Below are 224,702 nucleotides of genomic sequence, written 5' to 3'. Positions count from 1 at the left end.
TCACGGATTCAAATTTAGCGAGCCACAGAACACACTGAACTTTCCTCTGTACCGTCCACATCTCAACTGGCACGGCCATGGACTGCTCCGTTGTATACACGGTGTTACGTCATCATCTGCGCATGCGCACATGCTGCTACATCATCCTACAGAAACTGGGAGGGTTTTCCTTTTATTTGGTACAGATTTCACACTTCTATTGTCTTTTGTTGCTCTCCTGTGACCGGTCAAAAGTGCACCATGATTTTACGAACACACTGTGGTGATAGGGATGGCTTCACAGTCATGCAATTTATAAGTTACACAGATCCCCGCACCCAGAATTTTAGTGCTCTGGAGTTACCATCATAAAGTTCTTAGTCATTTTATCTTTAAATTTCTGTTTTATAAGTGAAATCGATGGCATGATGAAGCATGCTGGAGCTTGGAGTCTCTTCTCAGCTATGGTTCTCACTCCTCCCGCTGCCCACTCCTCACCCGATGCCCTGGGCCTCGCCCAGCCTCGCATTCACTGCCTGGCTCTAGGGCACTGACAAGGTCACCTTGGCTCAGGGAAGCCCACATTCCACCATCACCTTCTGCTAGGCAGGAGCCTGGGTGTGAGTGCAGGAGGAATGAGGGTTGGGCATATGCCCCGTAGAACGATGAGGTGGGCAAGAAGTCAGTGCCATGACACATTCCCTGTGCCGCTCATCAGGAGCCTCCTTTTGCCACAACCCAGGAATCAAGAACGCCCACATGGAGGCTTCAGTCCCTGGAGGCTGCTCATTTGCTGTGTGGGAGCAGTGCACCTGTGGGGAGACTGACTTCCTCATTCCCACCAGGGGCCCTGCCTTTCAATTTTGCACTGGGCCCACAAATCATGCGGTCAGACCTGTTCATAGTAATAGATTGTAACTTGTGGAATAAAATAGGAATCTGTAAATCATACTGATGCCGGGGTCTAGCCCCGGGGGGAATCCAGGGGTCCCACAGGAAGAGACAGCGTCGGCACGAATTGAGTGAGAGAGCCAAATTCTTTTCTTTCTCTTTATTCTCTCGTTAGCATTTACTGCCAGGCATCTCTGCCAAATGCTGGTCTAGCTTTCTTTTTATGCACACACATTAAGTTACAATCACATGGTATTTTGTTTCACTATGGTTACATATTTCCAGATAACAGTTAATTCATATCTATAAGCTACAAATCAGGTGGTAAGTCATTCAAAGTACAGATATACAATAACTTGAATAGCAATAACAATATCAGTACAAACTTCTAAAAGATTAGTACTAATTAATAACTCTACTGTTGTTGTGAGTCAAGGGTGCAGAGAGAGAGATTAACAGACGAAATCATCAAGGACTAGCAAAGGACCACCGCTTGCTCAGGCAAATGACCTTGAGTTCATGCAGTGTCCTAATTTTTTTCACAAAACTTCAAAAGGCTTGCTTATTAAGAAATTGGCATAACATCAAGAGTAACTTTTGCTTAAAGATATATAGAGTGCACCTGCAAGATAGCTTAGTAGCAACATAATATTAGAAGGCATTAATTGCTATTGCTTCTATGGATTCCCCCACATTCCTCTCATTATCTGAAGGAAAAACCTTGGAAAGTATATAAATTTCATGAGAATGTCTCACTGAGAAAGCCCAGCAACTGCCTTCAGTCATAAAACAAGTCTCTTAGCAAAACATTCTTTTCTTGCCTACTGTACTCCCATTCCAGGCCACGCAACGGGCCATTCCATTACACCTTACCTAAGATTCTATTGTCTAGTCAAATTTTATTTATTAACTATATTCATACACTAGTTAAGTTCTAACTTTATTCTTTCTAACATGATTAATAAGAAGAAATTCTCCTACAAACTTCACCCTTTACGAGGGATATCATAGCCAGCCTCTTATGTTTATGAGCCCAGTTCAAGGAGCTTATAGGCTTTTCTGTGGAACTCACACTCTCTGTCTCATTTCCAAAGAAATTACTACGAATCTACAGGGAAAGCACAGTACTATTATCCCTGTGCCGTAAATAATAGCACACACCCAGAAAAGGGGGGCTATAAGGCCAGATTAATTCAAAAAGTCAAAGGGGGAAGTATCGTTGTGCCTTTCCTTTGCGGTGACTTTGTCAACCCGCAGCCATTGGTCTTCACTGCGGTGACTTTGTCACCCCACAGCCATTGGTCTTCTCTGCTGTGACTTTGTCAATCAGCAGTTTTGGGTCTTCTCCTGCTGTGACCTTGTCAGCCAGCAGTTGTGGGTCTTCTCTGCTGTGACCTTGTCAGCCAGCAGTCGTTGATCGGCTCCCGACATACTGACACATCATTTCTGCAGTATTCCTACCAAAAACCTATAACCTGAATCTATCTAATCATAAGGAGGCATTGAACAAACCCAAATTAAGAAATATTTTACAGCCTGACCAGGCAATGACACAGAGAATAGAGCATTGGACTGGGACTCAGAGGACCCAGGTTTGAAACCCTGGGGTCACCAGCTTGAGCGCAGACTCATCTGGCTTGAGTGCGGACTCCCCAGCTTGAGCGCAGGGTTGCTGGCTTGAGCATGGGATCATAGACATGACCACATGGTCAGTGGTTTGAGTCGAAGGTCACTGGCTTGAGCAAGGGGTCATTCGCTCTACCCTCTCAACCCACCCGGCCCCCCGGGTCAAGGCACATATGAGAGAGCAATCAATGAACAACTAAGGTGCCGCAACGAAGAATTGATGCTTCTCATCTCTCTCCCTTCCTGTCTGTCTGTCCCTTTCTGTCCCTCTCTCTGTCTCTGTCACAAAAAAGGATCATTTTACAAAACAATGGAACAAAACAATATTTGTTAAAAATGTCAGTGTCATGAAAGGCAAAGACCAAGGAACTGCTCCAGAATAAAGGGAACCAGAGACATGACAACTTAATTCAACTGTGATCCTGGATTAGATCTGAGCAGAAAAAAAAATGGTCTTTTGCTCTAAGAACATTAATGGGACTTGGTAGAATTTGGATAAACATAAATATATCTATTAGATAATATATTAATCTTAATTTCCTGATCTTGATCGTTATGCTGTAATTAAGAAAGAGAATATTCTTGTTTTTAAGACTTGCATACTGAAATATTTAGGGTAAAGGTCATGTGGGCAACTTATTCTCACAGGTTTAGGAAAACAGTACATGTGTTTGGGTATATACACATTCATACATATATATGGAGAGAGGAAAGATTAAATCAAATGTGGTAAAATGTTAATATTTACACAATCTGGATAGCAGGTATAGAAAAATCCTTTTTATTATTTTTGCACTTTTCCTCTAAGTCCAAAATTATTTCAAAATAATAGTTTAAAAAATATTTTAAAATCTCTTCAGAAAATCCTCCAGGATCAAATCTAGTGGCCCATTTAAAAATCTATTATTGTCTTGGCTTTCCCCTCTCTTTTTCTTCCCCTGTCCTGCCCGCCTGATCTTGGGGTTAGAATAGATTTATAATGTGACTGGAGAAACCACCACCTCATTGTTATCTGGAAGGCCCTGATGATGCTTTCACTGATGCACCAGTGAGGATAAATGCACTGCTGAGAAGGCTACCGACATCTTTTTTTTTTTAAGATTTTATTTATTCATTTTAGAGAGGGGAGTGAGAGAGAGAGAGAGAGAAGGGGGGAGGAGCTGGAAGCATCAACTCCCCATGTGCCTTGACCAGGCAAGCCCAGGGTTTTGAACCGGCAACCTCAGCATTCCAGGTTGAGGCTTTATGCACGGCACCACCGCAGGTCACCACTGACATCTTTGAAAAGCTCAGTGGTGTTTGTCCTTTATGAATTGAAATTGGCAGAAGCTGCTGCAACTGAGCTCCCTAGAATCTATTAGAAGTAAAAGAATTGCTGAATGGCAGGACATTACTGTACTGGGAGGCAAAGATGGAGTGTGACTAGGGTGCCTTGACCAATAGGGATCTGTGGTGACAGCTAATAGACTCATGGTACCTGTAAGGACCAAGAGAAGATCAGAAAATAGGCAGGGCACTAATGGAACAGGGAACTTAAGGGTTACAGGCAGATCCTGCTCTTGTTCTGTTAGGAATAACATGCCCAAGGTCGTTCAAGAAGCAGAGACAGATAGGGACCCTGTGAGGCTGAGAAAAAAAAGAAAAAGAAAAGACAAACGTTTGCATTCTATTGGTTAAAAGACCCTTATCAGAAGTTTATGTTTGGAATTCGCCAATGAGCTAGACCCCAGCCCCTGTTGCTATGCTATGTGCAGCCCCTTAGCAAATAGGTTACCGCCACATCTGCTTCTGTTATTATGCTTGCTTGCTTAGCTTATAAAAAGATTTAGCTGTAAGCGCTAGGTGTGATTCCCATCTGCAGCTCTTTGTGAGCACAGTGTCTCCGGACACCTCAGGAGTTTGGCCCTGAGCAGGTAAAACTGGTCAATAAAGTTACATCTATACGCCTGAAAGTCTCTGGCGTTTGTTCTTGTACCCGGTGGATGTTACATCTCTGGGGGCTTGTCCGGGATTTCCCTTGGTGGAGTTTTTGGTTGGAGACCGGAGGGACAGCTCGAGCTGAGTAAGTACTCTTCGAGGATCCTCATTTGGTTTTGTTTTTGAGCTCCAGAGCATATAAACCTGAGGTAGTAGGTGGGACGCCGCTGGTAATCTACCCAGGGCTTTCAGAACGGGATGCCATTTTCTGAAAGGAATTGTTAATTCTAGGAGTTAACATTAGAAGTGACCGGTCACATTAGGAATTTCTGCGCTGCGCTGCACTGCGTTTTGTCTGTGTGCGAATGCCTGAATTGAGTGTGAGACAATCTTTTACTCTAGCCTTGTTGCTTATTGGTTGGGGTATTTTGATAATTGTTTTGTTAATTCTTGAAGGTTTAGAAGCAGACAAAGCAAGATACAGAAGAATGGGACAACAAGAGTCTGTACCCAGTTCTCCACTTGAGTGCCTGCTAAACAACTTTTCTGATTTTCAGAAAAGAGCCCAGGGGTACGGAGGGCCACCTCCAGACCGAGAGACCTTGAGTCAGTTAGAATGGCCCACCTTCAACGTAGGGTGCCCCACTGAGGGAACTTTTGATCTTCCTATTGTGTTTGCTGTCCGAGCTATTATCTACCAGGTGCCCCATCCAGACCAATATTTGTATATAGATGTGTGGGTTGATATTGCCACAGAGAAGCCAGGGTATATCAGAAAGTACATAAAGAATGGCAAGAGAGAGAGAAGGGCAGTATGTGTTACTGCAAGTAATCAGAGGGCAGGGAAAGGCAGTAGGAAGGAAAAGGAGAAGACCAATTCCCCGGTACGGTCCACTGTACCGTCATCTAGAATTTACCCTGTCTTGCCTGAACCGCTGGAGGATCCCTTAGACCCAGTAAATTTCCCTCCTCCCTATAGGCGGCAAGGAGAACCCGATTCCATGCAGCAGGATGTGAGTGGATTTTTGAGTCCACCACACACCCGAGGAGGGGCGATATATTCGCCTTCTCCTTCGGTAGGAGGCGCCGCCATCTTGCCTTTGTCTCCTCCGGTGGGAGGCGCCAAGGGAAGCGCGACCATTTTACCACTCCGGGAAGCGCCGCTGGCACCAGATGCTGGTCCACAAGCGCCCCCTCACTTCATCTATGTGCCTTTTTCCACCAGTGATTTGTACAATTGGAAGCGGGAAAATCCTCCTTTTTCTGAGAAACTGCAGGGACTAATATCCTTGCTTGAGACAGTTTTTAGGACCCACCAGCCAACATGGGATGACTGCCAACAGGTCTTACAAACTCTTTACTACAGAAGAAAGAAATAGAATAATGAGAGAAGCAGCAAAGGCAGTTTTAGAGGACGGGGAAACGGATGGGGAAGTTGAGAATGTCCTTCCCAAACAGCCCCCGACCTGGGACCCGAATACCTCAGGGGGAAGGGAAGCACTCTTCCAGTATCGCCGGGCTCTGTTGCGGGGTTTAAAAGCAGCAGCCAGGAGACCCACTAATTTCAGTAAGGTAAGTGAGGTTATCCAGGGAAGGGAAGAATCTCCCGCCGCGTTTTTAGAGCGGCTAATAGAGGCCTACCAGGTTTATACCCCTATAGATCCAGAAGCTGAGGAGAATCGCAGGTTAGTAAATATAGCTTTTGTGACGCAAGCTGCCTCAGACATTAGGAAGAAGCTTCAGAAATTAGAAGGATTTGAAGGGAAAAATAGAAGTGAGCTAATTGAAATAGCTCAGAAAGTATATATAAATAGGGATGACTCAGAAATAGGGAGAGCAGCTGTCAAGATCCTCATTGCAGCTCATAAGTCAGAGAAGAAGGGAAAAGGAGAGCAGCAAAAAGGCAAAGAGAAAGGTCAACCACGGAAGCAAATAGGCAAGGACCAGTGTGCCTATTGTAAGGAGAAAGGACACTAGAGGAGAGATTGCCCAAAGTTACGGGTTAACAGTCAGAAGCTAAAGCAAGATCCAGATGTCTTGCTCCAAACCTTAGACTGACGGGGCCAGGGCTCCATTTCTGTCAGCTCCCAGGAGCCCATGGTCACCCTAACAGTCGAAGGAAAGCCAATAGACTTCCTGGTTGACACAGGAGCCACCTATTCAGTTTTAAAGAAGACACAAGGACACATACAAAAAGAAACTACAAAAATAATAGGGGTAAGGGGAAAAGCAGTAGCTTATCACGGACCACCGCAAGAATCACAAATTTAGGCCGAGGCACTATTACTCACTCATTTCTAGTCATTCCAGATTGTCCTTATCCTCTCATGGGCTGAGATCTCTTGCAGAAACTTCAAGCTACGATAACCTTTAAGCAAGAGGACAGCAGTTCCCAAGAGGAAAAGGAAAAAGTCAGTCTCGAGGTAACGGCGCCCATATCTGAAGAATACTTGATGGCAGTCTTACAGGAAGGTAAGGACGAAGTCATCGAGGTCCCAGAGGAAATACGGGAAAAGGTGCCAGGGGTGTGGGCAGAAACAAACCCACCAGGCTTAGCCGCTCATCAGCCACCTGTCATAGTGCAGTTGCTGAGCACTGCTAGCCCCGTGTGGGTAAGGCAATATGCCATACCAGCATGAGCTAAGCAGGGCATAGCACAGCATCTGAAGTGCTTACTAGCGGCGGGTATCCTCCGGGAATGCCAGTCAGCCTGGAACACACCTTTGCTCCCAGTCCAGAAGCCTAGGACCCAGGACTATCGCCCGGTGCAAGATCTACAAGAAGTAAACGCCCGGGTAGAGACTATTCACCCAACGGTGCCAAATCCCTACACTTTGCTAAGTTCATTACCCCCTACTTGTACATATTATTCAGTACTAGATTTGAAGGATGCTTTCTTTTGCATTCCATTGGCCCCCAAGATCCAGGAGATATTTGCTTTTGAATGGAATGATCCGGAAAATGGACTAGTGGGACAGTATACATGGACCAGGCTTCCTCAAGGGTTTAAGAATTCTCCCACTATCTTTAATGAAGCTTTGTGTAAGGACTTGCAAGGGTTTCGAGCTGCCCACCCTTTAACTGTGTTGCTCCAATATGTGGATGACCTCCTCATCGCTGCAGCAGAAGAAGAGCAATGTAAGACGGCCACCTCAGACCTACTCCAGGATCTCCAGCAGATGGGGTATCGAGTCTCTGCCAAGAAGGCCCAGATTGTCACCCAAACTGTAAGTTACTTGGGATATAACTTACAAGGGGGACAAAGGACATTATCCAGTCAAAGGATTCAAACTGTGTTGCAGATCCCAGAACCCACTAACAAAAGGCAAGTGCGGGAATTTCTGGGAGCAGTAGGATATTGCAGACTCTGGATTAATATTTAATTAATATTTATTAATTTTTTTTTTATATTTACTCAAAATAATATATTGATTTTATTAACTATTAATAACATTTCAATGAGAATATTATAAATTATAGATATTTGTCCTATCCTCTTCTTTATAAAACTATTTAGTGTGATTTTAATCTTTTTTTCTTTTGGAATGCTTCACAAGTTTGCATGTCATCCTTGCACAGTGGCCATGCTAATCTCTGTATCACTCCAATTTTAGTAGCTGTGCAGCTGAAGTAGGCAGTGATCTTATTAATTTAAAAATAAAATCTCCAGCCCTGGCCGGTTGGCTCAGCGGTAGAGCGTAGGATTTGCAGAGCTGGCCAAGCCCCTCCATGAATTGATGCGGGGCAAAGAAGAACAGTTTATTTGGACAGGCAAGGAAAGGAAGGCTTTCCTGGCACTGAAGGAGGCCCTAGTAGCTGCCCCAGCATTGGCCCTACCAGATATGGCCAAACCTTTCCAGTTGTACATTGCTGAGAAGGGAGGGGTAGCCTTGGGAATCCTCAGCCAAGAGCTTGGGCCATGGAAGAGGCCTGTAGCATACCTATCCAGGAAGCTAGACTCCGTAGTGTCTGGCTGGCCAACCTGTTTGAGGGCACTTGCTGCTACCTCAATCCTAGTTAAGGAGGCCAACAAGCTGACATTGGGTCAGGACATCCAGGTTATTGGAGAACACTATCTAGAACAAGTGCTGCATGCCCACCAGATAGGTGGCTCTCCAATGCCCAACTGACACAGTACCAAGCACAGTTATTGATCCCCCAGCAGTGCAGTTCTTGAAGACGGCAGTCTTAAATCCTGCCACCTTGCTACCGTTGCCAGACCCATCAGTGGTCCATGACTGCAGACAGATATTGGACACTGTCACAGGGGCCAGACTGGACCTTAGGGACCAGGCCTATGAGAAGGCAGACCTCACACTGTTCACTGATGGAAGCAGTTATGTCCGAGATGGACAAAGATATGCAGGAGCAGCCGTAACTACCCAGGACAGTGTCTTATGGCAGAAGGCATTACCAAAAGGTACATCTGCACAGCGAGCAGAGCTAATTGGACTTACACAGGCCCTCCAGATAGCTGAGGGCAAAGTGGCCAACATTTACACGGACAGCAGATATGCCTTTGCCACTGCTCACATTCACGGTGCCATTTACAAAGAAAGAGGCTTGCTAACGGCAGGGGGAAAAGAAATTAAGAATAAGACTGAGATCTTAGCCCTGCTTGATGCCATTTGGCTTCCCGCTAAAGTAGCCATAATTCATTGCAAAGGACATCAAAAGGGGGACTCTCCAATTGTTCAAGGAAATCGTTTTGCTGACATCGCTGCCAGAGAAGCTGCAAAAGAAGGAACTGCAGACATTCTACCGCTCTTGCCTCAACCCTTGCTGCCTCCAAACCCTAAGTATACTACTGAGGAAAAGCAGGAGGGAAAGCAATTAGGGGGTAAAAGAAATAAGCAGGGGTGGATAGAACTTCCTGACACCAGACTCTACCTACCCCAAGGAATAATAGGAGAAATTGCAAAGGAAATCCACACAAGTTCCCACTTAGGGCAAAATAAGATGGAACAACTAATTAAGAAGTACTATGGGGGACTTCAGATTAGAAATATAGTACAATTTATAGTTTCTAGATATAAGGCTTGTGCTAAGGTCAATGCTATAAACAAGAAGCTTCCCCCTTTAGTTAGATATAGGGGAAAGTGCCTAGGAGAGTTATAAGAAATAGATTTCACATAAATGACTCCAGGAAAGGCAGGATTTAAGTATCTACTTGTGCTAATAGATACTTTTACAGGATGGACAGAAGCCTTTCCCACCAAAGATGAAACTGCTTCCACAGTTTTCAAGATCCTGCTAAGAGAAATCATCCCTAGATATAGAATTCCCATAGCCATAGGATCTGACAACGGACCAGCTTTCATCTCTAAGATTTCCCAGGATTTAGCTACGAGGCTAGGAATTGATTGGAAATTGCATTGTATTTACAGGCCTCAGAGTTCAGGACAAGTAGAAAGAATAAATAGGACATTAAAGGAAACTCTAATTAAGTTAAGAGAGGAGACTGGCGAACTGGGTAGAGTTACTCCCTTTTGCCCTGTTCTGGGTTAGATGTACACTTAACACTAATAAATGGACCCTGTTGGGCGGATAAAATGTATTATGCTCACTTTGTTAAAGATGCCGTCGCCCAGGTGATATTAATGTGTGTTGGGGGCAGGCAGAATCCTTGTAGCCTGGGGCTTGGTTTTGGGATTAAGCCTTTCCCACCCTTTTTGATGTGGGGTGGTACAATCCAATCATGCCTCAGAGAAGTGACTTTGTATTAGAGACATCCCTATTTTGTATATTGGATTAAGGGTTTGGATTTCTACACTATAAAATAGGGATGGAGCGGGACCTTGCGCTCTTGGTTCCTGAGGTTAGCACGAGAGAGCAGAGAGAGTAGAGCCAGCAGCGGAAGGAGGCCACGTGGAGGAGGCCAGGAGAAGCAGCCAAGATGGTGGAGTGCTGAGTGAGATGCCAGTTTGTGTAGAGTTTGTATCTGGGATAAGGAAGGAGATGGGGAACTGAGGAGAATAAAGCTGGTGAGCTAGAAACCTTTGATTCTAGGAAACTCGGATAAGTCAGTGGCTTTGTGAGCACTGAATGTGAGTGGGTTTTGGAGCCCAGTGTGTATTTTTTACTTGCCCACCGGGTGCAAGCTAGAATTAAAGACTATGGCCCATCAGCTTTTGGCTCCGTTGTTTCTTTACCGACTGTCCGAATCCAATGTGAACCTGCATGGGCCAGGCTGCTTTGATGGTGTCCGTGGCTTCTGGCTCTACATTGACCCCCTATGAGCTCATGTTTGGACAACCCATTCCACTGGTTCCCCAGCTCACCAGAGAGGAAATAGAGATGTCTAATCATAATTTCCTCAAGTCCCTACAGGCATTGCAGCAGATTCGGAGAGAAGTAAGGGAGCTGCGAGAACAGAGGACTGCAGCATCGGGAGACAACACCCAGAGGCTGGACCACCGGGTGTCGCCACCGGACCCTGGACAGTGGGTTTGGGTCCTTAACCACCGTCGAGGGAACCTAGAGTCGCGGTGGCAAGGACCATTCCAGGTATTGCTCAGCACCCTTTCTGCAGTCCGGGTAGTAGAAAAGCCCTATTGGATCCATCTCTCCTACGTGAAACCAGCCCAACCACCGACGAAGGATCCCGGAGATGGCAAGTCAAGCAGACCCCTGGAGAGCCTTTAAAGCTCACCTTCTCCTCCACTTAGGACTAATGACTTTCTGTATTTTACCCAGTAGGGAACTAGAATTAAATGAACGGGTATTGATTAGAAGAGCAGATAGCATTACAATAGCACAAAACAATACATAGGGCAACCAAGTAACTTTTAGTGTAGATTTTTCAAAGTTTTTTGGTGATGAATTCTGTGACTCTCCCGCAGCACACAGATCTGTAAAGTGGACGCCTCGGGCACCTTTAGGCTTACCAGAATGGGAGAATATTGAAGTGTGTTCGCCCTTACGCCACAATAGGGCATTGTGGTATACTCCACATTATGCGTGTCCTGAGCCTCTTCCAGGGCAATGCTACACTTGTGGTTCTACCATTGAATTTTATTGTAAAGCATGGGGTTGTGAAACCCTTACTAGTCAATGGAAATGGAAGCCGCACGACCAGACCCCGACATAGATCTCCTCCGCCTAGGAACTAAGTATGGAGGAAAAAGGCCTAATGAAGGTATAGATTACCAATGTTTTATAAACAATTGTAACCCTACCATTGTCACTATCAAGAGGCCTCAAGACCCAAATTGGAGTAAGGGAAAAACATGGGGACTAAGACTTTATACTGCAGGTGCAGATCCAGGAACTTTCTTTACTATTAGAAAGCTACCCACAAAGAATAAGCTTTTCTTTGAAGGAGGAAAGAATAAGCTAGCCCCGAGAGCACCCAGGCTACCAACCACATCTTTGACTAGTCCTTCCATAAGCAAGATAAACTTAGTTAGTCCAACTTCATATAGTGTACCAGAAAGGGCAAATCAGAAGGTACCTTATCATACCCTCCATCCGTCACTGGACGAACAACTGGAAGAACTAGGTTTATTAGACAAGGTGTTTACTTACTTTAACAACACTCGGCCTGACATCACTGAGTCTTGTTGGCTGTGCCTTAGTCCTAAACCACCTTTCTACATTGGAATAGGGGTTAATACATCAAAAGAAGGGGACTTGGGCCTGACCTGTGGTGGTGCAGTGGATAAAGCGTCGACCTGGAAATACTGAGGTCGCCGGTTCAAAACCCTGGGCTTGCCTGGTCAAGGCACTTCCAGCTCCGCCCCACCTTCTCTCTCTGTCTCTCTCTCCTCTCTTTCTCCCTCTCTGTCTGTCTCTCTTCCTTTCTCTCTCCTCTCTAAAATGAATAAATAAAATAAAATAAAAATTTAAAAAAAAAAAAAAGAAGGGGACTTGGTTCCTAGCACTGTAATCCCTCCCATCACGGGGAAACAAGACCAAATAGAAGACTGTTTTTCTGGAGGATCTCTCACCATTACTGAGTTCCACGGAAAAGGAACTTGTTATTCCCTAGCAAATTTCACTTTAACTCATTCCAATTACAGTGACTATTGTCTTAATCAAGAAACTCTGTCCTGGCCCTGGCCGGTTGGCTCAGCGGTAGAGCGTCGGCCTGGCATGCGGGGGACCTGGGTTCGATTCCCGGCCAGGGCACATAGAAGCGCCCATTTGCTTCTCTACCCCCACCCCCCTCCTTCCTCTCTCTCTCTTCCCCTCCCGCAGCCAAGGCTCCATTGGAGCAAGGATGGCCCGGGCGCTGGGGATGGCTCCTTGGCCTCTGCCCCAGGCGCTAGAGTGGCTCTGGTCGCTGCAGAGCAACGCCCCGGAGGGGCAGAGCATCGCCCCCTGGTGGGCAGAGCGTCGCCCCTGGTGGGCGTGCCGGGTGGATCCCGGTCGGACGCATGCGGGAGTCTGTCTGACTGTCTCTCCCCGTTTCCAGCTTCAGAAAAATACAAAAATGAAAAAAAAAAAAGAAACTCTGTCCAGTAATCCAGAAAGGCCTAAGGTAATGAAAGCACCGGAAGGGTTATGGTTTGTGTGTACCCAAGGTATATTCAAGTATATTGTTCCTACAAACCCTGAACTCTGTGTCAGTGCATACATCATCCCACAAGTGTATCTGTATGGAGGCAACCTTAAGTTCCTTCTTGTCCCACCTGTAAGGGAAAAGAGAGCTCCCGTTCTAATACCTATTATAGCTACTATAGGTGTTATCGGATCGGCATCAGTAGGAGCTGCTGCTCTAATACAGGGAGACTTGAATTTGAAGCAATTGTCTCATACTTTCTCAAAGGACATTGCCATACTCCAGAACCAGGTAATTTTCTTAGAAAAGCAAATAGATTCCCTAGCAGAAGTAGCCCTACAGAATAGAAGAGGACTAAACCTCCTTTTCCTCAAGCAAGGAGGACTATGTGCAGCCTTAGGAGAAGAATACTGTTTCTATGCTAATCATTCTGGAGTAATTAGAGAAAATATTAAAGTGTTAGCAAATAGATTCAAGGATAGGAAGTTAGATGAAGAAGATAACCCAGGTTGGTATGCCTCTATGTTCAGAACTTCCCCTTGGCTAACTACTCTTATATCTACAATTGCTAGGCCATTACTGATACTTTTGTTAGCTCTCACTGTTGTGCCTATAGTTCTTAATAAACTCCTTGCATTTATAAAAGAAAGAATTGAAACTGTAAAGGTAATGGTCCTATCTCAACCTACTTATACCATTCTTCCCACTGATGAAGAATCAAGGGTTTGATTTATGCCCTAACAGGAGTAGGGAATGTAAGGACCAAGAGAAGATCAGAAAATAGGCAGGGCACTAATGGAACAGGGAACTTAAGGGTTACAGGCAGATCCTGCTCCTGTTCTGTTAGGGATAACATGCCCAAGGTCGTTCAAGAAGCAGAGACAGATAGGGACCCTGTGAGGCTGAGAAAAAAAAGAAAAAGAAAAGACAAACGTTTGCATTCTATTGGTTAAAAGACCCTTATCAGAAGTTTATGTTTGGAATTCGCCAATGAGCTAGACCCCAGCCCCTGTTGCTATGCTATGTGCAGCCCCTTAGCAAATAGGTTACCGCCACATCTGCTTCTGTTATTATGCTTGCTTGCTTAGCTTATAAAAAGATTTAGCTGTAAGCACTAGGTGTGATTCCCATCTGCAGCTCCTTGTGAGCACAGTGTCTCCGGACACCTCAGGAATTTGCCCCTGCGCAGGTAAAACTGGTCAATAAAGTTACATCTATATGCCTGAAAGTCTCTGACGTTTGTTCTTGTACCCAGTGGATGTTACAGTACCCTTTTAAAGTGTACATTCAGTGTTGTTGTCTTTTCCTTTTTTAATTTTATTTATCGACTTTAGAGAGGAAGGGAGAGAGACAGACAGAAAGAGCAACTCATTCCTGTATGTGCCCTGACTGGGGATCAAACCCACCTTTGTCTCTGGATGATGCTCTGACCCAGTGGGCCCCAACCTTTTTTGGGCCACAGACCAGTTTAATGTCAGAAAGTATTTTCACGGACCAGCCTTTAGGGTGGGACAGATAAATGTATCACGTGACTGAGACAAGCGTCAAGAGTGAGTCTTAGACGGATGTAACAGAGGGAATCTGGTCATTTTAAAAAAATAAAACATCGTTCAGACTTAAATATAAATAAAACGAAAATAATGTAAGTTATTTATTCTTTCTCTGCGGACCGCTACTGGTCCGCAGCCCGGGAGTTGGGGACCACTGCTCTAACCAACTGAGCTAACCAGCTAGGGCTCAGTGGTTTTTTACATATTCAAAAAGTTGCATGCTCGCAGCTACCTAGCTCTAGGACATTTTCATCACCCTATTAAGAAACGCCATTCCATTATCAGTCACCCTCTATCCCTTCTTTCCTAGTCCTTGGAAGCTACTTATCTGCTTTATCTCTACACATATGCCTACTCTGGACATGACCTACAAATAGAATCACTCTTATACCCAGCTTCTTTCATGTTTTATTATTTTTTAAAGATTTTATTTATTCATTTTAGAGAGACTGAGAGAGAGAGAAGGAGGGGAGGAGCAGGAAGCATCAACTCCTATATGTACCTTGACCAGGCAAGCCCAGGGTTTTGAACCAGCAACTGTAGTGTTCCAGGTTGACACTTTATCCACTGCGCCACCACAGGTCAGGCTTCTTTCATGTGTTAAAAATTTATCCATGATGTAGTATGTATCAGTATTTCACTCCTTGTTAGAGCTGAATAATATTCCATTGAGTGGCTATACCACAATTTGTTTATCCATTCATCAGTTGACAGATATTTGGTTATTTCCACTTTTTGGCTGTTATAATAAAGATGCTATGACCACTGGTGTACAGACTGTTGCATAGACATGTTTTTATTTCTCTTAGGTATATACCTAGTAGAATTGCTAGGTCATATGGTAGCACTTATATTTAACTTTCTGAGAAAATGCTAAAAACTGTTCCACAGCAGCTAAAATGTTCTACATTCCCACCAGCAGTGTAGGAGGGTTTTAATTTCTGCACATCCTTGCCAATACATTTTCTGTCTTTTTGATTGTAGTCATCCTCAAGTATATGAAGTGTTATCTCATTGTGGCTTTGATTTGAAGGTGCAGTATCCTTACTAGAAAAGAAATCAATTCATCCTCTGGCACTTGGTAAGTGACTATTAAACTGACTCATGAATCATTCTCCAAAACAGGATCAAAAGCAATTCAATCTAACTTGGTGTGGGAGGATTATATTCCTTGAATATATCTTTATGTATTCCTACTCATTGTCATGTGATTTTACTGTGCATCCTGTGGAATGTTTCTGCCCTTGACTTTGGGCTTGACCACAACATGCTCTAAGCCAAAAAAGTGAGACCACGTGTTATTTGCCACAAATGAGCAGAAGTTTACAATTCCATGTTTCCTCTGTTTCTCTCTATCCTATACTCTGTCATATCCCAGATAGGGGCTGCTCCTTGAGCTTGGGTCCCACAATGAGAAGACACATGTAACAGAACCTCTGTAGCCAAGCAAAACCAAGCCTATCAGATAGTTGTAATAATACATTAGTTAAAATTTTTATATTTTTATGTGCTTGAAAGAAAAAGTATCAAAAGTTCACTAAACTGTTAAATATATTGATTTAAATCAATGTATGGATGAATAATTTTCATTTTGTTCATTTTTGTATTTGGATTTTTTAATAAATGTACTACTTCTGTAATTTTCTTCACCTTTTTAAAAAAATTGTCCATATTGTCTATTCAACAGATAGCTTAGATTAAGTTCTAATGAATTTACTTTTCAAGATAAAGAAATCAATAAAAATGAGTTTATTTTTAAAAAATGAGTTGTTTTAAAAAAAACGTACTTTGTATGTATGTGATTACCTTTGTAGCTCTCACTGAAAATACAAGTTTAAGATTATTAAGTTAAATAGTATAGGCCCTGGCTGGTTTGCTCAGTGGTAGAGTGTCGGCCTGGCGTGCAGGAGTCCTGGGTTCGATTCCTGGTCAGGGTACACAGAAGCGCCGTTCTGCTTCTCCACTCCTCCCCCTCTCCTTCCTCTCTGTCTCTCTCTTCCCCTCCCACAGCCAAGGCTCCACTGGAGCAAAAGATGGCCCGGGCGCTGAGGATGGCTCTATGGCCTCTGCCTCAGGCACTAGAATGGCTCTGGTTGCAACAGAGCACCGCCCCCTAGTGGGTATGCCGGGTGGATCCTGGTCAGGCACATGTGGGAGTCTGTCTGACTGCCTCCCCGTTTCCAACTTCAGAAAAATACAAAAAAAAAGTTATAGTATAAAAAAATACAAAAAAAGAAAAAAACATAAAAAAATAGTATCAGTTCTTAGCAATCTCAAGACACCCTCTAACTGTATGAATAATCACTTCAAGACAAATTAACTCATCCCTAAGCACCATTACTAATACAAATTTGCTTAGCAGGTTAAATAGATCTGTGTCATATTTGCCACCCTATTTAACACCATATACTCCCTCTAAAATCTCATTTGATCTCAGCCAGTCCAATTCTCAATTTACTCCTCCATTCTGCCTGGGACAAGGAAGGGCTGGTGTTGAAAAATGATGAAAGCTAAGTGTAGTAGGCTGAGGGGCATTCTGCCTGAGGTGATTTAACTTGATTCCTTCAGTTACAAACACTACTGTAAACACCAATCCCAGCTATTTTATAAATAGTCTAGACCCCATGATACTGTACATGCTGCATTCCCAAAAAATAAACCTCTACTAGGAAACAAAATATCCCTGCCTAGTGAAAAGACATAAAATGGCAAGTAAAAGTACAGTAAACATTAAGATCGACAGTATTGGTTTTAAAAATCATCATCTATGATTTATTTATGTTTCAAATATATCAGAAGTTTTTACAAGACCATTTATAGTCCATGGGTAATTTCAATGGAACTTTAAGCAATTGAGAGTTTTTAACTCCATATAGTATTAACTTTTCTTCTCTTCTAATTCTTCTGCCAATTTCAACTTTTCTTTTAATTCCTTCTGATCTCTGGAATACTGTTCAAATATTGGTTGAAAAATATATATTCCTCCAGCAATTCCAAGGACGCTAGCAAAAAGCAGTTGTGGAAAGGTCAATCTCCCAAACATTTTTGCATACACTGTGCAGATGGTTTTGAAAATTGACACTCCACTCGGGCTATCCCTTCAGATCTGTGTACAAAGAAAATGGAAAACAAAGCAGTAAGTTAGTCCAAGATCATTTTTAAAGATTTTATGTCATGACTTTGCTCCAGAGTGAACAGTGTTTTTGTCATAGTATGTAAATATCACTAACTGATTTAACTAACATAGCAACATATAGATCGGGGGAGTATGGAAAATGAGGGTTACGAAAGGGCATAAAACAAAGCTAAATCCTACTACAGAACGCTCTCAGGGTTTTATATGGATAATTTAAAAGGGCAGAAGTGGGGAAAGGGTGCGCCATATTCTTCATGCCTTTAAAGGCTAGGAATCCAATCTGGAAGTAGGAGATGGCGAAGTGTTACTTTTTAGCAATATATATGATTAAAAACATTTTTTTAAGTTTATGTTGTTGTTTTATTAATTACAAGTACACACCAAATATAAATCATCTGCCATCCGTTTTTGACAAAAATATAACAGATTTAGCTGGTTTTACTTCCTCTATTGTTACTTACTGTACTTTCTGGAAAGTTACACTCCTTGCCAACTTCCTAGTTGCTGGAAAGGCTAGATAGGTGTTTATGAACGAAGAAAGCAGAGGAAAGGATTTACATATTTCTGTTATTATAACAATATTTTATGACCTCCTAGACCAACCCTGAAGGTCACAAAAATCATTAGTGGTAGAACTGATACTGGAAACCAACTTGCTTATAATATCACAAAAACATAATTTAAACTAATCTGTAAAAGAAAAACCTGTTTTCTCCTGGACTCTACCATTAACTAGATAAATGACATCACCAAACATGCTTTGGATCAATAGCTGCTAAAAAAAATAATAAAATAATAATAATGCCATTTGCTCTTCAGAAAATTGATAATTAAACCACATCAAAAATGGGAAAGTTACCCTTCTGCCGACCAGACTGGCTAACTGACCTGGACAAAGTTATTTTACCTTTTTGAACCTCATTCTCCATATCTGTAATACAGGCTAAATCAGGGGTCCCCAAGCTACGGCCGGCCCGCGGGCCGCCGGCCATTTATCCGGCCCCGCCGCACACTCGGAAGGGGCACCTCTTTCATTGGTGGTCAGTGAGAGGAGCATAGTTCCCATTGAAATACTGGTCAGTTTGTTGATTTAAATTTACTTGTTCTCTATTTTAAATATTGTATTCGTTCCCATTTTGTTTTTTTACTTTAAAATAAGATATTTGTAGTGTGCATAGGGATTTGTTCATAGTTTTTTTATAGTCCGGCCCTCCAACAGTCTGAGGGACAGTGAACTGGCCCCCTGTGTAAAAAGTTTGGGGACCCCTGGGCTAAATCATCCCTACTCTGCCTACCCTGTTCAATAAATACTGTGATCACCCAAACAATAAAATGTTGTACAAACACGTTTATAATGATCATTTCAGGCATACCTCGGAGATATTGCACATTTGGTTCCAGACCACCACAATATCACAATAAAGCAAATCAAATAAATTTTTTGGTGTCCCAGTGCACAAAAAAGTTATGTTTACACTACACTGACATCCGTTAAGTGTGCAACGGCATTATGTTTAAAAAAACAAGGTACATACCTTAATTAAACAATACTTAATTGCTAAAAAAAATGCTAACCATCATCTGAGCCTTCAGCAAGTCGTAATCTTTTTGCTGGTGGAGGATCTTGCTTCGAAGTCGATGGTTGCTGACTGATAAGGGTGGTGGCTGCTAAAGTTTTGGGTGGCTGCAGCAATTTCTTAAAATGAGTGAATAAGGAGGTTTGCCGCTTGGATTGACTCTTCCTTTCACGAACGATTTCTCTGTAGCATGCGATGCTGTTTGATAGCATTTTACCCACAGTAGAACTTCTTTCAAAATTGGAGTCAATCCTCTCAAACCCTGCTGCTGCTTTGTCAACTAAATTTATGTAATATTCTAAATCCTTTGTTGTCATTTCCACAATCTTCACAGCATCCTCACCAGGAGTGGATTCCATCTCAAGAAACCACTTTCTGGGCTCATCCATGAGCAGCAACTCCTCATCTGTTAGAATACTTGCTGCTTCACCTTGTGCTTTTATGTCACAGAGTCGGCTTCTTTCCTTAAACCTCTTGAACCAGCCTCTGCTAGCTTCAAACTTTTCTTCCGCAGCTTCCTCCCCTCGCTCAGCCTTCATAGAATTAAAAAGAGTTAGGGCCTTGCTCTGAATCAGACTTTGGCTTAAGGGGATGTTGTGGCTGGTCTGATCTTCTATCCAGACCACTAAAACTTTCTCCATATCAGCAATGAGGCTGTTTCGCTTCCTTATCATCCGTGTATTCAGTGGAGTAGCACTTTCCATTTCCTTCAAGAACTTTTCCTTTGCATTCACAACTTGGCTCACTGTTTGGCGCAGGAGGCCCAGCTTCCGGCCTATCTCAGCTTTTGATAAGCCCTCCTCACTAAGCTTAATCATTTCTAGTTTTTGATTTAAAGTGAGAGACGTGCGACTCTTCCTTTCACTGGAACACTTGGAGGCCATTTGTAGGGTTCTCAATTGGCCTAATTTCAATATTGCTGTCTGTCAGGTAAGAGGGAGGCCTGAGGAGAGGGAACGAACAGGAGGGGCCCGGGGATGGAGCGATCAAGACACAAAGATTTATGATTAAGTTGCAGTCTTATGTGGGTGTAGTTCCTGACGCCTCCAAAACAATTACAATAGTAACACTGAAGAGCACTGACCACAGATCACCATGACAAATATAACAACAATGAAAAAGTTTAAAATATTTCACGTTACCCAAACACGAGGGAAATACAAAGTGAGCTAACACAGCTGGAAAAATGGCGCCCACAGACTCGCTCCGCTCAGCGTCGCCAGAAACCTTCAAGTTGTAAGATCGCAATATCTGCGGAGCGCAACAGAACCAAGCGCAAGGAACCGAGGTATGCCTGTACCCTCACCATCGCGGCTCAGCCCTCCCCGCGCTCCGCGCTCACGGCCAGTCACTGACCCCGCCTCCCGCCCGGGCCTGCAGAGCGGGGTCCGCCGCGCCCACAGCTTCCAGTCGCCGGCGCTCAGACCGCAACACCAAAGGCAGCAGCAGTGCTGACCGAAAGAAATGCATAAGGGAAAGTGCGGGCAAGCCCTTGGCCAAGTTTAGTAGCGCGCACCAAACCTCCAGTGCTCAGAGATGAAAACACAACCTCGGGAGCTGCAAAAGTTGTCCTTTTCCCAGCTCCCTCCGCGCCTGTCGGAACGGCTGCTCGCAGGGGCCAAACTTAGTGAACCCAGAAGCCGTGCGCGCTGCTGCAGCCCAAGGGGAAAGTGGGGTGTCTGGGTCCGCGGTGCAACGCAGAGCACTAGCAGGATGGAAGGAGAGCCCAGCGACAGCAGCCTCTTTTTCCGCGGTATCCAGAACCGCTCCCAGGAGAAGGTGAAACTGCGAAAGAGAAAGTCGGCTTTGTACCTCAGCCCCCAGAACAGCCGCGGGCGCCGCGGAGGTGAGCGAGGCGGTGGGGACGCGCCGGGAAGTCGTGGACTCGGAGCGAGGGCTCCACCTGCTGGGTGGGGGTACCAGGAATCGAACTGCGGTGGCGGCGGGATGCGCGGTCCCTGCGGCTTTAGGGGCGCTGTGTTGTTTGTTTCGCGCCGCCCTCTCTGCAGCCCTGTGGAGTGAGTAGGCGCGGTGTGGCCCTCCAGTTTTAGAGGAGGGGCACCCAGGCCAGGAGCTTCCCAAGCTAGTGGCTACGGGGGACTGATTCCTGGAATGGGACCAGGTCGGACTCCGCCCTATTTCATTCGCCTCTGCCTTCTCTTGGTCAGTATGTGATGTTGGCAGGAGAAAAATCACCCCGCAAGTTGGAGTGTGGATTTAATATAGAGACGGACTGACTCCTCCTTCATTCATTAAATATTGACTGTACGTCGTTTATGTGACAAGGACGGTATGGGCGGTGTAAAAAGTGCTTAGTTACTCCTCGGAAAGCCTGAGACCACGAGAGGGGAAACCTATAAATTCAATAAAAATAATTTTTAAAATGTTTAAAGAAAAATGAAACTTTTTTGCTAAGTGAAAAGTGAGGATGGAAGGTTTGAGGGGTGCAGTAGTGGGATTCAACCGGTCTGCACCAGTTGGGCAGAACCAATACCTGATTTTCTGTTGAGTTCAGTGAACCGGTTGTTAAAATGACGCTTGTAATCAGGGTTCTCTCTAAGGTGGGTGCCTGGGCAGCCGCCCAATATGGAAATCACAAGTTTACATTCCTTACTCTTTTTTAACGTTCATCTGTTCAACAGCGTATTCTTAGTAATGTTCATGCCATCATAAGTGAAAAAAATTGCAAGTGAGGATACCAATCAAGAAACAATATGGAGCCTGACCAGGCGGTGGCGCAGTGAATAGAGTGTCGGACTAGGATGCAGAGGACCCAGGTTCAAGACCCTGAGGTCACCAGCTTGAGCGTGGGCTCATCTGGTTTGAGCAAAAGCCCACCAGCTTAAACCCAAGGTCGCTGGCTCCAGCAAGGGGTTACGGTCTGCTGAAGGCCCGTGGTCAAGGCACATATGAGAAAGCAATCAATGAACAACTAAGGTGTTGCAACGTGCAATGAAAAACTAATTATTGCTTTTCATCTCTCTCCGTTCCTGTCTGTCTGTCCCTGTCTACCCCTCTCTCTGACTCACTCTCAGTCTCCGTTAAAAAAAAAAAAAAATAAAAGAAAACAATATGGAAATATCTTAACAGTTTTATTGTTTTTGTCAGGCTTTTTTTTTTTCTGAAGTTGGAAACGGGGGGGGGAGGGGGGGGGGGAGGCAGTCAGACAGACTCCCGCATGCGCCTGACCAGGATCCACCCGGCATGCCCACCAGGGGGCAATGCTCTGCCCATCTTGGGGCGTTGCTCTGCCGCAATCAGAGCCATTCTAGCGCCTGAGGCAGAGGCCACAGAGCCATCCCAGCGCCTGGGCCATCTTTGCTCCAATGGAGCCTTGGCTGCAGGAGGGGAAGAGAGAGACAGAGAGGAAGGAGAGGGGGAGGGGTGGAGAAGCAGATGGGTGCGTCTCTTGTGTGCCCTGGCCGGAAATCGAACCCAGGACTCCTGCATGCCAGGACGAGGCTCTACCACTGAGCCAACCGGCCAGGGCCTGTTTTTGTCAGGTATTAATATTTTTTCATTAATATTTTAAAACTTACAACAATCTAGTTTTGTGTACCTCTTTTATTCTTATTTTAGTATTAAATGCATGAAATAATAAACTACTTCCCAGTATATCTTTTTTATACTTAAAAAGTTCATTAGGGCAGAGAACTGGTTGTTAAATTATTTGAATCCCACTACTGGGTGGGGGGGGGGTGAGGAGGAGAGCCATCTGGGCCCCAACTCCCTTGCTTCCTTACACTAACCCACACCTTACAGTTGAACTTTTAGCCATTCAAGCTCAGTTGTTCAGGGCCAGTTCTGAGTATTGTTTCTTCTGCCTGTGTCCACAGAGAAATAAGGGTGGAGTGGGGAGGGAGAGAACAGGCGAGATTTAAGTCGCCTGTCCAGTGAGATTTAAGTGTTTCTGGAAATGAAGGTTCAGATAGGGCATGTATGTTATATTGACTGTACCAATTATCTGAGAAGCATTTAAAAGTGTTTCATGAGAATAAGGGAGGAGACTGGCAGGAACCCGGAATGCTAGCAAAGAATCACAGTGGATCTGAGGGAGGTTGCAAACTCAGATACTCAGGCCAACACAGGCAAGGCTAAGTCAATGCACCCTAGCTGTATTTCAGTACCCGTCAGTTGTTGCCAGATCTTAAGTTTTAAAATTCTGCAATACAGACTTTAATGTAAATTGTGGTTTTTAAAAATTTGGTAACTAAATTCAAATTTAAAAAACACTTTGTATTAAGCCTCCTGGCTGTCCATCTGTGATTAAGAGTACGGTGTTGGAGTCAGCAAACAGACCTGGTTTTGAATCCTGTTTAGTCATTTACAATATTTTTGGCTTTGGACAAAGCAATTTACTTCTAAACCTCAGTTTCCTCGTTTTTAAAATGGGCTAATATCCCATAGCATTATTTTGAGGATTAAATGACATAATTCATGAAAAGGGATAAACTCAGTGCCTGGCATATATCATATTTCTCCATATATAAGACGCACCCTTTTTTGAAAAATTTGGGGTCTAAAAACTGGATGCGTCTTATACAGTGGTTGTGGCATTTCAAATGCCATAGATGGAACTGAGAACGAGGCAATATATGAAGACAGTGATTTGTCATGAGACACAGATGAGGACAAGCTAATGGATGGGAGTTTTGACAATGATGAGGAGTTGTATGAATTTTATGATGAATAAAACTTGAGTTCAATAACTATGTAATACATTTTTTTCAAATTTCGGGCCCCAGAATTAAGGTGTGTCTTATACATGAGAGCGTCACATACATGGGGAAATACGGTAGTAAACTCCAATAGGACTACTTAAAAATGTACAGAGATCATTTTATAAGCCACTGTTTGGCACATATACAAAGAGCTGCTTCCTTAGTAATTTGTTAGCTGGTTTCTTTCATTACATACACATATAGGATTAATCTAATCCACCTAAGGCTTTAGTTAACCCAATCTCTTTTTCAATATTTATCTCCTCTTTATACAATGTCTTAAAGATTGGTTACATGAAAGGAATAGTAAATTGGCCTGGGGTGAGGCTCTGGCCCTCACAGAACTCTCTGCCCAGGTCTGCTTTGAAAGCAGAGTAGAGGGGCCAAAGTTCACCACTGTGCCTTTGCAGAGCCTGAACAGGAGGCCAAGCAGAGAAGCAGATTTATCTCTGTAAGCAGAACTTACCTTACTTTTGTGCCACAATTAACTGTTTTGTTTTGTTTTTCAGATCTTCTTGGTGAAAACATTTATCTGGTCTTATTTACTATAGCTTTACGAATATGTAACTGCTTTTTAGTCCAGACAAGTTTTGTTCCAGATGAGTACTGGCAGTCTCTTGAAGTTGCACATCATATGGTTTTCGAATATCCTTTGTCGTTTCTTTCCCAGATTAGGAATGTGCATTTATTTTAGGAATTGTCAGTTTCTGTTAGGCATTTTCAATCAATCCGTATTTTCTCCAAATAATTTTAATTTATCAAAGTATGGCATTATTTTATGCTAATATTTCTTATATTTCTTTGATGTTAATGTACTTGACTGAACCTATAGCATATATTCCCATAGTGCTCAGTACTGTAGAGGACATATATGAAGTAAAAAATACATTTGTGCCTTGAAGTTAAGAGTTTAGTTGGCCAATTGCATTTTTTAATTTAAATATCTACTATAAAATGCTGTTTTTAAGCTGCTGTATCAAAAAATAAAGTAATTATATATATATTGAAATGAAAGTAGGTTTTGTTTCAATACTATTTATGATTAGTCCTTAATATTACTAATTATGGTTATTTGACCTGGGAATGGACAGAGAGATTGAGGGGCTACACTTACCCCTTAATCTTTGCAAGCATGTACAAGATACTGCATCTTTTGGGGAAAGATAGTGTTCAGTTGCTGGTGAGTTTAAATAAAAGTAATTGTAGTTCTTAAAAGTATTTTTATTTCTTCCTTTTTTAAAGATATATTAACTAAATGGTATTATTGGTATCATGAAGTTTGTTTTGCTGTTGCTCAACTCTGACCATATCTAGGAAGTACAGGGTTCCAAAGACATTGTGATGTAACTCTTCAATGTGTGCTAAACACAAGACTGAGCATGAAAGTGTCCTGATGGGAGAAATCCTGTTAAGATTTTCAGAATGACTACATTGTATATTACTTATTTAGACTTTCGAAGTATATTTCCTTCATGAAGAATCACTTGAGGGCAGGATGTATTATGTTTTTCTTAATTTGTGAGCAAAATTCCATGTTATATGAGCTTATAAAGAATAAATATATATACCCAGAATCTAGTGTTGAAATTAAAATTTAGAAATAACTACCTTGAAAAAATGTAATGATATGCACAATCATTGTGCTATGTTGTATTTAGACATCAATAATACATAGGGTTGTGATTCCTGGGTCATGAGTTTCTGGGATTATCTGCCAGGAAAGGATACAAAGGAAGAACTAGTGATGCAGAAGTTTCTCTAACCTCACTGACAAGATCTGGTAAGCCAGTGTTTCTCTACCAGTGCCAGAACACAAATTATAGGCTCTATAATCTTCATGCATCAGGGTCATTAACTCTTTTATGACTGGCACTGGTCCACAGACTGGCAGTTGAAAACCACTGCATTTAAGCTGTCATCAAGCTGGACTCAGAACTTTGGGTCTTCCCGATTTTCTGTTAGGGAAGTACCCCAGAATTTCAAAGGCAGCCCCAATCCTGAGGGGTTTTTGAAGTCTGAAAGACATTGGGGTTCTGGGATTTTTTTAAACACAGGAGTATACCCTCCTCTTTCCGATGATGTTTGATTCCCCATTACTGAGGAACAAGGATTAGACCTGTGAAACTGATGCTTCTCATAGAACTATCCTAAACAGTAACAGTTTTCTCTCGTTGGCATAGGTAGAACTTAGGAGCTGTGAATTCTCTTTGCTCTTCTCAGAGCTACCCACTGGCTTATAGATCATGCAGGGTATCCATAAAGTCTGGAACCACAGGCAGATACATATAATGTCATCAAGGATGCTTTATATCCCGGAAGTAGGCTATATTATACATAAAGGGGTCATCAAGATAGAAAAACTTCCTCTTCCTCCAAGACCTGTCCACTGCCTTCCACCTGTCACTGACCCACCTGGCCATTTTGCAGTTTAAAGGAAACCTCTGGTCTCCATCCCCACCCTGTGCCACCACTCCTCCCAGAAAAGCACCTGGTCACTTTCCAAGTGGAGAAACATCAGCATGCTATCAGTCATTCATACCCTCAGATAGATTATTTTAAATAAAGGTGATATAACTTTGAACTAGAAGTGGTCAGAGAAGTACATAGACCAAAGTCACAGCATATTAAAAGCAGAGCTAAAACTATATCCAAGGTCTACTTATTCACAGCCTAATGCTCTTTCCAGATCTCTTCTCTCTAAACAGCGTAAGGTGTGTGCACAAAATGAAGGATGCTTTAGAGCTGCACAGTACAGTACCCACTAGCCATGTGTGGTTATTAAATACTTGTGACTAGTCCAAATTGAGAAGTACTGTAAGTGTAAAGTGCATATTAGATGCCAAAGACCTAGTATAACATAAGAATGTAAAATATTTCTATAATTTTTATATTGGTTAAAATAATATTTTAGATATATTGGGTTAAACAAAATAACTAAAATTTATTTTACCCGATGGCGATTTTTTTACTCTTTAATTTGGCTACAAGAAATTTTAAATTGCGTATGGCATGCACATTCTATTTCGACTGGATGCTGGCTTAGAAAATGTGAGAAGAAAGAGGGATAAGAAGGGAGATCTGCTGGGGTGCCACAATGGCTTTGAATAATCAGAACATGGTGCAAGGGCATTGGCTCCTGGAGCTTAAAGGATGAATCAGGAGCTTAAAGAATAGGAATATAGCCCTGGCTGGTTGGCTCAGCGGTAGAGCGTCGGCCTGGCGTGCGGGGGACCGGGGTTCGATTCCCGGCCAGGGCACATAGGAGAAGCGCCCATTTGCTTCTCCACCCCCTCCTCTCTCTGTCTCTTTCTTCCCCTCTGGCAGCCGAGGCCCGGGCACTGGGGATGGCTCCTTGGCCTCTGCCCCAGGCGCTAGAGTGGCTCTGGTCGCTGCAGAGCGAGGCCCCGGAGGGGCAGAGCATCACCCCCTGGTGGGCAGAGTATCGCCCCTGGTGGGCGTGCGGGAGGCTGTCTGACTGTCTCTCCCCGTTTCCAGCTTCAGAAAAAATACACACAAAAAAAATAATAATAAATAAAAGAACAGGAATATAGAATGGTCAGCTGCCATCTCACAGGCTTGGTCCTCAAGATTTACCCCTGAAATGTTCCTTGTCCTCTCTACCCCACACCACTACTTTGTACTTTCCCGAAACCATATGATACCATTATTTAATTCTTATTAGGTCCTTAGCATAACTTGGAAAACGATGGTATCTTAACTGTCTGGAGAAGAGCACTAATAACAGAATTTATAGCTTCACTAATTTTTGTGTTGAGCTAAAAATCTACCTTCTTTTAAAATTAAGACTGCTATATGACAGCTCTTCAAAAAGTTTTATTTATACAGGATCAATATCTCTAGTTCTAAACCTCATAATCAGGTAATGTCCTCTTGTGCTAAGAATGGCTTTCAATTGGTAGTTGGATTAGCTTGTTGATTTATGATAATTCGGTATGAATCAACAGATGTTAACTTTTTTTTTTCCCAACTAATGAAGATTTGGATTCCTAGACTTGCCCAAGCACTTCTGTCTGCTATAGCTGACTTGAGGCTTTACTCATTAATGAAGCAACTAGAAAATCAGCAAGTAGCAAGATGGGTGGTAAGTCCAAAATCACTTTAAAAACTATATGCGTTATTTCATTCCTAAGAGCATGAGACACATGAATAAAATCGATTCCCAAACCAGTTTCAGAAAATAATTCATACACCTTTCTAGAGGCACTTCCATAATTAAGAACAGTGAATGCAAGTGGCACACACAGTCTCTCCTGAGTGGGTCCTAGGCAATAGAAGGCACTGATGCCCTCAAACCCTGTGAGAGGCTGAACCCTAGGAGACAGCCTTTGGAAGCACCTTCACTCCAAACTCTCAGAATCCTTGCCTCACTTTACATAAAATTCAGTAGGAACAGTTCTAACTCCTTGCTTGCCTTGCAAATTACCTCAGCCATTTACAACCTATTTCACTATTCCTCTGGCTACCGAGACTCAGCCTGAGAAATACCTTTTCACTGAAGCACTTTGCGCACCTCTGGCTTGAGTATTTGAAACAGTAAAGCAGAGAATGTGGTGTAGAAGGCTGTCTTTTGTCATTTCGCTTATTTCACAGTGAAGAGATAGATTCCTGATCTCCCATTCAGATCCTGAATGGGTTTTCCCATTTAGGTAAGTTTATTTGAGCCAGCTGTGAAATCTTACTACCCTTTTTTACTGTTTTTATTGGACAATATGTTCCAAATTCCAAGTAACCACTTTACCAACACATTTCTGGAATATAATTTATAATTATTCATAAATATTAACAATGTACTAAAGATTAACAGGACATATTTCTGCAGGTAGTGTTGATTTGCATTAAAATGAGCCCTTGCTAATTAATTCCTGGATAAAGAGAGTCTATTTTGTGCTTATATACACTGCTGAAGGCTCAACGTAAAATTGCAAAGGCATAATGCTTTTGAAATCCCTCCTCCAAAGTAGCAGCACTAGGTTATTCTAGTTTAGGAAAGCTTTTAACACCACAAAAATTGGAAACAAGTTTTAAAGGCTATATTTAAAGAGAGAGGAAGCTAGCATACCTGTCCAGCACCCTTGCATGTACTAACAAGCTTCTTTTAAGATAGTTGTTTTGTGGACTTAAATGTAATCATGCTTTTGTTTGCATATTCTTCCAAAAATTGACTTATTAATTAAGTCAATTTCCAAATTAAAATTTAATTATGTCTCCTGATAGGTTTCTTTCCTCATGTTGTCTTAATTTTTCATCAAGAATTAGAACATTCCAAACCAAGATCAATAAAAATTTACTTGTCAGTAAATAGGACAATTTGAGGAATACTGACTGGGAATTGAGGAATATAGTTATGAATTTCAATCTTCTGTAAACTATATGACCAAATTATCTGTGTTCTGTTTTATTCGCAGGAAGTAAGATTTAAATAAAATACAATGCCATAAAAATGTTTCTGAATGTATAAACTTAATTTTAACAAATATAAATATGATATCACAGTCCTGTATTTGACATAAATTCTTAAAAACAATGTTTGGTCATGCCTACTTTTAACATTACTTATCTTTTGATGTGATTTTTGCAGTATTTAAGACTTGCTTGCTATTTTCCAGAGAAGATAACACTAGCTAAACTTTGCCATTTCCCATTCCATATATGTTTGCTTATAATTGTTCTTAAGTTCTTTTGCCAGTTATGCTCTTGGTTCACATGGTATTGCTGTACCAGAACTCTTACAAACACCATGGAAACTGTTCTCACTATAATTGCTCTTTTCTACTACCCTTTGGAAGGTTCAAAATCAACGAACAGGTAAGATGTATTACTGCTAATATACAAAAATCTAAAGCATGCTTTTGAAAAAATCTTAAATATCAACATATTGTAATTTCCAGTGGAAACTGTATTCCCTATTGTTTATGAAGGTTATGAGAACCACGAAGTTTCACTTGATAACTTTATTACAGCAGGAAACAGATATACTCAAACTGGGTAACTAAGGAGAGGTTAATAAAAAGACCATTTACCAAAGCATAGACAATGTTTAGAAAAGCCAGTAAGGGGAGACCATAGTCTCCCAAGACTGTCTCAGCAGGAAGTTTATATTACCCTTTGGCCCCAGGGAGCAAGGAGAGGAAATGGTTGCTAGAATCCATGCAGAACTGTAACTTTGAGAGGGTCCCAACAGGAGACACAGACAGCCTTTAGTCATAGGAAGGAGAGCACTGGGAGAAGAAAATACCCTGATGTGACTCCTTGTTCTCCAATTAGCCAAAGCCAATCAGAAAGCAAGATAGCCCATTGCTAGAGTACATACAGATCAGCCTCCCTGCACGGGGAGTAGGTGAAGAGTAGAGAATAGAATTTATTACAGGAGGAAAATACATGGACCTGATTTGGGCATATACATATAAACTGGGGAAGCACATAGCAAGCCAAGGGAATAATGTGAGCAAAGGCACGAAGCTGTCGAGGCACTTCAGTGTGCTCTGGGCAGGTTAGCCAGTACTCTGCTGTGTGGCAGGATGCATGGGAAAAGAGTAAGGGGGGAGGCTGAAAAGGAACTTTGCCCTTCTCTAGATTTTGAACTTCATAGATTGTAGAGAACTATTGGAGGCTTTTGAGAAGCATGGCTGTCATATCTGATTTAGAAAGAATTCTCTTGTAGTGGCTGTATTTAGGATATACTGAAAGGGAGAGCACAAAATGTGAGTCTAATTAAGAAGCTAGTATCCATTCTTCCTATATAAAAAGGTGGTTGCAAGGATGAAATTAAGATCATTTCTGCATTAGACTCGACTGTAAGGACAGGCATTCAGTTATCTATATGGTGAGGACTTTATTACAAGGCAAAAAGTGAATATAAGGAAAATAGGTATCTTAGCCCTGTAGCCAGGCCTGGAATAAAATTACAGAGTATCTCAGCCACACAAATGAATTAGGTTATGCAGAATGCCCAGCCTATGAATTACTGTTTTAGTCATCCAACGTTTTGAGGCTTAGCCAGTTTCTCTGTCCACTCCTGTTCTCATTACCAGTTGCCCAACTTTCTGTGTGTCTGGCATTCACTTTGAGAGAATCTGATTAGGCTTGTTAAAGGTCCCAATAGGACATGACTTTCCTACTGACCAGTCTTAGATTGGTTGCCTGGGCTCAGATGCCCTTCCCTGATTCAGTCAGGAAAGGAAGGTCATGTGGAACAAATGACCACTGTATAAGCATTTTTTCCATGACAGGTACTATTTTATTCCTGGACTAACAATAAATGACATTTTGTAAACTCTTTAAAATGCAAGTATTATAAATTATATATATAGCACAGCACCTATTGTAAGTGCTTAGTAAGTATTGCTGATAACAGTGATGTTGACATTAAGTAAATGAACATTTCTGGGCAATACAAAAAAAACGACTACAATGACTGTGAAAGATTCTAGACTAATGACAGGACTTGATGTAAAATGATGGCAGTGGGAATGGGAGAGAAACAAAATGGATGTATGGATAAGAAGTTGCTATTTGATTCCAAATTTTAAGACTTAGAAATTGAGTGATACTATTAACTTATAGTACATACTAGACATTGAAGAGGTTTGAGGGAAAGTTGTGAGGCTTATTTTAGCCGCTTTGATTCTGAATGCCACTAAGCGATCTATGTAGAAATATTCAGAAAAGAGTAAGAAGTCCAAATCTGAAAATTGGAGTGAGGTTAGGACTAGAAATATACATTTGGTTATCCTCTAAGGAGTTTCACTAACATAGAAGTTAGAATTAGGCTGTCTGCAAGTCAGACCAAGCCACATTTATGTTCTATTTCATTTGACACAGTTGCAAAATTGGATGATCTTACCTAATATCTGAGTATCTGGTTTCTCTTGAAAAAAAGTGGAAGGTCTAACAACATTTGGGGCCAGGATTCCTTCAAAACAATATCAGAGTCCCAACACCAGGGGTCAGGAACCTATGGCTCGCAAGCCAGATGTGGCTCTTTTGATGGCTACATCTGGCTCGCAGACAAATCTTTAATAAAAAAAATAACGTTAAAAATATAAAACATTCTCATGCATTACAATCCATTCATTTCCTACCGCTCATGTTCATGGTTGGGGTGGCTGGAGCCAATCACAGCTGTCCTCCGGGAGTACACCAAATTTTTATTGGATAATGCATAACATACACGGGTCGTTGTATGGCTCTCACGGAATTACATTTTAAAATATGTGGCGTTCATGGCTCTCAGCCAAAAAGGTTCCTGACCCCTGCCCTACACAGTCTCTACATCATTTATTTTTATTACTTATCTATGTAAGCATTTGAATTTGAAATCTCTGCTGTTACATCCTCACCAACATTAGAAATTCTTTATAATTATTTATTAGTTAATAGGTACATAATAGTATAATAAAGTTGTTTTCCTTTTGCTAGCTTTCAGTTTTTAGTAGGGCTAGGTATATTTCTAGCCTGTAGTCCATGATTAAATTATCACATAATCTTTTTCAGCCATTTATTGAAAGAAGTCTTAAAAGTAAAAATCCACATTTCTATCCATGATCATACAGGTTTTATAGAAGGCTTTTAATCAGTTGTACATACACATCTTTTAGCTGGATAAAATTAGCAGCTGACTTTCAAAACAAAATCATAAGGACTAGAGAGCCCATCTTAGCCTAAATAATCCTAATATTTCTTTAAATGCACTTATTTTCTTTCTTAGAGAATGGTTTTGTGTGACTTTTGTATCCTTATGAGAGACTTAATCATTTTTCTATCAGGAAAGCAACTAGCAGAGTCGTAGTGTTAAACTCAACTTTCAGCAAGCAAGACCAGTAGGACATTTGCTTATTTCAAAATACTAAAATTGGGATATTAGAGCTGGAAAAGACGTTAGATATTATCTCTTTTTATAGATGAGAAAAATTAACAGCCAGAAAATATAAGAAATTTCCCAAGTTCACATAGCTATTTATACCAAAAGGAAAATATTCTTATTTTTTTTAAAATCAGTGTAAATAGTAGATAACTTCTAAACTTATTTCCTAGTTGTCTCAACAATACATTTTCCTTGTTTTTAGTGTCAAGTATTCATCCCTAGTGGCACTTGCCTTCATTATTCGTCCCACAGCTGTCATTCTGTGGATACCCTTGCTCTTCAGACATTTCTGGCAAGAACAGAGAAAGTCTGATCTTATTCTACATCAGTTTTTACCTGTTGGGTGAGTATTTCTACAAGCTATATGTTAATTTTAGTAACCTCTAAATTATATATTGTAAACAAGATTTTATACCTTTTTGTCAATTATTATATCTTCTAATAGCAATTATCATTGTGAGACCAAGGAAACTGTATTTCTAAATTTGCATTTTAATATTTATGATTCTGATTAATTATAAGTATTTTAATTTGCTTAAATGAGAGGATTTTTGCAGTGTTTCTTAGAACTTTCCTATGCTTTATTTTCGAAATATTTCTGTTATATTTTAGAGATACTTGATTCTTTTACATTTGTACAAAGCTTTGTAACTTATAATGGGTGTTCACATTACCTCCTGATTTTTCAAAATTCTTGGATCTAGTCAATGTACATGTTTTCATTTTGTGGAAGGTCTTCTAACTATATTTTGAGCTCCTAGGATCAGACTTAACGCAAGTACATAGTAGAGTATCCAAAACAGTTATTAATACATAAGGGATGAATGTATTCTGTCTCTTAGAATAGTGATAGTTTTAAGTCTTCATATAGGAACAAATAAGATAATGCATGTAAAAATTACACTTTGTAATTGTGTGTAACAAATGTGATTCGCAGATCTTATTAGTTTTATACTCAAATCCTTGATGCACAGAGTTGGCCTCAGATTTGAACCATCTAACAGCCTTTTATATAGAGAGCACGTTTTTAAAATAACCAGTTGCATATCCGAACAAAAATAGTGTCTAAATATAGAAAAAATCTTTAATTATGCTTAAGAAAATTTCTAATATATGCAGACCTATTTCTGTTTATTTTTTACATACCCTTGAGAATTTGGGACATCACTGAACTGTGAGATAATGCTATAAATGTTCGTAGTTTTAAGTTGCAAAGTTTTGGGGTGATGTTACGCAGCAATAGGTAATGCAGTGTTATTTTTTAAGTTTGCTTCAATGCAGCTTATGTAATGAACGATCTTTGAAAATGTGTAAATCCATATTTAGTATATGAAACTAAAGCATTTTTAAAGTGGCTTTTAATTAGCTTTGACGAAAGGCACTTGGAAAACCATATGCTGACATTGGATTTTCAGTAAGTTCAGAAAGTTAATCATCCATATTATTTTACAGATTTGTCACTTTGAGTTGGTCTCTGATAATTGATCGTATGTTTTTTGGTCAAGTAAGTAAACTACTAAGTTATTTTCAGTCTAACCATTTATTTACACTAAAAGCTCAACCTGATTTTTTAATTCATGAATATTTGGGACCATGGTCTCAGTGATTGTTTTAAATGATAAGGCATACATTTTAAAAACTGCTAGCATATGCCTTTGGTTCAATTTGGTGTGCTTTCTATGTAACGGAATTGTGTATTTCTAGTTGAAATTCAAGAGTCCATTTTTTAAGTATTTTTATCAGGTTTATAGCAATAAAAGCTAAATTTTTTAAAAATGATTTAGTCGGCCTCAGAATTCAAATTAACCTAAATACTCTATTCTTCAAACATTTGCTTTAACATTTTAATCTTCTGACTCCTGTTTTTAAGTTTACTGTTGTTAAGTCACTTAATGGGTTCTGGAATCAGATTGCCACAGTTTGAAGCCTTGTGCCCTCATTATTAGTTGTGTGACCTTGGACAAGTTATGTACCTTTCTTGACAGTTAATCGGAAGATAATTGTACCTGTCTCATCAGGTTGGAGGATTAAATGAGATTATGCATGGACAATGCTTACAATGGTGCCTGGCACAAGTGAGCACTTAATGTTAGCTGCTGCTGTTGCTATTACCTGCTTTGTACCATAATTCAAATTATAATGTTTCCAAAGCTTTATCTTACTAGTTAATGTGTGATATAAAGCACTAGAATGAAATTTTTAATGTGGGTATTCCACATACATACTCTCAAAATTTACTTTTGTGTTCTCTTTAGCTCTAACTGCATGTAAAACTTACATTGTCAGAATTTGAATGTTTATTCATAATTACTTGAATCTCAAAAATCTAGTGTTTTACAAATTAACAACAAACACATTAATACTAGAACATAAAAATGATTTCATAGGTCATTAATCAGATTAGTGTAAACTGTGGTTTGGTTTTAGACTTTATTACTGATTTAATGTCAAGATTCTGCCAAATTCCCTAATGTCAAAGATTTATACTAGGCACTAACACATTTCTGTTTCTCTTTCCTTCAACTATGTCAGTGGACTCTGGTTCAATATAATTTCTTGAAATTTAACGTGCTACAGAATTTGGGAACATTTTACGGTTCTCATCCATGGCACTGGTACTTCAGTCAAGGATTTCCAGTTGTGTTGGGTACTCACCTACCCTTCTTTATTCATGGCTGCTTTCTAGCCCCAAAGAGGTACCGGATACTTTTGGTTACTGTGCTGTGGACACTTTTAGTTTACAGGTACGAGTTTATTTATTGATAATGAAATTAAGATGAAATTCTTCAAAAAAGTAAACTGTTACCTTTTGGAGATACATTAACTATTATTAGTTCATTGGGATTATTTAGCAGACAAAAAAGGTAGTAATTACACTGATGCTCAGAATACTTTGGATATGTACAGTTTACTTAACAAGGATTACATTGTTTTTAAGAAGTTAAACAAATTTTACTAGCTCTTAAAAAACAAACTATCAAAAGTTTAAGTATTGAAGGATCAGAGAAATAATATTTTAAAATGAAAATGTATACATCTTTATTCCAAATTTGAGTAATATGACTTATGTGGATTGGTACTAGAAATCCCTTTTACAGAATGTAATCTATTTTAGACATTGACATCAAATGTTAGGATCACTTTTAACACATCATCACCCTGTAACTAAATAAAATGACACTGATTCCTGAAGCATACAATTCAGTCTCAGTACGTAGAAGACAGGTCACCTTAATTATAGTTCATTTTAAAGACATGAATTTCTCAAAGTATAATGTAATATGAGAAAATATTTTTTTCTATTATAGCATGTTGAGCCACAAAGAATTCAGGTTCATCTATCCAGTTTTACCATTTTGTATGGTGTTCTGTGGTAAGTATTTTTGTTCAGTATAGAAAAAATTACTTATATAGAAGTAGGTAAAAGACAGTAAGCTCTCATGAAAGTTCATTAAACTCTAAAGTATATATTTTCAACTGGGCTAAAAGCAAATTGCTTAATTATAGAATTATATTACTTCAGTATTCTCTTTTTGCAGCCTAACTATCTGTTTTCCTGTGTCCTGTAAAGTGAGATAAAATCATAAGGATCCAATATCCAAAGCACCTTCTGGTGGCAGTACTTCCAGCTATTAGAAATCTCTCAGTAAAAAGTGATAGAATAATGCATAAAAGAAAATATATTTAGAGTTGAAACTAGTTTTTGTTTTGTTCTGTTTGTATTTTTCCGAAGTTAGAAGCGGCGAGGTAGACAGACTCCCACAAGCGCCCGACCAGGAGCCACTGGGCATGCCCACCAGGGGGTGATGCTCTGCCCATCTGGGGCATTCCTCCATTGTGTTTGGAGCCATGGTGCCTGAGGTGGAGACCATAGAGCCATCCTTAGCGCCCGGGCCAACTTTGCTCCAATGGAGCCTTGGCTACAGGTGGCGAAGAGGCAGAGAGGAAGGAAAGGGGGAAGGTGGAGAAGCAGATGGGCACTTCTCCTGTGTGCCTTGGCTGGGAATCGAACCTGGGACTTCCACACGCCAGGCTAATGCTCTACCACTGTGAAACTAGTTTTTAATGCTTTCAATGTTTTAAGATTTTATTTATCCATTTTAGAGGGAGGGAAAGGGGGAGAGGGAGGGAAAGGGGGAAGGGGCAGGAAGCATCAACTCCCATATGTGCCTTGACTGGGTAAGCCCAGGGTTTCAAACTGGCAACTTCAGCATTCTAGGTCAACACTTGATCCACTATGCCCCCGCAGTTTTAATTGCACTCTAATGCATATGCACTTTTTAAAGTGATTTATGCTGGTTTTTATTTTTGGCCCTTTCTCCATTTTTTTCCAGTAGGTCCTTGCAATAATTTTTTTACATGTGACTTCTAAAGTTTTGGTCATTCTGCTCTGGAAAATACGAATTTTTAAGTTGGTTGTTTTGGAAAACTTATGAATTGAAACTTTATTAACTTCACGTTTACTTCAGAATGGTTGGTTTTCTTCAAATATTAATCACTAAAAAAATCACTGGTCTAGGGAAGGAAGAAATGAGTCATCAACTGGGATGAGAAACAGGGCAAAGCTAGGGAGTTAATGGAACTCCAAAGAACTACTACATTCTACTATATATATTTATACATCTGAAGTACTAAAACCAAAGTTAATTTGTCAGTACTTTATCATCTTTATATAGAATACAGGCACATATAAAAATATAGGTATCTGACAACTATTTGACAAATCTCAAGAATGAGCCATTTACCAGAGCAAATTTGTTCATGAATCACTATTCATATTTTCTTTTCTCTTTTACAAGTTACTTATAATTAAACCAAGTTTGGTTTTCTGCTCAGGTGAGCATTGCCAGATTATTGGAAGACAAATGTGTGTTGTTTGGTTTGGTTAATTTAGGAAGTTGTTTTGATTTCATTTTTATAGTGGGGTTTTTCCAGCATTTCACTTGTGTATATTTACAAAATGTTTTATTTAGGGAAAGACTGAGTTTTCTGAGCCTCATTCCCAACCCAAAGATTACATCTTTAAGTGTTAGTATACCAACCTCTTGTTCCCAGTCCCAAAGACTTAAGATAAAATGCCGGTGAAGGTTGGAGATCATCTTGCAATGAACAAGAATTGGCCTTTCTTCCATCCTAAAACCCGACCTCATAGGAAGTATCTTCTCCTCGGCACATGTACCCTAGAAGATTCTCTTAGGAGGTGCATACTTCCATTAGGAGTCAGAATCTTTCATGTCAACAGGTTCCAACAATAGCACCAATTAACTAGTGAGCTCACCTAGACAGATGTCTTTGTTAGGGAACAATGTCAGACCCTGTCCCTCTGGAGTCCTTGATGTTCTAAATAGCTCAGTGTGTCTTTTCTAACTATCTGAAATCTTGAATTTTATTGAACTTCAGATCTCAGTTTTATTTTTGTATGACCTATTTTAATCTGACTTTATATAAACATGGCCTCTATTGGCAATTACTGTGCAACAAGCCACGCCAAAATTTAGTGGCTTAAAGTGCCATTTATTTTTAATTACAAGTCTGTACAATGGGGCAGTTCTTCTTGTCTCCATTGAGTTCATTTATACAGATGTAATCAGTTGCAGACGAGGTACACACAACTCTACTGACCTAGGCTGGGCTCTCAGGTTTGGGGTTCAGCTGTCAGCTAAGGTACCTCAGCTGCTGTGTGCTCTCATTCTCCAGCCGACTAGCTGGAGCTTGTTCACTTGGTGTAGGCAGGGTTCCAAGAGAAAGAAACGTACAAGGCCCTCTGAGGCCCAAGATGGAACTGGAACACTTGCTTCCACCATGGTCCCCAAACCAGGACAGATTCCAGAGAAGAGAAATAAACTTAAGGTCGTGTAGGGTCTGGACACAAGAAGAGGAATAATTGTGGCCATTTTTTCGATCTGCAATAATTTCTCTAGTTTTGCTTCCCTCAGTCCTATCTAAAAATAGGACTTAACTCTAGGAAACATACCTTCTGTGATGGACTTTGATCCTTAGTGAACTGTATAGCATTGTGGCTGTTTCCTTATCTGTAAAATAAAGGTGCCATTGGTCTAATAACACCGAAATTCTTAGGTTGGACCTGTCACTTGTGCTGGTATGTTTCCAGCACCTGCTTTCCACTCTGGGTTGGGTGTGTTTGTTTTTACCAGAGTAGCCAGTGCAGATTTGCTCTGATGATGCCACTGGTTTTCCATATACTAAACTTTTTGTCAAAATGACATAGATACATTGTTTCAAAAGCCCTGACATAAGGTTTAAGAAAAAATGCTTCCATTGCTAGTTCTCCCATTTTCCCTCCCAGGGGCAATCATGCTTTAGGTGGTTTATATTTATCTACAAATAAAATGGCTAATGATACCCTTAAAGATCTTTGGTTTTGGCATTATCTATTGACTTCTCATATGGATGAAAATATAGCTTCTTCCCTTAGCAAAGCAGACGCAAAATTTTTGATATTTTCCTCTATCTGTGCCTAGTATGGTTCTTAGTATGTAGTTGAAAGACTCTCTTCCCCAGGCCCATTCTCCTGTATATCCCTTACAAGCATTAAACCACCCTTTGTTTTTCTCATGTAAACACTGAAATCAACTTCACTTATAGCTTCCCCAAGTATTTAAAAATGAAAACATTAACTCAGAAATGTCTCTTTGGTAGGACTTGGTAGAGATTTTTTCCTTAATACCGAGTTTTCTGAGAATTCTTGCCACCCTGTGGTTCATCAGCAATGTGCAACCCCAAACTTACCCATCCTCTTCATTACAATGACCCTACCTGGATAAGGCTGAAGAATACAGACTAACACACTCAACATCCAAAACTTAAAATGTGACTGTATATCAAGATAAATTATGTGGTGATTAAAAGCTAAGGCTGAGTAAAGGAACCAACTCATGAGGCACCTTCTTATATACTTGTTTTTAGATTTTCATCCCAGAAGGCAGTCAACTGGGACATAAAGGATTTAGAACACTTTTTTAAGAGTAGTATGATGAGCCTGACCAGGCGGTGGCGCAGTGGATAGAGCGTCGGACTGGGATGCAGAGGACCCAGGTTTGAGACCCCGAGGTCACCAGCTTGAGCGTGGACTCATCTGGTTTGAGCAAAGTTCACCAGCTTGGACCCAAGGTTGCTGGCTTGAGCAAGGGGTTACTCGGTCCGCTGCAGCCCCATGGTAAAGACACATGAGAAAGCAATCAATGAACTAAGGTGTCACAACAAAAAACTGATGATTGATGCTTCTCATCTCTCTGTCCCTGTCTGTCCCTATCTATCCCCTCTGACTCTCACTCTCTCTGTTAAAAAATAATAATATATTATTATTACATATATATATATATATATATATTAGTCTGATGAAAGTGAATTGATAACCCAGTGTATTTTACTATAAAAATACATGGGGGCCCTGGCCGGTTGGCTCAGCGGTAGAGCGTTGGCCTGGCGTGCGGGGGACCCGGGTTCGATTCCGGCCAGGGCACATAGGAGAAGCACCCATTTGCTTCTCCACCCCCCCCACCCCTGCCTTCCTCTCTGTCTCTCTCTTCCCCTCCTGCAGCCAAGGCTCCATTGGAGCAAAGATGGCCCGGGCACTGGGGATGGCTCCTTGGCCTCTGCCCCAGGCGCTAGAGTGGCTCTGGTCGCGGCACAGCGACGCCCCGGAGGGGCCGAGCATCGCCCCTGGTGGGCGTGCCGGGTGGATCCCCGTCGGGCGCATGCGGGAGTCTGTCTCTCCCCGTTTCCAGCTTCAGAAAAATACAAAAAAAAAAAAAAATACATGGGGGACAAAGAAATAAACCATTGGTATCACCCTCTAATCGAGATATCTAGCCCTATTCCCCAGAGATAATCATCACTTTATTGAGTCTCAGAAATCTTCTATACACCCACTTTGAAGTATCTTTTCTTGTTTTGTTTTTTGTTTGTTTGTTTTTTTGTATTTTTCCGAAGCTGAAAACGGGGAGACAGTCAGACTCCCGCATGCGCCCGATGGGGATCCACCTGGCACGCCCACCAGGGGGTGACACTCTGCCCACCAGGGGGCGATGCTCTGCCCCTCCGGGGCGTCGCTCTGTTGTGACCAGAGCCACTCCAGCGCCTGGGGCAGAGGCCAAGGAGCCATCCCCAGCGCCCGGGCCATCCTTGCTCCAATGGAGCCTTGCTGCAGGAGGGGAAGAGAGAGACAGAGAGGAAGGAGAGGGGGAGGGGTGGAGAAGCAGATGGGCGCTTCTCCTGTGTGCCCTGGCCGGGAATCAAACCCAGGACTTCTGCACGCCAGGCCGACGCTCTACCACTGATCCAACCGGCCAGGGCCTGAAGTATCTTTTAGTAGGCCTAGAGACAAGAGAAAATTAAATATTCTGGGATGTTATTTAAGTTAGCCACTGGGTGAAATGAAGGGGCCTGTATTCTGACAGGTATTCACCAGGGTTCATACTTTGTGCTTGTTCTCATGGAAATTACATGAGACTAAAAGATTTCTCTAAGTGGTTTTATAGGATAGAAAGAAATGTGTGTTCTCAGAAACTTCAGTAATTTGGAGGGCGTTGGTGGTTGGAGGGTGTCTTGTATTTCAAGTTAGGTGATGCTTACTTACATTACATAGTGGTGACTATAACTTTGTGAAGCTAGCTCATTTTAAGGTGGATCCTTCTAGTGACAACCACATTCCCTTATTTGTATGTACAGCTAAGTGACTTACTGGATGGTGGATATTAGGATCTTTGTAATGACCTCTTAAATATATATTTAAGAAACCACAGTTTCCCTACAAGAAAAACAAGGATTCTGGGCTTCTCTGTGACTCAGTCTAGCATTCAAGCTGTTCTCTTTCCAGCACTCCTTTTAGCAACTCCACTTTCTGAAATCCCCTGGGGAAACTTTTCAATGTTAGATGGTTTGAAAATCTTAGTCCTCAAATTCAAGATTAATCAATTGTTCCTTCTCTTCCCAACATTTCCTTTATATTAATTTCTCTAAATATGGAGACCCATTTCTCACTGAAGGGATTCATCATTCTAAAGACAGCTAGCTTCAGAAAGTGAAAATCAAAGTAATATAAGCATTACCTAACTTAAAAGACCCCATTCAATTCTGGTGGGCAAGTACATTATCTTGTTGCATTCGATACAGATTGCCAATTTACATTCACCACCATGTATTCCATTTTGTAAGGGTCACATACTACTGTATCCCTAATGCCATAATTTCTGGCAACACTTTAAAGGAACATTTAGTAAATGTACAAATTGTTAATAGTGAGTCATGGTATACTTATTTGAATATTCCTGAGAGCTAGTTGTCTTCTTGTACCTTTTTGTAATTTTGCCCAGTAGGTAGATTTAGGGGTTTTTTGCCTGTCAACCCGAGAAAGCACTTTACTTTCAAATTGTATTTGCTGGTCTGTTACTATCTGTGGTTGGAATTATTACAGATCGCAGAATCTTTGGAATCCTATTTCAGGTCTAATAAGCTAACTCTAGTTTCCATCCTGTTTGTTTGGTTCCTCATTTTACCATTTCAAACAACTTACAAATTTAGGTTTAACCTTTAGTATAGGTTTGGCCTTGATCTGGCTATGTTTTTTAATCACACCACTTTCTGGAATGTTCTTTGGTTAATCAGAGCTATTTCAATCAGTATTAGGTGAAGTGGATGTGTGATATTCCAGCTACAGAATGGAATGGACTGTGAGTAGTTATCTAAAATATTCAGAGGAACAAAATGGAGCATTTAAGAATTCTTGTCCACATTGATTTCAGCAATTCTTCCTAGGCCAACTTTGTGTTAGTGTAGTTCAATGGGAACAGTTCTAAATTCATTTTATTCACATTCAATTATTTTTAGTGATTGAGCCAAGCTAAAAGAACTGATAGCAGTCAAGTAGGTAACAGTCATGGAAATCAGTGTTGTCCCCAGTGGGAATACCAAAATTTCAGGCATAGACTGGATCATGGATACTTAAATTCAAAAAGAACTATGATCTAGTTCTGTGAAGATAGTGCATACAGAATATGAAATCTAATGTCAAGGAAGTTTACTAATATGCTTATTCTTTTTTAATGGAAAGGCCAGTTCTTTGATGGTATTTTCAACAGATAATGTGCTCGTTGTCAGTGGTTAGAGAGGACATTTACCATTGTTTGTTCTACTAGGATTTTTGGTTTTATTTCTTTTTTCCCCCTACATTTAAAAAGGGAAATTATTCAGCATCTCCTAATTGCCCAACACTATAGTAGAAAAACAAAAACTTTAGCTCCTCTTCTTCCAGAAAAAGAGATCATGCCACCACTCATATAAGGAACATTGAACATCTCCCAGAAGCCCAGAGATATATTTTTCTAAGAGGACATTCTGCTATACTTCCTCCAGAATTACTGAGACTTGTATGTACACAATCCACTGCTAGTGCTTAGAATATTAAAGAGAGATAAATGGAGTAAATCCTATTTATTTAGCAAATACTACATACCAGGAGAGGCACTGGACATACCGTTTTTACTTATACTTGAAAAAGGTATTGTTACCCATATGCAGATGGGGAAACGAATGCTCAGCAAAGTAAAGCAATTTGTGTCAGAGTAAGAATTCAAATCTGGAACTCCCTGGCCATAATCTTTACATGATACTTCAATTCCTTTTTCCATAAAAAGGTCAAGCCCTGGCCAGATAGCTTGGTTGGTTAGAGCATCGTCTCAAATTGCAGAGGTGGCCAGTTTGATCCCCGGTCAGAGCACATACAGGACCAGATAGATGTTCCTGTCTCTCTCTTGCTCTCTGCTCTCTTCTCTCTAAAATCAGTAAAATAACAATTTAAACCTCAAAAGTAAATTTTAAAAAGTGTTATTTAAAAAAAAAAAAAGCCTGACCTGTGGTGGCGTAGTGGATAGAGCGCCAACCTGGAATGCTGAGGTCACTTAGGTTCGAAACCCTGGGCTTGCCTGGGCAAGGCACATACGGGAGTTGATGCTTCCCTCCCCCCACCTTCTCTCTTCTATTTAAAATGAATAAACGCTTTAAAAAATTAAGAAAGAATAAAATAAAAAGGTCAAGACCTAGGTGACAATGAATAATCATAGCGAATGGTCAGAAAAATTATAAAGATGACCTACTGATTATATCTTGTCTTTGACATTATAGCTGTGCAAGTAATACTTCCATGAAAGATTGTAACTATCCAGTGAACATTTGCTTAGCTGTAAGAAAAGAAGATTGCCAGTGTTATGATTAAACATGTCATGTCTATCTTTATCCAGGGTATTCACTAAACCACTTGAAAACATGGAAGAAATCAGCTCTCAGTTTCCTGTTTTTATCAAATATGCTCTTTGCCCTCTATACTGGTTTAGTACATCAACGAGGTACTCTTGATGTCATGACTCATATTCAAGAACTCTGTTACAACAATCCCAATAAATCTGCAACTTCAGTATTTGTAATGATGCCTTGCCATTCTACTCCTTTTTATAGGTAATAAAAGTTGTTCCACTATATGCTATTATTAAAAAAATGAAATTACCTGTACTTCAAAATTTCTTTCAGATTCCTGGATGTATTGTAAATTAATTGATCACTGATTAAATGACTATAAAAAAACTTTAAACTCCAAGCCCTGGCCAGTTGGCTCAGTGGTAGAGCATCAGACCAGTGTGTGGAAGTCCCAGGTTTGATTTCCGGCCAGGGCACACAGGAGAAGCACCCATCTGCTTCTCCACCCCTCCCCCTCTCCTTCCTCTCTGTCTCTCTCTCCCCCTCCCGCAGCCAAGGCTCCATTCGAGCAAAGTTGGCCCGGGTGCTGGGGATGGCTCTATGGCCTCTGCCTCAGGCGCTAGAATAGCTCTGGTTGCAGCAGAGCAACACCCCAGATGGGCAGAGCATCGCCCCCTGGTGGGCATGCCGGGTGGATCCCGGTCGAGCGCATGCGGGAGTCTGTTTGACTGCCTCCCCATTTCCAACTTCAGAAAAATACAAAAAAAAAAAAATCATTTGAACAATGTCAATAAAAATCATATACCACTTTTAACTTTTAATATCCTTTTTAGAATATTTAAACAATGTAGATTCAAGTAATCAGATTTAAATGTAGCATAAATTTCAGGTTATTTGATGTTATTCTTAGTAAAGAAATTATCACTGACCTTACTATAATATCTATACATACATCTTATATGTATTCAATTAATTTTTTAAGTGAGAGGAGGGGAGGCAGAGACAGATTCCCACATGTGCCCCGACCAGGATCCACCCAGCAAGCCCACTAGGGGTGATGCTCTGCCCATCTGGGGCCTTTCCATTGCTCTGCAATGGAGCAATTACTTTAGCACCAGAGGTGGACGCCACTGAGCCACCCTCAGCGCCCGAGGCCAACTATCAAACAAATCAAGCCATCACTCAGGAGGGGAGAGAAAGAGTGGAGAGAAGAAGAGAGAGGGGGAGGGGTGGAAAAGCACATGGTGCTGCTTCTGCATGCTCTGACCAGGAATCCAATCTGGGACATTCACATGCTGGGCTGAGCCAACCAGCCAGTGGTAGAGATTAATTTTCAATTAATTTCAAAACACTGGTTTCTAGTCTAGACTTACTGCTGGACTATTGCCCTGGTCTTAAACCAGTCTTTTAAAAATCTTTGGATATCAGCTGTCCCACTGAAAAATTAGGGAATTCAATTAGATGATGTCCTAATACGTGAATTAAGTGTTTCTGGAAATGTAACAATAAAACTATCTTAACTATGCAGGGCATTTAAAGACCTCCACTCAGCTCTATGCTTGCTATTCGGTAAGGTATATTAGTTACCAACTGCCTAATAACAGTAAAAGGGCAAACAGCTTTTCTGTAGAAAATTCTATACCTATTTAACTTAATCTGGCTTTAAACAATCTGAAGTTAATTTTCCATGCACACTCAGTGGACTTAGTTATCAAACTAAGTACTTTTTTAAGGTACTTTAACAAATTTTTGAATACTTATGTCAGTTATTAATGCCAGTCATTAATACACAATTTGGAAAATTAGCAAAAGCCACAAGTTAGATGTAAAATCCCAAGTGCTCCTTCACCTTCAGCTTCCCCTACTATATAAAAAGGACTAGAGCTGAAAAAGGCACACTGACCTCCCTCCATGCTCACATTGGTGCTACCACCACCGAGTACGGGATTCTAGAGGTACCAGTTCTTTCCACACATGGTGGCAATGCTCGATGTCTCAAGCTTTGTATAATCACCAAGTTCTCGTCTTAGGGTTTTTTCAAAGCACACAGTGCAGCAAAGACTGTGATGTCTACTTTGGATAAGGCTGCTAGCTGTTTCCGCTTTCCTCCTTCATCTCCAAAATTATAAAAGTTATAAATTATTAAGTCTTGTGTAAATTTACTTTGTATGCATTTCATAGATAAGATAAACCTCTATCGTGTATTTATTTTTATTCATTTTTTCATGAGGCAAAGTTATAAACATGGCTTTTTGCATGTTCCAAGTAACGAGTGTTAGTTAGCTTGTTATAATTCATCAATCTGTCCTTTCTATATATACTCTACTCTTTCTATGCCACAATTAAACCATTATTTATGCGCATGTTAATCAGTGAACATACTGCTCTGTATTACTCTCACTTAAATAAAGTTTAGGCTGTTCCGCAGGTTCAAGGTATGAAAATCAGATTCTCCATCTTTGAGAAAACTGCATTAAAGGCTTGCTTCTTCACCTAAACTGGAACCCAGCTTAGATTCAGATTTCATATTTTGTTATGTAAATATGATATACCTTACAAGTAACCTGAAAACTTTCTTTTTTTAAACTTCTTTTAACTCTCATGGTAACTTTCTTTTCATAGCCATGTCCACTACCCAGTTCCAATGAGATTTCTCCAGTGTCCCCCAGATCTGACTGGAAAAAGTCAGTATCTTGATGAAGCAGATATATTTTATCAAAATCCCTTAAGCTGGTTGTATGAAGAGTTTCACAACAATTCAACATTGCCTACTTACTTGATCATATTCAGCATTTTGGAAGAGGTAAGAAAACATGAAAAAGGAAAAGCAGTTCTTTTATTTTACCTTAGGTTTAGTAAATGCTCAGAGAAACAGACAACCTAACTTTTTATTATCCTTTTTAACCCCTATATTTTGTAACTGGTCTTTTCCCTAGGCAAAATCAGCCCCAGTTCTATATGTATCAAGTTATATATATTATAATTACTTACCATGAGTTAATTTAAGAAACTGCATTGTTTTATTAAGAAAAAGTTGTAGAGGCACAAATCAGAATAAGTCATTTTAAAACTCTTGAAACAGTACTCAGCAAAATATAGCCTTTATTAACTTAAACATTTATTTCTAGGAAATAAGCACTTTCTTAATTTCAAGAAATTATGAGAGAACTGCTGTTTTCTTCCACACTCACTTGCCAGAAGGTCGAACTGGAAGTCACATATATGTCTATGAACAGAAGTTAAAAGGGAAACTACAGAAGATGAAGTTCTGACCTATGTTTAGCTCTTTCCCAGAGAAATAGACACACTAGGTAGAAATACTCAGATGCTGCTTAAATATGCTAGTAAACACTGGGTAAGATTCATGGAACTAGCAAAAAAACCTATGAACTGCTTTACCAAATATAGTATTACTACTGAGGAAATGTGTGAAAAATACCACAAATTATAAAATTGTATATTAATACAGTGCCAGATTTTAAATAAAGACCTTTAGTTTTCCTCATGATGTAGTTTTATTGTTTCTTCCACAATATTCAAATGTGCAAGAAATTTCACAAGAGAACAAGTCAGCAAGCTCATAAGAAGGCAGCAAATTCTTCACAAGTCAACGGGCTCTTGAACCCACAAAAAGACAAGAAGCAAGAGTAAGAATATAAAATGTTAAAGAAAAAATTCCATCACAATGTACCTTTTTCAAGCTCTAATGCAAACTTAACACAAATACCAGTGTTAATTATACTTTGTCATGTATGATTTGAGCTTGCTTTAAGCTCATACACTGAAAGGAAGACTCATTTCATGCACAAAATCTGTTGCATGCCCGGCTTCCTTAACAGAACTATAGTTGAACATTTCCAGTGCCAGAAAATACTCAGCAAACTAAACAACAGAAAAATGCAGATTAGTAAGCTTTTGCTTGGTGCTTCTAAGTAATAATATAAAGTCATCAAACTGATACTTAGCAATGATAAAAAGACATTTGTCATCTTGATGTAATCTTAGTTTCAACACCAAACATTGTTGAAAGCATCCACATCTGTTAGTTTTCTAATTTAACTTAAACTTGATGGTCAATATTTAGGGTCAAAAGGTAATTGCCCCAATTCTATTTCGACATTTGCCATGTGTCTTCCATTAGTGCGATCGTATTTATGCCATTTACCTTCCCTCTTATAAGGTTGTGGCTGAAGGTGCTTCTGTTCTTGTTTTCGATGCCTGGAGTTTTCAATATTTACCGTACGTTGCTTTTTATCTGGTCGACTGAAAGCAGTAAACACATTTTTCATCTATGTTAGAGTTAAATTTATTTAAACAAGAAATAATTTAAATGTTTTCTCCATTAATCTATTATCTGAACACTCTGAAAAAGGGTGTTAAATTTGAAGTGTAATCATAGTATATGTCAAAAAGATTCAGTATCACACTTTTATACCATAAAAATCAGAAATGTGGCAATAAAATAATGAGATGTCTTTCCATTATTTTTCTTCCTTTCCTCTAAAAATCAACCCCTCCCCATTGGCTTCATCCCTCAGCAGGAATATATATATACATCTCTTACAAACAAAACAATCTTTTTTTTCTTACAGTTACATTTCATAAATAATGTCTACCTTTTCTGCTTTCCTCTATTTCTTGTGGAAATTTCAGGCTTCTGTCACAAGGTCACTCAAACAGTCCACCATGCCATCAGGTTTCTGTCACTGCTTCTCTTAAAACAGTCCATAAAGCCATCCATGCCACCCAATTCCCCAGCCAAGAAATCCATTTTCTTTAAGCATTTGACACATTTTTTTTTTTACTTGAGATTATCTCTGGATGTTCATGATGCCACTCTCTAGTTCTGTCATTCTCAGCCTTCTTTTCCTACAACCCCTTATATTCCTTCTATGTCAGGTGTTCCCCAGGAGTCTGATAAATACCTCTAGCCTAGTCCCTACTCACCACAGTAAAGACTAGAGATAGTCATGTAACAACTAATGGCCAACTAATCCCCCTATCTGGATGTCAGTAGGTATCTCCAAGCTCAATTCTTATTTCCAGTTCCCCTTACCCACAACATTCTGGTATTCTTTATCTTGGTGATCTCACTATCCCAACTAGTGACCCAACCAAGAAATCTAGAAATCATTGTTGCTTTCTACTTCTCGTTCAGAATAAATAACACTAATTTTTCTTACTCTATATCATACAAATCTGTCTCCCCTTTTCCACTCACACTCATTGTTTTAAAGATCAATCTAGCTTCACCTATTCCAGCCAATCCTCCATACTGCTACCAGTGATACAAAATGCAATAAAGCAAGTCCTTGAGCATAAAATGAGGATCCTTGTGAACTAAAAATTTTCTTCTATTCATACCCCAACACTGCCTTGCATCCTTCAAGTGGCATCTATCTCTTCCTATCTCCAAATCAGTTCCCTTTGTGTGGAATGTCCTACCCTATTTGCTTGTAGGAAAAAAAGCATTTCTCCTACAAAAGCCAGTTTTTTAAAAAAGTTCAGGTTAAAGGCCACCTCACTCATGAAGACTTCCCAAACATCTCCAGACTGAGGCCACTATATACAATATGCTTCTATACCTCCATTTCATTAGTTTATCTAATTCTCCAAAAGCTTGTGAGCTCCTTCACAGCAAGAATTTTTCATTTGTTTCCTCAGGGCAGCCTCATAGTGCTTTGCTCATTTAAGTACTAGATGTTCAATTAATGACTAAAGGCAACAGTCTCATTATTTTATAGACACATTACTTTTATTCAAAAAGATACCTATCTCAAAAAATAAGGCTAACATCTAAAGATCAGTCAAGTTTCTTGTTACAGAATATAAAGATAAGCAAAAAAATAGTTATTTTCAGAAGTTATGTACAAAAGCACATACATTAGAACTTGTGGCTTACCAAGTTTACCTCTTTAATCCTGTCTACCTTTATCAACAATTATTTTGTAATAAGTGTATTAAGTATCATAATTTAGTTGGCCAACCAGATAAACAAAAATAAGTGGGACATTCAAATTCTGTGAGCCCTTCTGATTCAGAGTTTAATTTGTATAGTTCACTCCCAGTTTCTGAAAAGTGAATAAAAGATTAAATAATATAATTATACTTAATATACTTATAATTATACTTATATAAAATAAAAATAATTTTACTTAAAGAGATTACCTTTTCATATAGCCTAAAATGAAAAGAAACAAAATAGGCTAAGATTGGATTTATCTATCCTTAACTGATTTAAGGTAGAAATTAAACTATTTGCTCAAGACAAACTGATTATATGAAACTTCCAGTTTGTAAAGCTATTTACTTAAAATTATATCTTTCAATTTAACTTACTCTAAATTCTCTGGTAATAAAGTACTTTTACAAATAGTACCTTTTTTTTTTAACAAAAAGTACTTTACAAATGGTAGCATTCCAAGTAACTTATCAAATGATAAAATGCAACCTCATCTATAAATGTTAAAAACTACTACACTAATATGTTGCTATGTAAACCGACCTGGGTCCAAATGGAGGGGAAAAAGTGTGACCAAAGAAGTGTCTATATATATATCCATCCAACTTCTCAAACACTCCATCATTATCTACTTGATAATCCTTCATGTCTTGAAGATAATCTTTAACATCATTAACAAAGTCAGTGAAGAGCTTCTGATCATGTATAAAGATACCATGTATGAAAAACTTATTGATGAATTGATCAAGTTCTTTCCAATGATGAAAACTATCCAGTTTTTCTAATAAGTATCTTTCAATTAACTGTCTGAATTCATCTATCCTTACAGGATTCAACACTTTCATATTAAAAAGGTTAATGGATTCCTGTTGAGCACATTCAAATACACCAGAACAAGCCTTTCTGAAAGAATTATAATCTTCACCACAGCCATATTCAGCACTGCATTTCTGTGAATTTGTATTTTTTCCAAATTCTTCAAAGTGAATTGGCTTTTCTTTCCTTCCCTCTCTCTGCATGGTAGGACCTCTGTTGTTCTGGTTTTGTGTACGGGCCTTATACTGGGGATGTGAATATTCACTACGAACTGTTGGTTTCTTAGCTGCTCCTTCTTTTGTAGCACCAAATCTTTTATTACCTTTTTCATCAAAGATATTCTTGGTGGTATCTTTGAAATGTCTGAAAGTGGATTTAACTGAATCTGAGAATTTTTTCAGATTTTCTTTCACAGCTTCTTTAGCCTTCTTAATTTTTTCTTTATGATGCCTCACAAACTCCTTGGTAGAATTCTTCATGGCATCAAATGTTTCCTTAACTGAACCCAAAAATGTTTCCTTTGACTTATTTTTAGCTCTGTGGTTTCCTCTGCTCCCTTTCCTTTTTCCATCAGTTTCTTGTTTTCCATTTTGATCTTTTGCCTCAATATACAGTCTTTCCCACAAATCAGAACGCTGTTGTTCAAAGTTTAGCTTCCGCTCCAGCTCAGTGAGTCTTTCCCGTAAGATTTCTACTTCCTTTTTGTCAGTCAGCACATTGGGAGAGTCTGGGTTGCCATATGACTGCCTAGAGCTGATCTGCTGGAGTTCTACCCTTAAAGCCATGGTTTTCAGTCGTTCTCTCTCCAGTTCCCTCCTTAGCATCTTTGCTTCTGCCAAAAGAGTCTCCCTTTGATTAAGGAAGCTGTGTGTTTTCTGCTTTTCTTCTTTTAAATGCTGCTTAAGATTCTGATTTTCTGTAACTAATTCAGTACTTCTCCCTTTATCTTCCAATATCCTAATCTGTTCTCTTAGTTTCCTTAACTCTTCCTGTAATGAAGACAAGGCTTTTTCTTCCTTCTCCAGAGATATTCTTAAATACTGATTTTCTGTATCAAGGTTCTTTTTCTGAGTTTCAAAGGACATCTTCTCTGCTTCAGTGAGGGTCCAACACTTGGCAAGGTTTTCCTTCATTGACTAAATATTTGTGAAAAAGAAGAAAAAGGTCAAATGTTTTAAAAGCTGAATTTAGATCTTTAGATATAACAAATACTCCATAAATTTTTAGTGTCATATTCTGCAGAGACTGTCCTTAATGTAAGTTTTATCATTACATAAGTATGGGGGCCTAGCTGGTTAGCTCAGTGGGTTAGAGCATCATCCAGAAACGCCAAGGCTGCAGGTTTGATCCCTGGTCAAGGCACATACAGAAATCAACTGATGAATGCACAACTAAGTGGAACAACAAATGAATACTTCTCTCTCCCCCCCCCTCTGTCTCTCTGAAATCAATCAATAATTATATATAACTAAATACTGGAAAAGACAAGGTTCATATGCAAGAAAATACACAGCAGAGAGTTACATTAAAATAAGAACGAAATATAAAGTTCGAAGGCAAAAAAAAAATTAACAAGAGTTTGGTTTGTTTCCAAGATTATAAAACTAGAGATGGGTATTTCTGATTAGTATTTCCCATAGTCATTTAAAATCCTTAGTGACTTCTAGGCCCACTTACATGTTAGGAGAAAAGGAAATAAGCCTCCTATTTGCTGACTATAGGATTCCAATCTTTCCTGAAAGTCATCTGGATAGAATGTAGGTAAGACTAAAGGATTCTCTGATCCTTGTATGTAGGTGATTATTTTTTATAAAAAGTAAACTTATACCTGACCAGGCGGTGGTGCAGTGGATAGAGCGTGGGACTCGATCCCACGCTGGGATTTGGAGGACCCAGGTTCAAGACCCCGAGGTTGCCAGCTCATCTGGTTTGAGCAGGCTCACCAGCTTGAACCCAAGGTCGCTGGCTCGAGCAAGGGGTCACTCATTCTACTGTAGCCAGTCAAGGCACATATGAGAAATCAATCAATGAACAACTAAGGAGCCGCAATGAAGAATTGATGTTTCTCATCTCTCTCCCTTCCTGTCTGTCTGTTCCTATCTTTCCCTCTGACTCTGTCTCACAAAATAAAAAAAGTTAATTATAGCTAGAGATGACTACACACTTCAAAAAAAATTCTTTTTATATTCACTGTATTCTAAGAAGGAAAATATTTCAATAATCTTCATCCTGTTTAAAACATCTTAGTCTTATGCAAATTAATGTCTCTAGGTTCTGATAAATCATATACTTTATAAAGAACAAAATGGCCTGACCAGGCAAGTGGTGCAGTGGATAGAGTGTCGGACTGGGATGCAGAGGACCCAGGTTCGAGACCCCAAGGTTGCCAGCTTGAGCACGGGCTCATCTGGTTTGAGCAAAGCTCACCAGCTTGGACCCAAGGTCTCTGGCCTGAGCAAGGGGTTACCCAGTCTGCTGAAGGTACACAGTCAAGGCACATATGAGAAAGCAATCAATGAATAACTAAGGTGTTGCAACAAAAAACTAATGATTGATGCTTCTCATCTCTCTCCGTTCCTGTCTGTCTGACCCTATCTTTCTCTCTCTCTGACTCTCTTTGTAAAAAAAAAAAAAAAAAGAACAAAATGAATCTTGATAACATTTATAATTCATTCTGCCAAATTCAAGTGATCTGAAGAAACTGTAATCAGATTAGCATTCCATGGTCAGCACCCTTGATAGAAAAAAACTATGTTCAATGAGGTTTACAGAATGGTGCTGCAATTCAAGTTTTCCTTAAGAGGTCTGATTTTTCTTTCAACATATGCATTTGTACAAACAAAGCAAAACAGCAAGAAACTAAATAATATATTTAAATATTATCCAATCAGTTAAAATACCTTATGTGTAAATCAGCAAAATGATACTTAAATTTTGCTTGATTTACCACAGATAGGGCTATTCCATACAAATCAGACCAGAAAAATTATCTGATTTGCAGAAACACACCCCACAAAAAAATAGTCCTTTAAAAGAATGACAGTGTTTTCCACTTGAAAATACTATCTGAAATGATGTTTCACTGTCTGGCTCACTAATCTTCAATAAACAAATTAAAATGTAAAGTTTCATTATAGCATTTCAGCTGCTGTGTAAGAGAAAACAAGTTTCAGCTACCCAGCACAAGTGGGCTGTGGAGTAGAATAAAGCTATAGCATTATCTTTAAATACACAGACACAGGCAGCCACAGAATGACTGGAGGGCACAACATTCCTTATCCAGTTAACTCCATATTCTTGAATTAAGTGACTGGGGTAAGCAGGTCCTGGGCATGTCTTCCACAAAAATCTTCAAAATCCAAATAACATTTAACAGCTGGAGACAAGAGCTCTGCAAGAACTCAGTAAAGAACTATGCAGGGCAAGTCTCCTAAAAGCCAGTGGCCTATAAAACCAGAAACCGTGGTGGTGAAGAAAATGACTACTCTTCTGAAAACATCCTCTGACCAAGGTAGGGAAAACTACACTATTTACAATTAGCTTCAGCAGCCCTTCCCTAAAAGATATAATTCACATGTCAAGGGGAATTCTGTCTTCAGTTTCTTTTCTTACCCTGAGTTTACCTCTACCCAATGCCCAGGGAAGAACTAGATAGGAGATCAGCTATTTTGCTGGTCCTCATAAACCCAAAAATATGTTTGGTAACAATAAATGAACAGCACAGTCCTGCTGGAGTTAGGTGAGTTTTAGGTACGGACGTATGTATAACATGCTGTCTTTTCCATCAGAACTAACAAGAAACCAGAGGGAAAACTGCCTGATTTTTTTTTTCTTGATCAAAGGAAAAGTTTAGGCTACAAACACTCCTCTTTCTCTTTCGATGAATGAAAATGTTTTGCTCAGCTCTCTAAAATTAAAGTTAACAGAAATAATGTTTTATAAATATCAATTTAAAAAAATGTTAACTATAACATAAGTGATTAGGACTAACATCTAAATTCAGCTCTGCCATATTTTGGTAAAGTAACTTAACTTTTTTGAACCTCTTTCTAATCTTTAAAATGAAGAGGGGGGGGAGGACAAGATGGCAGAGTAGGGAGTCGTTCCAAATCCCACCTCCCAGAACCAAAGTGGATTACAACTTAATTTTGAGAACAGTCATCTTGAAAGACTTTGGACTAAACTAAGAGGATTCTATAGCCAAGGACCACCAAAGAAGCCACACTGAGACTGGTAGGAAAGGTGGAGACACGGAAGGGGCTGACCCGTTCCCAGGAGTGAGCAGCGGCCTGGAGGGGCTCTCGTGGTGGGAAGGGTTGCCGGGCAAGTTGTGGGTCCTCAGCCCCAGAACTAGAGTCCCAGCTTAGAGCCCTGGAGCCTGGAAGGGGTGAAGAGACTGTATTTGGATGAAAAAGGAGCCTAGATACTATTTGAGAGGAGACAGAACTCTCAGACCCAGGCTCCATATTAAAGGGACTGCATCGAGAGCCTCGCTCAAAGCCACTTGCCCGGGGCTCTGGGAGCAGGGAGCGCTGGGAGGACTGGAGTTGCCAGGGAAGTGTGTGGTCTCGGAGGCACAGGGGGAGACACTTTGAGGGATGGACACCCTAACCCCTAGGCTGAAACACTCCCCAAATCTCAAGTGAACATTTTTCCTTGGAGCAGCAACTCCAGCAAAGGGAAGAAATTACCCCACCCACCGGAGGCTCTCCTGCTCCAGTCAGAACCAAGAGGCGCTTAGAGGCAGGCAAGATGTTAGGGACACAGGTAGTGAGTGCTGAGGTCTGAGCTACACCACTCCCCTACGCTGCTGAGTGCTTGCGTGCGAGGGGCGGGGGCTGCAGTAGCCAGGGCAGTCCAGAGGCGGAGGCTGCAGCACCCGCTGTGGAGTGAGCGTGCAAGCCCGGGCAATTGTGGAGGCAGTCTAAGTGGATGTGCATGAGCCTGCCCGCGGAGGCGGGGGCCACAGCAGTTGCTGCGCAGGTCTGAGCTCACATGCAATCCCACCCGCAGTATAAGCCCGCCCTTGCAGGCGCAGGGGGCCCAGACGACAGTGAAGACAGTCCCAGTGGCTGCCACTGTACCTTCCCGCAAAGGCAGATGCCACGGCTGCTACAGTGGAGGTCCAAGCTCCTACACAATCCCGCCCATGGCGTAAACCCACCCTTGGCAGCGGCTGGGGCTCAGGCGACATTGGAAGCAGTTACAGCGGGTGCACGTGGGCCCCAGCAGCACCCAAGCCCAAATGCCAGAGGCGGCAACAGTGGCGGCAGGGGGCCAGCGGACAGACCACACATCAGGTGCACAGAGGCCACACCCACTGGACCCCTGTGACCATACCTTTCTGAGTGCTGAAAAAGAAGAAAAAAATAATAAAATAAATAAAAGGTCTGGATTGAATGATATCTGAGATTAAGGGGCAAGCCACATCCAATACCGTACCTAATCTCTGAATTACAGCACTGAGCCCAACAAGTAGCTAGCAATAAGAGGCAGCAGAAAGTGGATCTCAGGGGAACTTGAACTTTTAAAGGAACTTCCCCCAGGCCAACAGTAGATAAAAGCTAGCCTAAGAGTGTAGCTGATATTTACAACAGCACCTGAGCCCAGCAAAGGCAACCACAAGATCTGGGACCACTTGTAGCTCCAAAAAGGTTGATAAGAGCCAGTCATAGGCAGTGACACCCCTGATCTGTGCCAGGCTCTGGCGAGGGAAGTCCAGGGCAGGCACATCCAGCCGCCAGATACAAAGAGCATCAGTTCAGGACCTAACAACCCTTGTTAGAGTGGTAGCTTAAGGAAGGGCTCCTCACACCTGACCCAGCTAAGACATAGAAAATGCCAACACAAATAGCAAAAAGAATAGTGATAGCAGATAAGTAGCCCACAGCAGATTACAAACAACAGCTGATGCCAACCCAAGAAGACCTAGAAACAGCACAACTGAAAATTGGAGGCAGACCATACCAACCCTAGACTTAGCTAGCTACACAAACAACACACCCAAAGGAAAAGTGTATATACAGACAAAATGCGAAGACAAAGAAATGCAATCCAAATGAATCAACAAGAGAAATTCCCAGAAGAAGAACAAAGTAAGATGGAAAATAACCAACTTACCAGATGCAGAGTTTAAAAAAATGATTGTTAGGATGTTCAAAGATCCTAGAGCAACAATGGATGGACATAATGAACAACTAAATAAAGAGATAACAAGCATCAAAAAGGACATTGAAATAATAAAAAAATAACCACTCAGAAATGACAAATACAATTATCAGAAATGAAGAATACACTAGAAGGAATTAAAAGCAGGCTGGATGAAGCAGAGGATAGAATCAGCAATTTAGAAGACAAGATAAACGAAAACACGGAAGCAGAGCTGCAAAAAGAAAAGATGCTTAAAAAGTCTGAGGAAACTCTAAGAGCTCTGTGGCAACATGAAGAGAAATAACATCCGCATCATAGGGGTTCCTGAAGGAGAAGATAAAGAACAAGGGATAAAGAACCTGACTGAAGAAATCATAGCTGAAAAGTTCCCTAAACAGATGCAGGGAAAAGTCACACAAGTTCAAGAAGCACAGAGAACCCCACTAAAGAGGAACCCAAAGAGACCTACACCAAGACACATCATAATTAAAATATCAAAGCTAAAGGGATAAAGAAAGAATACTAAAAGCTGCAAGAGCAAAGCAGTCAATCACCTAAAAAGGAGCCCCCATCAGGATAACATCTGACTTCTCAGCAGAAACACTTGAGGCCAGAAGGGAACAGCAAGAAATATTCAAAGTAATGCAGAACAATAGCATACAACCAAGACTTATTTATCCAGCAAGAATATCATTTAAAATTGAAGGAGAAATAAAAAGCTTCCCAGACAAAAAAAAAACAAAAAACCTCAAGGAATTCATTACAACCAAACCGATGCTGCAAGAATTGTTAAGGGCCTGTTGTAAACAGAACAAAGGAGGAAAAAATCTAGTGAAAGAGGAATGTAGATTTAAAGAATAAAATGGCAATAAACAACTACAAATCAATAATATCCTTAAATGAAAATGGATTAAATGCTCCAATCAAAAGACATAGGGTAGCTGCATGGAAAACAGAACCTGTACATACGCTGTCTACAAGAGACCCACCTCAAAACAAAAGATACACATAGACTGAAACTAAAAGCTTGGAAACAAATATTTCATAAAAATGGAAATGAAAAAACAGCTGGGGTAGCAATACTTATATCTGACAAAATAGACTTTAAAACAAAGGCTATAGTAAGGAATAAAGAAGGTCATTACATAATTCTTAAGGGAGCAATCCAACAGGAAGATATAACCATAATAAGTATCTATGCACCTAATACAGTGTGTCCGTAAAGTCATGGTGCACTTTTGACCAATCAGAAGAAAGCAACAGAAGAAGATAGAAATGTGAAATCTGCACCAAATAAAAGGAAAACTCTCCCAGTTTCATACCTATTCAGTGCAGTTCGATGTGGGCTCATGCACAGATTTTTTAGGCTCCTTAGGTAGCTATCCTGTATAGCCTCTACAGACTCGTCACTGACTGATGGCCTACCAGAACGGGGTTTCTCCACCAAACTGCCGGTTTCCTTCAACTGCTTATCCCACCGAGTAATGTTATTCCTATGTGGTGGCGCTTCGTTATAAACGCGCCGATATTCACGTTGCACTTTGGTCACGGATTCAAATTTAGCAAGCCACAGAACACACTGAACTTTCCTCTGTACCGTCTACATCTCCACTGGCATGGCCATGGGCTGCTCCGCTGTATACACGGTGTTACGTCATCATCTGTGCATGCGCACATGCTGCCACATCATCCTACAGAAACTGGGAAGGTTTTCCTTTTACTTGGTGCAGATTTCACATTTCTATCATCTTTTGTTGCTTTCCTGTGACCGGTCAAAAGTGCACCATAACTATACAGACAACTGTATAGGAGCACCTAAATATTGATATATAAAGCAGACTTTGATGAACATAAAGGGTGAGATCAACAGCAATATTATAATTGTAGGGGATTTCAATACCCCACTAACATCACTGAATAGATCTTCCAAACAGAAAATTAACAAAGAAACAGCAGACTTAAAGGACACACTAGATCAACTAGATTTAATAAATATCTTCAAAACGTTTCACCCTAAAGAAGCAGAATATACATTCTTTTCAAGTGCTCATGGTACATTCTCTAGGATAGACCACATGCTAGGACACAAAACGAGTCTCAACAAATTTAAGAAGATTGAAATCATATCAAGCAGCATCTTCTCTGATCACAATGGCATGAAACTAGAAATCAACTACAATAAAAAAAACGGAAAAACACTCAAACACTTGGAAATTAAATAGCATATTATTAAATGGGTTAACAATGAGATCAAGGAAGAAATAAAAAATTTCCTTGTAACAAATTAAAATGAGCATACAACAACTCAGAATATATGGGACACAGCAAAAGCAATCCTGAGAGGGAAGGTCATAGCATTACAGGCATACCTTAAGAAGCTAGAGAAAGGTCAAATAAACAACCCTGCATCTAAAAGAACTAAAAAAAGAACAGCAAGTAAAGCCCAGATGAAGTATAAGGAAGGAAATAATAAAGATCAGAGTGGAAATAAATGACATAGAGGCTAAAAAACAATACAGAAAATCCATAAAACCAAGAGCTGGTTCTCTGAAAAGGTAAATAAGATTGAAGAACCTTTAACCAGACTTATCAAGAAAAAAGAGAAAGGACTCAAATAAATAAAATTAGAAATGAGAGTGGAGAAATAACAACTGATACAGCAGAAATACAAAGGACGAAATAACAACTGATACAGCAGAAATACAAAGGACTATAAGAAAATACTATGAAGACCTATATGCCAAAAAATAGGACAACCTAGGTGAAATGGACAAATTCCTTGAAACATACAATCTTTCAAAAATCAATCTGGAAGAATCAGAAAACCTAAACAGACCGATTAAAACAAATGAGATCGAAACAGCTATCAAAAAACTCCCAACAAACAAAAGCCCTAGGTCAGATGGTTTCACAGGTGAATTCCACCAAATATTGAAAGAAGAACTAACTCCTATCCTTCTCAAGCTATTTCAAAAACTACAAGAGGAGGGAAGACTTTCAAGCTCCTTTTATGAGGTGAGCATAATTTTGATTCCAAAACCAAAGACAACACAAAGAAAGAAAACTATAGGCCAATATCCCTGATGAATTTAGATGTTCAAATTCTCAACAAAATATTAGAAAACTGGATCCAGCAATACATGAAAAAAATCATACATCATGATCAAATGGTATTTATTCTGGGGAGGCAAGGCTGGTACAGTATTCGCAAAACTATCAATGTGATTCATCACATAAACAAAAGGAAGGAGAAAAGCTACATGATAATATCAACAGATGCAGAAAAAGCATTTGATAAAATCCAGCACCAGTTTATGATCAAAATTCTCAGCAAAGTGGGAATACAGGGAACATACCTCAATATGATAAAGGCCATCTATGACAAACCCACAGCCAACATCATATTCAATGGGCAAAAATTAAAAGCAATCTCCTTAAGATCAGGAACAAAGCAGGGGTGCCCCCTTTCACCACCCTTATTCAACATAGTTCTGGAAGTCCTAGCCACAGCAATCAGACAAGAAAAAGAAATAAAAGGCATCTAAATTAGAAAAGAAGAAGTAAAACTATCATTATTGGCTGATGATATGATACTGTACGTAGAAAATCCTAAAGTCTCAGTCAAAAAACTAATGAACCTGATAAATGAATTCAGCAAGGTGCAGGATATAAAATCAACATTCAGAAATCAGTGGCATTTTTATACATCAACAATGAACATTCTGAAAGAGAACTTAAAAATACAATTCCCTTCACTATTGCAACAAATAAAATAAAGTACCTAAGAGTAAATTTAACCAAAGAGGTTAAAGATTTGTACTCGGAAAATTATAAAATACTGATAAAAGAAATCAAGGAAGATACAAATAAGTGGAAGCATATACTGTGTTCATGGATAGAAAGAATAAACATCATTAAAATGTCCTTATTCCCCAAAGAAATTTATAAATTCAATGCAATTCCTATTAAAATATCAATGACATACTTCAAAGATATAGAACAAATATTCCAAAAATTTATACGGAACCAAAAAAGAACACAAATAGCCTTAGCAATCTTGAAAAAGAAGAATAAAGTGGGTGGTATCACACATTCTGATATCAAGTTATACTATAAGGCCGCTGTACACAAAACAGCTTGGTACTGGCATAGGAACAGACATATAGATCAATGGGACAGAACCGAGAACCCAGAGATAAACCCACATCTTTATGGACAACTGATATCTGACAAAAGAGATAAGAGCACACAATGGAGTAAAGACAGCTTCTTTAACAAATGGTGTTGGGAAAACTGGACAGCTACCTGCAAAAAAATGAAACTAGACCACCAACCTTACACCATTCACAAAAATAAACTCAAAATGAATAAAAGACTTAAATATAAGTCGTGAAACCATAAGTATCTTATAAGAAAACATAGGCAGTAAGCTCTCCAACATCTCTCGCAGCAATATATTTGCTGATTTATCTCCACAGGCAAGTGAACTAAAGGACAGGATGAACAAATGGGACTATATCAAACTGAAAAGCTTTTGCACAGTTAAAGACAATATGAACAAAATAAAAAGACAAACCACACAATGGGAGAACATATTTGACAATATGTCTGATAAGGTGTTAATAACCAGAATTTATAAAGAACTTATAAAACTCAACACCATGAAGATAAACAATCCAATCAAAAAAATGGGCTAAACTGGCCGGTTGGCTCAGCGGTAGAGCGTCGGCCTAGCGTGCGGAGGACCCGGGTTCGATTCCCGGCCAGGGCACACAGGAGAAGCGCCCATTTGCTTCTCCACCCCTCCGCCGCGCTTTCCTCTCTGTCTCTCTCTTCCCCTCCCGCAGCCAAGGCTCCATTGGAGCAAAGATGGCCCGGGCGCTGGGGATGGCTCTGTGGCCTCTGCCCCAGGCGCTAGAGTGGCTCTGGTCGCAACATGGCGACGCCCAGGATGGGCAGAGCATCGCCCCCTGGTGGGCAGAGCGTCGCCCCTGGTGGGCGTGCCGGGTGGATCCCGGTCGGGCGCATGCGGGAGTCTGTCTGACTGTCTCTCCCTGTTTCCAGCTTCAGAAAAATGAAAAAAAAAAAAAAAAAAATGGGCTAAAGAAATGAATAGACACTTCTCCAAAGAGGACACACAAATGGCCAATAGGCAGATGAAAAAATGTTCAACATCACTAATCATTACAGAAATTCAAATTAAAGCCACAATGAGATATCACCTCACACCAGTCAGAATGGCGCTGATTAACAATACAACACATAGTTAGTCTGGTGAGGATGTAGAGAAAAGGGAACCCTCCTGCACTGCTGATAGGAATGCAGACTGGTGCAGCCACTGTGGAAAACAGGAAAATTTTTTTCCTCAAAAAATTAAAAATTGAACTGACTTTTGACCCAGTCATTCCACTTTTAGGAATATATCCCAAGAACACATCATTGATTCAAAAGAAGAAATGCACCCCCATGTTTATGGGAGCATTGTTTACAATAGCCAAGATCTGGAAACAGCCCAAATGTCTGTCAGTAGACAAGTGGATTAAAAAGGTATTGTACATATACACAATGGAATACTATGGGGCCATGAAAAAGAAGGAAATATTACTCTTTGTGACAACATGGATGGACCTGGAAACTATTATGTTAAGTGAAATAAGCCAGGCAGAAAAAGAAAAATATCATATGACCTCACTCATTTGAGGAATCCAATGAACAATGTGAACTGAGGAACGGAATAGAGACAGAGGAGGGATCAAAGGAACCAGAAGGAAAGCTGACAGAGGGAAAGGGGATGATAGGATGGGATAATCCTAGAGAGAAAGGGGGAGGGCGTTATGGCGAGAGGGGCAGGGGGGGGAGGGATGCATTTGGGGGGACACTAGAATCTATGTAAACACAATCAATTAAAATCAATAAAAAGAGGCCCTGGCCGGTTGGCTCAGTGGTAGAGCGTCGGCCTGGCGTGCGGGGGACCCGGGTTCGATTCCCGGCCAGGGCACATAGGAGAAGCGCCCATTTGCTTCTCCACCCCCACCCCCCTCCTTCCTCTCTGTCTCTCTCTTCCCCTCCCGCAGCCAAGGCTCCATTGGAGCAAAGATGGCCCAGGCGCTGGGGATGGCTCCTTGGCCTCGGCCCCAGGCGCTAGAGTGGCTCTGGTCACGGCAGAGCGACGCCCCGGAGGGGCAGAGCATCGCCCCCTGGTGGGCAGAGTGTCACCCCCTGGTGGGCGTGCTGGGTGGATCCCGGTCGGGCATATGCGGGAGTCTGTCTGACTGTCTCTCCCCGTTTCCAGCTTCAGAAAAATACAAAAAAAAAAAAAAAAAAATCAATAAAAAGAAATAGTAAGGAAGAGAATATATGTTTACTACATGCATTGAAAAAAAACCCTGCAGTTCAAACCCAGATTGTTCAAGGATCAACTGTATATACAAATATTGAATCATTATACTGTACACTTGAAACTAGTATAGTATTGTATATGTCAATTATACCACAATAAAAATAAATTAATTTTAAAAAATGAAGTTAATACTCGCTTAGTTCACAGGGCTGTTGTGAGAAGAGAAATACTTTATGTGAAGTTCTCACAAAAGTGACTAGAACACAGTAAGTAGTCAACAATTACCAGTACTATTACTGATTTACTAATCTGCACTGTCCTTGTAGCTGAATAGCATATTAATTACTGACTAATAATTATTTCTTATAAAATGTATTAGTAGTACACACCTTATAATCTGTAACAGAGTCATGTTTCTGTTGACATTGGGAAAGATAATCCTTCACATCATTCAATTTATCTTCATGTATCTTTCTGACTAACTGTTGACGCTTCTGAATCTGAATTGTGCCTAGAAATGAAAATTATTAGATATAGAACATATGTTATGATTCCCAATATTTTAAAAATATAATAAAACATTTAACCTGCATATATTTAATCAAGATAGGATTGTTTTCTTCAAAATATCAGCATTTCAAAGTTCTATAAAAATTCTGAATATATTAACAAAGAACAAATAAATAAAATCTCATGGTGTCATTCATAGAATGGTGGTGGATGGATGTTAATGTTAATATAAATCAGGCCAAGTAGGTTAATATATAGATATAGATACATATATATACTTTTTTTTTTCTCCACCTACCCAGAGACATTTCAGCAATTCACTATCCTTTCGATTAAAACAAGCCAGCCAAGGCCCTGGCCAGTTTGCTCTGTGGATATAGCAACAGCACAGTGTATAGACAGCCTGAGTTCAATCCCTGTTCAGGGCACACAAGAGAAGCAATCATCTGCTTCTTTTCTCTTCCCTCTCCCCTTTTTCTCTCTCTTTCCCCTCCCTCAGCTAGTGGCTCCATTGGTTCGAGTATAAGCCCCAGACAGGGGTTGCCAGGTGGATCCCGGTCCAGTGAATGTGCAGGAGTCTGTCTCACTGTCTGCCCTCCTCTCACTTAAAAAACAAAACAAGGCCCTGGCCGGTTGGCCCAGTGGTAGAGCGTCGGCCTGGCGTGCAGAAGTCCCAGGTTCGATTCCCGGCCAGGGCACACAGGAGAAGCACCCATCCGCTTCTCCACCCCTCCCCCTCTGCTTCCTCTCTGTCTCTCTCTTCCCCTCCCGCAGCCGAGGCTCCATTGGAGCAAGGATGGCCCAGGCGCTGGGGATGGCTCCTTGGCCTCTGCCCCAGGCGCTAGAGTGGCTCTGGTCGCGACAGAGCGACACCCCGGAGGGGCAGAGCATCGCCCCCTGGTGGGCAGAGCGTTACCCCCTGGTGGACATGCCGGGTGGGTCCCGGTCGGGCACATGCGGGAGTATGACTATCTATCCCCGTTTCCAGCTTCAGAAAAATACAAAAAAACAAAACAAAACAAAAAGCAAGCCAGGCAACACTACAAAGAAAACAATTTATGTTTTTCTCTTACTATACTGAAGGCACACAGGTCTGTTGTTTTTGAGGAAATCTCTGAAGTAAATGAAGTGTTACATTCCCCCAGACAGAGCAAGGAACGAAGCATAAAGTCTATTCACAGGTTACAATAAGGAAAAACAAAAATAATTATTTTCTTTTACTATATTTTGCCTATATAATGTAACACAAACCCAAAAGGAATAGCAAGGAAAATAATTGGCTAACTGTGATTACCCACCACTATCAAAACCAAACCTTTTAAGACTTCTGCACTGGTACGGTCTGTACTCAAGTACCACTGTCCCTATCCCAGCTGTGATAAAGGAATCTTAAATCAACTAGGATGTTACATAAAATTAAATTTTTATTTTATTTATTCATTTTTAGAGAGGAGAGAGAGACAGTGAGGGAGAGAGAGGAGAGAGAGAGACAGAGAAAGAGAAGGGGGGAGGAGCCAGAAGCATCAACTCCCATATGTGCCTTGACCAGCAAGCCCAGGGTTTCAAACTGGCGACCTCAGCATTTTCAGGTCGACATTTATTCACTGTGCCACCACAGGTCAGGCCTAAAATTAAAATGTTAATTTGCCAAGACATGCCTGTTCACATGCTGCTACATGCTTCATGCATGAGAGAAACACCAATAATACTACCTGAAACCTATAATTTTATTAACCAATATCACCCAATAAATTCAATAAAATAAAACACTAAATCAAAAATAAAGCAAAAATGCATTTGACAATCTCAATATTACATCTACTGAGTGACATAGCATTATGTAAACATATCACAGAATTTTGTAATGAAAGGTTATACTGATGGTTTATTTCTTCTCTTAATGTTATAAAAACCAATTTTTAATTTCTTCAATGCACCTTAAAACAACACCAAAGAGAAAACTTTTGCCAAATTACAGACAACTGTTACCAATTAACAGTTGATATTCTATTAGGATTCACATCCTCTCTTTAAATTTCCAATTTATAAAAGAATGAGAAATTTGTTTCAGTATTACTCAAAAGACTCTAATGTTGAAATAAATACACCTGTAGTTCCCAAAGTGACAATCTTTCTTTCCAAACTTCTAATAGGATGAATTCTTTTGCTCACTGGCAAATAACCTAAAACTATGTGTTGAGTTCTGGACTGGCAATACTATTACATAGCATGTGTTTGATGACTGTCTTTATGTGGCCTTTATCAATCTCACTACTGTGTTCTTGTTTTTTCCCCAAGAGCAAGGTGGCAGCCACTCCCGCAAGTTTTTTGTTTTTTCCACTACATCTTCAGATGCCTAACTATAAAGTATTATTACCCAAAGTATAATATTTGGCCTTCTGGTCATGTGTACAAGACTATCTATCTTAATGACATTAACCACTGTCAGTTTTTGCTATCTCTGCTGTTAAGAATTCTCTACAGATTTCACCAGAGTTTCTAGCCAATATATCCAGCTGCCTGTTGGGCAATTTGGGGGGCAACTTCATGGGTAAAAAATATATCAAACATCAACGACCGCCCTAAACCATTCCAGAATAAAGTGGGGTAAAAACAAACCAAACTGGTTCACCATCTATTTGTCATCTAATGAAACTCTTCCCCAGTAACAGCCCATGTCCAAAAATAAAGCATCTAGCACACTTCATGACATTTAAAGAACCAACCACCAATAGACCCAGTAGCTCAGCTCAAAGTTCTGTTTTCCATTATTGCTTCAAAGTCCCTTATTTCACCAACCTTCTCTCCATACCCACCACCATTATAATTAATGCCCTAATCACTGAATATCTAAATTACAAAAGTTCCCAGATAACTGTTCTAATTTCTTCCATATTCTTTTCCTTTCTGCACTTTCCCTCTAAAATAATTACCGTCAGGTCGCTCTATAAATCACTCTCCACCCAGATTCTAGGATGTTTTACAATATAACAGCATCCACAAATTCCAACCTTATGTTTTACTTCTTTTTTTTTTTAGCAAGCGAGAGAGAGACAGAGACAGAGACAGAATGAGGGACGGACAGGAAGGGAGAGAGATGAGAAGCATCAACTCATAGTACCAGCACCTTAGTTCAGTGGTTCTCAACCTGTGGGTCGCGACCCTGGCGGGGTCGCCTAAAGCCATCGGAAAATACATAATGCATATCAGGTATTTACATTCCGAATCATAACTGTAGCAAAATTACAGTTATGAAGTAGCCACCAAAATTATTTTTTGGTTTGGGGTAACCACAACATGAAGAACTGTATTGCGGGGTCATGGCATTAGAAAGGTTGAGAACCACTGCCTTAGTTGTTGTTCACTGATTGCTTTCTCATATGTGCTTGACCAGGGGGTTCCAGCCACGCCAATGACCCCTTGCTCAAGCCAGCAACCTTGGGCTTCAAGCCAGCAACCTCTGGGCTCAAGCTAGCAACCATGGGGTCATGTCTAGAGTCCCACGCTCAAGTGGCAACCCTGTGCTCAAGCCGGCGACCTCAGGGTTTCGAACCTGGGTCCTCAGCGTCCCAGACCGACACTCTATCTACTGTGCCACTGCCTGGTCAGGTTACACTCCATTTCTAAAAATCAATTCTGCTATAGTCCAGGCAGTCTTCTCTCTGCTCCCAAGCCTAGCCAAGTTTAATTCCAGATTATAAAGTTCTCCATTGTTGGAATGTTCTACTTCTTCCTGGCTAAGTACCAAACACAACCAAATCCTAACACCTCCAAGACAACTCAGTAAGTGTATCCTCTGAGCTATAATCTACGTCTATGCTACATAACACAGCACCTACTTATATCCTATTATATTATCTGCTGAAGAGCAGGGCAGACTATCAATACTTAAAGCAACTTGAGAAAACCGGATCAACAACTCCATTAATGATTTAGAATATGGATAGCCTATGATCAAAGAAAGAGTAAGGAAAATAGGTAGGTGCTTCATACATGAAGATTTTTCTTTAAACTTTTATAAGCTGTTCAGAATCTGAAACAGCACAAATACCTGTAAGTATATGCATTCTTTTACTATCCTCAGTCACACCAATTTTCCTTCCAGGAACTCCAAAATTATATGAAGCCAAAGTTGGTGAATGTTCTGAGTGATTCACTTCATAGTATGTTTTTGTTAAATGATCATAAAGCAAATGATGGAGTATGGTGTGCAATGACTGACTTCATGGTGCATGAGAAATTCAAACTGTCTCTGAAGTCAACTCAAAAGAGCTCTTATAAACTCAATACATTTGCTCCAACTAGATAATAAAAAAGTTAAATATATATATATTTCAAGTCAAATCTCATTACAACAAATTTCAAGGAAGGATACAAACTGAGATTAGATAAAGTGGGGCAAAAAAAAAAAAAAGTGTTAAGATTAGTGCCAGGACTAAGAAAAAGAGTGATGTCCTTTAAATAGTGATCTTGAAAAGGTAACAGTCATGTAAGTTTTTTATATGTTGACTGAGCCAGTCTTATTACTATATTAAACCTTCTTAATAAAACAGGAAAATGTTTTATTAAATACAATTATTATTAAGTAAATTTTACAAGCAACTGAAATTCTAAATAATGGTAATAATTTCTCAATTTTGAAAGCATGCCTTTCTAAATTGATCTTTTTACAAAATACTTAAAAGTTCATGCAACTTGTGAGGTTTTAATGGAATCTGGATTAACATTAAATAACTGTCCAACTTTCATTTTAGTAGAAAAAAAATTAAGGTAAGACCTTCTCCTTTGTTACCTCCATGTTTACCTGTGGGGAAAAAGATTATGCTCAAAAAAACGGACAATACATTTGCTCCAACTAGATAATAAAAAAGTTAAATATATATAGATTTCAAGTCAAATCTCATTATAACAAATTTCAAGGAAGGATACAAATTATAGTATTTCAAAATTAAATTCAAATAGGCATCTACCAAGAATCTAAATACTTATTTTTATTAATATAAAGTTAAGTATAAGAAACATGTTTTACTGAATCTGATTTAAAACAACTATTGACTGTCTTTATCGTAAGATTGAATGTCAGGCTCCCAAATGAAAAATAACCATATGGAATTACTTCCTCTTTTCACCCGAGAGACTTTTAAAGGCTTTTTAAGATACTCAATGTAGGCCCTGGCCGGTTGGCTCTGGTAGAGCATCGGCCTGGCGTGCGGGAGTCCCGGGTTCGATTCTCGGCCAGGGCACACAGGAGAAGCACCCATCTGCTTCTCCACCCCTCCCCCTCTCCTTCTTCTCTGTCTCTCTCTTCCCCTCCTGCAACCAGGGCTCCATTGGAGCAGAGTTTGCCCGGATGCTGAGGATGGCTCTGTGGCCTCTGCCTCAGGCACTAGAATGGCTCTGATTGTGGCAGAGTGATGCCCCGGATGGGCAGAGCATCGCCCCCTGGTGGGCATGCCGGGTGGATCCCAGTCGGGCACATGCAGGAGTCTGTCTGATTGCCTCCCCGTTTCCAACTTCGGAAAAATACAAAAAAAAAAAAAAAAAAAGATAATCAATGTACATAAACACTAACAAGATTAATAATGAGCAAAGTATAATGCTAAACTATAAAACAATGAATGTCACAAAATATAAAGCTCGCATGAAACATGAGGACAGAAATAATGAGCACCAATTATTATGACATTTCAATTGAAACTATTTGAACTGGAATTTAAATAATCCTCCTAATAAAGTCTTAGTTCAAACTAGTTTAATTGTGATTCTAAAATAAATTATTTGCCTCATGGTAAGCATTTTTAATCTTCTAATCTTTTCCTTAAAAAAAAAATGCATGCTGCCCTGGCTGAATAGCTCAGTTGGTTAGAGCATTATCCCAAAGCACAAAGGTTGCCCTGATCTCTGGTCAGGACACTTACAGAAACAGACCTCTCTTTCCCTTTTTCTCTCTCAAAAATCAATAAAAATAAACATTCAAAAACAATACTTGCTGGCCCTGGCTGGCTGACTCAGTGGTAGAGCATCAGTCTGGCATGTGGATGGACTGGGTTTGATTCCTGGTCAGGTCATACAGGAAAAGTGCCCATCTGCTTTTCCACCCTCCCCCTCTGGTTTCGCTTCTCTCTCTTTCTTTCTTTCTCTCTCTCTCTCTCTCTCCCCCTCCCCCCCTCCCTGTAGCCATGGCTCAATTGGAGCGAGTTGGCCCCAGGTGCTGAGGATGGCTCCATGGCCTCTGCCTGAGGCACTAAGAATAGCTGGGTTACTGAGCAACGGTGTAATGCCCCAGATGGGCAGAGCATCAACCACTGGTGGGTTTTCCAGGTGGATCCTGGTCAGGGAGCATTCAGGAGTCTATTTTCCCTCCTCTCACTGAATAAAATAAAATTTAAAAATATACATGCTAATAATCCTTACATTTCTTAAATAAACACTGCTTAATTTAAGTGAAAACAGCTTTGTGAAACAGGCAACACTATCCCCCCTTTCCAAATGAGAAAACTGAGGCTCAAACAGGATGCAAGGTTTCCAAGGTCATATATTTAATAACACTAAACCAGATCCCATAATTCCTCACTCTTAGTGCCTCTACCCTATGCCATCAGTTTATGGATAACAAATTTTCAATTCCTTACCATAGAAATGCCCAAATCCCATGCTGATTGCAATCACGAGAGCCAGTATAACACACTTATTGAGGCCACTACTGAACTGGCGTTTACACAACTCCTTAAAGGGTTCAGTTTCTTGTTCACTGAGCAGTCGTTCTTCAGATTCTGAACTAGAAACAGTCTTCTTCCTAGCACGGCGTCGTCTAAAGGCAGGACTGGGCTGATGACTGGTTTCATCACTACTGGATATGTCGTCGCTAGGCTGAGATGAAAATACTATTTAAAGAAAAATGTAGATAAATATTAAAAATTTTAGAAAAGCTTTCCCAGTAAATATGATTTAGGATAATCAATGCCATCCTTACATGCCTTTTTACATAAGACAGCCAAAAAAAAAAACACCACAACAAAAACTCAAGTTTTCAAGCTTATCAACATAACGCCAAAACATAAAAGATTTCAACTGATACATAAGAATCTGTTAATCATATTCGTGCCTTTGAAGGTCTATCTCTTTTTGTAAAACCTCTCTTGTAGTTTACACCACTAGAACAACCATTCTCGCAGTCTATTAAATTTCTTTGATATAAGAGCTATAAACAAACACTATTTCTAGAAGGAAAAAAAAATCCTGTATCTCTTCAAGGAACACAGGGGCATTTACAAGCAGTTCCTTGGGTGTATGTGGACCCTGGTTTCACTTCCACCCTATGCATCCACAATCAAGGTTCAAAGCACTCTAGCTTAACACCGGTTTCCAGAAGTCAGATGAGCCCTTCCCTTCAACTGCCACTCTTACTAGAAGGCTATTAATTTTACCCTCTAGTAAATATGTCAGCATGAGGAAGTGACACAACAGCTATCTCCGATATTAAGGACTAGTCTGGTGCTGCTCCTTTATGAAAAAATAGTAGACAAATTTTTTTAAAAATTCATGAGAAATCTCAAGTCCCGGAACCATATCTACTAGAAAAATTATCTTCAGGGTTTTTTTTTCAAACGTATAATTTGTTAACACCGTTTCATATATCAATAAACTATATATTGATATAGACTACATGACTCGGTTATAATTTCCCCAGGCTAGTCAGAAAGAAAAAAGCACTGAAAGTAAGGATAAAATGTGAACTTGAACTTGACATACACAGTCCAAAACAACAAACATTCATGCTTCAAAAATTATCCATGCTACAGCAACGTAGGTTAGGCAATACTTTTTAAAGAAGGATCATGAAGGATTTAGTTAACTTTCACATTTACAAAGACAGACACAAAGACAGAAGGCACTACTGAATGAATAAATGAATATTCCTAATATTTAGTGATACAAGATGCCACTGAGAGATCTTTTGTTCATGACCCTTATGTTCATCATGTTTATCTGGTTATTCTTGATCACTAGTTTTTCCAAGATGTCGTCGCCTCAGCTGTGAGGTTACATTTCTTGGATAAAGAAAAAGAAAGGAAGACTTAAACAAAGCATTACATAATACAAAGGCATTTATGATCACGGTTGGAGTATTTAAGCCAGAGTTTCTGACTGTATTAAGATGGGTAAATGTAGAAACAAACCTTTTGTCACAATTCCTTAAACAAACTTTCAATTCTATATTAACATATTGCCTTCATTATATATTCCAAGTAAATAAACCAGCCTAATCCATATTAATAAATTCACACCCTTATCTAATGCTTCCATCTTTTTAACCAATACATATGATGATATCTGAAATACACTGATTTTTAAGTCTTTTAAAGCTTAATTTGGCCCAGTCCAAGATGCAAGCAATGCAAAAGCATGCAATAAGCTTAGTCAGCTTTATTACAAAATCAATTTGAACACCTGTTTAGAGTATCACAGCTGACAAAAGGTACCCTTAAAGCACTAAGTAAATAGTAAATGTGACTAGGCACACTCAGCTCTAGAAAAGCTGATAGATTTAGTCACACCACCTTGGAAAGCGAGTTGGCTAGGAACATGATGTTTCAGCTGATCATCCCATCCCCTTATGCATTCAGGAATCTTCCACAGCTTCTCCCACCACCTTTCTTTTGTGAATAAACAGGAAAAAAGATGTATAAAGCTTTATTATAAAGAATTAAAAGGAAAAAGAATTGAAAACACTTAGAAAACAATTATAACAACATTGTTATTTGTGCTCCATCAAAATTTATCAAGCCTTTTTAAAAAAAAAACATATACAATACAAACGTCTACAACTACCAACTTTGCTCTCTTAGGGGAGGAGAGCATCATATGAAGAGGGTGGGGAGTGCTCTTACATCAACAAAAGACTACTGTCACAGGAAACTAATTTAGAAGAAGAAAAAATTGAAGTTGAAATCCTATAGTGATGAAGAAAGGGAAAGGAAATAACAAAATAACTAAGCAACAGATAGCAGGAAATTAAGACAAGAAAAATATGAAATAGAACAAAAACTCTGGCAACTAATATATATTTTCAACATTGTCTAATGTCATTTTTATTATTTTTAATATTTTCCTTACAGAAATAATTCCTTTGGGAGGTATAGCAATGGGAAAAATATACACCTAATAAAATATACCTCTTAATTGAATCTACAATTCCCAAGAAATCCTAATTTACAAAGTAGATAAAAACTACATAATAAGCTCTGAAGAAAACAGATAACTGAAAAAAAATTAACATTATGTGAAGCACCAATTTCTTAAATGTCTGCTTGGACCCTTTTGCAATACTCCTGCCAATTCAACTAACTACTTTTTTCTGGCCTACTCATATTTTCAAATTAAACTGGCATAGTCTTTTTAAAAAAGAAGAAAAAGAAAGAAAAAATAATACTGGAATACAGTACAAATCCTATATTTAAATAAATTAAATTAGAGCCTGACAAGTGGTAGTAGAGTAGATAGAGCGTCAACCTGGAACGCTGATGTCCCTGGTTCAAAACCCCAAGGTCACCAGCTTGAGAATGGGGTCACTGGCTTCAGTGAGGGATCATCAACATGTTCCCAAGGTCACAGGCTTGAGCAAAGGATCACTGGCTCAGCTTGAGACCCTCCCCCCCACTTGGTCAAGGCACGTATAAGAAGCAATCAATGAACAACTAAAACTGAAGCAACTACAAGTCGATACTTCTCATCTCTCTCCTCCCTCCCTCAAATTAATTTTTTAAAAGAAGAAGAAAAACAATAAAACAAAATTCAATGACCAAAAAACATTCTAAAATCAATTACACTAGCCCTATCCAGGCCAAGACTAGGAGGAGGGGAGATAGTGAGACAGACTCCTGCATGCACCTGGACCAGGATCCACCCAGCAACCCCCACCTGGGACTGATGCTTGGACCAACCAAGCTATCCTCAGCATCCAGGGCCAATGCTTGAACCAGTAGAACCACTGGCTATAGGAGGAGAAGAGAGAGAAGAGGAGGAGAGGGAGAGAAAGAGAAACAGATGATCTCTCTTGTGTGCCCTGACCAGGAATCAAACCTGGGATGTCCATATGCTGGGCCAACACTCTAGCCACTGAGCCAACCAGCCCGAGTCTCAATAACACATTTTAACCTTCAAATGATTCTATCTGAACAATAGGCATTAACTGCATTAAGAATGTGACTTACAGGCCCTGGCTGGTTGGCTCAGTGGTACAGCGTCGGCCTGGCATGTGGAAGTCCCGGGTTTGATTCCCGGCCAGGGCACATGGGAGAAGTGCCCATCTGCTTCTCCACCCTTCCCCCTCTCGTTTCTCTCTGTCTCTCTCTTTCCCTCCCACAGCCAAGGCTCCATTGAAGCAAAGTTGGCCCAGGTGCTGGGGATGGCTCCATGGCCTCCGCCTCAGGCGCTACAATGGCTCTGGTTGCAACGGAACAACAGCCCAGATGGGCAGAGCATCGTCCCCTGGTGAGCATGCTGGGTGTATCCCAGTTGGGTGCATGCGAAGTCTGACTCTCTGCCTCCCCACTTCTCACCTCAGAAAAGATACAAAAAAAAAAAAAAAAAAAAAAGAATGTGACTTACAAGAGGCACATTTTCATAACTCAATCTAAAATGAATGATCTTTGGATTCTAATGCATTTTGTTTGGAGTGTTTGAGACATCAACAGACCACCTTGAAACAGCTTTTTTTTGTCTTTTGATAATGGTAAGAGATGGTTATTTATTGTGATAGCAAAAGACTGTGCTCTTGGCTCTAGAGTCTAGGAAAACATTAAATGTAACAGTGAATTTTATAAAAATATTTGAGTTTATTGTAATATATTCAAAACTTGAGATTTAGAATTATAAAACAAGCCATTATATAAAATATGGTCATAGGAGTCCTTAAGTCTGTTATCAATGTATTTTCTGTATAGTTCTTACCAGTTTCTGGCTGACAGAATGTATACTGGCTGCTGGAGGAAGAGCCCATGTTAAAGTCCTCTGGACTCTGTGCTTCTTTAACTACTATGGCTTCTTCTTGATTTCCAATTTCTTCTAACTTAGGTGGCTCAAGGGTAACAATATCAGAATCGTCGCTGACAGTTCCAAAATAAACATTGTCTTCAGGTGACTTTTCTTCCTCTCCCTGAGGAATCATAATTTTAGAGACAGTAAATTCAACAATTATTTAAGGGCCTTATATTTTCTACACATTTCAAAGTGTATAATGATATTTAAGCAGTATGGTAATTTGGGCTTAAAATAAAAGATATGAATCCTGTCCAACAGGAAAGGATCCCAATAGTATTTTCATCTTTTAGCATGAAACACCTTCCAACCTGCTAAGGACTCTCTCTAACTGCTGCCTACTCAAAGTGGGCTGCAAAGCTAAGAAGTCTACCTTTATGACCCAATGATCACAGGAAAAGATTTCTCACCAGTTCCCTGGGTTTATCTGAGCTTAACTCTGTAGTCAAGGAGCCTGTTACAAGACTGATTAAACTTTCCTTGTGTGTAATAAATTTTAGTAATGCATATGTTATATATGTAATAAACTTTAATAGCTATGTCATGTAAAGATCATCTAGCTATCTAGTTTTTCTAAAAGTCAAATAAACTCCAAAGTATTAAGATTGTCTGCTCTCAAATTTAAAAATTGACCTTCATTTTAGCTTAATTCCTCAATATAATTCAAGAATGAAACCTCTGTGGTGGTGGAGCAGGAACAAGCGTCGACCTGGAACACTGAGGTCGCCTTTGAAACCCTGGCTTCCCTGATCAAGGCACATATGGGAGTTGATGCTTCCTGCTCCCCCCCCCCTCTCTTTTTCTCTCTCTGCCCTCTCTAAAATGAATAAAATCTTAAAAAAAAAAAAAAAAAAGCAACCTAATTAGACAAACCATATCCCAAGACATTGACAAGGCTCGTATACCTATGGACTGATACTAAACTCTGAATACATTTTGATTATCTTTTCCTCTCTGCAATGATACTTGTCATAATAACAGTCATACTTGTTTTTTGGGTTTTTCTATATAGTCCAACTGTTTATTATGGCTAAGCACATATAACTGTTAATATTCTTTTCATGGTTTATGTAAGTATTATCTAGATGCCAAATACAAAAAAAAAAAAAGAGAGAGAGACAGAAGGCAGGACACAAATCATTATAGTTCACAGGATAGAAATGGTCCAGAGTGTTTTTTCACAACGAAGGTCTTAAGACCTTGGTCACTGCCCTTCCCGTTTTAGGAAAATTCAACCGCAACTCAGATCCCATGATTACAGTACTGCCCCACTGCCAATGGTCAACAAGACGACATCAATGCTGAGACTTCTAGGAATGAGCTTTCCTAGCACAGTGAGACTACACCACTTGACCAAAACTTTGGTCATCAATGTATCCCCCAAGTTGATTTATGACGAAGAGGGGGGACTGTGGAAGGAAAAAGAGGTTCTATGTTAAGTAACCTTACAGAAAAAATAATCATATTTTTTCTTTAAGTGAGAAGGGTGTAGATAGAAAGACAGACTCCTGAATTCACCTCAATCGGATTCACCCAGCAACCCCCATCTGGAGCCAATGCTCAAGTCTACCAAGCTATCCTCGGCACCGGAGGCTGATGCTCAGACCAACCAAGCTATCCTCAGTCCTTCAGCTGAATCTCAAACTAATCAAGCTACTGGTTGCAAGAGGGGAAGTGAAAGAAAAGGGGAAGAAGGAAGGGAAAAGAAGCAGATGGTCACTTCTCATGTGTGCCCTGATCAGGGATCAAACCTGGGATATCCGCACACAAGACCAATGTTCTATCCACTGGGAAAACCTGCCAGGGCCCAATCATAAATTTCTAACTGGGCAAGTCATGGTAGGTAGTCATGCCCTAGGCATATAAGCAAGCCCTGTCCATTATTTCTGTGCATCTTGGTTAACATTAACACACCTTTGAAATAAACCACAACTACCCCCAAACATCAATCTTGTTAACTATTCTATAATCCAATCCCCACCTTGCTTTTTTCCCAGCCCATACAGTCTTCCTTAATTTCAAATGCATAAAAGAAACTGCAAAACATATTCTCGGGAGCATTTGAGATCTTGCTCCTAGCATCATGTTGTGGGTTTGCTCAAACAACTCTTATAAAAATTCTCAGCCAGCCCTCGTTCTAGGTCAGTTGGTTACATCATCCCAATATGCCAAGGATGCACAATCCCCAGTCAGGGCATATACAAGAATTAACCAGTGAATGCATAAATAAATGGAACAGCAAACTGTTATTTCTCTCTCTTTCTCTCTCTCTCTCAAATCAATAAATAATTTTTTTTTTCTGTACTTTTCTGAAGCCGGAAACGAGGAGAGACAGTCAGACAGACTCCCGCATGCGCCCAACCGGGATCCACCCGGCACGCCCACCAGGGGGCCACGCTCTGCCCACCAGGGGGCGATGCTCTGCCCTTCCAGGGGGTCACTCTGTTGTGACCAGAGCCATTCTAGCGCCTGGGGCAGAGGCCGAGGAGCCATCCCCAGTGCCCGGGCCATCTTTGCTCCAGTGGAGCCTCAGCTGCGGGAGGGGAAGAGAGAGACAGAGAGGAAGGAGAGGGGGAGGGGTGGAGAAGCAGATGGGCGCTTCTCCTGTGTGCCCTGGCCAGGAATCGAACCCGGGACTTCTGCACACCAGGCCGACGCTCTACCACTGAGCCAACTGGCCAGGGCCAATAAATAAAAATTTTTTAAAAAGAAATTATATTAGAGGTTAAATAAGTCTTTAACATATTACCAAGAAATTACATTTCTAAATTAAAAGACTTCTCGATCAGGAGTTAAAATAAAAGCTAATAATTTTAATGTTAAAAGTGATCAATCTGGGGAACCTCAAAAATTTTAATGAAATTTTTTTATAATTCAAATAGGAACAGAACTCACAACTAGAAGTGGAGGCTTTAATTAGTATTCTCTATGTTTATCATATTTCCACAGAGTAAAATATAAGCTTACTTCAAATGCTGACTTCGTTTCCTCCAAAGTTGGATAAGCAGTTTCTCCCACTAACATTGGAACATTTTGGCTGCTCTCTGATACAAAGCAAAAATCAATTCAGTTACACTTTATCACTTTGGTAGTCTACTACATATATAATAATCTGAGTACATAAAATTTTTAAAAGTATTCCTAATTTTTAAAAGTGGATTTAATAAAATGACATAATTATAAGTAATTCTTCTGTTGCTAAAAAGATCTCTTTCAAATATAATTATTTCAATATATGGAATTGTCAGGGGATAATTTTAGATACTTAACTTATTTAAGAACAACTAAAACAATACAATCTCTAAATAAATATAGGCTTCACTTTACAATACCAAGCTACTTACTTAATCCAAAGTGACCATAAAAATCCGTTAATATGCAAAATCAATTCTCAGTTATCTGATAGCACATATCCTGCAGTCTTAAAGTTTATTCAAGCTAAAGGTACCACTACTGCAATGACTGTCAATGTCTGGAAACACAAGAATCAAAACTAGAGCTTCAAATTATCAATTCTTTACAATATATAATAGACTGTAAATAACAAGAACTTGAGCATAGAAAAACAAGACAATATAACTACAGCAGATGTATTTTATAAAAAACTCTTCAAAGAAAAAATGTTCAAGAATTCATAACACTGGATTTTTAATAAGACTACATAATATTTAAAAAGTTTAAAATATATAATAAACAAATTTATGCTTAGCAAAGAACATATAGGGTGGGAAAAAGCAGATTTATAGTTGTTTATATGGAAAATAATACAAAAAATAATAATACAAGAATTTGTATTACACATACAAGTGTAAGCTACTTTGCCCTACCCTATATACCAAATGTTTACAGCAATTACCTCCAGACAAAAAACACATTATGGATGGCTTAACTTTTATTTTGCTCATCATTTGTTTCTATCACAAACATGCATTTCTCATATAATTTAACCCCTACCAACAAAAAAAGAAAAAACACTCACTGCTTTTGTGTTATCTAGTCCCTAACAGAATATTAATTTAGAGGTTAATAGTCTTCAACATGAGTATGTGCATTTTTTGGGAGGGACTATCCTTAGCTTTCAGATACTCAAAGAGATCTGTCACCCAGGAACAATGAGATTAGTAATCAACAGGTAGGCTAAAAACAAGATTAACAGGCATCATCTACTATATTTCTAGCCTGGACATCTCCACTTGAGTCTACAAAGAAGAAAATGTTCTGTTTACATTTTTAGTAATTTTTTTTAAAAAGCTTAAAAATAATTTAAGTATGACAGTAAGAGTATGCATTAATTATTTCTCTATATAATTAATGTAAACATCAAATCCTACAGGAAGTGGGATTATACATAACACAGATGTAATACAGTAGTTAAATACCATTTACCACCTCTAACCAAAGTACTCTAAAGTATAACAATACCTGAAAAAGAGTTTAGTAAATCACTTTTGATAATTTAATAATTTTGCACATCACTAGTCTTACTCAAGATTAGTAATACTGAGTAACTGGTTACACATGTAGTATCAAAGAATTATCTGGGGGCCCAAACATATCCTACAACTGCAAATAAACATCCTACAACTGCAAATAAACAAACTCCTGGGCAGGCTGGTAGCACTGGACTCTACAGGCCTGCCCATCATTTAATACATATAAAAATTCTAGTCCTTATGAAAAAAAAAAAAAAAAAGAATTCTAGTCCTTCAGTGACATAATCATTTAGATTAGCCAGATAGCTGTTTACCTAGAAAGAAGGCAAGATTCATAATGTCCCTTGCTATCCTATTTTTAAAAATAAATACATGTATTGGAATTTTTAAACATCTTACCTCCCTGTTCTAACTGCAATACTTGTAGCTCCTCTTGCTCTAAAGATGAATACTCTGGGGTGAGCTCACAGCTGTCACTGGCTATCCCTTGTTCGGAATTCACCATCTCTATATCAGACCCCTATGGGAAAGTGAAAATCAGTTATTTGTCTACCAGCTGCTCAAAGCTGGATTTGAGTACAAGTAGATGCTTCCATTATTAAAGTCCCAGTGCTGCCATACTCCAAAGAGATTAGTATGTGATCAAACTTGTTCAATTTAGTCCATAAAGGCCTATGGCAGGGAAACAGCAGAATGGAGAACAGGTTTAGATTCTAAAAGAAAAGTTGGTCCAACGTCAAATGCTCTAACTCATTGGTTGCAACCACCAGCAATAGGAAACCACTGTTCTAACTATTCTATTTTATAACGCCAAGGAAAAATTTGAATCTCAGAGGATAAAGTTTCTGTTCTTAGCTATTTCTATTAATTTGCTTCTGCATCACCAAACTACTGCAGGCAAGGCAGTTAGGGTATAAAAAATTTGAATCCAAATCTATAGCCTATTCAGAGAAAACAGCCACATGCAAATGACTACTTTTACAGCAATGTGCAAAAAGAAAAGTTTAAGGGTGAGGCTTAAAATGGATCCATTAGATTAATGGAGTAAACTTTTCCTTATAAAATTTTAGATTGTTATTCTTCCAAGCTTGTCCTTACTACTTCGACGTCACAGTGTCTTTTCTTTAATAAAAATAGAAGATTTTGAGAGTTTTTTCTTGTGTCTTAATTAGCGAAATAAAGTTAACCACTAAATTGATTCTGCCACTCCCTCAATTTTCCTGTAATTTACTAATCCATGAAATCAAAAGTTCTCCTAATAAACACATTTCTAAAACTAATCTGAGTTCTCCTAATAAACACAATTTAATACAACGTAAGCTAAAAAATTTTATTAAAGGAGTGGGTTTTAGGCTGAGTACTAAAGAATCCTGAATATAAGTCTTTGGGGTTGCTTAAGTGGTAGGACAATGGTAGAAGCATAGGTAAGGTATTATAGATTGGAGGTTCCAGGGGAAATCAGTTCTGGCCTAAATCAGAATGGGGATTATCAGAAAGGAAAAGGAAACACATGTAAGAGATACTAGCAAATAAGCAGAACTTGATAACTGGATGTGGAGAGAAGAGGATTAAAGTACAGATATGACATGCTCTGTGACATGATACTGCTAATACAGAATACTCAATGACACATGGGCTAAGTGCCAAAGAAGTCTGCCTGCTGTCATGCTTCACACGGCACTCACAAGCAAGACTCCCACAGCTGCCTTGCTCCTAGTTAATTATCCTTGAAGGAGAAGTTACTGCTATGGGAATTGATCTAAGAGCTTTGAAAAAATGTTAAAAATAGAAAAGTCACAAAAACAATAAAACTAAAAAAAATTGAAAAGCCACTTACTAAAAAATGAAACAAAGGAAGCAGGGGAGGGAGGGAAGGGGAAGGGGAAGGGGAAGGGGAAGGGGAAGGGGAAGGGGAAGGGGAAGGGGAAGGGGAAGGGGAAGGGGAAGGGGAAGGGGAAGGGGAAGGGGAAGGGGAAGGGGAAGGGGAAGGGGAAGGGGAAGGGGAAGGGGAAGGGGAAGGGGAAGGGGAAGGGGAAGGGGAAGGGGAAGGGGAAGGGGAAGGGGAAGGGGAAGGGGAAGGGGAAGGGGAAGGGGAAGGGGAAGGGGAAGGAAAGAGGGAGGCCCTCAAACTCAACACATATAGCTGCTATTAAATTTTGAAATTTTCTTGCAGGAAAAGCAATCTTTTTGTTAATGTTGTAGAAGATATGACTAACCTGTCTACATATTAACTTATCAAAGTAATTGTAAAAAATACCACTTAAAATCTGTATTAATGACTACTACACAGCCCTCTAGAAGAACTACTCTGTTGGCTTAATCCCCCTGGTCCAGTCTTTATATGAAACGATATCCAGAATGCAGAACACAGTTTATTAATATGTAATGCAGAGAGAAGAAAATAGTGAAGAATGGGTATTTATTTGGAGTCAACTTGTAATGCTCTACAAATGATTTAGATCTGTTTTGTCCAATAATGTGGGCACTAGCCATGTCACTGTTGAGCACTTGAAATGAGGCTAATATAAAGTGAAACGAGCAATAATAAAATTAAATGCATACTGCTTTTTAAATATTTAATATGAAAAAATCAATGTAGAACATCTCTACTGTTATATGGATTGCATGTTGAAATCATTATATTTTGGATAAAATATTTTACATTAACTTCAGTTTGTTTTTTACTCTTGTAAATGTGCCTACTAGAAAATTTAAGCTCACATATGTGGTTCACATTGTATTGCTACTGAACATTGCTGGCTTAGACTCTGCTGACCTTACATGGACCCTGGGGGATTTCTAATCCTCACTGCATAGCCAAAAACCCAAAACCCCAAAATTGAGATTGTAGGGTAGGGCTGCAAGGAGAGAGAAGGGGGAAGTCTATTAGGACCATAAAAATTTAGCACTGTGCCTTGAGCTGTATGGCTTCATGCTAAAATGAACTTGTATTTGCAGCTATTTGTTTCTTTGACTGTGTTTTAAGTCCCGCAAATATCATGTTTGTCATTTTTTGTTGTTATCCAACATCTCTCTCATTAAGGTTACCTTTTTATTCTAACTAAGAGACATTTTGATTTATAAAAAAACAAAATAAAATCTTTATTAATGAAGGAGAACAAGTGAGGCTTAAGAGCTCATAAAAACAAAAAGGAATATAAATAAATCCATTAAAACTTTGAATAGGTATAGATGATTTTTTTGTCATTGCTTCTATTCATCAGTATTTTATGATTTTTCTACAATGGACATATATTACCAGTGTAAGAAAATAATGTTTACTGTGTACTAATTATGTTACATCACACTTCTATAATAAAATACATTTTGTGATCAAGTTTTAGCCATAGTCCTTTTCCTGTCAAGTTCTGCTAACACATATCATAAATGGAACACGTTCTCCATACACCTTTGTTTTATTTAAATGTAGGCTTTGATATTTTCCAGTTAAATGTTCTTAGCCAAATTACTTAACCTCTGTAAGCTTTTCTCAGCTTTTCTCAACTATGAAATGACAATGAAAACAATCCATACCAGAGGTTTAAAATTATATGAAAATATAAATAAAGCACAGGACATGACCAATAATAAACCCTCAATAAATATTTTCCTACTGTCTCAAAGCTGAAAAAAGCAATACACAATAATGTGCAAAATGCTGGCTCATGACCAGTTTTCAGTAATGAAGTTTAAGTGAGAAAATGTCCAAGCTATAGACCAGCGGTTCTCAATCTGTGGGGTCACGACCCCAGCGGGGTCACCTAAAGCCATCGGAAAATACATAATGCATATCAGGTATTTACGTTCCGAATCATAACTGTAGCAAAATTACAGTTATGAAGTAGCCACCAAAATTATTTTTTGGTTTGGGGTCACCGCAACATGAGGAACTGTATTGCGGGGTCACGGCATTAGAAAGGTTGAGAACCGCTGCTATAGACAATGAAACCATATGCTTAAATGTAGGGAATACTGGCTTTCAAAAAACCCAGTTTGCATCACTGCTATCAGAGTAAGATTACAAATCGCCTCACATAAAGGATTTAATAACATACCTCATGATTGATGACAGTCCAACCACAAGATGAATCACTGTCACTGGAATTTTCAGACATTTTTCAGGTCTACAAACAGAAAAACATATTGACATGTTGGGAATACTTTTAAAAAGCCTACAAGAAGTACTGCATGTGACCCAAGTATGAAACTTACTATCTCTCATGTGAAACTGAGATACCCCACCCATGGGTTTATTATACCGGATATGACTGCATACCCACATAAACAAATACAACCAGGAGATACTCCAGAGCTAGGAATAGTCTAGATAGTCATATTGCTGGAGTGAGGAAGAAAGCTGGGCCTGAAAGAAAATGTAGGATCTGGCCAGGCAGAACTGCATGGAAAGGAGAACCAATTTAACTATGTGGGGAAGTTAGGAGTTGAGAAAATGAGGAGCTGGGAGCTGACAGCAGAGAGTAAAAGCCTATGTTTTCAAAGAGCAGTAAGGTGTGAAAAGCATGGCTAAAGAAACCAAGCGTGGGGAATAGAAGAGCTCCCAAGCCAAGCAAAATGTCTATTTTAGCAAACAATTTCTATGACAATAACCGTGTCAGCAAACATTTCAGTTCAAATTAAAACAGGAATGAGGCAGGGGTGGAGAGACCAGAGGTTGATTAGAAACTGGGGTCACTGGCAATAACCTAAACTTAGTCCTAAACCAGCATACATTTGTCTCTACCTGGTTTGTTCTCCCCCCTCTTTCCGAAACTCCTATTTAAACTTTAAAACCAAGTTCACTAAAGTGAACTGAACCTTACTTTGTACTTTACATTTAAGTCTTATTGTACAGTATATGTACTTCTATTATTGCATATATACTGAGAACAATTAGATCCAAGTTGATGGTTGGTATTCTAATAAAAAACTTTTTTCTTTTCAAAAGTTTTTACTGTAATCTCTCATTTTTATACCTGAGTAAAAATTTTTCCCAAGGGGATGATGATACATAGTCTTTATTCTAAAAAGGACATACAGATAACATATTGAAAGCATCTCATCAGGTATCACTGATTGTCTTAAAATTCTTTGCTTCTGTTCTTCCTTTTTAATCCTTGGCGCTGATACCAAAGCAGCCCTTTCCTCCTACTTCTAATAATTAAATCGCAGACAATTTAATATAAAACTGAAAATAGCAGGGCAAAAAATATAAATCTGATCTTCAATTAATGATTCTAGAAACAAATTAATGTTTTAAAAAGATAAAATATAAAGGGGTGGTTGCTCACTACAGTATAAATATTAGCATGTTTCAGATAAATCTCTCAATCTAAAATAACACACGAAGGTTATCTGGCTTTAATTTCCTATTTATGCCTGACCAGGCGGTGATGCAGTGGATAGAGTATCTGGACTGGGATGTGAAGGACCCAGGTTGAGATCCAGCAGTTGCCAGCTTGAGTGCAGGCTCATTTGGTTTGAGCAAAGCTCACCAGCTTGAACCCAAGGTCGCTGGCTCTAGTAAGGGGTCACTCGGTCTGCTATAGCCACTCAGTCTGCTGTAGCCCTCTGGTCAAGGCACATATGAGAAATCAATCAATGAACAACTAAGGACCCGCAACAAAGAATTGATGTTTCTCATCTCTCTCCCTTCCTGTCTGTCCCTCTCTGACTCTCTCTCTGCCACAAAAATAAATAAATAAATAAATCCTACTTATAAATAAGGGCCTAGACAGTTTATAAATTTAATGGTAAACTTATTAAAGGATTTCTTAAGAAAGAACAGAAAAGCATTACAGAACAAAAGTAAAGGCAGCACCTCACACCTGTCAGAATGGCTATCACCAAAAAAATCAACAAATAAGTGCTGGCAGGATGGAGAGCTGAGAACCCTCATTTGCTACTGGTGGGACTGTAAATTGGTGCAGCCACCATGGGAAACAGTATGGAGGTTCCTCAAAAAATTAAAAATGCAACTGCCTAAACTCTAAGGGTCAAGAGACTTGCAATCAGGGCAGCAGGGGGGAGGTGGGCAGCAGCAGCTCTTCCAGGCTAACCCCCTAAACCTGCCTCCAAGGCCCTCTTTTCTCTGCTCCTTTCTTTCCCATGAGGTTTCTAGAGAGCAAGGCAGCCCCTCTTCTTTTATTCTTGTTTCACTGTCCCAAGCTTTAATAAACTGTCAGGATGACCTGAACTTTTGTTGTGAAATTTTTCCTGCACAAGGTCAAGAACCCACTCACTGCCAGCTAGCCCTCCGCAGACCAAAAGGGCCAGGTCCCTGTCTGGTATCAGTTCCTAGCTTCTGCCTTGTAACAAAGTACACTAACAGCTCAGAAGACGAAATAAAAATATTTCAAAAAAAAAACCAAACTAAATACATTGCTAAATTGGAACAACTTTAGCATATTTGAATTTCTCAAATCAAAGAGCCCACTTTAACCAGCACTCAATTTAATTCTTTATTTGTCTTGGAGGAAGGACAAGCTTGACAGCTAGCCCAAATTGGAAAAAAGAAAAAACAAAACAAAAAAAAAAAAACACTTTTTTTTTTTTTTTTTTTTTTTCATTTTTCTGAAGCTGGAAACAGGGAGAGACAGTCAGACAGACTCCCGCATGCGCCCGACCGGGATCCACCCGGCACGCCCACCAGGGGCGGTGCTCTGCCCCCCAGGGGGCGATGCTCTGCCCATCCTGGGCATCACCATATTGCGACCAGAGCCACTCTAGCGCCTGAGGCAGAGGCCACAGAGCCATGCCCAGCGCCCGGGCCATCTTTGCTCCAATGGAGCCTTGGCTGCGGGAGGGGAAGAGAGAGACAGAGAGGAAAGCGCGGCGGAGGGGTGGAGAAGCAAATGGGCGCTTCTCCTATGTGCCCTAGCCGGGAATCGAACCCGGGTCCTCCGCACGCTAGGCCGACGCTCTACCGCTGAGCCAACCGGCCAGGGCAAAAAAAAACAATTCTTGCTGCCAAACAGCAAAGTAACAGTTTGGATATGCAAAATTCCATTATACTAACAACCATCTTTAGTATGACTGTTCTCAAAAAGCTGGGTGTGCTGCAATTAAAGCACAATGTAAAAAGGAAATTTCTGACCCCACCCTAGAGGCACTGACTCCTGAACTACCATTGCAAGTCATCTTCCTAAAAGGATAATCTCATGTCGTTCCTTCAAAATGTTAAGCTTTTTCATACAGTCTTTAGGATAATAATGCCTAAAGGCTTAGGAGTATATCTTTCAGCTTTATCTCTAGCATCTTGTTTTCTCTTCAACAAATCCCTTTTTGTAGGAATATGCTATGAAAATATGCAGAGTTAGGATGACAATTAGAGACAGCAAGGCACCCTAGAGCCAAAGCACTGAGCGATGAGAGTCCAGGGGCCTCTCTTGACCCAGTACTGGAAACAGCAAAACAGCAGGATAAGATTCTGTGACAAGAAATGTTTAGGGCAGGAGTCCCCAAACTTTTTACACAGGGGGACAGTTCACTGTCCCTCAGACCGTTGGAGGGCCGGACTATAAAAAAAACTATGAACAAATCCCTATGCACACTGCACATATCTTATTTTAAAGTAAAAAATCAAAACAGGAACAAATACAATATTTAAAATAAAGAACAAGTAAATTTAAATCAACAAACTAACCAGTATTTCAATGGGAACTATGGGCCTGCTTTTGGCTAATGAGATGGTCAATGTGCTCCTCTCACTGACCACCAATGAAAGAGGTGCCCCTTTCGGAAGTGTGGCGGGGGCCAGATAAATGACCTCAGGGGGCCGCATGCGGCCCGCAGCCTGTAGTTTGGGGACCCCTGGTTTAGGCTCAGAACAGAGATTAGAAGTCAGCATGTTCCTTGTCCTTCACTTCACTCCCTAAAAACTTCTTCTATCTGCTTTCTAGAGTTATTTGTACAGGCTAATAAATATCTGAGTAAGGCTGGGTTCTGGGCCTCAGTCCTTCAGTCTGCTAACTCGGGCTGTTGCCTTCCCTTGGTCCCTTGGAGTGTGACATCTGGGAAATTTTTCTGCAACAAGTGGTGCCCTGTGTGAAGAACAGGAACCAAACAACAGGTTTGCTACTCCAAGTAGTTCATTGTCGCAGCAACAAATGGTGCCCCATGTGAGGATCGGGAACCAAACGGAAGGTGTGCTACTTCAAGTAGTTCATTGTCACCATGACAAGTGACACATGAGATACCAGAAGAAACAACCTCCCAAAGCCGGGAAAAGGAAAAGGGCTTCCACTCACCCCGTTTGGTAAGGGACACAAGCAGCACGGGAAAAGCCCTTGAATGCTTGTGGTGAGGTCGCTTTTGGGAAAAGAAATAGAAAGCTCATACTGGGCCCTGGCCAGTTTGCTCAGTGGATAGAGTGTCGGCCCAGCATGCAAATGTCCCAGGTCCAATCCCCAGTTGGACCACACATGAGAAGTAACCATTTGTTTCTCTCTCCCTCCCTCTCTCCCTTGTCTCTCTCTTCCTCTCTCTAGCAGCCAGTGGCTTAATGGTTCAAGTGTCAGCCCCAGGCACTGAGGATAGTTCAGTTGATTCAAAAACAAGGAGTGTATAAATGGGTGGCAAAATAAATTGATCTCTCTCTCCCTCCCCCTTCCTCTCTCTCAAAAATCAATAAATGAAAAAAAGAAAGAAAACTTTGGCTGCTGTATTGAGATAATATACTACGGGGGAGGAAAGACAGAAGCAAAAAGACCTACTGCAAATTTTGGAACAGTTTGGCAGCACTGAAGACAGCAAGATGGGCACAAATTATACATACATTTGAAGGCAGAGAACACAGTGCTTCTGGATGTACAGTACTGGGCAAGGGGATGAGGACCTGGGTGTAGTGGCGCAGTAGATAAAGCACCAACCTGGGATGCTGAGGTCCCCAGTTCAAAACCCTGGGCTTGTCTGGTCAAGGCACAGACAACAAGCAAGCAATGAACAACATAAAGCAACTATGAGTTAATACTTCTTGCTCCATGCTCCCTTCTCTCTTCTGTCTCTGTAAAATTAATAAATAAAATCTTTTAAGAACAAGAAAAAAAAATAAGGGGATGAGGAATGACTCCTGGCCTAAGCAAATACAAGAATTGAGACAGGAAGACTTCAAAAGTTGTAAGTTATGAAAAAAAAATGGTAAATCGGTTTGAGGCAGGTTAAATTTGAAATTGCCATTATGACACCCAACTGGAAATGACAGGCAGCTGAGGGCTAATTTAGGGCAGAGTTATGGGCCAAAAATGTAAAATTTTTTTCTTTTCTTTTTTTTTCATTTTTCCAAAGCTGGAAACGGGGAGGCAGTCAGACAGGCTCCGCATGCGCCTGACTGGGATCCACCCGGCATGCCCACCAGGGGGCGATGCTCTGCCCCTCTGGGGTGTCGCTCTGTCGCATCCAGAGCCATTCTAACGCCTGAGGCAGAGGCCACAGAGCCATCCTCAGCGCCCAGGCCATCTTTGCTTCAATGGAGCCTCGGCTGCAGGAGGGGAAGAGAGAGACAGAGAGGAAGGAGAGGGGGAGGGGTGGAGAAGGAGATGGGCGCTTCTCCTGTGTGCCCTGGCTGGGAATCAAACCCAGGACTCCTGCATGCCAGGCCGACGCTCTACCGCTGAGCCAACCAGCCAGGGCTCAAAAACTTAATTTTAAAACACTACTAGGTAGCAGTTGTTAAAACTAGTAATACAGCAACAAATTTTTACCTATAAAGTACAATCTAAGTGAATGTTACCTAGTAGATGATGATGGTGTCCTTCATCATTCCTGGTTAGCTACATTTTACTATGGAAAAAGTAAGGTTTCCCTCACTGTATCCTCTAGAATTAAAAATGAGGAGGAATAATAGGGGCATTATTCTCCCACATGTCTATAATTCCGCTGTGAACCAACCAATGGGCTGTCAGCAAATGTCCCAAAACTGTTGCTACACTATAAACGACGTTTTTTTTTTTCCTATTGGATTTATAGGGGTGACTGGGTAACAAAATTACACAGGTTTCAGGTGCACAATTTAAATAGCTTTCAAGGACCAATTTCTATAATGCTTTTCAAAGGTTCTGAAATTCCCAAAAGGATATGAAAATGCCTACTTTAAACTAGATTCCCAACTACTGCAGATTCCAACTATTGAAAGCTTTAAAATGTCCTTTCTACTCTATTTTTTTGTCCAATAAACATCCCTTCAGAAATATTTTAAACGAATCTGTCTTGATATGGAACATAAACACATTCATTCATTCAAAATATACTGCACACCTAAGTCCCATGAACTATTTCAAGTGCTGGGGATATAGCACTGGGGGCAGGGGAGGACCTCCCTGAAGAGTTTATATTCTAGTAAGGGACAGTTTGTATGTAATAAGATAAAAACAAGCAGGATATGTAGTAAGCTAGGTGGTAAGTGCTCTGGAGAAAATTAATGCAAAAAGAGAAAAAACTGAAGGCAGGATGTAGAGGACAAGGACTGGCATTTTAAACAAGGTTGTTAGGGAAGGCCTCCAAACAACGTATGAGGGTACCTATTTCTCCACAGCCCAACCAACAGAGTAACAACTATCTTTCATCTCTGATCATCTCATCAGGAAAAAAGATGTTATTTTAACCTGCATTTCCCAGCTGACTCAGTGAAGTTGTATATCTTTTCAATGTTTACTTGTACTCCCTATTTCCTTTTCTGTGAAGTATCTAATGCTCTTATGTTCACTATCCTATTGGGATGTCTTTTTTGACTTGCAGTTCTTTATTAAATTGTGTCATGAGGCCCTGGCCAGTTGGCTCAATTGTAGAGCATCGGCCCAGCATCTGGATATCCCAGGTTTGATTCCCAGTCAGGGCACACAGAAGTGACCATCTAGTTCTCCACCCTTCACTCCCTCCCCGCCTCCCGCAGCCATGGCTCTATTGGTTTGAGCATGCTGGCCCAGGGGAGTTAAGGATAGCTCAGTGAAGCTTCCACCTAAGGGGCTAAAAATAGCTCAGTTGCGAGCATGGCCCCAGATGGGTGGCCAGGTGGATCCCCGTCAGTGCACATGCAGGAGTCTATTTCCCCTCCTCTCACTTGGATAAGCAAAAAAATTGGGTCATAAATAAATTCATTATTATACCTATTGCAAATATTTCCTTCTAGCATGCTTCAATTTTAAAAAAATATCTCTATCATAGATATTTTTTGGTTTTAGGCTGTCAAATATAGAGGGTGGAGCACAGAGAACAGGGAGTCATAGCCATCTATACTTTATACCTTGCTAGAAAGTCTTTCCTACTCCCAAGACTATAAAACGATTCTCCTGTATTTTCTACTAATACTTTTTCAGAGTTTTGCCTTTTACACTTAGCTGTTTTATCTATGCATCTAGATATGTTCCCTTTTGGTGTAAGGTGGAAATTATCCCTATTACTGAATATTCCATACTTTTTCTGATTTACAATGCCACTTTTTGTCATAAAAGGTTCCATACATTTATGAATCAGTTTCTGCAGTCTCCATTCTGTCCCACTGATCTATATACCTGCACCAATACAAGGCTATTTTTTTGTTTAGTTTTGTTGTTTATTCAGTGAGAGGAGGAGAGGCAGAGATACAGACTACTGCATGCACCCTGACCAGGATCTACCTGTTAAGCCCACTAGGGGGCAATGCTCTCCCCATCTGGGGCATTGCTCCAGCAACCTAGCTCTTCTTAGCACCTGAGGAAGAGGCCTTGGAGCCATCCTCAGTACCCAGGGCCAACTCACTCCAATGGAGCCTGGTTGCAGGAGGGGAGCAGAAGAGGGAGGGGAGAGAAGGGGAGGAAGGGAGGAAGAAGAGGGAAAGAGAGAGAGAGAAAAGCAAGAGGGCAAGGGGTGGAAAAGCAGATGGGCACTTCTCCTGTGTACCCTGATTGGGAATTGAACCCAGGACATCCAAATGATGAACCGATGCTCTACCACTGAGCCAACTGGCCAGGGCCTCAATGATATTTTAATTATTGGTATTCATCACATTTTTCAATTCTTTCCTTAGTTCCTCCCTAAACACATACAATTACATACAACCAATTACATACAGCCAAAGATAAAATTGATTACAGATTACATACAATAAAGTACTTATTTCCAAATATTTCTTTTTGCCCATACAAAAGTTTCCCCTGACCTTGAAAATAAGTAACCTGTAGAATCAAGTCAAATTCCTCAGGATGACATTCAACTGGTTCCACTAACTGGTTTGTATTTGATTAGTTCTTACCTGGTCAAAGTAATTTACTTGCTTTGTGTCTTCAGAACACAAAATGGACAGCCCTGCCTCCATGTCTTCACTTAGTAAAGTCAGACTTCCTGGAATGCTTTCCTCCTTCCTTCTGATTTCTATATTTCATTTTTAAAAATTTATTATTTTAGTGGGGGGGGGCAGAGAGTGGAAACATTGATTTGTTGTTCCACTTTTCATGCGTTCATTGGTTGATTCTTGTATATGCCTTAAGTGGAATTGAACCCACAACCTTGGTGGACTGGGACAACCTTATAACCAACTCAGCTACCTGGCTAGGGCAGACCTCTGCATTTAAAGCTCAGTCCTCCTCCATGAAATTTTCATAGACCACTGTTTCTGACACACTGATCTCTCCTTCCTCTGAATCTATAGCATTTACCTTTTTTTAGTATCCTGACCAGAGATCGAACCTGCAACCTTGGCATATCGAGAGGACGCTCTAACCAACTATCTACCCAGCCAGGGCTAGCATTTACTTCTTACTCCATAGTATAACTTCCATACTTCCCGGTATAACTTGCCCAATGATGGCTTATATTACTTTTTTCCTTGATTTACTTTACTAATTAGCATTAAGTTTAAAGCTTTGATAAAGAGCTCCAATTTTATTTTTAATGTCATTATAACAGCAAAATATTTCATTAAACTACTAGTCAGAAAAAGTCATACAATATATATTTATTAATCTCTCATTTCTAATCTCACCATTCTATGTATCTACAGTAAAAGCATGCAAACATTTGATTTACTATGATTAGGAACTAAAGGATCATAATTACTAATGAGGACCTGGTCAAGTAACTCAGCTGCTTAGAGTGTCCTCTCAATACCCCAAAGTTGTGGGTTTAATACCCTGTCAGGGCACAAACAAGAATCAACCAATAAATGCATAAATAGCCCTGGCCAGTTGGCTCAGTGGTAGTGTCAGCCCAGAGTGTGGATGTCCCGGGTTCAATTCCCCGTCAGGGCACACAGGGGAAATGACCAACTGCTTCTCCTCCCCTCCCCCTTCTCTCTTTTGCTCTCTCTTCCCCTCCTGCAGCCATAGCTGGATTTACTCAAGCATTTTGGCCCCGGGCACCAAGGATGGCTCCTTGGAGTCTCCGCCTCAGGCACTAAAAATAGCTTGGTTGCAAGCTTGGGCACCAGATGGGCAGCGCATCAACCCCAGACCAGGGTTGCCCAGTAGATCCTGGAAGGGTTGTATGCAGGAATCTGTCTATCTCCCCTCCTCTCACTTAAAAATAAATAAATGGAACAACAAATTGATGTTCCTCTCCCTAAAATCAATTTTAAAAGTAAAAAATATATATTAGTAAGTTCCAGCTCTAATTTTAAGTCTAGCCCTATTCCTAAACTTGCTTGTTAAACTTAACATAATTATGAATCTTTTTAAATCCTGCCTTTTTTTCAGACCATCCTTTAAGTCAACTTTTTTAAAAAAATTTTAATTTATTGATTGCTTTTAGAAAGAGGAAGAAAGAGAAGCCCCAGTCTGTTTCAGAATAGCCCTGACTGGTGATTGAACCAGCAACTCTTGCACATGAGAATGACACTTGAATGAACCAAGCTATCCAGCCAGGGCTAATGCTGCCTATTTTCAACAGGGACCAAGAGACATTAAAATCACTAACCACCACAATGGGTTGAAGTAGAAAAGAACTCCAGCCTGACCTGTGGTGACGCAGTGGGAAAACGTCGACCTAGAATGCTGAGGTCGCCAGTTCAAAATCCTGGGCTTGCCTAGTCAAGGAACATATGGGGAGTTGATGCTTCCTGTTCCTTTCTCTGTATGTGTTCTCTCTCTCTCTCTCTCTCTCTCTCTCTCTCTCCCCCCTCCCTCCCTCTCCTTCTCTCCCCTCTCACTAAAATAAAAAAAAAGAACTCCATTATTATCTAACAATTTCACACACAAAGGTGTGGGGAGTAGCTGCTCACTCTTTAGCTTACTATTAAAAGGTCTCCAGCCCTGGCAGGTTGGCTCAGTGGTAGAGCGTCGGCCTGGCGTGCGGAAGTCCCGGGTTCGGTTTCCGGCCAGGGCACACAGGAGAGGCGCCCATCTGCTTCTCCATCCGCCCCCCCCCCCCTCCTTCCTCTCTCTCTCTTCCCCTCCCACAGCGAGGCTCCATTGGAGCAAGGATGGCTTGGGCGCTGCGGATGGCTCCTTGGCCTCTGCCCCGGGCGCTGGAGTGGCTCTGGTCCCAACTGAGCGACGCCCTGGAGGGGCAGAGCACCACCCCCTGGTGGGCAGAGCGTCGCCCCCTGGTGGGCGTGCCGGGGTGGATCCCGGTCGGGTGCATGCGGGAGTCTGTCTGTCTATCCCCGTTTCCAGCTTCAGAAAAATACAAAAAAAAAAGGTCTCCAGTAGCAAGGAAGGAAAATTTGATGATGTCTAATGCCACATTACCCCTATGGTCTGATTCCCATAACTGTACTCCTCAGCTTTAAAACCTTACCAAAGCCTAACAGAACCTATTAAAAACAAAATCTCCAGCTGAAGCTGGCCTCTGTATCACTCTTTACTTCCAACAGTCAGAGATGATAACACTCTGTGTCTCTCTGGCCAGCCTTCCTGATAAATTACTGAGGCTGATCTCAACAAAGACAGTAAAATCTAATTCCGATCCAGCCAAAGGCATTTTACTGTCTTTAGCTGTGTAGCACAGATGGCCCCATGCCTTACCCTTACCCACAACATAAAACTTTGCTTTGCTGTGATGGCACTAATTTACATTTAACAAGTCATTAAAAAAAGAGCCCTACTGAACTCATTATATTGCTCCCTTTAAGTGTTAATAAGCACATACTTCAACACATTTTCAAACATCTTCTTTAGAAGGACTGTAAGTAGAAATTTTGCTCTTTCTGGTTTTAATGTTAGAATAACTGAGCTTACCCTGAGGAACAGACTTAGTTGAAGAGTTTTCCCTCATATATCTAGCCTTAGTAAGAATATAGAACCTCTCGTACACCATAAACTAATACAATTATATCTTGATAAAACTGAGGGAAATGGAGCCTGACCAGACGGTGGCGCAGTGGATAGAGAGTCGGACTGGGATGCGGAAGACCCAGGTTTAAGACCCCGAGGTCGCCAGCTTGAGCGCGGGCTCATCTGATTTGAGCAAAGCTCACCAGCTTGGACCCAAGGTCACTGGCTTGAGCAAGGGGTTACTCAGTCTGCTGAAGGCCCACGGTCAAGGCACATATGAGAAAGCAATCAATGAACAACTAAGGTGTCACAACGAAAAACTGATGATTGATGCTTCTCATCTCTCTCTGCTCCTGTCCGTCTGTCTCTATCTATCCCTCTCTCTCTGTCTCTGTTAAAAAAAAAAAAAAAACTGAGGTAAGTGGAAAGAAATATTAAGAGGTGAAACTGACTTTAACTAGTATTGAAACAGCCTGGTGGCACAGCGGATAGAGTGTTAGCCTGGGACACTGAGGAACCAGGTTTGAACCCCAAGGTCTCCAGTTTGAGCATGGGATCATAGACATGTCTCCATGGTCATGGGCTTGAACCCAAAGGGCACTGGCTTGAAGCTCAAGGTCACTGGCTTGAGCAAGGGGTCACTGTTTCAACTGGAGCCCCCTGGTCAAGGCACATATGAGAAAGCAATCAATGAACAACTAAGGTGCCACAACTACAACTTAATGCTTCTCATCTCTCTCCCTCTCTCTCAAAAACAAACAAACAAAAACCCTGAAATAAACACTGCAACACACACAGACTATAGAACCTCATAGTGCCGTGATGGCGAACCTATGACACGTGTGTCAGCACTGATACGCAAACCCATTTTCGATGACACGCGCGGCCGCATACCAGAGAAGTATAGGGCCGCATGCCGAGAAGGACATTTCATCCTCGGCTCCTGCATGGCCAGGTGCAGTAGCCGAGGATAAAACATTTGGTTAGTGTAGACACTCTGTGCCGGAGGTCTGTAGGCCAAAACAACAGAACTCCGGCAAACAGCGTCTAGTTCTGGGACTTCTGGTTAGGCCGGTAGGGTATCTTTGACCTCACTTACAGCCAGCGGAGCAGGGAGCAGCGGAATGTCAGGGGACGCATCTCTGGGGGCCCTGTGATCGCCATTACAAGCAACCACGTAACCACAGCAACCATCATCCAATCTACTGTTCTGGGGTGGCGTGGCTGAGGGGGAGGCTGAGAGAGGCGAGGGCCTGTGCTATGGGTGCCATTTCCCGCCATTAGAAATAGCGGCAGCCATCTTAATTTACATAAGATGCAACTTGCAGAATTTCAAGACAGCATCTGGGCTCAGGTGTTTGTTGACTTGAGAATCTGGAAAGGTGCCACTTGGAGAATCAAGAGGAATGCCACTACGAACAGGAAATTTGGAGTGCCTGGAACCGATTACCAGACACTTTTAGCACCCTGGAAAATATAACAATGGTTTTACTCACAATTTTTCCCTCTACGTACTTTTGTGAGACCTTATTCTCAGCGTTAAAAAATATCAAAACCAACAAAAGAAACAGATTGACAGATGAAGTTAGTAGCGCTTGCTTTGGCTTGAAGTGTTCAAAATACCAACCTTCAATTGAAGATTTAGCCAATGAAATTCGGCAACAAAAAAGTCACTAATAGGCCCTGGCCGGTTGGCTCAGTGGTAGAGCATCAGCCTGGTGTGCAGGAGTCCCGGGTTCGATTTCCAGCCAGGGCACACAGGAGAAGCACCCGTCTGCTTCTCCACACCTCCCCCTCTCCTTCCTCTCTCTCTCTTCCCCTCCCGCAGCCAAGGCTCCATTGGAGCAGAGATGGCCCGGGCGCTGGGGATGGCTCCATGGCCTCTGCCTCAGGCGCTAGAGTGGCTCTGGTCGCAGCAGAGCGACGCCCCGGATGGGCAGAGCATCGCCCCTTGGTGGGCGTGCCCGGTGGATCCCGGTCGGGCGCATGCGGGAGTCTGACTGCCTCCCCATTTCCAGCTTCAGAAAAATACAAAATACAAAAAAAAAAAAGTCACTAATAGGCAGGATAAAGAATCCTCCCTCCCCCTCACTTATCTTACTTAGTTCACAGCACCCCACACAAGTTAAATAATATCAAGACCAACAAAAGAAACCGACTGACAGATAAACGAAGTCACTAAGCAGGTAAGTTAAATAATTAGTTTTTGGTTTATTAAATACAGTTATATATTACAATTATACATTTTTGTTATTTAAACTATAAATATCACAAAATTATGGTTTTTTTCCTCGAAGTGACACAGCACCCGAGTTATGCTCGGTTTTTTGGCGAATTTTGACACACCAAGCTCAAAAGATTGCCCATCACTGTCATAGTGTATACATGTATTTTGTGTAGAGTAATAGTTCCATACTTGGTTCCATTTGATAATTCCTCCCCTATCTATGTTCATTACTACCTAGTTCACATTAAATATCTTTATATTGCTCCCGCCATTCTAGCCACAAGATAAATTCATCCATTCATTTAACAAACATTTACTGAGTACTAACTATATGACACTGTTTTAAACCCTTTTATTTCTCCCTGGCCAGGTAGCTCAGTTGGTTAGAACACTGTCCTAATCTGCCAAGGATGCAGGTTTGATCCCTGGTCAGGGCACATACAAGAGTCAGCCAATGAATGCATAAAAAGTGGGACAACAAATCGATGTTTCTCTTCTCCCCTTCTTCTCTAAAATCAATAAAAAAAGTTAGTCCTGGCCGGGTAGCATAATTGGTTAGAGTGTTGTCCCAACAGCCAAGATTGCAGGTTCAATCCCCAGTCAGGTCATATACAAGAAGCAACCGATGAGTCTGACCAGTGGTGGCGCAGTAAATAGAGCATCAACGCACAACACTAAGGTCACTAGCTTGAGAGTGAGATCATCAACATGATCTCAAGGTTGCCAGCCTGAGCACAAAGGTCACTCGCTTTAAGCCCAAGACCACTGGCTTTAGCCCAAGGTCACTGGCTTGTGCAAGGGGTTGCTAAATCAGCTTAAGCCCCCTCCCCCCCAGTCAAGGCACATAGGACAAGCAACCAATGCACAACTAAGGTGAAACAACTGCAAGCTGATGCTTCTCACTCTCTCCTCTCTCTCTCAAAATCAATTAAAAATATTTTTAATTTAAAAAAGCTTCACTTCTTAGAAAAAAAAAAATCAACAAATGAATGCATAAATGGAACATTTCTTTCTTTCTCTCTTCTTCTCCTGTCTCTAAAATTAATTTTTAAAGATGTTTAAAACAATTTTAATAAACACTTTTATTTTAATAAATATTTTTCAGGGTCAAAATAGATTTCAAGAATTAGGCAACATGCAAGGTGAGTAGGAACAACAGAAGTAAAACTTATGCAAATAAAATTAGGGAGGGTATTTCAGACAAAATGAAGAGCATGTTCAAAGGTAACAAAAAACACGGGTGAAGTAAGTCTTTGGCAATAATGAGAGTAGTTATATTTGCTGCAAATTTTATGTAAATGCACCTGTAATGTCCTTCCAAACATATTATTTAAGCATTGGGGTAAATAAGTTTTCTACCTTATTTTTTCCACTTAACCGTTTAAGAAATTTTTTTTTCTTTATTCATTTTTAGAGAGGAGAGAGAGAGGGAGAGAGAGAGACAGAGAGAGAAGGGGGGAGGAGCTGGAAGCATCAACTCCCATATGTGCCTTGACCAGGCAAGCCCAGGGTTTCGAACCAGCAACCTCAGCATTTCCAGGTCAACGCGTTATCCACTGCACCACCACAGGTCAGGCTAAGAAATTTTTTTAATGTTTTAAAATTATTCAAATGTGACTTTACTACATAAAAGACTATTATATTTATTATAGTTAATTTCCCTATTAATAGATATTTGGGTCATGGATGAAATATATAGAGAGTGATGCAGGAAAAAGAAACATCTAAGACTTACTAATAATTTGGCACAAATTCATATTTCAAGTATTTTGATATACATACTTCTGAAGTTAAATGGTGAAAAAAACGTCTCCTTCAGGAAATAAGGGGTCTTTAATCTTGTTAACTGCAAGAGGAAAGACTTTCCACTGGATTGCTTCCTTCTTTCCAAATAATCTGATCTTAAATTGCGGGCCAGTAGTTGTATTGCTAGCTTTACCCAGTGGCCAGATAAGTTTTTACTGAACGAGTACAAAAAACATTTTAAATAAAATGTTAAGGCTAGCTTTAAAATTAAATACTCATTGCATCTTGAAGTTATTTACTACATGTTCTTACAAGCTAATATCTTTTTAAAGTATGATACTTTGTAAAACAAGTCTTAGAACAGTTGATGCTTCCTGCTCCTCCCCCATTTTCTCTCTCTCCCCCTTCTCTCTAAAAGGAATAAATAAAATCTTAAAAAAAAATTCTTTTCAAGGATAAACTGACCCTTCATTTAATACACTGGGGATGGATCAGGAGAATTCTCATAGATAGGGCTCATCTGGTTTGAGCAAGGCTCACCAGTTTCCAAGGTCGCTGGCTCGAGCAGGGGTTACTTGCTCCGTCTGCTGAAGGCCCACGATCAAGGCACATATGAGAAAGCAATCAATGAACTAAGGTGTCGCAACGAAAAACTAACAATTGATGCTTCTCATCTTTCTCCGTTCCCGTCTGTCTATCCCTATCTATCCCTCTGACACTCTCTCTCTCTCTCTCTCTCTCTCTCTCTGGGGGGGGGGGGGGAGGAATATATATATGTTTAATTATATATATAAAACATTCTCATGTATTACAATCCATTCATTTCCTACTGCTCATGTTCATGGTTGCAGGTGGCTGGAGCCAATCACAGCTGTCCTCCGGGACAACACCAAATTTTTATTGGATAATATGTCACATACAGGGTTCGTTGTATGGCTCTCACGAAATTACATTTTAAAATATGTGGTGTTCATGGCTCTCTCAGCCAAAAAGCTTCCCGACCCCTGAGATAAACCTTGCAACGTATTTTCACCTAACAAAGGCCAAACTAAGCTGCTTTCCAAACATCAAAGGATAACACATTTTTTATTGACTGTTCTGGGGTGACATTGAATTATAAAACTATACAGGTTGCAGGTGTACAATTCTACAATACATCATGTGTATATTGTACTGTGTGTGTTCATCACCATAGGCCAAGTCTCCTTCCGTCACCATTTGTTCCCCTTTACCCTCTTCTACCTCCTCCTTCCCCTCTGGTAATCACCATCCTGTCATCTGTGTCTATGAATTTTTTTCCTTTGCTTAATCCCTTCCCCTTTTTCACCCAGCCCCCAAATCCCAAGAGGACCAAAGATTTAAATATAGAGTAAGTGCTGGTTGCCATCCTGCACACTCAAAACAAGGATGGTGTAGCAGAAGGATAAGAGCCACTTTCACATAAAATGCTTTAGAGTTAAAAAATCAAAAACAAAAACAAAAAACCAACTTCATTGTTCTCCTTCACCTGCCTTCCAAAGGAAAAAAAATTAATTTTCTGCCAAGTTTGCATCACTCAGAAACCAAAGCCTCCATTAAACTTCATAAATGAGATGCTGCAAAACTTTCAGACTGATGTCATTTCTTGTTTGCCTTGTGAAAGATCAGCATTATTAATATAAAGATTCATAAAACTTCAAGGCCACTTGGTAAAAATATAGCTCAAAGATTTTTTTTTTTGTATTTTTCCGAAGCTGGAAAAGGGGAGAGACAGTCAGACAGACTCCCGCATGCGCCCGACCGGGATCCACCCGGCACGCCCACCAGGGGGCGACGCTCTGCCCACCAGGGGGCGATGCTCTGCCCCTCCGGGGCGTCGCTCTGTCATGACCAGAGCCACTCTAGCGCCTGGGGCAGAGGCCAAGGAGCCATTCCCAGCGCCCGGGCCATCCTTGCTCCAATGGAGCCTCGCTGAGGGAGGGGAAGAGAGAGACAGAGAGGAAGGAGAGGGGGAGGGGTGGAGAAGCAGATGGGCGCTTCTCCTGTGTGCCCTGGCCGGGAATCGAACCCAGGACTTCTGCATGCCAGGCCAACGCTCTACCACTGAGCCAACCGGCCAGGGCCATAGCTCAAAGATTTAAATATATATAATGAAAAAATACAGCCTGGCCAGTAGTAACGCAGTGGAGAGAATGTTGGCCTGGAATGCTGATATCCCAGGTTCAAATCCCCAAGGCTGCTGGCTTGAGCACAGACTCATCCAGTTTGAGCAGAGGGGCTCACCAGCTTGAGCCCAGAGGTTGCTGGCTTGAAGCCCAAGGTCACTGGCTTGAGGAAGAGGGCATTGGCTTAGTTAGAGCCCCACAGTCAAGGCACATATGAGAGGCAACCAACGAGCAACTAAAGTGCCATAACTACAAGTTCATGCTTCTCATCTCCCTCCCTTCCTGTCTCTCATTCTCAAACAAACCAAAAAAAAAGCACAAAAGGACTAAAAATAAAATTTTGTTATAATCCTGGGGTAAAGATGATCTTTATTTATAGGCTTTACATAAAATCCAGAAATCATAAAGGAAAAGCTTCTACTATATAAAAATCATAAATTTGTTTGCTTGCCAAAGTCACTCTAAATAAATCTGGATGATATATTGAAAAAAAATCTGTGACACATATGACAGAGTTTTCAAAGCATTTGAAGTACATTAGTAAACAAATTTTAAAAAGGTTAAAAAATATAATAGGAAATTTAGCAAGGAACACAAGTAGTCAATTTATAGAGGACATAAAAATGGCTTCTAATAAGGAAACTGCTCAACTTTACTACCAAAGATATTCAGAAAGGTTATTCTAATACCTAACCAACTAATAAGCAAAGACTGAAAGACTGAACAGGTTAGTAGATTAAATAAGATATGAGAAACCCGGCACTGTAAACATTGGAATTATAGATTATTATTCTCTGGGTAATTTTGTTATAACTACCAAACTTTACAGGTAGATACCCTGTGACCTACCAATTCCATTTTATTTCTAGAAAGTCATCTGACTGAAAGTCACACGAGGATAAAAATATATACACACATATATAAGAATGGTTATTGGAACAATTTTTATAACAAAATTAGAGAGTAAAATGTCTATCAAGAGTGAATTTATTAAATTTATAAATTTAATACCAGCCAGTGGCTCAACTGGTTCGAGTGTGGGCCTAGGTGCTGAACATAGCTCAGTTGGTCCAAGCAAGTCAGCCTCAGGTGCTAAAAACAGCTCAGTTGCCCTGGCCGGTTGGCTCAGCAGTAGAGCATCGGCCTAGCGTGCAGAGGACCCAGGTTCGATTCCCGGCCAGGGCACACAGGAGAAGCACCCATTTGCTTCTCCATCCCTCCGCCGCGCTTTCCTCTCTGTCTCTCTCTTCCCCTCCCGCAGCCAAGGCTCCATTGGAGCAAAGATGGCCCGGGCGCTGGGGATGGCTCTGTGGCCTCTGCCTCAGGCGCTAGAGTGGCTCTGGTCGCAACATGGTGACGCCCAGGATGGGCAGAGCATCGCCCCCTGGTGGGCAGAGCGTCACCGCCTGGTGGGCATGCCGGGTGGATCCCGGTCGGGCGCATGCGGGAGTCTGTCTGTCTCTCCCTGTTTCCAGCTTCAGAAAAATGAAAAAAAAAAAAACAAAAACAAAAAAAACAGCTCAGTTGATTTGAGCATTGGCCCCAAATGGGGGTTGCAAAGAGGATCCCAGTGGAGGCACATGTGGGAGTCTATATCCCCTCCTCTCACTTAAAGAAAAAAAATTACAATATTTGTAATTAATGCAGCCATTAAGAAAATAAAGTAGATAAACGTTATCTTGACAGAGGAAGATATTATAGAATGCAAAAAGCAAGTCAGAAAATAATATGTATAATAAAATCCTATTTATGTTCATCTACATACAATATATTAAATTTTTAAAAAAAAATTTTTTTAAACAAGTTTTATTTTATTTTTTTACAGAGACAGAGAGATAGTTAGAGAGAGGGATAGACAGGGACAGAAAGATAAGAATCATCAATCATTAGTCTTCGCTGCACGTTGCAACACTTTAGTTGTTCATTGATTGCTTTCTCATATGTGCCTTGACCGCGGGCCTTCAGCAGACCGAGTAACCCCTTGCTCGAGCCAGCAACCTTGGGTCCAAGCTGGTGAGCTTTTGCTCAAACCAGATGAGCCCGCGCTCAAGCTGGTGACCTTGGGGTCTCGAACCTGGGTCCTCCGCATCCCAGTCCGACGCTCTATCCACTGCGCCACAGCCTGGTCAAGCAATATATTAAATTTTAAAGAGTATCTTTGAAATCTAAAAAAACTAAAATAACATTTAATATGTCTTCTAAATAAAAAAAAACAAAAACTTCATTTTAGAGAGGCGAGGGAGAGAGAGAAAAAGAGAGAAAGAGAGAGAGCAGGAAGCATCAACTCCCATCTGTGCCTTGGCTGGGGAAGCCCAGGGTTTTGAACTGGCAACCTTAGCATTCCAGGTTGATGTTTTATCCACTGCACCACCACAGGTCTGGCATGTCTGATAAGTTTTCAACAAGCATTTATCAGCAGAAAAAAAAATTTTTTTTTTCCATTTCTTAAAATGAAGTTCCTAATAAAAAAAAAACCCTTTTCCTCCATAGTCCTCACTCTCTCCAACTGCTATATTAACAAATGGTCTGTTCTTTTTTTCCTTTTTATTGAAGTTATTGGGGTGACACTGGTTAACAAAATTATACATTATGCAGGTTTCAGATTCATATATACCCTCCTCTCCCTCTCTCTCTCCCCATCACAACTGTTGTCCATCCCTCCATGTCCATGAGTTTATTTTTTTTTGCTCAATCCTTCTACCACCCCCCTCAGTCCCCCACCCCCAACAGCTGTCAGCCTGCTCTCTATGACTCCGTCTCTATTTTGCTTGTAAAAATAAACATTTTTAAAAATGAAAAGACAAATCCAATTTTAAGTACAGGGAATGACTGATACTGAGGAAGGAGACCCCCCCACCCTTGAAATAAGAGGCTTCAAGAATATTTTATAATTTAGGCCAGGAGTTCAGAGAAAATTTGAAAATATAATTTTTTGTGTAATTTATAAAATCTCAAAAAGGCCAATCATATTCTTGCTTAGGAAGGGCTGTTATAATGTAAATGAATGTTTTCATACTTAGAAGGTTTTGAATAGAAGGAGGAAGGAGGCTTGGACCCCCTTCCTTCCATACACCTGGGTGAAGGGACGTGAAACAGCCAGGAATGAGGGGAAGGGAGATTTGAGTAACTCTTTCCTCTCCCCCTTTCTTCCTCCTTAATGGGCGATTTAACAAATGATTATCATCTGGCATCCTGTAAGCCCCCTCCCATCCTGAAATCGTGTGATTGACGACAAAGGTATCAGGAGACCCATGATTGTGAACTTATGTTCTGTAAAAGGTATATAAAATGTAAGAAATCTAATTTCCGGGAGCACGTGTCTTTGGAGCTATAGCCACGCATGCTAAGCCAGTTTAATAAATTCTCTTTTTCCTCTTATAAGTTATCTGAGTGTCAATTCTCCAAGGTTTTGCTCTCCTGCAACAATACAAATCCAATCTTTTACCGGTTCTGCCAGATGACCAGTTTCTTCAAGACAAATTAAAGGACTTAAGGGCGTCATTAAAATGTTTACTATCTGAGGTATCAGTGGGAAACTGACAGTAGAGAAAAGAACGGGGCTTTGATAAAACCACAGTTCAGTGCTTATGACATCAAGATATGGATCCTAGCCTGACACTGTAGTAAGGTACCAAAAAGCTACAGAATTAATATTAATATTTTAGGAAGCTTAAAGAACATTTTATTAATTTGGGCTAGGCGTGCAGAGAGATTTTGTAAATGTGATTTCTGTACTTGAGAGATTAGCACCAACTCAGGATGGCCAATAGCATTGTATTGTAAATGAAGAGGGGAAGGAGATTTAAATTCCTGTCCTTCCCCCCACACCTGTAAGGAAGCAGGTAAATAGTTAGCCAGGTGCAGGAAGAGAAAGATTGAAATAAACCTTTTCTTATATTGATGGGCTATTAACAGGCATAATCCCCTGGCGCCATGGAAACTACCCCTCCCCTCCTGAAAGCACGTAGTTGATGTATAGATCTCTAAACAGAGGAATGGCAGATGAACACTAGAAAATTGAGGAATATCTTTTAATATGTAGAATGACATTTTTACTATTGTATTACCTTATAAGTTTTAATGTGTAAAAATGTTTTTTATGAATCCTATAGACAAATGTTGTAAAGTTGCTAATGAATTGTATCCTATCCCCCTCACCCTTTTCCCCAAACCTGTGAGTGAAAATAAAGGTTGTAAACTTATGCCATGATGTCATGCTCTCCCCAGCCTGTGCGTGATTAGGGGTATATATAACCAGCCCCTAGAATGTTTTGGGGACACATGATTTGGGCCTCCCAGATTGCCCCATGTAAGCTATATGCAGCTGGCATATTTAATAAATCTCCTCCTTTAATAAAACTTCAAAATTCATCTGGATTTAGTGTCTCTACGTAAACCCATGGAATTAAGGTTTGGGTACTTTACAACAACATGTGGTGGCACAATGGATTGAGCATAAACCTGCAATACTGATGTCCCAGGTTTGAAACCTTATTTCACGGGCTTGAGCATGGACTCGTGGGCTTGAGCACAGGCTCACGAACATGATCACAAGGTAGCTGGCTTGAGCAAGGGGTCACTGGTTTGGCTTGAGCTGCCCCTTTCCCCAAATCAAAGCACACAGGAGAAGCAATCAATGAACTAAGTTAAGCAACTACGAGTTGATGCTTCTCCCTCTCTCTAGCTCTCTCAAAATTAATACAAACAAAAAAGGTTGTGGGTCCTATGGTTGTCCTGCTTCCTGGTTATATTCAGCATATAAGTAAATGCAAAGATAGCCTAGCTATCCTAAGCAGGCTCTTCTAGTTCTAATGGAGTGCAATTCCATTTAAAACATTGAAATGCATCACTAAAGACAGGCATCTGGAAAGAAATCTTGAATAGGAGTAGTAATTTCACTTTATCCATGCACAGAAAGAGGCAGCAATACTCTTACATACAATACATACTTTTAATCTAGAAAATAAACTCTGCAAGAAGTGAGTCAATATACAATTTCTTCACAAGTTTCCTTGCATGACATAACAATTTTTGTTTCAAATTGGGAAACAAAAGCAACTTCGGCCATATTTGAAGGTAAAAGTATCCCTTTTCCCTCAATCTAAAAGAGGCCACACCTTTGATAAGAAGTTTGAAATAAAGTGAATAAACAATATGAATCCAAAATACTATGGGAAAATTCAGACACCTGTTAGTATGGAAATAGTCCTTTCACCAAGAAGTCTCATTTGAGAAAAATCCTGATTTTCCAGGATTGTTATATGTTAATTTGGGAAAAAGCTGAAAGAACCAACAGATATTTAAACTTGACTCAGCTCCATTCAGCCCTCCCTTGGGCACCATAAGCCCCATAGTGGGCCTTTTTCACCCTGTTACAGGTAAAATCAGTAACACTCCTGGGTTCTAGCTCTTTGTTTTCATCTACTCTCAAAGTTTTAAATAATGTTTTCCCTTGTTAAAAAACACATTTTCATCACATAATATATATTTTGTTTATTTTAAACATGCTTTTCACAACTGTCTTCAACTTTTCACTTGGGAAAAAAAGATGAAAACATGGAGAACAAAGGAATTTTATATATTCAATTGTTTTCTGTTTTCTAAAGTCTGTATATCTTATTACAGAATATATAATTAAATACATATTCATTGTTACTTTCTAGTAGTAATATTAGATTAAAATGTTAGTAAAGATATTATATGCATTATCAACTAATCAAACACGCACTCTTACCATCCCATGATAAATTACATATTTCCTTTTCCTTTCATTTACTTATATTTACTCTCATAAACTCCTTAAAATTTATTGACAAGTTTCTAAAAGACTTTTTTACTTGTATACAATATGTCAACCTAACCTTAAGAGGCAAGGCTGACCTCCCCAGAAGGAGGCGTCTAAGCTCCAAACTATTTCTTAGACTGAAAGACCAGTGCTTACTTACACTTAGAATGGATCTCTCTCAGAGGGCCTGTTCATGAAATCAACTTAAAATACCATTTTAAAACATTAAAACAACATCCACTTTCTGCTGTTAAGATGGACTGATGATTTTCCTTATACTTTAGATGTGTGACTAAAACAAACCAAAACCAAATTAAAAGCCCAACCATAAACGCACACTAGTTTCAGGACCTTTATGGCAGCAGAGTGCAAAGTCATAGTCAGGATAGGGGTCAGGTTCCTTCAATCAAAATAAGCCAAAAACCTCTACCAGAAATATCAAATGAAGATTCCATATGACTTTTCTCCATCAAACTTGCCAGACAAAAAGTATGTATCACAGTGAGTCATGACACTTCAAATGCATAATGTTTTATGTAAATATTACTTAAGCAGGCCAACAATATTTTGCATGAGTCACAGTCACTTACAAAGTGATAGCATTTTTGTATCTGATTAACCTTCACATAAATCTCAAGAAGTAAAGCAATTTGGCTACTATTTACAAAACAAACGGAAACAGAGAACCATACATTACATTATTTGCTCAACATAATTAAACATCCTGACTACCAATCCAAAACTCTTTTTTACATCCCATCATGCTGGCAATATAAACCAGAAGTAAGGTTTTAGGGTAGTGATTTACAGACAAATACTAAAGAAAAATTAGATTTTTGCCTTCCTATAATGACACAGAAAAAAACCTTTAACTCGCCTTACTCATTTTTTAATACTTTCTTCTGAAAACCCTACAAACCGTTAAACAGGTTTCCACGCATTAAATGCTCTTTAAAAAAAATAATAATCCCAAAATTTATCAACTGCAATCCTCCCAAGATTACAAGCTGAATTTCATCTTGTAACTCAAATTGAGAGATTTTTTTTTCATGTTTATCTGGTGCAATACATGGGACATGAAATGTGACATGACTCATATTTTTTAGCTGTCTTTAACCCAGTCAAAATTGCAGAACTGCCAGGAAGTCTTGAAAACGTAAATTATCACTTACAATATGGCAACATCCTTACCTTTAACCACACACAAACACAAAAGCAATTCAGCCTCTAGTAGTTCTGCACTGTCAGATGAGTCTGCATTTTCTGTTTTAAAACATCCTGGGCTTAGCAGGCCTTGCTGTTGTGTCCACATTCTTTACATGTTCAGAAACTGCTGCTTCTATGATCTTAGCAGTTCATACTCACTTAACTTTTAAATATTGTTATTTAACTTGGATAAGAATGCAATTACACAACCTCAAAAACAATACTGTAGAATTAGTTCATAAATCAAACATGTTAATTATGAATGCTTCTTATGCCCTGTAAAAGGAAAGGACCCAAATGGCTAATAAGATATTGTGCCAACACAGTACACAAAATATACAAAACTAAAAGGTAGAAAATAATGAAAAGAAATTGAAATTTGGGGAAAGAAGTAAAGCTCCCAAGAAAAAGTACGAATACTACAGCTTGAAAAAATAATAAAGCTTCAGAATGGAATTTTATTAAGAGTTAATGGACACTTAGGAAAGAGGTAAACCCCAGTTTTTCAAGACCAATAATTACAAAACTACAGACTATTTCTACAGAAGAACAATATGACCCTTTCTGTAAGATAAAAAACAAAATGTGGGCTAAATTACATGCTACTTACTTATCTACAGCCAATATATTCACAATAGGAAATAAGACAAAAATGAACATACACCAAAATATTAGAAATATAAAACACAGTACTCAAAATGATTCAATGAATATAAGCTTTACACGCCATCTTTTATAATTGCTTAACTTCTTTACTTCCACTGTCAAGTGACCACAAAATAATAAATAAAAGACTGCTATATCCAGATCTGGATATATTTTCAGATTAATATCCTCATATTTTGTCATCTGACTTATTTACAAGAATAATCAAGATTCACTGCCTTATCTGAAAGACTAAGCACTTTGGTCTTTGATTTTACTGTACAAAGTGAAAAGAAAACAGGTCAAAATGAGATGAGATATACAAACATTAACAATTATTGTCATCTGGATTTTTAACCTTTCCTGTCCAACTAATGAATTCTTGTCCCTTTCAACCACTTACATTTTTTGTTGTTACTTGCTTAAGTAATATTTAAAGTCTTTATCACAGGAATTGCTGCACCTATATCTTTTTAATTAATTTAGTTATTCATTCATTTTAAAGAAGAGCGAGAGAGAGAGAGAGAGAGAGAGAGAGAGAGAGATAGATATGGGGGTGGAGCAGGAAGCATCAACTCCCATATGTGCCTTGACCAGGCAAGCCCGGGGTTTTGAACTGGTGATCTCAGCATTCTAGGTTGATGCTTTTATCCACTGTACCACCACAGGTCAGGTTTATATCCTTTTTTTGTGTGTGTGAAAATTTAGGAGATACCAAAAAGTATAAAGAAAAAATTATTTGCAGTTTCACTTTTATAGCTATAATTATCATTTCAGTCTTATTTCTGTGGACGAAAAAGGGGGCACATACTAAACCTGACAAGCTCAGGGAAGACATGCATGGCAGGCCCTACAAACTCAGACCTCAAGTATCCACATAGGATGATCTGAAATGAAAACTTTCTAAGTAAAAGCGAGTCACAGCAGGCAGTCAAGTCCTAGGCTGGTATCTTCCCTGACAAATGTCAATCTTTACCTTAACTGAGGCTGTCGTCTTTTTGCATCTACATAACATACCTTTATAATGTAAGGGTAATTTCCTTTATCCCAAACCCCTCACTGCACAAGAGCTGAGACTACAAAACCTCTTACTATTATTATTATCACATTAATTGTTAACTGCTATCACATACCCATAAACGTAAAAGAAGTATGTGTCTAGATGTTTTACTTTTTATCGGATACCAAAGATTCCCCCACTTTGCTTTCTCTCAACTCCCTAATCAATTACAAATGGATTTCATGTAACCAGTTACCCCTTCCTCCTTTTGATTATAAGGTATAAAATAAGGTGCAAAACTGCCATTCTCTGGAGTATTTTCTCAATGCGTTGAGATTCTGCTTCCCATCAACTTTTGTCAGTTTGGCTTGAATAAATTCATACAAATTCTCTACAGGGTTAACGCTGCTTACTCTGGACATTTCAAACAGACATACATTTGCTTCAAAGTTCTACATACCTTGCAAAATTAGAATTATACTATTTTCTGATCTGTTTATTTCAAAATATTTCACACATTTGAGAATAATTGTAAATACTTGAGAATGATTTTTAAAAGCTTCTTTACTTAAAATCCCATCCTTAGGTAAAGGTTAAAAAGTATGCATTAAAATAATACGCCCACCTCCTCTACCCCTCCCCTTTTAGGATCAGAGCTCAGGAAATAGTAAACCATTCACACTAGCATGGTGTGACAAATATCACCAAGAAATTCGGGACCTAATAAGTTTGAAACCTTAAGCCAAAAATATGATGGGCTAATACTGGCACCTCAAGCACTATCCAGGAGAGTGACCTTGCGCGAAGACGCAAATCTCCTAAAATTCTAAGTACTAAAGCAGTTACCTATAGTAGCTACAAAAAAACACTGGGACACTAATAAAACTAGAGTGAGGCAGTGCAAATTTCACGCACTCAACAAAGTACCTTAATGGGCTGAGTTCGTTAAAACTGGCGTTTCCAATGGAAGAGTTGGATTCATTAAATAAGGGAAACATGTTACGTATACAAGGCACTGTACGGACAGCTGCTCCAGAGGATTTATCGATTAGGAAGGCCGACGCTTAAAGGGGCCAGTGCAGGGGGACAAGATATGGAAGGGAATTTGATCATTATCAGCCTGGCGTGCGACCGGTAACCTCAGCTGCATTATTTAATACTTAACCTTTCTATTCCTAGCATCACGGGGCTCGAACGTCACCAAAAGAGATGGGCCGGCTGAAAATCAGGCAGGATGACGCACTTAACATCTTACCATATGGATTTCTCACCATCAGGACCGAGAAGTGCCCCATTCCAGCCCAGAAAAGGAAGAAGGGTTCCCGGGGCCGTCAGTTCCCCCACACCTCTGGCGCACCGCTGGGGTCCGCACATGGGGGTCGGAGGGTCAGGGCTACCAGACAGGACGCCTAAGGAACCCACTCCGGCAGCGGGTGCTGCGGCCTTGAGTGCGGAGGCCCCTGGTGCAGCCGCAGGCGCCAGGAGTCGAACTCCGGTCCGGTCAGCCCCTGCCTCAGAAGAGACCGCACGAGTACCTCCGCCAGGCGGCTCAGCCGCCGGTGCCACCCCGGGCCCCGACAGGTGGACGCGACTCCTTTCCTGGGGTCCAAGCCCGCCCAGAGCCGTACCTGGAGGGGTAGCGCCACCTCAGCCCCACTGCGCTGGGTGTCCCAGCGGCGACAGTTTCTGCTCCAAGCGCAGTGACGCCTCTCAAAAAAACAACAACCTGCTCGCAGGCGTCCGCTGCCGGGAGGCGGTGGCCGGCGGGGCGCCGCAGCGCATGCTGGGACTCGTAGTCTCGCCCGCGCCTTACGTCGGGCGGTGGCGGAAGGAAGAACTACGACTCCCGAAGAGGAGCGCTGCTCGCCAAGGGGAGGCTCAGGAAGCTGGGACCAGCGGCGGAGAGCCTCACAACATCCGGGACCCGGCGCAGAAGAGGCGGAGTGGTGCCGTGGCCGGTTGCTATGGAGACGGGCAGCTACAATCCAGAGGATTCGTGGTTTCACACTAGAGGACTCCCTGGATATTGATTCCTTCGACGTCTCACCTTCTTTTTTCTGTTTTAAATGAGTGTATTAAAAAGGCCATCCCCTGGGCACTCGCTGGCCTTCTAGCGTTCTGCTGCAAGAAAAGACTGCGTTTAACGAAAAAATAAAGAAGATACCGAGAATGACTGAATACGACTGGGTGGGTTTGGGCCCAGGATTGGGTGATTTTTGTTTGCTTGTTTTTGTTTTTATTCAGTGAGAGGAGGGGTGGCAGAGACAGACTCCCGTATGCGCCCAGTCAGGATCCACCGGCAACCCACTAGGGAGCGATGCTCTGTGGACCTGAGACCTTGCTCTATTGCTCAGCAACAAGCTCTTCTTAGCGCCTGCGGCAGAGGCCACAGAGCCATCCTCAGCACCTGGGAGCAACTCGCTCCAATGAACCCATGGCTGCAGGGGGGGAAGAGAGAGATAGAGAGGAGAGGTGGAGGGGTGGAGGGGTGGAGAAGCAGATGGGCACTTCTCCAGTGTGCCCTGACCAGGAATTGAACCTGGGACATCCACATGCCAGGCAATGCTCTACTACTGAGCCAACCTGCCAGGGCCTGGATTGAATGTTTTTGAATGTTGGTATTCTTTGCTTTTAATTTGGGGCACACGTACTCCTATCCCTACCCCCAAAACCACCTTTCTAGGCAACCACTGGACTACACAGATGCAAATATACACTATTGCACTAAGCCAGAATTGGTCTGAAGGTATAAAGGTGATTGGGGGGTGACATGCAACTCGTACCCTATTGCGAATTGTGAGGTGATGGCTTTGAACGAGAAAAATGTGCTTGTTAATTTTACATTTATTCACATTGTACCTTGTTCAAAAAAAGGGTATGAGCTACCAAAGGATATGGTGCATTTATACTCACTTTTGATGTAAACTAGAAAGCTAAGGTTTAACTGTTCCCCAGTTGTTGCTTAAAAAAAAAAAAAAAAGCTAAGAAAAAGATTAACAAGGAAGATGGCAGGCCTCAGCAAAAACAAAAGGGTGCCTCAAAATTAAGGCTTTTGGGTTTTTTACTCCGGGTATTACTATATTTAATGTCAACTGTAACACATCAAAAAAGAAAGGAATAATAATTTTGTAATTACAGCTTCTCTGAGGGATATTTTTATTATTTCAACGACTTGCTTTTATTTATCTTTTTTAAAATGTGTGTGTTTATACCAAAGGACTTTGAAAAGTCAAACTGGTCAGGCTTTCTCTAATTCTAGGAGAGCCTTAAAAACTGTATTTAGTAAGTCTGACCGGTGGTGGTGCAGTGGATAGAGCATCCACCTAGGACACTGAGGACCTAGGTTCAAAACCCTGAGGTCGTTGGCTTCAGCCCCCAACCCCCAAGTATAAGAAGCAATCGGTGAACAACTAAAGTGACAACTATGAGTTGATGCTTCTCATCTCTCTCCCTTCCTGTCTTTCTGTCTCTTTCTCTATCTCTCTCTTTCTCCCTAAAGAAAAAATATATATATTAGTAAGAAATCTAATACAATTTATTTGTAGATTTTTATACTTGTCAAGGCACTTCCACAGTCAATTCTATGGCATGGTCTATTTTAAAAGATCATTTACAATTTTTTTTCCAAGAAGCATTTAAAATTTTAATTTTTTATCTTTAAGTAAAAAACAGTTGCTGACCCCATGCATAAATGGCAGAGAACTTAAAATACTCCTTTTATTATTCTTTATATTAAGCTGTTTTGTTTTAAATTGTATCTAGTTGAACTGCACATGTTATGAATACCAGATTTGAGGAGGGTGAGCCCCAAATAAGAAAGCTGCAGTGAGGGCCTACAACATAAAGTAAAAGCAATGACTATTTGTTTCTAAGTTTATAAACATTTGTGAATTATCCTGGAGATCTAAAAGATTTAGGTAGACACTAACTTCCAGATGATATGATATAGATTATACCAACAAAGTTTATCAGCTAATTTATCATCTCTTTTGACTAATTTTCTGTATTACATTTTGCACCAAAGCTGATTAGAATATTAGAGCCAGTAGTAGGGGGTGATTTGATGAAAAGTTCTTTGTGACTGTGGTTGCCCTTAGCAACCTGACTGGGTGTCCATAAAGTAAATTAGATTTGGTACTTTTTTCCCACAAAACACAGAGCAGCCACCTTATACCTAAGAAGCTTTCCCTATGCAGAGGAAACCTAGACTTTTTTTTTTTTTTTTTTTTTTTTTTTTTGTATTTTTCTGAAGCTGGAAGCCCAACCGGGATCCACCCGGCACGCCCACCAGGGGGCGATGCTCTGCCCCTCCGGGGCGTCGCTCTGTTGCAAACAGAGCCACTCTAGCGCCTGGGGCACTCCACTCGGCTGCAGGAGGGGAAGAGAGACAGAGAGGAAGGAGAGGGGGAGGGGTGGAGAAGCAGATGGGCGCTTCTCCTGTGTGCCCTGGCCGGGAATCGAACCCAGGACTCCTGCACGCCAGGCCGACGCTCTACCGCTGAGCCAACCGGCCAGGGCCCTGAAACCTAGACATTTTGAGAAAAGCTGACCTGTTGATATACCATAGGATTCTGGGGAACTTACTATTATCTGTACTCTTGATATTTAAAAAAAAATTAATAAGTATCAAGAAGAATAAATAGCAAGATTTGATGAGTTCTACTTCTAGTTTTGCTAGCTTGCTACAAGATTATGAGTATTAAGTGAGCATTAGGAAATTGTAATATACTAATGTAGTGTTATTAACCGGTAAATTTCAGAACTGAATTCTGGAAGAGATACATAAGCATTAAGGGAAACCTGCAAAAAAGAAATGGTGAAAAAAATTATTCCATTTATATAGCAATTTATCCTTTACATTCAGTTTTCTTTCAATTTATTTCCACAAGCACAGGAACTATGGCAGATCTTTTAAAACCAATTTTACATATAATATGCAAAGAGGAAATAATGATGATGGATTGGAACCTAAGTTGATAATCATTTAAATCCGAACAAAGAAAGAAAAAGTGTACTGAATACGTTTCAGATTTGAACTCAAATTTTCAAAAAGAAGTAGGTTCCTGACATTGGAAAATTTAACTTTGCTGAGACATTAAGTAGAGTAACCCAAGAATTCAAGGTGAGCTGGGTTTATACTAAAGAAAAACCTAACTAATCTTTCCCAAATTTGAAACTCAAAAAGGCTTTGTCCTCACCTGACAGAACAGCTCTATAAACATTTTAATCTCCATTTTAAGGTTGGAAAAACTGAGATTATATGCTTGCTAAATTTTAAGGATGCAGAAATGTAAATGGGTCTCAGCCTCATGAATCACAATCTGCTGTAGTGTTGTCAAAGAACTTTAATGGACCCCACTGAGTGTTTTTTTATTATAGGCGTTATCATGAATAAATATACCCTTTCCTTTATGCTTTTTAAATAACTGAAAATTACTTAGTTTCTATTGCTATATTTGAAGAGCGCTGATTTGGGAGTCCTCAGGTTAGGAAACAAAACTGTCTAGTCCGTGTCCTTTGTTTATATTTATAGACAAGAAACTTGAATCCTTGTAAAACAGTTTCATCAAAGTCACACAGCTGTTATCAGCAGCAACATCAGAAGCCAGAACTAGTGACACCTAATATGTGCTTTTATAACTTTTACAGCAGGAGGAATACAAACAAGTTTCCCAATTAGTCTGTTTAACATGTTCTTATATAATCCACATACCGTATTTCCCCATGTATAAGACGCCCTCATGTATAAAATGCACCTTAACTTGGGGGCCCGAAATTTGAAGAAAAAAAAGTATTACGTCAAGTTATTGAACTAGTTTTATTCATCATAAAATTTATACAACTCTTTATTACTGTCAAAACTCCCATCCATTAGCTTGTCCTCATCTGTGTCTGATGATGAATCACTGTCTTCAACAATGAGCGCAAAACAAGCACGAAAAAGCGGGAAATGCAAGTAAAAAACCCCCCTACGACCACTGTGTAAGATGCACCCCGTTTTCAGACCCCAAATTTTTCAAAAACGGGTGAGTCATTATGGCTCTCTCTCTCCATACACCCACACTCTTTAATCTGCCTCCCAAAGGCTTTCTTAACTCCTGATTACGACTTCCCCACATTTTTCATAACAAATGTGTAGCCCAGACAGCAGTTCCTTATGATAACATTCATGAGATGCTCTAAAAACTTAACTCTTGTTTATATCAGTTAGCCTGTGGTAACACTGATACATCCAAGTCCCAAGAATCTATCAACAACCTTAAGTGAGGACTTACTGTACAAAGTATGATGTAGGAAACGGCAACTTAAACATTAGCTGGCCTGCTGTTGCCCCTTTCCACATCCACTCAAGGCCCTGACAGCAGCCAAAGTAATCATACTAAAAATTGTTACATCATGGCATGCTTCTCCTTAAAATCCTTAAATAGCTTTTTTTAACTTTTACTATAAAGATCCAAAATTTCAATGTAACCAGCAACACCCCGCAAGATCTGTCACGGGCCCCTCTATTCTCAATTTACTCGACTTTGGGCACACTTTTTCTTTGTTCCCACCTCTTTCTCTTTCTTCCTTGTCTTACTGTCTTTGACTCAATGACACTTCAATCAGAATGGCCTTCATTGGCCCCCAATACTAGGTTAGATCTTCTTATATATTTTCATAGATATCTTGATTTTTTTATTCATAGATCTTAACCACAATTACTCTTAAATGCCCTCAAGAGAACAGGATTCCCAAAAAAGTTTTCATTTTGTTTCTCCAGCTTTATTGAGATATAATTGACATATAACATTGTGTGTAAGTTTAAGTTATACCACATGATGATTTCATTTTGAATATATATATTTTTTCATTTTGAATATATCTTGAAATAATTCCCACAATAAGGTTAACACGTCCATCCTCTCACATTATTACAATTTCTTTTGTATGTGGTAAGGACATGTAAGATCTACTCTCTTAGCATCTTTGAAGTATATAATACAGTCACCATGCTGTACAAAGATCCCCTGAAATTATTACTGGAAGTTTGTACCTTTTGACTGACATTTCTCCATTTCCCCTAACTCTCCCCCCAGATCCTGGAGACCACCATTTCTACCCTGTTTTAAATTTTTTGGCTTTTTCTTTTTATTCCAAATATATGTGAGATCATGCAGTATATGTCTCTCTCTCTGTCAATTGTGTGGTATAATTACCACTTTTTCTTTATCCATTCATTCTTCAATGGACATGTTGGTTGTTTCTGAGCCTTGCCTATTGCAAATAACGTGATGAACACAGGGGAGCAGACATCTCTTTGAGATAGTGATTTCTGTAAGCCATTCCAAAATATGTCCTTTTGGCATAAGAATTATTTTAAGCTGATTATTTTTTAAGAAACTGCAGTCCTAGGAAAAGCTCTAAAAACTGAGTAGAAGTTACCCTTTTATAAGAGCTTTTTACATGTAACTATATAAGGGAAAGCACCATTTGTAAGGGGATCTCCCTCACTGTAGGAGGAAGAGGGGATGGATGATCTTATCTCTAGAAACTTATTAATAGAGAAGGCAAGGACTTTAATCTTCTTAAAAACCTTACCATTAGTTACGGGGATTTCCTTGTAAGTTTCCCTCTCATTATTGACTCCTTACCCCCAATATCTCAGTTTGTCTTTAGCTGGTGATGTTATTCAAGTGGTGGTTTCAGCCATTTCAGAGCTGCTCAGTTTTCCTGGGTCTCTCCCATGTATACAGGAGGTATACATATTTTTAAACTTTGTTTTTTTCCTGGTCATCTGTCTTATTGCAATCTGATTATCAGACCAGCCAGAAAAACCTAGACGGGTAGAGGAAATTATTTCCTCCCCCAAATTTTATCTCTTTTGGATATATAACCAGGACTGGAATTGCTGAATCTTATGGTAGTTATATTTTTAATGTTTTGAGGAACCTCCACACTGTTTTCCACAGTGTTTGTGCCAATTTACATTCTAACCAACAGTGTACAAGTGTTCCCTTTCCTTCACATTCTGGCCAACCCTTGTTATCTCTGAACTTTTTGATAATAGCAGTTCTGAGAGGTATGAGATGATATCTCATTGTGGCTTAATTTGCATTTGCCTGATGACTTGTGAAGTTGAGCACCTTCTCATGAACCTGGTGGCCATTTGTATGTCTTCTTTGGGAAAATGTCTATTCTGATCCTTAGCCCATTTTTAAATCAGATTGTTAGTTGTTGTTTGCCTTTTTTTTTTTTTTTTTTTTGCTTTTGAGTTATATGAGAGCCTTGTATATTTTTAATATTAACCCTTTATCAGAAATATATTTTCCAGACATTTTTTTCTCATTCTGTGGGTTGTCCAATTCTGTTAGTGGTTTCTTTTGCTGTGCAGAAACCTTTTGATTTGATGTAATCCCACCTGTTTATTTCTGTATTTATTGCTTGTGCTTTTGGTGTCATATCCAAAAAAGTATTGCCAAGGCTAATATTAAGAAGCTCTTCCCACCTGACCAGGTGGTGGCGCAGTGGATAGAGCGTCAGACTGGGATGCCGAGGACCCAGGTTCGAGACCCCAAGGTCACCAGCTTGAGCATGGGCTCATCTGGTTTGAGCAAAGCTCACCAGCTTGGACCCAAGGTCGATGGCTTGAGCAAGGGGTTACTCAGTCTGCTTAAGGTCCATAGTCAAGGCACATATGAGAAAGCAATCAATCAGCCTGACCTATGGTGGCGCAGTGGATAAAGCATCGACCTGGAAATGCTGAGGTCGCTGGTTCAAAACCCTGGGCTTGCCTGGTCAAGGCACATATGGGAGTTGATGCTTCCTGCTTCTCCTCACCTTCTCCCTCTCTCTCTCCTCTCTAAAAATGAATAAATAAATTAAAAAAAAGAAAGCAATCAATGAATAACTAAGGTGTCGCAATGCGCAACAAAAAACTAATAATTGATGCTTCTCATCTCTCCATTCCTGTCTGTCTATCCCTCTCTCTGACTCTGTCTCTATAAAAAAAAAAAAAAAAAAAAAAAAAAAAAAAAAAAGCTCTTCCCTATTTTTTCTAGGACTTTTGCAGTTTCAGGTCTTACATTTAAGTCTTCATTTCAAGTTAATTTTTGTCAATGGTATAAAATAGAGTTGGGACAAAGTTTAATAATTTTGGGTTTTTCCCCAGAACTTTATAATTGAGAATGATTTGATATGTTTATGTTTTAGGATAAAAAAAACACTTCAACTTCAAATGCAGACACAGAAATGAAACCTGAACCACTGCCTGCTTGTGTGAACCCCGGAAATCCTGTGTTTTCATGTATGTTGGATCCAAAGACACTACATACAGCCACCTCCCTGTCAGAACCTAAGATGATTATGTATAAAACCAATTCAAGCACTTACGGTGAATTTTTACCTATGTCACAGTTTTTCCCCTGCAATTATACTCCAAAAGGTGAAGAATTTTCAAGCCGTATCAGAGCTACTGGATTTTATCAAAATAACACTCTAAACACTGTACCTGACAGAACCAGAACCCTTGATTTTCCTAATTTTCAACACACTCTATGAAAATATATTTCTTTGTATATTTAAGAGAAAACATACTAAGAAAAAAATGAGGTTTAAGTGTAAGGTTAGAATACCTAATTTGGAATATAAAAAGATTTAAATTTAAAAATACCATTCAGAAATAAAGCATTTCAACTAATAACTGAGTGACGTTGACTTCTTAAATAAAGATACATTCAGGCTGACCAGGCAGTGGTGCAGTGGATGGAGCATCGGACTGGGATGCGGAAGACCCAGGTTCGAGACCCCGAGGTTGCCAGCTTGAGCGCGGGCTCATCTGGTTTGAGCAAGGCTCACCAGCTTGAACCCAAGGTCACTGGCTTGAGCAAAGGGTTACTCGGTCTGCTGAAGGCCCGCGGTCAAGGTACATATGAGAAAGCAATCAATGAACAACTAAGGTGTCGCAACGAAAAACTAATGATTGATGCTTCTCATCTCTTTCCATTCCTGCCTGTCTGTCCCCGTCTACCCCTCTCTTTTTCTCTCTCTTTCTCTCTGTCCCTGTTAAAAAAAAAAAAAAAAGATACATTCAGGCCCTGGCCGGTTGGCTCAGCAGTAGAACGTCGGCCCGGTGTGTGGAAGTCCCGGGTTTGATTCCTGGCCAGGGCACACAGGAGAAATGCCCATCTGCTTCTCCAGCCTTCCCCCTCTTCTTCCTCTCTTTCTCTTCCCTTCCCACAGCAGCGAAGGCTCCACTGGAACAAAGTTGGCCCCAGGCACTGAGGATGGCTCCATGGCCTCCGCCTCAGGAACTAGAATGGCTCTGGCCACAATGGAACAATGCCCCAGATGGACAGAGCATCGCCCCCTGCTGGGCATGCCAGGTGGATCCCAGTCGGTTGCATGCAGGAGTCTGACTGCCTCCCTGCTTCTAACTTTGGAAAAATACAAAATAGATAAATTAATAAATAAATAATAAAGTTGTGTTCAGAATAGCAGAATAAAAGTTAAAAGCGTCTTTGTACATCCTAGCTTTATTTAGTACATGTATTCCACAAGCTTCAAAAAAACTTTCATGCTGTCAGTTGTCTACTGGGTATATTTAACAAGACAAAGGAACACAGGAGCTCTAAGAAAAAGATTAAAGAAGTTTCTGACCAGTAATTTCCCACTTTTGTGTTATTCCAAGTAACAGCTTAGAACCTGAGGAAATGTTAGCTCCCTCTATTAGACTCATGGAAGAGAGGGCTTGTTATTCATTCAGCAAATAGTTATTGAACATCTACTTATGAAAAACACTATACTATACAAATGGAACAGAGATAAAAGACAGCCTTTTATTGTTTCAGGGAATAAAATTTTGGGAGAATAAGATTAGCAGATTAATAATATGTGATAATTTATGCAATGTCAAGTATGCAAAAGGTCTTTCAGACACAAAGGCAGAATTGCTCAAAATGAGACCAAGGATATCAGAAGATGCACCTTGGAGAAGGAAAAGTCAAATCAAAGGAAAGTTCAGGGCAAGCAGAAGAAACATTGTGTGAAAGTACAAAGATGTGCCTTGGCCAGGTTGTTCATTCACTTAGTTAGAGCATTGTCCCAATATCTCAAGGTTGTGAGTTCTGTCTTCTCTCAGGACACATACAAGAATCAACCAATGCATAAATAAGTGGAACAACAAATCTCTGCTTCTCTCTCTCCCCTCCCTTAAAATCAATATATTCAAAAAATTATAATAGCTCAAAATACTATGAGTTTCCTATATACTAAATACTCTACTAAACAGTTTGTTTTGTTTACTAAACAAACCCATGTTTCTGTGAGTCATTAAAAAGGCTAAAATGAAGTATATTTTAAGTAAAACGTTGCCCTGGCTGAATAGTTCTATTGTTTAGAGCATCATCCTGAAGTGCAGAGGTTGCTGGTTCGATCCCCCATCATAATGGAACAGATCAGTGTTCCTGTCTTTCTTTCTCTCCCTTCCTCTTTCTCTAAATCAATAAATAAAAAGTAAATTGTCCAAGTAGTTCCTTCAAGAAATATCATTTTTATTTCCAAGAGCCAAGTTTTTTATTTGTTCACTTCTTGTATTTGAAGTACTTCTTGATGACATCCTTGGCTTGAGATTCTTTGCCCTTTTTGCCATAGTTAAGGTGACCAATCATCCTCCTTTAAGGAGGACAGTCCTTCTTTTGTAAGTTTCATCCTCCCTGGAAAAGTGTCCTCCTACATGGTCCTCCTTTTTGATACTGGAAGACTAATCTGTAAATGTCCATATTCGATCAATGCAGTCGGCCCATTGCGTGTGATGTGATATATTTGTATCTAAATGAGTACTTTTTTCTTACCATTATTATTAAAAATTAATAGGCATGTAAGCATAATTACAATATAAAATATTACAAATGTTTTTATTCTGCATTTATCATATTATAGTGTATTGTTGCAATGAGTAAAATGTTTCTTTTATTTATGATATTGTTTTTTTCAATTTATTTTTGTCCTCCTTTTCATTGTAATAAAGTTGGTCACCTTACCATAGTCCTCAACCATTGCGCAACTGCAATCAACCACTTGATACGATCCGTCAGTTTTACAGAGGCCTACTCCTTCCTCTAATTTCTTGTCATCAATGTTAGTTAGGTAGATCTGGTGTTCAGCATAAAGGGCCTCCACCAACTTGACATACACAGGTTTATCACAAGTTGATGCAAGTACACAAAGATGGACCTGGCACTCGTCTAAGGCTTTCGCAGCTTTGGGAAGTCCAAGTGTTGGCCCTTTTAGAGAAGGAGAAACTTTAGCCTAAACTTTCTTTCAGCTGGTCTAATACCAAATAGAAATAGACAGATTAGCAGAGGAAAATAATCAAATGTAATAGATATATATGTATGAGAACCTCACATAATGAGACAGAGACCCCACAGCAGGAGGGGTTCAGATATAAAAAGGATATGAAGATATATGAACCAGGAATGAGATAAGGTGTCTTAAGGATTTCAAAAGATCATTGCAGGATGATAAGAAGCAAATGTTTAGCCTGACCAGGCAGTGGTGCAGTGGATAGAGCGTCGGACTGGTATGCAGAGGACACAGGTTCAAGACCCTGAGGTCGCCAGCTTGAGCGTGGGCTCATCTGGTTTGAGCAAAGCTCACCAGCTTGAGCCCAAGGTCGCTGGCTCAAGCAAGGGGTTGCTCAGTCTGCTGTAGCCCCACGATCAAGGCACATACGAGAAAGCAATCAATGAACAACTAAGGTGTCGCAGCAAAAAACTGATGATTGATTGATTGATGCTTCTCATCTCTCTCCATTCCTGTCTGTCTGTCCCTATCTATCTATCCCTCTCTCTGACTCTCTCTGTCTCTGTAAAAAAAAAAAAAAAGAAGAAGAAGAAGCAGAAGTTTAGTTTAGTAAATAGAACTTGATCCTACCCTGTGGATAGGTCAAAAGAGGTTATCTCTGATAATATCCCATTATGGCCAGGCCCCAAATTCAAGTTCTTTCAGGTAGTTAAGGGAGGGCAGAAGTTTCTCCTGAGCCTGCAGCTAAAATTGTTCTTCTTTCAAAATAATCTACATACAAAGAGGCACATCTTGGGGTAACTAGTTTAAACCCCTACACCATGTTGGATGAAAGTATTTTTCAGCACCTCTTGTAAAGCACTGTTAACATCCATTACACCTCCAACAGCAATGCCTTCCTTGACCATGACCACAAAAGTAGGTTACGGGTTGAGCCCTTGCCTCCAAGAGATCTGGCAGTGGCAGGAATAGAAAAGGAGTACCTTGGGAGAATATATATATATATATATATTTTTTGAAGGGGACAGTGAAACAAGAAAGGGCCTATGATGAGCCTAGATGGGGCTGCTCTTGCTCACTGAGAAGTCCAAAAAAGGGGGCCCTGGAGACAGGTTCAGGCAGTTAGCCTGGGACAAGCTGCTGCTGCCCCCTGCTCCCCTGGCTGCAACTCTCCTGCAGACCCTCAGAGTTTAGGAGATGCATGCCTGTAGGGGAAGAAGAGGGGGAAGAAAGGAGAAGGGAAAGGCGTGGGCGTGCTCTCTGGTTGGAGAGCACATTGATGTCTTTTATTTTTCCTATTTTTTTTATTTATTGGTTTATATACAGAGATATCAATTTGTTGTTCTACTCTTTTATGCATTCATTAGTTGATTCTTGTGTGAGCCCTGACCAGGATTGAATCTGCAATCTTGGCATATTGGGACAACACTTGAACTAACCGAGCTACCTCGCCAGGCCTTGACAGAATGTCTTAAGGGAGATGGTCCTGCAGTTAAATGCCTTTACAATATTTTGGAAAGGAACATTCTTTTTCAAAAACTGGACAATGGCAAGCAGACATTGATAACCTGGCTATGACCTGAAGAATAAATTTGGTTTTATTGTTAGTATATAATAGTTACAGTGAGGTAAGCATTAAAGCTTGTAAACAAAGGAAATTATCTTAAACTTTATAGCAGGAATAGTCAACCTTTTTATACTTACCGTCCACTTTTGTATTTCTGTTAGTAGTAAAATTTTCTGACCGCCTACCGGTTCCACAGTAATGGTGACTTATAAAGTAGAGAAGTAACTTTACTTTATAAAATTTATAAAGCAGAGTTACAGCAAGTTAAAGCATATAATAATAATTACTTACCAAGTACTTTATATCGAATTTTTGCTAAGTTTGGCAGAATAAATTTTTATAAAACAACTTACTATAGTTAAATTTATCTTTTTATTTATACTTTGGTTGCTCCACTACTACTCACCATGAAAGCTGGAACGCCCACTAGGGGGCGGTAGGGACCAGGTTGATTACCACTGCTGTATAGGAAAGAAGCCTGTAAAGCCACGGCCACCATCACAGCAGCCTGGCCCATGCAGGTTCGCATTCGATTCGGAAAGATGGTAATGAAACAACGGAGCCAAGAGCTGGTGGGCCATTAGCTTTAATCCTAGCTTGCATCCAGTGGGCAAGAAACACACACAGTGGGAAAACACTTCCCTTTCCATTCAGGTCTCCCAAAGCCACTCACTTATCTGAGTTTCCTAGAATCAAAGATTTCTACCTCACCAGCCTTATTCACTTCTGTTCCCCATCTCCTTCTCTCTGCACAGACTGGCTTCTCCTCCAGCACTCCGCCATCTTGGCTGCTTCTCCTCTCCTCCACGTGGCCTTTCTCTGCTCTCCCCTCTAATGCTAATCTCAGGAACCGAGAGAGAGCAAGCTCCCAGTCTGCCCCATTTTATAGTGTAGAAATAAAAACCTTTAGTTCAATACACAAACAAGGAAGTCTCTGATATAAAGTCACTTAGGGTGGGAAAGGCTTAATCTTAAAACTAAGCCTTAGGGTATAACAACCCTGCCTGCTTACAGCCTGTCCGCCACATCCAATGTAAACTATAAGCAAGCAAACCTATATATCATATTTATAAACTTATTTGACCAACAAAGCCTTTGGTGTATATAAAGCCAGTAGCTGCGGCCACCATCACAGCTGCCTGGCCTGTGCAGATTTGCACTTGATTCGGACAAACGGTAATGAAACAACAGAGCCAAGAACTGGTGGGCCATTAGTTTTAACCCTAGCTTGCATCCAGTGGGCAAGAAACACACACAGTGGGAAAACACTTCCCTTTCCATTCAGGGCTCCCAAAGCCACTGACTTATTTGAGTTTCCTAGAATCAAAGGTTCCTACCTCACCAGCCTTATTCACCTCTGTCCCCCATGTCCTTCTCTCTGCACAAATTCTGCACAAACTGGCTTCTCCTTCAGCACTCCGCCATCTAGGCTGCTTCTCCTCTCCTCCACGTGGCCTTTCTCTGCTCTCCTTTAGCATGGGTTCCTCTGCCCCATTTTATAGTGTAGAAATCAAAACCTTTAATCCAATACACAAACAAGTAAGTCTCTGATACAAAGTCACTTATCTGAGGCATGATGGGATTCCTCATGAGAGTGCACCACCCCACATCATACAACAGTCAAGGGTGTGGGGAAAAGTATAGTCTTAAAACTAAGCCTTAGGCTATAACAACCCTGACTGCTTACAGCCTGTCCCCCACACTTAATGCAAACTATAAGCGAGCGAACATATATATCATATTTGCAAACTTATTTGACCAACAGTGTAGAATTGAACTCATGAAACATGCCATTCATCAAACTAATTCTCTTTTGTTCTCATTCTGTGATAGGCAGTTAAACAGACATGAGCAGAGCAAGGACTATAGGCCAGGCACAGACTGTCACCAGGGCAGAAAGCCCCACATGCCTAGCAGTGGGCAAAACTGGGCAAACAAAGACCTTGGCCCCAGAGTAACCTCTCCTCAACTAGCATATTGCCCCACCATACAGGTTAGACCCCCCCCCCTTAGCAGGGGAATGAACCAGGGGCCAGAGAACAGTGCTCAAGCATTAACCCTTAGGGATAACATCTAGGCCTCCATTGTGTTTCACCTCCAGGCCTAGAAAAGCAGCAAAACCAGACAAGCTAAGCTACAGCTGACCTCAGGACCAGCTAATAACCCCCTACGAGACTTTCCAATTCTAAGATACATGCTCAGCAGCAAAATGATTAAACTAATTCATAGAAATAAGATAGTTAAAACTAACAGTGGGGAATGATAAGGGGAATCAAGAGTTAAAATTTTAGCATTAGTAATAGGAGCTTTTAATTATAATTAATAGGCTGAATGATTAATGCAAGTAAAAAGCTTTGTTCCAGGAGCTGGGATACCTAAGTGGACCTACATGAGATTACCAGGGCTGCAAGCAATCCATCTTTGCACCCCAGGGGTCTGCCAGCAAAGCCTTTGTCCTCCAGGAACAGGATGCCTGCTGACCAGGACACAGAGAAAGAATTGCTAACATTGCCTTCACCAGATAGCTTGACTGGTTGGAGCATCGTTCTGATACACCCAAGTTTGCAGGGTTTGATCCCCAGTCAGGGCACATATAGCAACAGATCAATATTTCTCTCTCTCTCATCTTTCCTTTCTCTCTAAAATCAATAATTTTTTTAAAAAAAGAATTACTAACAATACTAGAAAAATCTCTGGAATGCAACTTTCCCTTGAATTTCAAACCCCTTTCCTACCATTTCTTTCACTTATAAAAAGGTTGACTTGAGATGAGATGTTAGCTGTTTAGGGTACATAACCCCTGTGTTCTCAGATCTCCAGCCATCTGGATAAAAACCTATAAAGATTCAATCCTTGTCTCTACTTTTTTCTGAGTGGTGACAGGCAGCCAAATGCTGGCCTTTCCAGTTTCAATTCCATGTTTGCTAAGCAGCTTTATGATTTGATATACCATATACAGCTGCTTAATAAGGAAAAATGAATTGTTGAGAAAACTATCTCCCCATTAATGTTCTCAGTCAATTTCTGATTTTGAATTAATAGTAAGTAGGCAATCTGTTTTGTTTTCTCCAGAGCTTGGTTCATGTGACTCTGACTCCCAGAGATGGGTTGGCTCTCAACGGTGCTCCTGATGAGTCTTTGTCTGAGAGTGAGACTGAGCCAGATCAATTCAGTAAGGCAATGAAGCACATCCCTGCTGTCAGGCTTCTTGGGAGGTCACCTACTAACCTTTTTACCATATGGTATGAGCAAAAGGTCTTTGCTGTTATTTCCCACATGGATGAGGTTTGCTGTGGGAGTTCAGGAGTGACCCCATCATGTGCCTCTGTGGTATGCAGATTACTTTGAGCTAAAGGCAACTTTAGCCTTGGGCTCAAAAGAAATTCTGCCCTTCACTTAACTACCTGGAAGACTTGAATGAAGGGCCTTGCCCAAAATGAGAGATTATCAGAGATGGCAGGGAAATTTTCTAATTACTAAATGTCTGCTCTTATCATCCTGCAATGACTCTTTGAAGCCCTCAAGGTACCTTACCTCATCCCTAGCTCAGGAAGTCTTATACAGGGGACCCTGGGTTACAATAGTCTCAACATATGACATTTCGAGTTTACGACGCTCACTCCAACAAAAACTTTAAAAAACTGAGACATGAGTGTTTCAGCTTACGCTGTTAAGGTCATACTTAAGGACTATGTGGGCAAATTAGTTTGGTTGTGCGCACACAGTAAGGCGGCATATGAGTGAGGGAGTTGGCGTCCCCCAGCACACTTACCTACGCCATGTTGGACTGTGAAACGCACAAGTGTTCTGTTTGTGTTGCTTTGTTTCGTGACTTTTGGGCCCTTATCATGCATGGCTCCTAAATGAAAGTCAGAGTCTTCAGATCGTAGTGCTTCAAAGAAGAGGAAAGCCATCATGATGGGTGTCACAGAGCTACTGGCATCACACGGAGAGGAGCTGTCTGCTGAGGACCTCATTCAGCTGGAGAAGCAGCTCATTAAAGAGGAAGAGATAAAAATCCCAGAACCCAAGAGATTTACTAACAAGGATTTGGCAGAAGGTCTTTTCTATGGTAGAGGATGAGTTGGCAAAATTTCAGGCTGAGGACCCCAGTGATGAGAGATTCAGTAATGTCTATAGAGCTCTTATGGATATTTTGTAATGCTACAGGCAGATTCTGGAGGAGAAGAAATCACCAACCTTCCCGACTAGCCTGAAACAGTTCTTTAAGAAGGTAGAGAGGCCTGCAACAGATCCTGTACCCTCTCCATCAGCTGCTTCTTGACATGAAACACCTGTTGTACAGGCAGAATCACCTCCAGCATCTCCTGCATGTTCCTTAGGCAATCCTGATTCACCTGACCCAGTATCTCCAGCACCTTCTGCAGGTTCTCCTGCCTCTCCAGCTTCCTCCTCCCAATAGGTCACTCTCTCCTACCTTGCAATGCCCCTCCCAGTGTGCAAGCCAACCACAGGAATAAAGGGAAGGATTTTTTTTACACTCATTGTTGGTCATTTTTTCTGTTACTACACAGTACAGTAATTTATGCCCTTTTCCTTTTTCAGTGGCTTAGCTGTGTTTTTATGTTCTAGATTATGATTTTACAACTGTGTTAGGATAGCTAAGTGATTTAGGCTAGGGTGTGTTTTGACTTACACCAAAATTCGGGTTATGTCACTGTTGTAGGAACAGAACTGTACCATAACCCAAGGACTCCTGTATACCTCAACCCCCCTTTCTATATCTGAACCCCTCATGCATGTGGGGTCCTGACTCTCTTATGTATGAGGAATTCCCATACATATGTATGCATTAAATTTAGTTATCTTCTCTTGCTGATCTGTCTCATATCTATTTGATTATTAGGCCAGCTAAAAGAACCATGAGGGTAGAAGAAAGTTTCTTCTTTCCACACACTTGCTGGGTACAAGTGAACTTTCTTTCACCAAACTCTAAACAAACTCCTTTGAGCTATCCACTACAACAGTAATCAAATTCTTCCTATTCCCTTAAAGCATCCATTGCAAAAACAAGTAAACTAGTGATCTTTCCTTTGCATGTAATATTTTTATATGGCTTTGGTATTTGTTCATAACCAAATTGATCACAAAGCTTTCTTTAATAAATGTGTGCACCATGTACTTGTATATGGCTGTCACACAGTAGTGGGAGATTAAAAACCTTTCCAGATTACATTTATATAAAAGATACATTTAGTTTATTATCCACTTGGTATTTTGAAGTTAATTTCAATTAAATAACTACACATGAAAAAAAACCATAATAATTTTTTCTAATATTTTATTTATAGGCTTTAATGATAGTACTATTATTTGGGAGGAATGTTTTAAATCATAAAAGAAATGGAAATGTCTGTATCAATATTTTAGCTCTACCACATCCATGAAAGACAAAATTCCCTTGGAAACCATAGAAAACTGCTCAATAAAGGTCAGATATTTCAAGAGTACAAATGAGTAGCTGTTGTATTTAAATTTAGACTTTATTTAGAGGACAGGGTCAAATATATTAATAAATAACTATTGAAGACTTTCCCTTCTACCTCCTCCAAGCTAACAGGCAATCTTTTGTTTTCTAACTGGGATGATAATAGAAAAAGCCTAAGGAAACTAGGTTGGCTAACATGTTAACTGTCAAACTGATATTTGACACATAATACCTACTTTTATTTTGCTTACATTTATTTTTAAAAATAAAACAAGCATACAAACAAACTGGGGTTGATTATACTAAAAAACAATCCTGCCACATCAGAAGTTCTGATAACTGAACAGGACAGTTATAGAAGTTAATTTAAAGTTGCTTTATAGAAGTAAAAGTTTTGAGGCTGCTGAGCTAGAAAACTCTTTTTTTTTATGAGCTAGGATACACATAAAAGTATTGCATTAAAAAAATAATCAAATAATGCCTGACCAGGCGGTGGTGCAGTGGATAGAGCATCAGACTGGGATGCATAGGACCCAGGTTCGAAACCCCAAGGTCGCCAGCTTGAGCAGGGGCCCATCAGCTTGAGTGTGGGGTTGCTGGCTTGAGCTTGGGATCATAGACATGACCCCATGGTTGCTGGCTTGAGCCCAAAGGTCGCTGGCTTGAAGCCAAAGTTGCTGGCTTGAACCCAGGGTCACTGGCTTGAGCACTGGTCACTCGCTCTGCTGTAGCCCCCTGGTCAAGGCACACATGAGAAAGTAACCAATGAACAACTAAGGTGCTGCAACAAAGAATTTTGATGCTTCTCATCTCTCTTCTTCCTGTCTGTCTGTGCCCATTTGTCTCTGTCTCTCTCTTTCTCTCTCTCTCTCTGCCTCTCTTGCTAAAAAATAACTAACCAAATAAATAAAAATTAAAACTAAAAATGGAATAAGGCTGTTTTATAATTCATGTGATAATTTGATCCCATGATCAAATACAGTAAAACTTGCCCCAGTTTTGTTTTCCTAAATATCATCTAAATATGATCAGAGAATTGTGACAGCTACTATATGCAAAAGGGAAGCTGTACTGTTTTTGCTCAATGCTTACATCATCACATTGATACAACACAAATGGTGGTGCAATCCATTGCCAATAACATAACATTCTAAGTTAACATTTCACCTTTCACTGCCTTTGTTTTTTTTCCTGGTATACTTGAAGGTATTAGAAAAGTTATCTTCACCAAACAGTGTTTAAGTTGAAAATAAGGTTTTCCAAATAGCTGTGTTACTAGGTTGAACTGATCTAATCTCAAACAACAGGTGGTGGATACATATTAAAGAACAAAATAAAGATCTGTGCCCTTGGAGACTACATGAAAATATCAGTACTGATTATACCAAGGTCAGCCATTCAGACAATTAAATAATATATTTAATTCAAACAAAAATACTTTCTAAACACAATCTTTTATTTTAAAATTCTACCTTCCTAGCAATGAATCAGTAAGTGTCCTGGTAATCACCACACCAACAGATACTTTGTTAGTGATAAGGGCAAGCTGAATTCAGTAACAAAAATATATAATTATGTATTAATATAAAGAGGCAAAGAGTTAAAATAGATTATTCTTATTTTGATTTAATTATAAAACCATTCAACTCAAACATGTTATTTTCTATAGATTTACAATATTTTTCCCTCTACAGAACTGGGAAACTAAAATAAAGTGATTCTGCACAATCAGCCATAATATGTACAAAGATTCCCAATGCCTCCAGTCATTTTTTAAAAACTTTAAACAATACCCATTACAATACCTAGTTGCTTCTAGTAATCATTAAGATTTTTTAAGTTCTGTTCCTTGAATTATATTTCGAATCTTCTCAGCATCACTTTGTACAATTTTGTTGGATGGATCAATCTTAAGTGCAGCTTCATAGTCCTGTAGGCCTATATTTATATAGCAATAATGAGCAATAAAATAATCCATAAATTCTTACTTGTGTTAGCTAGGAAATATTTTTTAAAAATAAAAATAACCACTAAGAACATGGGTCAAGACCAGTACCAGGTTTTAAATCAGATTTCTATCTTCACAGAAGAAAGTATCTCCAACAGACTGCAGAAATTTTTCAGTGGTTTTTGGAATAATTAATTATAATGCATTTATTAAGGATTTAGTAAGATGGTTATTTTAAATTCAAAAATAAAAAAACTAAGAGCTTAAACTCATTAAAGCATGAACAGAGTCAATAAAGCTCATATATCAATAACAAAAGGATATTTTTATCACCTCAATAAAAAAAATAAATGGCATCTTATTTAGAAATTCTAGATTTTTAAAAATAATTTTGGTAGACTCAATCCATACTTTATATAATGCATTAACTGTAGTTTGTGTGCTTGTGTGTGTGTGTGTGGGGGGGGTCTGTAGTTATTATATCTACAGAACTCCTTTAAAGAAAATTAGTTAAGAAGGAAAGCATTGTGGACAGATTGGTAAAAATCTATAACTGAATCTAAATCTTTACCAATAAAGCAGTGGGAAGAATTTCTTTGGGAGGAAGGAAACTTGCCTTCTCAGTGCTACGGAGTTGCCATACCATTTCAGGATAATCACTTAACCTCTCCAACCCTTCATTTTATCATCTTTAGCTCAAAGGGTCTGATGCTATTATAATTTGTAAAGATAGTTTCACAGGGCGTCATTCCTGTTTTGATATTTTTTGTCCTAATGTAGCTAGCTAGATAAAAACACTAAAAAAAATAAATAGGGCATATACACCTAATTTTGATGCTTTGGTTAGAAAAGTCTCTCCTAAAAGTGGCAGAAACATGTTTACAAATAAAATCAGAAATAATAAAACTTTTTTTTTTTTTCATTTTTCTGAAGCTGGAAACAGGGAGAGACAGACTCCCGCATGCGCCCGACCGGGATCCACCCGGCACGCCCACCAGGGGCGACGCTCTGCCCATCCTGGGCGTCGCCATGTTGCGACCAGAGCCACTCTAGCGCCTGAGGCAGAGGCCACAGAGCCATCCCCAGCGCCCGGGCATCTTTGCTCCAATGGAGCCTTGGCTGCGGGAGGGAAAGAGAGAGACAGAGAGGAAAGCGCTGCGGAGGGGTGGAGAAGCAAATGGGCGCTTCTCTTGTGTGCCCTGGCCGGGAATCGAACCCGGGCCCTCCGCACGCTAGGCCGACGCTCTACCGCTGAGCCAACCGGCCAGGGCCAGAAATAATAAAACTTTTAAAGGCTAGCGCCCATTAGGCCTTGAATGAAGAGAAGCTAAATAGGCATCTGGGAGAGAGGTGGGGGAAGAGGAATGTTGAAGATAAAACTCTGGCTACTACAAAATTTTGCTTTTGGGGCAACATAAGTAACTAACCACAATTAGTTCCTAAATGCATTAAAAATGTTAAACAATAACAAATAAGTGCTATGGCTTCTAAACAATGAGGCTTAGTTACAAATCTTAGTACAGTGTTACAAATATAAGCAACGATCATACATACATAGGGTACATCAGTTCTTTTTGAGCATGTGTTTGTGTGTGACCAAAGAAGCTCATTTTAAAATTTTCATTGGAGCTTTCTTTTTTTTTTTTTTGTATTTTTCCGAATTGAGAAGGGTGGGGAAGGCAGCAGACAGACAAACTCCTGCATGTGCTTGACTGGAATTCACCTGGCATGCCCACCAGGGGGTGAAGCTCTGCGCATCTGGGGTGTTGCTCTGCTGCAATCAGAGCCATTCTAGTGTCTGAGGCAGAGGTCATGGAGCCATCCTCAGCACCCGGGCCATCTTTGCTCCAATGGAGCCTTGGCTGCAGGAGGGGAAGAGAGAGATAGAGAGAAAAGAGAGGGGGAAGGGTGGAGAAACAGATGGGCGCTTCTCCTGTGTGCCCTGGCCGGGAATTGAACCCTGGGCTTCTACACACTGGGTTGATGCTCTACCACTGAGCCAATTGGCCAGGGCTTCCATTGTATCTTAAGTGATTCATTTATATCCTTTAGCACACATCTTCTCATGGGAAAGTTGATACCACATCACTGTTCTAGATCTAAACTTATTCACATCTTGACCTAACTCCCTCTACAATAACCAATTTTAACAATACTTCAAAATCTACTGGATGCCAAGTTTATATCTGTTTCTTCAGCTGTATCTTTTGATATTTAGAATTTTTCTTTTCCCATTTTATTGAATTTATTGGGGTGACACTGGTGTTTAGGATTTTAAATTTCTGTAACATGGACTTTGTAAATGTAATACATTCACTGCCTTTGTGACATGGTACATAACTGTAAAATTTATATAAACTGAATGCTTGGGCTTTCAATACAGTATTTATATAAAGCAATAAATACTAATCTTATGAAAAATAAAATATTTCAAAATCATTGTTTGTCAGGTAAGTTACAAAGAATAAATTAAGTGCTAAAAATATAAAATAATGGAGTACCAAAATGTCATGGTCTTAGACAATTCCAATGACATATTTTTCAGAGTATAATTTGGAATTTAAAACATTTCTATCAATTTCTTACCTTCGATATACAATTGTAGTTGACAAAAGGCTGTTCCACGTCGTACATGTGCCTTCATTCTTGCATTAGCATTGTCTGAAACAGGTGGTGTCAATAATTCTAATGCCTTACAAAACAAAAATAAGGAAAAGACATAACTTTCAAATTTAAACTTGAACAAAAACATGGTGAACATCTTAACTTTAAAACAAGCCTCAAACCCTCACCCACATAACTTTGGCTTAGCCAGCACAGAAATTTATTAAATGCATATATTTGTGTTGAACAATTTCAGGAATTGTCCAGTAGTTCCTATATGAGATTTGTTCCCTCTCCCCTGAAGTTATGATTTAGTTTGTCATTTGAAACCTCTAAAGCTTTACTTTTATTAGAAGAACGATTAATAGTATTTGTGGGTTTTTTATATTCTAATTAGATGATTCATTTATTCATTTACTCATTAAATCTTTGTTATGCAGAAAATTGTACAAATAAAAGAAAAATGAGATAAAAATATTGTCAGATATTCAGTGGTTTAATAAGATCAAAGTATAAAAACTTTGTTTTCACTATATACTCAGCCTCAAGGAGCCACAGAAGGGATTTTGCATGTGATTTTCCTTTAAAACAAGTTACAGCACCTTGATATGAAAGGAAAAAAAAAACTAGCAGTTGAGGATACTGACATATTACTAATGAAAATTAAGGTAAATTAAATTACTCTGAAAATGGGAAAATAACTACTAAGACAGACCTTTACTGCACAAGTGGTAGTGGAACCAAATGTTCTTAGTTCTACTTTGCATTATATGTGCAAAATTTTAATAAGGATAAGCACAAACTCACAACAATTTACTTATTTCTGTGTGAACTTGAACTGATATACCATAGCAATATAGTAGAAATTGATAGTGGATTTCTAATCTAACTTAAGTTCTCAAGAAACAATGTTGAAAAAAGAAAGAAAGAAAGAAAGAAAGAAAGAAAGAAAGAAAGAAAGAAAGAAAAACAGACACCATCCCTTGTCCATGCAAAAACAATCTTTTTTTTTCAGAAAAAAAAAATGTAATAAGCAAGATGATTCTGAAATTCTTCATTATTTAAATAATCCTCATTATTTAAATTTAACACACAAGGTAAGGTCATCATTTAAACAAATAGGAGGATAACAATCTTAAAGTATCATATATGAATAAATAGATATATATATATACCTTAGAAGAATCTTCGATGGCCTTGTGTAAGTTTTTTAATTTTAGGTGGCAGGCAGCCCGATTCAGATACAACAGTGGAATCTTATTATTTAGTCTTATGGCTAAATTGTAGGCATGAATAGCTGCCAGATAGTTTTCTGTTGCAAACAATTTGCTAATGGGACAAAAATAGGAAAAAACCACAATATAACACTGAAACAAAAACACAAAAATAATATCTAACATTATTTGGCAAAGGGGATAGCCTACCCCTTCTTTCTATTCCCTGTACAACAGAGACTGTAGGCTGCATTGATTGACTCCACATACACCAGCATGTAATCAGCATGACCTCATCACTACTTTCAAGGGAACACATCCGTAGTTTAAGCCCAATAGACACACTTCCAACCTCCTTGCTACAATGAGTGATTCAAGTATGGGCTTATGACTTAAACTGGTCTATTCAGAATGAAGCCTGTGACTTTGTTTCCAAAGTTAGAGGAAAAAAATTTTTTTAAAAAACTCCCCCTGCTGGATATTAATGAAGAAAGCACACAGCCCAGATTTTTGCTGAGCATTATACACCATGGGAGGAGAAAGCTGATGCCATGGAGTTATGAAAACAATAAAAAGGCAGAAGGAAACTGAGTCCTTGGTGATATGGTTAAGCTGTGGATCAAGCTTCACCTGAAATACAAGCCGCCTTTAGCATAAATTCCTTTTAATATAAATCCAGTTTTTATTGCGTTTTCTTGGTTACTTGTAAACAAAAGCATCCTAATAGACATACTCTTTCAATTCAAATCTTTGAAAATTTTCTTAAACCAGACATACATAATTAAAGATTTTATTTAAAATGTTAAGCTTTAATTTTCAATGAATAATTCCCAGAATTTTGAAAAATGCATAAATACAAGAAAAATAGAAAACACTATGCCAAGTATAAAAGTATTATATAAATAACATTTTGTATTCATCTCTTGTCAATTGTGCCACACTTTACAGTTCTAGAATATTACACATGATGACATCAAAAGTAGGCCCATAAAAGCAGCCAATAAATCCTGAGTAAAAGGTAAAATGACACCACTGTGATGTCTAAATTAAGCCTGACTCAAGTTTACATTAACTTGCACAAACTAAAAAAGCTAAGTGTATGGGAACAGTGTACATTTTTGAAATGCCTCATATCAACTAAGATGTTTTTTACCACAAGTAACATAACCCCAATTCAAACTGGCTTAGGCCAGTAAGGAAATAAGTTATTTCACATTAAAAAAGTCCCAAGGGAAAGGCTCCATACTCAATATAACCAGCACGACAAGGAAGCTATCAAGGACCCAGGTTCCTTCCATTTCTCCATTCTACTGCACTATGCAACTGCTTCATCTTAAGGCTGGTTTCCTTCATGGGTGCAAATGGCAGCATAATTCAAGGTGCCACATTCAGGCATAATATTCACAAAAGAAAATAAGGCAGTATCTTTTGGTATATGCTCCTTAAGAAAACCTTTCCCAGAAATCTCCCAGTTAACTTCTTTTCCCACCTTATTGACCAAAAGTACCTACCCTTAAAAAAAGATTTCATCTTAAAAAACCTACCAGTTTCTCTCTTCAATCTCTCCCCACCTCAGTTGGTCTCCATCTTTTTCTCTATCTTCCTATTTTTACTCCTCAGTTCTATATGTTGCTGTTTTAGAACATATTTTTAAAATTTCAACAATGACTACCTTTCCATGTTAATAAATATAGGGATAGACTATCTTTTGCTGGTGAGTTGTAGAAGTTCTTTATATACATATATAAATATATTCTGGATATTTATCACCTATATGATTTGCAAATATTTTCTCTATTTCAGTTTTTTTTCTAATTATTGATTTTAGAGAGAGAAGAAGAGAGGGCGAGAGAGAGAGAGAGAGAGAGGAACATTGATCTGTTCCCACATGTGCTCTGACCAGGAATCGAACCAGTAACCTCTGTGCTTTGGGGTTGTTTTTCACTCTGTTGATAGTGTCTTTTTTTTTTTTTTTTGTATTTTTCTGAAGTTGGAAACGGGGAGGCAGACAGACAGACTCCCGCATGCGCCCGACTGGGATCCACCCAGCATGCCCACCAGGGGGCGATTCTCTGCCCATTTGGGGCATCGCTCTGTTGCAACCAGAGCCATTCCAGCGCCTGTGGCAGAGGCCATGGAGCCATCCCCAGCGCCCGGGCCAACTTTGCTCCAATGGAGCCTTGGCTGCAGGAGGGGAAGAGAGAGACAGAGAGGAAGGAAAGGGGGAGGGGTAGAGAAGCAGATGGGCTCTTCTCCTGTGTGCCCTGGCCGGGAATCAAACCCGGGACTCCTGCATTCCAGGCCGATGCTCTACCACTGAGCCAACAGGCCAGAGCCGATACTGTCTTTGATGTACAAAAGTTTTTAATTTTTTTTTTCCGAAATTAAAAGTGGTGGGGTCGGGGGAGCGTGAGGGGAGAGTCAGACAGACTCCCGCATGCACCCGAACCGGGATCCACCAGGCATGCCCACTAGGGGGTGATGCTCAGCCCCTCTGGGCCGTTGCTCCACTGCAATGGGAGCCATTCTAGTGCTTGAGGCGGAGGCCATGGAGCCATCCTCAGCACCCTGGCCTACTTTGCTCCAATAGAGCCTTGGCTGCAGGAGGAGAAGGGAGAGATAGAAAGAAGAGGAGGATGGGTGAAGAAGCAGATGGGCCCTGGCCGGGAATCAAACCCGGGACTTCCACACACCAAGCTGATGCTCTACCACTGAGCCAACTGGCCAGGGCCCAAAAGTTTTTGATTTTGATGTACTCCAACTTTGTTGCTGGTGCTTTTGATGTCACATCCAAGAAATATCACCAAATCCAATGTCATAAAGCACCCTGTTTTTCTTCTAAGAATTTTGTAGTTTTTAGCTCTTATGTTTAGGTTTTTGACCCATTTTGAGTTAACTCCTGTGTATGATATTAGTTAGGTAAGGATTGAACTTCATTCTTTTTACATGTGGAAATCTAGTTTTTCTAACATCATTTGTTGAAAAAGCTGTCCCTTCTCCACTGAATAGTCTTAAAATGCTTTTTGAAAAGCATTTGACCATATACAGGGGTGGGATAAAATTTACAGTTGTCTGTAAAGTTTAATACAAATAACACAGATAAATAATACCATAATTTATAAACAATAATACAAGAATAAACTCTGTGTTCTGTATACTCACAACTATACACCTCCTTTTGCCAACCTCTGTATGTGAGTTACTTCTGGGTTATCTAGTCCATTGGTCGATATATCTGTACAGACCTTATATTAATATATGCACTTGGAAGACAGTTCCATTTTCATCTTTAACATAAGTTTACAGTTTTATAATGCAACAGTATTATCAGAAAAATTCTCCCAGGTTCTAAAGGAAGAAGAGCTACAATGAACAGCATTAAGAAAATCACTGTAGGATGCACAATAGCAAGAACTATAAAGTATTAAACTTTTTAAATTTTATTTTATTGATTTGGGAAACAGAGAGAGAGAAAGAGAGATCAATTTGTTGTTCCACTTCTGTATGTATTCATTGGTTGACCTCTTGTATGTGCCCAGACCGAGGATCGAACCTGCACCCTTGGCATATTGGAATGGTGCTCTAACCAACTGCGCTATCCAGGTGGGGATGAAGTATGGGGGTGTCCATGGATTATCGTCTCAGCACACGATGTTTTGAGTTTACGATGCTCACTCCCATAAAAACTTTTAAAAACTGAGACGTGAGTGTTCGGCTCATGCCATTGGCGTTGTACTTACCGACGACGTGGGCGAACTAGATTGGTTGTGCGCGGTGGAAGAGTACACAGTAACGCGACATGCTCGTGTTTTTATGTTCTAGATTATGACTTTACAACTGTGTTAGGATAGGTAAGTGACGTAGGCAAGGGTGTGTTTCGACTTACACCAAAAATTGGGTGACCTCACTATCGTAGGAATGGAAACGTGTCGTAACCGGAGGACCCCCTGTATTAAAATTTTAATGTTCATATATATATAAATAAAAGATATAAATCCATGTGAACATTACATTCTTTTTTTCATTTTCTTTTTTTTAAGTAAGAGGAGGGGAGATAGAGAGACACACTCCTGTATGCACCGTGGGATCCACCATGGGGCCTGTCTGGGGACAATGCTCTAATCAGCCTAGCTGTCCTCAGCGCCCAGGGTGAATCAAGCCTCTGTGAGAGGGGAAGAGAGAGAAAAGGGGAGCAGGAGGGTAGAAGAAGCAGATGGTCGCTTCTCATGTGTGCCCTGACCGGGGATTGAACCCAGGACATCCACACGCCAGGCCAGTGCTCTATCCACTGAGCCAACTGGCCAGGGCCAACATTACATTATTTAAAGTTCAATACTACTACAAACAACCAAAAATGGTCTGAATTCAGAAATAGTCAAATTTCAAAAGAAAAATTAAAAAATTAAACCTTTGGCTAAAAGATAGTAATCTTTGAACACAAAATTTAAACAGAGAAGCTAATAACCATTAAGTCTACTCAGAGGCTCCAACTAAGGCACTGCTAGTGAAAAGAATTATGTAAAAGTACTCACTCATTTAACACATATTGAGTGCTTGTTGTACTTAAGAGACACAGACAATTGCAAACTCTTCTCATTTTTATGAGGACCGATTGGTTTGCCTTTGTAAAGGCAGAAACAGTCTTAACTGGCAATGGCCAACGGGGTCAAACATTTTGTATAAGAGCTGAGTGTGGGAGAAGCAACAAAAGGCAAGAAAGAGTAGTAAGAAGAAGCAAAGTTGAGAGAAGAAAAGAAAGGAGAAGAAGAAAGGAGAAATCAGAAGTACTGGGACTTAGAAACTGGAATGGGGTCATGGATAGCTCTATTTTGTGTCAGTAGGAACTGTACCACCCACCTGCCCCTTAAGAGATTTTGAAAGTCTTCGTCTCTCCCAGCATCCTGTCTGGGTATAAAACACTCTTAGGTATCTCTCAAGAGCTTCTAAAGCTGATATATGTGCTTTAGGCACATCAGCCACTACAATTTAGCACTCATGATGGAAGGAGGAAAAGGATACTGCATATAAACAAAATGACAAGTCAGGCCATAATAGGTACACTGCAACAGAATATTATGGGCTGTAATATGTGTACAAACAAGCAACTGCACAAAATTATAATTACATCAAAGAAGTCATAGAATGTAAAATCTAAACTTCCTTAAGTCGGGCAAAAGGTAGCAGCATTAAAAAACTGTCTCATTTTCATAAACAGAGTTTTAAAAATACAGCAACCCACACTGCCAGGTACTCAGGAGCACTGTCCTGATATGCATAGGTTGTGGGTTCGATTCCCCAGTCAGGGCACACAAAAGAATCAACCAATGAATAAATAAGTGGAACAAAAAAAAAATCTATTTTCCTCTCTCTCTCCCCTTTCCCCTTCCTCTCTAAATTAAAGAAGGGGAAAAAAATACAGCAGCCCTGGCTGTTTCTTTCTCTCAAATCAATCAATAAAAAAAAATAAAACAAAAATGCAGCAAAACAAGGTGGATTTGGCAGATCTGCACTAGGAGTGGTCAGGTACAAGGTGCTGCTGGAAGACAGTTCTCAGTGGGTCTTCTGCATGTCTTATGTCAGATCCACTGACAGATTTTGGGACTATCTTTTCAAAGATGTTTGTATGGCACACAACCATCATTTTTATTTATTCTTACATATTGATTTGAAAGAGAAAATGAGGGAGACAGAGAAATACTGATTTGTTGTTTCACTTATTTATGCATTCATTGGTTGATTGTTGTATGTGCCCTGACAGGGGGTTAAACCTACAACTTTGGAGTATTGGGACAACACTCTAACCAACTGAGCTACCTGGCCAGGAATAGTACACAACTTGAAAGACAAAAATAGTGTTCCCACTGGTGCAAAGAGCAGATTTGTTTGCTGCTCAGTATAATAAAGACAATATCTCTCTGCAAGGCAAAGTTGGACAGGTTTGCTTGAAATCTTATAAAAAATTGTATTCCTTAAGGGTGGTCTTCTCAGCTATAGTGCAAACTTACTGTGTGCATAGCATCCATCTGGGCCCACCTCTGAATTGGCCATGTGAGACTTGAGGGGCAAAGGGAACCAACATGAATGAAGCTCACATTGCTTGCTCTGCCTTAAATAATAAAATCCTTTGTCTCTGACCCATGAGTCTCCTGTGTTCTGCCAGCATCCATTAAACTGTGGTAGTGAACCCATTATAGTTATTCCCAGGGCATGGACCCAAACCAAAGGATTACAGTGGTACCTTGAGATACAAACAGACGAACATATGAGTTTTTTAAGATATGAGCTGTGACTCGATCCATATTTTTGTTCAAGATCCAAGCAAAATTCTGAGATACAAGTCATGATTCGGGAAGCTGCCGCTAGTTGGCGCACGGGTCTAGTATCGGCAGTTTGATATATGAGTTGACTGACTTACGAGTTCGGTTACAGAATGAATTAAATTCGTATCTCAAGGTACCACTATACAAAAATATTCAATTTGTCCCAGGCTGGGTAGCTCAGTTGGTTAGAGCATTGTCCCAATACACCAAGGTTGCAGTTTGATCCCCAGTCAGAGAACATGCAAAAATCAACCAATGCATACATAAATAAGTGGAAAAATAAATTAATGTTTCTCTCTCCCCCCTCTTTTTCTCTCTAAAATCAATAAATAACATTTTTTAAATGCCAAAAGAAGCCCTGGCCTCATAGCTCGGTTTGTTAGAGCATCATTTCGAAGCTCAGGGGTTTCTGGTTCAGTCCCCAGTCAGGGTCCATACAGGAACAACTCAATGTTCCTGTCTCACTCTCCCTTCCTCTCTCGCTGAAATCAATAAATAAAGACCGGTTGGCTCAGCGGTAGGGCGTCGGCCTAGCGTGCGGAGGACCCGGGTTCGATTCCCGGCCAGGGCACACAGGAGAAGCGCCCATTTGCTTCTCCATCCCTCCGCCGCGCTTTCCCTCTCTGTCTCTCTCTTCCCCTCCCGCAGCCAAGGCTCCATTGGAGCAAAGATGGCCCGGGCGCTGGGGATGGCTCTGTGGCCTCTGCCCCAGGCGCTAGAGTGGCTCTGGTCGCAACATGGCGACGCCCAGGATGGGCAGAGCATCGCCCCCTGGTGGGCAGAGCGTCGCCCCTGGTGGGCGTGCCGGGTGGATCCCGGTCGGGCGCATGCGGGAGTCTGTCTGACTGTCTCTCCCTGTTTCCAGCTTCAGAAAAATGAAAAATAAATAAAGAAAGAAAGAAAGAAAGAAATTTTAAAAATTAGCCCTGGTGGATGGCTCAGTGCTAGAGTGCTGGCTCAGCGTGTGGATGTCCTGGGTTCAATTCCCGGCCAGAGCACACAGAAGAAGTGTCCATCTGCTTCTCCACCCTTCCCCCTCTCTTTTCTCTTTATCTCTCTCTTCCCCTCCCGCAGCCAAGGCTCCACTGGAGAAAAGTTGGCCCAGGCACTGAGGATGGAACCATGGCCTCTGCCTCAGATGCTAGAATGGTTCCGGTTACAATGGAGCAATGCCCCAAATTGGGAGAGCATCGCCACTTAGTGGGCATGCCCGGGTGGATCCCAATCAGGTGTATGTGGTAAGTCTCTCTCTCTGTCTCACAGCTTCTCACTTAAAAAAAATACAAGAAAAAAAATAATAAAAATAAAAACAAATTAAAAATTAAAAAAAGAAATTCAATTTGGCAAGTAGAACTGTATGCTGTATTGGGAGAAGATATTAACAGTTGGTCAACAATCAGCATCAGAAAGTCCAACATGAGGCCCTGGCTGGTTGGCTCAGTGGTAGAGTGTCGGCCTGGCGTGCAGAAGTCCCGGGTTCGATTCCTGGCCAGGGCACACAGGAGAAGCACCCATCTGCTTCTCCACCCCTCCCCCTCTCCTTCCTCTCTGTCTCTCTCTTCTCCTCCTGCAGCCGAGGCTCCACGGGAGCAAAGATGGCCCGGGCGCTGGGGATGGCTCCTCGGCCTCTGCCCCAGGCACTAGAGTGGCTCTGGTCGCAACAGAGCGATGCCCCGGAGGGGCAGAGCATCGTCCCCTGGTGGGCAGAGCGTCGCCCCCTGGTGGGCGTGCTGGGTGGATCCCGGTCGGGCGCATGCGGGAGTCTGTCTGACTGTCTCTCCCTGTTTCCGGCTTCGGAAAAATACAGAAAAAAAAAAAAAAAGAAAGTCCAACAGGAGAGAAACTGGACATTGGATGGTAAGCATGCAATAGAGTATACAGATGTCAAATTATAATGTACACCTGAAAATTATATAATATTATTAATCAGTGTTACTCCAATAAATTTAGTTTTTAAAAAGTCCAACATGGCCCTGGCTGGTTAGCTCAGTCGGTTAAGAGTGTTGCCCCGAAATGACAAGGTTGTGGGTTCGATCCCCAGTCAGGGCACACATGGGAAACAACCAATGAATGCAAGACTGAGTGAAACAACAAATGAATGCTTCCTTTCCCCCTCTCCTCTCTCTCCCTTATTCTCTCTGTCTCTAAAAAAGGAAAAAAAAATTAAGCCCTAGAAGGATAGCTCAGTTGGTTGAAGTGTTGTCCTGGAGTACGGAGGTTGTTGGTTTGATTCCCCAGTCAGGGTACATACAAGAACAGCCCCATGTTTCTGTCTCTCAAAAAAAAAAAAAAAAGAAAGAAAAGAAAAGAAAAAAGAAAAGTCTGACACAAAGTAAAAGGACATCCAGACAGGAAAACAGAATCCATCTAGAGAAAATTCAGAAAGAGCAAGCATACAGATATTCAGACAAGCTGGCACTAGGTTAGTCTATTAGCAGATGGCAGGGTGCTATACACAAAATTGGAGTTCAGAAGCAGAATTAACCTGAGGGGCAAGAGGAAAAGCAAAGCAGAGCCTCACTCTTAAAAGGACTGATGTATCCGTCAGGTTATAAAATCTGGCACCTGGCCAAGAGAATAAAAAGAAAATTCAGACACTAGAACTAGGGTAGGTGATATTATGCAGCAACAGTACTACAGTACTGGGTGCTACACTATAGAATTATGTACATCCTTAATTCCCTACCATCTAACATTAGAATTTGCTGTACAGGGTCAGGTATGCAGATGTGATTCTAGTGGTCCTAGTGTGAGGGAAGAACGGACTGAAAGTCTGGGGTTAAGATAAGGTTAGTTAAAAGAAATGCTAAAAATCATGCATTTTTTTGTCAGTGGGACAGAACAATGGTCCATCTACTTTATATGATTACAAGTGTCTGGAAGGGTAGCAATTAAAGTTATTTACAGATTCTGAGTCACATAAGGCTGTTAGATAACATCATACCCTGCACATATCTAAATAAGAGCACCTAGACTGTTTTATGTGAGACGTTCTCAGTAAAAAGCTATCTGGTACATAGTGTCAATTGGAAAAGGTTAAATGCTTTTGTGAGCAAATAATATTACTTAAGATTATGTATTTTCCCGCAAAGTAGATTTGACATTTAAAGCTTTTTCTAGGAGCTTCTTTTTGAATACATATAATCTTCTACATAATTTTTTCTGTGTCTATCTCCACCCTTTCCTGAAAGGGCAGCACAATGAAGACCACAGGACTGCTTTTGCTTATGTAAATGTAGAAGGCTACCATAAAACAAAGCCTCTGGAGATTAAAGTATTTCATCCTCTGGCTTAAATGTAACACATTGCTTCTGTATCAGTTCTATTATATCTGTTTCTATCTTTTGTACTGCATTACATTGCTAGAGAGGATACACTTCTCTCTAACAATTCTTACCTTACCTTTCATCTGTTTGTACTTGGCATTATGATTAACTGTACTTTGCTCTGTTTTTCTGGGGGTCATTAGTTACTAAGTTTACTTCCATCTCTCCTCATTTTTAACTCTCTTCTCTTATTTTGCTTCACTTTCTTTTTCTACCTAATTGAATACTGTAAGGCAAAATGGTACAAAAAGAAAAGACACTAAAGTAATTACAATGTACCAGTTATGGCTGCCTGCCACCAAGAACACTTTTGCAGTAGGCTGTACTTGGTCATTGTTTTCACTAGCAGTCAATTTTATATTTAGTCACACACACACACACACACACATGAGCGCGCGCTTTTTGCTGTGCTTGTCAGTCAAAATTCCAACCTTGGCTCATTCATCTTATCTGTCTTTTTACTCTTAAATCCAAATCACATCACTAGTATATATTAGAAATAAGATCAGTCTGACACTGTAGAACCTTTTGCAGGTCCCAGCACCCTAACACCTTGCGCCAAAGAACTTTCTAACCATGTCCACAATGCTGTTGGCCACTGATCAAAAAACATGCTTCTCCTTTGTCCTCAACTTAAAGTCCCTATTTGCTGGCCTTTGCTACTCTCATCCCCTTCTCCTCCTTTCACTTTTTTTTCCTTTACAGTTTCTTACTCCTGTTTCTGCTATATTGACTCCACCTTCCATCCCAATTCTTCCCTATACCCTCAAATTTTCCACCAAATGCTTTCTAAAACAAACCTGACTCTGCCTGGAGGGTGGAGCTATCTCTGTCACCCCCTCACCCAACACACACCTCCCTACATAAGGCACAAAGACCACAGGAACTGGCACTCTTCAGACTCATTTAGCAATAGCTCTCCCTATATGTAAAAATCATCATCCTCTGGGATTCCCGGTAAACCCGGCCGGTGCCGATGCTCAAATTAACCAAGCTATCCTCAGTGTCTGGGGTCAACACTTGAATCAATCAAGCCACCAGCTGCAGGCTGGCGGGGAAGAGAAAGATAAGAGGGAGCAGAAGGGGGAGAGAAGCAGATGGTCACTTCACTTCTCTTGTGTGTCCTGAGTAGAAATTGAACCCAGGAAGTCCATACAATGAGCTGACACTATCCATGGAGCCAACCAGCCAGGGCCTTGCTGGCTTTTTCTTTCTTTCTTTCTTTCTTTTTTTTTCTTTTTGTATTTTTCTGAAGCTGGAAACGGGGAGGCAGTCAGACAGACTCCCGCATGCGCCTGACCGGGATCCACCCGGCACACCCACCAGGGGGCGATGCTCTGCCCACCCGGGGGGTCACTCTGTCGCCACCAGAGCCACTCTAGTGCCTGGGGCAGAGGCCAAGGAGCCATCCCCAGCGCCTGGGCCATCTTTTGCTCCAATGGAGCCTCGGCTGCAGGAGGGGAAGAGAGAGACAGAGAGGAAGGAGAGGGGGAGGGGTGGAGAAGCAGATGGGTGCCTCTCCTGTGTGCCCTGGCCGGGAATCGAACCCGGGTCTTCTGCACGCCAGGCCGACGCTCTACCACTGAGCCAACCGGCCAAGGACTTGCTGGCCTTTTAAAATCACTCTTTCTTTTTATTCATTGAGGGCTTTGAAACCTAGTTCCCAGGATTTGTCTCCATCCCAACTTCTGCCATAATTCCAGAAAATTCTAAGTTTTATCTATATAACACATTAATCAATTTAGTCTTGAAATACCTGGAACTCCTTCTTAACTCAACTCATCTTCCCTTCAACTTTACTTTCACTACCCACTCCCAGGGCCAAACCTTGGATTCTGTCATCACCTGAACTGTACTATCTCAGGACTATCAAATTCTGGAATCCCAGCTACTGACCAGAACTTTCTGTTCTGCCAAATTCCCCTCTATACTAAATCTTCAGTCTTACATTGTCTTCTATTTTTAATTGCCATACTTACTTGCTATATGATCTAACTTTTTACTATAAAGGCCTTGTTACCTAATTTGCTTATTTGCATTACATATCCCCTACAACCACACAAACATATATGTCAAAATATCTGGGAAATGTGAGAACACTAATGGATACATAAATTTATCATAAATCTCATGGACAGAGTTCAAACAACTTACTTCCCTTTATCCTTCAACCATTCTGGGTTTTTTTCTTCTTCCTTTAAATCACTAAGTTCAGGTATATCAGTATTCATGGCTCTTCTTGCCTCTGCTTGTTTGTGTAGCCACTGAAATGAGAATGAAGTCTAATGAAGGACACAAAGGTCCTACTGTATTGTAATTAAGTTACTTTTAGATTTTTCATCTTCCAACCTAAAACAGAATGCTAGTTTTTATGGACTGAATCTTTGTGTCTCCCAAAATTCATATGTTAAAGTCATAACCACCAATATGATGATACCTGGAAGTGGGGGCCATTGAGAGGCAATTAGATTCAGATGAGGTCATGAGGCTGCATGATAGCTGTCCTTATAAAAGGGGAAGAAACCAGAATGCATGTCCTTCCATCCACACCCCCACACCCAAGCACCCTGATCTTGGACTTTCCGCCTCCAGAACTGTGAAATAAATGTCTGCGGTTAAAGCCACCCAGTCTATGATATTTTATTATAGCAGCCTGAACAGACAAATATAGTACTTGAAGAAGTTGATTTTAGACCTCCAGTTTTTACTCATTAAAAAAAATTTTTTTGCACCGGCTGAGTAGTTCACTTGGTTAGAAAGTTATGTCGTCCTGATACAACAAGGTTACAGGTTCAATCCCTGGTCAGGACACATACAAAAATCAACCAATGAATGCAAAACAAAATTGATATTTCCTTCTCTCTCTGTTTCTCTCTCTCTCCCTTCCTTACTCTCTCTAAACTAATAAATTAATTAAAGAAATGTTTTTTAACTTTACTATCTGCTTAAGATTAAATGTATAAAAATGTCTAGTCCAGATTTTATCTAAATTTGGAAGTTTATGCATTATTTTACTTTTATTGTTTATATTCTCCTATATTGAAATTTTTTTATAATTTTAATATTTTATAATATAAAAATAAAATATTTAATAAAAAATTTAATATTTATAAATTGTCATTATGTCTTAAATGTCTTCAATTCCACAACTTTTCAATTGAGAGAGGTATCAGTTCACATCTTACTGTAAAAAAATGTTTTTGTTAGTGCTTATATAACTAAAGATATAATATTTAAAATCACAAAGCTCAGGAATTTATAAATGAATAAAAGATATTAATTCCAAAGCATCAAACATTAGAATACCTGATATTAATAGTTAATTGTAATAATATGTTAATAATAAATTTCCAAATCTGTTCTTGTAACATAAACTGATTCAAAGTTTACAAATCTATTATATAAAATGATGTATTTGCCTGACCAGGCGGTGGGGCAGTGGATAGAACATCGGACTGGGATGCCGAGGACCCAGGTTCGAGACCCTGAGGTCGCCAGCTTGAGCACGGGCTTATCTGGTTTGAGCAAAAGCTCACCAGCTTGGACCCAAGGTCACTGGCTCGAGCAAAGGGGTTACTCAGTCTGCTGAAGGCCCGTGGTCAAGGCACATATGAGAAAGCAATCAATGAACAACTAAGGTGTCACAATGTGCAACGAAAAACTAATGATTGATGCTTCTCATCTTTCCATTCCTGTTTGTCTGTCTATCCCTGTCTATCCCTCTCTCTGACTCTCTGTCTCTGGGGGGAAAATGATGTATTTGATAAAATAAATAGTAAATGAACAGTTTGTCTCCTGGAATAAGCAAGACTACCGCATATTAAATCAGTGTTCTCTCATCAGCATTCTGAAGTAAAAAACATAATCCTGCAGAATATATTTTTCTTATAAGAAAACACTAAAACACATTCATGAAGTAATACCTTTAGTTTAATAAACACTTAAAAACTCACATAACAGCCTGACCAGGCAGTGGTGCACTGGATAGAGTATTGGCCTGGGACACAGAAGGCCCAGGCTCGAAACCCCAAGGTCACCAGCTTGAATAGGGGCTCATCTGGCTTGAGCATGGGCTCACCAGCTTGAGCGCAGGGTCACTGGCTTGAGCGTGGGATTATAGACATGACCTCATTGTTGCTGGCTTAAGCCCATAGGTCACTGGCTTGAAGCCCAAGGTCACTGGCTTTGAGCAAGGGGTCACTGGCTCTGCTGTAGCACCCCCCCACTCAGTCAAGGCACATATGAGAAAGCAATCATTGAACAACTAAGGTGCAGCAACAAAGAATGGATGGTTCTCATCTCTCTCCCTTCCTGTCTGTCTGTCCCTCTCTCTGTCTCTCTGGCTAAAAAACAACAATAATAACAAAAACAACTCACAAAACAACAACAAAAAACAAGGAAAAAAAATTCAGACCCAGTATTTGTTTTCAATAGATGAAACAAAAAATATTTTCATTGTGGGCATTGTTGAACTAACAGCAAGTACACCTACCTCCTCTTCCTCTGCTACTAGTGACTCCCGGAGAGCAGTTGGGAATACTCGAGGCGTAAAGCTGATTTTAATACTGCCAACAGAGCGAGGAGCGGGAATGCTGTCTTCCTTTAACTTCTCAGAAAACATGTTTTCTGAGTTTCTCCCTTCAAAAACAATATGTTATTTATTTCTCATTTTCTAGTTAAGTCAAACTGACTTTTTAAAAATTGATTGATTTTAGAGAGACAGAGGAAGGGAAAAGGCAGTGAGAAAGAGAGAAATGGACACATTCATTTGTTGATCCACTCAGCTGTGCATTCACTGAGCACTTCCTGTGTGTGCCTTGATAGAGGATCAAACCTGCAGTCTTGTCATTCTGGGACAATGCTCTAACTGAGCTAACCAGCCTGGGCCTCAAACTGACTTATTTTTATTTTTATTGATTGATTTTTAAATGCTGGGGAAGGGGAGAAGTGGGAAGCATCTACTCCTAATAGTTGCTTCCTGTATGTGCCTCTTTGACTGGGCAAAGCCAGAGTTTCAAACCGGCAACCTCAGCATTCCAGGTCAACGCTTTATCCACTGTGCCACCACAGGTCAGGCTTAAACTGACTTTTAAAGAAATTAGACATCAAAGCTACTTCTATAATCCTACATAAATAAACCAATGATACTTTCTATAAGAAGGTATGTAAAATCCATCGCTGAAAATAAGGCAGCTAATTATCTGTTCTTTAATCAGTGACCCCAGCTACTTTTCTAGGGCTCTCTTTAATAAACCACACAATGTCTAATTTACATTCACTACAGGGCTAGGCACTCGAGGCAACTCTACATCAGCTCTAGAGAAAGGCACGTAGGCAAAGCTAATGAGAACATGCAAAGAGTAATACAGAAAAGCTATACATTTCTATAAAGGTGATGAGATATAATGACTGTTAAGCAGAGGTGATTAAGGTTCTCATTAGCTCTCTCTTGATGGCTGAAAGACTTTTATACCTTCCAATATTGCTATAGTTCAGGGGTTGGGAACCTATGGCTCGCGAGCCAGATGTGGCTCTTTTGATGGCTGCATCTGGCTCGTAGACAAATCTTTAATAAAAAAATAATAACGTTAAAAATATAAAACATTCTCATGTATTATAATCCATTTATTTCCTACCGCTCATGTTCATGATTGTGGGTGGCTGGAGCCAATCACAGCTGTCCTCCGGGACAACACCAAATTTTTATTGGATCATGCATAATGTATACGGGTTGTTATATGGCTCTCACGGAATTACATTTTAAAATATGTGGTGTTCATGGCTCTCTCAGCCAAAAAAATTTCCGACCCCTGCTATAGTTTAAGGAAGTAGAGGTAGTGTGTTAGCTAATAGGACTGCTATCTTCCTAGCCATTCTTGCCTCTTTCTTTAAGTAACAGAATTTGAGTTCTGAGCTAGACACATGACTATATAAAACTAGACTCTACATCATCCGGCCTCCCTTAAGATTACGTATGGTTATGTGTCAAACCTGAGACAACGGGTTTGTTTTTTTGCACATAAAGAGTTTATTTTCAATGTTTTAAGGATAGGAAAAAGTTACCATATTTCCCCATGTATAAGATGCACCCGTTTTTGAAAAATTTGGGGACTATAAACTGGGTGTGTCTTATACAGTGGCTGTAGATTTTTTTACTTGCATTTCCCGCTTTTTCACACTTGTTTTTGAGCTTATTGTTGAAGAAAGTGATTTGTCATCACACAGATGAGGACAAGGTAATGGGAGTTTTGACAGTGATGAGTTGTATGAATTTGTGTGTGTGTGTGTGTGTGTGTGTGTGTGGCAGAGACAGAGAGAGTCAGAGAGAGGGACAGATAGGGACAGATAAACAAGGGAGAGAGATGAGAAACATCAATTCTTCATTGTGTCTCCTTAGTTGTTCATTGATTGATTTCTCATATGTGCCTTGACCAGGGGGCTACAGCAGACCAAGTTATCCCTTGCTGGAGCCAGCGACCTTGGGCTTAAGCTGGTGAGCGTTGCTCAAACCAGATGAGCTGCACTCAAGCTGGCAACCTTGGGGTCTCGAACCTGGGTCCTCCACATCCCAGTCCGATGCTCTATCCACTGCGCCACCACCTGGTCAGGAGAGTTGTATGAATTTTATGATAAATAAAACTTGAGTTCAATAACTTTATGTAATACATTTTTTTTCAAATTTTGAGCCCCCAAATTAAGGTGTGTCTTACACATGGAAGCATCTTATATATGGGGAAATACGGTACATCATAATTATAAAAAATTATAAAATTGACAGTTATATTGTTTATACTTCTAAATGCAGAGAACAGGAAATTGTCTACACATTGTATAAAATAAAATAAAAATTAAATTTAAGCTTGCCTGGTCACTGGTGGCGCAGTGGATAGAGCATTGACCTGGGATACAGTGGTCTAGATTCGAAACCCTTAGGTCGCCAGCTAGAGCACGGGCTCATTCAGCTTGAGCACAGACTCACCAACTTGAACATGGGGACACTGGCTTGAGGCCAAAGGTCACTGGCTTGAAGCCCAAGATCATTGTCATGAGCCCAAGATTGCTGGTGTGAGCCCAAGGTCGCTGGCTGAGCAAGGGGTCATTGGCTTAGCCTGAGCCCCCTGGTTAAGGTACATATGAGAAGCAATCAATGAACAACTAAGGTGCCACAACTACAAGTTGATGATTCTCATCTCTCTCCTTTCCTGTCTGTCTCTCTCTCACTAAAATAAAATAAATTCCAGAAAGATGATCATTTGGATCATTATCTTACAGGTGAATCTAAAAAAAAAAAAAAAAAAAGCCAGCTACAGCATTCATCTTGGACTCAGAGATGAAAACCAAATGAGTTTTAAAAAATAGTGAAGCCTGACCAGGCGGTGGCGCAGTGGATAGAGCGTCGGACTGGGGTGCGGAGGACCCAGGTTTGAGACCCTGAGGACACTAGCTTGAGAGTGAGCTCATCTGGTTTGAGCAAAGTTCACCAGCTTGGACTCAAGGTTGCTGGCTCGAGCAAGGGGTTGCTTGGTCTGCTGAAGGCCCACGGTCAAGGCACATATGAGAAAGCAATCAATGAACAACTAAGGTGTTGCAAGGAAAAACTGATGATTGATGCTTCTCATCTCTCTCCGTCCCTGTCTGTCTGTCCCTATCTATCCCTCTCTCTGACTCTCTCTCTGTCTCTGTAAAAAACAAAAACAAAAACCCAGTAGTGAATGCACAAAGAAATGTTGTAAATAAGATTTTAAATGTTAATACAAGAGAAGGAAAATAAAATAAAATGTAAAAATTAAGTATATAACTTCAGACTACCATACTAATAATTCTATACATTAGGAAACTAAAAAAAAAATTCTTTCAAATAATTCAAGGGCCAAAGAAAAATCATAATGAGTTACAAAATATTTGCAACTAAATGACAACAAAACACAAGACTTCAAGACTTGGCGAATGTATTAACATAGTACCTAAGAGAAAAAATAACTTCATATGCATGTATTAAAAGATTAAATAATTAATGAAAACAAGTTGAACAAAGAACAGAGAAAGCCCCAAAAGAAGAAGCAACATAAAAGCAAACACAGAAGTTAAGGGAATAGAAAAAAAGAAACAATAGAAAGGATCAATGAAACCAAAAACATTTTTTTGAACAGACTAAGAAAATCTAAAAAATGTTATAGTAGTTGGTCAAGGAAAAATAAAATAGCATTAGGGAAAAAGAAAGGATATAATTATAAAGACGAGATAAGGAAAAAAGAGAAACTTTACACCAATAAATTTGAAAAGTGCCCTGGCCGGAGGCTCGGTTGTTTTGAGCTTCATCCCAAAGCGCAGAGGTTACCGGTTGATCTCCAATCAGGGCACACAGAGGAACAGATCTACTATATGTTCCTGTCTCTCCCCTCCTTCTTCTCTGTCTAAAATCAATCAATAAAAACATTAAAAAAAAAAACTTTGAAAAGCTAATATGCACAATTTCCTAAAAAACAAATGACCAAAATTGACTTGAAGAAATTGCCCTGGCTGGTTGGCTCAGTGGTAGAGCGTCGGCCTGGTGTGCAGAAGTCCCGGGTTCAATTCTTGGCCAGGGCACACAGGAGAGGCACCCATCTGCTTCTCCACCCCTCCCCCTCTCCTTCCTCTCTGTCTCTCTCTTCCCCTCCCGCAGCCGAGGCTCCATTGGAGCAAGGATGGCCCGGGCGCTGGGGATGGCTCCTTGGCCTCTGCCTCAGGCGCTAGGGTGGCTCTGGTCACAACAGAGCAACGCCCTGGAGGGGCAGAGCGTCGCCCCCTGGTGGGCGTGCCGGGTGGATCCCGGTCGGGCGCATGCGGGAGTCTGTCTGACTGTCTCTCCCCGTTTCCAGCTTCAGAAAACACACACACACACACACACACACACACACACAGAAATTGAAAATCTAAATAACCAGTAACTATTATAGAAACTAAATGTACTTCCATAAATAATCCATACCTAGACAGTGTTAGCAGTAGTTTTACTAAACCTTCAAGCAACAGGTATTTCATATAATATAACCAAATTATTTCGAAGACGAGAAAAAGAAAGAAGCTTCATAATTTATAGGGTGTAATATGGTATCAAATCCAGATAAGGGTGGTATGAGGAAGGAAAAATGTAAGTGAATCTCAATATGAACATAAACATAAAAAATCATTTGTAAAATATTATTAAATTGGATTACACTGTGTAAAAGTCAGCATGATCAAGATCTTGAGGATACTTCTGATCTATAAAAGTGGGTTTGGGTTCCAGTAGTATTTGAAAACATTCAATTTGTTTAGCAGTATTTGAAATATGGAAGGAAATGTTTTCATATACTCTAGTTCAGTGATTTTCAACCTTTTCTTTTCATGGCACAAACACACACTAATTACTAAGGTCATTGCCCCTGACTAAATACAACCATTTTCATCTCATGGCACAAATAATTAGTTACTAAAGAAGAAGAGGTCAGGGCCCCTTTTTCTTTAGTAATTAGTTTATGAGTACATGAGAAACAAAGGTTGAAAATCAATGCTGGGGTATCAATATTTTGCTGAAATAATATTGAAGGATGTATTATGGTAGTTAACTTGCATATCAATATTAAATCACAATAAAATATATGGATTTAGGCCCTGGCCTGTTGGCTCAGTGGTAGAGCATCAACACAGTGGGTGGAAGTCCCAGGTTCAATTCCCAGTCAAAGCACACAGGAGAAGCAACCATCTACTTCTCCCCCCTTCTCTCTCTCTCTTCCCCTCCTGAAGCCATGGCTCAATTGATTCAAACACTTCACCCCAGGCACTGAGGATGGCTCTGTGGAGCTTCTGCCTCAGGTGCTAAAAATAGCTTGGTTGAGAGCATGGCCCCGGATGGGCAGAGCATCAGCCCCAGATGAGGTTGCCGGGTGGATCCTGGTTGGGGTGTATGTGGGAGTGTGTCTCTCTATCTTCCCTCTTCTGACTTAGAAAAATTTTACTGCTTAATATTCACTCTAAATGACTTTTCAATATACTAGACTTTACTGCTAAAGTAGTAATGACATGTAGCTGAGTAGAAAGAACATAGGTTTCAGATACAGAGAGATCTACATTCAAATCCCAAAGACTTAATCATTGGGTATTTGTCTAACATTTCTGAACAACTTTTTCCTTTAAAATAAAAATAGCAGATGCCTGACCAGATGGTGGCATAGTAGATAAAACATCAGCCTGGGATGCTGAGGACCCAGGGTCGAAACCCTGAGCTTGCTGGCTTCAGCACAGGCTCACCAGCTTAAGCTCAGGGTCACTGGCTTGTGCATGGGACCAAAGACATGACCCCATAGTTGCTGGCTTGAAGCCTAAGGTCACTGGATTGAGCCCAAGGCCGATGGCTCGAGCAAGGGGTCACTGGCTCATCTAGAGCCCCCTGGTCAAGGCACATATGAGAAAGCAATCAATGAACAACTAAGGTGGTGCAACTATGAGTTGATGCTTCTCATCTCTCTCCCTTCCTGTCCATCTGTCCCTGTCTGTCCCTCCCCATCTCTTTCACCAAAAAAAAAACCCACCTAAAATAAAACAAAACAAAAGAATAGCAGCACTTATCACAAAGTGTTGTGAAGATTGAGTGATACACTAATAGTCACCTGGCATAGAGTGATCACTAATAAATATTAATTATCATTATTATTATTACACAGTGTTTAGTAAAACATGTCCATTTGCTAAATATACACAAACCAAAGTTTCATAATCTAAGATGAGATAAAATCAAATTCTTAGCTTTTAATAAAGAGTTATGTTTTTGACTTGGCTGGATGGCTCAGTGGATAAAAGTGTTGACCCAGGGCCCGAAGGTTGCGAGTTTGATCCCCAGTTAGGGCACATACAAGAAGCAACCAATGAGTGCACAGCTAAATGGAACAACTAAGTGGAACAATGAGTTGGTGCTTCTGCCTCTCTCTCTCTCTCGCTTCCTCCCCTCCTCCCTTCCTCTCTCTCTCTCTTTCAAATCAATGAAAAACAAGTTAAATATGTTTTTTTAACTATTTTTGAACACATCAGGATCAAAGGCCAGAAGAACCCTTGTTTGCTTAAGACTGTTTGCTTAATAGTACTCATTTTCCTGAGTTGTGGGAGAAAAAAGTCCTTTAATAAAATTTCTAGTTTCGTATCACTAAAGAAATAAATGTGTGTTCCTGGCACTGGCAGTCCAAGTCTTTTGGGCATGAGTTAAATACATACTTAATAACACCTGCATAAATTTCCAAAGGAAGCATACAAGGAAAAACAACACTGCTCATTTTATTATAAAAGCACTTCTTCCTAAAAGAAAAAAAAATACGTCTTTCACCTTCGTCTTTCTATTGTAATATTAATACTTAATCTCAATATGCCAAAATAATGACCTAATACTGTAAACAGGTGACAGTGACTACAACAAATGTGACCCATATACTTCACCACCAGGACTCACTTTCCCAGGTATCATTATACCTTTTGTGGCAAGAATTCTAGATGTTGAATTTCTAGTAAGACTTTTATGTTTTAATTTTTCCCCCTCTTCTTCTATTTGCTTTTCTTGTTGATATAACTTCTCTTCTCTCTGAATTCTGTTTTGTTCTTCAGCTTTTTTTTGATGTTTTTTCCAGGCTTCTAATTCTTTAGTTGCTTTTATCCGTTCATTTTCTTTCATATTTTCTATTTTTTCCCTTTCTTCTTCTTCAATCTGTAAAAATTACAATTACCAAAACTTTAAAAATATATAAAAAGTAACATTTTAAAAATAATAAATTCATTATAATAACCTCTACACTCCTGTTATTGTATCTGCAGCAATAATTACTAGTGAATAAAGCATTAAATGGAAATGATAAATTTAGCAAAATGCCCAATGATTTGGGTATCATGAAATACAGGTTTTAGTTCAGATTTACCATTAACTATTGATATACTCTTAGGCAATCACTTTCTGTAGCCTCAGCTTAATCATATGTAAAATATGGGCAGGAATTCACATAGATCAGTGGTTTTCAACCTTTTTTACACTTGGGAACGATGAAAACAGAATTATTTCAGGGACTGCTAAGGCAGAAATCACCCTGAGCACAAGCAAATCTAAGATCATCAGGTCTGTAATCTTCATACAACATCAGGGTGGTTAACTCTTTCACAGATCAGCACAAAATTTCTGGTGGACCATTCTATGGAAGGCAGTTGAAAAACACTGATTTAGATAATATCTAAGGTCTTGGTGGAAAAAAAAAATTTCCCAAAGTCAAGTCACTTTGCCCAAAACCTAAACACACACACACACACACACACACACACACACACACACACACACACACAGATTTTCACCTTTTACTTGTGCCAGTCTTACCTTGTCTTTTTTTTTTCTTTTTTGAGAGAGAGAGAGAGAGAGAAACAGGAAGGGGGAGGGATGAGAAGCATCAACTCATAGTTGCGTCACTTTAGTTGTTCATTGATTGCTTCTCATACATGCCTTGACCTGGAGGCTCAAACCGAGCCAGTGACCCCTTCCTCAAGCCAGCAACCTTAGGCTCAATCCAGCCACCTTGGGCTTCAAGCCAGTGACCTTTGGGCTCAAGCCAGCGATCTTGGGATCATGTTGATAAGTCTATGCTCAAGCTGGCGACCTCAGGGTATTGAACCTGGGTCTGCAGCATCCCAGGTCAATGCTCTATATACTGTATCATCACTGGTTAGGTAGTCTTACCTTGTCTTATGACTGAAATTGTGCCAACCTCACCTAAGGAATGAGGGAATATTAAGAAAATAGGGAGGACAAACTAAGGAATTTGTCTCTGGTAGGTGAAAATGTTTGAACTTTGAATCTCATTGCCAACTATGCTTGCCATAACTGTTACTTAAAACTTCCATGTGAAAAGCTAAACATTAGATAAGTTTGAAAGCAATACATGGTCCTGGCCAGTGGGCTCAGCAGTAGAGCGTCGGCCCGGCATGTGGAAGTCCCAAGTTCGATTGCCAGTCAGGGTGCACAGGAGAAGCGACCATCTGCTTCTCCACCCCTCTCCCTTCTCTCTCTCTCTCTCTCTCTCCCTCTCTCTCCTCTCTCTCTTTCCTGCCTGTAGCCATGGCTCAAACAGTTTAGCCCCCGGGTGCTGAGGATGGCTCCGTGACCTCACCTCAGGCACTAAAATAGCTTTATTGTCGAGCAACAAAGCAGGGGCCACAGATGGGCAGAGCATCACCTGGTAGGGGGCTTGCTGGCTGGATCCAGGTACGAGCACATGAGAGAATCTGTCTATGCCTCCCTGCCTCTTACTTAATAAAAAAAAAAAATTAAAAGAAAGAAAGAAGTTTATGGCACAGGGTTATGCTAACTTTCTCCCTTTCTCAAACTTCCTTCATATGGGCAAGAAATAAAACTAAGAAATAGAATAACTGGTTTGTGTATATGGTTGACTCTATGTATCTGACTTTCTTATGGTAATTAAAATATTCTCAGCTCTATCTTCTAGAGAACAAAAATTCTCACCTCTATCCTCTAGAGAAGCAGTATCTAATAAACTTTTTTCTTTTTTTATGAAATTACATTGCTTTAATGAAAAAATTTAAATAGCATTTTATACATGCCATGGGACCAATACACAAATTATCTCATTTCTTTTTATTTACTGATTTTGAGAGAGAGAATAAAAGAGAGACAGAGAAAGATGGGGAAGAAGCAGGATACATCAACTCATAGCAGTTGCTTCCTGTATGTGCCTTCACCAGGCAAGCCCAGGGTTTCCTACCAGTGACCTCAGCATTCCAGGTCAATGCTTTATCCGCTGTGCTATCACAGGCCTGACACAAATTATCTCACTTAATTATCATATCTACACTGAAAGAGATTATTAGATTCACTGATGATAAGGAATCTAAGGCACTGATATATAAAACAACTTGTCCAATGAAACTAGTTAAGTTATAGAATCAGGATGACTATGCAGCTTCTGTTTAAAACTTTTTTTTTTTTTTTTCATTTTTCTGAAGCTGGAAACAGGGAGAGACAGTCAGACAGACTTCCGCATGCGCCCGACTGGGATCCACCCGGCACGCCCACCAGGGGCAACGCTCTGCCCACCAGGGGGCGACGCTCTGCCCCTCCGGGGCGTCTCTATGTTGCGACTAGAGCCACTGTAGCGCCTGGGGCAGAGGCCACAGAGCCATCCCCAGCGCCCGGGCCATCTTTGCTCCAATGGAGCCTTGGCTGCGGGAGGGGAAGAGAGAGAGACAGAGAGGAAAGCGCGGCGGAGGGGTGGAGAAGCAAATGGGCGCTTCTCCTGTGTGCCCTGGCCAGGAATCGAACCCGGGTCCTCCGCACGCTAGGCCGACGCTCTACCGCTGAGCCAACTGGACAGGGCTAAAACATTTTTAAAAAAATGGCAGTTCCTCATACATTTTTTTTTTTTTTTTTTTTACCTGAGAGGAGAGAAGATAGAGACAGACTCTGGCATGTGCCCAGAGCAGGATCCATCTAGCAACCCCTGTCTGGGGCTGATGCTCAGACCAACCAAGCCACTGGCTGCAAAGAGGGGAAAAGAAAGAGGGGAGAGAGGAAAAGAGAAGATGGTGGCTTCTCATGCGTGCCCTGACCGGGGATCGAACCTGGGATGTTTGCACGTCAGGCCGATGCTCTATCCACTGAACCAACCAAACAGGGCCTCACACATATTTTTGGAGAAAATATACAAGGAACTGGGAAATAAAAAGGACTGGTCTAAAGAAGTTAACTGGATTATTAAGAAAAATGCAATAATAGGCTGTGATTAAAAAACTCTTGGGTGTTTTCTGTGTTCTAGTGGTTGAGCTGTACAAATTTGCCAGTGTCACAGGTAGCTGAAAGTACATTTGCCATCTGCTGTAAGTGTCCATCTGGCTGTCATTTTTGCATCAAGTAGAGTCTTCAGGTTTCATTCTCAGTGATGTATGTTTAACAGAACTTTTTTCAATGATGGTAATGTTCTATATGCTATCCAAGTCGGTAGCTGCTATCACGTGTGGCTAATTAAGCACTTAAGATGTGGCTACTGTGACTGAGAAACTGATTTTTAATTTTACTTGTTTCATTAATTTAAATGTAAATTGATATACATTAAAATAATATATCTGACACAGCAATAGAATGACATGCTGGGACCAAGTTTCCTAGAGGCAGAATTTCTTTAGGATATATATAGAATTAACATCATCAGTATGAAAACTGTACTGAAGAAGTGCTCTGTAACAGCTGCATGATTCCTACTGAATTGCGTGTAAAAGAAATTTCACAGATTATAGAACAAGAGTTTCCTGTAGCCCCAGAATTATACCTAAGGCCTAAACTGTGCACAAAAGATGCTAATTACTACTATTATGTGTTCTAAGTTCAGAGAGCTGCCAATAGGCTGGGCCAGAAAGAATCTGCATGTAGCAGTGAGCCAGCTTATTATTAATGCCTGACAACAGAACACGATGAAACAGTCAGTGTGAGCCAGAGGTGGCCACAACCTAAAAGGAGAAGACGACAACTTCACCCAGTTTAATCACAGGTTTGCCCCTTTTCCTTTCTTCCCTCTCTTTCCCAACACATGGAAGAAGTGAAAAGTATGCGAAAAGTCAGACACCCCCGCCCCGCATAATCCCTGCAAGGGGAGTGAATTTTGTAAAGTTTTTAAAACTGCTAAGACAGTAGTCATTAACAAAAATGAGGCTATTGGTATAATAAAAAATAACAGGACAATTCTGTTTTATAAATATATATATATATGGTTTGTAATAAGCTTCTTAGAGACAAAAAAATAATAGTCTAACTCTTTAGGGAGTAATGTAGAAGGAGGAGGGACCAAGAAAGGCTTCAGTCTGACCTGTGGTGGCGCAGTGGAGAATGCCTCAACCTGGAATGCTGAGGTGGCTGGTTCAAATCCCTGGGCTTGCCTGGTCAAGGCACATATGGGAGTTCATGCTTCCTGCTACTCCCCCCATCTCTCTCTCTCTCTCTCTCTCTCTCTCTCTTCTCTCTAAAATAAATAAATAAAATCTTAAAAAGAAATTAAAAAAAGTCTTCACAGAGCGCATGCCTGAAGGAACTAGAAAGAAGAGAAAAACCCGAGGAAGGTAATTCCACAAAGCTTGTGATAAACGGAAAGAGAGACTATATAGTATCAAAGAAAAACAGAGACAGACAAATGTTAAACAATCCTTTAAGTTCTTTTATTAAAAAAAAAAGAAAAGTAATGTGGGGAACATACTACATGAAAAAGGAATGTTTAATAACAAAAACTCAGAAGGCTAGAAAAATAATCATCATGCATGAAGAAACTGCATTTTAAGCCCTTTGTACTGTTCAAAAAAAGATGCTATAAAGTATAGGGTATTAGTGTACTATTGACAGAAACTTTAACAGGAGAGTAATGAGCAGCTTCTAAACCCAATTCCTGAAAAAGGTGATATCTATATTTCTTTTAATTAATTAAAAATTTAAATATTTTTTAAAATTTAGAATGAAAGATTTATTGTTCTTTTTTCCCTCCACTGATTTGAGAGAGGGGGAGGGAGAGAGGAAGGGGGAGTAACAACTTGTTGTTCCACTTAGTTGTGCACGCATTGATTACTCCTCATACGTGCCCTGAGAGGGAACAAACCCACGGCTGCGCCGTGCCAGGATGACACTTCATCCACTGAGCAGCCCAGCCAGGGCTGGCACTGTCCTTTACAAACCGATCTCATGGTAAAAATCATAAATATTAGCATATTGAACTAAGGAAAATATTAAAATTATAATTCATCTTGATCAAATAGGGTGTTTCTCATGTATATTAAGAAATCAAAAGAGAAAAACAACATGACCTCAGTACATACCAAAATATCAGTTGATTCTGAAAATAACAAAAACTTGTAGCTTTCTAGAAGAACCCATATAATGTCTAATTTCATGGAGAAACATTAGAAATACTTCTAGCCATGTCACTAAGACCAGTATGCCTACTATTTTCCTATTTTCCTAGAGATAACCTATATAGTAGAATTTTTAAAATAAGAAATATGAATATGGATTATAAGGAAATAGAACTTACATTATTTGCAAATAATACTGTAGATTACCTAAAACAACCAAAATAACAAACTGACGAACTATTATAACTAAAAAGTAAGTTCAGCAAGGCAGTCACTTACAAGATCAACTTATACACACTCATTGTAAGCTCAAGCACCGCCGTCGTGTCTGTGCACATGCAGGTTCCCCTTAGATTCAGACAGATGGTAAAGAAACAGTGGAGCCAAAAAATGGTGGGCCATTCCTTTATTCAAGAACTTGTACTGGCTGACGAGCAAACACACAGGGCTCCCAAAGTCATTGACACATTCTCTGGTTCCACAACCAGAAGAATCTTCTCTGGTTTTTCCTAGAATCAAAGGCCCACCAGTCTCAAAGCCCCTCACTTCTGGTTCCCCATCTGCCAACATGGCTTCTTACTCAGCACCCTCTCTGCACAAAACTAGCTTCTTTCCCTCTTCCTCCCATCTTGGCTTCTCTCTCTCCTTCTCTTTCTTCTCCTTTTAAAACTTTCTGGCATGAAAACCCCTCCTCCAGCCAATATTAGCATAACAATGGTCCTTCCCAATCAGGAAGGTAATTAGCAATTTCACAGATCACATACCGGGCACTGCCTGGTGCCATTTTTAACAATAAAAGTGAGCAAACTCAAAAAACACAAATTTTACAAACTCATTTGCTCAACACTCATAAAAAAGAAATTCACTTACCTACAAACTGCCAATGAACAACGAGAAAAATACAGTGGGAAAAAAATCGTTCATTAGTAACTGCCAGAAAAATCTTTAAAAGGCTAGAACAGGGGTCGGGAACCTATGGCTCACGAGCCAGATGTGGCTCTTTTGATGGCTGCATCTGGCTGGCAGACAAATCTTTAATAAAAATAATAATAACATTAAAAATATAAAACATTCTCACGTATTACAATCCATTCATTTCCTACCGCTCATGTTCATGGTTGCGGGTGGCTAGAGCCAATCACAGCTGTCCTCTGGGACAACACCAAATTTTTATTGGATAATGTGTAATGTACACGGGTCGTTGTATGGCTCTCATGGAATTACATTTTAAAATATGTGGCGTTCATGGCTCTCTCAGCCAAAAAGCTTCCTGATCCCTGAGCTAGAATAAGCTTAACAAAATATAAGCAAGTCCTATGCATGTTAAGTAATTTTGCTGGGGATATAAAGTAGTCTGAAGAAATGGAGATAAATGCCGTGTTCCTGGAGAAAAATCTCAATATTGCAAATATGTTGATGTTTTGCAAATAAATGTCTAGTCGGTGTAAATCTAATCAGAATACCAAGAGAACATCTTAGGGAGCCTGATAAATAAGTGTAAAATTCATCTGCAAAAGAAATGTGCAGGTTTTATAGAGGCATAAAGAGGTTGGCAATTCCAATCCACAAATATCACATATAAAACTGGACAAATCTATCAAAAACAACCATTTCAAGGCACTGGAAATTAACCAGAGACAGCCTGTAAATTGAGAAGTGTTTGTTCTAGAAAAACTGCTGAAGTTACAGGTAAGAACAGTGGGAGGCTGTGCCTGCCTGCCTGAGGTTGCTCTCAATCACCCTCTTCCAAGCAGAACAAGACTGGCAGTTTTACCAACATAAAGCTAACAACAGCAACAACAAACCAGCAGCTCTGTTGGCAAAAAGGGTGGACACATTTTAGGGTGGGGCAGCAAAAACCCAGGGCTTTGGTGGATAAAAGCGGTAAACTTGGTGGGCAGTGAACAGGGAAAATTTGCAGTTGAGGTCTGAGGTTGAGGTCCTGGTTAGGGTGAGTGCCTGACTAGCTAGAAAATTAACTTTAAGACCATATAATGAGGCGCAGGCAGGTGGCTCAGGGGACAGAATGTTGTTCCTACATGCTGAGGTCACAGGTTCAATCCCCAGTAAGTGCACATACAAGAAGCAATCAATGAGTGCACACCTAGATGGAACAACTATATGAAACGAGTTGATGTTTCTCTCTCTCTCCTTCTCCCCCCCTTGCTCTCTCCGAAATGGAAAAAAAAATTTTTTTTTAAAGATCATATAAATGAAAGAGCTATAGAAAATCTATGATAAGCTTACCATACAATCCTAACTCCACAGAAAGCCCATGTGTTTGTGGGGGAGACCTGAGGAAGCCTGGCATAAAATGAAGCTAAGGGAGGCATGAGAATTAGTTCCAACTTTGAAGGTATTCTCAAACCTACTCATAGATCAATTGAAAAAGGATGGAGGCCTTTAGCACCTCTGCCCAAGTCACTAGCTAACAGTTAAGCTGTACAGATGCAGAGAAGACCCCTAAGGAAGCCAGTCTAAAGAACATCAAATAAAAACATAGCAGAGACATCACCAGCTATATACCCAAGGGAGACTAGACTGATTCCACAATTAAACTCTTGTGTGGGTTTCAAAGACACATTTAAAATTAAAATGGCATTGAGGAGCAAATCAAAACCACAATGAGATACCATTTACACCATTAAAATGACTATCAAAGAAAGAGAAAATAATAAATGTTGGTAAGAATGTGGAGGAAAAAATTGAAACCACTGTTAATGGGAATATAAAAAGGTGCAGCTGTTATAAAGAACAGTATGGCAGTTCCTCAAAAAAGTAAAAGTAGACTTATCATTAACATATAATCCAGCAATTTCACTTCTGGGTACAGATATACCAGAGAGAATTGAAAGCAAGGTCTGGAAAAGGTATCTGTATAGCCATGTTCATAGTAGCATTATTCATAATAGCCAAAAGGTGGAAGGAATCCAAATGTCCATCAATGTTTTAATTAGACCAGTGGTTGGCAAACCATGGCTTGCGAGCCACATGCGGCTCTTTGGTCCCTTGAGTGTGGCTCTTCCAGAAAATAGCAGTGCAGACGCAATGACCAGCTTAGGAATACCCTAATTGAGTTAATAACAATGTACGTACTTATATAGTTTAAGTTTAAAAATTTTGGCTCTCAAAAGAAATTTCAGTCATTGTACTATTGATATTTGGCTCTGTTGACTAATGAGTTTGCCGACCACTGATTAGACTAAGGAAAAAGGAGAAGACTGAAATAAAAATCAGAAATTGCCTGACTGGTGGTTGTGCAGTGGATCGAGCATCAACCTGGGATACTGAGGACCCAGGTTGGAGACCCCGAGGTCGCTGGCTTGAGTTCAGGTTTATTCTACTTGAACACCAGCTTGCCAGCTTGAGTGTAGGATCATTGACATGATCCCAAGGTCACTAGTTGGAGCCCAAAGGTTGCTGGATTGAAGTCCAAGGTTGCTGGCTTGAGCAGGGGGTCACGGGCTCAGCTTGAGCACACTCCCCACCCTGCCTCTGTCAGGGCATGTATGAGAAGCAATCATTGATGAACAACTAAAATGACGCAACTATGAGTTGATGCTTCTCGTCTCTCTCCCTTCCTGTCTCTCTCTCTTTCAAAAAAAAAAAATCAGAAATGAAAAAGAAGACATTACAATTGATAACACAGAAATACTAAGGATTACAAGAAACTACCATGAACAATTGTACAATAACAAATTGAACAACCTAAAAGAAATTAATAATTTGCTAGAAACATACAACCTACCAAGTCTGAATCACAAAGAAATAAAAAATCTAAGCAGACAATTACAAGAAAGGAGATTAAATCAGTCTTCAAGAACCTAAGAAAGAAAGGTCAGGACCAGATGACTTCACTGGTAAATTCTACCAAACATTTATTTATTTATGTATTTTTTTCTCTGAAGCTGGAAACGGGTAGAGACAGTCAGACAGACTCCCGCATGTGCCCTACCGGGATCCACCCGGCACGCCCACCAGGGGGCGATGCTCTGCCCCTCCGGGGCGTCGCTCTGTTGCGACCAGAGCCACTCTAGTGCCTGGGGCAGAGGCCAAGGAGCCATCCCCAGCGCCCGGGCCATCTTTGCTCCAATGGAGCCTCGGCTGCGGGAGGGGAAGAGAGAGACAGAGAGGAAGGAGAAGGGGAGGGGTGGAGAAGCAGATGTGTACTTCTCCTGTGTGTCCTGGCCGGGAATCAAACCCAGGACTCCTGCATGCCAGGCCGACGCTCTACCACTGAGCCAACCGGCCAGGGCCTCTACCAAACATTTAAAGAATACTAATAGTTTTAAAACTCTTTCAAAAAATTGAAGAGGAGGAGATGCCTCTAAATTTTACAAGGCCAGCACTTGTATTGTTTTTCTTGTTTTAAATAATTGTGTCTATTATTCCAAGATTAAGAAAGAGGTAAAATACACCATAAAATTTTATCATTTCTGTCTGACCAGGTGGTGGCACAGTGGATAGAGCATTGGACTGGGACATCAGAGGACCCAGGTTTGAAACCCCAAAGTCACCAGCTTGAGTATGGGCTCGCTAGCTTGAGCGCGGGGTCACTGGCTTGCGTGTGGGATCATAGACATGACCTCATAGTCACTGGCTTGAGCCCAAAGGTCGCTGTCTTGAGCAAGGGGTCACTCACTCTTCTCTAGTGCCCCGCTATAGCCCCCAGGTCAAGGCATGTATGAGAAAGCAATCAATGAACAAGTAAGGTGCCGCAACAAAGAATTGACGCTTCTCATCTCTCTCCCTTCCTGTCTGTCTGTCCCTATCTGTTCCTCTCTCTGACTCTCTCTTGGTCTTTGTCAAAAAAAACAAACAACCCCCCCATCATTTCTGATTCCCCTAGAAATAGAAAATTGTCACTGCAAATAAATATTTTCAGGAACACATATTTGTGATAGGTAGCCTATATAACTTAGTAAGTCCTATAACCAAAGTATGAACAAAAAAGTGAGAAAGTATAGTGGTTGGAACTGATTATCCTTACATTGTTTATTATCATCTCTCTCTTTTCTTTTAAATTGAGAGAGACAGAAAGATAAGAAAGACAGACAGGAAGGGAGAGATATAAAAAGCATCAACTCATAATTGCAGCACTGTAATTGTTCATTGATTGCTTTCTCATGTGTGCTTTGATGGAGGAGGTGGCTCCAGCTGAGCCAGTGACCCCTTGCTCAAGCCAGTGACCTTAGGCTCAAGCTGGTGACTTCGGGGTTTCAAACCTGGGTCCTCAGCAAACCAGGTCGACGTTCTATCCACTACGTCATCACCTGGTCAGGCTATTATCATCTCTTTAATTAGAGGACTTTCCTATCAATCTGAACTTACCTTCATCATGACATTTAATGCATATTTTTGATCTTCCCTCCTTGCTATAGCTTTTGCTTCTGTAGCTTCTTTTGCTCTTTCTTGTGCTTGTAAAATAGATTTCTCTCTTATGCTTTGCATCATTTCTTTGTCAACTAAAACATAAGGAATATCACTAAGTTAGGATTATGATAAATTTGTTTTACTTAGGCGAAAACTGCTTAACAGTATGATCCAGGATGAGATTTTTTTGGACCTAACTTCACATGGAGAAGTGAAAATAGTTCTCAATATTAAACTGGCCAAGAAACTAACATTAAAAGGTAAGCAAGTAACTGTACAGTAACTAATTACAACAGAATGCAAGAAAAAGAGAATATGAATGAGAAAGAAGAGGAGTAAAACAGAGGGGGAATAAGAGGGAAAATGAAAGGTTGGGAGAGAGGGAGAACAGAGAGGCACAAGAGGGAGAGAGGACAGTGAAATGAGAGGAGAGAGAGGGGGAGGAGTGGTGGAGGGAGGACATAAGATGAAGGGAAAGACAACACACATATCTTCCTCTCTGTTGAGAAACCAGAGCTATTTGCTTATATACCTGGTCACAATAAATCATCACTATGGGGTCTAGAAGAGAAAATGGGTTGAGACTATCTGATATGTTTAATCACCAACATAAACATAAAAGGTAATTTATACATTTGAAGAGTACAGGGCCAGCCCTAGGAAAAATTATAAACTAATACAACTTGTTATATATATATATATATATAATTTTATCATTCAAAATTATTTTTATATTTAGAAACTCAATGTTTTACACATAGGATATGATCCATTAGGGAGGTGGTAAATTATTTTAGGGGAAGTGGGATCAGGAAGAAATCTATACTTTGAGAGGAAACAAAACAGGACAAGAGAGAAAATTCAGGGGGTGACACGGGGCAGAGGGCAGGGATGAATCAGGTCCTAGGGTAGGGGGTCTAAATTTTTGGTGCAGCAGACTCCTTGGCAGGATAGTTAAAGCCTTATAGACCTCTTCATAGTATTTTTATTTTTTATTTTTACTCAGCAAGAGAAGGGGAGGCAGAGACAGACTCCCACATACGCCTGACCAGAATCCATCTGGCAAGCCCACTAGAGGGTCTGCCCATTTGGGGCCTTACTCTGTTGCTCAGCAACTGAGCTCTTCTTAGTGCCTGAGGTGGAGGCCATAGAGTCATTCTTAGCGCCTGGTGCCACCTCACTCCAATTGAGTCATGGCTGCAGGAGGGGAAGAAAGAGAGAAAGAGAAATAAAAGGGGGAGGGGCAGAGAAGCAGATGGGCACTTCTCCTTTGTGCCCTGACCGGGAATCAAACCCAGGACATCCACACACCAGGCTGATGCTCTACCACTAAGCCAATTGGCTAGGGACCATAATGTTTTTAAATGCACAAAATAAAATACACAGGATTACAAAGAAAAATAACTATATTAAAACACAAATATTTAAAAAATAAATCTAATATACTAATACATGCTTCTTTATTAATGCATTAAATAATATATAGCAATAAGTCTAATACTATAACTTCAAAGTAGTGAGTATAGAAGACAGGTACCTGTAATATGAACATCTTTATGATTTTTTTAAATTTTTTTTATTTATTCACTTTTAGAGAGGAGAGAGAGACAGAGAGAGAGAAGGGGGGAGGAGCTGGAAGCATCAACTCCCATACGTACCTTGACCAGGCAAGCCCAGGGCTTTGAACCGGCAACCTCAGTGTTTCCAGGTTGACGCTTTACCCACTGCGCCACCACAGGTCAGGCGAACATCTTTATGATTTTTATGGATACTATTGTTGTTTGTTGTCTACACTCACAATTAAAGGGAATGTTAAATTACAGTTAGAGGTAAGAAAAAAGTACAGAATTTTTATTCATCCAAGATCTTGGCTAGGAATTGGGACTGGAATTAGGTCTGAAGCCTCTCTCCAACTCTCCTCCTGTTTAGTGTCAGGATGGCAGACAATTAGACCAGCTATAAGGGCAGAAATAATTAAAGAACATTAACTTTTCAAATAAAGTGCTTCACATCTAAAAGAAATGAAAAGTGTATCAAGAAGGAAAAAGTGAAGCAAATGTATTTTGAATAATGAGGGAGAGAGGCTTGGAGTATTGCCTGGAGTTCTACAATACTTTATGTGAAAAAAAGGTTGTAAAAGAAATAATGTCACTAAATTGCAACCTGATTTCTGAAGTAAAATCAATGTTCATTACATGTTATGTAAGTTAATTTTAAGACTATGTTGACTAGCTTAAATTAGAGGTTGGCAAACTATGACTTAATCCAACCTACTGCCTGTTTTTCTTTCTTTAATTTTTTTAGTGAGAGAGAGAGAAGGAGGAATAGACAGGGGCAGACAGACGGAAAGGGAGAGAGATGAGATTCATCAACTCATAGTTGTAGCACCTTAGTTGTTCATTCATTGCTTCTCATATGTACCTTCATGAAGGTGGAGGGCCCTCCAACTAATCCAGTGACCTCTTGCTCATGCCAGCAACCTGGGTCTTCAAGCAACAATCTTTGGGCTCAAACCAGTGACCACAGGGTCATTTCTATAATTCCACACTCTAGCCGGCGACACTGTGCTCAAACTGGTGACCTCAGGGTTTCTAACCTGGATCCTTGGTGTCCCAAACTGATGCTTCTATCCACTGCACCACCACCTAGTCAGGCCTGCCTGTTTTTCTACAGCATACAAAGAATAACTTTTACATTTTTAAGTAGTTGAAAAAAATCAACTATTATTTAATATTTTGTGACATAAATTAGATCAAAATCAAATTTCAATGTTAATAAATATGTATTATCATACATTTGAAACCAATATAAAATTGAACATAGATTGTAAAAAAAAATTTTTTTCTTGTTTATGGCTGCTTTTGTGCTACAATAGCAGAACTGGGTAATTGTGACAGAGACCATCTAGCCCCCAAATCCAAAATATTATCTGGTCCTTTACAGAAAAAGGCTGCAAACCACGGGTTATATAGTTAAAATTTGGAATAGTTGGTCGTATAAGCATGAAAAAGAAGAATCAAACAGCTATGCAATGAAAGCAGATCCATGAATAGGAAAGAAAATCCCCTCCCACTCCTGGATGAAGTGGCCAACCAGGTTTAAAGAGAATTTGACACAGAAGAAAATGTCGTGTCAGAAATCAGGGAAAGTAACAGGTTTTCTGATATGACCCTTCTTGATAGTCTAAAAAGTTGGTGGAGAAATATGCTGGCCAAAGAAGACACATACACACACACACACAAGTCAGTGGTTCTCAAACCTGGCCAGTCATCAGCATCATCTGGGGAGTCCCACCTCACCCCTCATCTGTTTATTTATTTTATTGATGTCAGAGAGAGAAGAAGGGAGAGAGAGAGAAACATTAATTTGTTGTACCACTTATTTATGCATTCATTGGTTGATTCTTGTATGTGCCCCGACCAGGGATCAAACCTGCAGCCTTGGCAGATTAGGACAGTGTTCTAACCAACTGAGCTACCTGGCCAGGGCCCATCTGTTTATTAAAATATTTATAGACGATGGTTCTGCAAAGTTAAGATTATCAAGAAGAGTTGAAACAAATGGAAATGTTTACATTTAATCTTAGATGAGAAGCTGGAACACACTGGGTGTGTTTCACATGTTCTCAGGTCCCATCTCAGATTTAGCGAGTCACAGAGAAAGGCTGGGTTAGGAGAGCCGGAATCTGGTTTTTAAAAAACTCCTCAGTTAGTCTGGGACTCACTAAAGTAATCTAGCTATGGTAACCTACCTTAATCAGTTTATTCTGAGCTAAACACCAGATTTAGGAGAAAAATTCTACTGGTCGTAAAGATTAAAAAAATTAAATTCCACTGCAAGATACCAAGAAAACATTAATATAAAGAATAATTGCAACTTTTTTATTCTTAGTAGTCCCTACTGCCAGGGAACTAAGAGAAATTTCAGGCAGCAGATATAAAGCACTATAGAACATAAAAACCAGAAGAGAAAGAAAACAAAGCTAAAGCAATAGAGAGCAACTACTGACATACAAAGCTATTCTCGACAGAAGAATAGGGTACTGGTTAAGAGTACAAAAAAAAGGGGAGTACCTCTCCCTTCCAGTAGCAGGCCTGCGCCTTTCTCTTCCCCCTTCCTCTCTTCTGCCCCCACAGGCATGCATCTCACAGTCTCTAAGGATTCCTACTAGACTTGCAACCAGGGGAGAAATGGGCAGCAGCTCTTCCAAGACTAACTCCCTGAACCAGTCTCCAAGGCCCACTTTTCTCTGACTTCCCAATGTAGGCTCTTTCCCATAAGGTTTCTAGACAGCTAAGGCAGCCCTGCCTAGCTCTCCTGTTGTTTCTTCTATTCTAGGCCCTTCCTTGTTTCACTGTCCCCAGCTTCAATAAACTTACAAATAAATAAATAAATAAATACAGAGAATAAGGAATCTTAATTTTTACACCCTGGAAAGCTTTTTAAAACTACCAGCACCGGGGACCCACTCCTAGAAATTGATTTGATTGGTCTACTGGGGCAAATTTCAGACACCTGCAAATGTAGGTGATTCAAATATATAGCCAGGGTTAAGAACCACCATTCTACAAACTGCTAAGGGTCCAGTTTCAATCTGCCATTTACTAGTTGAGTGACCTTTGTCAATACTAAACTCTGTGTCTCAGTAGCCTCACCTTTAAAAAGAAGGGGTGGTATATAAAGGCCCTATTAGAAGGCCTTATCTACTGAAGATACAAGCCCACATCATCTGCCTAAGAATTATTATGAATATAGTCTAACTTTGTGTGTGTGTGTGTGTGTGTGTGTGTGTGTCAGAGACAGAGTCAGAGACAGGGACAGATAGGGACAGACAGGCAGGGAGAGAGATGAGAAACATCAGTTCTTTGTTGCGGTTCCTCAGTTGTTCGTTGATTGATTTCTCATATGTGCCTTGATGGGGGGGGGGGGCTACAGCAGACCCAGTGACCCCTTGTTCCAGCCAGTGACCTTGGGCTCAAGCTGGCGACCTTGGGGTCTCAAACCTGGGTTCTCTGCATCCCAGTCCAACGCTCTATCCACTGCGCCACCGCCTGGTCAGGCATATGGTCTAACTTTTGAGTAATTCAATCTTTAGGTTTTTTAAGTGGCAGCTGAAGCACTATCTCATTTAAAGCATACTCATGTACTTTTTTTTTTTTTTTTTTTTTTTTTACAGAGCCAGAGAGAGGGATAGATAGGGACAGACAGACAGGAACGGAGAGAGATGAGAAGCATCATTCATCTGTTTTTTCATTGCGACACCTTAGTTGTTCATTGATTGCTTTCTCATATGTGCCTTGACCATGGGCCTTCAGCAGACCGAGTAACCAGCAATCTTGGGTCCAAGCTGGTGAGCTTTGCTCACACCAGATGAGCCTGCGCTCAAGCTGGCGACCTCAGGGTCTTGAACCTGGGTCCTCTGCATCCCAGTCTGACGCTCTATCCACTGCGCCACCGCCTGGTCAGGCCCTATTTTTTTTTTTTTCCGAGAAGAGCAACATAATTGTTTCAAAAGAGAATTTTTGAAAAATATATAAAGTATAAAAAGCATAATCAGCCCTGGCTGGTTAGGTCAGTGGTAGAGCGTCCGCCCAGCATGTGGAAGTCCCTGGTTCGAATCCCAGTCAGGGCACACAGGAGAAGCACCCATCTGCTTCTCCACCCTTCCCCCTTTCCTTCCTCTCTGTCTCTCTCTTCCTCTCCCACAGCCAAGGCTCCATTGGAGCAAAGTTGGCCGGGGTGCTGGGGATGGCTCCATGGCCTCCACTTTAGGAGAGCTAGAATGGCTCGGGTTGCAAGGGAGCAACGCCCCAGATGGGCAGAGATCATCACCCTCTATTGGGCCATGCTGGGTGGATCCTGGTCAGGAGTCTGTCTCTCTGCCTCCCTGCTTCTCACTTCAGAAAACAAACAAACAAACAAACAAAAACAAAACAAAACACAATCAGATGAACATTTTTTAATACAGAATTTATCACCTGACACAGAAAGAGTCTCCCACATGACCGCTTCTTTCTTATATAAGGTGAAAACAATGGTGTCATTCCCAATCTTGGCTTTGCTGCTCTCATCGTCTATGGGAGCATAGAGAAACACCTCAAATAAAAATGGAGCAAAGTTGACCTATTCAGAAAGGGGAAAACGAAAGTTAATTTAGTTACACAAATTAAAAGCACAGCCATTAAGAAATACGTAATAGAGGCCAAATCATTTTCTCAGATGCCTGCTAAAAATTTATTCCAGGTCGCGAACGATTAGCAAGGCATATGTTGGAAGCCCTGGATAAAAATAATCTCTGACTTGATAATATCTGCTTACAGATGAGGCGTCACCTGTATGGGGTTCTGTTGTTGTTTCCAATAGCACTACAATTTTAGGAGGCTTCTGTGCAAAAAGATAAGGCCGCTGCGCGCACACACCCGCGCCTTCGCAGAAGCTTCGAACCGCATCTCCCCCGCCCCCCAACCCGGGGAGTCCGGAGGCACAACTCGCGTTCCCACCTTCAGATAGTTTTCAGTGCAGAACACGTCCGCATCTCTGACGCTGACGCCCCGGAGGGGCACGGAGATAAAGACCGCAATCTCCGTTTGCTGCCAGCTGTAATCGCTAACCTGCAGGGGCATCCCGGGAGGCAGACCAAGCGGCTGATGCCGCGGGTTAGGACTCGCGCTTGCTCGGTTGCTAGGGAAGCCGGGGTTGCCATGTGCCAGCCCTTCCGGGTCAGGCGGCCCGGAGGCCCCGCGTTCCCGACGCCCGCCCGCGAACTTCCCTACTGCCTTCCTAGGCATCCTGGCGGAGTTCTGAAACCATTTCTTAGGGTCTTGTTCCTTCCACAAAGTCTGAGTGAATCGCTTTAGAACTAGGCCGGCGGAGGCAAGGAAAGAGCTTGCTGCCTGAGAACGCAGCAAACGGAATGTGGGTTTTCGGGGTAGGAAAGCGTGAACCGCAGGCCGGTGCGACGCCCACGCGCCAGGGCGACTCCGGCCTTCAGTTTGCTCTGGTGGAGGCTGTAAGAGTTGGCACCCATTGGTGTTCCTGTTTGGGACATTCCTGTGCTATTGTCGTCTTTCAAATCCTATCAACTGTAAGGGCACCAAAAGCAGATAAGTAGGGTCGCTTACTGGTTTGAGAACGGGGGCGAAATCCTGAGTCCCCTGGCAGATGCTTGTGTGCAACTCAATTGTAGAATAATTTGAATATACAAGGATACGTTTTACTATTGTTTAACGAGGGGACTTTAGAACTTAAGCGCTGGAAGGAGACTTAAGGGTCATATAGTCAGTCATCTGACATCTTTAAGGTATCTTAGATCTATGCAACTTTCAACCCCACTGCCCCATAGATTAGTGGCAGAACCTCTTATCAACATCCTGATCTTCTGCCCTGGCCGGCCAGTTGCTCAGTGGTAGAGCTTGCTCCGTGTGTGTGTGTGTGTGTGTGTGTGTGTGTGTGTGTGTGTGTGTATGTCCAGGGTTCAATTCCTGGTCAGGGCACACAAGGAGAAGCAACCATCTGCTTCTATACCCCTCCCCTCCCCCCTTTCTCTCTCTCTCTCTCTCTCTCTCTCTTCTCCCACAGCCATAGCTCAATTGGTCCAAGCACGTAGGGGCAAAGGGGGAGTAGGGGTGGCGGGGGGCTGAGGGTGGCTCTATGTTGCTCCTTTGTGAGCATGGCTCCAGATGGGCAGAGCATGGGCCCAGATGGTGTGGGGAGCAGGGAGGGGCACATGCTGGAGTCTAGGCCTCTATCTCCCCTCCTCTCACTTAGAAAAAAGGAAAAAATATCCTCATCTCCTAACTCCCATTCCAATGTTCTTTCTCTAAGCTGCTTTCTGTAGATCTGGTTTATAAATTACTGGAATCTGATGTTCAGAACAGTGCATTTACATGTAGGCATGTGTTACCTAATTAACAAAAAATAAGTAACCATCTAGGTAGTGGTGGGATTCAGCCAGTTTGCACCGTTTCAGCAGAACCAATAATTTCTTGTTTAGTGAACAAGTTGTTGAAATGGCACTTGTAATTGGGGTTCTCTCTAAGGTGGGCGCCTGGGCAGCTGCCCATTGTGGAAATTACAAGTTTACATTCCTTACTCTTAATGTTCATCTGCACAACAGCATAGTCGTGTGTGTGTGTGTGTGTGTGTGTGTGTGTGACAGAGACAAAGAGAGGGACAGAGAGACAGGAAGGGAGAGAGATAAGAAGCATCAGTTCTCCATTGTGGCACCTTAGTTGTACATTCATTGCTTCGGGGGGAACTATAGGAGAGTGAGTGACCCCTTGCTCAAGCCAGTGACCTTGGGCACAAGCCAGCAACCATGGGGTCATGTCTATGATCCCATGCTCAAGCCAGTGACCCCACACTCAAGTCGGCAACTTCAGGTTCCGAACCTGGATCCTCTGCATCCCAGTCCAGCATGCTATCCACTGTGCCACCACCTGGTCAGGCCACAACAGCATATTTTAAGCATCCGTAGTAATGTCCATTCGGTCCATAGGTGAAAAAAATTGCAAGTGAGGATGCCAATCAAGAAGCAATATGGAAATATCTTAACAGTTTTATTGTTTTTTGTCAGGTATTATTTAATATTTTTCATTAATATTTTAAAACTCTTATAACCTCTAGTTTTGTATACTTCTTTTATTCTTAAGTATTAAATGCATGAAAAAATAAACTACCTTTTGGTATTTTTATATAAATACTTAAAACAATCATTAGGGCAGAGAAACAGTTGTTAAATTATTTGAATCCCACCTCTACGTCTAGGGCTTTGGATTTTAAACTTTTTACTTTCGGAAGCCATTAAAACAAATTTTCAAAGCTACTGAGAAATTTCTTTTTTTTACAGAGATAGAGAGAGAGTCAGAGAGAGGGATAGATAGGGACAGACAGGAACGGAGAGAGATGAGAAGCATCAATCATCAGTTTTTCATTGCGACACCTTAGTTGTTCATTGATTGCTTTCTCATATGTGCCTTCACCGCAGGCCTTCAGCAGACTGAGCAAGTAACCCCTTGCTCAAGCCAGCGACCTTCGGTCCAAGCTGGTGAGCTTTGCTCAAACCAGATGAGCCTTCGCTCAAGCTGGCAACCTCAGGGTCTCAAACCTGGGTCCTCCGCATCCCAGTCTGACGCTCTATCCACTGTGCCACTGCCTGGTCAGGCCTGAGAAATTTCTTGAAGAAAGTTTAGAAGCAACAAACTTGGGAGAGAAGAAAAAAAAATCATCTTTCCTCCCAAACAGACCAGTCCCTCACTACCTTACCCAAATTTGTCAGTGGTTCATCATCTCAAGGTTCTGTAACTTTCACTACTGGGGCTACCTTGAACTTTTTCTTTGTCCTCTTAAGTGCAGAAACTTATGAATCAATACGTAAAATTTTTTTTATTAAGTGAGAGGCAGGGAGGCAAACAGGCGCCTGCATGTGCACTGACCTAGATCTACCCAGTGAGACCCCTACCAGGTAATGCTCTGCCCATTACTACTGCTCTGTTGCTTGGCAACTGAGCTATTTTAGCAACTGAGGCAGGCCATGGAGCTATCCTCAGTCCTTGAGGCTAAATTGCTCAAACCATTGGAGCCATGGCTGCTGGAGAGGGAGACAGAGTGAGAGAGAGAGAAGGGGGAGGGCTGGTGAAGCAGATGGTCCCTTCTCCTGTGTGCCCTGACTGGGATCGAACTTGGGAATTCCACATGCTGAGCTGATGCTCTACCACTGAGCAAACTAGCCAGGGCGCCATAGATTCTTTAAAAAAAATTTTTTTTAATAAAATTTATTTAGAAAGTCACAGAGGTAGAAAAAGTGAGCCATATAAAAAATGAGTTCAGGGAACGTGTTACAGAGGCAAAAACGGGGGTGGTGGTGGAGGTGCAGTGTAGGAGATTAGGAGAAAGAGAGAGACAACAGAGAAAATGGCCCTGGGGAAAGATGGGGTAGGGAGAGGAGCCAGCCTGGTCCTTAGAGAGAGCCACTCATGCTTTTTGGCATTCCCTCCCACCCTTTGGTTCTGTTACTACTTTTACCATTTTTTAAAATCTTTTTTTAAAATTTTATTTATTCATTTTAGAAAGGAGAGAGAGAGGGAGAGAGAGAAGAGAGAGAAAGACAGAGAGAGAGAGAGAGAGAGAGAGAGAGAAGGGGGGAGGAGCAGGAAGCATCAACTCCCATATGTGCCTTGACCAGGCAAGCCCAGGGTTTCGAACCAGCAACCTCAGCATTTACAGGTCAACACTTTATCCACTGCGTCACCACAGGTCAGGCAACTTTTACCATTTTATTTCAAACTTTCCTGTGTCTTCGAAAGACAGGGTTAATATATTTATTTTATATAAAATTATAAAGTCTAGATTCTGCAATTATATAAAAACACAAGTGAGATGATGTATTTATAAGAGATCATGAAAAGGATATTTTGTGCCATTTGGGAGTTTCAGGAAAATCCATTGACAATCACTTTGTTAAGTACATATACACCTCTGAAATAAAATTTTGCTTGTGACTACTGTAGTTTTACTAAAATTTTTACATTCTGAATTAATTTTATCTTTAAAAAAGAATTTGAGCAGTTTTATTACTGAATCATTACATCAACTGCTACCAATTTAAACATCATTAATTTTTATACATTGTTTCATGACTTACGCACTAATCTAAAAAGTATTTCACAAGCCTTAAAACTAATTAAATCTTGAAGTCTTAATCTGTATTAGCTTCTTTTTTTATTTATTCATTTTAGAGAGGAGAGAGAAAAGGGGGAGGAGCAGGAAGCATCAACACCCATATGTGCCTTGACCAGACAAGTGCAGGATTTTGAACCAGCAACCTCAGTGTTCCAGGTCGACACTTTATCCACTGCGCCACCACAGGTCAGGCTATTTAAATATCTTTTCATTGAACTATTAAAAAAATATGAGCTGCTTTGCATCTCTTGCCCTATCAGCCCCACATTCCCTATTCCCATTCCTTTTAAAAAATTACTTCATAGTATTTGTTCCCTAACATACTTTAGAGTTTTCTTATTTTGTCTCTTTAGAATAAAAACCTGAGAGTGGTGATTGTTAATTGTTGTCTGGGTTTTTTTTTTTTTAATTTTTACAGTGAGAGAGAGAGACAGACAGACAGGAATGGAGAGAGATGAGAAACATCAATCATCAGTCTTTCCCTGCGACACCTTAGTTGTTCATTGATTGCTTTCTCATATGTGTCTACTTATTGGGTTTCATAATGTTTATTTTTACTTTTATTTTAATTAAAAAATTTTTTTTGACAGAGTCAGAGAGAGGGACAGGTAAGGACAGACAGGAAGTGAGGGAGATGAGAGGCAGCATCTTAGCTGTTCGTTGATTGGTTGTTCATTGATTGCTTTCTCATATGTGCCTTGCCCTGTGGGCTACAGCAGAGCCAGTGACCTTGGGCTCAAACCAGCAACCATGGGGTCATGTCTATGATCCCACACCCAAGCCGGGGACCTCGGGTTTTGAACCTCGGTCTTCTGCATCCCAGTTCAACGCTCTATCCACTATGCCACTGCCTCATCAGGCTATTTTTACTCTTTACTTTACCTTTCAGGATTCTGAAATATAGTTAAAGCCTTTTCTGCATCCCAGTTGGATGCTCTATCCACTGTGCCACTGCCCTGTCAGACTATTTTACTCTTTACTTTACCTTTCAGGATTCTGATACATAGTTAAAGTCTTTTCTAAGGCTTTTCTTTTTGAGAGTGAGAAGCATTAACTCGTTCCACTTAATGTGCACCCATTAATTGCTTCTCATATGTGTCCTGACTGGGGCTTGAACTGGAGACCTTGGGGTTGTACTGGTGCCCTTAGGATCAATCTGGAGACCTGAGGATCAAACCAACGACCTTGATACTCCAGGATGATGTTCTATCCACTGTGCCACTGGTGCTGGGCTATTTGCTTTTATTAAAATTGAATTTTTTGCCTGATCTGTGGTAGCGCAGTGGATAGAACATTGATCTAGAATGCAAAGATAACCAATTCAAAACCCCGGACTTGCCCAGTTGACACATATGAGAAGCAACTACTACTATGAGTTGATGCTTCTTGCCCCCCCTTCTCTCTCTCTCTCTCTCTCTCTCCTCTCCCTAAAATCAGTAAATAAAATCTTTTTTAAAAATTAAATTTATTGGGATGACATTGGTTAATAAAATTATATAAGTTTTGGCCTGACCCATAGTGGCACAGTGCATAGAGTGTGGACCTGGAACGCTGAAGTCCCAGGTTCAAAACCTCAAGGTCACCAGCTTGAACATGGAATCATCAGCATCATTCAATGGTTCCTGGCTTGAGTCCAAAGGTCACTGGTTTGAGCCCAAGGTTGCTGCCTTGAGCAAGGGGTCACCTGCTTCTCTGTAGTAGCCCTGTCCTCCTCCTCCCCCGGAAGGGCACGTATGAGAAAAAATCAATGAACTAAAATGTCACAACTACAGGTTAATACTTCTCATCTCTCTTCTTTTCTCTCACTAAAAAAATTACACACACACACACACACACACACACACACACACGTTTCAGGTATACAACCATATAATACATCAATTGTATATTGTACTGTGTATTCATCACCCCAAGTCTCCTTCCATCACCATGTATCCCCCCATATCCGCTTTTACCTCCCTCCAGCCCTTTCCTCTTATTCTTGTTATTTTCATCTTAAGTGAATTGAAATTTCAAAAGGTGTTAGCTGGCTGTTTTTCTTATCATCAGGTTTCTTCATGTTTTGAAATTTTTATTTAAAGTGGGTTTTTGTCTCTCATTTTAGTTTTCTTTCTTTCCTCTAGGTTTCTCATCTCCTTTCTAGCAGTTTTAAGTTGCCTCCAACTTGTGTCCTAGAGACCCCAATTCAGCCAAGTGTGATATGCTAATTCAGTTTCAATTCTTGGATGATAATGTATACGTTACCAACTGAGCAAATGACAAAACTATGCACCTTAGGCCTACATCTTCCTATGAGCTAGAGCCCCAAGTATCAGCTGGAGGTGGCTGTTGCTGTGTAGCCTCCTTTCACTAGTGCGGCAGTGGAGAGGAATCCCAGATCAGCCCTTAGCTTAAGGCAGTGCTATCTTTTGCCCACATTTCATTCCTGTTATTTCTACCACTTTTTTTTAAATTATTTTCACCAGAGGCTTCTTAATTTTATTAATCTTTTAAATAGCCTACTTATGGCTTTATTACTCCTCCCCAATGTTTGTTTTCTATTTTATTTCCATCCTTTTACTTCCTCTAGGATCTTTTATATTTTTGTTATTCTCTTGAGATCAATACATAGCTCATTATATTTTGGGCTTAAAAACTGTCTACAGCTATGCATTTCCTTTTTAGTACTACAATATTGCATCTCATAAGTTTTGTACTGTAGTAGCACTTTTAAGACCTCATTATCCTGCCAGATTAGAACTTGTGACTGCAAATTTCTACTCTGGACCCAACGACCGGACGCCTTCTTGTCCTTGGATATATTTATGTTGGTTCCGAGCCCAGTTTCACTTTTTATGACTTATCACTGCTGTATGTTTGGAACAAAGTAGGAGCCTTGGAGCATCAATTCATAATGCTATTTGATCAGACGTCTCTGTACATTTTTTCTCTCTCCTACAGCAGATAAAATACACATATTTTTTTAATTTTTTCCTTCTGTATGTTTAAATAGAACTTTCTTGCATTCCAACCTTATCTTGATGTAATTTTATCTTATTATCTCTTCTATTGCCTCTAAATCCAAGTTGTATCAACTGACACTTTCACATTTTATGCAGCTTTTCATATGAGATTTAAGGTACCTGATGGTTGCTTCAAACAAACTTTGAAGGTCTTATGAAAACCTAATCTTGTCATTCAAACAAGTTTGTTCTTAATATTGCTATAATGTTGTCTCTGTTCCAGGGACAGTTAGGCTGCTGAGGTTGTAGAACTCCACTCCAATTAATTTTCTATTATCAAAACTGAAGTCCTAATTTGTTAAAATCAAAATAGAAATATGTTATGTTCACATTTTCTTAAGGCATTTCATGATTCAGTGTTATGTATAAACTTCACAGGGGGAAATGTGTATATACAAAGGTCTGTCCAAAAATATTGTTTTACCATTCAGTATAAAATTAAATTCCTGGTAGCTTGTAGGCTATTGTCTTGCTTAATGTTTCCTGGGACATCTCCTACCCAAAGCAAAAATTGTTGCACTTACTTGTCTGATGAAAGTTAAGCACTTAAAAACCAGTTATTTTTCTCTAAAAACTAGCTTTATTTAAAGACTCTTAAGCATAACACTATAAGAAACAAACTTACAATACATATTATTCAAGAAAGCCTGCCAGACATAATTTCTACAATAGGTCTATATACTGATAAATAACATTCTTTATACAATGCACAGATGACAGCTAGCATGATCCCTGAAAAGAATGACCAACAATAATGTGGGCTGATTTGATAATGGAACCCCTACTTATGTTACTAGTCTAAAAAAAAACAACAAACCACAATGTGGAAGATGAATTATACTCCTCCAATTTTAAATTCTAGCATGGCGTTTAAAAAAAGAAAAAGGGATCAGAAGGAGGAAATTGTGAGTTAAATTATCTTTAAAAGAAAAAGGAGAATTGGCTTACTATTTATAGTAATTATTAAAAAGTAACTTTTCATATTTGAGAATTATTTTGTTTAATATTTGGAAGCCTTTAGACACTCAAACTATCCATTATCTACTATATTCTATCAGTTATCAAGCCAATTTTATTTATTTGAAAACTGTGACTTGTACATTAACCATATAAAGAAAAAAAACAATTTGGGGGTAATCTACTCATTTCATAGTTTATATTTTTCCACAAAGCAATTCATGAATCATTTAATACTAATACTTCTTTAAACTTCTGATTTAAATAGAAACAGACCCAGTTCTAAAAGATTGTATGTGAAAACACCAGAATATATTCCTAACACATAATACTATATTTTTAACACAAAAAAACAGACCCTTGAAATCACTGGGTATTCAAGTAAAATATAATGGGATAATGACACAATATGATATCTAGCATTTTTAAAAAATATTAATAACTGAATCAGACTTATTGCTATGTCAATCCTAGCAATAGTCAACAAATGTACAAAATATACCACAGTAACCATGCCAAAAATTGATGTTGTATAGAGATATCATTAACATAGCATAGGTAGACATTTATCTTGTAATACACATCATTGACATAGTAAAACATTAATTCAGCAAAGTTTGAATTGATACGTCTAAAATTTTAAATATTTTAAAAAGATATGCAGTTTAAGCACTCACAAGCATTTTTTTTCTTTCGAGTATATAATTTCAAATATACATATTTGCATTGCCCAGTATTACCTATTATAATTATTTTGGGTACTTGTTTTAATGCCAAGAGAATACTTTTAAACTAGTATTCTTAGATGCTTCTAGAAAGCTTAAAATTTTTTCAAGAGTAAACATTGTTCTTTAAAATCTTGATTGGCTTTTACTAACAAATCTTTTCATTAGACAATACAAAGTAAACACTATTCAAGTCCTTGTATCGATGGATACAAATTCTAAGTAAATCAGAGTTTAATGGTATTGTAATACAGGCATACATCATTTTATTGTGCTTTGTTTTATTGTTTTATAGATATTGACTTTTTTACAAATTGAAGGTTTGCGGCAACTCAGTGTCAAGCAAATCTATTGGCACCATTTTCCTCATAGGCTCAGATGATAGCATTTTTAGCAATTCAGTATTTTTAAATTTAAATATGTACATTCTTTTTTAAACGTGTTACTGCGTACTTAATAGACTACAGCATAGTTTGAACATAACTTTTATGTGCACTGGGACACCAAAAGATTTACGTGGTTCACTTTAAAGTGATATTCACTTTATTGCATGGTTTGAAAAAGAATCGGCTATATCTCTGAGGTATGCCTGTAGTTTCTTAATAAATAAAGATTAGTATTACTATTTATTTTAGTTGTGGTAGAGTGAATGATACCTCTTTTGGTTGAAAGATATCAGATTAAGTTCAAAGTCTAGTATATAATTTTAAAGGTATGGACTAAAATATCTTAATATGTACTATCAAGATATTGTTTTAGTAAGTTATAATGTAAGAGGAAGATCATAATTTTAAGAAGTATTTATTGTATTGAGTGTTATGAACTGCTAATACCAAAATTTACCCCTCTCCTATTTCAAAGACATTAGGCCATCTACTAATCCATAAATATTGATGTTTCACATACTTCATAGAGTAGCTTAAACATACCAGCATAAGAAATAATTAGTATTACATAGTAATTTTCTTTGCCATAGGAATAAATGTTGGACAAAGTCTGGAAACATTTTATTTTCCAATTTGAATTACAGTAATTTTGCTACAGACCACAGCACTAGTGCATGTGTTACTTTAGACATGCTCTATGAACAAAACAAAAAAATTACTGCAAAAATACATGTCACCAATGTGGAACACACTCAGATTTGTATAAAAGTACTGAACTAATATCCCAAAAAGAGGTATATGTAAACAGTACATAAGGAAGAAATAGTTTTAATATGAAACAGTTATTTAAGTCACATACATCATGGTAAGAAGCAGGACTTTCTTTTATAAGATATTTTAACTAACAAGCAGTATTACCTACATCATCTACAGAACAAGAAAGTACAAGTATTTAGAATATGTTTTAATATAATTGCAAGTGATTTGACAAAATATGACAAAGATGAAGCTTTTCTATTGAATTTCATAAAAAGTTTTCAATGAAATGCAGGCAGCCTTTGATGTATTAATGTCTGGCTTTTTTCCCTTCATTTTCCCTAGTCTACTTGTCTTGGGAGACGCTGATGCCATCACTAGCCTCCTTATTGCAAGGGTGTCTCTAAACTCCCATCACTGTACCAAAAGTTGCAAAAATGCAGATGTGAATTCCATGCTGCTCTGTTGGCTAGATGGAAGTCAGAAAAAGGGGAAATTGCTAACATTTGCAAATGAGAAGAAAACCTCTGAGTTCATAGAAGTAGAGGAAAGGAAACTTAGAATCCCAACAACCTAGCCCTAGTCAGATAAGCTCAGTTGGAGTTCAGAGGTTGCTAGTTCGATTCCCGGTCAGGGCATATACAGGAGCAGTTTGATGTTCCTGCCCCCCCCCCAAAATACCTCCAATAAAATCCCAACAATCTAAAGAAAATTGTTAAGTACTCTCAAGAAAGCATCAGCCAATTCAATAAAAATACTGCTTCCTACAGTGCCTGAAATGCGGTCAATTTGTCTGATTTTAGATAGTAAAGATTCATTGTAAAAGAAATTTAACCCCACTTTCACAGTGACCTTCATTTGTACATCTTAGTAGAAAACACTTTTTCTTTAAAATCTAGTCATCCACAGCACAAAGAAATGGGGATTTTAATTGGAGGAAAGATAGGACATTCTGAAGCAGAGCATCCAAAAAGGGAAGAGGCAAGCTGGCTTATATAGCATCCCACCAGAGTACTTAGGATGGTAAGAGGGCACCTGGGAAACACACCAAAGAACTTAACCTTCCTGAATCACATCAGGGAAAAGGAAAGACCTATTTCTTTCTCTCAGCTACATTAATTGGTTCCCTAATGAAGCTGAGTGTGCAGCATGATACTACTGGTTAACTACATCATGTTTTAAATAAGCCTTTATGAGCTTCTCTAAGAATCTAATTATCTTATATAAAGTTCCAAACCACTATTTACAAATAAACTTTGGGAGCCTTGATACTTTTAAATTAAAAAAAAAAATCTAAGATAGCATAAAAGTTCATGCATATGAAACCTCTATACACTGCAAAAAAATCCAACAACTATTTAGAGCTCCCTTTTCATTGCTTAATATATATATTTACGATTAAATACAATCACTATAGTATGTTGGACAGTGAGTACTAGCACTCTGAATTTGTTCAAGATGAACAGGTTTGAAATAATATTGGATGAAGGCTCCTGATGTTTATTTGGATGATTAAATTTGGCAGAATTCATGGTGACCCACACTACTGAGTTTTTTTCCTATCACTAGTCACAGTTGGGCATCTAAAAAACAAACAAACCCACCAGAACATCAAAAAACTGGATTTTATATTGTGTTAATCTATGAAGAATAAACACTAGTACAAGAAAATCTTCAGTTTTATGTACCTAATCTTCTAATTTGGATTACAAGAATCATAGTAGCAGTACTCTAAAATATTTCACACAAAAGGAAAACACTGACCACAAAGCTAAATTCTAAGCACTCTTATCTGAAGAATTATTTTTCTTTTATAAGCTAAGCTGTTTCAGTATCAGTTAGACCAGTAGCATCTAGATTCTAGAAGCAAGTGCACCAGGAAGTCTAGTGAAATTAACAGAGCAAATTCTGAGAAAGGAACTGATGCTTTAGAACTGTCCATCAGTAACCTAGCCTTGGGGAGAGAGCCTGTTGATAATTAATTAGTCAGGTTGAACTTTGGCAAAATGAGAATGTAAGAGAAACTTCAAGATTCTCTGCTCATATGTGTGTGAGATGAGGCCATGCAGGGAAGAATTATACCAAAAAGGTGCAATGCTACTGGAAGATTATCCAACCTGTGTGCACTTCTTTCTATCACTGAATTTTTGTAAATGTCTAGGGCAGCTCATCACTGACCTATAACAGCCTTCTTTGGGTCAAATTGGGCAAATTATTATCTGGTCATTCTTATAGTTCATCACTTTCCCTACCAAAAAGGATCTAAATAATTTCTGACAGTGTTATGTAGAGACAAAAGTAGACCTTGTAAGAAAATTAATTCAAATACATGAAAATATTTATCAGCTACAGTTATGGTTTGCCTATGATTCGTTGTCAGAATCAACCACATGCTGTTCTTTTGAATACTTACAGATTTTTATTTAAATTAGGTACTCTGAAACCCCAAATACCTGAAGAAAAATTCATTTGTTTGTAAGTTAACTATTTGGAAATGGAAAATGAAAAAAGTGCATTAAATCAAGTATCCCTTGACTAGCTTGGGAGAGGTGATTTCATTTTCACAATACAACTAACTATTGAAATTGTAAGCAACAGAGGGCTCAAGCCTGCATTATCAATTTTAGCAATGAGCACAACTCAAGTTCTACCATGTATAAAGTGTTAATTCCTGCAGATATTGGAAGGTTCTACTCAATATCAATCTAACTGCATTCAGTCATAAAAAAATGATCTGATGCTAGGACTGGGCATATAGCATGCCTGAAAAATGATTTTTCATGTCTGGAAAATCAGCACTCACTAGGATTTCAAGAACAACATAACAAGGTCCTTAAATATTTAGAAACTTTTGTATCTCTAACAAAAGCTACAATGTAAGCATACGGGGATCTTCAAGTATGCTATTGAACACATCAAATGTCTGAGTCAACCAAAAACACTGCATTTCAACCTACCTCAACTGGTAAAAGTTTTCACACAAAGGAGTACCTATCATTTTATATCATTTCATTGCCTAAAATTATAAAGATATATCATTTTACAACTATTGAAAATATTTTGTACTCACCTCTAGTCACAAGTAAACGGAGAAAAATTTGTATTACCTTGTACAATATGAAATTGCTGTTTTATAGGTCAAAATTAAAACACTGCAATTAAAAAATGTTTTATTCAATCAAAATATGTACCGTGAGCATTAATTTTCTTTTAAGATATTAACTTAAAAGTCATCATTTGTTAGTCTGTTTAAATTGTTCAAATCCTCCAATTACTTCTTCTCAATTGGAAAATGTTATTTCTTAAAAAAAGCTCCAAATGATGAAAAAGATGGCAGTTCACTGGGTAAAGGCCTGGTAACTAAGATGCACATGATGAAATAGGCCAATTCAATTAAGTTTGCTTTTGTTGCTTGTGACACGTTGAGGTCAAGTGCTGTCATGTAAAAGTGCAGCTTCGTGTTTATTAACCAAAGGATGTTTTTAAAATCAGGTTTTTCAGGCCTAATGTTAATTTGTTGACAATGTGCTGCTGCTGTTGTTTCACCAGGGTTTAAATAGTAGTAATTAATTATCCCTTTCACAGATCACCATGTGGTCTTCAGAACTTTTTTTGGTCACAATGATAATGGCGCAAGTTTGGTTCACTAATATCGAACCATAGTATATATTGTTATCAGTTGTCTACAGTATCCTTTTTCTTTTTTTGTTGCAGGTTATGATCCATTCCAAAACTGGGTTTCCGCTGTTTTGAATCTTAATGAATACATCTCCAATGTCTCCATTCTTTATCATCTCTCAAGAGGATACTACTCTCAGGGCCATTTTTACACTTTCCCCAGTCTCAGCAAAAACTGTCCACTGAAAAGCCTTGAATTGTTGTAAGTTAGTTTTCACCTTGGTTCTTAATTGCTATTTGCTTAAAATGGATTTTGATCTCTCTTGAGGCTCATTTTTTAATTCAGATCCCCAGAACAAGAATTTTCAAACTACCAATAAGTAGTTCTTTCTCTGGCAAAGCACACTAAAGCCAAATTTGTTTCTACCTATCTCATTTGCAATATGCCCTGGTTTGAAATCACATTTTAAAAAGTATTCACAATTCTTCTGAATATACTATATTATTTATTCTCTGGAAAATAGTAACAAAACCCTTAATATGAAAAAAACCATAATATGGTTACAATTCTAAATAGAACAACTAGAAACATACTTTTATCAACTCTAGAAACTAAATATTCAACTGATCTAATATTAGCAATTGCATGTGGCACAATTCATAAGTTAATCAGCAAATACTTACTGAGCATCTGCTATATGCTAAAATCTGTTTCATATCTGTTAAAACAGATATCCTGAAGAGACTGACTTGAAATATGAATGCCACTAATTTCAAGGACCCTTACTAGAGAGGAATCAGGTTTCATGTGCTATTATTTTAAAAAATATCCATTAAAATGTGCACTTTCTTCCATGTGTTTTTTTCTGAAAACATGGTAAATAGATCCTTGAAAAATTTTTGCACTAAATGTTTAATGTGATATCACCAAAGTTCAGCACTAAAATATGCATTTTAATGGTTCTAACTTTTAAAAGTCAAAACCGGCCTATATTTGTTATATATTATTTTGAAGCTTCAAGAGGCTTTTATGTTTATGATTGACAACAACTAACACTTATTTGTATAGCACTTTCTAAAGCAACCCCATATACACTATTCTCATTTAAGACAGCACACTACAACAGTACGAAATTTGCACTAGTGATGAAGTAGAATATTAATGAAAACTAAAAGGTAAATAAGTTTTTGCATGTGCATTTAATGTAAAACATTAAAATCCTGTGTCACTGAACCTCTGTAATACACAGAAAAAAACCCACCCTATTTTAGTTAACGCCTGTGATTAAGCATCACTACCCACTGCAGGTGGACCAAAAGTTTCTCTACTGCGCATTAACTGGACATCTTTGTCAGCCATACAGGTATCACAGCCCCATACTGCTGATGCTTCCGCAGTTAGCAGGCCATAAGCCGTTTCAGTCATTCCAGTGCAGATCCGATGAAACCATTTCTGACAAGAGGCTTCACATAAGATGGCATCCTGATCATCGTTCACTTCATTTGTACAAATTCCACAAGGATACACTGGGTCCGAAGAAGAATGGCCATGACGGCTTGGGTGGAGGGAGGATTTATTGCTTTTTTCGGTGGTGCATGTCTCTGCTGCACCTCTAGGTTGTCGTGGCTTATTCTGTGTCCCATTTGCATGGCTGTTATTTGTAGCTTCGGCACTACTCGAACGGCTATTCTCTTGATTTACTGCATTGTTTCGATTAACATTTTTTAATTCAATATTACTCTGATTCACTGTGTCATCCATATTTAAGTGAGGTGGATGAGCAGAGGAATTTTGATTAGTGTTTTTGGTTGCTCCTTGAATAAAGTCTTGTTTTTGGGGGGGTGCTTTTGTTTGACCAAAAGTGTTCGGGGGAGGAATAAAAGAATGATTAGATTCTAATGGAGAAGTAAAATTTGAATTATTTCCTGGAACAAAGTTAGATGCCAAGTCAGGATTAGATAACTGGCCAGGATTCTGTGGAGGAATCTGATTGAAGTTTTCAGCAGTATTTTGTCTAAAATGTTGATTAGGCATATTAACATTCTGACTTAGTGCATTATTATAAGATGGGTTTCCAAAACTTGAATTATCATGTGGCCCAAAGTTAAAAGCATGAGGTCGATTAAAACCCATGCCCAGAGGATTCTGAGGAAATGGGTGTGGTTGATTCCTGAGTGAGTAAGGACCACAGTATGGGGAAGACATTCTGGGAGGAACATGAGGTGGCATTCTGAATGTGCCATAGCCTCCAAAACTAGGATATCCAGGGCCAAGATATGGATTTGACGAAGGTAGTGGTTTATAGGAAATAGTGTTATAGTTGTCATCAAATGGATTAGCAGCCACTAGATGGTCAGAATTTGGATTCGGTGGTGGAGCATACTCAGACAATGGAGGAAAAGAAGGCCCCTGAAATGAGAATATAAAGTAAAATACATGTTTTTAATCAAAGTCATTAAAATTGTCCTGTTACAAAATCTTAACACTTATAAACCTAGTTTTAGTCACATTTCTCTTGCAGTATTATGAAAATTTAATTCTTCACTTAACCTTTCAATTCCAAATAATATTTATATATAATTATATCTAATGATAAAAATGTGTAGCTATCTTTCATTTAGAAAAGGAAATAAAATATGCTTTTCTAAGAGCAAATCTTTTGTTACTTCAAACTCTAAAAGTATACATATTTAACCTTCAAAAGAAGATTCATTACTATAATTTTCATTTAATATTCTTGCCTATAACTCCAGAATCTTTCACTTAAAATTCTAATATACCTTTTACACCCCTAAATAATCATAAATAATAAATAGGATCTAATTTTTTTTCTAGTTTAATGACAGAGAATAGCTATTTACTTATTCCCAAAGCTCTAAGCTCTAGGTCCTCAGAATAGGAAAATAAACTGCCACTTTTCATCATACTGCAAGCTTACCAGATGGTGGTCAAAATGGAGAAAGTCATCTTTATACATGTCATACTTATTTGCAGTCGTGTGTGTGTGTGTGTGTGTGTGTGTTTAAGAGAGAGAGAAAGACAGAGGCAGATAGGAAGGAGAGAGATGAGAAGCATCAATTTGTAGTTGCATCACTTTAGTTGTTCATTGATTGCTTTCTCATGCATGCCTTGACTGGAGGGCTCCAGCCGAACCAGTGATCCCATGCTCAAGCCAGCACCATTGGGCTCAAACCATCAACCTTAGACTTCAAGCCAGCAATTTTTGGGCTCAAGCCAGCAACCATGTAATCATGTCAATGATCCCACACTCAAGCCAGAGACTGAACACACAAGCCGGATGAGCCCACACTCAAGCTGGCAACCGACTTCAGCATCCCAGGTCGACACTATCTATGGCACTACCACTGGTTAGGCCTTTATCATAAAAAGAGTACTTCAAATTTATAGAGAATAAAACCATGAAAGCCTATATTTATAACTGCTTAGTACAACTTAGTTTGTCTATATTTTAGGATATAGACAAAAGATACCTCCCCATGAGTGCTTTGTGATATACACGTTACTGAATCATTATATAGTTGAGCATTATCACTTCAGGTTAAACTTGCATCCATATATATTTTAAGTCTTTTAATAGAACTACAGGCATCTATGTCTTTTAAATAGATTTAAGAATGGCATTTTAAATTCTCTCCCTATAATTCCCTCTTGCAATATCCATTCTAGGATTACAGTTCAGCAGTAGCCACTAGTTGCAGAGTAAAAAAATACAGTTACTGCAGAATTTACTACTAGGTTCTGAATGAAGATAGCAAATAAAACCCATGACCAAATTTAAATTTACCTCATCAGCTTAATCATATTAATGAATAAAAACTGCTACTATAAGAATTTGTCAATTTACCTGTGCATTTGTCTTCCTCTTTTTCTTATCTGGGCTTCCTAGTTGCACACCTGGTCCTCCTAACCCATCCAGTCCACTATCACCACCTAAAAATAAAATCCAGATAATATTTCCACTTGTAAGTGAAGTCATTTTATATATCTCATAGCAATATGTTTTATAATTATGTATATATTTTCTATTTTTGTTCTTTAAAAGCAATACTAAATTTTTATATCTTTTTTTCTTCAAAAAGTCTTACCCATAATTCTAGCCTGAAACAGTCATTCATCTCTTCTTCCATAGTACTTCTCTGTTATTCTTTTAGTGGAAAAGACAGTCTCATCCTGCCTTTAAACCTTCAGTCCTGTGGTTCCCTTTCCTTGAGGCAACCACTGTTATCTAGTCTATCTTTCCAAAAATAATCCAGATAAATTCCAGTATAATCCAGGGGTGGGCAAAAGTAGGGTTACTGTGCCACTGTGACATTCTTTTGAGTTAATAAAGCTATTTGGTAATAACTATAACCTTTATGTCTTTTTCCATAAGAACTGTAAACCTACTTTTGCGCACCCCTGTATGTTTTTGGTTACACCTGGCCACAAATGATGGTATGCATACTATATACAATGGTCAGTACCTTGCTTCATTACTTAGAAAGCATCCTATGTTATTACATATAAAACTGCTCCATTCTCTAATAACTGAGTAATACATATTTCATAGTATGATTGTACCATTATTGATTAAACTGGTCCCTCCCCTACTGATATCTAGGTTGTTTCCAAACCTTTGCAGCTCTGGAATCCATGTAGAAATGTTTTTATATACAAGCCATTTCTAGAACTGTAATTATGGCATAAGGTATGTGCCTTTTAATTCTTAAAGAGTATTATTTTCTCAGCTGTGTATGTTTAAGCAAAGTCAAAATCTTGACTGAATCTAAGAGATTAAAAAAAGTATCAGTGGAATTTTTCCCATTATAAAACTCATTATGGAAAATTCTGAACATATACAGAAGTAGATAGAAGAATAAAATCATGTACACATACATACAGATAACATTTGTAGTAACAAATACACATTTGTAATAGATTAATATATAAATCCAATAGCTGACAGAGAATAGCGAAGACCTACTCAAATGCGTTTGAGAAACTTAAAAGAGGTCAGTGTTTTAAGGAATTATGGAGAGTGCCTCTAGAAGAGTTTGAAGACACAGGCAGGGACCAGATCATTTTAGATTGTTACGGACTGAATGTCTGTCTCCCTCTCCCCTCCATTCTTATGTTGAAGCCCTAACCTAATGCAGTAGTTTTTACAGTTGGGGACTTTGGGAGGTACTCAGGGTTTCATTAGGCCATGAGTGTGAGGTTCTTATGATGGGACTGGCAGCCTTCTAAGAAAAGGGAGAGAGAGCAACCTCTCTCTTCAGGTGCACACACCATAGAAAGGCCATGTGAGGACTCAGCAAGAAGGTGGGCACCTGCGAGTCAAGAGAGCTCTCACCAGGAAATGAACTGGCTGGCACCTTAATCTTGGACTTCCAGACTGTAAAAAAATAAATTTCTGTTGTTTAGCCACCAGTCTATGATTATTTTGTTATGGCAGCCCAAGCAGACTAAGACCTAGAACCTTGTATTATAGAAAGAAATTTGGATTGTATTAAAAGAATGGATGATCTTTTAAGAATTTTGAACAGGAAAGTGACATAATTTATGTTTTTTAAAAGATTATATTAGCAGGCCCTGGCCGGTTTGCTCAGTGGTAGAGTGTCGGCCTGGCGTGTGGGAGTCCCAGGTTCGATTCCCGGCCAGGGCACACAGGAGAAGCGCCCATCTGCTTCTCCACCCCTCCCCCTCTCCTTCCTCTCTGTCTCTCTCTTCCCCTCCCGCAGCCAAGGCTCCATTGGAGCAAAGTTTGCCCGGGGGCTGAGGATGGCTCTGTGGCCTCTGCCTCAGGCCCTAGAATGGCTCTGATTGCGGCAGAGCGATGCCCCAGATGGGCAGAGCATCGCCCCCTGGTGGGCATGCTGGGTGGATCCCAGTCGAGTGCATGCGGGTGTCTGTCTGACTGCCTCCTCATTTCCAACCTCAGAAAAATCCAAAAAAAAAAAAAAAAAAAAGATTATATTAGCAGTTATGTTGAAAATAAATTGGTGATGAGATAGGGGTAGAAGCTGGAAGACCAGTAATAGTATCTTCGTAATAGCAGTTCTGGAAAAGAAATGGTACTTGTCAATAAAGAGAAATAATTGTGTTGAAGAGAATCTTCCACATAACAAATGCAAAGCAGATTTCTATAAGAGTCATTAGAGAAGTTTAAATAACACTGGTGAAAACCTATCCAGGTGTGCCCTATGGTATTCCAGAGAAATATGTGCCTGTTGGGGACCAAAAAAAACCCAACATAGTTTTTGGAGTTTAGATTTTTTGGGGACAGAGGTATGGGGAATTGTCTGTAAGCTGACAGTCTGCCTAACCCCCCACTTCACTTGCCTGATTAGGTTGCAAAAGGCTGTTAAGCTGTGCGGTGCTGGATTGTTTACACTACCCCCCATGTTCCCTGGAAGGACTGGAGGCAAGTTTCTTCTATCCTTTGTTTGGTGTAAATTTAAGATGATATGTATGGTGGGTGTTTTGGATTGATGATTAAACATAAGGAATCGTCTCTTGAAGCCTTTTGGATTTCTACAAAAGAATATGTGGCAATATCTAAAAAAGCTTTGAACATTTTACTACAATTTTCAACATCCTATTTATATGAATAGGATTTTCTACCCTCAACACAATTAAGAGTAAAAAGAGAGGAATTCTTCAATGTATTGATGAGGAAATGAGAGTTTGCCTTTCAAATATACGCCCAAACACTGAAGAAATTGCTAGATCACATCAGGCTCATGTTTCTCATAAACACAAGAATGAAAACACACATTTGTGCCGGGACCTGCCGAATTTACTAAATCTTACTAAGAATGTGTGTGTGTGTGTATATATATATATATATATATATATATATATATATATATATAAAGAACTTTTTTGTTTTTTAATTTTTAACCCCTTTTTTACGAATTCTAAAAAGCATAACTCAAAAAAGGTAACATAAAAATGTTTTTTAATGTCAGAATAAATTTAATTTTGTCATATTTATTTTGTTTAATTACCATAAAAGCACGCTTGGACTTTATATATTTTTTCTTTAATATCTGACTTAATATAACATATTTCTCAGAAATTTATATATAATGCACCTACAATTATTTGTAGGATTTTAAATGTAGGACTTCAAAAAGTTTGAGAACCACTGACTTACAGGATTATTAAGACTACTGAATAATTGTACTTTTACAATTAAAATAACAATGTAATTTAAGATGAACAAACCTACTCTTATTGGTTAGTACCTACCACCTCAGTTTACTTTCCAAAAATTTAATAATAATTGCTTTTATTTATTCTAAGGCAAAACTCTGACACAGGGTTTTTTAAAAATTCTTTTTTTAAAATTTATTGATTTTAGAGAGAGAAGAAAGAAGAAAGGGAGAAATATCAATTCATTGTTCCACTCATTCATGCACTCATTGGTTGATTCTTGTATATGCCCTGACCAGGGATCAAATCCTCAACCCTGATATATTGGAACAATGCTCCATTCAACTGAGCTGCCCAGCCAGGGCTGTTTTTTTGTTTGTTTGTTTTTGAGAGTACTTATTAAAGCTGGGGACAGTGAACCAAGGAGGAGCTTAGGATAGAAGAAGCAACAGCAAAGAGCCTAGCAGGGCTCTTTGGCTCTCTAGAAATGTTACAGGAAAGAAATGAGGCACACTGGACTGCTTTGGCTCACTGAGCAGTCAGTTTGAAAAGGGGCTGACTGGGAGCTGTGGCTCACTGCCACTGGCCAGCATCATGAAAACAGTATCTTACTGCATTTCGATAACCCAGGAAACATTCAAAATTCAAAGTATGGTCTCGATTGTGTCTCACTTTCATACCATTGTAAAATTGAAAGTCAAAGCACTGGTAAGTTAGGAACCAGCTGTCTAATCCTTCCAGTGACTCTGACTCTTAGCCTGACCCACGTCCTTGCTGCTGCTATCTCTAATACTGGTTGTTCCTTTCCACGATGTAAGCCGTAATGTTAGATCAGATTCATGTTCATCAGGGTAATTAGATTATAAGATACCCAAAATTTCTCTGATTTTTACTCTTTAAGAATGAAGCAAGGCCCTGGCCGGTTGGCTCGGCGGTAGAGCGTCAGCCGGGCGTGCGGGGGACCCGGGTTCGATTCCCGGCCAGGGCACACAGGAGAGGCGCCCATCTGCTTCTTCACCCCTCCCCCTCTCCTTCCTCTCTGTCTCTCTCTTCCCCTCCTGCAGCCCAGGCTCCATTGGAGCAAGGATGGCCCGGGTGCTGGGGATGGCTCTGTGGCCTCTTCCTCAGACGCTAGAATGGCTCTGGACGCCCCAGAGGGGCAAAGCATCACCCCCTGGTGGGCATGCCGGGTGGATCCCGGTCGGGCGCATGCGGGAGTCTGTCTGACTGCCTCCCCATTTCCAGCTTCGGAAAAATGAAAGAAAAAAAAAAGAAAAAAAAAAAAAAAAGAATGAAGTGAAAGGTCAGGATCCAGGCGAGAAGTAGTGGTTACAGGAAAGTTATCTACTATAGGTTACCCTAATAACTTTTGGTACCAAAGCTTCTCTCTGTCTGCTCACACATCTGCTGCTGCCAACTTTGCAAGGTAAACAATGACAATTTAGCCTGAAGTAGAGACCTGTGGGGCACAGAACCAAGAAAAGGGGGACTGTCAAAGCTTACTATAACACTGGATGCTCTGATCCTTTTGTTAATACTGGAACTTCTTCATCACATCTCCTCACTCCTACCTACTTAGTGCCCTCTGAATGCACAAGGGGAACAGAAGTGTGAAAGGATAGTGTCAGAATAAAACAAGAAACTTCTTTCATCTTAAGAAGAGAATTCTATGTGTCATTTTATTGTCATTCTGCACTATGCCAATCAATCTCAATTAAGCAACAATAATACTCTTATTTACCTCTCTTTTTACCTTTGTCCACAGTGGGAAGCTGCAACTATATCTCTCCTCATAAGTCTTATAGAAGAGTCTAATCTATTAAATGAATTAATTATGTCCCATCTAAAGAGTCCATAAATTAAATATTTTCATAAATATAAAATTATTTTTATTTGTATTTTTAATTTTTGTAAAGTGTCAGTTATTTACTTTAGGCATTTTATTATTTTCTTAGGTCTAATTATAACCTCTTTATTCCTCCTTTTAAAGACCCAATCCATTTTGGCCCCCAAGTTCTTCAAAGGGAGTGAGGGCATTATTTTGTACACTAGATAGCAGTATGCCTTTTATATATTTTAAACTTTTATATTTTAACTTTACAATAATGGTTTGGTTTGTGATACCTACTTCTCATAACTACTGTGGCTGTATTATTTTAAACTATTTTATAATTAATATTTTCCTTTAAACAAACTTGCCTCATCATTTTTCCAAATAAGTACATATTCTAATACATGTATGAATTGCTTTAAGTATGTATCCTACTCTGATTAAATGACACAAACCAGGTTTGTGTACTCCTCCACAAAATTCATATGTTGAAATCTTAAGGTGATGGTAATAAGATGTGGGGCCTTTGGGAGGTGATTAGGTCATGATGGCAGAGCCCTCATGAATAAGATTAGTGCCCTTATAAAACAACCCTGGGAGAGGTCCCTCACCCCTTGCCCATGTTAGGACACAGAAAGAGTCATCTATGAACCAGGAAGTGGGTCCTCACCAGACACCAAATCTGCTGGCTAGGAAGTCCAAATCCCTGATCTTGGACTTCCTAGCCTCTTGGACTTCCTAGCCCCAAGAATTGCGATAAATACAATTCCTATTGTTTACGAGCCACCCAGTCTATGGTATTCTTTCATAACAGCCTGAATGAACTAAGTGCCTAACACACTGCCTGGCATACCGTGGGCACTTGAATGCTAGTTCTCAGTTTGCTTTCCTTTAGACAAAACTATACCATAAGCTCACTTCACTCCAGTTTATATAGTCTTTAACATCCTATTAAAATATCTAATATACAACAGTGCCAATACACTCAATTGGACACTCAAATATCAATTTTTCATAATAGCACCGAAGTTTGGGATATAAAGTCAGGTTACTCCATCATTTACTATGGAAATCTTAACTAACAGCCTTGTCTTCAACTTGAAACACATACTTCTGTAATGCTGGTCTCTACCATGAAATGAAGATAATTATAAGTTAATATGTGATCTAGCATTATATGAATTCCATCAAGCATTGCCTGAATAATGACTGAAATGAAAGTGTCATTATTTCTTCTTAGAATGCAAGGAAGAAAGTGGCCACTATATGATGCTCAACACCTAAATCAATCGAGCATGTAATAAATATTAAATTCAGAGAGCATTCAACATCAGGTATTTAAGGATTCAAATATGCATGATTCCTGTGCCAGTTGTCTCCCCAAACAAGTACCTTTATTTTACTGATGTGCATGAGGTTTAAGGTTTAAGCTTAAGCTTACTAAGGCAAAGCACAGGAGGGTGAGTAGATGGTATCTATATGTGAAGCTGACTCTATACAATAATACCTTTAATAATAAACTTATTAACATCAGCCAAATTTTTAAAAATCTTCAGAAATTATAGAGAACAAAGCTGCATTCACAAACATCATGAGATAAACAGATTGTATTTGTCTTTCTCAGCAAAACTGTGAGATCTGAGAAGTTTTTACTTTTGTAATATTTTTTGCTCACTGTTTTCTCCCTAGAGGAAGAGAACCTTCATTGCTTTTCACTCCATACACACCCCTAATCAAAATGAGAAATATGCTGTAGGTCACTTACTTATTGATTCAATACACCTAAAAGTGAGTATTGATCACATTACTCACTATATTTTGAAATGTATATTAGATTTTCTATTTCTAAATTTTAAGAGTTACAGATAACTTATAATGTACCAGACACTATTGTCAGTGCTTTATATTTATAAACCTGTTTAATCCTTTAAACAACTCCATGAGATAAGTATTATTCTCGTTTTGCAACTGAGGAAAACAGATGCACAGAGATCAAGTAACTTGTTGAGGACCACAAAACTGGTAAATAGCAGGGCTGGGATAAGAACACTGGCAGTCAAGCTCCAGAGTCAAAATGTGTACTGTTTCTCAGTATTGCTATTAGCACATCTATAGAAACTGGGAACAGGAAAGGAGACCTGAAATCATTCTTCACCTTACCTTACAGCTCACCTTGATAATAAAAATGACTTAGACATCTTGAGTTGCTTGGAATAAGAGTGTGAGAAGAGAAAACTGTATAATCTTCCCAAGAGGTAACTTTTCCACACCTCTGGTGAAAACAAACTAGAAAGATTACATGACCCAAAGTCACTGAAATCTCTGTTAATATTCATCAAATTAGACTTCAAAAACATTTGCTGAGCTTTTTTTTCTTTTTTTTTTTAAGCAAGAAGAGGGGAGATAGTGAGACAGACTCCTCCTGCATGCACCCTAACCAAGATCCACCCAGCAACCCCCATCTGGGGCTGATGCTTGAAACAACCCAGCTATCCTCAGTGCCTGAGGCCAATGCTTGGACCAACCAAGCTATCCTCAGTGCCTGGGACTGATGCTAGAACAAATCAAGTCACTGGCTGCAGGACGAGAAGAGGGAGAAAAGAGGAAGAGGAGGGGAAGAAAAAGGGGGAAAAGGGGGGAAGAAGGAGGGGAGAAGGGAGGGGGAGAAGGAAGGGTAGAGTAGTAGATGGTCGCTTCTCTTGTGTTCCCTGACTGGGAATCGAACCTGGGACATCCATACCCCAGGCCCACACTCTATCCACTGAGCAAACAGGTCAGGGCCTTGAGCTTCTGTAAATATAGAAAAGTAATAATTTCTCCCTGTAAGCATCCCATAACATTTTTTAATTGAAACTCTTAAATTTAATGTGATAAATACTATGATAAAGATGAGCATAAGATGTTGACAAAACATAAGGAACTCCCATTGAATCTGGACTGAGAGCAGTGTCAGGGAAGACATCCTGCGAGGTTTCAACTGAGCTGATGCTTTGAAGATGAGTATCTTACCAAAGGTGGGGGAAAAGGGGCATGCTTAGCAGAAGTAATAGAATATACAAAGGTTTACAGACAAGAGAGACTATGACAATGTCTAGGGAGGAAATGTGATTATTTCAGAACTGAAGCACATGAGTCAAGGGGGAACATTTCATGGAATATGAAGGATGGAGGACTAAGCAGTAGGCCTTGCCAAATAAAAAAGGGCCTATATAAGAAGGCTGAAGTTTTATAATAAGGCAATGGGAAACCACTGAAGAATTCTGTGTAAAAGATCAACATGACTGAACTGTGTTTGGGGAAGACTATGGCAATGAACATTGTAACTAAGGCTTTGGGCCCTGGAATTTAAGTTCTAGCCGGGTGAGCTTGAATATGTTACTTAACCACATATTAGTTAACCTCTCTGAGCATCAATGCCTCAATGCTAAAACTAGAATGATAATAATGTCTAACTCCTAGAGTTATTGAGGGGATAAAACAAGATGATCTATTTAAACCACTTAGCAAACTGTTTGGTAAGTACAATGGATCCTTGGGTTCATGACAGTCTTGACATATGACATTTCAAGTTTATGAAGCTCACTCCCATAAAAACTTTAAAAAACTGAGACATGAGTGTTTCGGCTTACGCTGTTAAGGTCATACTTAAGGACTACGTGGGTGAACTAGTTTGGTTGTGCGCACACAGAAGGCGGCATATGAGTGAGGGAGTTGGCGTCCCCCAGCACACTTACCTACGCCATGTTGGACTGTGAAACGCACAAGTGTTCTGTTTGTGTTGCTTTGTTTTGCGACTTTTGGGCCCTTATCAGGCATGGCTCCTAAATAAAAGTCAGAGTCTTCAGATGGTAGTGCTTCGAAGAAGAGGAAAGCCATCATGATGGGTGTCACAGAGCTATTGGCATCACATGGAGAGGAGCTGTCTGTTGAGGACCTCATTCAGCTGGAGAAGCAGCTCATTAATGAGGAAGTGATAGAAATCTGAGAACCTAAGAGATTTACTACCAAGTATTTGGCAGAAAGTCTTCTATGGTAGAGGATGGGTTCGCATAATTTCAGGCTGAGGACCCCAGTGATGAGAGATTCAGTAAGGTCTATCTACAGAGCTGTTATGGATGCCTTGCAATGCTATAGGCAGATTTTGGAAGAGAAGAAGTAATAAATCTTCCTGACTAGCCTGGAACAATTCTTTAAGAAGGTAGAGAGGCCTGCAACAAATCTTCTAAAGATGAAACACCTGTTGTACAGGCAGAATCATCTCCAGCATCTCCTGCATGTTCCTTAGGCAATCCTGATTCACCTGACCCAGTGTCTCCAGCACCTTCTGCAGGTTCTCCTGCCTCTTCAACTTCCTCCTCCCAATAGGTCACTCTCTCCCACCTTGCAATGCCCCTCCCAGTGTGCAAGCCAACCATAGGAATAAAGGCAAGGAATTTTTTTTTTTGAAAGAGACAGAGAAAGATAGAAAGAGGGACAGACAGGAAGGGAGAGAGTTGAGAAGCATCAGTTCTTTGTTGCGGTACCTTAGTTGCTCATTGATTGCTTTCTCATATGTGCCTTGACGGGCAGGTGGGGGGCTACTGCAGACCAAGTGACCCCTTGCTCAAGCCAGAGACCTTGGGCTCAAGCTGGTGAGCCTTGCTCAAACCAGATAAACCAGATGAGCCCGCGCTCAAGCTGGTGACTTCAGGGTTTCAAACCTGGGTCTTCTGCATCCCAGTCTGACACTCTATCCACTCTATTCCTTGGTCAGGCCAAGGAATTTTTTTTTACATTCATTTTTTTTTCTGTTACTACAGTACAGTGTACAGTATAGTATATTTACGGTATTTTCCTTTTTCTGTGGCTTAGTTGTATTTTTATGTTCTAGATTATGATTTTACAACTGTGTTAGGATATAGGTAAGTGACTTAGGCTAGGGTGTGTTTTGACTTACACCAAAATTTGGGTTACGTCACTCATAAGAACAGAACTGTGTTGTAACCAGAGGACCTTGTACTCAGTAGATAGTAGTCATTTATCACCATCAGTAGCAATGTGGAAAATGGATTAAGAGGGACAAAATAGGGGGCAAGGAAACCAGTAAGGAGGCTATCATGATAATGAAAGAGAAAATCTGAACTAAAGTGGTGATGGAAAGGTCCAGGAGATGATGGGTTCAAAACATATTAAGGGGATGGATATTCTAGCACTTTGGGACACTACTGGGTGGGAGCTGGGGATGGGTTTGGGCCACTAGATAAATTATGTTCACCAAGATAGGGATTATGGGAGAAGGAGCATAGTGGACATCTCACAGACAGATACCTTTCATTCAGCACATTAAAAATAAAACTCACTAATCTCCCCCCATAAATCCCCTCCTCCTTTTAAATATCTGTGAGACCATTCTTTTATGGTTTTTCTCCTCTAACTCTCTGGCTACTCCTTCATATTCTGCTCCTCAGAGTCCTCTTTTCCCTTTCGTCTCCTAAATATTTGTTTCCAAAGCTGCTTTTCTCTTCTCACTTTTCACTCTCTTCAGTGAGCTCAGCTACTCCCAAGGCATTAATTAGTATTCACCTGTTTACTGATAACTTCCAGGTCTCTATTTCTGACTCTGATTACCTGCCTCAGTTCCAAACCATTATATCCGTTGAGTACCCTGGAACATCCCAGGGGGATGCTCCTTCAGTGTGTCAAAAACCAAACCTTCTTTCCTAATAATCTGCCTCTGCCTTACATGTACCAATTAAAAACAAAACAACCAGCCCTGGCCAGGTTGCTCAGTGTTAAAGCATCCTCCCAGCATGCCAAGATCATGGGTTTGATCCCTGGTCAGGGCATGTAGGTGAAGCAATCAATGAGTGCACAACTAAATGGAACAGCTGGACAGAGCAGCAAGTTGATGCTTCTTTCTCTCTCTCCCATCCCCTTTCTCTTTCTCTCTTTTCCTCTTTCTCTCTTTCTCACAAATCAAGGGAAATTTTTAAAAAAAACACCACCAAAAACCTTTCCTTTTGACTTTCTCTCATTTTCTCCTTCCCTTGATTCTGTGACTACATCAATATGCTTTCTCTCCAATCTTAATCCAAATCTTCCATACACCCATCCAATCAAGATACTCTACATTTCTTAGTAAAGTCTACTTTCAGCACTTTTATGACATTTCTGTTATTATACACCCTTACCTTTCCAATGTCATTTCTAACTCCGATTAAAAGCATTTCATCTGAAATGAATGCCTCAGCTTCTTTCTTCCTCTTTAAATTTTTTCTTCCATCATCATTTTTTTCTCCAAAACGAACTCATTTGCATCCTTGATGCTATTCCCTTTCTCTCATCTACAGAGACCTAATTTATGAGAATAGGAGCCTTATCTGTTTCATCCCCAGCTTCCAGAACAGTCAGTACCTAGCACACGGTAGATATTAAAAAAAAAAAACATTGAATGCTTTATTAGGGAATTATTCTCTCTTTCTCTAGCCTTTTTTTAAATGTTTATTTTATTGATTTTAGAGAGAGAGAGGAAAGGGGGTGGAGAGAGAGAGAGAGAGAGACACAGGGAGACAGGAACATCAATCTGTTCCTGTATGTTCCCTGACTGGGGATTGAACCATCAACCCTTGTGCTTTGGGACGAAGCTTTAACCAACCAAGCTATCTGGCCAGGGCTCTCTCTTAAAATTTCTTCCCTCTTCCTCTACATCTAGTTCTTCTGTAAGTTTACAAATATGTTTAAGTCTTTTTTCAAAGGAGAAAAGAATGAATAAAAAGGTATCCATACAAACTTTCTCTTGACTGTCTTTCCAAGCTATTTACTATGTCTTTCTGTCAGCACCAAGCTTCTTTTAAGTCACATCCATACCACTAACTTCACTACTTTAAAATGTGGTTTTCTCTCAAAAGTGCCTTCTCAAAATCACCACTGATTTCTAGACCTTTTTCTTATTCCTCATGCTCTTTCAGTGGTTGGCAAACTCATTAGTCAACAGAGCCAAATATCAGCAGTACAACGATTGAAATTTCTTTTGAGAGCCAAATTTTTTAAACTTAAACTATATAGGTAGGTACATTCCTTACTGAGGTAGCGCCCACACGTGGTATTTTGTGGAAGAGCCACACTCAAGGGGCTAAAGAGCCACATGTGGCTCGCAAGCCGCAGTTTGCCAACCAGGTTTAGACAAAGGAACACCCATTGCTTCTTAGAACTCTTCTCCAGGAGGTTTTTCTTGGTTCCCCTAAAGACAGGTGATTTGTATCTTTATTTCCTGTAGACAGTCATAGTACTTATGATGCTGTTTGTAAATGTGTGCTTATTTGTCAGTATCCTGGACTAAACTAAAAAGATCTTAAAGACAAGTGTTATGTCTTCTTAATCAATATATTCCCACTTTCTGGCAGTATGAGTGCTCAATAAATTTTTGTTAAGTAATCAAATGAATATTGCCATCAGATCAACACCTAAGAGTTCTAAGAACATTGGAGAATGGGAGTGTTGGTAAAATAGGTATGACAGGTAATATGCTAAGAGAAAAACACAAGTAAAAGTAGTATGAAGGGGAAATGAGCAATTGGAAAGCAGCTTAAAGACATGAATGAGTTATCTCATGTATTCACTCACTCATTCACTTGGTATTAACTGTGGACAAGGCAATTAGGACAGAAATAGAAATACCCTCAAGATATTGTACCTATTGTATTCTCATGGACAGGTCTTACAATCAAGGGTTTACGGTCTGGAGGAGGTAAGAACTGGTAGAAAGTAGGTGTAAGATACTTTGCCATTAAAGAGCAATTCTGAACCTAATATTAAAATAGCAGGACAAGTTTAGAGGACCACCAATCAGCTTCCTCTGGTCCACTCACCTAGGTCTACTAGCAGCAGTTCTTAAACTGTAGTATGCATAAGGAACCCTGGGGGATCTTGTTCAAGAAGGAGAAAGATCTCCCAAGAATCCTGATTCTGTGGGCCTGGGAATGTACATTTTTAATAAGCACCCCACAGGATTATGATGCATTTGGTCTGCAGAGTACACTACTATAATGTAAAGTCTTAGTCATCTGTGTCATAATTTTGCTATATCTGAGTTACACCTATACCTTAGCGTTATCCTAAGGAAGAAGTGTGTTGACTTACATTTTTATAACATAAATGAAATAAGTACATAACTATAAAAAGTCTGTCTGTATACATCAGTGGATGGAAAACAGTTTGAGAGGCACTGCTCAAGAGTTTATGCTCTGTAAACAGCACGTCCTGCCTGCAGTTCGATGACACAAATTATAACAAAGTTCCAGGGCAATGAAGTTCAACAGAATTGTGCTTCTGAAAAGCTCATGTAGATACTCTGGTACATTTGATGGGTTGTAAACTAATCCAAAATTATTTTTAAAAATTAATGTTCTAATTACAGAGGGTCCTTGGGTTATGACAGTCTTGACATATGATGTTTCACGTTTATGGCGCTCACTCCCATAAAAACTTTAAGAAATTGAGACGTGAGTGTGTTGGCTTACATCATACTTATGGACTACGTGGGTGAATTAGTTTGGTTGTGCGCGGTGGAAGAATACACAGTAATCTGGCATATGAGTGAGGGGGCTGGCGTCCCCCAGTATGCTTACCTACCCCATTTTAGACTGTTAAAGGCACAAGTGTTGTTTGTGTTAGGCTAGGGTGTGTTTTGACTTAACACTAAAATTCAGTTACAACACTGTCATAGGAACGGAACTGTGTCATAACCTGAGGACCGACCCCCTGTATTACAAAATGACTTATAAAAATTACTCCTTATATTGACTTTTATTTTAAAAAGGATTTTCCTTGTTTTTCTTTTTCTTTTTTTAGTGAGAGGAGGGGAGATATGAGACATACTCCCGCATGTGCCCAGATCAGGATCCTCCGGCAACCCCAATCTAAGGCTGATACTCGAATCAACCTAGCTATCAGCCTCATTCTGAGGCTGACACTAGGACCAACCAAGCCACTGGCTATGAGAGAGTAAGAAAGAGAGAAGGGGGAGAGAAGCAGATGGTCGCTTCTCTCGTATGCCCAGACTGGTACGGTACCCATGATGTTGGTACACCAGGACGACGCTCTATTCCCTGAGCCAACGGGCCAGGGACAAAAAAAAAGTATTTCCTTTTTTATTCTGGTACTTAATTCTCAGCATATTCTTGAACAGACACCTGAGCCAACTCCCAACAGTTAATACATCACACTTAAAAGCAGCAGTTGAAACACAATGAAGATAGATCTGTGCTCTTGACCCACAATAAAATATATATCCATTTTATTTAAAATAACATTTGATTACGAGTGGTAACTGAGTTCAAAGATATAAACTTGATAGCTTTCTTCCTTTTCTTTCAACCCCAAAATAATTATAATAATAGGCAAAATAATATGGCAAAAAAAATTGCATCTTAGGTCTATTCCTTAAAGGCACAAAAACACAAAAAAAAAGCTGAAATAGTAACACCACCACCAAATGAAAGAAAGATTGTGCTATCAAACCTTTAAAAACAATATTCTGCTCTAAATTATGTGTTTGCTTAAATGGCAAAGAAGATCAATCTCTAAGTATCTGAGTGGGTGTTTTGCATACCACTTTTTCACTGTGTCAAAAGTCAATTCCATGTTTAATCTCTAGTCACATGGAACAAAAACATAGATGAATGACTGTGGTCCTTGATCTCTACATCCCTTAAGTCAATTGGAATTTGCTTTACAACTTACTGATTTACAAAGCACTTCATCCTGTTAGGATAAAAGGATTATTGCAATTGCCTCCCTGTTTCTACCCGTTTTCTACAATCTATTCTCCACACAGCAGCCAGAGAAACCCTGTTAATATCTGTCAGATCAGTCATTCTTCTGCTTAAAAAGTCCAGTTCCTCTCTCAAAGTAAAAGCCAAAGTCTTTTAATGGGCCCACTGGCCCCCAATACACAATTACCTTATCCTTAAGCTCAACTCACACTACTCCCCATTTGCTCACTCCTTGCCACCTGAAACAGCTTCTTTGCTGTTGTTTGAGTACACAAGGCATTTTCCAGACCTAGGTAGGACCTTTGCACTTGCTGTTCCTTTTGCCTAGACTGCTCTTCCCACATGTATCCATATGGCTCTGCTCTATCGCTTCCGTTTGGATCTCTGCTTAAATATCAAATTTTAGGTGAGCTCCCTTACACTTATAAGTGATTGCCACCTCCCCACCCCAATACATACTTCCTAACCACTTTCCCTGCTTTGTTTTTCTCCATAGCACTTACCCTTGACATTTGTACACCTTTAATTTATCAGTTGTTTACCCCACAAGAGTGTGAACTCCTGCTGGGTGATGGTTGTCTTTTTTGCTTTGTTCACTGTTATATCCCAGGGCCAAGAATAGCGCTTAGCACACAGTAGATGCTCAATAAATATTGGCTTAATGAACAAATGGTATTATAACGATGTGGGGGGTTTTCACTCTTAACCCTATTAAGAGCTGGAAATAAGAGCTGGTGGGTATTCCCGAAATTTCCAAAGGGCAATGGGGGTCTGTCAACTTACATGCATTATCTTTTGTCTGGTACACCATTCCCTTTGATTTTTCTTATGATATAGCAAGGTGGCAGGAAAATGCCTAACGTGTGCAAGGAAGAGGCAAACCAATCACGTATAAAACTGGTTTGGGTGATTCGATTCTTATTCATAAGCCAGGAGGAAATAAATGCCTTTTGAATTTACATAGTTTTCCTTTTAAGCCTAAGGAAAATAAGCTGGTATTTGTTGTCTCTTGGAGGGTAGGGAGGGGGCAGGAAGAGACGCGAAGGCCGGTGCACCTTCTTCAAGAACGTCAACTCTTGTGCAGTCCAACTTACTTTTTTGCGGGGTGGGCATCGTTCGTGGTCTCTGCCAGGGGGTGTTTCTCTCTCACCCTTTGAGGTACCTATTGTGCTGTCTTGCGAATGAGATAAGGTGGAAGAAGAGGAGCGGGGGGGGACGAAGGGATGCTGAGTGCGGCTCCACTGCCTCCTAGCACAAAGTCGGGGCGGCGAGGGCTCCGCGCGGGTGGCTGGGGGCGAGCGGGCGCCGGGGCCGCGCGCCTCCGACCGCAGCCTCGGCCCCGGGGCGCAGGCGGGACGCGGGCTGCGCGGAGTTAGGCCCGGACAGAGCCCCGTGGCCTCCCGGCGGCCGGGCACGCGGCCCCCGCGCACCGCGCTTCCCCGACCCCCTCAATCCGGCGCCCGTCTCGGTTACCTCGAACTCTCTTCACCGAAATGGGATCCTTCTCCTGTTCCGCTGACATTACAGACCGCAAAGCATGACTCCCCCCCCAGGCCGCGGGAATTCGGTCTCTTTGATGCGGCGGCGGCGGCTCCTCCTCCTCGCGGGGCTGCTGCGGCTGCGAGGCGAGCCTCCGAGCCGAGGCGCGGCCGAGGGCGGCGGGGACGCGGGCCGACTTTGTAAAGTTTGGGAGAAGGACGAGGCCTCGGGGCGGCCGGGCGGCGTGAGGGGGCCGGCCGGGCTCAGCCGCGGCGGCGGGGAGCGCGGCCTCGGGGCGGCCCCCCGCCCGGGACCGGCATGTGCGGACGGCGAGGGCGCCGCCGTCTCCTCCCACTCCTCCTCCTTCGCGGCAGCCGCCGCCCGGGGAGCCGCTGACAGGGGCGGCAGGGCGGGCAGCCGGGCCCTGGCGCGCACTCACAGCGCCCTCTGAGGAGGAGGTCTGCGCTCTCGCCGCTCCCGAGTCGCAGACACAAAAGCCCCCAGCGTGGAGCCGCCTGCAAAACCCGCTCTGGGGCTGGCGACGGACGCGGCGCGGCCCCGCGGCTTCCCCGCCCTGAGCTCCCCAGCCCCGCGCGGGGACGGACTTCGGGGGGCGGGGGCCGCCGCCTGGTCCCACCGCGCCTCCCGCCGCCGCCTCGCGCTCCGCCTCGGCCCAGCCCCCACGGCCCGTGCGCGCCTCTCGCTCCGCGCTGGGGCTCGCGGGCCCGCGGCCCTCGGAGCCGGGGCGAGCAGCGCGCGCCGAGGGGCCGTCCCGCCCCGCCCGGCGTCTGCATGCCCTGCCGGCCGCCTGGCCGCGGACGCCCGGTGCTGCGAGGCGATGGCATCTCCGAACTTAGTCGGAGGCCACAGCAGGCATCTTGGCCTCGCGGCCAGGGATCTGAAAGAAAAACGTGCGATTCGAGAAAACTTTGTAAATGGGAGCTGGAGAGTTCTCGGCGGGCATGTGGACACCCACATTCCCGACTCCGTGGTTCGTGGTCTGGACACCTGTTTGTGGAATGCCCCAACTTCAAGTTTTAACAACTTGACTCAATAAGAAAGAGTGATGCGGAATGAATAGAGAAAGGAAATTTTTCGTATAGGAGGCACATCTAGGAGAAGGCTCCCCGCAACTAAAATATAAGCTCTATGCTGGCATTTTATCCAGTTCACCACTGTGTCCTCTGGTACCTAACAATGACTGACAAGCGTTCAAAAAACTTTTTTTGCTGAAAAAGGATTCATGAATAAACAAGCTGGAAGTGGCCCTGGTTAAAGACTGGACTGACAGGGTTTCTGCCAAGTGTGATAAAGCCCAAGCAAACAAATTGGATCTTATACTCTTATCTCGCAAGATTGTTAAGAGATGTGAAGGCACTTTGAAAATATCAATCAATATGGAAACAGTTTTTATTATATTATCCTTAGTGCAAGGAGAGTGGTTGAGGAGAATCATTGCTAAGAGATTTTGAATTCTTTAGTGCAGTTCCCTAATGCTAGAAATAATATGTAAATCAAGAGAAATGAATTTGCCTCTTTTTAATGATTCATCAAGGATAAAAAGACCATCTTTCTTGGCTCTGGATTTTTAGATCAATTTGACTTCCAAATTCTGACAACTTACTTGCTACATACCAGAACTACCAGGAGAGCATTCTAAAATTTTAGATTTCCAAGCTCCTCCCCAGATTTACTGAATCAGCATCCCTGGGAATGAGGTATGAAATCTGTCTTTAAATGCTCTCTACGTGACTCTACAGCAATGAGCATTGTGTGTTAGACTCCTTATGTCCCATGTGACAGAGTTCCTAACAAAATACATATACCTTCACCTTGCTGTTGTTGTCTTTATCTATGGGACTTGGTTATGAATTCCAAAGTTAATCTAAATCTTTACTCCCTCTCTCATACAGAGAGCTACAGGTAAATCTGTTGTTGGTAGGCATAGCCCACTGTTTAAAAATGCAGGCCCAGTCATGTCTAAAATTCAATAGTAAGCACAACTTGAGCTAGAGCAAGGTTCAGTAACTTAATTTGTGGAGAGCTAGATAATACTGTAGGTATCGCAGGCCATATGTTCTTTGTCACAACTACTCAACTCTGCCATTGTATTAGGAAAGCAACCATGGGCAACATGTAAACAAGTGGGTGTAATTGAATTCCAATAAAACTTTATATATAAAAGCTGGTAGTGTGCTGAATTTGGCCCACAAACTGTAATCTGCTGACCCCGAGACTAGAACTTGGATCACATAAAGCAGTGGTCCCCAACCTTTTTTGGGCCACGGACCAGTTTAATGTCAGAAAACATTTTCATAGACCGGCCTTTAGGGTGGGACGGATAAATGTATCACGTGACCGAGACAAGCGTCAAGAGTGAGTCTTAGATGGATGTAACAGAGGGAATCTGGTCATCTAAAAAAAAATAAAACATCGTTCAGACTTAAATATAAATAAAATGGAAATAATGTAAGTTATTGACTCTTTCTCTGTGGCCCGGTATCAAATGGCCCACGGACTGATACCAGTCCGCGGCCCGGGGGTTAGGGACCACTGACATAAAGGACATAGGAACTCAGGGGACAGGCTTAGGCTACAAATACAAATGAAGGTGATATTATTTAAGAATGGATAAGCTCGCCCTGACCTGTGGTGGCGCAGTGGATAAAGCGTCGACCTGGAAATGCTGAGGTCGCCAGTTTGAAACCCTGGGCTTGCCTGGTCAAGGCACATATGGGAGTTGATGCTTCCAGCTCCTCCCCCCCTTCTCTCTCTCTGTCTCTCGTCTCTCTCTCCTCTCTAAAATGAATAAAAAATAAATAAATAAATAAATAAATAAAAGAATGGATAAGCTCAGTCAGGATTACTGAAAAATGAGAGCCAAGAACAGAATCTAAGGAAACACTGACATTATAAAGTGTGGATAGATACAGAAGGGCATGACCTGACCAGGTGGTGGCGCAGTGGATAGAGCAATGGCCTAGGTTCAAAACCCTGAGGTGGCTAGCTTGAGCATGGGACCACAGACATGAACCCATGGTCACTGATTTGAGCAAGGGGTCACTGGCTCAGCTGGAGTCCCCCCCACCCACCCATCAAGGCACATATGAGAAGCAATCAGTGAACAAATAAAGTACTACAAGTTGATACATCTCATCTCTCCCTTCCTGTCTGTCTCTTTGTCTCTGTTTCTGTCTGTCTCTCTCTCTCTCTCTCTCTCTCACACACACACACACACACACACACACACACATCACACATGCCTTTCCTGTAAAGGAAATAAGGCATGGAAAATAAAAGAAATAAGAGTGTTAGGGCAATCAAAAAAAGGGAGAAATGATCAACATTGTCACATGCTGCAGAAAGAAGTACTCACTTTAGACATTCTTGGCCTGGAATCTGCTTACCCTCCTTATTTTCTTATAATTTGAAGCATTTTATTATTTTAGCTTTTAATATTTTACATACCTATTTTACCTGTTTATATTGTGGGAGGTAACATGGTGGAGCATTTAAGCATAAAGACTCTGATATAAGTTGGTTTAGATTAACATGTAAACATTTTTCAGAAAAGAAAAAAAAATTGCTATAAGTTCCATTTTCAAACACTGAAAATCATAAATTTGTTTTAAATTGAATAGAAATAAAAATGAGATCAAATTCTAGGTGTCTGGAAGTTTTGCAACATTGGTTTGAATCCTTTCATAATATAATTGATACTGTAGTCACCTTAGCAACCTCCATATGTAGGTCAGCCACATCTAGCATCCCCTTGTTGACAAATATAGATGGATGACCAAAAGCTCAAAGTTGAAGGAATCACAACAGCAAACTTTGGAAAATGTTTGCAAGAGTCAAGATTCAATCCAGACACAAAAACTACACAGTTTATACAGGATAAATTCAATACAAAGAATTATTAACTATAGCAGGAAATTGGAGTAGGGAAGAATTGTATACTAAGAAGTAAAGGCAATGCTAAAGAATATGAGAAAAGCTGATATGAGGAGGATCCACTACCCTTAAAACTAAGATAGAGCCCCCAAAGAGAGGCCCCTCTCTCCAGGCTGCAATCCTGGCCTGACTGGAGAGTGCACACCTGTGCACTCTGAGGGGAGTGCCAGAGTCCTGGCTGCTGACTGTGTTGCAGGCTCCTGTCACTGGATAAGATGCCAGCACTGCAGGAGCTGGACCCTGAAGAAACCCTGTGGGCTGCAGGAACTTACCAATAGGAGCCCCCCCCCCCAACAGGAAGAAAAGCCTTCCTTTTGCAATATCTATCCAGCACCCTCTACTAAAAGTAAAACATCATACCGGTTGGCAAAGGAAAAATATTTAAAAGATACAGCAACATTTTTGCAGAGCAGGCAATAAAGGGTAGATTGGGATTGAGAGGCAATACATTGATTATTGACACAATGACAGAGTATACTTTAGCCTAGTAGACCTCCCTGAGTGACTTCATAACAACAGCAGTTTGGTTTTGGAATATGCTTTATCATAAAATGGTACCTCCTGATTTTTTGCTGTCTTGTCTTAATAGTATATTTATTTTTTAGGCTATGAAATATGGGGCAGAGCTTTACTTCAAAATACCTTTCGAATTCATTCTCTTTAACCTTTTCGATCCCATCCATCACCGGAGCCCATAAATTTTACCTCCTGTATATTTCTCAGATGTGTTCATTCTTCTCTATCACCACAGCTACCACCCAGGTCTAGCCAGGATCATTTATCTCTTTTCTGAACTGATATTATAATTACCCAATAGTTTTCCCCAAATCCAATGTAACCACTATTCAGTTCATTTCCTACTTTGTAGTCACAGTGCTCTTAAAAAAAAAAAAGTATAGATTTACAGGAGATTACAAACAAATGTATAAATATAAGGAAATCCTGTGCATTCTTCCCCCAGCCTCCTTCAATGTGAGCATGGTGTACAACTACAGTATAATTTCAAAACCAAGAAATTGACATTGGTCCAATTCATAGAGCTTATTCAGGTTTTAGCTGATATACGTGTGTGTGTGGGTGTGTCCATGCAATTTCATCTCATATGTAACCTTGTGTAACCACCACTACATGGTAACTGTACAATCACAAGATTCCCTGATACCAGGACTCCCTTGTGTTATTCCTTTATAGCCATACCCACCCACTTTTCTGATCCCTAACCCATCAGCGGCAGCCACTAATATATGCTGCATTTTTATAATTATCTGGTTTCATGAAGGTTACCAAATGAAATCATGCAGTATGCATCCTTTTGAGATACTGTCACACAACAATTTCCTTGAATTTTGTCCAAGTTATTGTGTGTGCCAATATTTTGTTCCTTTATACTACTTAGTAGTATTTCATGGTATGGATGTACCACAGCTTGTTAAACCATTCACCCATTGAAAAATTATATGTGTAGTTTCTATCTTTTGGCTATTAGAAATAAAGTCATTATGAACATTCATGTTCAAGTTCCTGTGTGAAAATAAGTCTTCATTTTTCTGGGATAAATGCCTAAGAATGCAAGTGCTAGGTCATATGGTAAATGCATTTTTAGTTTGAAAAAAACTGCTAAACTATTTTCCAGAGTGTGGAGTGCTCTTTTTAAAACGCAAATCTCATTCTGTCATCACTTTACAGAAAACTCTTCACTGGCTTTCCACTGCTATTAAAATTAAGACTAGATTTTTTAAAACACAGACTATAAATTGATATAATATGATTTCCACTGATTTCTCCTACCTCATCATGCACTATCCCCTTGCTTTTTATGCTCACTGGTCTTTTTAAAAATTTTCCTCTAATATTCTCTTGCCAGAGAGCTTTGCAAATGCTGTTTCCTCTTCCAAGAATGTTCGTCTTTCTATGCCTAGTACAATTAACTCAAACTCATCCTTTCATTCTTGACTCAAGTACTGTATTTTTTGCTCCACAAGACGTACTTTTTTCCCCAAAAGTGGAGAGGAAAATGCCTATGTGTCTTATGGAGTGAATGTTCATTTTTTTTTAGCTGCTGCAGGTTGCTGCACTGGTAAACATATGTAGAATGAGCACCAGCAGGAGCATAATCAAACCCTCCATGGCAGTATGTGGAACCCCAGCATCTGCTGAGTGATCTCCTGCTCTGGTTTCCACAGTTGCATGCAGCGCAGGAGGGAAGGCGAGCGACGTTGTGTGGGCACATTCATCTGGCATCATCAAGGGCAGAAGTGAGAGGCCCGCTGCAGCTGCTGGAGCTCTGTGTGAAGTGCTGACGTCACTTGCTGCCCTATTAGTGCTTTACCAGTTTAAAGCACATATTAATGAAACCACAAAAAAAAACCTTTAAAGAAGTGAAGACTCATCTAGCTGTAATTCCTGGGGGTCTTACCAGCCAGTTGCAACCTCTCGACATTTCCATCAGCAAACTGTTTAAAGTCTTTATGTGAGAAGAGTGGAACAAATGGATGGCTGCTGGTAATCATGATCTGACACCAACTGGACGAATGAAGAGACCCACTATCACTCCAGTTTGTGAATAGGTGAAAACACCATGGCAGTCAGTGAAGAACGAAACCGTGGCATTAGCAATGCCTTAGATGGCACTGAAGATGGTATCATATATGAAAATAGCGAAGAAAGTGATACTAGTGATTGTGAACAACTGAGCTTCTTAAATTCTGACATTAACGATGATGAGTTCCTGGTGTTCCCAGACAACTAGAAGAGTTTTTGAACACTAAAGTCTCTTCTCATTTGTTAATAACAGTGCTAATGGTTGTTAATACTGCTGTTGAGCTTACATTGTTGAAATATTATTGTGGTATATTTCATTAAATATTTTAACACACCATTTGATTCAGAATATTTTTTTTCTCATTTTCTTCCTTAAAACCCTAGGTGCATCTTATGGTCAGGTGCATCTTATGGAGCAAAAAATGGGGTATGCATCTCATTTTCCCTCTATTCTACCTCAGATTCTGTTTTTTTTTTCATGTCCCCTTTCTTTTTCAGTCCTGTTTTAAATTACATATTAATTTCTGTGAACATCTGATTAAATTGCTTTCACCTCCAGACTCTCAAATTCATGAGACTAAGGGTTGTGTTGACTTTTGCTTATACTGTCCAGCACATATCAGGTGCTCAATGAACACTTTTAAATTGAATGAATGAATGAATTATATATTTATACTTACAAAGAATTCAATGTCAAAGCTTTGACATTATAAAATTTTGTCTATCTATTAATTAAGATATATTAACTATTCATGTTCAAGATAGTCTGCTAAGCACTAGATTCCTATAGCCAAAGTGCAAATTCACAAAAAGTTTACATTAATACATTCTGGAATATGTATTTCAGACTTAAGACTTATTTTATAAATGTTTTAGGGGATAAATGTTATTAAAAAATAACAAAGAAAATAATTAACAGAATACTTGTAATTCGTTAAACTATTAAAAAGGCTTGCAAGTCAAGAAAAAGAACAAATGTCTTCATTGCTCTTCCCATCTTGATTACTGTTTGTCACATGAACTTGAATACCTTTTGCAATCAATAGCCAAAGACTTGAGTTGAACATAATTATAAATGTCCATGGTATCTTTCCTGGGGCAGCATGATTAAAAATATTCATGATTAAGTAAGGTGCCTCCAGTACCTCTTTGATCTTTGATTCCAAAGACATCATAGTCACATAATAAAAATAATAAGACGACATAATAAAAATAATAAGGCAAAATGAACATGGAACTCTTCTTGCCTTGTTTTGCTCTGCTTTTCAGAGCAATGGGAAAAGAGGCTGATTTTTTTCCCCAGGATATAAATACTGCCAACATAGGCAGACTGCAACACCGTGGGTGTTTGAGAAATTTTTGAGAGCATGTGGGAATGAGCAAGATATGTGTATATTTGTGAATGAAACACAGCAAGGCAGGACTACCTAATAAACATGACACAACTTGGTGTTAAAACAACAAACTGTAAATATGGAACAATTCAATTGGCATTTTGTGAAATCTATTTTAAAAAAATATGTGCCAATTTTAAACCTTCTTGGTTTGTATGTGTGTTTGGAGGGCTAGAGAAGGGAAGGCAAGATGACAACTTTGTGCAGTAACTTTTCTTTGAGCTCCCCCATTTTTCATACATTTACATTTTTTATGGAGATAATTACATATCATAAAATTCACAATTTTAATGTGTAAAATTTAGTATATATTCATTTTTTTAGTATACTTTAGTACATTCACAGAGTTGTGCAATGATCACCATTATCTAATTTCAGACATTTTTGTCACACAAAAAGAAATCCTATACAGGTTAATAGTCACTTCCTATTGCATCCTCCTTCTCCCCCATGCCCTCTCCACAACCTCCCCAGCCACGGCCACTATTAATTTAATTTCTGTCTCTATATATTTCCCTACTCTGGAAATTTCATTTCATATAAATGAAGTCATGAAATATATGGTCTTTTGTGACTGGCTTCTTTCCTTTACATAATGTTTTCAAGGTTCATCCGTATTGTATGTGTATCAGTTTTTATTCCTTTTTATGGCTGAATAATATTCCATTGTAGGAATATATCACATTTTGTTTATCCATTCATCTGTTGATGGACACTTGGGTTGTTTCTAACTATTGATTATTGGGAATAATGCTGCAAATGAACACTGGTGTACAAGTATCTGTTTCAGTCCTTGTTTTCATTCTTTTGGGTATACATACCTAGCAGTGGAATGGCTGGCTCATATGATAATTATATTTATCTTTTTGAAGAACCCAAACTGTTTTCCAAAATGGCTGGACCATTTTATGTTCCTACAGGCAATGTATGAAAGTGTCAATTTCTCCACATCCTTAACAATATTTATATTCCTTAAAAATTAATTTTTTATAATAGTCATCTTAGCAGGTGTATCTCATTGTGGTTTTGATTTGCATTTCCCCAATGATGAAAGATATTGAGCATCTTTTCATGTTCTTGTTGGACATTTGTATACTTCATTGGAGAAATGCCAGTTCAACTCATTTTCCCATCTTTAAATTGGGTTGTTGGTCTTTTTGTTGACTTATAGTTCTTTATATGTTCTGGATACATTATTAGATATATAATTTTTATATGTTCTGGATATGAAACCATCATTTGATAGATGATTTGTAAATAATTTTCCATTCTGTAGGTTGTCTTATTATTTTCTTGATAATGGCCTTTGATGAACTTAAGTTTTTAATTTTGTTGAAGTACATTTTTTTCCTTTTGTTGCTTTTGGTTATATCTAAAAATTCTTGCTACAACTAAGGTCACAAAGATTTATACCCATTTTTTCTTCTAAGAATTATGGGTTTAGCTCTTATATTTAGGTTTGTGATTCATTTTGAATTAATTTTTGTATATGGTGTGAGGTAGGAGCCTAATTGCATTCTTTTGCATGTAAAAATCCAGTTGCCTTAGCACTGTTTATTGAAGAGATTGTTCTTTCCCCCATTAAATGGATTTGACACACTTGTCAAAAATCAAGTGACCATGAATATATGAAATTATTCCTGGACTTTCAATTCTTTTCTATTGGTCTTTATGCTATTGGTTCTTAGGCCATTACACTGTTTTTGATTACTGTAGCATTGTAGTAAGTTTTGAAATTGGGATATGTGAGTTCTATAACTTTTAAGATTGTTTAGGTCATTTGGGGCCCCTTGCAATTCCACATGAGTTTGAGGATTGGCTTTCCCATTTTGTAAAAAAGGCTGTTGGAATGTTGCCAGGGATTGCAATGTATTTGCAGATCACTGTATTGCTATCTCAACACCCATGAATATAGGATATATTTCCATTTATTTAGATGTATAATTAAGCAATGTTTTATAGTCTCCAGTGTGTTTTTTTCACCTCTTTGTTTAAATTTATAATTACGTATTGTAAAGGGAATAGATTTCTTAATTTCTTTTTCACATTATTCATTGCAAATATATAGAAATGTGACTGAGTTTTGTGAGTTGCTCTTGTACCACAGCACAAAACTTTGCTGAACTCTGGGGTCATTATGTTGTTTTTTTTAAATTAATTTTAATGGGGTGACATTGATAAATCAGGGTACATATGTTCAGAGAAAACATCTCTAGGTTATTTTAACATTTGATTATGCTGCATTCCCATCACCCAAAGTCCAATTGTCTTCCGTCACCTTTTAACTGGTTTTCTTTGTGCCCCTCCCCTCCCCCTCCCTTTCCTCCCTCCCACCCCATAACCCCCACACTCTTGTCCATGTCTCTGAGTCTCATTTTTATGTCCCACCTATGTAAGGAATCATACAGTTCTTAGTTTTTTTCTGATTTACTTATTTCGCTCAGTATAATGTTATCAAGTTCCATCCATGATGTTGTAAAGGATCCGATGTCATCATTTCTTATGGATGAGTAATATTCCATAGTATATATTTCCAAAACTTTTTAATCCACTCGTCCACTGACGGACACTTGGGCTGTTTCCAGATCTTCGCTATTGTGAACAATCCTGCCATAAACACGGGGGTGCATTTCTTCTTTTCAAACAGTACTATGGTGTTCTTGGGGTATATTCCTAAAAGTGGTATAGCTGGGTCAAAAGGCAGTCTGATTTTTAATTTCTTGAGGAATCTCCATACTGTTTTCCACAGTGGCTGCACCAGTCTACATTCCCACCAGCAGTGCAGGAGGGTTCCCTTTTCTCCACATCCTGGCCAGCACTTATTCTGTGTTGTTTTGTTGATGAGCGCCATTCTGACTGGTGTGAGGTGATACCTCATTGTGGTTTTAATTTGCATTTCTCTAATGATTAGTGATGTTGAGCATATTTTCATATGCCTATTGGCCATCTGTATGTCCTCTTTGGAGAAGTGTCTATTCATTTCTTTCGCCCATTTTTTGATTGGATTGTTTGTCTTCCTGGTATTGAATTTTACAAGTTTTTTATAGATTTTGGTTATTAACCCTTTATCAGACGTATTGTCAAATATATTCTCCCATTGTGTAGTTTGTCTTTTTATTCTGTTCTTATTGCCTTTAGCTGTGGAGAAGCTTTTTAGTTTGATATAGTCCCATTTGTTTATCCTGTCTTTTATTTCACTTGCCCGTGGAGATAAATCGGCAAATATATTGCTGCAAGAGATGTCAGAGAGCTTACTGCCTATGTTTACTTCTAAGATGCTTATGGTTTTACGGCTTACATTTAAGTCTTTTATCCATTTTGAGTTTGTTTTTGTGAATGGTGTAAGTTGGTGGTCTAGTTTCATTTTTTTGCAGGTAGCTGTCCAATTTTCCCAACACCATTTGTTGAAGAGACTGTCTTTACTCCAATGTATGCTCTTGCCTCCTTTGTCAAATATCAGTTGTCCATAAAAGTGTGGGTTTATTTCTGGGTTTTCAGTTCTGTTCCATTGATCTATATGCTTGTTCTTATGCCAGTACCAGGCTGTTTTGAGTACAATGGCTTTGTAGTATAACTTGATATCCGGAAGTGTGATACCTCCCACTTTATTCTTCCTTTTCAAGATTGCTGAGGCTATTTGTGTTCTCTTTTGGTTCCATATAAATTTTTGGAATATGAGTTCTATACCTTTGAAGTAAGTCATTGGTATTTTAATCAGTATTGCATTGAATTTATAAATTGCTTTGGGTAATATAGACATTTTAATGATGTTTATTCTTCCTAACTATGAGCACGGTATATGCTTCCACTTGTTTGTATCTTCCCTGATTTCTTTTATCAATATTTTATAATTTTCCGAGTACAAGTCTTTAATCTCCCTGGTTAAATTTATTCCTAAGTACTTTATTTTTTTGGTTGCAATGGTAAAGGGGATTGATTCCTTAATTTCTCTCTCTCTCTCTCTCTTTTTTTTTTTACCCCTCTGAAGCTGGAAATGGGGAGGCGGTCAGACAGACTCCCGTATGCTCCTGACCGGGACCCACCCGGCATGCCCATCAGGGGGTGATGCTCTGCCCATCTGGGGCGTCGCTCTGCCTCAATCAGAGCCATTCTAGTGCCCGAGGCAGAGGCCACAGAGCCATCCTCAGCACCCGGACAAACTTTGCTCCAATGGAGCTTTGGCTGTGGGAGGGGAAGAGAGAGACAGAGAGGAAGGAGAGGGGGAGGGGTGGAGAAGCAGGTGGGCGCTTCTCCTGCGTGCCCTGGCCAGGAATCAAACCCTGGACTCCCGCACACCAGGCCGACTCTCTACCACTGACAGTTAGTGTATAAAAATGCCTCTGATTTTCTGAGTATTAATTTTATATCCTGCCACTTTGCTGAATTCTGAATTCATTTATCAGATCTAGTAGTTTTTGACTGAGACTTTAGGGTTGGTTTTCTATATACAATATCATATCATCTGCAAATAATGATAGTTTTACTTCTTCTTTTCCAATTTGGATGCCTTTTATTTCTTTTTCTTGTCTGATTGCTGTGGCTAGGACTTCCAGACCTATGTTGAATAAGAGTGGTGAAAGGGGGGCACCCCTGCCTTGTTCCTGATCTTAAGGGGATTGCTTTTAATTTTTGCCCATTGAGTATGATGTTGGCTGTGGGTTTGTCATAGATGGCCTTTATCATGTTGAGGTATGTTCCCTGTATTCCCACTTTGCTGAAAGTTTTGATCATGAATGGGTGCTGGATTTTATCAAATGCTTTTTCTGCATCTATTGAAATTATCATGTGGTTTTTCTCCTTCCTTTTGTTTATGTGATGAATCACATAGATTGATTTGTGAATATTGTACCAGCCTTGCCTCCCAAGAATAAATCCCACTTGATCATGGTGTATGATTTTTTTTCATATATTGCTGGATTTGGTTTGCTAATATTTTGTTGAGGATTTTAGCATCTAAATTCATCAGAGATATTGGCCTATAATTTTCTTTCTTTGTTTTGTCTTTGCCTGGTTTTGGAATCAGAATTATACTTGCCTCTAAAAGAAGCTTGGAAGTTTTCCTTCCTCTTGAATTTTTTGAAATAGCTTGAGAAGGATAGGAGTTAGTTATTCTTTGAATATTTGGTAGAATTCACTTGTGAAGCCATCAGGCCCAGGACTTTACTTTTTTGGGAGTTTTTTGATAACTGTTTCAATCTCATTTGTTATAATCAGTCTGTTTAGGTTTTCTGATTCTTCCAGATTAATTTTTGGAAGATTATATGTTTCAAGGAATTTGTCCATTTCATCTAGGTTGTCTAGTTTTTTGGCATATAGTTCTTCATAGTATTTTCTTATAATATTTTGTATTTCTGTTGTGTCAGTTGTTATTTGTCCACTCTCGTTTCTAATTTTATTTATTTGAGTCCTCTCTCTTTTTTTCTTGGTGAGTCTGGTTAAAGGTTCATCGATCTTGTTTACCTTTTCAAAGAACCAGCTCCTGGTTTCATTGATCCTCTGTATTGTTTCTTTAGCCTTTATGTTATTTATTTCTGCTCTGATCTTTATTATTTCCTTCCTTCTACTACCTCTGGGCTTTACTTGCTGTTCTTTTTCTAGTTCTTTTAGATGCAGGGTCAAGTTGTTTATTTGAGCTTTTTCTAGCTTCTTGAGGTATGCCTGTAATGCTATGAACTTCCCTCTCAGGACTGCTTTTGCTGTGTCCCATAAATTTTGAGTTGATGTATACTCATTATCGTTCATTTCTAGAAATTTTTTTATTTCTTCTTTGATCTCATTGTTAACCCATTCATTATTTAATAACATGCTATTTAGTTTTCAAGTGTTTGAGTATTTTTGAGTTTTTCTGTTGTGGTTGATTTCTAGTTTCATTCCATTGTGATCAGAGAAAGTGCTTCATATGATTTCAATCTTCTTAAATTTGTTGAGACTGTTTTTGTGCCCTAACATGTGGTCTATCCTAGAGAATGTACTATGAGCATTTGAAAAGAATGTATATTCTGCTGCTTTAGGGTGAAATGTTCTGAAGATATCTATTAAATCAAGTTGATCTAGTATGTCCTTTAAGTCTGCTGTTTCTTTGTTAATTTTCTTTTTTGAGGATCTATTTAGTGATGTTAGTGGGGTATTGAAATCCCCTATTATTATAGTATTCTGTTGATCTCACCCTTTAAATCTAGCAAACTCTGCTTTATATATTTAGGTGCTCCTATATTAGGTGCATAGATATTTATAACAGTTATATCTTCCTGTTGGATTGCTCCCTTTATCATTATGTAGTGACCTTTTTAATCTCTTACTATAGTCTTTGTTTTAAAGTCCATTTTGTCTGATATAAGTATTGCTACCCCAGCTTTTTTTTCATTTCCATTTGCGTGAAATATCTTTTTCCATCCTTTTATATTCAGACTATGTGCATCTTTTGTTTTAAGGTGTGTCTCTTGTAGACAGCATATGTATGGGTCCTGTTTTCTTATCCATGCAGCTACCCTATGTCTTTTGATCAGATTATTTAATCCATTTACATTTAAAGTTATTGTTGATATGTAATTGTTTATTGCCATTTTATTCTTTAAAACTGTATTCCTCTTTTGCTACATTCTTTTTCTCCTTTGATTTGTTTACAACAGGCCCCTTGGCCTGACCTGTGATGATGCAGTGGATAAAGCGTTGACCTGGAAATGCTGAGGTCACTGGTTTGAAACCCTGGGCTTGCCTGGTCAAGGCACATATGGGAGTTGATACTTCCAGCTCCTCCCCCCTTCTCTCTCCTCTCTAAAAATGAATAAATAAAATTTAAAAAAAATTAAAAAAATACAACAGGCCCCTTAGTATTTCTTGCAGCATAGGTTTGGTTGTAATGAATCCTTGAGTTTTTTGGGTTTTTTTTTTTGTCTGGAAAACTTTTTATTTCTCCTTCAATTTTAAATGATAGCCTTGCTGGATAAATTAGTCTTGGTTATAGGCTCTTGTTCTACATTACTTTGACTATTTCTTGCCATTCCCTTCTGGCCTCAAGTGTTTTTGTTGAGAAGTCAGAAGTCATCCTTATGGGGGCTCCTTTGTAGGTGATAGTTTTTTTTTCTCTAGCAGCTTTTAATATTTTTCTCTTTATCACTTAGCTTTGGTATTTTAATTATGATGTGTCTTGGTGTAGATTTCTTTGGGTTTCTCTTTAATGGAGTTCCCTGTGGTTCTTGAACTTGTGAGATGTTTACCTGCCTTAATTGAGGGAAGTTTTCAGCTAAGATATGTTTAAGCAAAGTCTCCCTTGTTCTTTCTCTTCTTCTTCAGGAACCCCTATGATGCGGATGTTATTTCTCTTCATGTTGTCACAGAGCCCTCTTAGAGTTTCCTCAGACTTTTTGAGTCTCTTTTCTTTTTTCTGCTCTGCTTCCGTGCCTTCTTTATCTTTCCTCTACCTCGCTGATTCGATTCTCAGCTTCATCCATCCTGCTTTTAATTCCTTCCATTGGGTTCTTGATTTCTGATATTGTATTTGTCATTTCTGACTGATTCTTTTTTATTATTTCAATGTCCTTTTTATATTTGCTATCTCTTTATTTAGGTGTTCATAATGACCATATATTGTTGTTCTAATATCTTTGAGCATCCTAACAATCATTTTTTTGTTTGTTTGTTTGTTTTTTGTATTTTCTGAAGTTGGAAATGGGGAGGCAGTCAGACAGATTCCCGCATGTGCCCGGCACGCCCACCAGGGGGTGATGCTCTGCCCATCTGGGGCGTTGCTCTGTTGCAACCAGAGCCATTCTAGTGCCTGAGGCAGAGGCCACAGAGCCATCCTTAGCACCTGGGCTAACTTTGTTCCAATGGAGCCCCGGCTGTGACAGGGGAAGAGAGAGACAGAGAGGAAGGAGAGGGGGAGGGGTGGAGAAGCAGATGGGCGCTTCTCCTGTGTGCCCTGGCCGGGAATCGAACCTGGGACTCCTGCATGCCAGGCCGATGTTCTACCACTGAGCCAACCAGCCAGGGCAACAATCATTATTTTAAACTCTGCATCTGGTAATTTGGTTATATCTGACTCATTCAGGTCCTTTTCTGGGGATTTCTCTTGATTCATTTGTGTTGCATTTCTCTGCCTTCTCATTCTGTCTGTGTAAAAGAAGGTTTTGGCCACTATAGTCTACTGGGTGTGGCCTCTGTTCCCTAGGTGTGGTCTGTCTGCAGGCTCACCACTCCCTCTGCTGCTGCTGCCTAGGGTGTTTAGGTATGGGCATTACCGGTGCCTGCCCACTGGGGCTGTTGCTGTGGTCTCTGCCTCTCCTTCACAGGAGTGGCTGTGATCATGTGCTCGGGTGTACAAGCCCTGGTGGCATTGGCCTTTGCCCCGCCCCCGCATGTGGCTTTATGCTCAGCCCTGAGGGCAGGGGTGAGCACTTTTGCTCAACTGCGGGTCTCCGCCTGATTCCGGGGTTTAGCCTTGCCCGTGCTTGAAGAGCTCACTCGTGGGACAGCTGCAAGCCTTGGCTCCACAGGCCGGGCAGAACTGCATGCTCACACTCAGTAGTGGGACTCCTCCTGTTCTGGGCTTTTGGCTCCACCCCTGCGAGAGGAGCCGGCTCCCAAGTCAGGCCACAAGCCCCAGTTCCATGGGCGAGGCAAGGCTGTGTTCCTGCGCCCTTGCTCAAGGGCGGGTTTCCACCCCTTCCAAGGCTCCTGCCCTTCCCCCGCAGGCTGGATTGCAGGCAGCCCACAGCTGGGCTTGACCACTTTTGCACGCCCCTCCTGCCTTGCTGGGCAAGACTGAACTCACACCTGGGCCTCAGTGGTGGCCAGCCGGCTTCCACCCTTGCCGACAGAACTGCGCTTCTGCGTCCCGCCACCACCTGCCCTTGGGTGAGCCCTCAGCTGTGTGGGTGGGGGCACTTCAGCCCAGACCCTAACACTTACTACTATAGTCCTGAAAGCTCCCTCCTTCTAAGCAACTCTTCTCTGAGTGCTGCGGGAGGACTTATTTGGCTGGTGTCCTGCTTCCCTTTGCTGGTATTGCTGTTTCCAAGGGAAATATTTGCTTCAGATTTGGGGAGTGACTCATCCCAGAGGTTAGGGTGGCTGTCCCTCAAAGTGTTTCTCCCTGTGCCTCCTAGATTACACTCTCTTCCTGCTACTCCGGTCCTCTCCTCTCTCCCTGTCCCCCGGAGTCCTGGGTGAGTGGTTGTGAGAGAGGTGTTCTGCACGGTCCATTTAAGAAGAATCCTGGGTCTGAGAAATCAGTCTCTTTCTCACAAACAGTATCCTGACTTGTTTCCAGCTAAATACTGTCCATATGCCTCTTCTAGGCTTTGGGGCTGCAGGCTGGGGCTTTGTTCCTGGAAGTCAGGAACCTCCCCTCTCTGCTAAACTCACTTCCCGCCACGCGAGTCTCTCCTGGCTGCCATTTGCTCTGGGGAGCTGGGCAGCCCTCTCCGCATTTCTGCTTTTCCTACCAGTCTCAGTGTGGCTTCTTCAGTGTTCCTTGGTTGAAGAGTCCTCTTAGTTTAGTCCAAAGTTGGTTTTTCCAGATGATGGTTCTTAAAATTAGTTTGTAATCCACTTTCGTTCTGGGAGGTGGAAGTTGGTATGTCCACCTACTCCATCGCCATCTTGTCTCTCCTGGGGTCATTATGTTTTAAGTGTAAGCAATATAAAGTAAGATTTTCTTTTTCTATCTAATCTTTATTTATTTATTTATTTTTTCTGTATTTTTCTGAAGCCGGAAACGGGGAGAGACAGTCAGACAGACTCCCGCATGCGCCGACCGGGATCCACCTGGCACACCCACCAGGGGGCGACGCTCTGCCCACCAGGGGGCGATGCTCTGCCCCTCCAGAGTGTCGCTCTGTTGTGACCAGAGCCACTGTAGCACCTGGGGCAAAGGCCGAGGAGCCATCCCCAGCGCCTGGGCCATCTTTGCTCCAGTGGAGCCTCGGCTGTGGGAGGGGAAGAGAGAGACAGAGAGGAAGGAGAGGGAGAGGGGTGGAGAAGCTGATGGGCACTTCTCCTGTGTGCCCTGGCCGGGATCTATCTAATCTTTAAAGTGGCAATAGTTTACTTTTTTTAAACTAAAGATTTTTCCTACCACATTACTGTTCTTTTTTCCAGGATTATTTTTAGATTTTATTCCTTCTCCTTATCTGCCATTTGTTAAAATGATCATGTATTTTTTATATCCTTTTTCATTTAAATTAGGAGATTTATAAATTTACATTATATTTCTATTGTTTTAGAACTCACTTTTTAAAAAAATTTTTTTATTTGTTTATTTTTTTACAGAGAGAGAGAGTGAGTCAGAGAGAGGGATAGACAGGGACAGAC

General features: G+C 40.0%; 7 protein-coding genes and 1 non-coding gene across 19 annotated transcripts; 2 read left to right on the top strand and 6 right to left on the bottom strand.

Annotated features, from left to right (window-relative positions):
• Positions 1-7,947: 7,947 nt before the first annotated feature.
• Positions 7,948-8,049, bottom strand: LOC136337027 (U6 spliceosomal RNA). The gene has a single exon (XR_010731748.1). It is a non-coding gene; the product is annotated as a U6 spliceosomal RNA (small nuclear RNA).
• Positions 8,050-17,211: 9,162 nt separating this feature from the next.
• PIGBOS1 (PIGB opposite strand 1) lies at positions 17,212-48,257 on the bottom strand. Of its 10 annotated transcripts, none has more exons than XM_066276218.1 (2): positions 48,161-48,257; positions 17,212-17,572 (listed from the first exon to the last, which is right to left on the bottom strand). In XM_066276218.1, exon 2 carries the CDS (start codon positions 17,507-17,509, stop codon positions 17,345-17,347), a length of 165 nt encoding a protein of 54 aa, XP_066132315.1. In that variant the 5' UTR covers positions 17,510-17,572; positions 48,161-48,257; the 3' UTR covers positions 17,212-17,344. The 10 variants fall into 10 exon arrangements, with proteins under 10 accessions (XP_066132315.1, XP_066132318.1, XP_066132317.1 ...); XM_066276221.1 differs by lacking the exon at positions 48,161-48,257 and adding an exon at positions 20,992-21,415; XM_066276220.1 differs by lacking the exon at positions 48,161-48,257 and adding an exon at positions 20,729-20,806.
• On the top strand, positions 20,716-47,360 carry PIGB (phosphatidylinositol glycan anchor biosynthesis class B). The gene is made up of 12 exons (XM_066276210.1): positions 20,716-21,025; positions 24,410-24,545; positions 24,963-25,080; positions 27,898-28,002; positions 29,596-29,726; positions 32,987-33,127; positions 34,237-34,288; positions 35,317-35,528; positions 36,093-36,157; positions 44,043-44,256; positions 46,618-46,798; positions 47,124-47,360. The coding sequence occupies exons 1-12, from the start codon at positions 20,716-20,718 to the stop codon at positions 47,265-47,267; spliced, it is 1,809 nt and encodes a 602-aa protein (XP_066132307.1). The 3' UTR covers positions 47,268-47,360.
• On the bottom strand, positions 47,290-110,946 carry CCPG1 (cell cycle progression 1). Of its 2 annotated transcripts, XM_066276208.1 has the most exons (10): positions 110,807-110,946; positions 83,302-83,370; positions 79,646-79,766; positions 77,781-77,857; positions 74,727-74,931; positions 72,335-72,430; positions 70,406-70,657; positions 63,653-63,774; positions 50,501-51,909; positions 47,290-48,258 (listed from the first exon to the last, which is right to left on the bottom strand). In XM_066276208.1, the coding sequence occupies exons 2-10, from the start codon at positions 83,359-83,361 to the stop codon at positions 48,069-48,071; spliced, it is 2,532 nt and encodes an 843-aa protein (XP_066132305.1). In that variant the 5' UTR covers positions 83,362-83,370; positions 110,807-110,946; the 3' UTR covers positions 47,290-48,068. The 2 variants fall into 2 exon arrangements, with proteins under 2 accessions (XP_066132305.1, XP_066132306.1); XM_066276209.1 differs by lacking the exon at positions 72,335-72,430 and having other exon boundaries at positions 47,293-48,258.
• A 401-nt stretch (positions 110,947-111,347) lies between these two features.
• On the top strand, positions 111,348-118,718 carry PIERCE2 (piercer of microtubule wall 2). The gene is made up of 2 exons (XM_066272101.1): positions 111,348-111,365; positions 118,371-118,718. The coding sequence occupies exons 1-2, from the start codon at positions 111,348-111,350 to the stop codon at positions 118,716-118,718; spliced, it is 366 nt and encodes a 121-aa protein (XP_066128198.1).
• Positions 118,719-120,739: 2,021 nt separating this feature from the next.
• On the bottom strand, positions 120,740-122,371 carry LOC136335228 (small ribosomal subunit protein eS12-like). The gene is made up of 3 exons (XM_066276379.1): positions 122,284-122,371; positions 121,194-121,441; positions 120,740-120,796 (listed from the first exon to the last, which is right to left on the bottom strand). Exons 1-3 carry the CDS (start codon positions 122,369-122,371, stop codon positions 120,740-120,742), a joined length of 393 nt encoding a protein of 130 aa, XP_066132476.1.
• A 5,992-nt stretch (positions 122,372-128,363) lies between these two features.
• DNAAF4 (dynein axonemal assembly factor 4) lies at positions 128,364-172,815 on the bottom strand. The gene is made up of 9 exons (XM_066276194.1): positions 172,655-172,815; positions 172,133-172,277; positions 166,113-166,246; positions 155,373-155,604; positions 148,384-148,529; positions 146,046-146,155; positions 134,207-134,360; positions 133,014-133,119; positions 128,364-130,417 (listed from the first exon to the last, which is right to left on the bottom strand). The coding sequence occupies exons 1-9, from the start codon at positions 172,775-172,777 to the stop codon at positions 130,305-130,307; spliced, it is 1,263 nt and encodes a 420-aa protein (XP_066132291.1). The 5' UTR covers positions 172,778-172,815; the 3' UTR covers positions 128,364-130,304.
• Positions 172,816-186,536: 13,721 nt separating this feature from the next.
• On the bottom strand, positions 186,537-207,164 carry PYGO1 (pygopus family PHD finger 1). Of its 2 annotated transcripts, none has more exons than XM_066276179.1 (3): positions 206,494-207,164; positions 190,145-190,230; positions 186,537-188,688 (listed from the first exon to the last, which is right to left on the bottom strand). In XM_066276179.1, exons 1-3 carry the CDS (start codon positions 206,540-206,542, stop codon positions 187,564-187,566), a joined length of 1,260 nt encoding a protein of 419 aa, XP_066132276.1. In that variant the 5' UTR covers positions 206,543-207,164; the 3' UTR covers positions 186,537-187,563. The 2 variants fall into 2 exon arrangements, with proteins under 2 accessions (XP_066132276.1, XP_066132277.1); XM_066276180.1 differs by lacking the exon at positions 206,494-207,164 and adding an exon at positions 206,115-206,391.
• Positions 207,165-224,702: the final 17,538 nt, after the last annotated feature.

The sequence above is a fragment of the Saccopteryx bilineata genome, chromosome 4 (assembly GCF_036850765.1).
Source record: "Saccopteryx bilineata isolate mSacBil1 chromosome 4, mSacBil1_pri_phased_curated, whole genome shotgun sequence".
Classification (NCBI taxonomy): domain Eukaryota; kingdom Metazoa; phylum Chordata; class Mammalia; order Chiroptera; family Emballonuridae; genus Saccopteryx; species Saccopteryx bilineata.
Note: the sequence above shows the minus strand (reverse complement) of the source record. Positions and strands in the feature narration are given on the sequence as shown.

What these genes read in the sequence shown, in the direction of transcription:
- PIGBOS1 (XM_066276218.1), bottom strand. Translation starts at nt 17,509, where the DNA reads ATGTTTGGGAGATTGACCTTTCCACAACTGCTTTTTGCTAGCGTCCTT.
- PIGB (XM_066276210.1), top strand. Translation starts at nt 20,716, where the DNA reads ATGAAAACACAACCTCGGGAGCTGCAAAAGTTGTCCTTTTCCCAGCTC. An exon ending in AAGATAGTGTTCAGTTGCTG is followed by an intron (nt 25,081 to 27,897) that starts GTGAGTTTAAAT and finishes CAACTAATGAAG; the next exon opens with ATTTGGATTCCTAGACTTGC. An exon ending in CATTCTACTCCTTTTTATAG is followed by an intron (nt 44,257 to 46,617) that starts GTAATAAAAGTT and finishes TTCTTTTCATAG; the next exon opens with CCATGTCCACTACCCAGTTC.
- CCPG1 (XM_066276208.1), bottom strand. Translation starts at nt 83,361, where the DNA reads ATGTCTGAAAATTCCAGTGACAGTGATTCATCTTGTGGTTGGACTGTC. An exon ending in GGACTGTCATCAATCATGAG is followed by an intron (nt 79,767 to 83,301) that starts GTATGTTATTAA and finishes ACTTTCCCATAG; the next exon opens with GGGTCTGATATAGAGATGGT. An exon ending in TAGCCAACTCGCTTTCCAAG is followed by an intron (nt 70,658 to 72,334) that starts GTGGTGTGACTA and finishes TTCTTTAAATAG; the next exon opens with TATTTTCATCTCAGCCTAGC.
- LOC136335228 (XM_066276379.1), bottom strand. Translation starts at nt 122,371, where the DNA reads ATGGTCAAGGAAGGCATTGCTGTTGGAGGTGTAATGGATGTTAACAGT. An exon ending in AAATACTTTCATCCAACATG is followed by an intron (nt 121,442 to 122,283) that starts GTGTAGGGGTTT and finishes CTTCTCTAAAAG; the next exon opens with GGCCAACACTTGGACTTCCC. An exon ending in TGGTTGAGGACTATGGTAAG is followed by an intron (nt 120,797 to 121,193) that starts GTGACCAACTTT and finishes TATGGCAAAAAG; the next exon opens with GGCAAAGAATCTCAAGCCAA.
- DNAAF4 (XM_066276194.1), bottom strand. Translation starts at nt 172,777, where the DNA reads ATGCCCCTGCAGGTTAGCGATTACAGCTGGCAGCAAACGGAGATTGCG. An exon ending in GCACTGAAAACTATCTGAAG is followed by an intron (nt 172,278 to 172,654) that starts GTGGGAACGCGA and finishes CTTTCTGAATAG; the next exon opens with GTCAACTTTGCTCCATTTTT. An exon ending in GGAGACTCTTTCTGTGTCAG is followed by an intron (nt 166,247 to 172,132) that starts GTGATAAATTCT and finishes CTTATGTTTTAG; the next exon opens with TTGACAAAGAAATGATGCAA.
- PYGO1 (XM_066276179.1), bottom strand. Translation starts at nt 206,542, where the DNA reads ATGTCAGCGGAACAGGAGAAGGATCCCATTTCGGTGAAGAGAGTTCGA. An exon ending in TTCGGTGAAGAGAGTTCGAG is followed by an intron (nt 190,231 to 206,493) that starts GTAACCGAGACG and finishes TTTTATTTTTAG; the next exon opens with GTGGTGATAGTGGACTGGAT. An exon ending in AGAGGAAGACAAATGCACAG is followed by an intron (nt 188,689 to 190,144) that starts GTAAATTGACAA and finishes TTCTCATTTCAG; the next exon opens with GGGCCTTCTTTTCCTCCATT.